Raw genomic sequence first — 288,358 nt, 5'->3', positions numbered from 1 at the left:
CTTCTCCCAGGTGCCACGGAAGGCTTGCTCATAGAAGTAACATGCCAGGACAATAGTAGCTGGCACTGTGTAGAGGACACTGAAAACACCGATGCGCACCATCAGCTTCTCCAGTTTCTCCGTCTTGGTACCATCGTGCTTCATGATGGTGCGAATGCGAAACAAGGACACAAAGCCAGCAAGCAAGAAGGAAGTGCCAATGAAAAGATACACAAACAAGGGTGCCAGCACAAAGCCCCGCAGTGAATCCACGCTGTAGATACCTACGTAGCACACACCACTGAGTACATCCCCATCTACCTGCCCCATGGCCAAGATAGTGATGGTTTTGACAGCGGGCACAGCCCAAGCAGCCAGGTGGAAATACTGGGAGTTGGCCTCGATGGCCTCGTGGCCCCACTTCATGCCAGCAGCCAGGAACCAGGTGAGGGACAGGATGACCCACCAGATGGAGCTGGCCATGCCGAAGAAGTAGAGGATCATGAAGAGGATGGTGCAGCCTTCTTTCTTAGTACCTTGGGCCACAGTGCGGTAACCGTCCTCAGAGAAGCGCTCCAGACACACTACCCGCTCCTCCAGCAGAAAACCTGCTGCGTAGGCCACTGCCACCATGAAGTAGCAGCCTGAGAGGAAGATGATGGGCCGCTCTGGGTAGCTGAAACGGCGCATGTCCACTAGGTAGGTGAGCACGGTGAAGAGGGTGGAGGCGCAGCAGAGCACAGACCACACGCCCACCCACAGCCGGGCAAATCGCACCTCCGCCTCCTTGAAGTACATGAGCCCGTTGGGCCGGCTTGGCTCGCAGGGGGCCCCGCAGTCCCGCTCCCCCAGGAACCGGTAACCCAAGTAAGGGGGCACTTTGAGCTGCCGGGGGCAGGAGAAGGAGAAGCCGGAGGGGGGCTGTGGCGGTGTGAGGAAGTCGGGGAGATAACCAGCTGTGGGGTGGGCAGTGGCCCCCCGGCCCGCCGCGCCACCAGGTCCCGGCGGAGCGTCCGACGTGTTCTGCCCCACGCAGATCTCACCCGCGCCATGGACAGGGAAGTTCTCGCAGCGGAGACGCTCCGGCCACTGGAAGCCAAACTTGTTCATGAGGGCCTCGCAGCCCTGGCGGGCCCGCTCGCAGAGAGAGCGGCAGGGCGGGATGGCCTGCTCCAGCACTGTGCACACCGGCGCATACATGGAGCAGAGGAAGAACTTGAGCTCGGCTGAACACTGCACCTTGACCAGCGGGTAGAACTGGTGCACCTCCAGCCCCGCGTCCTCCTGGTTGGTGTGGCCCAGCAGGTTGGGCAGGATGGTCTGGTTGTAGGCGATATCCGTGCAGAGCGGGATGGAGATGGGCTGGCAGAAGCCGTGGTCCGGCACGGAGATGCCCTTCTCGCCGTGGTACTGCTGCGCCGCCGCACCCGCGGGGGTCCCCAGCAGGGCGGCCAGCAGGGCGGCCAGGCCCAGCAAGGGGCAGCCGGCAGGGGCCGTTCCGCTGCCTTCTCCTCCGTCCGGCATCGCCGGGGCGGCCGGGGGCCCGGGAAGTCCTTCAGAGCCGTGCGGCGCGGCGCCCCAGGGGCATAAACGCCCGGAGGGCGGCGGGGGCTCTTCCGCGGGGCACGAGCGCGGCGTAGGCTCCGCGGCGGCGGGGGGGGCGCGTAGCGCGGCTCCGCGCCGGTCCTCCGTGACTTTCTTCCTCAGCGCCGGCGGGTCGGCGGCGCTTCCCCCGGCGAAAGTTTCCGGAGCTGCTCCCGGCGGAGAAGGCGGCGGCGGCGAGACGAGACGCGCGCAAAGTCCCGGCGGCAGCTCTGGCCGGCTCCGCGCAGGGTCCCGCGGCGGCGGCGCTGCTCCCCGCCCGGCCGCGCGGCCCCGGCGCCGGGGATTTAGGTTACGGCTAAACGGATTATTACCGCGCCCGGCTGAGCCGGGTATTTTACTTCGGGGCTTAAATAACTTCTAAAATCCAATTACTGCGCGATCCTCCCCGCGGCTCGGCTGGGCTCCGCTCCCGACGGGCGCCGCTGCAGGCTGTGCGTCCGGGGCAGCCGTGCGCCTCCCGCCTCGCTCCGCCCGCGGCCCCGCCGACACCGCCCGCACCGCGGCTCCCGACCCGCGGCCGCGCCGGCACAAAAAAAAAGACACATATACGCGCGGGCGCGGCGCGGGGCCCCGCCCCCAGCGCCGGCCCCATTCACAAACCGCACCGGGGGCGGGGGCTCGCAACGCCCGCCCGCCAATCGCCGCGCCGCGCAGGGGGCGGGGCAGGGACGGGGGGCGGGAGCGGGGAGGAGCCCGCGCTGGGGGAAGACAAAAAAAAAAAAAACTAAACCCAAAAACTTGCGAAGAACTTTTTCCCATCCCCGCTGGGGCGGGCCGGGCCGGGGGCGGCCGGGCGGGGGCGGGAGGAGCCGCCCCGAGGCCCCCTACCCCCCCCGCGCTGCAGGGCAGAGCCGGGAAGGGAAGGGAGGGGGGGGGCCCAGCCGGCTCGCTCAGGGTGGCCCATGCAAACTAAAATTAACCGGCTGCGTTCTGAGCAAGCTTTGAAAATGCAAACAGCTGCCTGTGCCCGGAGTTATTAAAAAAGAAGGACAAAAATGGGCCGGGGCGCGGGCAGGGGGAGGGAAGCAGCGCCCGGGTACAGTTGCAGAATGAGCTGATTGCGTTGTCGGATGTTCGCGTCTGTGCGCTGTCGCCTTCCCCCAGCGTGGGGGGTTTGATTTGTTATCGCAGCATGACCGTTGCTTTTTGCTGGCAGAATAAACGCTTTATTCATGGAGATCTAAGCTTTAGCTGGGGGAAGGCAGCTTTTCTTGAAACGTCCAGTGTTACCTAAGCAAAGAGGAGAAATTTTAAATCCCCATCTGAGCTACTGCAACCCCTTAAGAGACTCAGAACGGCTGTAAAAAAAGCAGCAGTTCCTCTGTGGAAGCGCCCAGCCTGCCTGCAAGAGAGAAAATGGCATGGGTCAGGAGAGGGCTGTTACCGGCCTGCCAGGCGATGCCGAGCAGATCTAGAGCCAGACCGATGTACTTTTGCTAAGAACAAAAGCACGGGGTTTGCAGCATAGCTGTGTTTTGAGGTACACCGCTGAAACACGGGTTGCTGGAACCATTCAGCCTCTGGAACGTGCTGGCAGAGCTTGTCCTCGGTAGCACAGAAAGGGTGTGCTTGACAAAAGCCCTGCAACAGCGCCTGCTTTTCCCTCACACCGGCCTAGGAGAGCCTGTGGTCAAAGACAGGCTGGGGGGGTGGCAAATATTATTCAACCTACCCCAATCCTCCCTTTAAGGATAGAGGTCCCCCAAACTGTACTATTCAAATTCTTACTTTTACTCCTTTACTCAGGATTGTGCTCCTGTTAACGACTAAGCATTTACACCGATCTGCACTGCACTCCAGCGCAGTTCAAGGGAGCAGGGCTTGGCTCAGGGAACTCCAGCAGCAATTGTTGGACAAATGTTTCCCATATCCTCTCCTGCTCATGAACAATGTGTCCTCATACCAGTAAGACCATGGAGCTTCAGCTTTTGTTACATTTAAAAGAAGTTGACAGTTATAAACAGGCTTACTAAAATAAATTTACTCCTCTAAAAGCAGACATATTTTTAAAAATAATACTGTGGCTCTCCAAAATATGTACAGGCAGGACTAGCTACTCATGGCTGCAACAGCTGCTGATGGAAAATAAATGTCTCTTCATTCTGTTGTGGCTGTTTGAGAGTTCCTTAGAGGTACCCCAGTTTTTCAGTTTGTTAAGGCTTGCTATCTGAATTCCTTGTTTCTCTGTACCTAGTGACTAAGCGGGTTTTTTGTGATACTCTTCACCTAAACAACCTCCCATGCTACAAACTTACACAAACTTGTCTACCCTATTTTTTGTTCTTTGGCTGTTAGTAACCTTCAAAAAGATTATTCTTTCCAGTTGTTTCTTTTACCCCATCTCATCCTTTCGTAACACTCCATAAGCTGTTGCGTCGCCTGTCTGTAATAATCACCTTAAAGCCTCTATTTTTCATTTTGGCTTATATGACTGACATAATCTGCAAAGCATTTTGTGATAGTCGCTGTGAGAAACATTGGAGGAAAGGAGATGCAGTGACAGTGCCAAGAAAGTAAAGGAATGGCACACTTCCTGCCCCGTGCATTGCTCGGTCGGATCTCCCCATGTAAAGAGAAGTTCAGATATAGTCGAATGTTATTGCAAGAAACGTACCTCTCAGCAACAGGGCGACAGTGACAGGAACTATTCAGAGTAAGGAACATCAGATCAAGACTTAAACTGGGTATTTATTTACAAGGCAGGGCAGATGGCATCAGTGGTTACCCCTCTTTTCTACTGGTCGCATTTGTTCCTCCAAACCACAGCACAAGTTAAAAGATGACTGGGAGCTGTGGTATGTGCTATAAAAGCTGTGTGACTCTATGTTGAACATAGTGTAGAATCAGAAAGAAGCAAAAGAAAAAAAAAGGGGGAAGGGTTGAAGGAAAGGAAGAGGGAAGGAAAGCTGTATCCTAAGTTATTTCTTCGAGAGATAGGAATAATACTGCTAAGCCATCTCTGATGGAAAGAATGTGCAACAGGATTTGCTAGGACAGAGGAAGTCTCTTGGGCGTGTTACTGAGTTCTAAGGTGTTTGGGGTTTTTTTCTGTTTAGACCCACTGTGAGATGGGACAGGATCACTGAGAGAGGCAATAGCAGTCTCAAAATGGCAAGCTGTGGCCTAAGAAAATCCTTGGCTGCTAAGTCAGTCTAGGACATCCTGAGAGCTTTCAGGGCACAATAGGAAAAAAATAGAAAAGAGAAAGAAAAGCAGCAGCAAAAAACAGGATTCTGGAATGTGGTTACCCCAAAGCATCCAGAACCTCTGTAAGTAGCATCAGCCACATTTCAAAAGGCAGCAGACTTACACTTGTCTTCTGTTTTCTCCTCAATCTAAATTCACAAGCATTAGCCTGCAAAATTACTTAAATTTCCTCCCAACAGGAGGGATTCTCATCAACACATAAGCACAGGCAGCCACCATTAGCCAGGTTATCAGCTGCCCAGAACAAATGTGCTGCACAAGACTTCGTGGTATCTGAGAAATTGTCTATTGCAACCACATAGCAGTTCAAAAGGTTTTCTCTAAAAATCTCCTAAGAACTAGTGTTCTGAGTATGCCACATGGTCTGTCAGCAATAAAACTCGACAGGCAAAGTTCTGGCAAGTCCAAGATACAGAATAAATTTGCAGTCTTAGGTATTGGTACCAGTGCTGGAGCTGCCTGACTAGATTATTGTGCATAGGGAGGAGTCGTTAGGAACAAACAATTATCTGTCTTTTTACACATTTAAAAATAAACCCACTTCAACTTTCAAGCTAAGTCAGAGCGAGGAGGGGCATCCCTACATGATGTCTTTTCCTGCTGTTTTGAAGCCTCCTTAAATGGTGCCAATATAATTTTCCTTGTTTCCTATCCCATCTGATAGAAAACTCTTCCCATGAGGGGAGGGGAATCAAAACAAAACACCCTCTCCCCACCCCACCACTTATTTTGGATGCCCGAGGGTGAACATTTTCAGATTACTTGTTGCAAGGCTTCCAGTCCTCCTTGCCCCTAGAAGAACAAAGACTATTGCTTCCCTCCTCTCCTTCCACAGGCTCCCAGGAGCAGTGCTGGGCCTCACCAGCTGTCCTGCTACCCAATGCTGCCAACAGCCCAATGCAGCCCCCTGAATTGTGAGATTTGTCCCAGTTACATTTAGCAAATAACTTCCATGACGCTTTAACCTCCATATTTTGTGGCATATTTACATGCAGCCTTACATGATCAGGCAGGCTATTGAGCTAAGAACATCAAAATTTGCACTCCCTAAAGCTTAGTGGGGAAATGCCAGGAGCCTGGGGGGAAATGATGCGTTTCCCTATTTTACATAATGATTTGCATAATTAGAAATAAAATAAGTTCACAGTATTATATCTACTTGCATTTCTATCAGTCTGATAGATTACTCTAAATTGCATCTTGTCTGATCTCACCAAAGAAATCTGTTTTTTTCTGTAATGAGACTGGAGAGCCTGGCATTTCACAGGCAGGGAGTGGGGAGGGCAAACCCCTGCCCCCCACCATGGAGCCTTAATTTGAAATTAGATTGAAGACATAAGAAACTGATTGAAAAGAGCATATGGGGAGGGCACAGGTGACAAAAGGAAGGGGATACTGCTGGAGGGGATGTGGTTTCCCACAGTGAGAGAGGTAAAAGCTGGTTGCATCATGGATTTGTAAGATAATTATTAGCTTATGAAGTAGTATCCCAAAGGATACAGAGAAGCAGCACTGCCTTCCACATTTACGATCAAATTGGAGAAAACATTAGGAAACATTCACAAAGAAGGGCTATCAGGCTTACCATTGCTTTCATCTCCCAGATCCATGAATAAGAAAACAAAACCTGAAGTTGATCTGCTCATCCCCACTCAGCAGTTCAGTGAGGACATCAGTTACACTTTAACCCTTGCATGACCCTTTGAATCACCCTGTTTCTTTAGAGTGAATTTAATCTGCTTCCTCACATTTCTAGGGTTGTAGAGGCTCTTGAGTGTAAAATGCAGACACTCCCTCCTTATTTCACTTTTTTAAGCTAGGTGCTTTTTTAACAAGACAAGTTCTTTGCTGGCAGCAGTATTATCAGCCAGGGCCTGTTGGCATTCTGTGTGGGTGCAGTAATATCACAGTATGAAGAAGAGAATCTTCCAGAGTAAGTGGGAAAAGAAGAAATTTGTGTCTCCTGTCCTCTTTACATCAGCAGGGAAGATCCTGCTCTTAGAATCTGGATGCAGCATAGGCACACGGTTACTTTCTGGTCCTTTAAATCCCACGGCACTGTACTTGGAAGCTTCCCAGACTGCTGTAGCTGATTTTGGCTGATTCTGTGTACACTGGGATGTGTAACATACCAGCCTGGGCAGCACCCGGAGCAGAACCTCTTGAGGTGGAGCTGCCTCAGGCTCTCTGGGCTGGCCACCTTCTCTCTGATGCTGTAGGAGTCCCAACCTCATGGGTGCTCCAGCTTATCCTGAGCTTCTCCCAGTGCCTGTGAAAAGACTCACAAGTCTGCAAAGGTCTCTGGCAGAGTTACTCCTTGCTTTCTAACCCTAAAAGTATTACAGAGCCAAACAAAAATAAATATAACCTTCCCTGGTTGTTCTCACCCCCATGGAATGATTTCCAGGAATTTGGCTAGTCTCTTTTTGTGGTTCAAGCTCCCCTTCCCAGAACTATATTCCTCCAGGTCTCTCTTCCACACCATGGATCCTTGATCTAGCCTGGACTCTGTCAGACGTAGCTTTTCCTCCAAAACCCAGTGGTTTTGTTCCTTCTGTAGATTATTCCTCCTTCTGTAAATCCCCGTTCAGTTTCAGAGGCCAAAGACAAGTGCTAAGACCTGCTTTCTATGTCCTTCCTGAGGAAACTGCACAATTACTAAGCCCAGCTGTCTACAGAAAAGCTAGAGAAAACTCCTTCTTCCTTCAGCCAGTCAGTTCTATGTAGCTGTCATGTTTGTGTGGCTGCCATGAAGGTGACTTCAGTCTCTTATCTGGGAGCATTTCTGCATGCAGCTGTAGCAACGTAAGGCTGCTGAGCATATAACAGTTTAATGAAAAGCAGCCAAGTTTCTCAAGTTTGTGCATTAATTTCCCATCTCATTGCAGATGCTGCCACAATGTTTGTGAGCTCTGAAGTCCAGGGTTGGTAGCGAGTGTCTGCTCTGATCACTATGGCTGTGCTATGTCTTTTGTCAGTTATGCCCAACCTGCTTTTAATTTTGATTTTCTATAGGCACATCGTACCTTAAATCCCCTTTAACACACAGACTGAAGGCTTGCACTTGTCCTGCTTAAGTTAATGGGTAAAGTTTCACTTGTTTCAGTGGAAACAGAGCAGGATACTCATCAAAGCCTCAAACTCTGTTTATGTAGGAAGAAGAACCAGATTTAGACCAAAATAGGAGATGGGAAAGACCCATTGTATCATTTAGCCTCTGCTATTATATATGCCAGTGGTATAATTAGTCTAATTTTAAATGCCTTGAATAATGGGACTATTGCCATCTCTCTTGGGACACAGTTCTGCCATCTAACAATCATATTGGCAGGAAGCCACTGCCTGATGTTCAAACAAATGGTTTATCTTTGCTTGATTAAGACTCACTAAAGATGAGTGCAGCCTCCAGAAATATGTTGTTTCCACAGCTTAGAAAACAAGGGAAGAAGAGCTGTTATTCAATACAGAATTTGCCAGATGTCTAAAGAGGCTAAGGAATTCCTAAGCCTCTGTTTACAAAATCCTCCCTCCTCCTCCCATGAATGCTTAAATTACCAATCACTGCAACCACCCTGTGTTTAGGGTGAAATTTCCTTAACCAACTCCATTTCCAAAATTGGATTGGAAAGAGAAACAAACATTTTAATTACTTTTATTTTCCCTCTTCCCAATGGGTTTGCAGAAATTAACCTCTTAAACAGATTTATTTCTTCCTTGGGTCCTAATCATGCTCTGGAGACCCACTTGCCAAGGCCGTTCCCTGTTTTCAGGCCATGTAAAGGTTTGCTGTGTGGAACTACTGCCTGCTGCATCCCCCAAGCCCTGGAGATGGGTGATGCTTCTGTATGGAGAATTTCCTGTTCAAAAAGAGTCCCTGGGCAGTGGTGACCCAAAGTGCATTTCGATGAAGCAGTGCTGTTAAGAAAAAGGGGCAGAGGGCCAATGCCTACAGACAGCTCTCCTGAGAAACTGGGGCTGTGAGGTCTGTGGACCATCACCACATGCTCTCCTTTACCTTCTTTTGACCAGTCATTTCTGAACTGTAATTTCTGCCTTGGTGTCAGCCTGCACTGACTGGACGCTCTCAGAGCTGGGACCAACGGTACTCTGAATGGTGCTGGAGGTATTAAACTGATTTCCTTCCGTGGAGGGAAGGGAACCAGAAAGCAGCACTTCAAATAAGCTCCCTCCTCATGGAGTCTCTGAAGGGAATGAGGGCCCATTTTCTTAATTACATGTTCATTAGTATGTTTAGTGCTCTCCTCCCTCTCTTCCCCCAGCTCTGCCACCTGGGAGTTCCTACTATGTTACTGGAAAGCCACAGAGGTTTATTTAAATACCACATAGTCAGATCGGAATGAAAAGCTATGAAGCTTCCCCTCTTTAATACTTTTTGAAATTATTTATGGGCTATGCTTCTTGCCTACGTAGAAGGTGCCTTCTGAGATTCCTGCAAGTCAATGCAGAAATAGCTGTTTGAATTGAGCAATAATTAGAAGCATATGGAGCAAAGCAAAGCATCTGAGAGATCCCATTCTGCTAAGGAAACACTACTCTCTGAAATAGATTTCAGCTGCATGTAACATTTTCTCATATGGGCTAAAAAGAAATAACATCATGTGTCTGGTTTGCACCTACCAAAGCTGGGAAATTCAAAGTAACATCTGTAATTCCACTCTGAATTCATTCTAATACCGCATGGCAATTGCAGCCCCTATGGTTGCCTGGATCACAATTACAATTTCTTTTCTTTGCTAGACTTCAGAACAATGGAGAAGCATCTTCTTTTTGTGAATGTGTGTGTATTTGGAGTTTTGGTGGTGATTTCCCTCCTCCCTCCCCCACTCTTTGCACTTTTCTTTAAAGTTATTTAAAATGCGGAGGAAATGTCTGTGACTTAAGACATGGTTACAGTCTTTTGTAATCAGCAGACTCAGTCTGGGGAAGGTACTCAAGAGTTCTCAAATCCTACTTTGCTGCCAAATTCTTACGTGCTTGATGTGGTAGATTGTTTCACTCCTGATTTCTAAAAATAGCAGGTCCTGCTCTCATTGCTCCCACAGATCATCCCTTTGAGTTTGGAGATAACTGAAAACTCTCAGCACCTCCAGGGGAGACCTACAGCATCCAAGCTCAAATTTGAACTCTCCATTTCCCTTTCCTTTTCTCACCTAAAGAGCAGCTGGGCACGGTTTGCTGCGGGGCTGCTGTAGAATCATGTTGTTGGGGTGAGATGATTTCCTTTTCATGCCTGTAACTTACTGACCTGATAGCTAGCCATGAACTTGCTCGCACTTAGGCTGCGTTTTTCAAGAGGCAGGGATCTCTCCTACCTTGTGATAGAGTGAGTATCTCCTAGCCATTTTAAAAAGCAACAGTGTTTTAAAATTACAAAGATACAAACTATCTCTGAAAACATACATATTGTAGGACTCTAAAACATGGCAAGATTGTGATTCTCAAGATTATTTAAGAACAGGCTTGAGGATTTTGCTGGAAACAGAAGTTATTCCTAGGAAAAAAACCCTCCGATTTTGAAGGAAACAATAAATGTTGGCAGGTTACTGTGTTCTTTCTGATGTGAGAGAGGAACATGCGCTGGGCTGGGTGAGGCCATGGCGCGCGCCTGCCCCGCAGTGCGGCTTCTAACTGCGCTCAGGGGAGTTGTGCAGGTCGTGCAAGGGCTGATCCTGTGATCCTGCCCGTGCGGCAAGGAGCGAGCATGACAGCAGGACCTGTGGTGTAGGAAGCCATGTTGGGAATGCAATAGGTGGCATTCCTCTGGTTGACCCTGCCTTCCAGCCCTGTGCTGCTGTAGGTGCAGGGTTTTGCCTGGGCTCTGAAAGCTGAAATTCCAGCTGCTGATAGCTGTTGAAGTGCAGTTGCAGAAGTAGGGACGTTGACACTGGTGCAAAATTCCTAACTGGTTGATTTTCATAAAGGCCACATCCCATGGTGGGGGATAATGTAGAAAAAACGACATCTAACATTAAAAGAAATACTTTCTGGGAAAAACAAGCACGTCCTGCAGTAGCGTCTTAGAAGTTGCCCCACATGGTACATTAGTGATGGTGTTAACCCTGGAAACTGTGTAAGGATATATGTGTTAGTGATCTGTGGGCATTTGCAGGTACAGTGTTTTTACCTGAAAAACCAGCATCTTACCAGTGGCTCCTGGGTAGGTGTGGCTGAAATGTGGTATTGGCACTGTCACTGTTATTATCCAGGTGCAGTGTGATTCTTGGTCCTTTCCTTGACATGACAGTAAAGGCATTTTCTGCTCGGCAAGATCTTATTCATGCAAATTCTCATTGTGGTAGGGAAGGGTGTTGAGTCATGAAACAGCCTATGAGAAGTGGGACAGATGAAGTGGTGACTGTCCCCAGCTGGTCCCTTACCCTGTGCCAGGGATTGATGCCTCCAGGGCAAGGACATCTGTCCTCAGCTCAAAGCCGTTCTAAGACTGCTGCAACGGGTGGCCCACCCTGTTAGAGCAGTTCAGGTTTGGCACTGGCTTACTTCCTTTCTTTGGGCTGCCAACTGAGCTGATTCCTGGAGCCAGGTTACTTTTGGTCCAGAGATCCCAGTGTGAGGGGCAGCCACTTGTGGGAGAGCAGCAGGGCAGGGCAAGGGGGTGGGAGCTGCTGCAGCCATCTGACTTTCATCTGTGCCTGTGACTCAACACTCTGCCTGACCACAAGGGTCAGGTCTTTGTGAGTAAAGTCTATAGGCGTTGGTCCCTAGATATTATGCAGATATAGGGAGTTTGGGCTCTCTGAAGCAACCTGAGCAGCTGAGCAATAGCTACTCAGCCAGCTTCAAAATTTGCTCAAATTTTCCAGAGAAAGGCTCTGTTTCCCAAGTATTTCTAAGGCAACTATGCATAAAACGTTGAAGATCTTAAAATTAGATTTACTCCAAAAGCATATTCTAAAGCTGGCTGTGGTTTTGGTTTTGGGTTGTTGTTTTGGGGTATTTTTTGTTTGTTTTGTGTTGTTTTGTTTTGTTTTTTAAATGAGACTGACTCTCCCTTTAAGATGATCTCAAATTCTGGGTGCCCACCACCAGGGCTCTGGGTGGGGAGGAGACCCAGGCTGAGCTTCTTCAGAGGCATTGATCCACCCCGGGGAAGCTGCTCACCAACTGCAGTTGAAGCCGGGCAGCGGCGTTTTGCTAGATGCATTCCCTGGGGCCTGAGGGCTTGTTTCCTGACAGGGACAGCTACAAAAACTCCTGAACTGGCACGGGGCTTGTATAAAACGTTGTTGTTGGTTTTGTCTATCTTAAAAATATTCATTTACAGGTAAATATTTTTTTCGGTGTGTTTTTATAAAAATCACTTTTGAAAAGAATGTTTGTTGAAAAACAAAGAAAAATCAGTGTACTGGTAGTATGTGAAGTCATATCTTTTCCAAACATAATGAAATAAATTTACAATTGGCTTAGAAGCTCAAGTGAAAGCATCATGGGGGAAAACCCAAAAGGTAAATAATACTTTTTTGTGTTTTGTCTGAAAAAAATGATTATATGTGCCAGTCTCTTCCTATTTGGGAGCATACAGTTAAAAGAAAAATCGGGTCCATTTTTAATGCAAAAATGCCAAGTGTTTATCTCTATAAACAGAAGCGAAAACAAAAGCCGAGTAAACCCAAATTGTATAGCCTCTGAGCCCAGGCACCCCCTTGACTGGAGGAGGAATTAGTGGTTTGCATAATCAAGCCTGGGGAGCTCATTTTGTCATGCTCAAAGGGCCACAGTGGTGCAACAGTAGGGGTGGAGAGATCAGCAAGCACCAACAATGAATTCCCTTCATTTTTCCAATTTAAGGCCTGAGTAGAGGAAATGCAAAGCTCTTCTTTTTTGCTCTCTTCCTTTTTTTTTTTTTTTAAAGTGAAGATGAAAAGAGCCAGGCAGTAAGGGAGCCAGGTTGACACCTGTATCTGTGACAGCTCAGGCAAGGGAAATAGCGGGAAAGGATCCGCTGGCAGCAATTTGAAACTGTCCCCCTTCCTGACTTGGAGGCTTTGACTGATGGTGCAGCTTTGTGCAGCCATATGGTTGAACATCTTGAAGGGCTGGCAAAGAGGTGCTGGTGCCAGCGCTGGGAAGAGGAACCAAGTCATTATTGTCAACCAGATCTCTGAGCCAGGGGAAGGAGCCATTAATACAGAATTCTGCTTCATGCCTCACTGTCCTCTCTGCGTGCGGGGCTCGGCGCGGCGCCGGGGGAAGGTGAAGCCCAGCCCGGGCGCTGGGGATGGCTGTGCCGAGCCGTGATTAAAAGGAAGGTCTTCTTCCTCAGCGCTTACTGCACAGCGTGGTGCCTTCACAGGGCAGCATTTCCCTCTTGAAACACGCTCTCACACACTCCCTCTTTTTGTTCACCCAAACCCCAAATCTGGCTTCGGTATAAACTGCCGCATAGGATCTCCCTGTGGAAGACCGGTTGCAGCACCGGGAGGAGAGTTTGTTCAGCCTGGGCTGGAGCTGAGACCCGAGGAGAGCAGAGCTCCCCAGCTGGGGCCCCTGGCAGCGCCGCGGCCCGTTAATGTAAAGCAGCACCAGGGCCAGAAAGATAAGCGTTGTAATGACCACTGTGGCTTCCCGCTTTCCCTTTTATTACTTGGTACATTACATATGTTTCCAGCAGAGAAGAGTTTATGTGTGAGCGGCTGCACTGGTTGTGTTGGACCAAGCTCCCTACATGGTTATGTGTATGGACTCCAGGGACAGAGCTGCACTTCCCCTTAATAAGCTCCTCGCACCACATTAAAGATAAAAGGGGAAGGGAAATATTTATATTCTGACAAAGCAGCTCTTCCCTTCAGGCTCTTGTTTTATTTATTAGCTTGCTCTGTCCCTCTTTTGCAGTTTTTTCCCCTCTGTCTCAGTGCCTGTGCTCTTTTTTTCTCCTTTATTCACTAATTTTGTCCCTGGGAGACAGTGACAGTGAAACTTAAGAATCGCTGCCCAAGACATCAGATTCAAATTGTGTAATTCCCAGCTGATAACTACAAATCTTCCCCCCATCTGTGTTTTTAACACAAAGTAATGATTTATAGTGCTTAAACATTTGAATATATTACATCTGGTTTACTCAAATTGCCTTAGATGAAACTGTAGAAATAGGGTGCTGGGTTTTTTGATGGTGGTTGTTGTTGTTTGTTTGTTTTTTATACATTGCTACACAGATGCCGAATCTCCTCCCTTGTTTGTGTAGGCAATGGAAACCACTATCATTCTTGTCTGGAGAAGCCCTTACCAAGGCATGACACAGCTACACAGAGACCTTTCTAACCTCATTCATCAAACACTTCCTTTCCTCTGAGGCCTTATCCCGGGGGACCATTCATTTCCTTCAACTAATGTGCCACACGAAAGGAATCTTGGGTAGATTCCTGTGTCTGGGGCTGGCTCTGAATTTGTATAAAGGTTCAAGAAGACAGAGGAATGATATGAACACAGGCAATATGCGGTGTTCTCCTTCATTCCACTCTCATTGCTCCTTGTCACACGTTGCAGAAAACCACGCGCTGACTTACAATGCCAGGGGACACCAGTGTCCATGTAATCATTATTTTTCGAGCTATTTTTTCTTGCCACAATCAAGTAGTTCTCTGCTAAGAGTGGAGCATCAAGATTAAACAAGAGTTGGTGCCCAGAAGCATCGCCTCACTGACATCGTTATGTATCTGCCTGTTGTCACAGAATTGCAAAATATCTGCAAAGCAGAGTCTTTACACCAGCCCTGTTGAGTGGTGTAAACTGCAAACTGCTGAATGAATTACTTACAGCTGGCTGGGGGAGCAGGCTCCTTTTTACCATTCACAATCTCCCCCTCCCCAAAAAAAAAAAAAAAAAAAAAAAAAGAGTGCCACAGCTCTGCTTCCAGACTGATCAGGAAGGCAAAGGAATTTGTTAATTGATTTTTCTCCCTCCCATATCAATTAATGAACCCCATCTAGGGAGATGTGTGCTCTTCTCTCTTAGTTAATTAATCCTTTTCCTTTATCTTCACAAATAACGGCAATAAAGCAATTAGCAAAGGATTTACAGGGTGTGGAGCAGTGAGAGATTCCTCTGGCCCCTCTGCAGCTCAAGCTGTTCAGCCCTGTTGCAATTCAGGCTCTCTAAAGGGATTTGTGTCCCCCGCCCTCCCTCTGCAGTGTGGCTGCTCAAAGCCCGGCCTCCTCAAGATGTGAAATCCCCAGCTTGCTTTCCTCTTTGGGAGAGTTAACAACTTCGGTGCCAGTCCTTGGCAAAGGCCTTTGCTGGACAATGGCACCAGCCTTCAAAAGCCGCAGGCACTGGCTACTGGTGGCACCGCCGTCACCATGGCCTGCAGTCCCAGGGAGGGTGCAGCAGAGCAGGGTGTGCTGAGCTACCCCAGTGTCTCAATCCTGCCAGGTCAGCAGTCCCGCTGCCTCCATCCCCTCTCCTGGCCTCCCAACCTGGCCCACGCACAGCCTCTGCCTTCCTAAAAGCCATCAGGGAACAGTTCAGCGCTCTCAGCCAGTAGAAAGAGAACCTGCCTAAGCTGTAAATCCTGCATACAGGAGCAGGGAGACCCTTCTGTGACAGTGAGGTGTTGGGTGGGTTTTACCGTTCTACCTAAATATTAGGGCTCATCTGAACAGCTGTCTCTGAACTGCTTGACACAGCTGCCCTGATGGTGGATGCTTTTTGTGGAAAGACCCCCAAAGTAATCAGCATTTCCATACAGAATATTTACACTCTGACAAGGCATCTGTCCCTGTGCTCAGCTGCTCAAGTTAGCCTTTATCAGCTTCTCTTCTAGGTGGTTCTCTTCTTGTTGAGTGTGCTGGTGAGTCCTGGCACTTTGTCCATGGCTGCAGCAAAGACTGTGTAGGTTGCAGCCTTGGACAAAGGCATTACTGACAGGTTATGTTTTGGAATGTTCATATGTTTGGTGGCTAAGCTCAGGCAAGGCACAAGGATTTCACGTGTTTTTCAGACAGGTTTGGGAACCCAGGGGTTTGTGTTTTCAATGTGTGTTGTGTGTCCTGCTTCTGCCCACTTACCCTCACACCTCTGTGTAGGCTGGGCAAGGGGGCTGTGAAAGTTCACCCTGCAGCAGGAAACACAGCACCTTTCACTGATTTTGACCACTTAATGGTTCCAAATTATCATTTCTTATTATTTGCCTATAAAGGTTATTACTAAAGAGTAAGTTTATTGGCAATGTCCCATTTAAGATAAGCTTTACAAAGTATTTCTCTTTTCCTACTGCTGAAGGAGATTACCAGCACATAGGATATGCAGCAGGTCCTGAACCGCTGCAGCAAGAATCATCAACATGTTCAGCCTCCTTTCTGCCCACAGCTCCCCCTTTGCCTTCTCATTAGCAGCAGTGGTGCATTGCTGGAAGGCCCGTTTCCACCCTCCCTCTGGAGGCACAAAGAACTGGAGATGAAAGTCTCCCTCTTCTGTGCTCCCAGCTATGAAAAGTGGGAGCCCTTCTAGTTGCCTGAATGACACAGTGGCCTGGGAAAGACACAGAGATCTCAATAGCCCCGTCCAGAGTGGTCAGTGAAGCATCTCTTCTGCACTGGAACCCTGAGGGAGCAAACACTTGGGTCTGAGTACTCCCAGCTCAGGTACCCAGGCTTTCAAGAGAAAAAGGGCCCCATCTTAATGTGCAAATTATCAACAGTGGTAGCTCTGCAGTTATACTGTCAGCCAGCATCCCCTGGCAGGCCTTTGTCTAGGTGCTGGGAAATGAAGCAACTGACTGCAAGAACCTAAAGTAAGTGTCTGTGCATGAAGGAATGTGTTCAGGCAGGAAAGTGTCCAGCCATCCTTCAGCCAAGATGTTTTACCTGGCGAAAAGTTACGACAGGGGTGGTACATGTTTGGTTTCCCCTTAGCCTCCTGTTCCTATCTCAGCCAGCGTGGTTGGCTCTGTGCTATTGTGTGTCCCACAGGCTTTGTGAGTTGCCCAAAATCCATGAAGGGGAGAGTTAGTGAGCTCTAGGAAGCTTATTCTGCTCTGGGCTGCTTCATCAGACCAAATTCCTACCTCCCAACTCAGGCTCCACAAGAATGACCTTTTGATGTAATGCATATAATTTTAACTATGCAGCCACTAAACATGTCTGGCTTGGGTCAATCCTTCTGTCGCAGTGGGGAAGTGTCTTGTGTTTTTCTCTTTGTCTATCGTGTTGCTTGCCTGCTTGCTCATCACTGCCATGCCTATCTCTATTTTCAAATGTAAACTTTGTGTGCCACTATCAAGTGACGGTGAAGAGATGTGGATGTTCTGTGCGACAGCATGTATATACTGGATGCATATTTGTCCTTAAGGCGCGATGCAATGTTTCATCCCAAGGGAAAGAAGAATGACCTTTAGTCTGTCTGGATATTTTAGAATCTGTCCTTCCTTTTCTGTTTCCTGTGAGGTTAAAGACCTGCTGGTGATGATTAAAAGTGCTGCAGTTTCTTCTTTCTCTAAACAGTTTTTTTGAGCTATTTCAGAAGCAAGAAAGAGGCTATAAAGGTTTAGCTGCATCTTCCTTTTCACCCCGATGTCCACCAAAAATCAGATTCTACTCTATTTTACTTTCTAATGAAAGTAAAACTTAGTAACCTTTTCTTTCTGATCCTATCCAGCATTTGAACATCCCCTACAGCTCCCAGATTCCCAGAAGGGTATTTTTTGCAGCCTTCACACCAACAGCTCGCTTGCAGGGTGCCAGCGTGGGATCTCTAGACTGGACCTCCTAGCTCTTCTGGGTCTGTGTATATTAGCATCGTAGCTGTTAGAAATTTATTCTTAATTGCAGCAGAAATGGTGGTCAGGGTTCATATCAGATCTTTTTTCCTTGGTCTCCTTGTCTAGTCCAGACCTGCTATACCTCTTTCTACAGAGCCCCGGTAAAGCCATGGTTGCGAAAACCCCACAACAAGGTGGTGCCAGAAGATGGTCTGTGCATTGCACAGATGGTCTGCATGTGTGCCACAACTGCAGTGCTTTGGGAAATGTTGAATTTCCTCTGCCCTGGCTTCGCAGCTGATTCCAACATGCACCACAAGCCCCTCTGACACTTCCGGGAGGTGTTGGGCTTGCAGACTCTCCGCAGCTGATCTGTGCAGATGCTGAGGAAATGTCTGGGGTTTCTGGACACTGAGTAACCTGGGGCTGCTACTGCATAGTACTTCCAGCTGGGCCATCGGGCTCACTGGAATCCCACATAAAGGTAATGTCCTCAGAGTCTCCCTTCCTTCCAGACAAACTGTGGGCAGACAAGAGCGTGTCCTGTTAAACCCAGAGGTGTTAGCCTTGTTCTAATCTGTCTGCTGGATGTCTGCAAGATGCAGGAGATTAATGGTGCAGCAGTCTAAACCCACGTTTTGCTGTGAGTCATGTTAGCATATTGATACAGCCTTTCAGTCTCAGCATTTCTCAAAAGTAATTAGTGTAAAGTTCTCTGCAGGATCAACATTTGAAGTACTTTTTCCACTCCACATTCTCTTCTTTCACAGTTTATAATCTCCTCTTAAGTCCCTGTGTTTGCAAATCTGCGTGTAGCAGTTTCATTGATTTGCATTCATTCCACCTTCATGCTACTGGGACTATCTGAATTCTCTCATTGAATATGGCCCATCTCAAGTACACCAAGAAATTAGATGAGGCCAACCATCCTGCTCTTGAACTTCCTCAAATGAGAAGGATGTTTAAGGAAAAAAAAGAAAAAAAGAAAAGCTGCTGCCCCTCCTGGGCACCAGGATAGGGCTCACTGCCACACAGTCAGGAGGTGCTGGAGGAGATCTGATTGCGTTACAGAGCAGCTGCTAAGATTGTGAATGAAACAAAACAAACAAACAAACAAACAAAATCAACCTTTCCAGTTCAATCTCTCTCTGTAGGCAACCTACAGCCCTACACACGGACTCTGCTGCCTGGAGACAGGGCATTACTATAGGCTTCCCAAAGTGCTAGGTGCTACCTAGGAGGAGTGAAAGCCTTCCCTGGGCTGGAATGCTGTGCTGGTGGTTTGTGTCCTCTCACGTGGTGACATTACAAAGCCACCAAAATTCAAAAACCTACAGGGAAATATGCCAAAGGAGAATTTCCTGGTTTAAATGACTGTGGAAGTTGCTTCTCTCCCTCATTAGAACTACAGATTGGAGCTGGAGCTTTGAATAAACACAGTAATTTGGAAGAACACATATGGGTCTGCCATCCAGAAGGGGAGGACCTGGCCTTGTGGTTATGCACAGAGCTGGAATGGGAAGACCTGGAACCCTCTGATAGCTCTGGGTGACACGGCACAGAGGCATGCAGCACCTTAGTCTCTCAGGCAGGCAAAAATAATATTTCAAGATTTAGATTAATGACCAGGCTGAAAAAGGATTCTGCTTTCCCTATCTCACTTCCTCTGTCTGTGCAGCTCTGTTCAGGCATAAACATTACTTTCTGGTGGAGTTTTGGCTGGCCTCATTCTGTACCTGCCTCATTCGCTCACCCTCTGTCTTTCTTCCCTAGCAGATGGTTCCTCTTGGATCATGAACTTGCTGCTTAGTAATTGCATTAAGGTATTAAGAGATTACCTGCCTTAACTATCTTTTGTGGGGAGGGCAGTCCCTGGTGTGTAAGTTGCATTTTGGCCTCCAGAAGTCCATTTTCATGTAGTCTTGGTGGTCATTGGGTGAGCTGGTTACCTGCAAAGCCCCTGCTGTGCTTCTGGAAATCAGCTGGACATAACAGCTTTTCTGCACCAAAGAAAGGAAGGCTCTTTAGTACCAAGACATAAAGTCTCACGAAAATTAAGTAACTGTATATAGCTTAATAGGACCATGTCCCTAGCTCCCTGAAACTGAAAGAAAAAGGAGGATTGTATTTTTATCCTTCAAGTAACATGCTTTTAACAGGACTCTTATCTGGCTGCCATTCTACCACCCTCCGTCACTGAAATTAAGCTGCTGCAATCTTTAATATAAACCTGTACATACCTCCACCCATAGTATGCCATGTCCCAGCCTTTAAAGAGCAGCGTGCTAGGGAAGATTCTGTATAGTAATGCACTAAATATAGGTCATCTTCATTAGAATTTTGCTTTTAGCAAGTGGAACAATCCTATATGCAAAAAAAGAGAAAGGAAATTCCCTGGGTGGGCATCAGTTCTGTTCACTGCTGGGGAAGCATATGCTTGAACTGCATAAACACACAAACTAGTGAGTGTACGATGAAAAGCTACATAGTAGTGGAAGAAAGATTTGCAGTGTTTTATATTAAACGCTATTGATACCTGGAGCTATCTGAATTTCCCAGGATGTTGTTATTGTCCCACAGTAGTTGGGACAAAAGTTCTCTGTCTTCTAGAAACAGTTCTGTCTCTGGTGCAGAGGGGTTAACTTTTTATCTGTAAAGCCTGATATTAACAAGTGACTTTTTTAAGTCTAAGGTGAGAGATGGGAGAAAAACAACCACTTTGTCTGAGCGTGGACTTGAATGAACTAATCAGTTGTCTGAATTACTTCTGATGCCACAACACCAGCACCCATCAAAGAGCTCTCCATGGGTGATTCTGAAATCAACTCATGAAAACACTTTGAATTTCACCTTTTGCTTCTTATTCTGTGGCAAGATGATAATGTTCAACTATCAATCAAACAGAAAATATGCAGGGAAACTGTAATTTTAATAACATTATTCAGGATTAGCTAAACATGAAAAGCCACTAAGAATGCATTAGCTGTTGTCATAAATATGACCAGAACATTGTGGGTTTGTTTAAGTGAAAACTTTTGTATCACATCTGTTCTTTGTTCAGTTCATAGCTTGGAAATTAATCTCTAATGAACGTCTAATTTGCTGCACTTTTCCCTGTGTCTTGGCATAAATACTGATTTATTGAGTAGAGTTTGGCTGTAATCATTTGTTATGAGCTGGAATCACAGCTCTGCAGCTCTTCATTAGGGAATAGTAAACACTTGGCATCTTTTAAGTCAGTTAGGCTGTGTCTAAAGTAATTTACAACAACATAGGTGGATCAGTACATTGAAACAGCTTGGTGCTGAGACCCCTACATCTAACCTGTTGGTTTGGGAGTTTTTCTTTGGACTGGGTGGTCTGTTTGCTTGAACCAAATGTTCCCACCAAAGGTGTGTTTTGAAGCTCTCCAAAGGACTATACATTGACTCAGACACTTAGGTGTCTGTTACGGACTGGAGCTCATTCTGTTGCATCCAAAACAGTTCTTGCTTAGCATCCCCCAGGAGGAACTGAGCTGGTGCACACCAAAACCACTCCACAAAGCAAAACAATTCCTATTAAGTTGGGATGCTCAGTGGATTTGTATTTGCTTCAAGGCTTTACTGCTTCTCTGGACCACCATACTAACATCTAGAACATAAATAAAATGGAAAAAAAAATCTTTCCATTTATCTGTTACCCAAAAGCAGTTTTGTTTTGTTGGTTGGGTTTCCTTGATGTACCATTATAAGTTTTTTATTTCTGAAAATAGTTCCTTAGTGACAGGATTTTCCAGTCAGTGCTGAAAACAAAAATCCATACAGTGTCATGGCCAGGCTTACAAAAGAGCTTAAGGCCTAATTTTTAAGGTGTCAACATTTCTAGCTACATCTAGATACCCAGCTATTCAGATTCTGCTCAGAGCCATACACCCAGGACAGCCCCGTTTTGTCCATTGTACTGAGCTCTCATCTCACTGCAGCTCACACTCTGTGCTTGCGTATAGTTTAACAAGGACCTTGTCTGGCCACAAATCCCATGTAAATATGTATTTCTCTGTGTGTATTTATACTGTTACTAAGAGTTCAGTCTGTTTTGATGGTGGTCAGTAAGAGATTTTCCCACCACCATAGACCTTGAGTCAGATCCTCATGCCTTTGTTTCTGTGCTTGCCTGATTTACCAGCTTGCTGAGGTCAGCCTCTGTTGGCTTAACATAATCTCCCTTCTCTGGCCAGAGGCTGGACCATCATCTGTGAGGATGGGTTCAGCATCCTGCTCAAGCTATATTGCCTATGTTTACATATAAAGTCCTAAACAATGGTCTGTTATCATTTTGTTTTGTCTTTTGAGTCTCTACAATTCTACATTGGTGACAATTCTTTCAGAACACCACAGCTTTTTTCACCTGGAAGGAGTCTTCCATGGCAGCACCCTCTTTCCCAGGAAGAGTCAAGTACTTGGAGGCAGCCTGAGCACGACAGACAACAGCATTCCTGGGAATTTGTTTCAAGTTTCCAAGGTTTCTGATCTGAACAAGCACAAGAATTGAACGTTTCTCCTGCGACTTCTTTCATGCATGGCCACCAAAATCATCCTTTACCGTCAGTTTTCCTTTGTGCCCAAGATGCATGTGGTGGAAAATAAAAGCTGCAGCTCATGTTCAAACAATTCTGGCAAAAGTCAGACTCCCCAGCCCTGTGTTCAGGAATTTAGTTCCGTCTCTCTCATTTTTAGCAGTGTGCAATTCCTGCTTCTTCAGGATCAGCTCATAGACTTGATTTTAGCAGATGTTCTCCTAATTGCATCATTTTCAGAAATACTGGTATAAGGTGAGAATTATTCCTAGATTTTTTGTATCAGGCTGAAGTTGTCAGGGAAAGATCTTTACTTCCCCAGGAAAAGGGGAAAAATCCTGTTACTGTTTTTGTTTAATAACAAGTCAGATACTCAATAAGCCTAAGAAAAGTTTGTGGCAAATGCCAATACGCAGACAGGAGGAGTCTCTTTTGTTCATGCAAGCAGCTGGCTCACTGTTACACCTGAAGAGGTAATTAGAAAGATAAGTTGGAACACTAATTTGCAACATTCAGGCCTTCCCTGGGAAGGTATTGCCATGACAAAAGGAAATAAAGGAACTTGCAGTCAAGAACAGGGGCACTATCCACCATTTTTCACTCTTACTGGCAGCTCTAGGTAACCTTTAACCTCTTCCCACCAGCCTCCTCAAAGAAGCTACAAGATGCAGGAGAGCAAAGGAAAAGGGTCCGGTCTCCTCACACAAAATGCCCCGTGCATTTATACTTAGAACAAACGTCTTTTATTCGGATTCCCTTGTGCTCTGTTGCTCTCAGGTACTCCAACAGCTAAAAAGGAAAAGCAAAAGACCTGAAAATGCCACACATGCCAAGAGGAGGTTTCTTTACAAGGACATTAACAGGCACGTTTGAAATCGGTTCTATAGATTACCAGCAGTTGGGATGATTTTGTTTGGTTAGTTTATTCCTGTGAGCAGCTCAGTGCTTGGCCCCAGGTCCACGTTACACAGATTAATTCATTTAGTTTTGTAGCGCTGTACAGGGAACTTTGCAACACTGCCTGGGAGTGCCAACAGGGCTCGTGGGGAGAGCTGCAGCCCCGCCATGGCTGCACAAATACAGCCGTGACAAGCTGTGCACTCAACGTTAGAGGCTGCTGTTGAAATCTCCTCCTGTTAGGAAGTGGGGCTCTTCTGCCCATCACCTAATTTCCGTGATCAAAGCCAGCCTGCCTTGATGTGTGCCGAGACCCCGGACTGCTCACACCGAAGCCCATCACTTCCGTGAGAAGGCGACCGGACCTTAGAAAAGGAACCTCTACCGGTAACCTGGAATCAACCGCTATAAAATTTCTCCTTATCTGGAACTCTGTTCTTGGGAGAAATATTGTCAGTAGCTGCGTATTAATTGGCAGGAAATTGCTTGCCCTGGGCTCCTCTCCCCCTTCCCTCTCCTCTCCCTGAACTCCACGTTCTCATACTGCTCCGCACTCCACATCGGAAGGCGCTGAAGGGAGAGATGGATTCCGTGAACAGTAAAAACATAACTTTCCGCTCCATCGCAAGCAGCCAGATGACGGATACTGTTTTCAAAGGCTTCTTTGTCCATAAGATGGCGTTTGAATTAGGAACTTGTTTAGCCAGATTCTCTTGTTACAATTTACTGATTCATAGGGTGGAGAATGGGAGGGCAGGATGACAGAGCCAGACAGCTTCAATTAATGATTTTTTTTAAAAGATCTCATTCAAACAGAAATGGATATTAAAATATGTTCAGAATTAGGCAACAGGAAGAATTATCACTTTTAACTTACTTGTACCTTTAAATGATCTGCTGGGGAAAATAAGATAATTTATCACAACTTTTCAGAGAAAACTCATAAAGTTGTAATAGATTAAATCTGTGGTGTTTCTCTTAAGAACTAGAAGTGGTGGAGAAAAGGGGATTTTAGGAAAAAAAGTCTCCAAATCTCTCCTCATGTATCAATGAGACCATAACAAAATTAATTAGGGTTAGTAACGTGGAAATTAATTTTGTTTCAGCAATAGATGAAGCAGAGAGGAGGATCAAGTTCAGGTCTCCCACCTGTTCTGGCAGATGTTAATTCTTTTGACAGTTATCTCTGAATCAGATCAGAATGGATAAATCTGGAATTAGACCTAAGGAGATACTTATTCCTTATCCCCCTGCCTTCTGTTTTCCTCAGGCTGACCCAAGCCTGTTTGACAGCAGGTCCCACCTGTACTTGGAGAGTACCGGGGACCTGAGAGAGCCAGTGCTGCCCCTTGTCTTCCTCTGTGCTCCTTCAGCCAGGCCTGAGCTGGTCAGACTCTGCCCTTGTGAAATTCTGGGGTCTGTCTCAGCTGCTGAGCGCTGGTGACTTTCAGAGCTTCTACTTCAATGTGTAAAGTTTTATGAAAATCTCCCAGGGTGCCTAATCTTACTGTTGGGGGAAGGGGGAAGGCTGGCCTGGTCTTGTGTGACCTCAGCCATTTAATTTGTCCGTCTTTACTTCATGGGTATAGGTTACCAGGAATGTAATTCTCAACTTCCTTACTCACAAAAAAAGGGCAATGGTCTAAGTTTGCTTTTATTGCTTTGGTTGACAAAAGAAAAATTGCTGTCTGTGATAGACTCATTCTCTCCAGGTCTCCCTCTGTACACAGGCACACGTGTGTGTGTGTACACATGGTCATTAGAAACATCATGCACACACAAACCCAACTTTTCCCAGACCTTAAGTAGCAAAAAATATTTAACCCAGAAGACTATGTTAGTGATATAAATAATATATACCTTTTTATGAAGTCCATTTTCACATCACAAATTTTTCAACTTTCAAGTTCCCATCTTTTTTTCCCCTGTTCACCCCTCTCAAGGCAGCATTCAGAATAAGTATTTGAGTGTGGGGAAGGGAGACTTCTGAATGAACTTTAGCCAATTTAATAAAACTAGAACAAATCAATAAGCCACCCAGGCATCTAATGCTCTCAGTATTCCCACTGACGGTTCCACAACATCAAACAGTATGGAAAACATTTTCAAGGTAAGTCCTCTGTATTCTGAAACAGGTCCCTAAAGGCAGAGAGATGGAGGTTTTCTTGGCCTACCTGTTTAAAATGGGTCATGCTCTGCATTCACAATCAGCTTGGAGTCAGGCACAGTTCTTCAAAGCAAGAGCTCCAGTAAAGCATGCTCTGCTCAGGCTGGGAGCACACTGCAGCCAAGGTCAGGGAGATGGTGCGACGGGCACAGTACCCTCCTCTCCCCAGCCATGTCTGGAAAGTTCCTTTCTTCTTAGCCTTGGCTGGTGTGGCAATAAAACTTACTCTTACCTGCATGCAATGTATACTTATGCTCATGCCATCCTTAAATCAAATCCTAACCTTGCTTCTCCAATCTCAGTGAGAAACTCTGGGCCTCATCCGCTTTATCTGCACTACTGGGGCAACGTTTCTACCCAAGCAGTATAAATTCAGCTTCTCCTGGTAGTAGATGTCCTTTGCCAATGTAATGTGTTTCCATTCCCCAGGAACAGACACTATACATGCAAAACTACTTATGTTGGTACAGCTGCCTCATGGTTTTGACTATGTAAAAGTGCAAACTCAGGATGTTTCCAGTGTTTCTAACTGGATCTTAAAGGAATAGAGGGATATTGCACTGGCGTAGGGACAGCTGCAGTGGATAAAATGGCTCATTTCTCTTTTATCTCCTTCCTTTCTCTATCCCTCCCTCCCCCAGGTGAAATTGGCTGTACCGATCCATTTAACTGCACTTAGTCTTAAGGACATCTGTCCAAACAGTGAGTCTGATCTGGGATCACAGTTCACCCAGCCCCAGCCTGACCCCAGGCTCTGCCAGCAGCTGGTGGCAGAGCTAACCTGGCCCTCAGAGAGAAGCTTGTGTTGCGCTAGGTGGGAGGTGGGCCCCTAGATGGGCCATGTGCTTTGCCGTTTTTAATCTACTAATGTTCTTTTGTTCTGTGGAGGTAAGAAGAAAAGGTGACAGCCAGGGTGATGCTCTCGTGGCATCCAGATGTGTCTCAGGCGTGCAATCTTGTAGTCTGTTCATGATCAGCACGGATCAATATTTTCAATTGTATAACCCCACAGGGTTTGTTCTATCTGTGAGGTCCCAGGAGTCCCCACGTGTGCTGGGGACAATGTGCTACCAGGTCAGCTGAAGTATGGCTGTGCCAGCTCAGTTCGTTTCACTCAGTGCAGGTGAGGATAGCAAACAGTCATTTTCTTGGATGCCCCCTCAGCTCCTTCACTCCTACCTTGTTATTACAGGGTCATGAGCATAGGCATGTATTTGTTGTCAGAGAGGTGTATCAGCTCCTCTCCAAATCCACTTCTGGTGTCAGAAGTGGAGGTGTACCACAGCTATTACAATCTCTTATCTCTAAGGAGTTATTAAATAATAGCTGACTTCTTTGCCAAATGAGCTAGTACATTTTCCCAGTGATTGCACAGAAATTAAGGGGTCCTTGCTTATCCTCACAGGAGAGACTTTGGGCCCTTCACTTTAATTTTCAGAAATGACTCCTGGTTCTGGGACCACTGAACTCAAATGCTGATGGGGATGCCAGAAAGACTGAAGAAAACCATGTGCTTTTGCAATGAGAGGCAGGGTATTTTGGGCTGGATGCCCACAAGTCAGAGGCACCCCAAATCAGCACCTGCATTTGAAAAACTAGATCTCATTCGCGCTTTTTTAATCTCCCAGCTTTAGACGGGTATGTGAATCATGGATTTCAGCAGGGTTATCCCAGAAATTTTCTGGTATAAGTGCAAGGGAACTAGTCCTACTCTTCCTTGTGCCCCAGTGAACAGAAGTAACATTTCCTGCAAGAGGAGGACTAGTAGTGACTTTCAAAGCCAACCAAACAGGGAAATGCATTTGATTATGCTAGTGGTGGAGGGGATTTATAGCATGTTGTGAACTATCCACTTAGGCCCAGAATTTAAGCAGAGGACAGGGGTGGGGGTAGAGAGTTGCAGGAAAACACAGTTCCCTTGTTAAAATGAAAGAATGAGTCTAATATATACAGGCAGAAAGAGGAGGCAAGTCTTCTCCCTGTTAAATATTTACCATCTGAGCTCTGCTTAGGCTCCCAATTTTCTGTATCGCTAAAGGTGGTGGTACTTGTGACAGTAGGATATGTTCCCTAATGTATTCCTCCCTCTCAACCCACCTTGCATGGGAAACGGGCTGCAGTAACAAAAAGCAAACTGTTCCCTCCTCATGAATATTAATCAGTAAACTCCCCCTGCTATTTTAAATCGAAGGCTAGTGCTAAAGCCCTTTTTTCCCCCACTCAAGCATCCCCCGAGGAAAACCCTGAAAGTCCTGGGAAAGCCATGCACAGAGGCTGCCGTGACTAGAGGCCTTCTAGGCAGTGACATATAAAACTCTGAGGTCAGGGGGCACAGCAAGAGGAGGAATCAGCTTTGTTTCCGCTATGTGTTGCTGAAAGCTAAACCTTTATGGAACTTTTCTAGCGGCATTTTTGGCTATTTAGCTTTGAAAACAAAAGATTTATTTATTTTTTCCTATTCATCGCCGTTTTTGTCCTAAGTTGACAGCAGTGACATAAGAAGGACCCTCCCTGTTCTGGGTTCGAGCTGTGCATGCTCCGGCCATCGCTGCTTTAGTACAAATATCACACGATCTTTAAGCAAAGGGGGGAAAACAAAACAAAACAAAAGAAAAGGATTGCACAGAGCCAATGTAAGCACCCATTACATCAATTCACTCTTCTAAATAAGAAAATTAGAATTCTCCCTGGCAAGTAAAATATGTTGATTGCAGCATGTACAGTGCTAGATGATGTCCAGAGACGCAGCTGTGTGTCTTCACTATCCACTCAGCTTCAGATCAAACCGGAGGAATATTCCCAAGGACACAGGGTGATACAGCCGGAGGTTGGCTTGCCTCCTAGATAACCCTGAGCAGTGCTGAATAATTCTTTGAACTCAAAGCAATTTGCGATTGTGTTCAGAAATAACACACAGACTTGCCAAAATCCAAGAGTGTATCAGCAACCAACGTGTATTTTTCCAGTGCCTGTAATGATAAGCTGATGCAGAGTTTTGTTGTTTTCTCTTCGGGACACTTGTGGTATGCTAGAGGATTTCCCATGCCAAGGACGCAATTCATGTCCTGAAGAGTGTGCAGTCAAGAATAATGTTTTAAAATCTTTGTCCTTTATCAAAGGACTTGGATAGACTTCAAAGAACATTATTATCCACGTCTTACAGCTGGGAAATCTCAGGCGAGGAGGGACGACATGGCTTCCCTAAGGTGATCTGATGAGTTGGTGTCAGACCAGGAGTAAGATACTTCAGTTCCTGCCTTCTGTGGATGCCAAATCTCATCATGCTGCAGAAGCCAGTGCTGTGTGCTGTATGGACTAGATCTGGTGTACTGGTTGAAGAATTTGAGTGAGAGATGCTGCATACTGTTAACAAATGGAGGACTTGAGGCAGGGGATGGACAGACCTGTGGTTGATGGTTGCCAGTGAGCAATAGCTAACAGCATGAATCCCGTGGTAGAATGGCAGTAAAGCTCACAGGGCAGGCTCTGCATGAGCATGGACAATAACCACATCTCAATCTTTGGAAACAATGTCTAGGGACTTTTCTAAGGAAGGGGGTAGGGATGTGGTGGGTTTTACAGCTGCTGGTTTGCTCAGTCCATACCTGGGAGTAAAATTTTATGCAAATTAGCCATGGTACCCAACTGAACTGGTGATATTTTTTCCCTGATTTACTCTGGAGAGATGATACCTGATTCATGTAAAGGCAGAGTGGCATGTATCAAAAGTGTCTGATCCAGCATAAAGCTTGTTAACACAAAGATAAGACTTCATAAGTCTTTTAACAGCTTAGAGCCTCAAGAGTAAACACACACGAGATCAGCTGTCTTAGGCCAGGTGACTGCAGTGGCTTTGGTCCAGAACCCTAAAACCACGTGTACTTCCATATTCTGGGAGTAATTCTGAGGTAGGTATCCAGCTGCACTCAGAAGAGATATTCAGGCAGAACTTGTCCTTTGTACCTGCAAGATCTGGATGGAGTGAATGGTTGATACTGGTACAGAGATGTGTATGTTCTGCAGCGAGATCTCAAACAAAACTCTTGGTAAATCACAGAAGGTTTAAGAGGGTTTATCTAGCTGCAGTTGTCCTGCTCAGGACTTTTCCAAGGAGATGGCAGCATTACAGTTTTTCCAAGACAGAAGAACGAGAAGCAGCTATAACTAATAACTGCAGGTAAAAAAAGTATTGGTAATTAGAGATACTTAGTATTTCCCTGGCTCCATGAAGTGCTCTCAACTGATACTCTTGCTTTTCACCCTTCTTTGGAGAATCTGAGCTACAGCTGACTAAACCAGTTGGTGATAAACAAACTGGGGATAGTGTCAGACAGATTTACTAGAGTTCCTCACGTTTGTGGAGAGAGAGAATGCAAGTATTTGCTAAAAGTCAGGTTACTTATTTCAGATGAAAGTCTTTGGCTAGGGATATGTTCTGCGTGGTGACAAAAAACCCTACCAACCAAAAATATCAGAATTACTGTAAGTTTGAAACAGTTTATTCTAACTGTATGGAAAGAATGCAACAACTGTCTGTTCAGGAAACCACCCTCATGACAGTGTTTTATAAAGATATAAAATCAAGCATTTAAACATTAAATGGGAGGCCAAAGTGCAAACTGAGGAATGCATTTTGAAATGGACTTGACCCTGGCAGAAGTTGTGAGAGATCAGAAGCACATTTTGAGAACTGGTTATTTCCTCTCAGCTAAACATTTCTCAGGAATTCTTCTACCTTCAGGCCAAGAGGCCTTATTTTTTCTACTAACAGGTGCAGATATTCACCACTATATTGGCTGTGGTATACTGACATTAATGGGGAATTTCCAACAGGCAGGTATGGCACCTGGGGGATCATGGAAAGTTGACTCCTGATCTCGAACTTTTGGTTTTTCTGGAAGTGTTACCTTGCCCAGTTAAGCCAGCTGCACTTGCTCATCTCACTTAGCCTCCCTTCAGAAGAGGACAGGAGAGATGTTGAGCCATCAGCAGTCAATACTATGGATGCAATACTCTCTTCCTTGACATCACTCAGCTATGGCTGTAGATGCCAGAGCCAAGGCTGACCATGTTTTGGAGAGAGTCTCTGGGCTGCTATACCCATGATCTGTACTGGCACTTGTACTCTTTGTGGATGAGTAGTCTCCCGTAGCACATGTAGGAGCAGAATCCTTAGTTCTACTTTTTCTCCATTAGTCCCCCAATCTGTCCTGTTGGCTTCTGCACTCCATAAATTTATCAAGTGACATCCCTTTCTCTGTGGCATTCTTTCTGTCCTTATCTAGGGATTTGAATAGCTCCCGTTAAGTGATTTCTAGCAGAACAATGTATGTCATTGATAGTACAGTCCATAGCCAACTTGCCTTTCACATTCCTGTTTGACTTTTTTAACTTTGTTATTTCACAAATATTCAGTCTTGAAATTTTCCACACTTAAGGCACCTAAAAGAAAATTCTCCACTGGTAAAGTTGTCTAAACAAACTACCCAAACCTTGAAAGGATATAATTTCCCTTGAAAGTGCATCCGCACAGATAATTGATAGCATAGCCATCTTTCAGACCAGATGGTTTCCTTGTGGATTCTTACACAGAATAAAGTATGAGGAGCAAAGTAGCCCTTATACCTGAGAACAGAGCCTGCCATTGCTTCTTAAGCTAAAATACACATTCCAGAAGGGTATAAGCTAACAAAAAGAACCCTGCATTTCACCTGATTATAATTAGCTTCATTGCAAGAGAAAAGTAATTTCTATACATTGGTTGGTTCTTTCTCTAATCTTTATTGTTTTATGATATTCTATATGCATATATATGTACATACCTATTAGGCAATGAATATAGTGCTCCATTAGACATAAATATAAAGATACATTGCAATTTATTCTTACACTTACCCCATGCTTTTCTTTATAGAGATTTGCAAAGGGTAAAATCTATGTCTTCCATGGAAACGAAACCACATCCGTTGTGGAATTAACATGGTGTTTACAGTACTTCATAATCATGTCTAACAGCTGTGGTTGGCCTGGTCCAGCCTTCCATTTTAGGAGCATTGCATAGGTTGTAATAGTGTAATAGTACTTGACTTTGTGTTGAGCATAGGAAGAACACATGACACCAGCCTCTTCTTCTTCCCTATGGAGAAGCTGTAAGTGCTGAGCTGTTCACAGGTATTGGGAATGCTGGTCTTTTACTCCTGCAATGTGTACTATATGCTGCCCAAGCAGTGGTTCCCCCGCTTCTCCTCTGGAAATGTAGTAGAACAGATGGGTAGTCTTAGAGGATGGATGTTCTCCAGGGTGGATTGTGCTGGTTAGGGTAGAGGCAGAAAAAGAATATATCAGTTTAAGATCGCAGGGGGATTTCAGAGAGGCAGAGACAAAGGAACCACGTTGGCATGAGAATTCTAACAGGGCGTTTTGATGGTTGTTCAAAAAAACCCAGAAAAAAACTACTTCATGAGGTTATCTGTGTATTGTGGAAAGAAACTACCAGCTGGGGAAGTGTCTCAGAAATTGCTTGTTTGTGTTTTCATGTGGGCAACCACAGGACTGTACTCTCCTAAACTGACAAGAGTAGGGGATCGTGAGAGGAAGGAGATGGTATTTGGGCAGAATAGAAGGAAAACACATGCCTTCTAAGGACATAACACTTGGGCATCCATCACTGGGAATCATGATGGCTCTACAGTTCTCCTGCTTTTTGTCTCTCTTCCATGTGAGCAGATAGCAAAAGGGATGGTAGGACTTCAGGTGTTGTCCTGCAGAGGTGATAGGAATGATAAAACAAAGTTTGTGAAAGCAAAGCAGTGTAAGAGAGATTGATCTACTGCACTTTTGGCAATATTAGCATTAATACTAATTTCAGGGAGTGATATACTTAAGGACCATATTAGAGTCCCCTTATTTAAATTCTTCATGAGGGTTCTGAACTTTTTAATTCTTTTAAAACTTCTACTACTCTTTTTGCTTCTAAGAAATTGCCTCATCAGAAGTAAGCAGTTGGACAGGTGATTCATGCAACACTCATCAGTATGTCCAGCCTGAGTAATATTATCTGATTCCTGGAAGCCTTATCCTTCCCATCTCCACTTTTTGTTCCACCCTTGTCTTACATTGTGTTCAGTCTGGAAGCTGGCAAGGGCAGGGACCTTGCTGGGTCATGTTTTTGCAGTGTTTGTGCAAGAGGTCCCCAGTCCTCATTTTTCAGCCTTTGGTGAACAGCAAAAAGCAGTTGTAACCCAGAGCCTGCTTGTGGAACGTGAGAAGAGCTTATCCTTTGATGGAGAGTGCCTTGAGCAGGATAGTGATGGCTTTTGCACGGCATCATGTTTGTGGAGGGGCTGGTCTCTTCCCAGGGAGCCCGGCTGTGCTGGCAGTTCCATCTCCTGATTCCCGACCAGATGCTTCCCTAAGTACCAACAGCACCGGCAGGGCTTAGGCTGCGAGAGCATACTGTGTGCCTTGGGAATGGTTCAGCTGCCCCTTCATGTGCCCTTCTGGGCCTTGGGATAAACAGGCTTTAGGAAGGTCAGGGAGGAGAAGATCGGAAGATGAAAGGGTCTTTAGAGTAAAATTCTCTGCTGAGATGCAAGGCAGCATGACTCTGTCACTCAATTACACTGGACTTTCAAAGCACGGAATGAAGTGTCGCACGCGGCAATGCAGCCCTTGTCAGCGCAGCATGCGGGAGGCAGCCCGGCAAAGCAGGGGGAAGTGAAGAAGGTTTGTTCAGCAGCTGGCACAGCAGCTGGGCCCTGCCAGCTCACATATGAGTTGTACCGTGCCTATCAGTGACCAGCTTCTTCTCTGGCTGTGGCACTTGGCACTCTGCTAAGTCTACTTTTGTAGTTCTCCTTCCCTGGCACAAGGCTCGGCAGTGGACACATACCCTGAGAAAGCACCAAGACCAGCACAAAGTTTTCCATGCAAAGGATTTTAAGACCTGCTCATATTAAGAGATCAATAATCAAGGTAGTGGATTCTAAACCTCATAGTGGCAAAGCTGATTTGGAAAGTAAACTAGTCTTAAAATCATACGATTCAATCCCTATTAACTACTCCTTCCGTATAGAATACTTTGGCTGGAAGGCTGATCTATTTCATGCACCTTTCTGTCCAAATCAGTAAGCACTGGATGAACACCAATCATGAACTGTGGAACTCAGAGCCTTGTGAGAGGAAATAGCTCTCTCATGAAATTCAGAGGCCTCTGTAATTGTGCAGAATGGATGTAAATAGGTGTGAGGATCTCCTTGAGAGGCCCTTCTGACCCAGTCTGCCCAATCCTCCTGGCTGAAACATCAAATATCATTTCTGCAACTAAATCGTCTGTACAATCTGTGCTTTTCAGTGCTGTATGAACATTGCAACAGTGCATGGTGGTTGAGATTTTCAAAAGTCACAGGAATTAAGACACTCATAATAGAGCTGGTGCCCAAGTCCCTGAGACTGTGCAGAAAGGCAGTTGCAAAAGCTGTTACAAGGATCGCAATGAGAATGCCTTGGGGTAGAAGCTCAATGTCATCCTAATTGGAAGCCGAGAGTTTTCACAGTCGGAGCTTCTGTTTGCAGCATTTTCCTGAATCCTAGTGTCCTTTAACAGTCTCAGGAAAACTCTATAAACCATTCCTTAACACAGACAGGTCCAAAAATCTGTTCTGGGGAGCCAGGAATGCTTGGGCTTTACAGAGGTGATTTATCCTGCTTCCTTTTGCTACCCCATTTATCTTTCTTCCTCCTCACCCTACAGCACCTCTTGCCAGCATCGAACACTGTATTACAGCCACTGCTGCAGTGCATCATCTTAATGCTTTCTCCCTTTCTGACAAAATTTGCCACAGCGGACCTGGAGCATGGCTGAGCTTCCATCCCTGTGCTTCTGCAGCTTGAGCAAAGAACATTGCTTTTACCTTTCACATCCTGGGGGACTTGATGCATCCATAGTATACCCCCCAGCCTCTTGGCCCCAAATAGTCACACTGCATACACATTAGCCTGAACCCAGACTATGGTACCAGGCATTTCTCTTGGCAGTGAAATCAAACAGAGAGTAGGGCATGGAAGCTCTGCACCATCCAGGCAGCCTGCCCTACTTAGAAAGGACCAGGACCACTCCATGGCGTATATAATAAAGATAGTATAGCCTAAGTATTCTGGAAAGGATGCTCAAAATCAACCAATTTGGGATGGATAGTTTGCTGATACCTCCCTTTTCATCTTCAGAACTCTTGATGATACTGTAAGTTCTGTTTCATGGTACAGGCAATTGCACCCACTTCTTGGAAGCTGAGCATCAAGTTAGTTGCTGGAAGTCTGAAGCAGCTCAGTAGTGAGTAATCAGTATGGAAAGCAAGGTTTTCCTGTTTTGTCTCTTGTTAGGTTTTCCTACTGGCCAGTTGCTATCAGAATTCTGCAATCAGCCCAACATCCATCAGGAAGTGAGAACCTGTGTTGTTAGAAGGGAAAAAGAGCATCAGCTGCTTTCAGGGAGAACTGGTCCCAATTTATGGTTTGCTCTCAAAGGGCCTGACAAGCATCTTATTGAAACTGATGGAACAGCTGGCATTGATTATATTGAGTTCAGCTCCAACATGAAACTCAGAACACTCTGCAGCATCTAATGATGGCTTCCTACAGAACCGCCTTGGAAACCTGATCTGCTTTCCTTCCAGCCCCATTCCAGTCCAGGTTGGCTTGTTTCTTTGTTCCCTAAAGCCCTTGTTGACTAAGTCATCTGGGACAAACACATAACTGATGCTTAAATCCCCAGACAAAAGCAAGCACAGATGCCTTTTCTGCTTTGAAATATCCACGGGTCTTTCCCTGCATAGCAAGAATCCATGGCCTGAATGGACTCGGGGAGGGCAGAAAGGGACTTGCTGCCTTTGAGGCCTGGTTAATAAGCCTCTGACTGGCTGGCTTTGTGCCTTCGTTTTAGCTCCTCCTGAATGAGAATGGCCTGCTGGCAGGTAGCCTGAGGGCTAGCTATGGCTAGCTATGAAAGGATGAGCTGGGAAACAGGAGCAGGAATAAAAGTAGAGGGGAGCAGATGAGAAGAGGAGAAACCATCCCCATTGACAAGCACTTTACTACTGAGACCACATCTTTGTGTAGTGTAGCCAGTCTCTCTTTTTGTCAGCCGCAGATCCCTACAGCACTCTCACCTTCTTGAAAGTCGCTCAGAGGGCTGTTTAGGAGCTGGCCTTGCCTTGTCGATTATTTTCTCAGCTCCTTAAGCACCCCAAGGCTGAACCACAGGTTCTGTATCTGAAGGCAAAGGGCTTTAAATGCCATGTGACAGTGTCATTGGCAGAACCCTGATCGTTCATATAAGTTGCTGATGTGTTTTCCAGTTTGGGAAGCTCACAATTGCTTCATTTGCATGACATACACTGTAGGAAGACTTTTCTGCTCTTTCTGACCAGCTGTTTGCTGCCAGACTCGGGTTTCTCAGATATTAGCCACAATTTTTAGGAGCTAAAATTTATTGCTGTGTCAAAGGTAAATGTTGTAAATCAGAAATAGTGTCCTCAGATGGTGTATATTCTAGTTAGCCCAGCAAGTAGCCTGCTTTCAGCTTCTGGAATTTGCTTCATAAGCCCAGTCACTAATGCTAATTCTTTTGATTTATTTGCATGTTTTTAGTGTGAAGGTAAAAGTCAATGGCTTACAGAAGCACAGACTAATTTGCAAAATAGCCACTTGGTTTTCCAGGTGGCTTCTAAACCTATATTTAGAAGCTTCTCTACTGTCTCACTCTGAAGCCATTAAGTATGTTCAGCAGCTGAGAATTACACTGAGATTTGGAAATAATAAAGGTAGAAGAAAGAATCCACAAAGAAGATGTAACTCATGGAACGGTAACACGGAGAAACCGTGGTCATTCAGTGTTAAGCATGAAGTCTCACATGGGTTCAGGCTGATTTAAAAAAGAGGAAAGAAAAAAATCGTTAACTGAAAGGAATACAACCAGAGGAAATAGGAATTGGATACTGTTCAGCTCCCCATGTGCACTGTGAGGGGAAGCAAAGTGAGCTCTGCCTGTGCTGGGCTGTCAGAGCCAGGGGCAGTGGGAAGCCATGGGCTAAGCTTGGTGGTGGTGTTGATTTATCTGATTGATGGAAAATCAGCACAGCAATAGTAGCGTTCATGGGAGCTGCCAAAGTACTACATTTCCCTCAGCAAAATCAAAGGGGTCTGAGTCCCTTGGTAGCTCAGAGGATACTTGTTCTCTGCTTGTGGCACAGAGCCCTGCAGAGGGTTTCTATGCAGGGCCACAGTGCTCGTCCAGCTGCCATGTCTGTAGGGAAAGGACTGCGTCAAGAGGGTGGGAAAGTGTCATTGGTAAGTCCTTGGTCCTTCCAGCTTGTTGCTGTTGTGTTTTTTTTAGTGTGAGGGGAGGTCTCAGGTATTTTATTTACAAGAAGTATTTCAGGGAGAACTTTCTGTGCTAATTGCCATGCTGTTTACTGCCAGAGAGATGCAGGGTTTATTACTTCATGCACTTTAAAACTGGCAGAGGGTGACAGGGTTTATGATTTAATTTCTAGCAAGTGTCTCTTTTGTTGGGGGTGGGTGAAATGTTACTATCATCTGTTCAAAGGTAGACTGACAGTTTTGTACTAGAACTCAGCTAACTGCATCTCAGAAAAATGCTGATACAATCACACATGAGAACTGGATGAGATGTGACTCTTCTCTCCCCGTTTCTGCAGCGCGCAGTGGAAGCTGCTGATATTTGATGAGCAGTAACAAGCTGCCCTACTGTGACACCCCACCAACACCAACTGTTTATGCCAAGTCTGCTGAGCAACCAACGTGCTGAAGAGGCAGAGTCATGTTTAGCACAATAAGATCCAGGGACTTGGATATGTTGCAGTGTTATTAATATCCTGATATTGTTGTTGCTGATGAGAATTTATCTACACTTTCAGAGAGGCAGAAAAGCTCACTCCTCAAAAGAGGAGAGTTAGAAAGCAATTGTTTCTGCATGAGCTGATCCCATCAGTCTCCCCATGTGTTCAGATCCAGGATGCTAGGTTGGCCTTACCTCAGTGTTGCAAGATTCATTCAAATGCCCCTTATCCTCAGCAGCGATGTTGTTGATAACTGCTTCTGGAGAGTGCCTTGAAGATGCCTTACCTTAATACCTGTTTTGCTTTGCCTCCCTCAACCTCTCTCTCCTGTGTGCTCTGAAAGCCTCCCTGATGTCTGCTGCACTCCAGCCTTGCCCCATCGTGGTGTGGTGTCTATACCTCAGCCCTCAGCACAGGTAGCCCTGGAGGGTCAGTTCTGGGGTCAAGGGCTTTGTCCTCACAGTGTCACACTTGGACACTGCTTGTTTCTTGCGCGGCTTCGCTGTACCTGCGCAGGGGCACAGCAGGTTTACAGGTGACTGCAGATGATTCACAAGAATACACAATCAGGGTGGGATTGTTGTATGGGAACTCACCATGCTCATAACGTTTACCCTTTTGACAATTTAAGAGCATAGGTTTCTTGCACTATGCTGAAAAAGCCCCTTTGGCATTTGTGAAGGACATGAGCCTAGTGTTCCGCGGCTGAAGCCAGGTTACGGAGAATTTATCCATGTGCATTCTTCAGAGAGGAGTGAGGGGTCAACCTAAATGGGAACAGCTTTGCTGGCTACATTTAAGATGTTTGTATAGATCTGCTACAAAGTTGAAGTGGTGTACTTGGGGATGAAAGCACCATGTGCCCTGGAAACTGTGTCACCTATCCATCTTTATGGCAGTACATCGCCCTTATCATCTGCATCACACACCTGTCAGAAAGGGATTACCTGCCCTGGTGTCAGACTGGCTTCTCTTTGTGTCATTCTGGAGCAAAATGGGACATCTGCTTCAGAACTTCTCCCCACAGAGTTTTTTAACACTGTCCAGCTCTTTGTATCCTCCCATGAAGTCCCTGTACACTGTTGTCCCATCTCCCTCTATTTCCCTCCATATCAGGGTTATCCATCCTCTTCTACTTTCCTGTCAGTGCTCCATATGCTCTCTTACTCCACAAGAAAAGACTCAGCATAGTCTCCATGCTCTCCCCTCCCAAAGTTCTGTCTAACGGTAGTGTGGAGACACTGTATTGTCCCAAAGGAAAAAGGCACTTTCATCTTTTAGTCCACACTTCGCTGTGGAAAAATAACTGAGTTTAAAAAAAAAGGGGCTGTTTTTTTGCACAGACCATTCTGTTCCCAATTTGCATCACAGCCTATGAACTCTTCTCTTCTGGCGCAGCTGAGGAGGCAGGGAGCTGCAACACAGCCTGGAAAGAAACAGCAAGAGGTAGAGGGGCAGGAACTTCTTAATCCGTGTAATTGCCAAGCCAGTATATCATGTTAGTACCTCCTAAATTCTCTAATTTGTTGGCCTCTTCAGATGTGTCTGATCGCTCTGCGTGACAGCAGAGAGAAGCAGAAACTGGTTTTAGGAGATTTTAAACAAGCAAGAGTTGCAGAGGGCGTTACTACCCTGTAGATATCAATCGGTAATCCCCAGGAACATGAAGATCATTAGCTTTGGGGATTTCACTGTAGTGTCACTGCAGAGGATTTATTCTGTTGAACACCAGAAATACATGCAGGTGGGAAAAACATAGTTCTTAGCCTCAGGAGCTCTCAGCGAGCTAAAGCCAAGCTAGCCAGGGATGGGACACGTGGTACTCTAGCAGAAGTGTTGGCATTGGCCTTGCTTTAACTTTATTAAAGAGGATCCTTTTCTGTGTCAGACAGTCAGAGGAAAACCTCAGGAAACCCAAAGAGCAGAGGGTCATTTTAAGTGCTGTTGTCTGCTCAAGTGCAGCAGAATAACCAGCTGGTGCTTCTGCCTGGCATTTTAGAGAAAAACTCTCCGGAGATTGAAGAACAAAGACTAGATATGTACGTTCATATATAAGTGGAGGCAGAGAGGCCCCTAGCAAGGGAACAAGCCTCTTTTATCCCAGCAGAAATTGTTGCACTGCAGCGTGTGATGCAGGAACCCATGGAGAAGTTGCCCAGCATCAGCACTACCAGTGCTCTTTGTGGCAGGGTCCTCCAGTCCCTGGGTGGACTATGTTGGAAGACTCAGTAGAAGGGAGAGGGTGGCTGTAGTGAAGTGTGCACGTGTTACGAGTGGGTGTCATTTTGCTTTCTGTCTTCTGAAATACGATTCACACTTCTAACTTCAGTAAGAGGAGTCTTCCCAAAATCAGAAACATGCACTAGCTTTTTCTCCCCGCTCCTTCCCCTGCCTCCCTTGTTCGCTATTTTCCCTTCAGAGTCTGTATCCTCCCATTAACAAAGGAATAAAAATTCACCACTGCAGCTGTCTCACTGCTGCTCTGCTGCTCCATGCTTAATATTCAAGCTGGAAAGCTGGTGTTTTTAACTCAAAACAGGAGAAGAATGACTTACACTGCAAATTTGGTAAAGTTTCTCTCTGCCTGTGCTCCTCTCCTGCCTCTATGTGCATGAAAACTGTCTCATGTTTTGCAGTGGTCATTTCTGCTCCTCATATCAAATCCTGAAGGGCTCAGCTCCTGGAGTTGTTGCCAAGTCACCAAACACCCATGGGAGATTTGACTGAGATTTGGTCCAGTGGGTGAAAGCAAAAGAGGGGAGAGTGACTGTGGAAGTAAAAAAACATCCTGTGTGTGAAAATTTGGATAATTTTCATTTGCTTCCCATCAAATCATACTTACTTTGCCTATAGAGGCTGTCCCTGGCACTGTCTTGTTTTACTGAGGTTTTTTGGTACCCAAATATCATTGCAACTGGGAACACACAGCACAAATTTTGCACCGAAATGTCAACATCACACCGTGGTTCAGCCACATAAATACCATGACACTTATGTGGTGTTTTCTCTGCAACAGACATACATCCCAGGCTGTACCAGTGGGCAGGAAGATGGTATTGCCTCTGCATCCACAATGGGATCTGGATCAGATCCCTGGGTCAGCCACAAATTAGTTACCTTCAAACAGGGATTACATCCCTCTGTGACATGGGGCATTGAACATTAATTTTTTTTGTGCTAATGTAATGATTTTTGGTTAGAAACTCCAAGAAGGAGAAGCCCTTAAGCTGTAGGACATTGCTTTCCATGCAAGGAGTCCCTTAAAATGCACAGAGGAGCCCATGCTAAGATGTTGTGCTCATGTGGTGGGGTGGGCATAGCTGTGTGTGTTTGTAGGGCAAGAGGAACATGGCAGCCACGACACAGGCCACAGGTACCCCGCTCTGGTGTCACTTAGCCTGGAACAAATGAACCTGGGGCAGTGGGGGGTTGCGCCTTTTAAAATAATGCAGAAAACTCGGGGGAGTGTTCAGTGAAGACCTACATTAGTCTCTCCCACTGGTGCCCTGCAGCTTTTAATTAATCAGGTCCAATTATTCAACCTATATCCATTTGAATAGTGGATAACACTGGAAGGAATTCACTTTCAATGGGATTTATGGCCCCCTTCCCTTAAGTCATTTTCAGATAAGAGATTATAGATGTTATGAAGTCTGCACAGATCAGTGTGATCTGAGCAGCAATACTTCATCACTGTTAATGCTGCAATGTATTTATTCAGGGCAAAAATTGGAAATCAGGAGGAGAGGACACAGTTAGTCTCTTAATTTGGCAGGAAAACAATCATTTATAATTATTTTGCCTTTAATTCAGAGAACAAACACAGCTGTTGTTTGAGGCTTCTAATCTGATTACTGAAGTGCTAGCCTTTCAGGCCAGAATGAGCCAGGGGACAGGCTCTGCCCTGAGCCAAGAGAGAGCACGTCTCTTGTGCAAGGGAGGCTCGGGTGAGGAAAGGACTGGATTTGCTTCCAGGTTGTGATTAGACCCACGTGCTTCAGCTTATTTCAAACATGCTACTTTTCACCTTCTATTTAATATATTCCTTGCTCGGCTCATATACCTGAGGTGAACTGGGAACCAGTCAGCTGTGGGTTTGTGCTGCTGGAGGAGTGTTGCTGATGTGCTGGGAAAGTTCCCAAAGTCTGTTCTCACCTTGCATCCTCCACCTTCTGCCTCCTCTCCCAACTGACAAAACATCACACTTGCCAGTGACATCAGAGGAGTCGAGGTAGTGTCCCATCCTACACAGCCGATAGCAGTGTCTGGAGGGTCCAGGCAGGCTCAGGGCCCAGTCATGTGAAGGGCTTTAAGAAATAGCCTTATGCTGTTCAGGGACAAAGCACTCTGGGAGACAGCAAACACTGCTGTCTGACCTTGCCCCAAACTCCTCTTCCATCCTGTCTTCCTTGCAGGGACGAGAACATAAAAAGCTATGACATCTGCACAGGAACTGGGGCACCAAAGCAACACTGTGTAGCTCTTAGAAACACAAGAGCCACCGATTTAAAAACTGCAACCGCCTTTCTGAAATGGGGTGGCATTGTATTTCGTTGTCCTAATGGAAACATTAGTCACTGATCAGTTCAAATGAGTATCAACGTATAATCAGTTAATGTAGTTATATCCCACGGCAGCTGTCGGTTTCTGAGGATGGAAATACACCGGCTTTCATTCATCTGTCTAGGGAAGTTTTCTGGGATTCAGATATTTTCTACTATCCCCCTTCCTCTGTAGAGGAAGAAACGTCCTTGAGTGCTGGGGACAACTTGCAAGGAGCAGAGGTGATGAGCAGAAAATAGCACAATGAAGAAAAACTATAGGGGACAAATAACAGCATATGTCCTGTTTGGCTGCAGGGGCCTTCTGTTTAAAGCAAACTCTAGGGTTTGGATGTCGTATTGTTCTACCTATGCAACCGGGTTGTTTTTTTTCCTCTGTGCTTAGTCTTCAACAGCAGAGATCTCTCAGGTTTCAGAGTCTCTCTGTAATTAGAAAGAGCAGCTTAAATCCTGACTTCAAACGAGAAGCCACCAATCTGCTGTGTAAACAGAGAGATTGAGTGAGCTATGTTCTCCTAAACCCCTGGGGGGCAGGAGCCAAATCGTAGAGGGGATGAAACCCCTCATTGCTACCAAGCAATCACACACATTGGGGACATTAAGGAGTGCGGGGAGGGAGCTGCCCAGAGGAGCTGTACAGCATGCAAGTGCTCTTAGTTTCAAGAGCATGGTTGTACCTTCTTTAATGCCAGATCTCTGCTCTCCTGCAGCCTCCCAAGGCTGCATGACTTTCGTCTCTATCAGGGGGGAGGCCAAATTATCTCCTGTCTAGGTAGTTGAATTGCATAGTGCCCGGTACCAGCTTCTATCAGCTGCAGGGGAGAAGGAGGACGTTTGGAAAACACTGTGATACCTGATCCGATATCAACTCTGCAAGGACAAAGTTCTCTATCATTTTTGAGTAAATCTGAGCTGGCAACTGACATCTCAGGGGTTTGAGATACATAGCGCTTCATACTGGACTGGCAGTGGGCTCCTTCCAGCTGGGCCTGCCTTCCTGTAGAGCCAGGTCTAAATCCTGACAATCCTTGTGCAACGTTTTGGGCAGCTGCCAAAAAGGCATGTGTGCTCTAGGAGTTAGCTCTGGAAGGGCTTTGCAGGAGCTAGCCATGCTGTATGGGACTGGATGAAATTTGAATCCCGGAAAGCCTGTGACGCAGGGAGCTGTGGGCTGCTGAGCAGCTCTCAGAGACCTTGCTGTGGCACTCCTGGGCTCTGCCTGCACACTGGTGAGGCTGCCCCTGAAACCAGATGCAGAGAAGTGGAAAATCAGGCACAGCTTTGTTTGAACTACACATTTCCAGTCATTCTGGAAATGAATTCTCATACCTGGACTGCTGGCTGGCAGTATACGACGTACAGACCATGTGTAGACAGTTGGAAATGAAATGCAATATTCTAGGGGGGAAAGTATCTAAAGGCACACAGTATTCAGTCATCTCATGGGCTGTGCAAGTGGAAAATCACTAGTGATACAAGAGAAGAAAGAGTTATGACTGCTCTCTTAGAGAAGACTCCCCCAGAAACTGCAAAGAGTAGCAATACAAGCAAGAAATGATGTGAGATTTGACCTGGATTAAATAAAGAAGGCTAGTTAGCCTGAAGAGGTCTTTTGTGAAACATAGGGCCAAACCTTTAACTGGTACACATCAGCGTACTCCGTCGAGGTCAGCTGGCCCACAGTGATTTAAGGGAAGAGGGACTTGAAAAGCTGTTACACTAAAGGAGGTGTGATAGTTGACAGCAAATTGAATATTGTGTGTGACTGCAGAGTGTTATGGAAGCAAGAGAAAGCAGCTAATGAGATTCTTATCTATGTATGAGAAAGCATCAGATGATGGCTGAGGGAGGCACCAGCTCCCATCAGTGCCTCTGATGAGATCTCAAGCAAAATACATTGTATTTAGGTCTGGTCTATATCACAGCAGAAAGGTATAGATAAATCCAGGAGGATTCAGGGAGAGGCACTGAGATGTACTGTAGGACTGGAGGGGCTGATTGGTGAAGAGAGGAAAAATAAATAAATAAATGCAACATAGATAGGAAGGAGCTGGAGAAAACAAGATTACATGTGTCCATGTGCTTGTCAGGTATGAGTTCCACATGGGAGGGGAATAATGTAATTGGCTGTAACCAGGAATAATGAGATAGAGTTATAAAACAGGGTTGACACTAATATTAGGTCCTCCCCAGGGTACCACAAAGATGAATCTCCTCTGGGGAAAGGTAAGTGCTTTTACATGGCATACCCAGCTGGAGGAAACATCCTTGGCCCTGATGTCTTCCATGGTAACAAGCCCAGGTAACTGTTGCAGTAAGGTTTTGGGTTTCTCTGCTCTCTTTTTCACTTCTGTGTTATGATAGATATTGATAGCCTTGCCCAGAGCACTTCCCTTCTTGCTCCACTTGGACCCTTAGCAGGCAAGTTTGGGCTATGCTAGGAAGGGTCTTGCTTCACCTCATCTCTCCCCCTCTATCGAGAAGCAGTGGTGCTGGGAAAGGGTAGCACTGGAGTGGGATGGGGGTAGGGAACTGCCATTAGCAGTCTGTTGGGAGAAAGTTGCCAGCAGTAGGGAAATAATGGTGTGTTGTGCATGTGATCCTTTGCCCTTTTGGCTGATGAAGGAGCCTCAATCAGTCTTGCCCCTCTGGGTAGGGGATGGGAGTGCACACTGGGCCCTCTGTTAATAGCTGGGAAGAAATTCAAGCAGTCAGCACCACCTCCTTCACAGGCAGCCCCTCAGTCAGTGGAATAAGGCGTGAGTTTCTCGACGGTAATGAGCTTGTTTTTCCATGAGATTGCTGTAATAAGCTCTTATGAACAAAGAGCTGCAGGATACAGAGTGAGTGGGTGATAGAATGGCAGATGAAATTCCATGTTGATAAACGTAGAAGTAATGTGGGGAAAAACACTGATAAAGTGGATGTGAACGTACTTCAGCTATTACCACCCAGAAGGGAGATCTGGAGCCATCCTGGGGAGGAAAACTGTGCAGCATCAGTGAAACTGGAGGTGGGGGGAGGGAATGGTTGGGAAAGGAGCTGGCAGTAAAACAGAAAACATCATTATACTGCTGTATAAATCCATGGTGCATATGTGTCTTGAATGCTGCGTGCAGTCTTGGTCCCCCAGAGAGGATGTAGTGGAATGAGAAAAAGTGTGGCAGTGCTGGCAGGAGTCCTGCAGTGTGGCAGGGGGCTCTGACTGGGAGTGAGAGGCAGGGACAGGGCTGGGAGCAGCCACAGGGTGAAATTTTAAAAGCCCTGGGTCAGGAGTAACAAGCATAGAGATAACAGGTACAAAATTACTCCCTTGCCAAGGAAGACTAACCAGGCTCTTCAGCTTTGAAAGGTGACAGCTGAGGGTGTTACACTAGAGATCCATCAAGTCATCATGTGCATGGAGACATGAGTAAGGAACGACTGTTCACTGTTTATCACACCATGAAAGCTAGGGGCAGGAAACAAAGCTATGGGGCAGAAATTTTAAGGGAAAGTGAAAAGAACTGCTTCTTCATCAATGCATGGCCAGACCTGGAACTCATTGCCACAGGATTCAAGTCAATGACACAGATGAGTTCAAATAGTTTGGAAAACTCGTGAAAGCAAAATCAAAAAGGCCTGCTAAACTCAGGGATGCTTATGCAAGCTCTGGCTCAGGAAATTTCTCTGCTCCAGGTTGCAGGAAATTGGGAGACTCTCCCTCCCATTCCTCTCCTGTATTTTGCTCAAAGCTGCCACTTCGGCTACTGCCAGATAGGATGCAGAAGAAGGTGGACTTGAAGTCCAGCTAGGTATGGCAGAAGCTCTGTTACAGGTCTGGCTGTGGCTAGATCAGTGCAAAGTCCATGTCCTCCAGGAAGCAAGGCCACACTTAGCAATTAATCTGCCCATTCCTGTGACTGATGCTCTTTCATCACAGTCCTACTCCAGGGAAGGGTTAGCTGTTCAGGAGCATGTGAGATTAATTCCTAACAAAGAATTGTCCAACCCTTTCCTTTAGGGAAGCAGCCACAAGAAGATAGACCTTTGTTCTGCATCACTGACTGCTTAAGGTCATCCCCAGAGATGGATTTAAAGCAAAACCTCTTGAACCCTCTTGAACTTTAAGGAAACTCATTCCTGGATTTTCCATCTGGCTCAAAAGCTCCGCAAGGGACTGAGATTCAAACACCTCTGAACTGAGGAGAAGTCTGGAGCCAGATCCACAGCTGTAGCTTGAGGCCATCCCGAGCTTTTCATGTCAGCTTTCTTTTGAGAGCACCGGCTCCATTCCGCACAGCACAGCTGGGCCACAGGCCATGCAGCAGATAGAGCGAGAGGAATTCCTCTCACACAGAAAATTTACCTTCAGGTAAACTATGTTAAGAAGGCTTCATTATATTGGACAGCTGTTTACTCTGCTGAAGAGTGTGAGGAGGCCTTCTTTTCTGCTTTTCCAGGACTTTCATCTCCCCTTTCTTTCAGGAAGAGTAGGTGTAATAAGATTTAAAGCCCTGCCATGTAATTGTCATGAAGTTTATATCCCATGATTCCTGTTTGTGAGCAGAAATAAATTAAGCACCTGGATAAGCCCTCTCTCTCTCCCCTCTCCCAAGCACCCAATGTGATGAGAAAACTGCTGAGAAACAACCACAATTAACGGGAGGGTCACATTTAGTTCAGCACCATCGGCTGGTTAATTGGCTGATTCCATTACAGCTCCCCTTATCTGCGTGCCAACATAGCTTCTAACAAGCTGCTTGCTGGGTAATTAATCCTGTCCAGGGTTTTTTGGATCCTGAAGCTGGGTCTGCTTTAAGGGACTGTACCATTAGGAAGTGCTTCCTCTGCTAGCAGGGCAGCTTCACTTGCAGGGCCTGACTCTGGGTCTGGCTGGGACACAGGGAGAGGAAAGCCGCCCTTTGGTTTTCTGAAACCAATCAAGATCCTGTATTAATTTTCCTCCTTGTACTTAATGCTGTGTGACCGATCATCAGCCAGGCAGTGCCTTGAGGAGTTAACCCCCTCCATGCAGGTGCAGATAATTTTAATGAAGAAAACAAGAATGAGATAGAATGATCTCTGCAAAAAATGGGGAAAAAATGTATAAAGTAGCCAAACTGAGATCTGATCGACAGAAAGAAAGAGCAAGAAGAAAATTAAGATGTGGAATCTATCCAGCTAGACACTGGCTTGGTGGGAAAGACCAGGCTTGAGGGTTCAGGCACAGGTAAGAGTAGACACTGGCAGACAATAAATGGGCAGCTGATGGCCAGGGAGGCCACTTCTGTCACTTTTGTACCTCCTGCCACAGGCTGCAAGGAGAGCTTTTGGGGGTGAGGTGTACCTGTGTTTGTCCTGGTGAATGGAGAAGACAGAAGTGCATATTTAAATACTTTAACCTAAAAAAGTCCTTTCTGGGTTCTCAGATAAGCTGTGACTGAGGAAGCGTTCACCTCGGTCCTCGCCAGGCTGTGACGTGCCAGGGTATGTGCCAGACAGCCAATGGGAGATAGGTACTAAGTGACTCAAGCAGGAAATTCAAAACATGGTGGAGGTGAATGATTGGAAACATGAACTTGTGTAGTCCCTATCTACTGATTTCTCATGTAAATACTTCTAAAAATGAGTGCCCGGAAAGTCGGTTACTTTGGAATACTATCCTTGGAAGCAGGCATTGGGAAATGCACATGGAGAAGGCATAGTGCCAGAATTAGCAGGGATGCAGCAGGGATCTAGCAACTGGATGCTTTGAGCAGTGGGCAAGAGGGAGAAATGCTTGTACTTTCGCCACCTATTCTCAATCAACTCTCATTTTTCGGAGGAGATGGTTACCTCCAGATTTTCTCATGGAAAACTTTCTTGCATCAGGTGCTCTCAGTCCTTGTTTTAACTTGCATCAGTCGGATGTGAAAGTAGCCCAGAAGTCGTTAACATTCACCCACATAGTTTTTAGATCTGAAAGCTGGAAAAGAAAGGAGATGGTCTTACAGATAGCAAGATCTAAATCAAATAGGATGTAATTCAATGAATCTTGAGGTGTTCCTCAGCGCCCATGTGCAGCTTGGCCAGTGTGGGAGCACCAATGCTCCTCATGAGCTCAGGGATCTCTGCGTAAGTTCTCTCAGCTCAGCTGGGCTCTGCTGCAGACAACACCCTGGTGGGCTTGAAGTGTGCAGGACAGGTACCCAGTCTGAAGCAGACCTCAGAGCAGAAAGAAAAGACATCTACCTCCTGCCAAACAGGACATGTAAGGGTTTGTTACGTGGCTTACTTGGACCGTCAGGAGACAGTGGGGACCTGACACAAATTTCTAGTTGTGAAGGTCTGTTGTAGCATACATCTGTGCACAAACCCCCTAATTGTCAATCATTTAATAAATCAAATTTGGATGTTGGTCTGCAAACTTGTCTGCACCTGTCAGTTCTGGCAGGTGAAAGAAAACACACAAGAGGCATGTGATAGCAGAGAGATTATGAGAAAGGATTGCTTTTAAAAGTGGTGTCACTGGAGGAGCTGGGGAAGGCTTTGTGGCTTGAAAGTGGGTGACTGTACTGAGGAGGGGAGATCAGCATGATAAAGACAGAAGAGCTGAAAGGACACAATGGGAACTAGGGAGCAGGGAGGGGAAGGCACTGAACCCGGCATGGGGTCAGCAGTTGAAATCTTGGAGAGGAAGGACAGATAGAGGGGAGGGAGGGAAGATGTGACATTTGTAATGAAGGCAACTTTACTAGTGAGGTTTGGGTGAACTAGAAAGTGGGGAGAGATGAGATTACATGGCAGGAGTGAAAGGAGGAGATGGACATGTGTGTTCAGTTCATTCCACTTACAATCAGTAGCTGAAGCATCTTAACAGCATAACGAACCCTTGATTAAGAGAACAACGGAGTTATGAAGGAAGGAGGATGCCTTCAGACTCTTGTGACCAAGAGAAGTAATGTCTGCTGCTCTATGTCCTGTTTTCCTGTGGGGCTACTGGAAGGCAAAGAGTCGGATGTTTTTTTCTTGTGATCACTGACTGGTGTCAGACAGAAAGGTGCTAGGAATTTCGTAGTCTGTGCTCTTCAAGCATAGGTTATTGTTATGTTTCTGGTTCCTAACAAGTGGGAATACTGGAATGTGACACACTGTCTTCCCTTGAAATGTGTGCCTGTTTGACAAGTCTCCTTTTGGCCTGAACAGCTGCTCCCCCTTTTCCCTGTTCTGCTGTGGGTTAGCTAACCAGCTCTCAGCATACTGACTCCTTTTGGGGACAGAGAACTCTGGACACCCTCAGCTCTCTGATGTAGCCCAGCCCCTTAGCATGGGGCTCCCAACCCTGCAGCAAGGAGGGGCTGTGCTACCTTGGGTTTTGCTGGCTATCTGTGCTGGTACACTGATTTTCACCGGCTTTACTGTGTATGGGGGATCCTTGCATTTCTAGCTGTGCCACTTCACAGCTTCAGTTATGCCTGTGTTGGGGATATTCCTGTTTCAAACAACTTTGGAGCTCAGAGTTTGTGGGGGCTGAACACTTTTGAAGAGAATTATCTGAGGAAGGCAAGAAGCACTCCAATATGTCAAAGAACAGACTGGGACTATTGATGTATTTGGTGCCATGTTTTCAAACTGCTGCCTGCTGGGAGCCACATCCATCTGTCTTTTGTTTTTTCTTCCTCCAGAAGTATGCACTAAGTACCATCTGATTTACTTAGAATGAAACAACCACTGTTCAAGAGAAAAATCTAATGCAATTCAGGTCATCCTAACTTCAATGGATAAGACACCTGAAGGCTTTGATATTATTACTGAGAATATTAGAATTGGTGAAGCTTTAAATACAGCATTTAGAACACTGGGAAATTTTTCAGCCTGAGTGGTAATAGGGTTGATGAAGGAAAATCCTGAGAGTATCAAGAGAGAAGTTAGGAGCTTGGTGGTGGTATTACTATTACTATTATTATTATAATAATTATTTTTAAAGACCAGGCTGCTTTTACAAAGGTAGCAATGAGAAATCATGTTGGTTTTCCTGTACAACTGTATTGCTCACAAACTCTTAGATAACAAATGTGACCTGTTGAAATCTGTAGTCCCCATATCCTGCCAGAAGAGAATATATGTATATCCTATATAATTTTTTCCTACTTCTTCAGGAGCCCAGTGTCAGCAATTCTCTCTGAAAGACAAGAATTCTAAAGGGCCAGGCCCACATATTTCTGGTACCATCCATGGAAACTAGCTTTTCTAACAGCCCAGTGCTCAAATCTATTATTTGTATCAGTGAATGCATTGTGGCTTCTGGTCTGGTTGTTAAGGGGTTTTTGTTTGTTTTCTAGTAACTTAGAGAACATGTGGTGTGTGTTGATCTGCTTATGCTGTGGGACATTCGAATTCTATGGTGTTGCCTGTACATTATAAATAAGATGCACACATTTTAACCAGATACTGTGCTGCCTTGTGACAAGTCAGAGGAGTCTCTGACTATCTCAGATGAGATCACTTGTGTTCTGCCGAGCGTGGCACGTGAGTTCTGCCAGCAGGAAGGTGCATCAGACCTCTTCTGCTTGCCTTTTTCCATAAGTCTGGTCTGTGCATCCCTTCTGAGGCAGTCTGTGTGCTCTTTATGGATGTGATTTTTTGTTACCAAAAACCTAGTGCTGTCAGTAGTCCTATTTAGATGAGCTGATACTAATAAGTCTCTTGTTCATAAAAACATATTGTCCTCCAATGAGGAATGTTTTGTCAAAATAAGGATACTTTAAAACTGGTTTCACACAAGGAAGGAGAAAGGGATGGAAGAAGGGAGAGATGTGTTGCTTTAGCTACCCTGGTCTAGTTAAAGTAGCACCATTTTTGTGTGTAGACAAGAGCTTAGGAAATGTGCAGGGCTTAGTCTGGGGGACAGGACTTTAAAGCAGTCATTGAAGTCTAGTGTCAGTTTTCAAGGCTGAAGAATATTATTTTATTTAGGCTTCCAGACCAGCCTTGCTCCAGGAATGCACTTAGGTTGTTTTTAAAGCAAACATGAAATCAATAGCCTGGTGTTCTGCTCTGCTATTTCTTGCCAGAGCCTAAGGACCACACATGGGTTTTCCCTCCACTTCGTCACACTGCCAGGCGTGCTCTGGGAGAGCGGTGGGCAGTCCTTGTGGATGAATGCGGAGAGGTTCCAAATGGCCAAACACACATCGGACATCTGGGCAATTTCTGCTGCAAAGTATTTTCCATCAGGCTTCCCTCCAGATATTGCTGTGAAAGGACCGACTCACACCACCCTGTCACAGATTTTATCCAGCCTCTGACTTCAGTGGGAGTTTTATCTGAGTAAAGCTCACACAGGAGCCTGTCAGCTTACCTCACCATGTATAATGTGCCTGGTGGAACCCAGGGCTGTGGTTTTCACTTCGTCCCTGGCGAGTATCAGCTCAGAGAGCAATGGAGCACTGTGCCATCCTGCACATCACTCTGGTGGTGGGTTTCAGCTCACAGCTGCCTGGACCCTTGCTAGGTGTGAGAAAACAACTTCTTTGTCTCCATCCTTTGCTGGTCCCAGGGGCTTTACCCAAAGTGGCAGATTCTGAAAGCTCACCCATGAGGGACTGACTTGTAGCTAGGCACCCGCTCCTGACTCCAAGCAGCCATCATCCTCTCGAGGTGAATAACAAGCTGTGGCCAGCTACTGACCTCCGAACCAGTGAGGGAGAGGCGAATGCTCCTTTGGCTCTCAGCAGCTCCCTTGAGTCAGGCTAGTCCCTCTCCTCCCGTGGGGCTTGAAGCTGAACCGTGTGGCACCAAGGCAGGTCTCCAGTTAGAAATGAAAACGCGCATTAGCAAAGAGGAGAGAAACAGGCTGAAATTGGAAGTGACCATTTCGCGTTTGATGTTATTCACAGGAGCCTGTTCTTCATTTAGGACATTAATAGTTGTAACAGAAGCTGTAATATTTCAACAACAGTGGTGATTAGGAGCAAAGAGGCAGCTAATCTCCATCTAAAAAGAGCTAACTAGCCCGTCCTTTAGCCCCCACCGCACTGTCACATTTAAATACCATGAATATTCACTGCTTGGCACCCAGCTGGCAGCTGAGCTGTTTTGACACAAAAACCTTCAAACTCAAAGAGTTTTTAATCAGTCTGCAAGAGAGAGAAGAAGAAAGTGAGAGAAAGAAATAGGAACAGAGAAAATGAATCAATGAGTTCAACAGAGAGGGGGGTACCCGAATCCAGTTAACCTCTTCCCTGCTCTGCAGTCACCAGCGCTGCTTCTCTGAAGCCCTCTCCCAGGCTGTAGGGGATGGAGAAGGGGTACCCCATCCCTCCTGGGTTCTCCATTTACCCTGGGTGCTCCATCCCACCCTGGAGACCCATACCCCTGGGGACCCAATCCCACCTGAGTGTCGGTTCCCCCAGCTGCCTCGTTTCCTCCATCACATCTTCACCACATCTTTCCCATCCCACCCTGATGCCCCTTGCCCCAAGCACCCCACCCCATCCAATTTCCCGTACTTAGAATGCATCCTCTCCTGTTGCCTCTGCTTGTTTCTGGGTGCAGGGCTTTTTTCCTCTCGCCCTTGTCTGTTTGTGGCTGGTTACCAGTGTGCCTTTATTACAGGCAGGAGAGCTTCACTCGCAGTATGTGATGTGCTTGCGAGCAGCCAGTCTTTGCCTGCAAAGAGTTCTCATCTCAGAAAGGTTCGGCAGTGTTAACAGCTGCCCTCTCTAATATCCTTACTGGAGTCTCAGCGTTGCCTACAGCCCACACAAGCCCCTTTGCTTCAGTTTTTGCAGCAGGATGAACCATGCAGCTGGAAACACAGAAAATCTTGCCTCATCCTGGAAGAACGAACCCCACAATACTCTGAAGGCCCAAGTTTCACCAGGACTGTGGGTCTGGGCACTGAGGGATCATCCTGCAGTCCCCATTTAACCTGGGTCACTCCCGGACGCACAACTGCATTTCTGTCAAGCTAGCCTGAGAACACAACATCGAGTCTGTGCAGCTTCATGCTGTTGTGTCAGCTTTGGGCTGGTTGCGGTGGACAGTTTATACCTGATTTGGCAGGAAAGCAGGATGGCATAGGCAGGCTGCTCCTGATCTACTGCAATGCCTTGACATGTAAAACTGACTTGTCTGAATTTTCCCCATGTGTTTAACTTGGTGGAGTGAGTTTATGCTGGATACATGCTTCATGTCATATGGCTGTGACATTTTTGATCCAATACTGGAAACCACAAAGTCAGATTTATTTTATAATCAACCCGCAGCCTAAGTCTTGAAACTTTGTGGCCCAGACTGCAGACCTCAATCACATAGGTGGGAAATCTATACTTGCACCTCAGCTGGCGGTGTGTTCAGGGCACAGCAGGGACTTTTCTAACCTACTGTGCCTTCAGTTAGTCTGTCGTGTTCTTAAATTACACATAAGGCTGTTTCATCTGCCTTCAGTGTCTTTAACACTGAGATGCACCTCAAAAGCCACTGTCTTTGTTCCCTTAAGGAAAACTGATTTAGGCAGGTTATTACGGCCATTGCAAAGGATATGAGTATCCAGGAGGGGTCTAAATGAGGTGGTATTGTGCAGACCCTCAGAGGTGGACCACTGCTGAGGGGGGGCATTACAGATGGAAACAAGAAGGCAGTTCCTGGAAATGCAGCCAGTGGGGAAAACAAGCAGCCAGCACTGGAGGAGCGCAGTGGGTAGCTGCAGCCATTGGCAGCGGAACAGAAGATCTGGTGGGTGAATAAAAAAGAGCAGGGGCAGAGAGGAGCTTGAATGCCCTGTTCTGTGGTGTGATGGAAAGGGTGCCTGCCACAGTGGGAGGATTGAGAAAGCAATGGGATGGCAATGCTGTGTGAGTCGGATCTGCACTACTCCGATCTGTCTGTGCTGGAGGTGGAGCATTATGGATGTTGGGGAAAGACCACAAGGAGAAATTAATGTAACCAAGATGGGAGATGAGAATCTGGGAGCAGGTTTTTCCTGTGCGGGTTCCCCATATCTGAAGCCAGCGTAAGATTTATTAGGAGTTACTGAAGCTGTGGTGACTTTTACTGAATACAGTGTGGACTCCTTTGGGAGGAAGAAGCAGAAAGATTTGGGTTCCACAACTCATTAGTGCTCTCAAGATCCTGTGATGCTCTCCAGACTCAGAGATCTCACCCAGCACTTTAAAATTTACAAGCATGCACACAATAACCAAATGTGCTTTGTAATCTATTCCCAGGCAGCAGCCAAAGTGGCTTTTGCATAGATTGGTACTTACTCTATTCAAGTTGATAATTATTTTGAATGGAATACTCCCCATGAAGCATGCCTGGAAAGGCATCAAACCCTACAGGCTGTGGGAGGCATATCCATCAGCTATACTCTGGGATGTTCTCTGGAAAGGCTCACAGCTGGATGGTAGGATCCATTTTCCTATACACTTAAATGAGAAAATAACACGTGCTTTTCTTCAGCTTCTTCTTGCCAACATCTGGCCACTACTTACAATGAATTTGCACAGTTGCTATGAACTATATCTGGGCATGCTTCCTTTGCCTGTGGAAAAATGTGGGAATCTAATCATCCAGTACAAAAACAAGGTGTTACAGCTAATATGTGTCTCGAAGACCCTGAGGACATGGATTTGGAATGTTTTAGAGGGGGCGGATCAAAAGTATTTTACTTGACATTTATACAGTTTTCTGTTGCCTGACTCCATCACATTTGCATGGAGTTAACACGTTGGGTAAGGGAAATCTACGCTGAGCAGCAGGTAGCAGAGCTGCAGAACCGGCAGCACTCACTCACCTGAGTCTGCCCTCTCCCCAGCCTAGTGGGAGGGGAGCGTGGTGCTGTTGTGGTGGTGCTTGCTGGGGGGGGGGGGGGGGGGGGGGGAGCTGAGATTAAACACAAAACGGAAGCTGTGGCCATCTGCGGTCATTAAAATTCCATGACACCTTTTGTCACTGAGCGCTTGGTGCTAAAACTAGCCCACTGGCAGCAGGGCAGGCAAGCTTCGTGCAGCCCGGAGGGAGGCTGCCTCCCGACATCTGCCGGGCATGTTTTCAGCCTGTGGTGGAGAGTGGGGCAGGAGCCCCACAGAGCCTGCCCAAAAGTCACTAATCTCAGAGCCAGGAGCAACGTAGCTACATCCCTGTGACCAGAAAGCGTGCTGAGAAGGAAAGAGCTAAGTACGCAGTGTGCAGCATGCTAATAACGCGGCTCTCTTGTTCCTGCAACCGGATTTGCTCTCACTTGGTGGTGCTGGATGGTGCCACGTGCACAGACAAGTCTATTCGCAGGAGACCCTGAGGATCCTTGCAGTGAGCTGCACTTGGAAATGTAGCCTGACACTCCAGTGCTATTCCATGAAATAGGAAGGGTCTAAAGCTCTTCTTGTAGGTTGGATCACATCTCTGCAGAGAAAGCTAAAGTTGGGGTGAAAGTAAAGGCCCTACAGAAAATGGAGTCTAAATCAACATGTAACGGGGTAGAAAGGGGTGGTGGCGGTGGGGACATTTATTGACTGACAGCTTACAGACCTTGTCCTCAGCACTTGCTCTCATCTCCTAGTTGCCCTGCTGTGCAGTGACCCAGAGCAGGAACCAATCCAGCTGAAAAATAAACATTTTTTTTTCCCCTTGGGTTGTTTTTTATCTGGATCAGTTCTCTGCTCTCACTCAGCATGTGCTGCACAGCCTGTGCTGGCACAGCTGATGGCGCAGGGTATGGGTGAGGAAGCAGTGTGGAGGGGAAGGGCAGCAGGGTTGCTTAAACTGAATTTAAGCAGTCTTCCTGTCAAAAATGCAACCACAGCCTGATGCCAGAGCTTGCCTGAAGTGCCCTCCTTGGAGTCAGGGCTTGTGGCTTGCGCTGAAGAGTGGAGGGGTACAAATGCCTCTGTCAAAAAAGTTGCAGAAACTCTGAAGCGATCAGGGCAAATCACCCCAAAATGCTGCCACTGGGACTCTGCAGTTGATGCATAAGGATGCTACAACCTTGTGTAACTTACTGGTGCTGCACCCAGATCCTGTAAAACAACAGTGTCTTGGTTCCTTCCTGTCTGTCCCAGCTCTCTTGCAGAATTATTTCTTTTCTATCGTCTGGAAGAGGAGAAAAAAAATGGTGGTTGCTTTTGCCCCTTCCTTGGCACATGCTGTGTACCAGGGAGCTTGCTCAATGCTCCTGGTACTTCCCTCTCTGTTAGGAAGGCGTTGTGTCTGCCCCCCAAAGGAAGAGCTGGTTGGTCTGGCATTGTTGGTGGAATCCCCATGACACCATCCAGCAGCCGCTGCCCAGGGGGCGAGCACAGCCGCCTTGGATGCTGCATGCCCTTGCTGTCAATGGCTGCTGTATTTCATCTCTCTGTGCTGCTGCTTCCCAGGCAGCATGTGATCCTCTGCGGCATGCTCCGGCTTCTACAGGGAATGGGTTAATGCTATAAAATGGTCTTTTTATGGAACCTCTTGGCAACACAGAAAACTTTCCCATTGCCAGTGTGTCCTTTTTATTCAACAATTTGTTCCCAGAAAGCAACCCATTTAACCAGATTTTCTCTATTAAGGGGCTTCAGCTGCATTTGTTGTTTTTTGAGCTTATTCGCTGTGCTGTAAACCACAAAACAGTGTCCTACAATAGATTTGTCTGAGTGAACTGAAGTGTGTACTGCTGTGATTCTGCCTGCTGTAGGAGCTCCTTGAAAGCCAGATGTCACATTCAAAGAGTAATCCGTGTTTACAAACACATGGTCACACATACTCAACACTTTCAGCAGCCACCAAACTAAAATTCAACTCCTGCAGTTTTGGTTCCCTACCCACCTGCCCTGCACCCAGCCAGAGCAAAAGAAGAAAGTATCCGGAACTTGAACAGGACCATCTCTTTTATTTCGGTGAGGAAAAAAGACATTACAGCTTGCACAAGGCTGAATTTAACTTCCCAACTGGGGCCTCTCATCTGTAAGTTCTTGCAGACAGAAAAACACCAACTGCTAGCAAGATAATCCAATTTCCCTTCCCTCGCACTCTGAGGAAGAGTGCCTACCCCACCCCCCGCGCCATGCTGGGTTTCAGTCTGTCGAGAACTTCTCCCGACCACTGCACCACTGGCAAGATCCATATCAAAGCTTCAGCCCCCCAGGGTTCATTAGAAGGCATTTATTTCTGCATATTCCGGGGGGCGGGGAAGGCAGATAACTTTATTCACAATGCAAATAGGCTGCCCTTACTTTCAACCCTTCCTTCAAACCGGGAGACATTAAAAAAACATGAGCTCTTCTAAAATAATAAATACATTAATTCTGCTGGATGTTATATTGCTGGTGCCTCCAGAAAAGTGCCCGAGCACCATTTGATGGGAAAAGCCAGTGAAATCCGTAACTCTGCTCTTGCCCTTGCTCCTTGAAATGCTGTTAGAAGTTCAGTCAGTGGGCCGAACCTGTATTAGTGCACTTGGCTCATTTAAGAAAGATTGTTAGTAGGTAGTTTTGCACAACAGGACCAAGATGCTTTAAGGGATGAGGGAAAGTCAACCCAATTCTCTCTGCAAATTTGAAGTGCTAGTCTGTGGTTTACTAATGGGGAGCCGTGAGTTATTAAACTCATCACAACGCAGCATCCTGCTCCCCTAGTCCAGAGGGAGCCAGCTATTAATAAATCAGAACCCAGTGCTAAGCTACAGGGATAAAAGGATCTACATTAATATGAAAATATTAATATCTGGAAGAACAGATTATCATCTAAATGGGTTAGAATGAGATCGCACCATTGTTTAGAAGAAACGGCTTGCTTCAAATCTCATTAGAGTTGTAATCATGCTAGCAATGAAAGATAACTTCAGAGCCTTGAAAGCGCTTTGGATGCTTGGTGTATGTGGCAGTCATGCTAGGGGGGTTCAAACATCTGTCCAAGGCTTGCCTTTCCTCCTTTGTATGAGCTGAAGGATCTGCCTGAGGGAAACAGAGACCCCAGGTACAACCAAAGGGGATGATGCAGCTTCTTCTGAAGCGCGTGTGGCTCGTGGAAGCACTGTCTTCCTCGCTGAAATGGGCATTGCCCGGACACCCACGACCGGGGACAAGCTTCTCTGCTCCATGCCCCACCAAGCTTTATCCAGAGCCACAAAAGGTGGGAGGAAATCTGTGAGATTCTCTTTTGCTGGTGCAAACCGAAGGCAACCCTGCATAGCAGTGCGGGCTGTCAAGGGGTAGAACATGAGAAGGTCTTATTCAGGGGCTGTTTCCTCTGAGGCCAGGGCTCCAGGGCAGCCTCTTCAGGGACATCTCCACAGTTGCCTCAGGCACTGTCTGGCAGGAGCGGCTGGCTCTCTCAGTGCTCACAGCATGCTTCCTTCCAGGCCGGGCCAGTTTTTCCTCGCTTGTACTAAGTGGAGCAGAATCTGCCCTGGCAGGGGCTGTGGAGCATACAGGCAGCTGCCTGAAAACACGGGGATAGCTATCGCGACCTGTCTAACTTCATTCGTCATGCCCAGGCAGGAACGGTCCTTCCTCTGCTGGCTGGGCAGCTGCTTTCTTGGGTTTCTCTCTGTCACCTTCAAAGAGTTTATACTTCTTAGGCTGCCTCCTCATTCATCCCCCAAGGCTCCTGCTCTGCTTGCAGGAGCCTCAAACGTGGTCCTGAGCTATCTCCAAGCTTATCTCCCAGCTCTGTCTGCACAGCATTGACAGTGGGAGGGAGGGTCAGCATCCCTGTTCCCAGGTCCCTTGCAAACAGTCTTTTTTCAGCTGAATTAAATCTTTCAGGTCTGTGTTCAGCTGAATGGCTCCTGAGAGGCTTTTGTATAAAACAGACATATAATCAAGTGAGAAGCCTTCTGCACCTACCCAGTGAAGCCTTGCAGCTTTTCACCCACTGCAGGACGCAGGTTTGTGCAGCTTGGCACACAGCTCACCAGCATCACCACGGGGACTACTTACTAAGGAGGAGACCTGTGCAACAGCATCGTGTTTAGCTCACAAGAATTGTTCCCAGACTTCATCATGGGGATAGCTGGCTTGGCAGTACTGTCACATGGTGATAAAATCAAGAGCCCTGTTCAGTGGCATAGACTCTTTTCGTCCTTTATATTTTAAATCCAGACAAAAAAATCAAATGGCCTGAGATTTCACCCACAGAGAAGTTTCTCCAAAGTAAAGGCAACAACCATTCCTGGTGAGAAGATCGAAGCTAAGGTCACACTGTGTTAGTCAGAGCTGTTATTTTCCTTTGGCACCTGTGGCACTTCCAGTCTTAGTCACCAAACTAAATTTTCCAGCATACCCTTCAGGGAAATGCCCAGTCAGGCCAGCGGTCTAGCTCATGCTTGCTTCACCACAGCCCCAGAAAGACCTGTTTATCATAAATACAGACATTACAAACTATGGCCCAACTGCCCTGGGGAGGCCGGCGAGTAGAGTTTAATCTACTCAAGATATGAAGGATCTTTCATAACACGTGGGTTTGACTTTCACAAATATTGAGACTATTCCTTGCATTAATGATAAAGTGGAATAAACGAGCCCCATTTTCCTGGATACCATCCCTCCCTCTGGAGTTTCACTGGGACCAGAGAGGATCTGGCATTTAAACTAAAGAAATCCCTGCTTAGTGTGTGGGAGTCTCTGGAGAGGCCACAGATCTGCATTGCAGCTGTGGAATACGGCATCTTCTCTCTCGCTTATCAGAGATCTATGTTTCTCCTGGGAAAATTTTGCCCAAAGGATTCAGACCTTGCCAAATTTTCAACTGGATTTTGTTTGTTTATTTTAAATTTCTTTTTAAACATCTGAAACCAACAAACTTTAAAAATGCTCTAAATCTATCAACCTGAGTTAATCCCTTAAAATAAAATAATAAAAAAAATATAATTCCTTCAGGCTGCCAACTTCTAAGACTTAGTCTAAAATGGGTTTAAATGACTGAAATTCTAAACCCTGGTAAAGTGGAGTTTAATTGGAAAGAATCGATGTTTTTCTTTTCTCCTGCGGTATTGCACCTGTTTGTGGCATCTGATCCACCTGAATTTTAAAATGGTTCATAACAAACATGCATGTGTGTGCAAAATGCTTCTCTTCTGACCTTTGTGCCCACTCTGCAGTGACAGGCAACACGGGTAACAAAGGAGCAAGTAACCCAGGGCCAGCTCTGCCTCATCTCCTCCTTAGTCAGTCCTCTAGGAGAGCTTTCCCCATGTCTGTGCTCTCCTCCTTCTTCATTCATTTATCTTGCAAAAAAATCAGGGCATGGATGGAGCCAGATATTTTAGGTCCAGAACAACCTCTAATTTTTTCCAAGGTTTCTACTATGCTGAAAGGCAGAATTTTTATATGATGCTACATGGACCCTGGAGGGGTTGTCTGTCTAAAAATGCAGCTACATCTCCCTCAGCTTCAGGGGTGCTCCAAGCAAGTGGGTGGGCTGGGCTCTATAAATAGTGTGTACTAATCCGTACTCCAGTTTATAGACAGGGATGGTAGAAAACACACAGCTACAATCTATTCAGGGAATTTGTTAATATTAGAACCTCAGGGAGCAGCTCTGCTTACCTCATAGACAACCATTTGTTGGAAATATCAGTTCAATAAGCAGTTTTCTCAGCCTCAGTATCTTAGCAGTACAGGCATTACAGACAAGGATGATGTTACAGACCTGTCCAGTCCTACTGCAGAGCTTCCCCGGTGCAGAAGTGTGGTGGGTTCACAGTTATTTCTCATAGCTGCCAGTATCTAGACATCAGCAGCATGTGAAACACTTGGTGTTGGCAATCATAATGAACCCTCCAAAGTGAAGCCTCAAAAAGCTACACTTCCTGAGGACCCTCAGTCCTCTGGGTAAGACTCATACTGAACTCTAGAGTCTTTAGATGATACTCTAGTGTATCTCAGCAGTAAATATGTTTGCCCTGGAAATGGCTTCAACTGCGTATTTTGAGTGAAATCTCTTTGCTTTGGAGAGAGCTAATGATCAAACCTGGGGTCCCATGTTGTCTTCTGGTATCCTCCTGAATGGGGGTAACATACAGACCTGTCTGATGGGATGTATAGCCAAGACTGGAGAATTCTAAGTCTCTGTTTCTGGTGCCTACCCAGGGAATATGGTATTCACTGAGGAGGGATGATGGTAAAGGGGAACAACCCTCTAACATAAAGTGGATTCTGATGTTTGGACCTGTATCTAAGCTGTTGCAGAATATACAATGCCTATTGTCTTTGAAGAACTTTGCTACCTGTCTCATAACCTCAGAAAAGACTTTGGGATATTAAATAGAGAAGAATCAACCCCGCTCTCACCACATTAACTCTCTAGGAAATAAATACAGTAAAAGAGTTATACTTGTCTTAGCGGGTGTTGCTTGTTAATGCAATCTCAAATTCAGAGGTTATTGCATTTGAAGAGCTTTTCTGGAGCTATTCAGAGAATATGCATGTGATTGGGTAAATGGGTGGAATATGATTTAACGTTAAAAGATCTGGCTCTGTAACAATATGTATCCCTAAAAATATATATTTAATATTACAACCGGCTGGATGAATGTCTTGCTTTGGTAGAGCAGCATCGCGGTGCTGTACGTCTTGAAGGCAATGGCTCCATCTGAAAGACTCGGGATGTCATGACATGCTGTTTGGGGCCAGCTTGCTGCAGAGGAAAGCAAAATTCCGGGCTGGATCCAGACCCAGAGTCTCCATTCTCCCACTGCTGGGAGCACTAATTTTGCCCTGCGTGTTTGACTAGGATCGAATGGGACTGGTTTGATTTTCTTCCAGACCGGTTAGGCTTTGCCTCATTATAAACTTCACCACGTACTGTCCTTTCCCCTGCCTTATCTCCCTGTCTCTGTCAAGGGCACCGCTGGAATGCAGGACGGGTGCTTTTGCTAGGAGCTGTTCAGAGCTGAGAGGACAGGCCAAAATGCCCCTTTCTTGGGGCTTGGTGTTTCAAACAGCTTCCGCCCGCCGGGAGGGGATGGGTTGAGAACGTGTGAGAGAAAACACTGAAAAGGGAGAAAAATCACAGAAAGGGAGGGGGGGGAAAGTACAGCAAGGAAGCTAGAGACAAACTTCAAGTTGTGGATTTTTTCTCACCCAGGCTCTAATTAGGAAGCCTCTTATGAGACTGTGAAGCTGTCAGGCTGCCAAATGTCAGCATGTTTATCAGAGATCAGGCGAGTCTCCCGTCTGCGGCAGCTACAGTTTGGTGCCACAACCTCCTGGGTCCTTCCAGCGTGTGTGACTCACATTTGGCACTGGCACCTCCGGGGGCTTTGAGGCACAGTGGAGGAGCTTCCTTCTCCCTAAAGAATCCAAAAATAAACCTTTTCCTGGGATCTGACTGCTTCATCCTGGTTCTGCGCAGAGAGGGTTAACCATAGGGTGCAGAGCCCCTTCGCCAGTATGTGACTCAGATTCCCAGGGAAATCCCCAGCTTATCTGATGGAGCCTGTTAGTCTGCTAATTGAATAAGCTCCTATTAAAAGTGCAATGTTTTTTAATGACTGCTAACAAAGGGCCAGATTCTGATCTGATCTTTTAGCTTGGGATCTTTTTTTTTTTTGGGGTTTTTTTTTGCTGATGCTCCGGCCCTGCCCCTAATTGCAGCCATGCTGGGTGGGAAGGAGGCAGCCACCTCCCCAGCTTCCCAGCTCCACCGGCCTCAGCAGAGCCGGGCCTCCCTCAAGAGCGTGGAGCTCAAACCAAAGCACCAGCACTGGGGCTTTCCTGGTGCGAGTGAGATACCAACTGGGCATCAAACTCGTGTTTTAATGAGCCAAGACTTGATGAAGTGCAATAGGCAGGAAGCTTTTCATGGGGATCTTTAGGAAGAGGGAGAAGGCGACGTTGCAGCCATCAGAGGGAAGCATTTGTTGGGAGACTACCAAGGGCTCCATGTAACATAATTGCTGCAAATATCTAATACGCGATCCGAGCCGTGCCCTGAGTAATTAACTTTCCCAGTGTTGAAATCAGGTTGATTTGTTGATTCTGCATACAAGATGTTGTCTGTGTCTGCATAGGAAAAACGCTGTGTATGCCTCTGCATATGCACATTCAAACCTTAATTTTAATTAAAATTATGTGCATTATATCTAGATCTCTTGTTCTCTATGGGAATTGACTTTGGGAAGGTATTTGCCTAATAGGAAAAGAAAAAAAATGTGGTTAGCATTTAAAGTGAACTTAGCTGGGTTCCATGGTACTTCCGAAGGGAGAGTGTAACAGCTCTGGTTTCAGGCAGGCCCCAGCCACCCCAGGATGGGATTGAGCTCTCTGGCATGACCCTGTGACCACAGTTGCCTTCCTTGTCTTACCTGAAACTCCCAGTGGGTTCCCTAAGCATAGATGAGATCAGATCCATGAAAGTTTTCTAAGATAACTATAAGGAGACCTTTTTATGTTTTTTCTTGCTAGCCAGGAATGAGACCTGACAACCTTCACCCCCATGTGTCCCCACACCCACTCAGTTCCTTTGTGTGTCCCTTTTGTTTCTCTCCTAGCAAAGTTTCTATTAAAATGTGGGAGCTTCTTTTCCAAGGTCCCACATATTCACACTGAGACACCGAGCTGCTGCTTTCAAAGTTTCATAAGCAATCCCTAAAGCGGTGCTTTCCCCCCCCCCAGCCCCCCAGTAACAATAGTGATGTGTCAAAAATCTCAAGCTCCTGTTATCAGAGGCAGAGTCTGAAGCCCATTTCTCAGCCTGTTTCCTCTTCCCCGCTCCCGAGTTGTCACTTGCTGTGACAGGGCTCCATCACGCCACGACGAGCAGGCCCAACAAACAGAAAATGATTTCCAACTGGCAAACAACGCTGTTTACTTTCCAGAAAAATTGCACTTTCCCATCTGACAGCTGATCAAGGGATCTCCTGCTGCTGTCAGCATGAAGAAGTGTTTAAACACAGGGATGGAAGTTTAAACATTTTCTCATTATCACAGAATAAAAAAATAAAAAAAAATTAAAAAATAATAAAAAAATAAAGGCATTGAGCCTCTCGGACCACCTGCTGTGCCAGTAATGAAGCGGTGTCACATGACCCGCCGGTGAGGACTTTTATCTCTGCCCCAATATCATTACTGAAGTGACACCTGTCACATGACCCGCATCAGGGCTTTCATCCTGGCTCCCCAAATGCAGTTCTGGCTTGTGAGGGGGATTTGCCTGGCGCTCCCCCCCGCCTTTAAAGAGCATTGCCCGCTTGCGCCGTAACAGGCAGGGGTTTGCGAGCATTAAAGCCCGCGGATTTTTCTTGGGGATATGTAATTTGGCCAACAAACTTCCTCTGGGCTGAAGTAAAACAGAATCTTGGCCTGGGAAAGAAGTTATTTCATTTACTTCGAGATGTTTTTAAAGCAAATATTTAAGTCTGCTGTTAAACTCTCCTTACATAAAAGGGGATGTTAAAGGATTTCTCCAAAATCTCAAATTTGTTTTAAATTTTTTATTAGGTGGTGAGAAGGAACAGTTTGATGATCCTCGAGCACAATGATCTCCATTTATGTGTACTTCATAAACTCTCACCTGCTTTACCAAGGCATCCTACCCCTGCCAAGAGAAAGTCTTTTCTGGAAAAGAGGAAAGGTCAGTCTTGCACCTCTCTGCCAATGTCTGGGATTTTTTGTGAGGTCTTCAGAAGTAAGCACCTAGATTTGTGATGGGCCCACAGACACGATAGCAGTACTGAGTACTTACTCACCATTCAGTTATTGCCTCAAAACATCAAACATACAGATGTGACAGGGCATGACCACCCACATGAACTAGATGTGAGCAGGTTGGAGATAAGAGAGTCGGAACTTCTTGGCTTTTTCCTGCTCCTCCTTTCCCAGTTCCGCACTCAGCCATGCCTGCAGTCTGGTACTTCTCTGCCTGCTTCATAACCTGATTCAGCTCACTAAAGCAATGAAAAACTAACTCAGCAAAAGAGTTAATAGTTCTCTACCTGTTTAGTGAGTTAAATCAGCTCATGAAGGGCTTAGAAAAGTGCCAAAAAGCAAAAGAAAGACTGTGAAGCTTGAAGCAGGGAGGGAAATGGGGGAAGCAGGACTGCCTTTTGGGTGGCACTAGTATACAAATTCATATGTTTCCTGTTACCTACTCTTCCTGACTCCCTACAACACTGTGTCCATTTTCCCTGAGAGCTGTTGCCCCTGAGATTGTGCAGGCCAAGGGATGGAAAATCTATTGAGATCAGCACTCCCCATGTGAATAGTACTCCTGTGAGTCTCGGGGAGGAGTGGTTCTGGGGCAATTGCTCTGATCCGGCATATTTAAGGCATTAGGCCTCCAATGTTGAGCTAATGAATGGAAGACTGCTGGGTTGCAGCACATGCTTTTGCCAGGCTCTTCCTGGCTTTCCACCCCTCCAGATACAGAGCTAGAAGGTCTCATTTGACCCTTTGGCAATTTATCATAAGAGCTTTGGCCATTATGAGGTAGCAGCTATGTAAAACAGCAAAGCCATTCCCTCTGCTGCTCCAGGGCAGAAGAAATTTACAACTGATGTTCTGGATAGACACCCAGAGGAAAGTGATTCAGTTCCCATCATTAGATCCCTCATTGCCCATGCATAACAAATCCTTTCATTTAACATATGTTGAGCATTCAGTGGCTCTCAATTAGGAGCAGATATCCAACCATAGCCATCCCTGACAGGCGTTAGAGATCCTGCTTCTTCACTGCTCTTAGTTCAGCCATCTCCAAGAGTGCAAAAGGAGCACAGAACTCCCCTTGGATGACTTGGGCATCATTTACAGACGCTCTGAACATGCACATGACAGTGCAGCATAACTGGGAAGTGGAGAACCATCTTCTACCTATGCAGCCAGCCAACCCCTTCAGAAAAGTTTCTTACTTGTACCAGTTCGTAGGAGTTTTTGCAGTGCAACAGCTGGTGCCAGTGTGCTTAAAAACTACTGTTTTTCTTCTAAAAGGGTTCCAAATTCCCATCTCTCCACAAACAAACCTGCACATGGGAAGCTGACACAGAGATACACGCCTAAGTAGAACTCGATAGGATACTTTAGTCTGATCTTGCTCGTACTGCTGTGAGGTCACTGTAATATTATTCCAGATTCATTGCAGAGCAAATGAAAGACAGAAGGTCCTAATAAGGAGACAAATTTCTCTTCAGTATTGCAAAGGGAGTTCAGGCATTCACACTCACTTTGAGAGTGGCCAGTGTTTGTGAGATCTGGGCCCATGCAGTCTAGATGTGGAAAGACTTTTGGGACATAGCTTGCCTTTTCATCAAGGTAGAGAAATTTATGGATTGACATGTAACATAAGGAATACCTCCTGTCCTCTTAGCTGAGCACTGCCTGCAGGTACTCTGTGTGCTTTTTTATATAGCTAATCTATACATCCCTGCAATTATATCTATTGCAAGGGCAAAGGGGAACATAAACAGTTGTGCTGCTTCTCTGCCCAGATCTGCAGCATTTGGTTAGCAAACAATGGACTGAGATGGGGCTGAAGACGTAGCTTACTTACACTAAAATGTCACCTTCCAGCTCTTTCTATGACTGCCACTCATCTCTCTGGTGTTTTTCATGACTGGTTTTGTTTCAGTGCCTCAATGCTCTGCATAATTCTGGCTCAGAGAAGTTATCCCAGTCATGCCAGTGACACTACTCAGATGAGTAAGAAATATTCAAGGTTTGTATGGTGGCACCTTAGTGACTTTTCTTTGTCTTCCTTTTCTTCCTGGATCTGCTGTGAAGCTACACTAGAAAAAGTATCCCAGAAAACTGATGTTTTGGAGTGGAGTAGTACATGAACACATTGAGTTACTTGCTTTCCCAATTCTTCCAGGAAGAATTCTACAAGAAATTTCCCAGTAACTGTAGTTGGGAAAAAGCTCTCAGATTTCCCTATGTATCCTCATCAGCACTCACCTCAGCTTAGCTTTCCTTCTCATAGCCTGTCAGCAGCCCTGAGATCAAGGAGATTAAAACACCCTGGTAACTCATTAATGAGCCAGGACTCTTTGCAACAGCTGGACCAAACATGGGCGGTGTTTGGCTGCATCTTAATTCTTGCCCATCTTCCCTCTGCTCATCAACACCTGCACACATTTGGGACCCAGTATAAGGAGACCCCTGAATTCAGCTCTAAGCAACCAGTCTGCAATGCATGTGTCTAATGCTCTGCTGGTGTGAAACCAGTATGCTGGTAATCCTGTTAGTAATGGCAGAAGCTCCCTCTAGGAAATTATAACAAATAGTCTTAAACAATTCCTTTTGTTGACAACTTTATCCAAGAAACCATCTTCCCTGGAGACTTCTCTCAACTTTTGACTAATCCCCTCCTTCCCTCAGGAGCTCTTTTGTTGAAGGAGATTGTAGGCAAACCCCAGGAATGACAGGTCTCTGTAAGCCTTGGATCAGCCTCTACATTCTTTCAATTGTCAGTCCCCATCTGTCCTGTTTGTACATCGATCTTCTGGTCCAGGGATCTCTCTATTAAATGACACATGGCTGAGTTTATTCTGCAAGTCCGGTGTCCAGACTGTGCTGTTACATCTTCGTTGCCAAGTCAATCTTTCTGACATTGCTTTCTGAGAAACAAAGGGCCCGACATCTGCGCAATTCCCTTCTCTTCTACTGAAAGGTGATTTTTTAAAAACCACCCACCCCACCCACCCCTGACCGAAGTCTGTCCTTGTTTCCTGCTCCCAAAGATTTTTCTTCATTTTGTTAAAATCAAGAGTTATTTCAGAGGTCCTTGGTATAATGGAGGGGAGAATCTGCCCTCTCTTGCAAAGGAATTCTGTTAGGACTCAAAAGGAAAAATAAGTCCTGTCTACAAATATTCCACAGGGCTAATGACTTCAGCTGCTTTTCTTAAGAGTTGAATTAAAACAAGCGCTAATTTTCCTGTAGATTCAACTACATTTAGCTAGTACAGTAGCACATGAATTTAAGAGGCACTGCATTATTTATCTGTGTTTTGAGAGGCAGCTTGCAGACAGAAGCAGATTCCCAGGATCCATACGTTCCTTCTCAGCAGGTAAAGAGGTGGAATAGGGTAGAAAATGGATGGAGTGTTGGCATGGAATGTATATCACCCTGGGATAGATGCCTGGCACTCTCTCTTCCCATCCCAAAACTAGAAGGAAACACAAGGAAGAGACTGTGATGATGTTTTGTCCCTGGCTGCACCTCTCAGGGCTCATGGATTCATGATTGAGCCTGGTATGTTTAGATTTTTGGTTTTGTCTATTTTTATAACTTAAGCCAGGTTGGCCAGTGAAGGAGGGCTGGCCAGTTTCATTATGTTCCCAGGAAATTCCATTCTCTCATGTGCCAGCGTGAGGCTGTTGTGCTTTAGATGCCTATCTACTTCTGATTAGATTTCAGAAAGCATACAAAACCCCCTGCTTGCCATTGGTTGCCTATTAAAATGAGAAAAAAATAATTTCTGTTTCATTTATAACCTTGCTTGCATGTCAGAATCCAGATGCCTTTAAAACAATATATATAGTTAATAATATTAGCACCATGACTTATAGAATGCTTTCCTGTAATGAAGCGCAGAAGAAAACTTGAGTTGACATTTAAGCTTGTTTAGCATGTTTTGTAAGGTTAACATAAAAAAAAAAGTTTAGAGGTTTAGAGTATTTCTTACTATTTTCATGGCTTCACTATTTTAAATTATGTATTTGTGAAATAGTCTCAAAATCTGTTAAAACTGGCCAAATCCACATTCATTGAACACTGAAGCATGAATGCCCTCCTCAAGAGAGTTGTCTTGGAGGCCTTAGTGGAACTGACAACCAGCTTTTTTGGCAGGATTAGTTCCTCTCTGATCACACAGAAAGGGAACAGCCACCCTGCCTGCACTTAGCTGAGCAGGTGAGCAGGGAATGTATTCAGACTGCCTCCAAAACTCAATCTGGTCACAGGGCTGGCAGTGTCAGGTCCTCCCCAAAAGGACTTGGGGCTGTCCTGTCTGCCTGCTGTTGTCTACATGATGAGGGCAGATGGAGTGGAGAGAGACCGAGACCAGGCACTGAGTGCCAGGACCTGACCCCATAGCAGGTATAGGCCATCTACATGCATTTGAAAGTGCAGACAGGCAGTTGAGGTTTGCACTGCTGTCACAGCTAGGTTGCCTCTTAGCTTGGCAGACAATAAGACAGTCAAAGTAATTTGGCCTCGAGATGGATTTCCAGGTCTGCCCTGCAAACACAGACCCAGCCAGTGACACTGATGGGACACATGCTGTTAACAAATGCACAAAGTAAACAAAGAGGCAGGATATCATAAAAAGGGGTATTTTCCAGTAATTTCTTTCAATAGCAATGATTGTACGTGATCTTTTGGTCTTCTGTAACAAAAAGGAGATGGAAAATGTTGATACTGAAGCATCATTTTGAGGTGCGTCACATTAAAATAGCAATTAATTAAAGCCAAGTATGTCAGGGGCTATGGCAGTTTTGCTTAGCACTGCTCAGGTTCCACTGTGTGTGAAATCAAGTGAGCTATAACATAGGAACTCAACAGACAAGGACAAAGGTGAGCAAAGCAATTTTGTCAGTTTAAGCAATGGGGAAATGAAGCAATATTTTGACTGTGGGGAGGCATCAGTGGAAAGGGCACTGATCTGAGGCTTGGGAATCTGATGAAACCAACCCAAACTTCCCACTGAGCACTGTGCGTTTGGGGTCATTGGCTTGCTGATTTCTTCTCTCTGAATGTGAGATTTCCCACTTTGTCCTCAGCCTGAGATGTGGTCCAGCCCTGAGTTGGTTGGTTCTGTTTTCCCACCCTGAATACACAAAGGAATTCATGTGCTAAGGCAGCAGCTTTAACAGTGGCAACTACAGGCTTACCCAAGAATTACTCAGTCATTCCTCCTCTCTACCAAAACTTGCTTGAACCTTCTGAGAGATGGCCTCTTCTGTAAGAAGCAAACACGTCACAGATTTCAGGTTGCAGTCTCACTCCTGGAACTGTGAGTGCTGATTGTCCTGTGGAAAAATCAGGTTAAAGACAAAGCTGCACAATGGTCCTTTTCCTTCACTGTGCTGCTTTCCTAATGCTCCTGTGACATTAGCCACAACAATACAAACTAATTCAGGATCCTATTTTTCACAGCTCTGTTCCTTCTGATTTTTTTGGACAACGATCCCTTTAATGTAGGCCCCCTTCTCTAGAAATCTCATGCACGGTTTCCTTTCTTTTTTTCTTTTTTCTTGGAGCAACCAGCAAAATACTATCTGGTAGAATAGTGGTAGGAATGCAACCCACTAATCAAAAGGATTCAAATGGATCTACGCACTGCCAAGCGCTCTCCTTCCCACCCAGTGGAGGGGGGAACTAAAAGAGAAAGAAAAAAGAGATAGAGCGAAGGCACGGAGCTTCTCTCCTTCAGCAATCTCACAAATGCAAAACCTTCCACTCCAGTGACTCCTCATTAACTTACCAAATCTGACAGTCTAATTATCGGAGCTGCTTCACGCTTAGAATAAATAAATACTAAAGTGGGTGTTTAAAGAAATTGAGCAGTGAAATTCAGTCATCTAGACAGTCAATAGAGAGTTTATTTTAAATTTTTATATTCTTATGTATTTATATCATTTTAGGAAAGATAATGAGATAGTTGTCTTTCAGGCTAATTGAGTTCCTAGGCTCATGGTTGCTTGCTGTCACAATGGCAAACTTAGCTTTAACTTTTGTGCCTTAGAAATCTGATCACTACATCCCCATTTGCTCTTTTCTGCTGGTAACCGGGTGAAGGCAAAAGTGCACCTGAGGATGGGAAACGACTACGGGAGTTCCCATCTGGATGTCTTTCACTGCAAACAAGACAACTAAATCTTCTCAGATTTGCATTTAAGAGTGTTAAAGGGAAAGGGGAAGTCAAAGAAACCTCAGCTGTAACTTGCAATTAGACAAAATACAGAAAAATGTCTGCTAACCTCTGATGCAATAGCGTCTGCTTCCATGAAGGCTATTAACAGCACAGCCCCCGCCACCCCACCTCCCACAAGAGCAGTTCGTCTCCCTGAACAATAAGACCTTTATAGAGATTCTTTGGCCTGAGATCAATGCGAGTCAGAGCATTTGATCCATGTCTGTGGGACTTTGTTTCCACAAGTCATGTGGGCCAAACTTTGCGCTGGTTGTGTTTTGCTTGCTCCCCAGCTCGTGCTCTTGCAAAAGCACAACTGGTGCAAAGTTTGGCCCCTTCTGACAAGCTGAACAGCAGGATGTTTTAGGAGAAACAGAATAGTGTCCTCACCACGTGGCACACTGGTTTTGCATTGCTGGGGAGAGGTAACAGAGACCAACCGTACCCAAAAGGAGCAAGTCCCTCTAGTCTAGGATCACATCTGCACAAGACTCAATCCTCCTCATGCAGCACAGACTGGACTTGATGACTGCCATGGCAATGGTATGGCCAGGGTTGAATGTCTCCAGAACTGTGAGAAAGCTCTATACTGAGCCTAGACATCAGTGCGGAGGGGACCTGAGGTGCCAGCTCTGGCTATCCTGGCCCGTGAGCCTGGGTTGTTTGGCCAGAGCTCCTCTTGCAGTATGTTTTCTTGGGATCACACTGGTGCTAACCATGAATCTCACTGCTCACCCTCCCTGCTTGCAAGCCTGCTCAAAAGCATTCAAGGGCAAAAGAGAGGGAAAATAAACCAAATCTATAACTAAGAATAATAAGCTGCAATTGTTACTGTGCCTGACCTGTCTGACAGCAGAGTGAGATACCTTCTCAGGAGGCCCTTTGCACTTCAGGACTGACACCGAGTTGAGAGCACAGCTCACGCTTTCTTGATTCAAGGATCTCATCTTTCTTCCAGGAGTGATTAATTGGACAGAAAACATTCTGCTTTAGCGGGTGGCAAAGGGTTAGACTGAAGTTTTATCAGAGCTGCTGTAGCGCAGGGCTGCACTGCACAAAGATAATTGTCTCAGGATTGGCTTAGGCCAGAAAAAGGACAGCAAATGCTCCAGCTTTACAAAAGGTCATCTCTGCTACCCCTTAGGCTACTAGCCACAATAGAAGGAAACTGCAGAATCCCCTGCTCCTCTTCTCTGTGGCTACATCCAGAGGTGCTGGTGACACATGTAGAATTAAGGCCACCAAGACAACGAGTGGGATTTCAACCTAAGCCTTAGCAGCCCCTTCTAGCCCTAGAGGCACAGGAGCAAGAAGCTGCAGGAGAGTCCCATCTGTGGACCATCCCCTCTCAGAAAGTCTTCCTCTCTTACAACGCGGGTGACTTTTTTCCTAGCACGTTGCATGCAGATGAGCATAAGCAACAGCAACCTGTTCCCCTCTGCAGGGGCTGACCACCAGGAAGCAAAGAGCCCCGTGCTCCCTCTCTCCTTCCCCAGGGGCAGCAAGCAGCCTCTAGCCATTAGCATTCCCTTCGGTAATCAGAAACATGCCATTTGGGGGGGGTAATTATCTTAGAAACACCGATTTCTCCAATTATTTTTTCCCAGGAATTGTCCTTTGATAAACATCCTCTAGCTTCCAGCTTGCCATAGCAACTTATGGAAAGGACAGTTATGGATACAATTATTTCATAAAAATAGAAGATAATTTCTTACAGGAACCTTCTATTTTTTCAAATGTTGTTTCACTCTTAATTTCTCACACACCTTGGGATCAACCCCCTCCTTCTTTCACCTTTCATATCCAGCTCATTCTTTAACTCTTCTGTTTTAACTTTCTCCTTCAGAGGATGGGCATTAATAGCCAGCATCCTGTAGAATGTAGCTAAAATATGCACTGTGTTATCCTAGCAACAAGAATTTTTAAATTATATAGTTAAATTCCAAAATAGTGTGATGCCAAAGTGACACAAGAGAACAAATGTCACACACTATTATGGCAAGAGGGATGGCTAAATGGGGAATTATTCAGAATTGCCTAATTTTTACAGGCTTAATGAGTCACTCATGAATATGGTCTTGCATGATCATACTGTACTTGTCTCAGCCCTGTGCACTTTGATTCTGCTCCCAACACGTTGGTTGCTATGATAACACCACACAGTTTCCTGTCCACAAGGTACTTCTCACCACAATATGGGGGATAATAAATATGGGATGGTGCATAAACCCAAGTGAAATGAATCTGTCCCCTCTCTGGCAGCGTGTCGGAGAGATTGACACATTATGCCAATCTGTTTTCTCATTCCTTCTATTTCTCCTCACTCCTTTTCTCTCACACTGTCTGTCTCTGTACCTGTTTTTTTCCACACTCTCTCTCTCTCTCTTGGCACTGACACTTTCATCTTCTCCCTTGGGGATTGGAGATGTCACTGCGGGAAGTGCTTGTCCGCCTCTCCGGCAGCAGCAGAGCCCTGTGGCTTTGACAAACCTCATTTAATTGGGAGGAAGCCAGGAGGGTTTGAAAGAACTGAAACATCCACGAAACTCCTTTTATCAGGCATAATTTAAACTCTGCATGGAAAAAACCCTATATGTATAAAGAAAAGTCAACTTCCCTCCTGCTGTGTGTGCTCCCCTCCTCCCCCCCCGGCACAGGCAGGCTCCTGCGAGATTCCATCTTTTCATTTTTCTAAAAGTGTCAAAGTAGATTTGTGCTCTGTGGCTGGGTGAACAGAAAAGGAATGCAGATGTCTCTCACTCATGCACACACACACACACAGAGCACCTTCTGAAGGGCAGCGGTTTGGGAGAGACACTGGCTGACTGCTCCTTGGGATGTGTCGCAGGAGCCAGAAATTAGGTTTTCAAATAGCTTGACAACACAGCCCAAGAAGGCTTCCTCTTAATTGCCCCTATCTTAAAAAAACCCACCACCACCAGCAAACTAACTAGTGTAGCGGGTGCCCAGGAGGCAGCAGGGAATGCAGGAGCTCTCCGGCTTGGTACCCAGTAGGAGGGGGAGCTCTTCTTAGTGAGGAGCAGAACCTGTAGCTTGAGAGACCCTGTATTTATTGCCAGCTCAGGGCAGGAGAGGCAGATCTGTGTGTATGCAGCTGTGTGCTTGAGAAGGGGGCAAGGGAAGAAGAAAATAAAGCAGGTAAAGCTGAGGCAGTACTGGTGCGACAGGGTTTGAGGAACAGCTGTTGTCTCTGAACATCAAAAGGGATCAGTCCGAGGGAATTGGGGCTAGCACATCATGCTGAGCAGCTGGGAATTCGGGACATCAGGAGGGACCAGCATGTGAGTTACACTGAATACACAGTGTGAGCCAGCCCGAGGGAAAGCTCTGGGCCCCTGGGGTTACAGGATGGAGGAGAAGCAACCTGTCCAAGCACATACACCTCTGCTTTATAAATGCACTGTGCTGGCAGCCCATCCAGGTCCCCTTCTAGTATTAGCACTGTGGTCAAGCGGAAGGAAACATAAAAAAAAGCTGTCACATTTGCAACGGGATGTAAACTTTGCAGCCTACAGGAGAGGGGAGGGAGGGCAGGCAGAAAGGAGAGAGATGTCTGGGTGAATGGCAGAGACTTTCAAAGTACAGGAGAAACTCATAGTAAATGGTGTATCAGGTAGCTCTTTCTTGGTGGTAGGAAATCAAGCTAACTTACCAGCAGGAACCTGATAGAGCTGAGGAGGCAGACAGCTGAAGTAGCCATGAAGAAGCGCATCTTGTGCAGAGATCCGGCCTTGAGGGAAGGCTGTAAGCATCTTAGAGGCCAAATCCTCTGCTGCTGGCACCCTGCTCAGCCTAGGAGAACAGAAGAAAAAATAGCATAGCAGGTGAGCACAAGTAATAAAGCTGGAACCAAACCTCGGCCCAGCCCTTCTCAGAGCTTGAGGCAGAGATAGTGGAGGGACACAGGGGAGCTGGATAAATCCACCCCAGCTATATAGCTTTCCAGGGCATTTGCCTTTCCATGTGAGTTTGATTATATTGGAATGTATGCATCCATGCTTTCAGCTCAAACTCATGTTTTCAGAGGAATTTTGAAAAGAAATTGTTATTAGCAAAAAAAAAAAAAAAGCAAAAAAAAATTGTTAGTAAAAGGGAAAATGCTGCTATAGGAGATGATATTTTACGTGTTGTGTCTGGAATATCTTGGTGCTACCAGTTTACATTCACAATATAAGTGCACAAAATAACCTGACTGGCCCACTGAGCAGATCAGAGGTCAAAGCTAAAACACTAAAGACAATACCACTTCCTCTTTCCTTCCTCTAGTATCAGTAGTGCAGCTAGCTGTAAAATGTGTTGGGGATTCATGGAGATGAGCTTGTTCTCAGGATGAGTGCTTAAAATAGATGTAATACACACATGCTCCATGTCGAGCAGATACCAATGCCAAGTGGTTACTTTCTAGAGAAGCACACAGCTGGGGACAAGGAAGTGGAAGAGAGAAAACAAACCAACAAGGAAACAAATAAAAATAGTCATTTAGTTTTACAGCTTTTACTTTGTTTGTTTGTTCTGATCATGTTTCAACATCAGGAGGCCCATTGGAGCATGGCCTGTTGTGCTTCCTCCCTTGGCCCCCACTGGTGCTTCCCCCCAAGTGACATCAGGTGTGGGATCCCCCTGCCCCTGCACTCCCCCTCCCTACAGAGGACATTTGACTTCCTGACATTTTTGTTTTGAGGAGATAAAATATATAAGAAAAAAGAGAGAGAAAAACCAGAGAGATCCTGAGAAACAAACCTATGAAAGGCTCCTGACCTCACTGTGGTAGGTAACTGCTGAATTCTCATCTCCAGCAAAATGGTTTGAGCCCCGTCTGCCTTGGGGAGCAGGGATGGGACAGTCTGCTTGCTAGAGCTGCACCACAGGCTGCCCCTGTGGTCTTACCAGAGACCTTCTGCCCCATTGGTCCCTGCTACTACCGACTCCCACACTGGACAGCAACATGAATCAGTGCTTCCCACCATGGCTCTGGGTTCCTGGTGGTGGCCAAGCTCTGCACAGAGCTCCCCTTTGATTTCTTAATTGGCCATGGAGAGTCACGGCTGAGCAGTCCGTATGAAGCAGCTCTTTCCTTCCCAAGAGCCAAATATGCCAAGGCGGTTGTTTGGCCATCACAGCATAAGGACTCTGTAACACAGAGGTGGAGTTGCCCACATGCAGCCCAGAGCTCTGCTGCAGAGGTACTGGGAGAGCCAGTCAGTATGGGGCTGTGATGGGGCCTGTCAGGGGATTATGGCCAAAAAGCAGAAGTGCAGTACAGCAGAGCTGTAAGGGAAATAGTTATTTCTTTGTTCACGCTGAGAGAGGATTTGTTCTGTTCCAGGCCCTGTGTTACCTGGGTTTGGGATATGCTGATCTTTGTGTGTTCCTGAAGATGTGCATGACAATGGCTGCCATTTCAGCAACCTGTGCTTTGCTGAATACTTTAGTGTGTTTGTTCAGACTTTCAGAACAGCGTTTGGGAAACCCAGCCACACTTCCCTCCAAGCAGGGCTGGATCCCAGTGATGAGCTGAACTGTTAACGAACAGCAGTGATGAAAACTGGCCTTATGTCCTCAAAGAATATTTGATTGATCTGTGCATGAACACAAGCTGGTGTATAAATCCTGTCTAGTCTTTTCCTACAGATCTATAGAACCTGTTGTGTGCCTCAAAATCAGTATTGGGGGGGATTCAGTTTTAATAATTCTCTGAGCTAGGTTAGGGCACTTTGCCCTAATTTCTTGCACTGATAGGTATAAGTGCATATACATGTACACACACACATTGTGTGTGTGTGTGTGTGTGTGTGTGTGTACATGTATATGTCTGAAAAAGACTCCATTCTCCTAGCACATTGGGGAGTGATTGGGTGATGGTGGTGGGCCTGGTCAAGCTGAGGTATCTAGCCCCAGCTCCAGCCTCGCAGCTTTTTGCCACTGAAGAATGTGCATTTTCCCCTTCTAACTAATCACGAGATTATTACATTGTCTTGTAAAAATGCTGCCCTAGCACATCTTTCTTACCACTGTTGAGCAATGTTCCTGCAGTCTGTTTCTAGAAATGGAACCTGGGACAGTGCAAAGTCCGTCTTCAGTCTGAGCAAAGAGGGCCTGGGAAAGTGTGACTTTCTGAATCAAACTGTGTCCTGCAAAAAGCTGCACGTAATGTCACCGAGTCACTGCTTATCTGAGAATAATCACTACTCCTCTGAGAATAATAAACCCACTACGTGCCTGCCTCTACTACAATCTCTTGAAATCAGTTGCTTAACTGACCTTAGATCTGCTTGTTACTGCAGAGCCACCCCGCTCTTCCCCCGCTTGCCAAAAGAGCTCATTTCAAGTGAAATGATTGCATAAAGAAACAAATAAACCCAGAGGCCGTTTTGGCATTGCCGTTATAGGCAGCTTACCTGTCACAGATAACTCCCAGTCTCTGAGGTCTCCTGGAAGCAACCAGTTCTAGAAAGTGTAATATGCAATCACAGGATTAAATGAATATCAAGCCAAAAACCATTCTTTGGGCCCTTACAAAAAATGTGTGCTCAGAATTTCAAAGGGCCTTATAGAATCTGTCATCTTAGTATTTATAAATATACATTATTGCTACAGGACTCGAGTGCCAGCATTGATGTTAATAAGGCTGCTCCAGTTCTGTGACCCTCTCCTTTCATACATCTGTGAACGTAGGCCTTGGGCCTCCTTCTGCTACAGTGCAAGTCTTAGCTTTGACTTTAAAAGCGGCGCCAGTCCCTAAAGCCTTCCCATGAAAGAAGCAGAAAGACAGTTTGCAGGCCTGAATCTCAGCAATTGTCTTGGCTTACCAAAGGGCTGCTGAGCTTCATGTACTGCCCTGTGGGCATACGGGGCTCTTCTGCATGGATCTGGCAGAAAGGCTGAGGACAGAGTAAAGGTACTTGTTGGTCCCACTCTCTCCTTGCCCACTGCTCTTGTTGTCAATCCCTCACTAAGTTTGTGCTTGTCAAGGTAACCATTTTGATGCACACTTTGTACTTACTGATTCAAACATCTCTACCAGACTGGAACTTTGCAGTGTTTGCAGTTTTGGGAAGGCTGTGTTGTTGCCATTTGTCAAGGATGCATTTCTAAACATTATGGAAAATGCAGAGGGATACATTCCTCAAATGTTTTCTTATGGAGCATGAATTTTCTCAGGCTTAGATATGAAGGAATGGCTGAAGCCTGGAAGATTTTCTTCTTAGAGCTGATAAACAGAGACATCTTGCATCAGAAAGGCTGTAACTTCTACCCAGCTACATTTCTTTCAGCATCATTTCTGACAGCAGAGATGAACTGTGCTCTAGCAGGAAAGGTGGTGTAAATCTCTCCTCCAGCCCAGCCTGGACAAGTATTCCTGTGAGACCACCAGGATGAAAGCACCACTGGTCTGTTGCCAGTAAACTTGGAGCTTGGCTGGGACTTCTGCTGCCCTGTCGGAGAGCATCTGCCCTCCCTTCCTCCCCGGGAGCACCAGCCACATCATTCAGGGACAGAAGCTGTTGGCTGTGGGCAGGGAGAGCAGGAGTCGCCTCTGCCTTTGCCTGTGTGGCCATTTCCACAGTGCCAGGCTGTGATCTCGCTCACTCAGTGCCGGACTTGATGCAGAGACAATTTGAATAAGTGCAAATGACTGAACTTCCAGCACTTAACCTTTTCCAGCAGAAATCTCTCACCATTAAGCCAGGCAAGCAGGTTGTTAAACCTGTCTGTCACAGGGTAACAGTTCACAACTGAAGTGTTCTCCTGCACCCAAATACTAAGGTAATTGCTAAAGCAGTAAATGGCAGTATAACCTGGGATGGGATTCATGACTCTTTAGATGCCAGAGCACTGGAATTATCGCCAATATGTAAAAGTTATATGTTAGTAACTTGGATAGCCCCTTCCCAAATCCGTCACTGAGATTAACTCTGGCAGAACATTCCTCTTGGATCACTAATAACATTTTCTCTGGATCCTCTTTCCTTCATTTTGCCCCCTTGACTGTAATAAAAGTGTAGAAATAAATCGTCCATGCTGAGGAGAGATGTAAAGTTTCCAGGAAGACTAGCAGAAAACCAATTTAACAAATGGTTTAGAAAGGCATAGGATTTTTTTGTACGAGGTAGAAATTTTTACCTCTTCACAGAGCTGGCCAAAAACTTTCAGATGTTGTAACTTTCTGCCAGAAAATTTTGATTTGTGAGATGGAACCATTCCATGACAATATATCAGTTTCCTTTAATATTTAATAAAAATGTCAAGATGGCTTAAATATTGTATTTTAACTCTACTGCAATATTTTAATGTTAGTGTTCTTTAATGAGTTTAACATAAAAGTTAAAATATGAATGTTTGGTTAATAACAGAAGGGCAAAATGTTTCCGTGATACCCAACTGCAATGTCACACTGGTCTTGTGGAGTGCATTTTCAGGGTTAACACTTCAAAGAAGAAACAGGGTTTTTCTTTACATTACAGATAGAAATATCAGCTTGCTTACTGGCAACTGGGAGGAGTACCTGAACTATAGTCCTTGCTGCCTCAAGCAAGCCTCTTGACTTAAATCTATCATCTATATAATGTTGAGATTAATAATTATCTGCAAGGGGTAGTGTAAGAGCTAGTGAGCCAACTACCACTGTCCCTGTCCAAACACATCTCTCTGGAGAATTCTGCTTGAGTGAGGGCTGCCAGACTTGCCACTTTGAGTATATAGAGCTTTGATTATAAATGGAAGATATGGGTAAGAAAACAGTGTGTCTCTGCTCAAGGATTTAATGCAGTTAACTAATCCACTTTAAATCAGTTCAGATTAATCTCCTGACTGACCCCATATAGACAAACCCTTAGAGAATGCCGAGGCCCCATTGTGTCGAGCAGGGTAAGAACAGAGCAGTAAATATTTTCCCTACTGTAAGATTAAGACCAATCTAAAACTGAAAAACAACGTAATTAGCAGCTGCTTCAAGGTAAGAGATAAAGAATATTTGGATATAATTCCAAAAAGTGGATGAACTGCTGATTTAATCGTCTTGCAATGAGTATCTAACATAAAGTGATGGGATTGTGTAGGGCTGATTGGCTTTTTCAGAGCAGATCTGAAAGGTGCCTTGGGTTTATTTTCGATCCATATGCAAGGCAGTGTGTGCTAATGAGGAAATACCTTCTTATATGAAAACCCAGGTGGAAGTGGCTAATGAACTGATAATGAGGCAAGCAAGCCAGAGGACAAAAGTTAAACTTTCCTAATTGATGAAGAAAGAGAAAGGATGCCAAGTGCCGCCGAACGAAGGTGCTGGGGTTGCAGGCTCGCAGAGAAAATGTCTCTCATTAGTGAAACCTCTGTGGCTGCAGGACAGCCGCATTGCTCTGTCTGTCTGTCTGTGTGGCAGGCTGGAAGCTGCAGCCTGTGCCCGGTGCCAGGCAGATAGGAAGTTTCCCTGCAGCCCGGCCAGCCTGTACTGCACATTAGTTACAGCGCTGCTCTTCCCTTCAGGATCAAAGCCGCATGCAGTTTATGATGACAATAAAAAATTTCATCGTTTTAGAATTCACTTTCCAGCCACCCCATTTGTTAAATGAAGCATCAGCATAAAAAGTGAGATAAAAAAGCAAAAAAAGGCGGGGTGGGGGGAGCACTCGGCGTGCAGACTTCATCTCCAGTCTCAGAACTGCCACCTGAAGTTTGCGGTCCAGAGCATGCTGCTTGTTGCCTCCATCTGCTGGGGGCATTTCGGAAACGCAACTGAGACTGGAAACCTGTACTCGGGAGCAGAAGCAGGCTCTGGAAAGCTTCTAAATCTCATTCAGCACAGCAAAGCCTGCAGATAGGCGAAAAACTAGGCTTCATTTAAAAGTCACCGTTGCATCTGAAAAAGCCGGGTGTGCCACCTGGGTCTGCTCAGCGCGATGGTACAGCCTGCCACAGGAGACTTCCTTAGCCAGCCCGTGCAGTGCATCATGCAGTGAAGCTTACTCACGGTGAGCTCATCATGTTATAAACAAATAAGTGCTGTTCTCTGCTCTGTGGCACCCAAACGTCAGAAAAAAGAAACAAAAAGCAATGCAGTGCATTGGGCACCCCAGTATTCCCAGTTTGGCAAAAGCACTAGCTTAATGTCATGGGCTGTGATTCCTAATCCTTTCCTGCCCTTGACCCCTGCTGTCTAGATTCAAACTTGTAACCATTAATGGGGCTGGATCAAAACACTGGCCTTCTGGTGTCACCAGTGGTGTTTAGAGGGGATTTAAACTCCCTGCTTTTCAGCGCAGTGAAATGAACACAGCAGTAGATTAATGCAAGGATTTGAGCTCACACAGCATGAGAGCTTTCAAAAATAGTGTTAACAGAGCTACAACTGCCTCTTTCAGGGGAGGCAAAATGAGGGGAACAGAACAAATGAATAAACACAGGGCAAAGCCTTGTCGCTATGGGCAGGGCTCCTAAGCCTGAGGAGCCAGGGAGAGGGCCAGCCAGCGCCCTGAGATGTGGGGTAGGACCTCTCCCAATCCTTCATGCTCCGCAGGAACCAGTTCTCAAGGCCAGGCTGGGGTTAGACCCATGCTTTCAGGGACCATGGCTGCAGATAATTCCCTACCCCAAGTGTCTCTCCTGCAAAGACGGGGGACATGAGTAGCCGTGGGGCTGGCCATGGAAGAGTTGCTTATTCATCCTCCTGTTCCCCTAGGATCAGGCATAGATTGGGCTTTTGGCAAACTGTAGGCAATGGCAATGAGACCCATTTCTGAACTTCTTTGTGTGAGAACGCATGGGGCATAGGGTGGACAAATGCTCCTTTGCACTTTCCATCCCTTGCCAGTTGCCCACGGAGGGGGCAGGGGAGCTGCTCTCCCTCCAGCTGCCCTGTGCGTGCCTGGCTCACAGAGCCCACAGCCCACGCTGTGTCTCCTCTTCAGACTGCAGCAGGATGTGCTCGAGCTCTCAGTAGTGACAGGAAAACATCTAAAGGTTTCCAGTTTTCCTTTCAAAGATTCCTACTAACCCACCTGGCCCAGGAACCCTTCCAGTAACAACCTCAGTCTGGGGATGAGCCTACACTGCTGAATCCAGTGGGAGTTTTGCCATCAACTTCAATGAGAATAGTCTCACACCTCAGTGCTTTGTTTTGCCCGTGTTCGTTCCTTGCCTCGGGCAGGAACCTGTTTGTTTGTTTGCTGCCTGCACTCACTGCGCACATCAATAGGACTAGCTAAAAGCGTTCAAGCCGGCAGATTTGGGGAAGCCTCCGAAGTTTGTTTGCTTATCTGAACCATTCCAGGCACTCAGATTCGCACAACTGGGTTGAAAATAACCTCAAGAGACAGACTTCTCAGGGAGATCCCACAACTTCCACTTGGGCTGGACCTGGCCTAGGAGAGGGAAACAACACTTGTGCTTGGGGAAGAGAGGGGAAGTGCCCAGGAACGCGTGAATGACAAACAGCTTTAAACAAAGAGACTAATCTGCCTTCTCACCACCATCAAAACCTGACTTGATTTAGTTCATGGCTAGGGTGAGTACTCCAACCTTATATGTCTAACCTTCTTCTCTACAGACTGGTTTGTATAATCCAGCTGTGATCTGATGAACATCTCTAGGGCACCTCAGAGCTCCTTAGGCAGGCTGTGAGGAGGGGAAAGGGATGCTGCCTCTCCAGCTGGTGCAGCTACTGACCCAAACACTGCCTTGTCATCCCATGTGTTTACTAGCATGGTGGGATGCTCCCTCAGGAAGGTGTCCTCTAACTCCTGCATTTCTGTCTGCTCCAGGCACAAAAGGCACCAGTATCACAGGATCACAGCACAGGTCAGTTCTGCCCTGCTGGAGTCCGTTAGGGAAACTTCCTATCGAGCCTGAAAGCAACTCAGACTTGAACACTGGTTATAATGACCAGGCTTCACTGGAGCTATTTCCATGCTGCCCAGATGTCTGTCCTCTCCCTTCCAGCCCTGGCACTGGCTTTACCCACAGCAGCAGAGGACAGTGCTGCTAGTCAGACAAAATAGAGCTAGGTGGGAGATGCTGCTCGGGCAGTTCTGGGCAAGCACACATTCTCTGCTGTCTCTCCCAGGTTCTTTGCTAGCATAGGCTTAATGCTTGCACTTTTAGACTGTCCCTCTATATAGCTTTGGGATACCTAATCATCACTGAGAGGTTTTGGCCTTGTGTGAGCAGATGACTGGCATAAAAAGAATTCTTTGTGTTCAGTTTGCCACCCCCCCCCCACCAAGCATTTCTTTCCTTCCAGACTACCTTTCCCAACTTGTAGACTACCCAGCCAAGCCTTCAACAACTTAGAGAAGAAAGTGCTTCCTCCAGCTGTCTGCTCTGTGCTTGCTCCCTATCCAAATTAAACTTGCTGTGGACAGCGACACATTCCCATTTCACGCTGGTTTGATTAATGTGTCTCAGCTAATTGTGTGAAGGATTCCAGTCCTTTCAGCTGTGAGACCAGGTTATTGTTCAGCCAATCGCGGCTACCATGTGAAAATGGAGGCTGTTTAGTGTTCATGCACCAGAATCAAAGGAGGGGCATCTTGGACTGGGTCACAGAGCAACACCCACTTCTTTGAAAAGATGTTACTATGCTCTACTAAACCTGTAAACCTCTTGCTCAAAGCAAGTCTTCTCCCTCCTTCTCTCCCCCTGCTCTTTTTTCCCCCTTCTGGATAGGCAGGCTCCCCCCACCTCTCTCTTAGGGTACAAGTGAGAGAGAATGGCTAGATTCTAGCTGGGTAGATTTCACATTCCAGGGTTTTTAATATTTCACTTTTTTATTTCTCTTAGAGAATGACCCTGCTGAGAGGCTGAGAATCAGTGCTCATCATTTCCCCCTCACTGACACTTGAATATATTTTCCCAAGAGAAAACATTAAACAAAAAGAGAGAGAGAGAGAAAGGGAGAGAGAGGCGGGGGGGAGAGGGAGAGTGACTGAGCTAGCTTTTCAAAGCATACTTCTCAACCTGCCCACATCAAAATAAGAGACAACTGGCCCTTTGAAGTCCAGGACACAGACTTCTCTACCAGCCCATGTGGAAATAAAAGAAGCCAGCTTTATAAATCACACAGATTTCTCACCTTGCCCACATCAAAATCAGGGACAGTGACCTCTCAAACTGAGGTTGAAAGGCCCCCAAACCAATCTCCATAAAAATAAGGAGAGTTCAGATGAACTATGTCTCCAAGTACCTGTCAACTTTTCCAGTCTAAACCAGGAGACATGGATCCTTTGCACTGAGGAGTGGATGCTAACTACATTGTCAGACTTGCAGCGATGAAATCTTCCATCAGCTTAACACACCAGCGCTCAATGAGGCAACTTCACCACACATGTACCTTTGCTTGCATCCTAGGCCAATCCTGGTGTTGTAGGTCCTACAACAACCACCATCATTAAGTAGCTCGGGGGATTTAGTAACACTGAAGCATGGGATTTTTTCCGAATGAGAATTAATGACCCAAAAATTAAGTGGCTAGTGGCTCAGAGAAGTAGTCCTACCTGGGTTATAACTGGGGAGCTTGGAAAGTCCTGGCCAAGTGTCCTCAGTTGGGACTCCCAAGACCTGTACAAAAGAGGAACAGGAGTGAGAAGAGCAATAACCCCTGTCTGTCATTACCCTGCTTTGCTGCGTAGCTGGAGGAATCAGTCTGGATGGAGTAAGGCTGTGGCCTTTACTGTAAATCAGCACAGATACCACTGTGCATAAAGGACACTGACATTTTAACACTTGACTTTATAGCAGAAGGGATCCTGCTGAGATTGAATGTTGCTGCTGGGCGCACCGGTGAAGGCGTATGCAGCTCACTGCCAGGTGCCACTTCTGCCTGTGTTTGCCAGCCCAGCAGTAACACTGGTCAGCCCCGTTCAGCAGCGAAGCTGCCTTGGGGACACATTCTACCCGCTCGCACTGGCAGCAGCCGACACGCTCAGCAGCAGCATATTTTAGTTGCTGAAATGTGTGAGATTGAGCGTATCTGGATTTCTGTGCTGTTGTGGATGTTCTTATTATTGTCATTATATGTTATTATTATTACTTACCGCATGCAAAGTGCCTTGTACCTATTGATATGGATTAGTTGTGGAGGAAAAGCCACGTATTTAAGAGGAGTTCACAGCATGTGACATGGCATTATGAATCAGTACTGCTAACACCATGAGTTCAAAGCTTATGATCCAGACACCCCCCTGCCAATTATCAGATTTCCTTAAAAAATTGTCGGAGGTTTTCATTCACTTCCTCTTCTCCAGTATTAGATTTGTCCCACATTAGTTACACTTTTCCATATGATAGACCATTTTCCTTAAAATGAAAGCTGAGAACTATGATATGGGGAACTTGGCCTCAGAGAAACTTGTGATAAGATTGCAAGAAAACAAGCATCAGTAAAAAAAAGAAATACATTAAAGAAGGAAGAACTATGAAGCCTGGATGTTGCAGTTGTTATGCATCTGGCAGGTGATTGCTGTTCTCACTCACAGTTGGGAAGCAGATGCGAGGACCATTCCAGCTACCTGAAGAAGACAACCACAAGCAGGGACGGCGTCTCACCACTGTCACGTATTACATGGTGGTCTGGGGAGGGAAGCAAACTAGGATGGCTTGCTGTGGCCTGTGTTTCCAAACTACTTATGGACTCAGCCCACCACAGCAAAGACGAAGGAAGGGGTAGGACCCTTGTCTCTGCTAACCTGGAAAATCACTCTTGGAAGCTTGAAAGCTGCCCAACAAGGAGGTGTCTTCAAGAATTCAGCCATGTGAGGATGTTGGAAGGTGGCTCACATCAGTTTGACAGTTTATGATGTCAAATGAGGATGCATTCTTGACTGGTGTGTTTATCATGTAAGTAGGACAGATCTGCCCAAAGCAAACTGTATGCACAGGAAAGAGAGAGGTAGAATCTGAACCTGAATCCAGAATTTGCTCTCTTTTGCTACCCTTTTAGCTTTCCAGGAATCCACAGCAAAACCTCTCAGCTATTCTGCATTGAAAATCCAGATGTGTGTTCTTAAGCCACTCCTGCATTTATCTGGGCCCTCATTCATCTAAGTTTCTTGTGAGCCACTGGGCAGCAATCCTAAAGGCATCTGAGGGAGCCGCCAACGTTCAGTATCTAGTAAAGTCATGCTCTCCAGTGCCAGTTCAGCACTCTGCCTCTCTTTGGTGAAGAAATGAAAACAGTTGTTTTTTGCATGCTGGTACTTTACTACAATGATGTTTTCAGCAAATGCATACATTTTTCTGAGTTGAGGTGCAAAAGCATTCAGAGCACCAGTCACTGAATTCCATATGAATATGGATTTGTATTTATCTTTTCCAAGTCTCTTCTTTACCAAAGATGCTATTCCAACCCATGAATTCAGATTTATTGTTGAATTTCCAAGGTAATGGGGCAGGTGATTTTTCAGGTCCCCCTGGACCTTTACTGAGATTCCTTGCCAAATCAGACAATGAGTTAGATTTATTTAATTGAAATTAATTTTACTCTGGGGATTGTTTTACCTGTTGTCTACCCACCCTAAATCTAGCTGTTAACTCTCAGGTCAAGCTCCTCTGTACCTGCTACTCTGCCATGCTTCCCCAAGCAGGCAATGAAAGGTCTTGGTGCAGCTCAGTTCATTATACTTTGGAAAAGGCACGGTCTCAGCCAGAAACATATTTACAATGCCCGTATTTCAGCAAGGGGTTTAAGTTGGTCTAAACCAGTGTCCTCTCTCTCTGCCTTCTAACTGCATGCTTCTCCTGTGATGAACCAGCTGAAGGAACCAACCCAGATGATTTTGTTGGGAGGTTGTGTTCTACATAGAGAAGCCCTGTAGTCATTCACCTGGCACTCGTCACGTGTTCAGCTCAGCCGCAGAAGCACGGTGGTGCCGTGCTGCAGCCTAATCCAGCCCATGTGAAGTCCTTCTCAGTACAATGTTCATCAATGTGATGCAGCTTTTGAATGCAAAACCTATGCATGATCTCTTGAAATCTGGATGATGGATCTTCAGTTTGTCAGGTGTGCTCAGTCTCCGTGCCATGAGAGAACCGGAGACACTGCAGTTTGCATTCACTCAGGCCATACTTCCACAACCAGCACTGCCGGCTGAATTAGCTCTTTCGTCTTCATCCCCTTCCCATTTGGTCTTGCTCCTGCATCATCCCTTCATTAGTACTGCCAGTCATTAGAGCTACTGTTTGTGCAGTCTGATGATGAACTGGGTAAATAAACCGTTGTCATTTAGAGTAAGCAACAAGTCATAGGTTCCCCAGTTCACATTGCTCAGTGTGTGAGGGGTGACACAGGAGCAGGAATGAGCAGCCAGGGAGAGACATGGGGATTTGGAGACTGCCAAGGGGACACTTGCCTCTAGAAGAAATGTTGGTGAAATGACAGTCCCGATGATTCCCGGGACAAACACGTGTCACAGAATGGGGGGGCTCCAGCTATGTATCTCTGTGGTGTTTGAACCAACAGTCCTACATGGAGACAAGCACGCTGGGTGATATAGACTCATGTATACCAATGTGGACTGTCTCCAAACCAGTGCAGGGTGCCTCTATTATTAGCACGTGAAAGGAACTGACTACTAGAAAACAGTAGGAATCCCTATTTTGAACCTCACACTCTGCAAAATATCTCAAGTTAGGCATCGAAAGCCTCTAAGGAGCTTTGAAATCTTGGCCTAACACAGAGCCTTTTTCCAGGCTGTGTAATAACATAAAACCTTCTGTGAAAGGCACTAATTATTTCATGGCTCTTAAAGCTTCCTCATGATTTTTAAATAAGGGGTTTTTTTTTCCTTTCTATAGCACAAATCCTATTAATCATGGTATTAGTTATAATACCAGAGAAATGACGATAGGGCTATAACCCTCCAACTGCAAAACCACAGGAAATGTATCCAGAGACTTCAGGGCTCTAAGTGGAAGGATACCCTTCATTCTCACTCTGGGAAACTGGGCCCTGCTCTGGCTTTGAACCCTGTTAATTGGCCAAGAATAGATTATTTTTCTTCCTTAATAATTTTTTTTTTTTTTTTTTTTACTTTCTATGAAAGAGAGATTCAGCTTTTATTTAAATGGATTGAAGTCCAGTCTAAGAACTGGACCCACGTGCCTTTTTATCACATTCTAGCTAAAAGCAGAGATGAAAACCCTACCAGGCAGGGGCGTTTCTGGATGAAGGGATTAAGAAGGAAAAAATTGACTTACACAGACTTGAGACTATAAAGTCCTTTCTCACCACTTTCCAAATTTCAGTTTTCTGTACTTTCTCCTTTGAAAATCCACATTTGGGAAACACTCTATGAATAAGAGTAAATCCATGGGAGAAGCCATGAAGGGGCAGACACCTACAGCAAAACCCAATAGGAATCTATGGGCTGACCTTCCCAAAGAGTCAGGAACAGGATCAGCAAGGAGCAGCAATGAACATACAGAATCCACTAGTGCTGGCCACTGCCTCGATTCTACCAAGCCACGCTAAGGACGTGGCTCTGTGTTTCAGTTTCCCCAGCAGAAAAAACAGCTTAAGAAGCTCCTGAAAATGTCTGCTTTCACTCACTGCTGCCTTTATAAAGCAATTTCACACTTTCCATTATGCCAAAGCAGTCTCTAGGGCTGCGCCATAAACTGGATGATACAAAATGTTCCAAGTTGAAATGAAGAAGGATCTCCGAAAAACCTCAGTCCTGCCATTTTCAAGCAATATTAGAGCTCTTTTGTGAGAATATGGTGTATTGCATCCTACAGTAAGTACAGGATTTAGCAAGAAGGAATAGAATTTGCAGTACCTGCAGACCTTTTATGCCTTCTTCAATTTGATGTCACTTTAATTGCCTTTAAATTTTTGATGAGATGACAAACATCAAAGGAAACTCACTTGATTTACTCCTGTGTCTGTAAAAGTTGCCAAATATAAAATGGGTTACAAAGTCTCCTATGAACTTGGCAGATTGGACCAAATTATTTCTGCTATTCACAGGACCTACGCTTAAGACTTCAAAATTAAGAGGGGGGCTGAAGCAACAGATTCTTTTTTTTTTTCTCCCATTGCCAGATATATGTTACTCACCGCCCAGATCTCAGCCAGCTGTTCATGAGGACCAGAAGCTCCTGCAAATATTGGCTGGCCCTGGATCATTTCAACAAATATACAGCCTGCACTCCTGCAAGAAACCCGAGGTATTAACTCAATCACAATGCATGTCAAATACGATACGGTATGATACAATATAGTACGATACGATATAATACGATTGTTGGGATCACAGGGGAGAAAGGAAGAGAGAAAATTGTGGGAAGGGAAATTCAGAAATCCTGAGACAAGCTGTAAACCCTATATATTTTGCAGGTCAAGTCTGAAAAGTACCAGTCTGATGTGTAGGTATTGCACACCTACCTCATGTCATCTAGTGAGAGAGAATGTGTGTGTGTGTATGTGTGTGTGTATATGTGTGTGTGCGTGAAGCAAGTCAGGACGTGAGGCGTCTGTACATATGTAATGAAATGCAGGCTTCAGTGAAGGCTGATACATCTCGACAGGATGATGCTAGGTAGGATGCAGCACTATTAAAAACTCTACCGACTGTGGGAAATCAGGAAGGTTTCCTTTGGGAAGGACATCCCTGGTCTTGCAGCACTGTACTAAGCACTTGCAACTGGCCCTTGTTGCAAGCTGGATGTAGCATTGTTATCCTCATCCAAGTTCTACAGATTGAAACACTTGAATTAAAAAGCTGACAAGTCAAACAGGATGGAAGCTGAGTAAGGATACATCATGTTCACATCCCTCCAGGATTTTAGAAGAAAATAATGCAGTCTAAGTTCCATACAAGTCTGTTGCCATCTCTTTTTTCTCATCAGTACCACCCAATAAAAAAGACCCCACCACCCTTTATCAGCAGGACAAGACAGGTGATACCCCTGGGAAAAAAACCCCACTAAACACACTCTTTTTTTTCAGCACCAGTTTGTTTCATGTCTCTTTCAATTTATCCTGTTACAAACCCAGCTAAAAAGCGGGTTGTGGCAGAAGCCTGTGGAATACTAGATTGTTTTTCATGAGAAAAAGGTGCAAAATTGGAGTGATATCAGTAGGAAAGATAAAGGGGGAACTGCTACACACTATATTGGCTTGAAGGATACATTAGACATGGAAGGAACCCAGAGGCATTAACCACCGGAGCAATTTTTCCTTCAGAAGGAATTAGCTCTTCACCAAAGGCAAGATTTCCTAGCAGAAAGAACGTGGTGACAGCAGAAAGTTAAAGTATTCTTATTTTTACGCCATCCCCTGCTCTGCACTTGTGCCAAGGCAAATCAGCCAGCTTAAGAAAACCCTACCAAGCCCTGCAAAAAATGCTTAATCTTACTAAGGTGGATTAGTCCTTCTGGCAATAATGATGAGATAGTTGTGGTCAGGGTAGACTAACTTATTTGCAAGTATTTCCTCTCTTTTTGCACAAACACCACTCCTTTATTGTTTTAAATCTTTTTCTTCCAAACTTTTCCTAGGCTTCCTATCTTTTCACTAAGCCCCATCCCAACTTTTTAGGTTTCAGTCTCAATTTTCTTTGGTTCTAGCAAAAATTTGAGTCCTTGTCTAACAGGCTCTGAGAGCGTTATTTTCACTTACTGAGCAATGGCTGGTAATTTCTTCTGGTCATCTGTACTGCTGCGTTACCCCTTGCACCTTATTTTTGCAATACTGTAGATGCTTTTCCCACCTGGCTGTGGTCAGCTGAAAGCCTGACAAGCAACTCATCTGCAGTATTCATTTTGGTCATCCTTGCAGATCAGGTGATGCCTGTTTGCAGATCCGTATCTAACACTGTTTTCGTAAACATCGCTGCACTTCCACTCAGCTTCCCGTGCCCTAACCTTGGCCTTTGTGAGCTCAACTCCTTACTTGTTTATATGCTCTTACAGGGTCCAGGCATCATGAAACTTAACCCATAGATTTTGCAACATAGATTTTTTTTTGTGTGTGTTTCAGAAGATATCATTTTGGAACCCAGAGATGGATTCTACTAGACCAGTGTCATACCAAACCTCTGTTTTCACAGCTGACATATGTGCCCAAATGGCTCATCCGATTTTGCAACCACAGGGGCTGCTGTAATCCACTGATTCCATTGCATAAGTTTAACTGGACATGGGCAAAGCAATTTGTAGGGAGAAAAGAATCAGTTCTATTGGATATTGGAGCAAACAATACTGATATCCATTCACCTCTGGTTTGGGTTCTGATAGCCTACCTAGGAATGGCCATTTGTCTGGCAACAGCAGAAACTCTTTTTTTCCTAGATTCAGCAAGTATTTGCTAAGAATTACTCATGAGCAGAGAGTTCAAACATTCAAATCTAATGAAGTCGTCTTTTCACTAATAGGCAAGCTGTCAGTTTGAGGACAGGAACAACCTGTAGGTTGTTACAAATGTACCTTCTGGTAGAGCTCTCTTTTGTATTCCTGGTTTATTCCCATTATCTCTGGAAACCTTTAAACCTCAGTGTCTCTAATAAAGACAAAACTATCAGAGCAACCACAACTGCTGGAAAGGAAGAGCTTTTTGTTTCCTGTAGCGAGACTCAGCTGACCAGCTCCCTTTAATGCCTGCTTGATACTGTATTGATTCATCAGTGGCAATTACCACTGTTTCTATCTCTGTGTGATTCCAGATGAAATACGCTTCTCTTACAAAACACAATCCAAAAGTAGCTAGAAGAACTGACATATGGGCACACACCTCTTTTCCCACATACTTTTGTCTACCTGTTAAAATAGGACTTTAGAAACTAGTGCTAGTCATTATATTAGCCTTTCAGTAGAGACTTCAACTTTCCTTATGAGATACGGGCTTTAGTTCCTGCTCTGACAGCATTACGAGGATCCTTCTACTAATGAGAATGATTAAAAACCCTTTACTTTTAAATATTTATAAAAATTTAGACCTAGCAGGTTTTTTATGTTTCCCTTTTCATTCTTACCCCTCTGATACTCATTTTCAAGGTCCCCTTTCCTCTTCAGCTCTGCAGGTTTCTCAGAGGGTTTCAGTCCCATATAGCTGCTGTGGGAAGAGGTAGGGCAGAGGGATGGGTCTTTCATGAAGAGGCCCAGACATGACATTCCAGCAGGTGCCAAGTATGCATATGAAGCAAAACAGAGACTGCTAAAGTAATAGGAGAGGTATAACTGGTTGTAGGGATATTTAGTTCCAGTGAGCATAAACAGAGCTGTTTCAGACAGGATGGTTGCATCTGCCTGCAATCCCTGGGGCAGGTTTGAACAATGCATTTACTACTCAGCCTGCAGTGATGCATCACACAGTGGAGAGATGACTCCATCAGGATTAAGATATCTCTGTAGCATCCCATAGTTCCCTCTCCACGGTTTCTGTGGTAGTGGGAGATTGCAATTTTATACTTAACCAGAAACATATCCTTTCTCTTGCTCCTCACTGAGTGTGGTCTGTCCAGGGGAGCCCATAGCCTGTATCTGCTAGTTTGACATAGCTGGTTAGTGCAAACCAGGATGGGGAGAAGGCTGTAGTGGGCCTGGAAGCTCCACATTAAATGACTGCACAGGAGCTCCTATTCTATATGAATCTACCTGGGAAGATTCCTGTGATTAATTTATTTTTTAAATAGAAGGAAAGCCTGACTGTAAAGAAGATATGACTTAAGGCACTCATGATGTTAGCAACTACTAGTGCTTAAAGGAGCTGGTGTTTAAAAGAAAAAAAAAAGTCTTTCTGATATGCAGTGTAATCTCCCTGAATCTCCCTGAAACGTTAGTCTTCCCGAAATCCCTTAATTGAATTTTCTAAAGTCCTGAAGAGATAGTGAGGGAGAAAGAGAGAAAAAAAGATACAGAGAGATTAAAGAAGCTTTTCTAGTTAGTCTGAGAGCGAGTGAGTCTCCTTCTGTATCTCTTCATCTATTCAAGGCCTCATTCACTTCCCATGTGCCTCCCACTGACAGTATTGCTGCTCAAGCACACTATGCATGAATTGCCATAATGTTTTATTTTGTTATAATTGGTTTCTTTAAACCGAGGTTTTAACACCCACTGTCTCATGCAGTTACCAAAGGCATTCTGACCTGCCTTCATGTAAATTGCAGCATCCAAAGGACAGAGGGTTTTTTTTTCCCTTTCTTTCCAATGGACAAGTAACATCTGTGTGAATTCACATTATTTCCTAATAGACAAAAATCGAACTTAAATGCAGTGTACATCAAGATAATAAATGACTCTTGTTAGAGGAAGTTACTGAATAGAGCTCACTGAAGTACTCTCTATTCTCTCAGCGTGACATCTTTCTTTAGGGCAACACTTTGAATGTTGTTATTATAAGGAGGCGTTATAACAAAGGTGCCTGTAGTGTGAATGTAGTTCAGTGGGACTGCGAGTACTGTGCCGTTAGAGCCAGTCGGGTTGCTGGATGGGATCTTTGTTATCGCTCCAGTGTCATCTCACTGGGGCAGAGTTCTGTAGTGGGTGTGCTGGTTCTGCACAGGCAGGAGCGCCAGGGTTTCTGTCTGTAGCTGAGCCTCAGGACAGGCATCAACTTTCAGGAAAAACCCAACAGGCTGACACCAGCACCTGCCTAACACAGCACCCCAGTCGGCAAGGCAGGCATCTTCTTCAAAGTCAGCAGATGTTCCTGAGAGACCGTCTGGAGGGGAAAGGTGACAGGTAGTGGGGCAGAGAAGACAGGACAGGACTATTTACACTGGCTTAGCAGCTGGAAGCCATTAGAGTTTAGCAAGGTTTTCCTCCTTGGAGAGATCTTTAAGAAATTAAATTAGCAACAGGCCCAGGGAAGTGAACAAACTAAAACATCACGTTTCCCTGAACTGCCCTCCAGACTTAGGCTATCAGAGTCTCTGATAAGCCACAGATCTCTGGAGGGGGATACAGCCTGAGAAGGCCTGGAGCTTACCCAGCCCTCTTCTTGCACATTCTTCAGCCTACTGTGCTCCCACCCTTTCCCACCCTTTGACTCTGCAGAGCAGTTAAAAGTCTTGGTGTGACAAGCACAGGCAGAAAATGAACTGAAGAAAGGGTAAAGCAGCAATACTATCTACAGATGTAAAACTGCCCCGAATACAGATGGTGTCCTGCAACTTGATGAGCTGCGTGTTGTCCATGAGTAAGTCAGGACTGTGTTGCTGGAAGCGTAGTCAGGCTGGTGCAGAAGTGAGCCAGAATGTGGATGATCCTTAGGGCCCAGCTACACATACAGACCAGCCCAAAAGGACCAGTGGGATCCCTGTGAAACCCTCATTGTCTTCTGCTTTCTGCCTGCTCTCAGAGACCCCTCTCACTTTAGCTCTGCTAACGTGTGCCTCATTTCCCATGATTCCCAGACACACTAAGATTTTGGGTTGGAGCTCATAAGATAAGAAGGCTTTAACAGAACAGCTCTTCTCCTGTATGGAATGCAGAGTGCATCTGACACATGTTCTTTGAGAAGAACAAAACGTGACAGAAAAAATTTAAATCTCCGACACACCGATCTCCAGACCCATTCAGAAACCCAGGCCAAAGTCATTGCAGTTGTGACTGGATCCATTGTTTCTTCACAAAGCCATTGCAGTAGAGAGCTACCACTGACTCAGCTGTCCACATAAATACAAAACAGCAAGTGCAGTAAGCAAAGGTGTTCTCTTGCAAGACCCAAAAATGCTTCATAAACATTACCAAAAGAGATGTATATATCTCATAAATATCATCAGAGGAGGTTTATATAAATCCATAGCAACATCATTCCTGATAACTTCTATGAATCCAGCAGTACCAAACTTCCTACATAACAAACCTCATGGATGTGAATTCCTCTACTTACAGCTGCATCTGCTGTAACTTGATTGATTTAATTTCATACAAATAAAGATGATTTCCCCCAAGGGACCCCAGATGCTTTGAAATTGGTCAGTACCAGATATCTAGATCAGAAGAATAATTTGTAGCTCCAAGCAACACATCAGGAGGACGGTACCAGAGTGTCACCACTTCAGAGGAATATGTCTGTCTGGGGATGGATTTGGCACAAGCAAGGCCTGCAAAAAAGAAAGAAAAAAGACAAAAGACCACTGTGTTAGGACATTCCTTCTACCTGTACATCACATAGATGATAATAATTGGACACAAGACATTATTTTCTCTTGGATCTTTAAACACAAGCAGTTTACAAGTGATTGAGAAAGGGCATCTGAAATATATCTGTGGGGCAGATCACATCAAACAATATGCTGTGTTTTGCAAGGCTTTACCATTTGTAACTGAAGCACCCATCCGAAACCAAGAAAGGTTTTTGGTTCAGCACGTTGCTGTGGACTCTACATGTTACAGAGAGAGGAGTTTGGTTCTCAATTCTCTTGAACCAGTTTTATGTGGCAGTAACTGCTCTGACTGAAATGAGGTTTCTCCCTGGACCTATCAGTTCAATGGCAAGAAAGGCTGGACTGACCACAGAAATAGTTTCCTGAAGTTCAGTAGGAGGTTTTGCTTTTATGCCTTAATTGACTGTGGATACAGATCTATATGCACGCTAAAGCTCGGTCTGGACAGATATATTAGCAGTATCCAAACTGTGACTCACCAAAGTCAGCTAATTTCAGCTCACCAAGGCAACTGATGAGCAAGTTCTGGGGCTTCAGATCACGGTGAAGAATGTGTTGTTGGTGGATGTAAGCCAGGCCACGCAACAGCTGGAACGTGAAGAGCTGGAAAAAGCCAGAAAAAAAAAAAAAAGTGAGATTTTGCAGTGATACATTAACTCTGAACTTCAGGAGAACTCCTGGAATGAAGCAAGTAAGGAACAAGTAAAAATCCCCCAAATGAGTAGAGCTGGCTGAGGAAGAAAAAACAGCAGTGGGGTGTGACTGTCTGAGCTTTCTGAGGTTTTTGGGGTAGAATATTTGGCCAAGGGGGCAGTTACAGCACAGTCCCTACAGGCACCTTTTGGAAATTTAACTTTTCTTTAGGAATGGACCACTGATTGCAGGAGCAAGCACAACTTGCCAAAACGCAGACCCAACTTTAAGAACAGCAGATATTCAGATATTCTGAATTCGGTGTTCAAAGCCACCAGATAGAGCCCAGCAAAATGAAGGTTTAAGGAGCTGAAAGCTTTGCCCATTTGAGTCAGCTGACACCAGCAGAGGGGGTTCGGCAGCCACAGTACACAGCATCTCTTCCCAGTATAAACTGGACCAGTGAACTGTCCTGACAATGTGAACTGTTATCTTCAAGCAGGGAGAAAATACAAGGACCTGATTTGAACATATAGAGAAAGTAAGATATGAGGCATGAAGCATGCAAAGAAGAAAGCAGAGAAGCAAGCAAGCAGTATCTAACTACCACCTCCATCGCAGTGGAAATAAGCTAGGGGTAAAATAAGTTTGGCTGAAACAGGGTATAGAATTGGAGAGTGGACAGAAACAAAACATAGCAAAATTAATTAGATATCACCAGAGAAAAGATGTTTTTCACCAGAAACTTAATCTGAAGAGGAGGAAAAACAGTGACACCCATAGGTCATTTTTGTACAAGAAACGTGTCCCTGTACAAGAAACTTGTGTATGCAAGTTCTGCATACTTGCACCACATTCAATAGGAATCACTCAGAGGAAAAACAAGCAATATTTGCCAGCAGAACCAAAGCAAGCTAGATAACCCTCATAAAGAAGCAGCAAATAATGTTGTGGTTCCTGCTGACAGTGAGGATTTCGGACAGGAAAGCAGAACAGCTGGCTTGTGTTTATGCACAGAAATGCCAGTGAGTACATGTTACAGCCAAGTCCACCGTGGGCTTTGCAAGCCCACCTGGTAGCAGAGCCCTTGAGGTCTGTGCCAAAACTACAACACTGCATCTTGGACATATCTGAGCTTTAAGGATGTTTAAAATCTGGGGCCCCGAGAAACTTCATTTGAATTGGTGTTGCTTAACAACTATCTGGTAAAAGATGTGAACAAGGTGGGAACATTTGAAGATGACAGAAGTATTTAGATTAGCTGTGATAAGAAGTGACAGTGAGGAACTTCAGAGAGATCTGACAGAGTCAGATGAATAGACAGTTTGATAAGATACAAAGTTATTGTTGACAGCTGTAAGATAAATTAAATGAAGCTGCTCAGGAAAAGGACCCAGGCATTCACTGAGGACATCTGCACTGAAACTCTAAATCAGCATGCAGCAACAACCCTGAAAGTTAATTAAATGTGAAGATGCCTACAAAGGAGAGTAGAAGACTATTATAACATCAATGTATAAAGAGTACTTCTTCAGCTGTGCTCAGGCCCAGTCAACCAATCCCAAAGAGCTGCAGTAGAACAAAAGAGATTTAAACGACTGTAAATATGAAGATAGTTCTAGATGAGGAGAGGGTGAGATTTGAGAGTTTTTAATTAGAGAGGTGAAATGCATATTCTAATGATACGAGGATACAAATCTGTAGAGACAGGTTTGGTGACCACAAGATGCCATTGCTCACAAAAGCTGAATATCCTGTTGCAGGCTCAGAAAACGGGAAGAGGGACTAACAAAAAAAAGGGTCCTTTGGAGACTAAGAGGGAGGTCATTACATCTTTTTTAAAGGCAGCCTTTCTCCAAAGTGTTTGTCATATATGGAATAAATAAATATTAGCAAGCAATTTACAGTGACCATACACAATGGAAAATAACACTTCCTTGTGCTGTAAGGGGTATTAGTCTTCTAAGGAACTCACCATAACATTACACAAATGAAGTCCTCCAGGATGCTGGCCCATGTACTGCGCTAGATCTGTGTGCTAAATAAAAGAGGAGAACGTGAGGCAAAGCTACTTGTGTAGGATGCTTCTACCAACAATGCCTCTTCTGTGAATGAAAAACATGTGCAAACACTACAAAAGTGTCTCTCACCGTGGTGAGCATCTGATGTTGATGCAGCACATGAGGATGTGCTTAAGTGCTCCGTCAAATCAGGGACCTGGCTGACCTGTTGTCTCACCCTAGCAGTTTATGACCTGAAGCTGATAGTTAACAGAATTCATACCTGTGCCAGAATTTATCATGAAGCTGCAGTAAGAACTCACAGCCCCTGTATTTTCCTTAAAGTTTGTTTGATAGCTATTGGCAAAAGCAACAGAAGTAGCAAGGCTCAAACAGAACTTTTTTATTGGCACCCTGCCCTCCCCATGAAAGCAACCTGCAGCTTGGTCATGGTGAGCAGGGGTCAGTGCCAAATCTGACCCCAATTGGCATGTGCACATTTGTCATTATTTCCTATCCTTGCTGCTCCAGAACAGCACTTTTATTGTGTTGTCGAGGCAGAAATTGAGGTAAATAGTGTCTGCCACCCACCCAAGTGGAGACAAGATGTGGAATCATTTTTGCATACAGCTGTCACACATACAGAAAGAAAAGAGTAAAGCTGTGTGGCTGGAAAGCAGGAGATCAAGAAGGAAAATCAATCATTGCAGTAAAGGACTACAACTTGTCTCTTTGTAGATGTCTCATGACGCACTAAATTCATTATGCAGCCACTTCTCTGTACTTCCCAGTACAAGCTCCACAGGGAGCTAGAAAAAGATCAACTCACCACGTACTCGAAGACAAATGTTAGTGTCTCCTTGGTCTGGATAATGTCATGAAGCAGTACAATGTTGGCATGTTTCAAACGCTTGAGAAGAGAAGCTGGGGAAACACAGAAGGAAGATCAGCTTAACAACTTCTGTTGGAAGTAGAAAGAGACAGTGCACAGAGCAAGGCAGTGAAAATTAAAAACTGGGGAAAAATAGTCCAAATTTGGCAGTTCTGTAAGAAGCAGCAGCTACTGAGTCTGGAGGAGGATGGAACAGCTCCTTAGAGAAGCAAGCATCAGTGCCCTGGGCTTGGCAGGAACCCATCCTTCTCTCAGAGGTGGGATCTTGCCTCTGTCAGAAACAGCAGTTCACAGTTCCCATCTGACAGCTTCTCAGCTGAGGAGAAACAATTTCTTCAGGGCAAACGCTGAGAGGTAGGGGCTAGGAGCTCTCAGAGCCAGAATGCAGCAGCTCCCAGCCTGTCACTAAGCTTCTTGTCTTCCCATCCACCTCCTGGCACGTGCCCTCAGCAAAGCCCTAAGGAGACTTCTGAGGAAAGCTGAGTTTCTATCAGCTTCCAGCTTCACAGAATCCGGGTGTAAAAATCTGCCAAAGGAAGTCACTGTAGATGCTGAGCTGAATTCTGAGTTCAGCACTCTGCTTTCAGCTTGCAGAAAGCGGATCTGTTACTTTCTCCAGTTTAAAACTCAAAGAGCAAAGACGATGAATTTACTGAGGGAATAGTAACTTGTTTGTATTTATACACCTTTGGCATGTTTCTTTCTTTTGGCCTAACTATCTAAAAGCATCCTTGCAACTGTGTGGCCTTGGTCTTTATGAGCTGGTGTGCCTTAGCCAAGCCCCAGCACATCCAGGGTGTGGCGATGGAGGGGGCAGCACACAAAAGAGTCTCTCCTTCCATACAGACCACAGAGCACTTACTGATGCTAAGAAAGAAGCTGCAGCCTTCTGAGCCTTCTGTTAGGTTTCTCATGATAGAGCAGGCTCCAGCCGACACGCTCATGAAGGCTGTTTCTCAGCAGAAAGTCTCAAGGATAGTCTTTAGGAAGGAAGATCTTCATCTTTTGCTGCCTTCGGTTTGAGACAGTAGTTACCAGAGCTCTGTACAGAGGAGGTATGTGGGGAAGTGGTGGAGCTGGCATCAGTCTGTCTGTAGGTCCATAGCACTGCTGAAGAATCCAACCCAGCTGTTCCACCACAATAGTGCACAGACAGAAGCTTCAGAGCTCAACAAAAACAGGGGTCCCTGACACCAAGTTTTAGTTCAGCTTCTGATGTAGCAGAACAGCCTCAGAGTCACTCTAGACTCACCCTTCCCTGCTGATTAAAACCAAATTAGTTTACTGTCAGACCATGCAGTGCTACAAATTTCATCCAGATAAGGCATGGGCACGTGATCTCCTTTCTGCTGAATTAGGTCAAGCACACAATACAGAGCTTGCACTGTCCATGGGAGGCCAAATGAGTTTTGGTCTTGCATAAAAGCCGCTTCTTGTTTTTCAAACAATCTGCAAAAGATGTTTGTAGAGTTTCATGCTGGCAAAGCAAATTTATACTGGATTAGCACTTTGCCTTTTGTGCCCGTAACAATTTCACCTGGTTCTAAAAGCTCTACAGCCAGATACACTGCGTTACACAGCTGTGGCCTAAGCATCTGTCAGTACTGAGACTGCTGAGCAAGAAGGGATGCCTGATGCAGCATAACTGCTGGGACCAGCACAGACTGTAAACAGCTCCTGCACAGAGCTTGGTGCTGCTGCTGCAGCTAAACTGCCTCTAGCACTGATCTTAGTCCATTCAGCGCTCAGCAGTACATCTCCAGCACATGGAGTATGAACCTCAGACATGCTCCACATGAATCTGGCAAAGACACTGGCTAGATCCCATCTGCTACAGAAAGGAGCTGCTAACGGGGCTCTGTGATACCTCAAAAATCCCACAGTACCAGGGCTGTTGCTCCAGAGCAGCAGTAAAGAGGGTCCACAGAAATATGGAGAATTCAGCTCCTGTGCCTGAATCAGGCCTCAGGGAAGTGCTCCTCACTTGGTTGCTTCTACAACGCCCTGCCAGGGTGTCAGGTGCTGCAGCCAGAACTGAACTTTCAAGACATTTTGTCTCCGTGGGATTTCCTGGAGTGAAATCGCTCTTTGTGAGGGAGTGCCATTCCTCAGGGGTAGCAGAGAATGCACTGCGTTAATAAATCTTGTGCTTTGTTTGTGCCACTGACTTACATTGTAAATTTGAGGTGTCAGATGCTGCAAAGCTCATCAGTACACAAAAGATCTATTTAAAGCAGACCCTTCACAGGATCACACTTGTTTTCTCCCATAATGAATTAAGTTAAGGCTCTCAGCCTGTCCAGTAGAGCATGCCAAAGGGGTGCTGATCTTTAGAGCATCATTAGTTCGATGTAGATGAAGCTTTTAAGGCTTATTTTACTGGTGGGCTACAAGGGTAAATGCAGAGCAAAAGTACCACAGCAAATGCATATAGGAAAGTGTAAAACAAGCCATTCTGTAAAACAGGCATATTTAGGTATCTATCTGCTTTCACACAGAATTGGACTAAGGACTTTCTTATCTTAATTATCCTGTTATAAACCTGGAGCAGGCCTACTGGCCTCGATATTCGGAGTTGACTGGTGTGAGAGACCTTCTGTGCTAGGGCTGCTCTGTGAAAGCTGGCACATCTGGTCCCTGACACCCCATCCCCACAGTGACAAAATCAATCCTTGTCTCGAACTGCAGCAAGAAGTAGAAAACAAAATGCGTGTGACCTCTTACACTGATAGCTCTCACCAATACCAGACAACAGAAGGCTGCATATTTCTGTGTAAGGAGGAAACCAGATTATGATCCTCTTGGGATTGCAGAGCAGACAAAAATAGAAGCCTTAATCAACCAGGCAGTTTGTGAGCTTGGTCTGTAGGGACATGTAAATACATTCAGCCAAAATCAAGCACTTAGACAAAAGCATTTCTTTCTCAAATAAATTGAGAAAGTTGCAGACATTTTGCCCAGTGCTCTACAAAGCCAACCAACAGAAAGAATTTTTCACCAGGCAGAAATATCAAACACCAGTTTTATTGAAAGCATTTCTCTTCAGGCTGGGATCTGTGATGCTCCAGGTATCGGCTGCCATCATACAGGAAAGTGGCACCATTTGTGATGACAGCAAGCAGAGACCCTGCTGCAAAGGGCATTTCCAGTCCACAACTGCAACCAACAGTAGCAAAAACTGTTGTGCAGTGCTAGTGTATAGAAATGGGAGTGAGACGGCAATCACAGAGCAGGTAGCAGGAGGGGGTGTAAGAGGGCCCTACACTGTGGAAGGGACACGCTCTGGCTGCAGCCAACACTTTCCTTAGCACAAGCTCAGCTGTATCTGTGACAAGAAAATACACCAACCCTCCATCCATCACATGCTCACCCAGCCCAGCACAGAGGCATCCTTCACCAGGGGATAAGGAAACGGAGAGTTTTTGGAGGTCAGCTGACACACTGAGTAGGCAAGAAAGGACTTAGGAAGATCTCACATGGAGCTTTTTCAGTTTAAAACAAAAGCTCTTCAAGAATGATGTCTCTCACTCTTCACCGATGTTTGAAGAGGCTCTTTATGTCTTACCTTCCCGAATGGCTGTAAAGGGCACTCCCTCCTCTGCCTCCAGCCTGATCACTTTCAACGCCACTAACTGGCCGTTGATCCTGTCAGGTCAGAATGAAAGGTCACACACAACACCTCAGTGCTTGGCATGACAACATTAACAGTGTCCTGGGGTGCTCCACACTTTTACTGAAGCAAAATTTCTACAGCTCACTCCCCCACCCAGGCCAAGCTGAGAAAGGAATTACAAGCTACCTCCATCTCGCCTTCACTAGGAGCAAAATGGGAGCCAGCCTGCCTGGCTAGATCAGGCTGCTCTGCTGACCGGGTATTCTGAGCGCATGGCTTTGGGCAATGTTCCCCCTCTGCCCTCTCCCAGCTTTCCTGCCCTTACATGATGGCAGCATGGCCTCACCCCAGTTTTTTCCATTATGCAGGGATCTCTCATTCCAAGGAAAACACTTGTTCCCTTCCCAGTGCCGCTAGCATGCTGCTGCAAGAGCAAAGTGTCATTGTGGAGCCTCCATGGCCTTAGTGGAGGAGTTCCTTGAAAAAAAAGGGACGTGGCTTTGCAAATATCCTAGTTAAAGGCAAAGCTGGACTTTTGATTTGCCTTTATCTTCCTGTAAGTACTGTGAATTCTCCAGCTTCGAGCTCATTCTTATGGATTCCCATAAGGAGTGTTCTAAGCAGGTACTGGGAAGGTAGTAGTAGAACCGGTGGTCCTTGCTCACCTGCTGATCCCCTTGTACACAGTTGCACAGGATCCTTCACACAGCTTCTCAAGATGTACATAGGATGTGGCAGCTCCATACGGGATGTCTGGTCTCTGTTCCATGAAGAAATTGTATGTGTTTTAGATTGCTGTGTAGAATAAGAAGCTGCAAGCATGTTACTCCATTACTAAATACTGATTCATGGCTGGAATAGTGGGATGAAAAATCTCCTATCTGGATGCTGTGCACTCACCCATTTGAACCTCTGCACAACATCCCGCTCCTGGAAAGAATCAGGGTGACTCCAAGGCCTCTGCGTCCTGCACCTCCAACTCAGGAGGGTGTGGAGCCATGGGCGCTGCCGTGAGGGTAGAGGAAGGGGTACTCTGGTTACATCCTCCGACAGCTGGCACAGGAAAAGGAGACAAGCTGTATCACTGGCAAACCACAGTTTTGCTGATGTGATTCTTTCTCCTCAACTGCACTGGCTTTGAGCACTTGAGGTCATTTACGTCTCCCTCCCCACCAGTTGCAGACCTCCAGCACAGCTTCTCATCTCCATACGTAAGGACAGAAACTGTCTGTATGTTTCTGTCATGGTAAATGGTAGCGCACAGCTCCAGAACACATGAAGATAAAACTGCCTGAACTGCAAAGGCCACTTCTACTAGTATCATTCTAAAGGTATGCTATTCTCTCTTATCCTTGATTTATTTGCCTCTAGCTAGCAATCTGTTAGAGCAGGAACTAAAACCCAAATGCAGGAGAAAAACTTCAGGACTATTAAATTTACATCTCCTCTCCTCCTTAACCCCCTTCCCCCTACCCCCCCCATATCGAGCCTTTCTCACCACTGCATAATTTACGCAGCCTGTTAATTTGGCCCATACAGCATAACAGTGTCATAAACTACAGACTATAAAAATAGCGGTCATGAATGGCAGGCAGCCTGCAAGCTCCTTCTGAGGAGCTACATTGGATGGGTGCCTGCTTTATCATTTGATTCAAATATGACAGGATTTGTACTCCATAGCATGCTGCCTCCTCCAGAACTGTACGTTGTTGCTCCCTCCCTGTTTTATAGTCCCTTATTGGCATAGAGCTCGCTGGAGTACAATCTTCTCCCCGTTCATCACATCAAATGCATTTGTTGTCATCTAATGCACAGAGTTCTCTTTCAGCAGCTTCACGAGCCCAAAGCTGCAACGCTTGATGCTGTCTGGTTAGAAGCAAACATGAATGCTTTGTGCCCCCACAGCAAGTGGAAGAACACAGGCTCAACCTAACTCTTTGCACAAGTATCATGGTGTGATATTAAATACCTCTGCTGTGGACGCTGCTTCCATGAGCTGATGGCCTTGGATAGGTAGGGAGCCCCTTCTCTCTGAACAAGAGCTGCAGCATCCTGGTCCGACAGCGCTTAGACACAACATGTCTCCCATGTTGTTGTCCTGATGCAATTGAAATGTATCTCTTTTTTGTCCTCAGCTCCTCCTCATCCTTCCATCTCTGATAAAACTGTTCACATGACTCGCATGAGGTCTCTGTCTCAAGCAGTCTTGTGATTTTTCTGTTTTTCTCTGAAAGTCCAACACACCATGATCCAAATTCACCCTTGGAGCAGCTCCATTGATTTCAGCTCATTTGGCACATACCCTCTAAAAACAGCCGAGATTTTTTTCATAACTAAAGATGGGGAATTAAGCAATAAATCCAGAATTTCTGCTTTCACAAAGTTCTTTCAGTTAAGCAGGGTAATACGTTAGGTAATGAAGTGAGAGGGGTTTCATACAGGAACAGACCTCAACTTTGCTCCATGTCTGTAGCAGTTACTATTCTATATGCCATTAGGCCTTCAAGATTAAGCTGTCTGAGCAGCGTGGCTGAGTAGTGCTTGCTGCAGAAGCTGTGTGTTGACCCTCCTTGTTTTGCCACTTGCATTCTTAGCCATGATGTGCTGGTGATGTCAGCGTGGGGAGCTGTCTGTCCCTGTTTAAAGGATTCGATGAGTTGCAGCTGACAGACAATAGTCTTTCCCGCAGGTCAAAGCAGCCAGGTCAAACTGAGGAATCCAGCCCAAAATAGATTTCATCAATTACATCCTGAGTAGCAACACAGTGCACTTACGCTGGATGTGGAGAGATAAAAGCCCTGCCCCCCCCAGCAGGACTCTGTGCAGCTTCCTAGGACTAACACCCAACCCACACTGTAAGGCGAAAGGGCTGAGAAAAATGCTGCCAGGGGCTGAGGGAATGAGCGTCGTTCTGTGCAACTGTTATGCTGACCCTGAGGTCCTTCAGTTTTCATTTGAATGCAGGATGTGAAATCTTCCCTTTGCTTCACTATGCTGGCTTCTAACAATAACGCTCTCTCTTTGAGCAAAAGGATTTTTTAAGCAAAAATGTGCTGCGAAGACAGGAGCAATTTCTGTGTCTTGTTGCAACCTTGCTACCCAGCCCTTGCATGGCCAGAAGGCTCCGACACACCTGGAATGCTTGATTTCTTGCACGTATTTTCCTTTGCAGTCTCCTGTTTGGCATAATCTGCTGAGTATCCATCATCATGGCTCACAGTTTTCTTCTCTCTGCTTTCCACGTGTTCTTTGAGCCATCAGAACACAGCAACACTTTGGATATGCTGTCCAGGCTCGAGAAAGGCTGCCTGGGTGCAGCTATGCCGCAAGCAGCTGGCTTTGCAAGCATTGTTTGCACTTCTGTACAAAGTTTCTTACTCCAGTAAACACTTTTTATTGCTATGACTGTATTTATACAAATGGACTTCACAAAATCACCCAAGCATAGGTAATGCATTCAATTTAAAGGAATGGAAAGATAAAGGTGAGGAAGTAGAGGAAGTAAAATCACACATTCTAATCCACATGAAGATTGTTATTTTAGGTACATTGGTGTCAGGGAGAGGGGAATTACTCTCTTAGCAAAGAAGTTTCGTCTGACTTTTGCTAGTTAGCAGGAAGTTAGAAAGCCTGGTAACGGCTGGTGGTTCTGGGTACTGGGAAGAGCACGTGTATTAGTGTCAGGAGGGGAAACGCCGTATCAAAACGCCCTGTACGTATCTGTAATGCTCAGTGCTGTCCTCAGCAAGGATGCAAGAGGAGAGAAAGCCTGCGCCGGGAGTGGGGCCGTTTGACAGGAAACCCTCAGGCACCGCAGCTGACGGCCCGCTGGGGCTGCTGACAGCGTGGCACGGCACCTTTTACGAGCCCCATCCCATGGAACCACGCAGGTACACAGTGTGTACGTCCGCGGGCCACAGATACACCCACGCGGATCTCAGACGCGTCCCTAACACTTGCGCGCGTACAGCACTGCTCCTCTCCCGCGCGCATGCACGCGCGGGTGCGCGGCCTCCTGCAGGCAGCCTCCACGGTCGCCGCCGGTCAGCAGGCCGCGGCGCGGCTGCTCCCACTTAAACCATCCGGGTAGCGAAACCGGCTGTCGCCGAGGTCCCGAGGACGCCCAGGCCCCGCCGCGGTCCCGCGGGCGGGTCCCGGGCTGTTTTGGTCCCGGGAGGCACCCGTCGCCGCGCGCACCGGAACCCGCCCCGGGCTGCGGCCTTTTTACCCAGCGCCCCTGCGCGCGCGGCCCGGCGCTAGGCCCCGCCCCCTGCGCTGCGGAGGCCCCGCCCCGTGCCCCCGCGTGAATCAGCTGATCTGCGCCCCGGGAGCCGGCGGCGAAGTCGGCGGTCAGAGGGAGTGCGGCGCCGGGGGAGGCGGCTGTCGGCGCGAGGGTGAGGGAGGCGGCGAGGAGGAGGGAGGTGCGGGGGCAGCGCGCGCCTGGCCGCGGGGAAGCGTGGAGACGGAGTCACGTGGCGCGCCGACTTGTGCGGGTGCGCGCGCGGGCACGTTCCCCTCGCCGCCCCCCGCCGGCCCCGCGCAGCCGTTAGTCACCGCGCGCTCCCGCGCGCCGCCAACGGCCTCTGGCGGCTGTGGGTCCCGCCGCTCGGCCCTCCCGGGCGCGTCGCGTCGTGCTCTCTGCCCGGGAGCCGCTCTGTCAGGGCAACAGGTGGAGAGCGAGGGGGTTCTGGGGAGCAGCGGGGGAAATGGCTGCCCTCCCCTGAAGGGAAACAGAGCGCAGCGCTACGGCGGGAACCTGGTTGGCCCGAGCGCCCTGGGCCGGTCCACGCGCTTCCTGCACCTCCCACACCTGAGCTCTAGGGCAGGAGGTGTTGTGCCGTTGTGCGGCCCTAGTGAGCAGGGAACAGGCCCCTTTTCACCCAGGGCGAGAGCTTGAGAAGCATCTCTGACTGAGGATGCCCGCCACCCAACTTCCCGAGAGGCTGAGAGAGCACAGGTGTTGAGATTTGTTACCGTAGGTTCCTAAAGGGCTCTTCCCTTTCCATAGGAAGGCACCACCTAAACTTTAAATAGTGTGCCCTTTATCTCCTTCCGCTTCTGTCTCAAAGTCCTTTCTTGTTGCATGATTTGGTTGCTCAGGAGTTAATGTTTCAACTTTCAGAATCTGTTGAGTGATAGTGCTATCAATATCAGTCCTAGCAGTGTCCTGTACAGATTATGCAGCATGCTGCCTTTCTCACAGACTTCTTCCAGCACAAAAAGATTTAGTTCAGATGCTGGGGGACATCTAGGATGGCCATAAATGATGGGTAGCTGATCTCTGTTGTCAAGCCTTTGCCCTTGCTGTTGTATTGCAGCCACTTACAACGCTAGCTATATTTGTAATATTTCGGTTTCTGTGAAGCTATCCGTTTTCAGAAGCACCTGCAAATGTGCTAGATTACGAAGGTGTAAATGAGAAGGGGATATTCAGAAGTTTTTTTTAGTCTCATGAGTTTGGTAGGTTTTAAGTTATCAGTTATGTACTATATCAAATAGCTTTCAGCTGTGTTTGCTTAGCTGATATAATGCCCTTTTGCTGTTGTGTTGGGTTTTTTTTTTTCTCCTCTGATGCCTTTACTCTTATTTCTTGCTTGCTGCCATCATCCATTCACTGGAACTGGCATAAAAAGCTTTGCGCCAACATCTGAAGGGATTGCTGCTGTTGTTCAGTAGCGAGTTGTTTCATTCTGCTCCAAGTACATCTTCATACAATGTTTAAAACAGTGTTTGTAGCAAGTCAGTGCTGACCAAAACAAAAGGCCTTCTTGAACTGGTAGCATGTTATGTGTGAAGTGCAGTTTGCAGTAATAAAGGATGATACATAGGTGGACAAGACTAATGTTGATGTCTGGTTTAAATTGGAAAACTCGAAAGTAATATGTTTCAGAACTTGAGTATATAAATTTGTATCACAAGCCTCCAGTTTTGGTATTGAAAAATATTGCTAGATATGGTGCAACAAGTTATTAAAAAAAAGTGTAATATATAAGTAAACGTGTCTGGAAGTTGTAGAAGTATCTGTAGCATTTATTAGCTGTAGCAGGTGAATAAGCACATGGGTCTGATGGGAGCTCAGGTATTTCTGAAAGTCAGGGACATACCAGTTGTTCCTGTTCAGCTTTGACTGTCAAGTTACTGTTATACCTCTGATACTACGGAATGATCAACGTCCAGTAAAGGATGCAGCCCCATAGTTATGATAATAATGTTTACTCCACATCACCCCTGCCACAGCAGTTATTAAGTTGTGGCAGTGTTTGATTTCTGGAGAATTTGAATTAGCGTTCTGCTCTGTCTGTGGAAAGTATGACATCAGTGCCATGCTAGTGACCATCTGTCTGTAACACAAATCCATTGCGTAATTTGGCGCTATTTGGCGCTCTTTGCTTTTTATCTCTTGCAGTGGTGAAGCAAAAGTATAGGAAGTAAGTATATGGGCAAAGCAGTGCAGGTGCTGGTATGATACTGATCTTCTGTACCATGAGAATCACGTATTGTGCCTGGCCGTTCGCTTCTATGAGCATTAAACCTAATAACTATTCAGGTAATCTCAGTGGAAAAGAAATACTGTCTGTGTGATGCTGCAATGTCATATTTAATAAATGTGAAATTAGGTGGAAATCAGCAAGGAAAATTGTCTGTATCTATTGGAGGAAGAAACTTTTTATTTATAAGTACTTGGTTTGTAACTGTGACCAAAGGACTTGCGTTTGTTTTAGCTGTGAAAGGGGAATAATATTGTGCTGTGAAATGACAACTTGCATGGGACTTGAAAACTATTGCTAGATGTCTTAAAAGATGTCTTGATTATGGAAAGAGAAGAGTTTGATTATAATTTTCCCTAATAAGCATAGCAGTGCAACTTTGTGTGATTTTGGGAAAAGAAAACGTAGTGGCACAGTCTAATCATTCTTAATTTCTAGTCCACTGCTATTGCAGGTTTCTTACTTAGAACTATTACAGAAATAATTTTTCGCTTGAGCCTTGGAGGGCGATTGTGCAGAACAGTAAATGGGATGCCTGATTTTAACATTTTGTTATAAAGTTTTCACCAGAATTACAGTAAATCTTCCTGCAGTTGAAGTGAAGCTTGTGAGAAGAAAATATATTTTTAGCCCTTTAAAAAAACCCCAAATCCCTAAATGATAGAAACAAAGGATTTTATCCCTCACTGCCCTGATCTTGAATAAGTATATACAATGTAAATTATACAATTGCTGATACTTTGGTGACTATCAAAGCTCCCATCTCTTCATCTGATTTTGCTGATCCATTGGATGTTTATATGTGAGGCTATAGTTCTTCACAAAGATATGCCAGCATTTTCAAGAAAAGGAATTGCAGGGTTAAATGGTTTTGAGTGGGTTTACAAAAAACCCTCAATAAGCCAAACACAAATGTACTCTGAGCTCTAATGCATCACAAAGTTAAAAATTCTAAAAACAATGCTTTTGTTTTCCTTTGATGTTTCCTCAACACCTGTTACTGAAGTGTAGTGTGACAGTTTCTTTGTATTTGTGAGAGCTCCTTTGTTAATATTTTAAAAGTTAACTTTTGCAGTTGTGGGTGGTTTTTTTCTTAGTTGAGAAAGGAGAGACAGAAGTGTTTTGAAAGCAGTCTGGTTTTGTGTGTGTCTTCCTAGAAAGTATGTTCTGATTTTTTTTTTAGAGCAAGGTATGTATGACTTACCACAATACTGTTCTACTATATTAAGTTGTTTTCTTGTTTTTATGGCTCTTTTATATTGTTGTGATATGTTCTTTGTTGGTCTTGAAGCCTAAATCGCTATTTTTAGTGTTCCATTTTGTTCCATATTTGGTATGATGTGTTGTTGTTTCTGTCTGCGAAGGTCTGCTTGGTACTTCATTATTCAAAGCAGTCTAGTGAAAATGTTGGGACTTATGTTAGTTATTAATCAACTCAATGATTATTGTTTCCAAGTGTGAATTATAACTTCTGTATACAATTTACAGGTTTGCATATGTTGTCTCTTGTAATCAGGACTGGCCATATATTATTTCTATTTTCTGTATCTAAGAGCTTCACACTACTCGTTCTGTATTCTTTCTGAGAGATGTATTGTCTTAACATTATATTACATAGTTAATTTTCTGGTTTTATTGCAGTGGATATCAGGCAACACCTATAATAAAGAAAAGGGACTAAAAATGTCTTACATTCATTTGAATAAATATGATTACATGCATGCATTAATGTAACTAAAATTTTCAATATTTTAATCTAGGAAAATTAAATTTCTTTCAATATTAGAAGTCCAAACAGATTAACTGCAGCTTTGTTTTATTTCAAGAGAAATAATACAAAAGTATCTTCATGAAGATGTTAAAGTGAGGGTAAACTTGCAAAATTCAAAATCCGAAAAGATAAAAGTGTCTATAAAGCAGCCACTCTTTTCTCTTTGGTTTCTGTGGTCTTGTTGTATCTCCATAGAGCGTCTGCTACCAGTCTGCATGAAGAAATATTTTGAACTCCTAATTGGCTCTCTGCATGGGCGTTAACAGAACCGTACCTTCTAATCGTAATATGTGCTTTGGTTCTGGAATAGAGTTACAAATCAACTTTTAACTGCTTTTTGGTCATACAGATCCATTTAGCTTAGAATCCTACAATCAAGCTGAATTTATATCTTAAGTTAGACTGAAAATGGATCAGTTATCCTGCTTTGAAGTTTCTTGAGTGGTATGCTGAGAATTACAGTGAGGGATTGATGTTAATTTCTGCCTTTGAACTAGGTTTTGTTCAGTATGTCCTTACAACAGACCTATTGTGAGATGAGTAGGTAGCACAAGTCAGGCTGTTTAGCTTTTGTCTGCCAACTCGGTGTGAGTGAACTAAATAATTCAACCACCCTAGTGTTGTGGAAGTGGTTATTTATTTAACATGGGATCTAAAGCTTTGCTGCTTGTTTATTAGTGTGCGTGTGTGGGGGGGTTGACTTAATGTTACTTGCAATTAAATGGCTGTTTTTTATGTTTTACAGTTTGTGGAAATTACATTGTTCCTTTTGAAAGAGGAGTGATTAGGTGGTGATGGAGTGCTGCCACTGACAGATGGACTCACAGGAAAGAAGGTGAGAGTGAGCAGCTAGGGAAAGCTCTCTGAAATATGCCAGCTTGTGATCATCCTGTGAAATTTCTGTTGGTGTACTCTTTATGTAATTTACACTGTGAGGGAGGAAGAGAAGTAACTGCTTCAGTTTGTGTGGAACTCTCAACTTACTTCAGCAGTAACTTTTTAAAAGTTGATTGTTGAAATTTGTGGAGAGATAGCTATAAGCTGGAAACTTACAAATAACATTCTCTGATAAAAGAGTAACCTGTAGCTGTGAATTTTTATTCTGGAGCAACAGATGTATTGTAGACTATTCTTATGCTCCTTGTTTCTTCCACTAAGCAATCTGACAGAGGTCAGATGTTTTTGCGATAAGTCCTGGTATGTGACTGCCTGAATTTGTCTTACAGTGTTCTCTGAAGACTTACTAACTTATAAAAACCCGAACATCAGACTTTGGGCTGAATTTGATACACTGTGTGGTCATGAAAACTCTGCAGTATCATATTGTGTCCCATTTAAGTAAAATCTGTATCTTAATTTTAGCTAAGTGTCCTATCTGTGATGTTGGATTTTTCTAACTTTCTTTTTTCTGGCCTATGTATTACTCAGTTCCTTTTTAATTTACTTATATACTAAACACAAGTCCTGTGTATTTAAAATGCAAGATGGACTCTCTTTTAATACTGTGTATGTTGATTGGATCAAATTATTTATGTGACTTTTAGAAGAATTCTTGATTATCTCCTTTTTGCTGTGCGCAAAATACAGGGGTGTGTGCAGGAGCTAAGAGATATAATTGCATCACTTAGTAATTGCCATCTTGAATGTTTCAGAGGCAGGTTGTGAAAAGGAGTTGTTTATCGTAGGCACCACAAATGCTACCCTAGCAAAATTTTTAGTTTAAGAAATCTGTAGTATGCATGAATAGTGCCTTACAGCTTTTGAATGTGCTGCTTGTGTAAGTTGTCCACAATGCTGCCTATCAGACTCTTTGGGTTTGCTTCAGTGTTGGAATACATTTGGGGTTTTGTGCCTTTGCTTCCAGAGAAAGATTGCACTTTCATCAAAGCTCTCTACCTTTTACATTTGACTTCACAAGTTCTTGCAAAGCTAGAACAACTGCTTTATGTGTGGAGTGAACGACATGATTCTTGGCAAATAAGGAGCTAAACCTATTTTATCCTGTAGGGTAGAGAAGAATCTATTTTATATCAAGTTTTAAATGAATTTAAAGAAAACTCTTAATTAAACTTAAAATACTGTCAGTCTAGATTGATGTTTAAAAAATTTAGAAAATTTTTAAAACTCTGCTTGTTGTCAAAGGAATTTCTTTCTGCTGAATGAAAGAAGTTGCTGACTGAGTATTTAAACCAGAGTTTGTTGAAGAGTTAAACCAGCTTTGGATAGTTGCAGTCACTCTTGCTAGCCAGATACTCCTTTTGTGTTTCAGAATCTTTTTGTTGGGTGCTTTTTGGGTTTGGTTTTTTTTTTTTTTTTGTTCATTTGAATAAAACAAAGCATGAATAAAACATAATAAAGCAGAGATGTACCTTCTGCTTTCTAACACAGGAAGAGTTAACGTTATGAAGATCACTGTTCAGATAGGAACAGAGTTGCTTACATGTGGGTAGAACTGTTGCAATGATCTCTCTCAGCATACAATGGCAGAATTGTGTATTAATTTCATCTCCTTATTGCGAGCAGCAAATACAATATATAAAGGCTCTATCAGTTGTGAATAAGTATCTTTAACTGTACTAGTGACAAGATCAGCTGATTTTTAGGCAGTAATGTACAAATGTAAAAGAAAATTATTTCAAATAGAAGATACTAGTTTTTCATTTAAATAACATTAAAATTGACGTTACCAAATTGTAAACAAAGTATGTTGACTTCCTGAAATTAAAACTTAATGCCCAAACTTCGAAGCCTTTCCTATATATGTGAAAGGCAAGCCATGCATCATTGAACCATAGAAAACTTCAAGCTGAATTCTGTATTTCCTCCAATTTTTTTGTAGCTCAGAAGAGGCAGAAGGAGCCAAAGAGAGAGGCCTGGTCTATGTTTGGAAGGCTGGTTCCTGCTCTGTAACTCCAGAAAGGCTTCCGGGCCTCGGTGGAAAGACTGTATTGCAGGCAGCCCTTGGAACACATCATGGGTTACTTCTAACTGAAGGTAATAAATGTCTTAATGCTGAAGATTTGAGGCAATAACAGACTTCAGTTACTGTCAAGTTTTCTTAATTTAGAATTTTTTCATTCTGTGTCTCATACACAACTTTCAAACACATTTTTAATTTTGACAGTATTTCCCTCTTAGTTATAACTTTCTATTCCAACACAGTTTTAAGTAATTAGATGCATGGTATTATCTTCCATACTCTTAATAATGGCTCTGGATTTCCTGTTTAAAGATAGTAATTAATCAGCACCATGCTAACTCAAAGTGATGCCTTTCATTCAAAAAGACAGTACAGCAAGAGGTTCTCTTGATGTGCAGGAGCTTTAATTTCTATGTGCTCATGGAAGAGTGTGTAGCTGATAGATGCATTAGAGCGAGTCTTGGTTTGTGAGCTGCTTGCTGCTGTGAATTCCAGTATTTCTGAAAGCCAGTGTTTGCGTAGCTTGGTCCTTACTTGCACTGATCATTGGGCGTACACTTGAAACACTAATCTGGAAGTTGCTGCTTTGATTTTTCTCTGCTGGTTTTGGAGGAAAGATTCCAGGTTATTGGTGAGCCTGCTATGAGCACCTCTGCTCTATTTGAGTTGTTGGACCTCCAGTGTGTTTTTGGAACATGCTTCTTTCATGATTAAAAGGACATTTTGCGTGTGTATTCTTGACTCATTAAATGTGTTACACTTTGTGGATATGACTTGCCATTTGTCTTTCACTGTGTAAACAACTGTTCATTTTAAAAATAGAGTTCTGCTTTTCTTTAGAATTAGCAAAGTCACTTGACCTGGCATTGCAGCAATCTTTTCTGGTAAAGGTAATCAAATTTTGGACATGCTGCAGTATAATGTCAAACCTGTGGCAATACATTGACCCACACCCCCTTTCTACCTGATAGGACAATCTGTTTTTACTTTAGGATGGCAAATAGTACAGTTTGGTGATGCTAGACCTCTGTATGGAAAGATTGGCTCCATGCTTTGTCGTACTCTTCAAGCATAGTTGTATGTCGTTAATGTGTTTTATGTTCTTGATGTAGAAAGGATCAGTAAACACATTTAACTTGGGTATAGTGGAATTTTAGCAGAAGAGTGTTACGTAGTTGAACAGCGCATGCATTGCACGCACGTGGAAATGTTAATGTGAGGTGTAGAACAGCAGCAATAGCAGTGAGCAACTGGCACTCTTCATATATCAATATCCATGGTTTTGATGAGCCTGGAGCAAGCTAAAAATTAGTACCTGTTTACCTGAATCTCTCTTCAAATTCTTGTACTGGTTTAACTTCATTAGATTCATGTTACTTTGTGGGTTTTTTGTTGTGTGCTTGTTTTCCCTCCCAGGTGGAGAGGTTTACAGTTTCGGAAAACTGCCCTGGAGATCAGGACCGGAGGAGTCACGTGCGAACAGTCCTGTCTTAGAAAATACGTTGCTTGGGCATCATATTATTACAGTGGCAGCTGGAAGCTTCCATAATGGAGCTGTGACAGAAAGCGGAGTCGTGTATATGTGGGGGGACAATTCTGCTGGCCAGTGTGCAGTTGCTAATCAGCCATGTGTGCCAGATCCACAACCCATCAGCATTTCTGATTCTGAAAACAGTCCACTGTTATCAGTAAGGATTTTGCAGCTAGCATGCGGAGAGGAACACACACTGGCACTATCACTAAGCAGAGAGATATGGGCTTGGGGGAGCGGATGCCAGCTCGGTCTCATAACAACAACTTTCCCAGTGACAAAGCCACAGAAGGTAGAGCACCTGGCAGGACGTGTTGTGCTCCAGATTGCTTGTGGAGCCTACCACAGCCTGGCTCTGGTACAATGTCTCCCTGTTCAGGAAATGAAGCCTATCCCAGAGAGGTGCAATCATTGCAGTCAACTCCTAATTACCATGACCGACAAGGAAGATCATGTAATCATTTCAGACAGTCATTGTTGCCCACTGGGTGTAGCACTGTCAGGTAACCAACCAGAAAGCCATGTCTTCTGTCCCTCATTGGACAGTCTAGAAGGAAGAAGTATAACTGGTGACCAAAGTGACAACTATCAGAAACCACTTGTGGAAGAAAATACGCGTGTTGCTTTAGAATCTGATGGAACAAGTATGCTTTCCAGCAACAATGGACAGGAAGACAGTGGAATTTCAAGTCCTGGAAATACTATGTTTGCAGAAAAAAAAGAAGTGAAAGAGTACGTAATCAGCTTATCGGGTCACTCAGCAAATGAGATTCTGGAGAAAAACATCTGCACAGAAACGGAGCAGGTTGGTAGCTAGTCGCTAGCATTTACTTTGCTACGACTCCTCTTCTGTGTGGCACTGTTACTCTTTTCACAAATGAAAAATTCTGTTACTGTAATGTAGCTATTGTGTTCTTGTAGTTTTAAAGTGTTTCTTCTCTGTCATGGTTCTCAACTTTGAAGTGAAAGAGTTTTTGTCATCCACCCCTGTTCAACTGTAACTATTTAATGTGAGCATACTTGGCAATGCTATAGTCTCTCCATGGTCCATGGTTACCAGAACTACCTAAGCCAGTTCCCCACTTAGCTGTTTCATGATGCATGGGTTTCCTATTTATGTGGGGCATTAAGCTGATAATTGTCCAATTTACTTTTAAGGTAAAACTTGCTTTTCTGTATGTGGAACAAATCCCTTGCAAATCTGTCCAATTTCTCAATCAGTTAAACATTCTAGATTGCAAATAAAGATTGTAAAAGTAATGTTAAAGTGTTGGCCCAAAGGCTTCTAACATTAAGCATGTAGGGGTAGCATCAACTTATAAACAGGGATGGGAAATATATAAATCGGTTTTGTGACATGGAAAATGGTTCAACAACAGTTTTTATGTTATGGCAGAGCAGAAAACCAATACATTCTCAATAAGCATCGTAAAATGCTTGATAAGAAGGTTAAAAAGCTGTTCCCAGCTCCCTGCCAATATATTGCATTTTCCACTATTTTGAAAAAAAAAACACCAACTTTTTTGAGGTGGGAGGGAAAGAAGATACAGCCCAAAAGCTGTAGAAAACACCAAAGTGAGAAAACTAGTGCAGAATGTTGCAGTGAAGTCTTAGCAGTCCCTGCATAAGCACTGTCCTGCTGGGTGGCTTATGGTAAGGGTAATGTCTGCAAGAAACATGGCCGCTGTGTGGCTCGATCTGCAGAACTCACAGCAGAATTCTGAAAGCTGCTTTTGTCTTTTCAGGCATTGTGTAGATACCAGCTTTTTGCTAATGCACTTGCATTCCAGCACTTGTGTGTCTATATGCGTGTACGTATTTTAAGGCTCCCTTTCTCAAGTCCTTGTTCCTGGAATATTTCCAGGGTGCTGCTTCCCTTGCACAGTTCCAGGAGTAAACAAGCCTGGGATTGGTTCACTGAATGTATGCTCAATTGTGTAAACATGTCAAGAGCAGACAGGACAAACCTAATGTAATGTTTCAGCATTAGTAAAATCCTTTGCTTTCCTACACAAACTGAGTTTGCTTTTCTGTATTGCCAGGCATGCATCTTTCATATAGGAATAAACTACAAGTAAATAGGACCAATTCCAAACCTTTAGCCTAGTTTATCACAAAAAAGTGAAAGATTCTTTTCCTTCTAGCAGGATAAACCAAGCTATAATATTTATAGTAGAAATATAGTAAAAATATTTATAGTTCCCACCGTGCATTAGGTGGGAAAATCAGACTTTGCTGTCTTCATTTTAACATTCAAACTATTTGGCAAATATAATCTTGTGCATTATTACTTATGTGGTAAATTGATTGCTGTTATAGGTAGTCATGTGTGGGTACTAATGGTGTCTTCAGTCAGTTTGTCCCTAGTGTGGCTTGACGATTATTAACTAAGCTTTATATAGCTGCAAGAGTAATGTAAGAGGGCATGTAGCTCAGAATGGTCTTAAGACAGACCTTGCAAAATGAATCCATGAATCAGTTGTCCTATTAACATGTTGAAGGGTGAACATATCTCTCAGTAAATACCGCATGCTTAACGATGCACTTTTATTGGTGGTGAAGAAGTTTGTAGTAAGTCTAAAATTAAATCCCTTCTTATATTTCTTTGTGAAGATCCATTATTTTGGTATTAAAAAAAAAACCCAAACAGACTCACAGTCTCACATGAATGAGTTACAAGACAAGTGCAATGGACAAAACCCAGTTCGTGTAGAACTTGGTCCTACCTTAAAAATATGTGATTCTGAGGCACAGATATGCACCTATGTGTAAAAAGCTTCTTTATAATGTCTTGTTCAACATAGCACACAATTTGAATAGTGAATATCATCATCCTACTGTTATGTGCTGTCTGATATGATAGTCTCCAATTTTTTTTTGGTTTTAGCCTTCTCAAGAAGAACAACTTAGTGCTTGTATCCCTGGCCCTCCAGGTACCAGCACATCTGCCTTGAACAGCTTGGTGGCCTCTTGTGCATCAGCAGTTGGTGTGAGAGTAGCAGCTACATATGAAGCTGGAGCATTGTCTCTAAAGAAAGTAATGAACTTCTACGGCACACCTTCAACTGAACCAGCATCTCAGTCTGGTGGTGGTTCCCCAGGGCCTGAAGCTCTGAAAGACAGTCGAGAGGAGCAGGTCAGACTGGAATCCATGCAGGGGAAGAAGAGTTCCAGTTTAGTAGATATTAGAGAAGAGGAAGCTGAAGGAGGGAGTCGAAGACTTTCCCTGCCTGGCTTGTTGTCACAAGGTAAAAAAAATACATTGGTAAAAACAAGGGACTAGAAAAATCTATAATAATGTGAAGGTTTATAACTGGAAATAAGACATTTATAAATCTAATCACCTACCAAAGGATAGGAATTATAAACTGTATCTTAGGACTTGAAGGCGGTGGAGGCCTGAAGACTAGCAGATACTGCCTAAGAAAACTAAAAGCATAGTAGATTTAGGAATATTCTTTATTGGTAAAGTGGGTACACTGTAATAGTCTGGGCATCTTACTGCAGACTGATGGCAAGCAATCTCCCATAAATTGTGGAGCCGGTAAAAATCTGCATGGCCTGTAATCCCTGCTGCACTGAGCTGGTTTTAAGCCAGGGAGCTAGAAATACTCCAGTTCCCACTGTCAAACTTCAACATCGATGACCTCCTTCCCTCAGATTTTAGTGATGTTAATCACTCTGAATGTGTGGGTGCATGGTTTAGTTCTGTATTGATCTTGGATCGGAGGGGAGATTTTAGGAAGTACTGAAATCTTTTGTTCACTGTGAGGATATATTTTCTTTCCAAACATAATTTAAAAAAAATATCGTTTGTTCTGGTTCATTTGCTTCAGTATAACTGTAGTTCTCATATCCTTTAATAGCTGGTAAAAATTAGTTGGAATCTGTCTACTTTTAGTGCGTGTTACTTCTGTGTATCAGTAACTTAATCTTCTTACATGTCAACCTTTGCTCTCAGTCTTAATTAAGACCTCTTTAAGAAGTCTTGATCAGATACCTCAAACGGTACTGTTACTGTGTAGCACAGTCTGATGTACTGACCTAACATGATGAGCAGATTTCCTATCTCTTGGCCTGTTTTCAGTTTCTCCTAGGCTCTTACGGAAGGTAGGGAGGGCAAAAATGAGGACTGTAGCTCTGACTCCAACCTACAGTGGTGAGGCTGATGCTCTTTTACCCTCTCTAAGAACGGAGGTATGGAGCTGGGGAAAAGGGAAGGATGGACAGCTGGGACATGGTGATGTTCTGCCAAGGTGAGAATTCTTCCATAGAAGTTTAGTAGGTCACTGATCACCTGCCTTGCATTGTGTTCTTGTGTTGTAACCCAAGTTTCTCCAAGTACTATGTCTTATGCTCTACTGTTACTGAACATCAATCAGTTATGACTTCTCCCATTGTAAGGAGTTTTGGTGATATTTTGTCTTTGTCCAAATTGCATTGAGATTTATGATCAACTTTTGCCCTTCACAACCTTTTTGACTAAGCTGGTTTAGAACCAAGAGATCCTTGTATGTTTGTTTTTTCTGTAATTTGTTTTGGGGAAAAAACAAATTTGAAATTTATTTTTTGTCTTAAGAATACTTCTATACCTCTGAATCTTCTTTTTTTTTTTTCTCTCTTCCCCCTCTCCTCGGGTTCTGGGGATTGACAGGCTTCAACCACTATGTGTGAAAAGCCTAGACGGTAAAGAAGTGATTCACCTCTCTGCTGGTGGCCATCATTCCTTAGCACTCACTGCCAAATCCCAGGTAGAAGTGATTGCTGTCATTTACTGCTTGTCTGTCAAGATACATGTTTGCACACTGGGTGTGTTGTACTACTACTCAGTATGTGCCCATGTATATAAGCTTACTTCTCATGTCTTGCAGGTGTATTCATGGGGCAGTAATATCTCTGGCCAGCTTGGTCACTCAAACTCCCCAACAACAGTCCCTCGTCTTGCAAAGGTACTTTCTGTTTTCTGAGTGTGAAGTAATTTCTTAAAAACTGATCTTGGTTAGGTATGTGTGTGCTATAGATTAATAGAGCCCTTGGTTTCTTTGGCTTATACTGTGAGTATGATCCATAGATGAACTTGTAAAAAAAAAATCTTCCCAAAACATCTTTTTCACAGACTTCCACTGTTTTTTTGATCACATTAAAGTTCTAAAATTGAGAAGTGATTTGCTCTATCTTATCAAACTTCACTTCTACATTATATTTGGTTTCTTTGATATTGATGTTGCAGGCCTGAAACTTAAATACCTTGGAGCACTGTTTTTATTCTAAACATTTTTCTAATGTTTTTAGCTTTACTAGGCCATGACACACAATTTCTGTATTTCCAGACCTGTTTTGGCAGTGGGTTTTCTGTTTGTTTTGAACTTCTCATCTTGAGTGAATAGCCAAGTCATCACTTAGGTTAGGCCAGACCCTTGCCTATGCTTTCTGGTTTAGTGGAAAACTAGTGGCAGAATTTTCCTGCTTAGGCCTTAATGCAAATTCATGTACAGTGTGTTACTGTCACAAATTTATAGACTTCATGGTTAAACGTAGAGGGTAGAATAGTGTTACAACATCATTCAAGCTCACTTGATGCCCATTTAAAAATAAAACTGATTTATAACTTAAAGGCAAAGCATCAGCAATTAGAAATAAGTCTGGAAAGAAATAAACTTCAGTATACGTGCAAGAAATGTATTTGTTATGAAACACTGCAGCTGGAATAGTGCCAGTTATTGCAATACTTTTTCTTGGCAGGTGTATTACATGCATGTGTGCCTAGAAGAGCTAAGTACTGTCCTCTTCTTCCAGCTTCAGGTGATGATTTCTAATATCTCTTTCTTCCTTGTGTATTTTAGGTATGTGGTGATGGCATTTGGAGTACAGCAGCAGGACTAGATTATTCCCTGTTCTTAGCAGATGAGGAAGACTTTCAACCTGGATTATATTATAGTGGCCAGGAGACAGCACCAGAAAATAATTTGTATGAAAATAGCTGTCCTAAGAGTCCGGTTTTGTTACTATCCTGTAGTAAGGTGAGTGGTATTTCTTTTAAGTTAATCCAAATTATACTGATGGTTTTGGAAATAGCACAGTGCTGCTTGTTCAGCTAGCTTTAAGGGTGTCAAGTCAAGTAACTAGTTCCTAGTAGTCAAATCAGGAGTGCAGTTTATGGAGGGCAGAGAGGAGGCCTAATTAGTATTGTTCTCTTCCCTGCCTGTTCCTGAGTCTTTCCTTCTGTCTGAGGGACAAGCGTGTCTAATCGGTCTCCTTCTGTGTGTACGTGTTGCAGAAGTGCATCCTGACCTTGTGCTCCATTTTCACAAGTCTTAGGTTTATTCTTCATTGCAATTGCTCTTCATTTTCCTGTTGTTTCTCAAGTGACAGAGAGCACTGCCTGCTCTATTTCATTCTACTTCCTATGCATGTTTATTATGAGTTGGCAGAAGGTCCCCCTGAGTTCTGTACCATCTCTTTCCTTCCCCTCCCCTTCTCTCTTGGGTGTAGAAGGGTAACTGAGATAAAGCACCAAAATGTGTATTTTCACATTAACCATAGAATTATAGAATGGTCTGGGTTGGAAGGGACCCCAAGGATCACAGAGCTCCAACCCCCCTGCCACAGGCAGGACCACCAATCTCCAGGCCTGGAGCTACACAAGGTTGCCCAGGGCCCCATCCAACCTGGCCTTGAACACCCTCAGGGATGGGGCATCTACCATGTCTCTGGGCAGCCTGTTCCAGCACCTCACTACTCTCTCTGTAAAAAAAACTTGGCCCAATATCTAATCTAAACCTTCCCCACTTTAGCTTTAATGGGAGAGAGGACATGCCTCTCTGCAATTTTTTTTCAGCAAGCTGAATTCATATCTGCCTTCAAGTTGGTATGTGGTGTGGGAGTGTATACTCTGACTGCACATCTGCTTCCAAGTTAGCTGGATGATCTTAGACCAGCTTTTGTTTTGAAGGTAACAAAAAGGAGATGGTTAGGGTAGAAAGCAGCTCTTTGTCTCAGCTCTTGTGGGTCTCATTCCTACCTGCCTTGATTGAGCAGAATAACGGTTGGAGAGGGGTGTTTAGGAGGGACAGGAATTTACATACTGGGGGTCCTGTGTGCATAAACACACATGCACTTGTATTCCTTCTGGAAGATTGTTGCTAGCTGTTCCCTTCTCTTGCAGGGTGAATTATAAGGTGTTAAGAATAGATGTTGTACTTGGTGACTTGATCTAGTGTTGGACCTAGTAGGACTGTATAGATGGTTGGACTCGAAAGTATTTTCCAACCAAACCCATTCTGGTTCTACAAATTGGTCTGTGGACTGCTTGTGGAATACCTCTGGCTCAATGTTTCTATGGAGTTCTGTATTTAACAACAAAGGAAATTAGTTCACTGTTTGAGCTCTACTTATGTATGGTGTTGCATGTGAACCAGAATTCGTGAGGAGCCACGATACATCAGTGGCATGTAAGAGTTTTGCTTCCAACTGCTGTGGAAAGCAGATACCTACTAATACCACTTGTGATGTTAATGTATTTATTAGTATTAGTTCCAGTTACTGCTACTGTAATGTTACTTTTATCAGTAAATTGACGTCTTTCAGCTCCAGAAAGGACCATAGTTCAGAGCGAAGTTATAATAGTAAAGCCTTGTTTATTCTCACTTCCTAACTGATAGGAGAAATAGCTGATGTAATGATACTATTTAATACCAACGTTGTTGATATAAGCATGAAGTATATGGCAATTCTAAAAGCGACTGAACTTAAGGCAGTTCTCTGTCAAGCTTGGAGTGGTCGTATAAGTCACCTTAACAGATGGTCTTTTTATTGTCTCTTAGGATCTGTCAGTGCCAGGCAAATGAACAGCATAGACTATGTATGTTTCTTGTAGCTTTATTGTTCTTGTATTAAACCATGGATTTAATGGTTTGTTGAATGGATTTATTATTGCTGTAGGTAATTAATACTTACTGTCACTTAGTGCTCCTGAAGATGTGCTTTATTCTGCATCGCCTGGAGTATAAAAAGAAAAATTATTAAAGAGGTTTGGTTTTTTTACTTTTCTCTCTTTCATCTTCCAGATAGGGTACATAAGCAATGTGATAGCTGGTGGTGACAACTGCTTGGTCTTGGTAGACAAAAACGTAATGGGATATATTGCCAGTTTGCATGAGTTGGCTTCTACTGAGAGAAGGTTTTATTTCAAACTGAGTGAGATCAAATCTCAGGTTCTTAGACCTCTCTTAGGTTTAGGTAAGAACTTCATTTAATATTTTTTTGACATTAATTCCCCTGCATTCCACAACAAATTTGCTTATGCAAAATTTACATGTATTTACCTTTTGCTTTGAAAAAAAAAAAAATAAAGTTTTACTCTTCTCCCCTGTTGGGATGAACTGGTAAATTATACCTGCATTTTGACATCTGCATTTGTTCTCAATATTTGTACTTTTCCTGGCTGTTTCACATGAAATAACCTCATTATTTGAGCTGTATTTAATTTAAAATTGTTGAATTCCTGATTCTGCATAATGCAGAAATTGCTAGTAAAACATCTAAACGGCACCTTCTGGTAATTCTCTTTACAAGAGAGAAGCAGCCATTAATAAGGTAAGCTAAAGTGCTTTTTGGTCTGTTACAGATAATTTGGGCAATGCAAATGCAATCCAGTTGTTGCAGGAAATGGCAAGCAGGTTCAGCAAGCTGTGCTATCTCATCGGTCAACATGGAGCTTCTTTAAGTAGCTTTCTTCATGGAGTAAAAGAAGCCAGGAGTTTGGCCATCCTGAAGCATTCCAGTCTCTTTTTGGATAGTTACACCGAGCAAGTATCCAATTCCCTCTCACCTTGAGTCTCTGCAGGCTTAATCTATTGACTGCTAGCCCCGAGTTAGGGGAAAGCAGGTGATAAGGAAAGCCACTTAAGTAACTGTTGTGCAGGTTGCATTCTTGCAATTTAAAATGTATGGAGAGCTTTACACAAGCTAATTCTATATATTATAAATCTTCACCAGTGGAGCACGCTGAAAAGCTTCAGCTTCCCTAATGCAAAGCTATGTACAAACTCCCTTTTTGGTTGCTATTGAAAAGTGGCATGCTTGTTACTTAATAGTAAGGATATTGTAATATAATGTAACAGAATTACTATGGCTAGGCCACTAAGTAAAGCTGCCTTTTCAGTAGTGTTAACTAAATTTGTCTTCCAGAAGAACGACTCTCTTGTCCCAATATCTTCTAAATAGCTAGTGTTGCACCTTTCACCCAAAAAGCAGAGCTGGTTTAGTGCTCAGAATTAAATCTGAATTATCCTGGTTATTGTTTTTATTAGCTTAATGCTTTTGGGAGAGTAAGTCTATGCAGTCACACTGTTTGGTGTCTTTCTCCTTACTAACTTTGTAGTTGCTGGTTAATTTCATACAAATGTAGGGGGGAAGTCTCATCCTGCTTTATACCTATAGGCTTCTGTGAAAAATACTGACATGACTGTGGGAGAGTCTGAAAATGTCCTCTCTGACTGCAGTTGTGGTTACCAGACATCTATAAGGCAACAAGTCTTCAAGATCAGGAATGTCAGTTGAGGCAGTAGCATTTTGTATGTGCAGCTAGTTGCACTTTGTTCTAACACAAGCACAGCAGTTACCACTTTTGCTTTCGCTGGCTCACTAGTAAACTTATGCCATATCACCCTACAATAAGATTTCTTCTCCATTTATCAAATAACTCTCTATTTTCTCCATTTCTTGCTTAGGTTTTCTTGTAATCTGATTTCCAGAATTGGTTCTCATTACTCAGATTAGGAAGGTTAATTTCTGTTTCTTCCTTGTTGAGGACCGAAATATCTAGTATCTGTTCTCATTGTTACAGCCTGTCTCCTGCTGTCCCCCTTTGCTTTCTAATGCTGTACACACTTTTATGTGTGTGGCATCAGAGCCTGTGTGCGCTCCTCAGAATAGAGCCCTGAGCATCTTCCAAGGATCCATAGTGCAACATAAGTAATATTTACTAATTGGCCAAAGCTGAGACCTTTTCTCTTGAAGAAAGGTGGTGTTTTTAAAATGGTTTCCCTTTTTGGTGGTGAAGTGAAAGGTGGAATGTTGAATAATGGGAAAAGAAGTTCCCATTTGGAAATTCCCGCCGTGAATGTAGCTAGGAGCTGGCAGTGTGAAACTGGTGAAACAGCCTATTCTGTACATACCCAAATCAGGCAGAAACAAAAAAATTACTGAGTTGTGTTTGCAAAGTAAGCTTTCTGCACTGTGCCCATGGCAGCAGGGATGTGGAGCAGTAATGACTGCTCTGCCCTCCATGTGGAAAGCGAATACTAAGTGTTCCAGGAACTTTGTGTGTTTTGCTGCATAATATTTTTCAAGTACTTTGATTAGGTGTATAGTGAAAGGTATTACAGGTTTCACAGGTAAACTGTTGGTAATCACAATAGTTGCTATTTCCAGGGATGTTTGTGTTTTGTAACAGAAGCTCTTTCTTTCCCATTTCAGGTATAGTACTTCAGTAACAAACTTCCTTGTAATGGGAGGATTTATGCTCCTTGCAAAGCCAGCAATGTAAGCAAATCTTTACCATTTTCTGGAGGTTTTGATCAAAGAACTGTAAAGAATTGTGTGTGTGTGTAGGTGTAATGAGCATGCATGTACTTGGTCTCAGCTTCCTTGAGTACGCTGATTCCTTTTCCATCAGATGAAGTTACTCTCAACTCTCATGAAAATTTGGATTAAAATGCTGCTGAATGAATTCAGTTACTTTATCTTGGAGGTGGAGAAAGGAGGAAAAAGCGTAAGTTATTATGAATGCCTTGAAGAAACTGAAATAGATCAGAGATAATGGTTTTTGTAAAGCTTAGTCTTGAGGTTAAATTTTAATCATCTGTTCAGTGTTTGCTAGTATTTTATTCCTTCAAATCTTGCTGTCAAGGAAATACAGAACAGCAAACTTTTCTTCAAGAATTAGAGTAAATAATGCGAATTGACTTTTGAATTCTTTAAGTTTTGGGCTATGCTTTAAAAAGATGCAAAAATAACAGTTCTGTCAACTCAAGGCTGCTTTTACTGTATTTCATGCCAAGATGCTCTGAAGGAATTGTGCCTTAAGGCCTGAGAGAGTATATTTGAAGTTTATAGCTTTTTTATCAGTCCAATACATTTTTGTGTCTAGTAAACAAAGTAATGACACAGCATCTGTCACTGGTGCTGTGAGGACATTGTTGCAGTGAGGGTGTTTTTAACTTGAGGCATTCCCAGCTTTACTTCCTAAATTCTGTAATATGGGAGTAATTGTTACAGCTTTTTATGGAACACTTTGAGGGTACTGTAAATGGTGACATTAGAAGCTCCCTGAAACACCAGGGGACCTAATGCAATGAACCTTCTGCACTTGAGGACCAGTACCAAAGAGTAAATACAAAATCTCACTGCACGGAGACATTGAGAACCTTTCTGTGTATTTCAAGATGTTTGTGGTGGCTTAGAGGAAATCTTAGCTCAAGTATAAGCTTATTTATAATTAGTGCTGAAAAGTTCTAGATGCTGGAATGGCTCATACTGAATTCTTCACATCAGTGTGGAAGTGTCAGGTGTCACAGCTTCTCCTACTGCAACCAAGGTCTCGTTAGGGGAACAACACTTTGGCAGCTCCTGAAACTTCAAGGAGGAGGTGTATTAGAAAGTTTTGTCCTGGTACTTGCAAAGACAAGTCAAGAGTATCTTTGCTGATAATGATGAATTTCCTCTCTGCCCCCTCCCCGAGGGATACTGTCTTAAGTCAGTAGTTAATGATTCATTGTCAGCCTGACTTTTATGGGCATTCTGCAACACAAATGCAGCAGAAGTAGTCCGAGGTTAAAAAGCGCTGGCTTCAGTAGAGTCTCTGTTGTTGGCGGGTTTCGGAGCATCTCCTCTGAAAGCAGACAAGCTACACTTGGTGTTATGAATCTGTTAGTTGAGTTACCTACAGAGGCATCTCTGTGTCAGGGTTTTGAAGCACTTCAGAAGTGCAAGCCATCCAGATAGTTAGATTTAATTTTAATGAATATGGTCTTTGCTCTAAAGATGACTTTATTCCTAAGGCTTGTTGAACACAAGAGTTATTTAATATCATTAGCAGACCTAGATGTGGCATGTTATTTTGATGTGTGAAGTGGAGTCTTACTAAGCACATAGAATTCTTAGGGGCCTTGCTGTGCAGTTCTCAGCTCTGCAGTCCCTGGGGGCTGCTTTCTCAGCTTCACCTGATTCTTGCCATTTGTGGTTTAATTGTTTGAGCTGGATGTGTGTTGGTGCAGATATGTCACATGTACCAGCACACGTGCACACAGATATGGTGGAGGAGAGGGAAAAGTAGTTTTCCTTTTAATGAAGAAATCCTAGTTTTGTGTGCTAACACATTGTCTTCAGAATCATTTCCCTCTTCTTCTCTGAACTAGATTAGTTCTCCCTCTTGGAAATCAGACTGAGGATTGAACAGATTTCCTGCCTTTCTTTGACGTAGGATGTAATTTTTCTAGTTAGGGGAAAAAACGGTCAGTTGCCTTGATCAGCAGGGGTGGGGAAGAGATTGGATTTGTTTAGGAAAGTGCACTGGAGGCCTTTGTGTATGTATCAACAGTTAGAAACTTACTACTTTAACAGTAATGGTGAAGTCAGTCCACCTGTTAACTCTTACTAATCAAGTGTTAAAGGGGAAAAAGACAAATAGCTGCTCTCCAAGTGGGGCACCTTAGTCAGCTTCCTTCAACCATTTTGATGATTGAGCATGTGAGAGTAGAGGTAGTTAGACCTTCGTGTCTGTATTACTATACTGCCTTAAACCAAATTTGGAATAGATGAATAAGCAGCATGCGTTGCCTTTGTCGTTTTTACCTGTTGATAATCCAAAAAAGGGTGTTCAAAGCTCGTTTGTGTAAAACATCACTTATGTCTTGCTGTCTTTTTTCCTCTCCTCCCTTTGTTCCCCAATGGTCCTATCATTTAGAGACTTCTTGAGTAAAAACCAGGAGCTGTTACAGAAACTGTCTGAGAAGAATGAGGAAAATCTCCAGCTGGTAGAAGTCCTGAATGCTCTGTTTTTCATGCCATTTGGACGGCTTCATAATTACGCTAGAACTTTACTAAAGCTTGCCACGTGTTTTGAAGTGGTAAGCTGGCTTTATCTGTATCTGAATGAATACAAATCAAACTTAGGGCTCGGAAGTAACTGTGTGAAGCAAATGCCAGGCAGTTAGAAATAGCTTACTCCTCAGAGAAGCTCCCTCAGCCTTGTGTTTGCTGCAGGGAAGGTCATGTACATGTATTTGCAATCTTACACCACACCTGGACAAGTCATGTGACAGGTAGAAACTTGTTATCCTGCCAGAACTTGTTTGTGTGCCTGAGCACTTAATTGCAAATATATTATTTTGATGCTTGCCTGTCAGTTTTCATTTCAAACCGGTGTCATTACTGTAGCTATCCTTGGCTGTAATACTCTGCTAAAAATGCTACGTATATATTAGGTGTTTTACCATCCATATAAATGTACATAATTATATTCTTCTGAAATAAAAGATGACTAAGCAGGAACAATAATTACTTGCACTTATCCCAATATAGTAATTTAAAGTATTATTCCTGCAATTACTAGCACTACTTCTGCTGCAGCTTCTTAAGCTGTAAGAAGATAGATCATGTAATCATATATTAATGATTTGCCTCTTAACATTCCTGGCACTGTTTTAATTTTAAAAGCTTCCAGCACACCAGCTGATGAGCAGTTGCACTGCAGCTTGGCAAGTGCTGTTGGCACAAGTATTCAGAAACACTCTCAGGTCTGTCTTACCTTGTGCCCTTTAGGCATCTCCAGAATACCAGAAGCTACAGGATTCTAGTTCTTGTTATGAGACCCTTGCTGTCCATCTTAGCAGGAAAAGGAAAGAAGCAGAATACACGCTCAGCTTCTGGAAGACCTTCCCTGGGAAAATGACGGTACAAAGACGATTGCCATTCCATTTGCAGCTTGAATCTCTTGCTGTTAGCTTTATACCCTGTGCCTACTACTGGTGCTACTGTCCAAGTTGTGCTTCTTGCTTTTCTGATCTGTGGTGTTGTAATACTCTTGACTTTAGAAAGGTTGGGCCTTTAACAGTGTCAGACAGACAGCACTGTCCTTAAGTCGCAGTCAGGGAGAAGTAAGCTGCTGCAATTTTGTTTTTAACCCTGCCCGTAGGATTCCTTGCGGAAACCAGAGCGTCGCTTAATCTGTGAAAGCAGCAATCGGGGGCTGTCCCTACAGCATGCTGGGAGATTTTCTGTGAACTGGTTCATCCTCTTTAACGATGCTCTGGTACACGCTCAGGTAAGAAAAAGCTTATATCCAGGAATAAACCCTTTTCTCTGCTTCAAACAACCTGATGTATTTTTTTGGTGGTAAACACGTGTTACTCAAACACTGGAAGTATGAAACTACTTGGTATTTTCAAATAGATTTGAAATTATGTACTGTTTTTTGGTTGATGTTTGGTTGCTGTTGCCCTGTGGCTGGCATGGTGTCTTTTGGCTAGCTCTTGGTGCAAGGAGCTTGTAATGCTCAGTTTTCCCTAGTCCTCAAAGACAGGAAAAAAGCTGTTCAGAAGAGACATGGGGTGGGGTAATGGATCAGTACCCGTTGAAGTTTCCCTTCTCCTTTTCCTTGCCTACAGTTCTCAACGCACCATATTTTTCCCTTGTCCACACTGTGGGTAGAAGCTCTTTCAGAAGAAGCTGGTAACGTGTGAGTATTCTTGCTTGTGATGCTGAAATAGATACCTTGGGAGGGAGGATGAGCGCTGTGTAATCAAGTATTGTAAACCAGGAGAGGAAGAGGCTGGATGCAATCATGTACCACTTTCTTGTTTCAGAAAGCTTACTGTATTTCTATGTTTTAAAAACAAAAAAGTTGTTTTGATGTATAAACATGAGAGAGAATAAGGTAGTGGAGAGGAAAGTGCAGTGAGGTAGTCTTCCCCGCTGCTGCTTTTTGATGCTGACTTTAATATGAAAGTGAATGCCATCTGGGGTGGGGAAGGGAAGATACAGTATTCATGTTCTAAGAAACCTTGCCTTTTTTAGGATGAAATATCACTGGTTTAACACACTTTCTCCCCCCGTGCAGGAATGGATTGAAGATTACAACACCAGAGGAACAATTTGTTCTTGTTTCTTCATCACCACAGGAAAAGGTAGGCATATCTACAGATTCTGTGTAGCTTCAGTGATAGGAGTATTTCTCACCTACTGTGAAACAAAACAGGCAGAAGTATTGTCTAAGTACTTGCCAAGAATGAAGTCTTCCTTCAACTTGGTGTGAGAGTGGACTGTACACTGCACTTAACTGTAGCAGTGCTCCTAGTGTCCCACACTGCACAGAGGAGTGCACAGGAGGTTGCCGTAGTTGCTGTAGAGGTGAGATGCGGTGCAGACAGGTGTTAGCTAATTCTGTGATGAAACACTTTCTGTTTCAGACCAAGTGGCTGCGGGCGATAAGCCAAGCAGTGGATCAGGCCCTTAAAGGGACTTCTGACTTAATTCTGTACGGAGCTGGTGGGAATGTGCCAAGACAGGAACCTCCTATTTCTCGCAGTGCCAAATACACCTTCTATAAGGACCCTCGCTTTAAGGATGCCGTCTATGATGGGAGGTGGCTTTCAGGAAAACCCCACGGCAGGTAAAAGCACTTGAACGTAACAGTTGAGAACAGAACAAGGTGGTTGCTGCATCAGTAAGCGGGTTTACTCACAGAAGTTACTCGGCAAGTGTGAACTGCTCAGTTTGTACACATGTATGGCTTTTTTTTTTCCAGAGGGATCCTAAAGTGGACAGATGGAAGAATGTACTCTGGCACTTTCCGGACTGGACTGGAAGATGGGTAAGATCCTCTCATTCCTTGTGGAGCCACAAGACAAGAAATACCTTTGGTTGTAGGAGATACTAACAAAAAACTTTTAAAGATTTGGCAGTGAGTCTTACTGACTCATAGTTATCTGTATTAATAAGATGTATCTGTGTGTTCATATGTAGAAAAACTCTCATTTATCCAGAGGTATGGCAGTTACCTTCACAACAGACTCTGCAACTGCACGATCAAAAACTTGCTCTTTCATAAAACCCAAAAGTAATCGGGGTAGTCAGCCACAGGATGGAGGCAGGAAATGGTAAAACAGCCAAGGAGAAAGAATGGGTGGGTGGGTGCAAACTCCTAAGCAGGGGGAGATAACTGAAAAGTCAAGTCCCTGTTGCACAGGTAACTCTTACCTTTGTATGTTGTAATATTCTTTCAAAATTCTGGGTTTTTTTAATCCTAGAAAATGCAGTGCCTTTCATACAGCGTAGTGGTGCATCTTCTCTAAAGCTTTCCTTGCTGTCTCTCTGGTAGAGCACAGGTTTAGTAATTAAGGAAGGAGACAGAATCTTGAATTGATATTTCAGAGCTTGGGTCATGAAAACAAAGCTAATGAGGGTATGTGATCCTGATGATTAAGATAACTTGTACAGAGGAGTGAAAATAAGATGACCAGAAGTCCTAGACATTATCAGATAGCTGGTGAAACAAACAAGACCACTTGAAAGTAACAATTTATTATACAACTTTGAATTAATTTATGGATTGCATTGCCGGGAGTCTCCTTGGGGCACTGTTGAGGCTAAGAGGTTAACTTCTTTCCAGAGGCATTTTATGTGGATCTTGTGAGCAGACATGTCTGTACTGGGCAGGATATAAATATGTGAGGGGTCTGACTGGCTTCTAGGTGTATTTTCAGTGTTGAGTTGGAGAGCAAACTGAAATGTGGTCTGGCTGCAGAGAGCTTTTTAAAATGTACTGTACCTGTTGGTATAATGTCAAACTAGAAAAGCAGTCAGAGCTTTGGTCGCTTGTAAGTAATCCTGTTGACTTTAGGGTTGTAGAAAATGGAAATACTGCAAATAAATCCCCACCAGAAATAAACAGGTTGCTGTTTAGCTGTAATTGCTAGGGTTCTCAAATGCGTGTATCTGTATTTCAGCACGCGTGCTATGGTCTTGACGCTGAAGAATTGTAATGCCTTGTTGGGGTAGACATGTTTTCAGGAGAACCTTCATAACTGGACTGTAATCTCCTCAGAAGATTAAAATCAATAATTTTGTGCCTTACAGGCACACTGGAATTGCGAACAGTTCAATGCCATTGCTTGAGCACAGTTGGAAGATAGAATATTTTTCTTAATGTTTTCCGTAGTAATATGTGTTCTTATATTTCCCTGGGATAAAGATGTACCTGAATTATTAAGACCTGAAGACTACAAAGGCAGAAACAGTCTTAGAATGTGAGGAGACTTGTGGCCTTTAGAAAGCTGAGAAAAATGCTGTGGTGTGGTAGAGAGGGGAATACTTAGAGCATGCCATGATCAAACAGAATAGTAGCGCAGACTAGATTGGCTTAATGATGCTGGAATTCTCTTCTTCTCTTTAAAATAATAATAATAGTAAAAAAAAAAAAATCCATAGCTGCTGTAGGTGAAGAGATACACTAAAAATTTATGTAAACCATTCTGATTTCAGAATAGGTCAGTGATTTGTATCTGCTCCTGTATTTAATGAAATGCACTGGCATTATAGCCACTTGTGTTCCATTTTGCTGCACTGACAGGTATGGTGAATACAGAGTGCCAAACAAAGCCCTGAATAAAGATGACCATTACGTGGGGTATTGGAAGGAAGGCAAAATGTGTGGGCACGGAGTCTACAGGTAACGTGTAGCACTGGTGTTGCTGTCCTTGCAGAAGGGAGAGCAGGGCTGTTTTTCCAGCATGCTGCTTACCAAGCCTCTGTGGCTGCCTTGTTACATTCATACTTGCCATTATAGTTAGCTTGGCTGATTTTTTGCTTTGCTTTTGGTAGGTTGCTCACAATGTGTGTTTGTGCAGTGGTCTTTTCTATCTATGCTAATGGTGCCACCACCTTTCAGTAGCAGAGGATCCTTTCTTTTGAGAGAAATTTACCCTCTAATGGCCTTGCTTGGCGGCAAGAAGGTGGCTTTAAAATAACAAAGCATCAAAAGACTTGTATTACAGACTCGTTTTTATCCCAGATGTACTTTTACTGTAGTTCCTGCTTGGTGTGCCTATGGTGTCAATTCCTAGAAGGAAAAAAGAGAGGGCTGATCTCTTCTGGGGAAAAGGGGGAGGAACCAGACTGACAAAAACCCAAGAAAAAAAACACATCAGGAAAGTAGATTATAGGCACCTTATTCTCTTTTTCATTATAGCTATGCTACTGGTGAGGTGTATGAAGGGTGCTTTCAGGACAACATGCGTCATGGGCATGGTCTGCTACGCAGTGGGAAGCTGACTTCATCCTCTCCCAGTATGTTCATTGGGCAGTGGACAATGGATAAGAAGAGTGGTTATGGAGTTTTTGATGATATCACAAGGTAATGCTTCAGTTCAACCAATCCTTAAACTGGTATGATGTACAATGGCAAAAAGAGTAGGAAAGGATTTGCTCTGTTAAGTAGCAGTAGTAGTGTGTGTCTTCCCTCCCCCCCCCTTTATACAAGGCTTTCCAGGCTGATCTAAAGAACTGGGTCTAGAGACAGCTGCTTGGTGCTGCTTCTGGTGTGCATGGGGGGTTCTGGTTTAGTTTTTTCTGCTTTGCTTTCCTGTCGTACTCCTGCCTGCAGACTATGTTACCTTATGGTGGAGGTGTTTTGTGCAAGCACTGACAGCTTTATGAATGTCAGGTGAGGAGTATTCCTACATCTCAGGCCTGTAGGTCTGGGTTGGATAGTGACTGAGTATACAGGAGTAGGTAAATTTCAGTTTGTGCTCTGGCTTTCCATTGGCTCACTCTGCCAGTGCAGCAGAGGGAAGATGCTTTTTCTCAGGACAGATTAGTGAAATGAGGGTCTCTAAAAACAGAATTGCCCTGAATTTATGCTTTAGGTGCACATTGTCTGAGAACAGATCAATGTATCTTTCAGTTGCCAATTTAATGCTGTTTCTTCATGAAGAGAGCTTTCAGAGACCGCCCAAGAAAACTGGTTTTGCTCTAACTGCACTGAAAGCTCACTTAAAAAGCAGACTATTAAAAAGTCTGGAGGTGAAGGGGGTGTGTGAAAGCGTGTGTGTGCATATTTTTCTGAAGCAGAGCTATTGTGGCATCTCTCCGTATTCCCTGATGTCAGATTTGTACCTCGTCTTGCTCAGTGGCAGTGGTGGTTCTTATACTCGTTAGAGTCAAGATGTCTCCACAGACATTATTTAGCCATTTGTATACCTAGGGCAGCCTGAGAGATGGCAGCTTTCCTTGCAGAACCTCTCACCTCTAGAACTTGTCAATGCAGTGGCATTTCGTGGTGAGGAAGCATTTGCTTTCTATTCGAGTAACTCAGCTACAAATGAGCTGCACCTGTGACAGTTTTCTTTCTGGTTTTGTGAAGGATATGTACATAAGTCAGTGGCTGAAGTCTTGTTGTCTTCACTTCTTCTTTAGCCCAGGTGACTATGGAATAGCTGCAGCCACTTTTTACTGCTTGCTGCCTTAATTGCAAACCAGTGGTTTGAGCAAGTGGGACTTTGCACTCTAAGCTTCCACCCTGGTGACTGCACATGCAACATCTGTCTCTCAGAGAAGCTGTCACCCATCAGAGCACCCTGCAGCTGGCATGATGAATCAAACCCACATCCTGCTATGGGCTGGATCCAATTGGCTGCAAGATACCCCTGTATTGAGATCAGTGGCTGGGCTTGCTCTCTTGGCTATAGCCATTTTTTCCTGGATGCCAAAAGGAAAATGCTCTGTAATAAGCAGAGTTCTATTAAGTCAATCATTAGTTTCTCTCTAAAAACAAAGTCCTTGACAAGTGAATGTGGGGTTTTATTTTTTACTACTTACATGGTGAAAATTTCATGTTCTTGTTCAGAAGAACTGGAAAAACAGATTGTTTCAAAATATTTGAGACTTAGGCTTAGTTTCAAACACTCTACCCTGGCCTCTGCAGACTTATGTGCATAAAAAATACTTTCAGTAGTAGTCGGAAAGATGCTGATGCTTTCCTGTGAGCAGTCTGTAATTGACTGATAATTTATTAATGGCATGATGTTTGTTAGGGTATTATCCAGAAACATGCTCCAAAGGATCTGTTTCCTTACAGTTTTTGGACTCTAAATGACTTTCTAGGTCTCCCTATTGTTCTCCAAGTAGAACAGCTTGGGTTTTTTCATCTTTTATCCTCTCAATTGGAGTCATCTGAGTTTAGGTTAAGAAATCAAAAGCTTTGATTTCTTTAAGTGCCTAAAATAAGCTTTTGCATCTTTTCTAAGTAACTGTTAAATACATCAAGTGGATGCCTGATGAAGCCAAAAATCCCCTTTTGGATGCAACTGAAGTCTTAGATAAAGCTGACTCTGATCAGCTAACAAATTCCCCTGTTCCTGTGTGCAGTAGCTACTGCTTAGGTGGCTCTGGGTAGGAATTAGGCTTAACTGGGCTTCAGCATTGTTTTAGATCATCAGGAACAGTTTGCTTGGATGTGGCCTGTTTGTCATGTGAATTGTGAAATTCAGTATAGTTATTTCTAAGGCCTGTATTTCCATGTAGTCAGTGAAATTAGATTGACAGACCTGAAACATGTGCTGAATGACTCTGTCCTGAAGGTTTCTGTAATGGCCAAATACTGCAGTGAAGCCAAAGCAAGGGTATAAATGTACTGCTTGGACTGTATTCTTCAAACTTCATTTCTCTTCAGAGGAGAGAAGTATATGGGGATGTGGCAGGATGATCTTTGCCAAGGCAATGGTGTTGTGGTTACGCAGTTTGGACTGTATTATGAAGGAGCCTTCAGCACCAACAAAATGATGGTGAGTTGGACACTGTCTTTATGCTGTAGTGACTTCTCCTCGAAGCACAGTAGCTTTCCGGCGTAGACAAGTGTATGTTAAGCTGTGTAAACTTTCTGCTCCTCTAGCCTTCTGTTGTCTTGGCTCTTTAAACTGTCTTTGTTATCCCTGCTCTGTTTCACATAGGACTACTTCAGAAATGGCTTTTTAAAAAGTTGCTTGCTAATAATCAGTAAGAGGCTTTTCAGTGTATCTTTAGCTCTGTGGTCTGGCTTTCTCTTACGACAACTGCATTGTGTTCTTTACGATTCTCTTTACAGGGGACTGGAATTCTGCTTTCTGAGGATGATACAGTCTATGAGGGGGAATTTTCAGATAACTGGACTCTGAGTGGAAAGGTTGGTGTTACAGGTGCCAGCTGTGAACTGTTGTCTTTCCTTGTAATTTGGTTTCCCATTCAGTTGATTTTTTATTATCTTCTCTCAAGGGAACACTGACCTTGCCAAATGGAGATTATATTGAAGGTCTCTTCAGTGGAGAGTGGGGATCTGGCATAAAAATCACAGGAACCTACTTCAAACCTAGCCTGTATGAGAACGAGAAGGACAAACCCAAAGCATTGTGAGTGGTGAATAAGAAGTAGTTTCTCATATGGTTTGGGAATACTTTGGAACATAATTATTGCCTCTTTTCAAGGGCCAGTTAAAAGCACTTTTTCCAAAGAAACAGATTTTTCCTTTTTCATGCCCCTTCCTTTTGCTTAGGAAATAAGATAAAAGTTGTCTTTATTAGTTTTTCTTGCTTTAATTGCTACTTGAATACGCAAGTTAACAGCATGAAGCTACAGGATAGCTGCTGTGCTGCTACTGTCCTGTAGCAGTCTCAGAATTTTTATTTATTTATACCTGAACCGACTGTTAGAACCTGAGTTCACAGCTGACTTCAGAGGTACTGAGAATGCCAACCGCTCACGTGTAACTTCACAAACCCTCCTGCCAGATACTGTGTTGGTAAATTGAGTAATAATGCCAGTGTGTGTACCTTTGGACAGAATTAGCCCAGCTATTGTGCCTCTTCCAAACAATGCCTAAGGAAATAATAGAAATATCTGCTGATTTGCAAGAGAGCGTCTCAACACCTTGGCAAGGGTAAATTTGAAAAGAATGCATGTAACACTAATGATAGCAGATGCATTAGGTCAATTTGCTTAATTATCTCGGCAGGGCGAACTGCATTTGCTTTGTCAAAACTGAGATATCTTAGAGTTGAAGAAATGTAATTAAATGTAAAAAGTTGTTGGTGAGATTTCAGTACCTGGCAGCACTGGATACTGGTTAACAATAGTCATGCATGTTGTGCAGGATCCAGTATCTTTGAAGCATGTTTTAAAATTTCAGATTAAAATGGGAAACGCCACTCTAACGTTTTCACCTAGATTACTTCTCAGTGTGCTCCCTGAAGCATTCACTGGTAATTTTTGACAGTGCTGACACCTACAACAGGATGCAAAGTTAAGCAGGCCTCCCTGCTGAACTGAACACTTGCAACCTTAGCAGCTGTCTGCTCTTTACCCCAGTAGGGAGTCTATGAATAAATGTATGTACATATTTGTGAAGATTGCTTCTGAAATAAGAGTTTCATGTACCCTTTTCAGGCTCTCTTGAAGCTGAAAATCTTCTGGTAGAATGTCTGAAAAGGCTTAGAGCCTACTCTTTCTGCTTTGTGAAACTGGAAGCATGGGGAGAGATCAGTGTTGATAGTTCTCATCTTAAACGTGGTGGAGAAATATTAATGAAAGGTCTGACGATTTCTGACACTTGCTGTAAATCAGGATAGAACTGTTAAGCTTGACAGCATTCATTTGCTTTATGAAAGCTTTTCAAAGCCCTAAATTTCATTATGTGTCTGCGATAAATATCTGTATATATAGGCAGAGCAACAGTTCCTGGTTTTTCCTTTGGCTGTAGGGGATAGCTGAGCATTGGCTGTCAGTAGAAAGATGCCTGAGCTGGTTTTACTCTCTACCAGCGCATTCCTAATGTGTCGTGCAGCAACAGACATAGATGCTACTTTAGGGGCAGAAGCCATATACCCATTCTCAGTATTTATCTGTGTGGCTGTGCTCTTTGTACAGTCCAAGATGGTGAGATATTTGGTATGTTTTTGTACCGTCTTCGCTATGTGAACGTGTCCAGAGCTTTCTGAACAAATACCAGTGGTGAGGATAGGCCCAGTTATGTGCAGCACCTCCTGCTTTCTTGGAAATCAAACCAGGCCTTTTTGTGTTTAAACAAACAGTTCCCTGGAAGACTTCAAGAAAGAGCAAGGCTGACTTGTCTAATGTGATGAGGCTCATAGTGGTTACGACCTGTAGGTGTTAAAAACATTTTACTAATGTAACATTGTTACACAGATTGAGGCATGTCAGTTAGCAAGGAAAAAAGTCTAACTTTCTGTAAGTGTATTTAAAAAGGTGTTGATAATCAAGAGTAAATCATAGGTTGTAAGTTCATTCTGAGTGATTAACTCGTTTCACAGCAGAGACTGTTAAGTGTATCAGCTTTTGGTGAGTACTGTGAGACAGTAGACTGCCGTTAGCTCTAAGTGGTTCTCGCGGCTGAACGTGTCACTTCAAGACTGTTTGATTTTAACAGACTTAACTGGTCATCTTATTAGGCGGAAACTGGGGATCCTGGCAGTGCCTCCTGATGAGAAGTGGAAGGCAGTATTTGAGGAATGCTGGAACCAGCTTGGCTGTGAGAGCCCAGGGCAGGGGGACAGATGGAAGGCCTGGGACAACATTGCGGTGGCCCTGACCACCAACCGACGGCAACACAAAGACAGGTTGGTTCCTAGAGAATGTAGTCAGCAAGACGAAGCAAGTAACGAGAAGAAACCAGAATCGCACTAGTTTAGTCTAGAAACTCCTAAATGTATGAGTTCAGTTAAAACAACCAGAAATCCCAAACAAAATCAGAACTCTTAATACTTGGCACTATGAATGCTTTTGGGGATGTACTGGTGTTTAGAACGTGTTCAGTTGTTGGCTTTAGGGGGTTTTTCCCACTTTATGTCTAACAATCTGTACAATGTCTTTGTCCTTTTTCTAACTGCAGCCCAGAATTACTGAGCCGCTCACATACACAGACACTGGAAAGTTTGGAGTTTATTCCACAACACATTGGTGCCTTCACCCTGGAAAAATATGAAAATATAAAAAAGTACTTGATAAAGGTATTGTGACTCTCAAATGCTCACGTTGTGTGTTGGTGAGGTGTGATGTCAAGCTCACTTAGTAATAACTTTTCCTTAATTCCTTCCATATTTGCACTTCTGGAATCCATGTTGTATTCAGTCATGTCTGCTCCTAACTCCCTAATTTACTGAATTACGTATCAGAGTGAAGGTTTGTGTCAGGGCCCCCGAAAGGACTTTACATGAGACAGTTCTGTAAAGTTGAAACAGAAGCCTTATTGAAGGAGCAGATACACAAGGAGTTCAGAATTTCCATAGATAAACGTACATACCAACAGTGCTGATACATGATTACAATTGTAACACTAGCAAAGCACTATTCCAGGTATTCTCACCAAAAGGGGAAATTGCAGTGCTTACCTGGAAGGTGTCCCTGTCATGGGTGGAGGAGAAAGATTACAGGCCGCCAACTGCGTCTTCAGGTGGTGGTTCTTCCCACCCCACTCCCCTTCCCCTTGTGGGGTGAAATGAACCCAACACCCTGTATACCAACCGTAGCTGTCCCATTCCAGGGATGATGTTTAACATGACTTGGGTGAAGAATTAAGTGCTGTAGTCATACCTGTTTAGCATGTGCTTCTGTTAGCTCACTGTCATATTTAGGGGTGTCAACTTGAATATTACTTCCATGGATAACGAAACAAAAAGTCTCACTCCAGGCACCATGGCCTTCAAGATTCTGTGCAGAAAGCATCTATCTTTTTATTCTGCACTCTCCAGCCAAAACAGGGCTGTCCTGCTGCCCTAAGACTCCCTCCCTCAGCAGCTTCTCACACCAGCCTTGCTGACCTCCATCCATGATGTTTGTAGAAGAAATAACCAGGCATCAGTATTTTTAACATCTTATGTGCAATTCTGACCTCTATTCACCTAATACATAAACGTCGTAATCCAAATGGCAACTTGTTAAACACAGCTCACTTTTTGATGCATTTATAGTGTTTTTTCACAGCCAATTGCTGGATCTGTGACCCATCTCTCTTGATTTCTTCACTTGCTGTTGTTGGGGTTTTTTGGTGAGGCACTGACCTATCTGACTAGCCAATTAATGTCTCTCACCTCAGGCTTGTGATACTCCTCTCCATCCATTGGGCAAGCTGGTGGAAACATTAGTAGCTGTCTACAGAATGACCTATGTTGGAGTCGGAGCTAATCGGCGATTACTGCAGGAGGCTGTACGAGAGATAAAGTCCTACCTCAAACGCATCTTCCAACTGGTTAGGTAATGAAACTCTTCATTTTCAAGTCAAACTACTGCTGAACTAAAGATGTCTCATGTACTGAAACCATCTGTTGTTTATGCAGTCTGAGTGTGCCAGTATCTTTACTCTGTGGTGGGGGTTGCTTATGTTTCCTTAAGCTTTATAAGGAGTCTTGAGTATTCTGTCGAAAGAGAAAAATTAACACTTTCCCCACAGTGTACTACATCCTATGCTGCTGTAAAACATGGCTGGAGAAAGCTTGTCTTGAATGTGGATTTCCAGTGTGGTGCCTGGCTCTCCATGCTGTGAACAGTGTTCAAAGGGGACAGAATAATAGTGGGGACGGGCTCAGTGTATTCCACTGAAGATCTTCCTGGATGAGCAGTGAAGTGTTTGCTTAGATTCTTAAGAGTAATTACAGCTTTAATTGAGTCCTGCCACTCTCCAAGCAGAAATATTCCACACCATAAACCATTAGGAAGCTTTGGCTGGAAGAAAGTGATGTCAAGGTGGGAAAGGTATCTTTTTTGGAGGGGCTGGCCTCCAAAAGACTTTTCTTTCCCCTCTGATCTAGCCTTCTAATGCTGTGATTTGAAGAAGCTTCATGACACTAAATCGGATGTTGTTACACGTGTTGCCATTAGGTTCCTGTTTCCCGATCTTCCAGAAGAGGGCAGCACGATTCCGTTTCTGCCAACCGAGACCAAGGGAAGGCGATCGTTCTGCAGTGGGAAGTCTGACTCCAGATCGGAATCTCCTGAGCCGGGGTACATAAAGTACTTAAAAAAACCCCCAAAACCCCGTCCCACAACAAATTCCTATGAATAGGCTCATACTAAATGAAAGATTTGTTCCAGTGGTTTATTTTTCATTAAATGGTTTATAGCTAGTTAGGTTTTTAAAAGTCTCCCTCTTCAAACCACTCCTATTTTTTTTCTTTATAGCTACGTGGTAACCAGTTTTGGGTTGCTGCTCCCTGTGCTACTGCCACGCCTCTATCCTCCTCTGTTCATGCTGTATGCCTTAGACAATGAGCGGGAGGAAGATGTTTACTGGGAATGTGTTTTACGCCTGAACAAACAGACTGACACGGCTCTCCTAGGTTTTCTTGGCGTGCAAGCGTGAGTATGTTCCAACAATGCAACAGAACTCAGAAAAATATTACAGCATGGAATTAAAGAAACTAAACCCCCCTACTGTCTAAAATGCTTTTGGTTAAAATCCATTTAACCATGTTTTGAAGCTAGTCAGTATGGGTGAGTGAATCAAAACTTCCCTCTTCCAAGTGGGAGGAGGGAGGGAGGAAAAGATTGGCATCATCACAAAGCCAGAGTGAGGCATTTCAGATTAGCCTGTTCTCCAGCTATTTGTGCTAGATGTAGTTGATCCTGTAGAAGGAGCTGGTTTATCTTGTAGAGGAGCATAGCAACTTCATAAAGTGAAAAGTGCTTTAAGACTCTGCCCTCTCAATAGACTGCGTTGGGTTTCTTGCAGGAAATTTTGGCCAGGAACTGTATCCGTCCTCGGAGAGAGCAGAAAGGTATGTCTGTGGGGCCTTGCCTTTCTGTATGCTTTCCCTGTGGCTTCTTTCAAGAAGCTGAGATTGTGAAGAAACAGTCAAACAGTTTCTGAGTGGAACTCTGGCTGAAGAGATGCTATGCTATGCCTGAAATTTGTCTGCTATTTAAAAACTCCATTAGTGTTTTCTTACAATAGCTGTCAGTCCAGCTTTGTCACTTATGTCTTGCTCTATAATGAATTCTAATTCAGGAAGACATTTGCTTGGTCTCTGATTATGAAAGTGTGAGAACAAGTCTACCAAGGAGTTTTTCAAGCTGCTTAAGAGTTACACCACTGTATACTTTCTGATTAGGGGAATAATTGTATAGCTTTTATTAATCATTGTTGTGATGAAAGTGGCAGAACACTGATCTTAGATGGTAATTGTCTAATAATCTCTGTGTTCCAGTAAGAGTGGTTTTGTATTCATAACTTGGAACAATCTGAATATTTACAGTGTACTTTTAATCATGTTTGTTTATTAATTAGTTTGCTTCTGTTGGAAACTTTCCATTTCCTGTAGTTATTTAGATACCTCTGCCTTCAGGTCACCTTCTCCCTTTTTATAACAGGCTTGTGCAAAGTCTGTAGTAAGGGGAAGCATGGCTTTTCAACAGAGTAGCTGCTGCACAAGGTCAAGCTGATAGTCCTTGGTGGAGATAGAGTGTCACTCAAAAACCCAAACAAATCAAACCTGAGCAAAGTCTGATCTCTGTGTTGCATGACACACGGCTCTTCTGCTGAATAAACCTGCCTGGTAAATCTTTCCCTGATACACAGGTGTCATCGAGCACAAAAGATGCCTGTTTTGCCTCTGCAGTTGAATGTTTACAGCAAATCAGGTAATTCTCTGAAATTTGTCTTTTGGTGTTTTACTGTTCCTGATACCTGGTTTACTTGATTGTGATCCTTTGCCTCTCATCTTCTCTTTGGTGACCCTGGTTAGAGAAGTCACTCCTGCTAAAAATATTACAAATTCCCCTAATGGGAAATTAAGTATAACCTCATAAATGTCACTTAAAATGCATCTGTAGGACACCATTTAGAATCAAAAGTGTGAGGCTACCCAGTCAAACACATGTGAATTACTAGTTACAGCAAGATGCCCTTTCTGTGTCGGTTAGCTGGGGTGAGGAATTCTGCTCTAAGAATAGAAATAGAAATTAAAAGGGTTTAGATAGGATTTCCCCCCCCTTTTACCACTAAGCTAAAACACCTTAAAACTGTGTGCAGTCTCACTTGCACTTGTGTCTTGATCCAGTTGTCACAGCCTGGCCTTGGCAGCCATGGCTCTTGTAGTGTGACTACCTGGCTTATCTTCTTGGGCGCAGGGGCATTCTAGTTAGCAAATCGCTGTCTTACAGACCTGCGTCTAAATTCACTTCTTATCCCCTTTGCTCTTGCTCTCCAAACAGTACCACATTTACCCCAGCTGACAAGCTGAAGGTGATCCAGCAGACCTTTGAAGAGATCTCTCAGAATGTTCTTGAGACCCTTCAGGAAGACTTTCTGTGGTCCATGGATGACTTATTTCCTGTTTTTCTCTATGTGGTGCTACGAGCCAGGTAGGCACTGCAACTAACATCAGCCATAAGCTCAACATAGGTTGTAGAAGTACCTCTACCTGTACAAAACACTCTTGCTTCTGCTAGCTTTTTGTAACTTAATACATTTTCCATGTTGGCTGTTTGCTTTGGCCTAAAAAAATGTTTGAAGCATTAAGTGTGAAATGGTTGTGGCCTCAGAATGAGGTTAGAGAAAAGCCTGGTCTTGCACAGCACCATGTGCAAAAAGTAAAAACATTGTAATGGTACTTCTCATTTATCTGTTCCCTGCATGTGACAGGATAAGGAATTTGGGATCTGAGGTGCACTTAATTGAAGACCTGATGGATCCTTATCTGCAGCATGGGGAGCAAGGCATCATGTTCACTACCTTGAAGGTATGAAAATTTTTCAGGGTTATTAGAAGTGTTCTTTGAAAATTAATCAGCTTTGAGCAATGATGATCAGCTTAGGAAAATGCTGTGAACATTAGGTTGCAACTTCTTTGACATTTCTACTGAAGTTTTATCTAGGAAGAGCAAGGGACCTTGGCATAGGGTACCTGACAGTTGCTGCTGAAATGGTGCAATGTGCAGAAGTACTGTACCCACATGTAAGAGGGGGTGACTGTTCTGAATGCACATCTGCAACGTCACAAACCTTGTTCCCTTTATAAAAATGGGAATAAAGTGCTGCCTTGGAGATTAGCCATGCCAGTAATGTTTCAGTCTGACATTGTATCAGATACTTCAGGTATCTATTTTTAAGGGGGAGGAAGTCTCTTTACTCCATCAGTCTCCATGTGCTATTTATTATTTTCATCTTTTTCTTAAGTATGGAAAAAGGGAGAGAACCTGTTTGGATGAATATCCTTTTGTACACTAGGACCTCCATAACCAAAATAGGTTGTTTTGGTATCTCAAAACTGTTCACACAAGTGTGTCTTGTCACAATTCAGCTGTTCGGAGCTTTTTTAATAGGGTTGCTTTGGAGGGAGGCTGTTAAAATTCTTAAGCTGAGCTGGAAGTTGAACATCAGTGCATTTTCTGTCTGTGCAGACTGAAAATAGTTGGATGCAGAGGTTTTTTCATATGTGTTATTTTTACAGTGCTGCAAAAAGTGAAAGCTTGAATTGTTTAAAACTTACCTAAGAATCTTCGTAGTAGAAGTCTTATTTTCCATGAGTGCAAGTTTGAGACATTCATACTAAGTTTCTGGTCATGGGTGACCCAGTGCATATTTGAACCAGCATTAAGGAGTGAATAGCTTGTCCAGCAGCAGGTCTGGCTGTTATCCCAATGATAAAAACCTTTGCTTTTCAGCTTTTGAAATGCTTAATCCCTGTATCCTTGTCCTGTAAATATTTTTTCTTTTTTTGGCCCTTCTGTCAAAGGGCAAAGAAATAGTTGTGAGCAAAAAATGTGCTTTATCTTGGCAAAGGTGTGAGCTGTAGAATTAACCAGAGCCCCAAATCCTGTGATCTTGCTTCATTAAGAGTTGGATATAACTTGTAATTAAAATCTCCTGGTGTTCTTTTTGCTAGTTTACATATCAGACGATTCTCATGTGTTGAGTGTCACTGTATCATCACTGCTTGTAGAAAAGCCTAGTCCTCTGCTTGGATAGAAAAGAAAAAATCAACCCTTTTGTGTAGGATGATTTATCAGCTTGCTGGGAACTGGTATGTACATTAAACTGAACTTTCTTTTAATTCAGGCATGTTACTACCAGATTCAACATGAAAAGCTTACCTAGACCATCACTTACCACCTGGCTCTGTGGGATAATCTACTCAGTGAAACTACACCGGTATCTACTTCCTTCCCTGAACTGGCACTTAGGAAATACTTTGACCGTTCTGTTGTTACACTGAATCACAGATGAAAACATTCAGTCTTTCATCTGAACTGCAGCCAGAGGCTGTCTGTGTAGTGGTGATGAAGCTAGAGACTTGGGTTTGTCAAGTATTTGTGAAGAAGAAATAATTTCCTGTTCTAACAGAACGACTTACTCCTCCTCAGTTAGCGATGCTGCAAAAAGGCATGGCATCTGCATAGAGCACATGTGAAAGTCTGGACCGCATGGCTTCTAAAGCACTGGATTTGTTTTTGTTATTCCTGGTTTGTCAACAGAGACGTTTAAAGAGAATGAATCATGCCACAGAACCATTCAGTCTTCCTGAATTAAGCTATTATGTTTGTTTAAAAAATAGAAATATGTTAGTATTTATAATGGGTAACTTATACTGTGTTTGGCTGTAAAGGTTTTGAGGCATCTGCGTTGAGCAGAATTGCTGAATGCAGTATTGATGTGCTGTGTTGGAAATAATCACGCTATTACTACTAAAGACATTCCCCATTCTTTCTGTTTATGAAATAAAAGGCACTGACCACTTCAACTTTCAGCACTGAATTACATACCTGAAATCTGCAGTGTTCTGATGTCTGAGGACAAGCAGTTTCTCTGGAAGCTCGGGTGACAGGAGAATGGGAATGTGTTCCTGAACAAGCTGACACTGGGTTCTGTTTGAGCCTCTTGCCTGTTAACTTCCCTGTTGGAGCAAAAAAGCTAACCTTGTTGCATTTTTGAACATGTAGAGAACAAGTAGTTTCCCTGGGGGATTTGTGTGTGTGTGTTCTTGTGTGGTTTATGGTTAACTTTATTTATACCAATAACACTTTGGGTATTGCAGGTGCTGTTCTTTACCATGGCTGAGTTAAAAAGGGGAGGGATGAATAGATTATGGAATGGAATAATGGGTTCTGTTACGTCAAACTACCACAGACAATGCTATTCTTATTTTTGAAACAGTAATCATGGCTTGTGTATTGGCACCTAAATGGAAAGAAACATATGTCAAAATACTGTTTTGAACAGTGACTGTAATGTAGCAATTTTCATAATAAAGTAAAAAAGATTGGTCTTTCTGAATTTTTTTTTTTAGTTTTATCAGAGAAGAGTAAAGTAATTCTGGCAAGATGTGTAAAAACTATTGTTATACTTGTTATACTCACAACAGACTAGACATAATAGAAACCAGAATAAAACACCTGACATTTGCAAGCAATTTTTTTAGCTTAATCTTATTGTAAAATTATGTTGAATAATTTGAGGCAATATAAGCAATAAAAACCTGTTGGAGCAGAACTGCACTTTGAAAAGGAGCTTTGCTGAACAGCTGAGTAAATCAATGACAATGACCTCACCTGCAGAGATCTCCATTCTGGATTTGTTTCATGTTTTGTAGGGTTGTAACTATAAAAACAAGTTTGAGACACCTCTTTTCCCCCACCCCACCCCCCTTAATGTTTGTCACGGAATGATGTTAACCTTCAGCTTTGACATGGAGAAAGCTTTTTCACGTGACTATTCCCACGCTGATTCTATGTCTTAAACTGAGAATGTAGGTGGGAAGTTTTTCCATAATCTTTCTCCCCCTGAGGGAGGATGTGTATCTGCCAAGTACACAGCACCTTCAAATGTTTAATTTCATTCACTGTGAATAATGTGAAGTTGAGAGCTGAAACCCAAAGAATACATCTACCTTTATGTATGTACATATATATATGTATACATGCACACACATAACCTTTTAAAAAAAGTAGTGATAGCATGTATGAATGTAGCATGCTGATTAATGGAAGGAGACAGCCTGGGCTGGGTTATTTTTGGTCTTTCTGATATATAGCCCAGTTATTAGCTGGAGAGAATCCTGGGATTAAATGTGCTTCTGACACAGATTCCACTTTACAGCCTATAGGGGCTGTGATGCATTCGGAAATCAGTACGAACCAGCTTTGGCTTGTGTATTTCTGTAGCTAACAAATGACTTAACCTGCAGGACTTCCCTGTCTCTCTTTTTCCTGAAATTGAAAGATGGATATTTCTTGTGCTGCAGCAGCTATCCTGTAGACAGCAACAGAAGATCAGTGTATTACAGGTTCTTATTGGGATTGCAGGCATGGTAGCTAAAGGCAGACACTAAGAGATGAGCCCTATGGACCCGGCAAGTTGCTGAGAGTAAGAAACTGCTTAAGCAAGACAACTTTTTATGCAAGAAAAGGGTTAAGGGGATTTGTTCTCTTCTCCATGGTAATGAGTAGTTCTAAGGTTAGGTTTCTGCGGATTAGAAAGGAGAGGATGTCCATAGATTAGCTAGGGCAGTGGGGTTACTTGCTCTACTACCATCCAGCGCATACTCTTTCCCTCTGGAAATTCTGCATGAGCTGAACATGGTGTATTCTGCGGTGTTTGCAGGTAAGAAAATACACACTGTACTGAAATGGATGTACTGCAGAGGTGCATTTCCCCTATGCAACTGTGAAATATAACTGCTTCTCATAGCTACAGTAAAGCTAGTTAAACTTGTGTAACTGTTTAATTCCCATCAGCTAAATATTAGCAATATGTGTGAATGGGGAGTAGAAGCTCAGATATTTTTTCATTCTCCCTAATTTTCACAAAGTATTCTAGTTTGAATGTTGGGGGCTATACAGTGCTGACAGGACTTTGCCAAAAGTAGGTTCACTTCCTAGCTGTACTTGTTAGAAGCAGTTCAGGGAACTACCTGTTCTGGCATGGTGAGAGATGATGTAGAGGAAAGATGCATGACTGATATGGGACAGTAAAACAAATACCTAACCATGTACTTCTAAGTTGCTTCGGTGTCAATGTGTTGATGTTGTCAGGTGGTGATTGCCTGGATTGGTTTGGGTTTATTTTAGTAAGCCTGAGCTGTTGGCAGCTGTTGGCCGGTTGCCTCGTGACTGGAGTGCGCTGCACGCAAGTATCCTCTGAATGCGCTGCTCTTTAAGGAAGCCACACTTCAGTAGCATTTACCCCCATGTAAAGAAGATACAACCCCACAAGAGTGGGTAGGCTTTTGGTTTTTAGGAGGCCGAGTGCATCATCACTGAATGTATCTGATTATAAAGAGTAACAGCATAACTTGTTGCATGGTAACCATACATACGTGTGCAGGTGTGATTAAATTTCACAGAATGCCTTACATTAACATTGATTCAGTCCTTTTTTAGCCTGTATTGTCTCAGACTTGAAATAAGTGGTTCCTGGGTCGAGATAAGAAAAAGCAGCTGACAGATTTCAGTGATGAGACTAATGTAATTAGGTCCCAAATAGTGTGTCACTCGAGAGATGCTGCATCTCTTTTTACCGTTTCTTGCCTACTTGGTTTGCTGATTTACAGTGGCTTTCTCAGGGTGTTCCCTGCCCTCAAACTAATTCACAGTCTTCAACGTGCCAAATGGTGAGTTTTGTTAAATTTAAGATAATGAGTAGTTTTTATTGCTAAAAATGCTTAATAACCTTGTTGAGCATCTTAACCAAAGAAGCTTATTAGAGCAGGAAGGCTGATAGTCTGAATGTCAGGTTCTCAGCTGCTGTTGTCTTTAAGCCTCAAAAGGGGACAATTCTGAAAACTGTATTAAAAGCAGGGAGAGGGTTCCCTTGCAACTTTAGCCTTGTACCAGGAAGGCCTTCTGGTCTGTCTGGCAAATACGGTCAAGGGATTAGGTAAGACCTGTAGCCCAAATTTGGAGTATTTGGATGTGAGGGGATGGACTGCTTTTGACTAAATTCCGGCACTCTCATAGTGGATGTCTAGTTCTGTCTTTAATTACAGGCAACGAGAAATGTCTTTTATTAATAAGGGTCTGTAATTGTGTGCCATACATGTGAATGGGAAGGCCCTTATGCTGGCTGGCAGATTAGTGAGGTAAGCCTTTTAGCAAGAACTTCCATTTAATTTATGTAGATCCCTGGGATGAGGAGACCCTGAGTTCTGGCCTTACACCCTGCATAGATACAAGTCTCAGGAAATGAAGGCACAGTAGTAGCTATAAGTTTGTTTGAACTCTGACCTTTCCCCTTAAGCAAGCAATTTACTAGGTTTTTTTTCTAGAGAACTGCATGGAAGTAACATATTATTTCTCTCCTCTGGTAGTGACTTATCATCTATTGCTACGCAGCTGCTGAAACCAGGCTTCACAGTTGGAAGCTGCTTTCCTTTTGTTGTCTGAAAAATGAAACAGCTACTACTTCATGAATGAGGTGAGCTGTGTCGTTAAGACCTATGGTGGATTTTGATGTTTAAATGCTGCTTCTGTCTGTGTGAACATAAACTTTGTAGTTTAAAAAAGCGACAATGAATGGAAGGGTGACTAACGGTGTTTATTATCAATGCTAGTAGCTCTCTGATAGCTACACCCAAGGATTTCACCCAAAAAGGCCAGCAGTCAGTAGCTTTCCCAGTTTCTCTTGAAAATCTGACATCAACCTTCAAGACAGTCTGCCTAAAACTTCTAAATACACCCAAGTTAATCCCACACCACTTTTCTGTGGAAGCAGTAGTGATACGAGGAGCTACAAGGCTCTCGAGGGGGAATCTTGAGAGTATTTTAGAGGTGCAACAATATTGGATAGTATTATAGCAGAATTGGGAGTGTTTTAGCATTTCTAGCTATGTTACAACAGGGATTTATTTTTTTTAGGAAGAAAAGTTGAGGGGTTTTTTTTGAGGGATGTAGGTGATGAGATTTTTAAATCTGGACTTTCAGTAGTTGAAATATAGAGATCAGGAGTTGGCTCCGTTACAGTACATCTGAAATGTTTCAAGACAAAAGACAAGAGCACATGCAAACATCCTTCATCAAAAAAAGCTGTAATCAGGTTTTTGAATTGGGAGCATGCTGTTGGATGTCTATGTGGACTATATAATGCAAAGCAAATGGTCATTGTGCATGGAACAGATGTCAGCAGGGTCTGTCTTTAGCTCTTGAAAAATTAGAGGAAGAAAAGAATTATAAAGCTCAAGAGGCTTTAGAATTAGCAATAATAGGAAATGGAGCTTCTGAAATGTGGCTTATGGGATAAGCTGTCAGAAGAAGTTTTCTTTCAGGACAGAACTCACAGATTGAGTACCACCTCTTCGTAACTGCTTCTGCAACTGAATCTGGAGCTACAGACTCTTAGTTTTCAGAAACGGGGGGACGGGATGGGGGCACAGGACAGAGATGACCCAAGCTGAAAGTTACTTGTGTTCTCATACTGACCACTGTACAGTGTCCTTTGCAACTTCAGGATTCCTCTTTCCAGCTCTATGCCATCCCCCAGTAAAGACTTCTGTCCTACTCCTAATGTTTTCAGTAATTAAGAAACAGGTATTCATGACTAGATCTCTGTGGCCTGCTTTGTTAAATCCATCATTAGGCAGATCAACTGTGCTTAATGAAGAGGAAGGCATGCTCTTAAAGGAACAGAACTCATACTATTAAAAAAAAAAAGTTAAACAATTGCAGCTCAAACCCAGTTCCCAGTGCATGTCTGGTAGAAGGATTCAGTGTTACATTCATAAAATACAAAATATAGTTGTTCCCGATGGAAAAATTTATTATGCAGTATAATGTAAAGTGGCACTGAAATGGAAATGTTGGATTGGGTGTTGGGGGAGGACCAAACTATATTCTTGTTGGTCTTTGAAAGAAGAAATCAGAATTTTAAAAGCAATCTTTGGACTAGAATTTCAGGAAGATGTCTCGCTAGGTATGGTATAGAGGTGACTTGAAATTAATTAGCAGTACTCAGTAATAAAATGCTAGAATCATCATCTCCTAACTTCTGAATGTTTTTTTCTCCCTTAATTTCTCCTGCCTCCTGAAAGCAATTTTATGACTTAACAGGAGAGGATGCATGTTCTAAAAATAAGCATTAAGAAGTATAGTAAAAGTGACAGTAATGCCTTCTGCTTTTATAAGCAGATCAAGATAATACTTTTCCTGCTTGTACCTTTGATGTTTCCTGTCCACAGAACAATCTAGAGGAAAATGTCTGCCTTTCTGCTTTCTACTGCAGGAGAGAAATTACTGTATATTTAACAGAATTGGGTAAGGCAGTTGCTATGCATACAGTATCACCGTGTGGTTCACTGTTGCCTGAGGTGCTCAGATATCTGGTGCTACAGGGTTTTTACCTTGTACTCTGAATCATCTCTTACATCACCAGTTTAAACATTGAACTCTTTAAGAATAATCTTAAAATACTGGCAATTATGACAGTATCCTCAAACTTGTATATAACAGAAGATGAAATTAGGTCAACTAGGATGTAATGACAATTTGGAGCTTTCATATATAGATTCCGGATGCTTTGGGGTCCAAGTGCACCATTTGGTGTTCCCTGGGGAATTCCCATACTTGTTGGCAAAGAAGAGTTCTGAGACCTCTGAGGAAATCTTGTTCTGCCTTGTTTCCTATCGGCAGTGGATTGGAGAGCTTCCTCCAATTTCAGTCAAAGGAATCACTATAGGTTAGTGATAGGTTGTCACAGAAAGCTAAAGAATGGAAAGAATTCGGAAGAAAGTTTTAGAAGGCTTATTTTTATACACAAGAAGTTCAGTAAAATATGGATACAGATGGCCACTGCTTAAAGATTCCTAATTTAAATTTTAAAGAAAAAATAACAAGGTATTATATACTACTTTTTATAATGAATATGTACTATTGGAGGGGGTCTTATAATAACGACTAGCTTCTTTGACTCGATCTCTAAAAGTAGCAACCAATTATATAAATTGCCTAAGAGAGTTATTGATACTGGGAAGGTAAGTTGTGAGGCTGGTTGGTTGGGTTATTTTGTGTTTTAATTCTCTGTGAGGAATTAGAGGAAAATATGAAATCTTTGTAGAACAAATCCTTCAAAGACCTTGAATTCTAACAGTGGTAGAAACAGGAATCCCTTTTTTGCAAAATCTTGTCCTTGCTCAATGAAAAACAGAAGAAACTCAAGAGTCTTTCAATTTTAACAATACAGTAGTAACAAGAGAAATACAATATGGTTTTGAACATGATTATTTTCCAAGCTTTAGAAGTCTTTAGAAGTCTTTGGGGAAAAACAAATAGCTTTCCATGGCAATGTAGTTAAAAAGCTGGGGAACACATGATGTGTAAAAAAGCTTATTTTAGATGGTTTAATGAAGCAAGCTAACGACAAATTACATGAAGGAAATAAAATGTCATATTGCAGTTGAGGTTCATCTTTCTGCATTTTCAATGCAGGTAGGTAACTGAATTTAGAGGTGGGAGTCATGCTTGCAACCTGTTGTGCACTTCAAATAGGAATAGTTGCCCCTCCCCGATTTTAAATTCTACTTTCTTAACAATCTAAAATACCTGGGAGTATTCTGATGTGAGTATACTCTTCTCCCTAGCTCAGCACCTATCTTTGTGAAACCTATTTGGTGTGAATGCAGTACTCAAAGAAGTGGCTGGAATCTCCTTGAATAAAGGAAGAGATGGAAGTGCCAACAGTCTGCAGTCAAGAAAATGGTACAGTTTTGCATTGCTTTTTCAAAAAGAAAGAAAACTGACATAAAGGTTTTTCCTTGGTCCCAGTGACTCTTCGTCCACTGAGTCATGAGAGATAGCAACATGTCTAGAAGTACTATAACTAAGTAATTGGAAGAGGTCTTGATGTTTAGTGGTGGTATGTAGTTAATTTAGAGAACATCAGAAGAGAATACCTGGCATTTGTTTCTGGCTTATGAAGTCAAGGGTCTTTGCAGTTGTATCAAGAGTTACTAATAACTGCAAGATGTTTTGGGTTTTTTTCTTAAGGAAATTATTCTCTGTAGTTTGAAGGTTTGTTTCTGTATAGAATGTCTTGGTCTATTTCAGCCCATTTTGATGTAGGGATAACGTTCTAGGAGGTTCAAGTCATCTCAAAAAGATGCGACTAGTAATGAGCAAACAACCTTGAAAAGTGTCTCTACTACAGTGAATGTTCTATTAGGCACTAGGAAGTTCATGTAGAAAAGAATCCTTTTAAGTTAACTATGCTTTGGGAGATATTTCCTGGGGGGGGGGGGCTCATAATCAGGGTTTGCTGAGTTTATAATTTTTCTCTGCTTTCCAGAAAGAGTTGGTTCTTTTGATAATGAGGTAAATTTCCAGGTTTTCCCAGTTTGGATACGCAATAATTCTGCCTGCAAGGAGGACTTAGCAGGCCAGTACCTGTATAAACTCAGGCATAAGACAAATATCTGAGAACAACTGAAGTTGAAGATAGATCTCACATCAGAGTTAGAAACATCAAAGTCTGGAGCTGGTACAACTAACTGTCAATGGCTATAAACACTGCTCAGGAGAGAAGTCAAGAGCAGCTTCCATGTTTAGGTTCGCTGTGGTGCTGGGATGATAGCAGCTGGTAATACTGTCTGCAGCAGTGAGTACTCAGCTATTCTGGGTCTGCTGAATGAGCTTTAGTTGTAAGAAATCATTTTGACTTTGGCTGATGTAACCTTAGAAGCTCCAAGTGTCTTGGGTTTATTTCAACAGTTTTCTTGTATTGCAATGTTAGTCAGTGCTACATGCCAAGTTTAATATTGTAAATAAACAAATAAAAAGGCAAGTCTCTAGATACATTTGTATTTTGTGATTACTTGGCACTAAAAAGTAGAAACAGCCTGTGCTTGCCAAAATACACAGGAGTTGTGAACTTACATTCAGTGTGAGTCAGGAATCCAACTCTTATGATCTCTTAAACCCTTATAGTTTAGTAATTCCTAGGATTTAGTATTGTATTAGTACTGTTGTTAAGGAATGGTATAGTATTAGTACCATTATAAGCATTGTGTATCTTGAAGTGTGTCACATATCAGAATTGTAATTTCTGAGGTAAAATTAAATTCCATGTGCTCACAAAAATCCAGTTTGTATAACATCTTATCTTGTCACCTTGTAGTTTCTGCCTCCTTGAGATTTTAGAAAGACACTGGATTTTTTAGTTTTCCACTGTATTAGAATACTGTTCCTAACAGATCAAGTGCTGCTTCTAATAGTAAGAATGGGTCTTCCCTTTTCCTGTGATGTGTCGTGGGTGTCTGGCAATGGTATGCATTTGGCAGGAATTCGTATTTTCAGTAGTGATATTCTCCCCAAAATGTCCATACTTCTCAAGAGTGAAGAAAAACACTGGGTCATCCAAAAGAAAAGCCTATAAAATGAACAAGGTAATTTTTTATGTTTACCTCTCCCCAGCAGGAGGTATGAGCTTTAATCTACATTAATGTGTGTGAGATTCCCTGTTTTTTTCTCAGATCAGTTGAAAGTTGCTAGTACTGACCTAACCCTGCTGGTTAATAACATAATAAAGTTCTTGTGAAACAGTTGACTGTAGGAACAGGCAAAGCAGACAGGAAATGGGTACATTTCTTGGAAGTATAAACTGAGGAAAGGTATTTTTCAAAGGCCTGGGTCACTGGCTTTAGTTGGTCTTCTATTTGAAATGAAATGTCTTGCACTTTTCTGTTTCTTGGGCTCAGGTATATCTCATGTTCTGACTCTAGTGCTACAAGAACTGAGTTTGCTCTGTAAAAGAGATGTCAATGGCGTTGGCATGTTATATGACCTGCTCAGATCTCGCTGGCTGCAAGCACTTTTAAAGGTAATGTAATACTCAGCTGTGAAGGTGGAGTTTTCCCAGAGAACAATCTCTAGGAAATTCCTCTTTTGCCATATCAGGACAATCAATGCTTATTTACAATAAATGCTGATAGTCCCAATGTCAGTCCTAACACCAGCAGTCCCAGACATTAAAGCTCTACTACTTTATATTAGGCAAGGGAGGGGCACTGAACATAGCACTGCCCAGGTGTCTTTTCACCTCTTAAATCTCTGTATGGCTACACATCCCACTTTTTGGCATGGATGCTTGTGGGTTTTTTTGGTTGGTTGGTTGTTTTTTTTTCCCCACACTGTTCTGGTGTGTCACTAAAGATTTTGTTACAGAACATAATTTTGGCTGGTGTTTCCCTCTTGAGCTGAATTGTGTCTTTGAGGCACATTCTGTACAAATTTTGCTATTCCTCTAACAAGGATTTTTAAACTATTTACATTTTAAAGAAGAAAAGCTTGTGGTGGATAAGAATGTCCGTAGGTCATTTTAAATAGAGAGATTTAATTTTAAGTTGAATTTACTGTTATTTGGGCCTGCAACTAGGGGAAGGAAGTAAGGTATAAGTCAGAGAATTGACACTACCAGCCTATTCTTCTGTGTAATCAGCTTTTCCTACTGGAAAATTCATAAACCACAGCATAACTGGCAAGCTGGCTGATACTATGGGAAGACAATGAATTGCAGAATAAATTCCAGATGCTTTGGATGTTAAGGATTGAGATCGGAAGCTCTTTGATTCTATTTGGACTGAGAAATTCCTAGAAATACAGTATGGTCCATTGTATTGTGTGTGTGTATCTATATAATCATGTGAACAGATCATATCATCGTTCCATTGTCTTGTCTACCATGACATGCAACAGATTTACGAATGCCTCCAACACTACCTCGGGAAGAGACCAGCTCCTGTCACGCTGCAGGCATGTGTGTTGACTCGTGAGGTAAGACTGTGTATATGCTGTACATTGCTTTACCTACCCATACCAAATTAGGCCACTTGGCTGAAGATTGCAGTGTTCTGGCATGTGTTTCATGTCTCAGGTCTGAGTACACTATATAAACTTGAAAGATTCTCTCATCACACAATTGTCAAACTACTTGATAATTCTTAATGTGTTGAGAGAGGGGATTGAGAAATGTGTACAGCTGTGATCACTAAACTGCACAAGCCCTACCCAGTGTAATGAACATGTAAATAATCTGTTTTAAGCACTGGCCGTATGTTTTTCCTCCCACCTAACTGTGTGATTCAGTCTTACGGCTGCAATCAAGCAGTCTGATTTGAGGGTTTTGAAAATATTTTGGGATTTTTCTAATCATAATAGCTGATCAATTCTTAATTTTCTGAATTAGAGGGATAACAAATGACTAAGTGGAGAAGCTGACATTAATGATGAAATTGGTTGAGGGACATGAGAAAAAAAAGAAATTAGAGCACATGGCACTGTGCCTGAACTAAAATAAAGCTGGCTGAGTGTTTAGCAGCTGTGGTTACATTGTCCAATCCTTGAGCAAACTGTATGGATATTCTCCAAGTCATAGAACACGGAGGGGCTTAACATTCTTTCCATACCGTATTCCTTTAAGTTCAGTTTGGAGTTTTCTTAAGTTAATTGTTGAGCTGAACCAGCTTCAGTGCTTTCTCTCTTGCATTTGTCAGGTGTTGGAGTTACTGCGTGAAGGTCCTCCGTCTGGAGAGATCAAAGAGCTAAGACGGCTGCTGCGAGCTCCACATTTCAAGGCAAGTCCTGCTTAAGGACAGTTTGCTCCTAGGGCTGTCAGGAATAGGAAAGGAAACAGATGGCCAGTTGTTCAGAAGAACTGGCAAAGAAGCCAGGGGCAACTAGTCATGAAATCAGATAAGGACTGTATACTTGAAGCACCTGTAGTAGGCTGTATTTTACTGAAGGGCTATGCTTGACAGAGATGTTGCTTACAAAGTTAAATTCTGAGCAGTTGATGCAGACACATAAACCCAAATTTTCCTTGTAATTGCAAACCCTGCATATTTTTATCCTGGAGTTCTAAATAGAAATTTTTAATCTTTTGTAAATTTTCCAGAAGCAGAGAGAGGAACTGTTCTTAAAGCTTCATTTCACCATTTGAATTTCCAAATGGAAAGAAGAAAATGTCAATGTGTGAAAGGGAATCTATGTTCTATAGGAACTTACTCACTGATTTCCATTTACTGACTAGTGATTGTTTAAAGCTGTTCTGCTGTATGACCTTTGCTTACTGGTTGGTTCTTTGGCTTGGTTTTGTTTATAACAGGCCTTGCTATCTGCTCATGATACTGTGGCTCAGAAGGATTTTGAACCATCCCTTCCACCGCTGCCAGACAACTTACCTGAAAATGAAGAAGCTATGAGGATTGTCTGCTTAGTGAAAAACAACCAGCCTCTGGTGAGGGAGCTGTCTGTTGTCTGTCAAATATTTTAACTTACAAGTATTACATATTGATTTCTTTCCAGGAATGTCACATAGATAGTGTGCATCATTGTCGGGTTTTCACAGAATCACAGTAATTATTGAGTTTGGAAAGGGACTTAGGAGACCATCTGACCCTGCTCAGTGCCAGTACAACTTGAGCACATTGTTCAGTCCCTTGTCTGCTCAGGGTTTGAACATTTGGCAGATGTTTCTAACTGATACAGTGAAAATGCTAATAGGATTGATAGCTATTCCTTTCTCCAAAATAGGAAGGAAGGGAAGAGAGCCTCTGAAAGGCTCTTTAGGAATCATATGTGGTTGTAAACAGAAAACACTGTTTTACGAAAGGATAGCTGTAATATGGAAAAGATTTCTTAGAATCTGAGGTGATTTTAGTATGATGGAAGCTGAAGACATTGAAGGTCTTAGTACTAGTAATGTTACGTTATTGCTAGATCTGTGTGGTGTATCTTTCAATGCCCTTTTTCTCACTACAGAGATCAGACTTGAGATGTGAAAGGAAACTCACAAGGGTTCTTCAAGTGATTAGCGTGTTTTGTCTTTCTTTTTATTTGCCAGGGTGCCACCATTAAGCGCCATGAGATAACAGGGGACATAACAGTTGCTCGTGTGATCCATGGTGGGCTAGCAGACAGAAGTGGTATGTGTAATTTGAAAGAAAATACAAAAACTTGAAATAAGATATTTGAAGCTTAGCTACTGCAGTCTTCCATTATAGAACAAGATGATGTGTATGTTGGACAGCACTCTAAATAGTGATACGTTGAGGTGACTTTGATTCTGGTTTCACTGATTTTTCATATGAATGTGCTGTGTTTGGGACTGAGTTGAAGTACAAATCCAGTTTTCATTATGTATTCTTAGCACCAATACCTGGAGAAATCTGTCATCAGACTGATCAGGAATGTCCCAAACTGCAGCATAGTATAAATACCAGCAGCTCATTCCCTACTGCAGAAATGGAATCAGTAGTCTGTGAGTCTGTAAGGTGATGGGTGTTAAGGAATATATACTAATACTTCTTGGCACTATTACACTAAATGCTTTGGTAGCATTAGTTGCTAAGCAATCTTCCAAGGAGTTTCCTTGGAAATGTTATTACTTTGTCATCCCAGAATTGAATGTGTTCCATGTTCCTTCAGAACTGTAAAGTAACTAAAATGTAAAGCATCAGAAGTAAGAGTCAACTCTAATGATAATATAGTTCCTTTTAATATTTTCTGGCCTGTGATAGAGAAGAAAACCCAAACTACAGACAATAGCTGATTAAGGTCCTCGTCTGATTAATGGTTTAATTGAACTGAGGAAAATATAAAAGTAAACAATATGGTGAAGACTTTGTAAAGGACAGAGAGGAGTCCTACTGCACCTAGAATTCTTAAGGGTCTGATTCCAAGTTTCATGGTCTATTAATATAATGGGTTTAGCAGGAATAGGTCCAGAAATTAGTTTGGGAAATGGAGCTGTATTAAAATGTCTCTGCCACTTTTAAGGCAAATCATCAATAGAGTGTAAACAAGTTGTATGGGAGAGATGGGAGGAAATAAGTAAACTGAACATGCAAGTTTCTTGTGACCTACAGAAGTCTACAGCCCTATCCAAGGGCAATACAGCCTAAATCCAAAATCTCTTCCTGTATACCTGGTGTACAGAAACTTTTAATGCTGACTTACAAACCTGTGGTATATGCGTCTCCCTGCCTCATCTACCCAAGATAATCCATGCTGTGATAAAACTTCTGCTGCTGCTTTCATCCTTGTTTTCACTGTAGGGTTGCTGTATGCTGGAGACAAATTGGTGGAAGTAAATGGAGTTCCTGTTGAGGGACTTGACCCTGAGCAAGTTATTAATATTCTGGTATTGAATCTTTTTTCTAGTTTGCACCTGAAGATTAGCTGTATGCTGGGTTTTTGGTGGGGTTTTTTTGTTTGTTTGGTGTTTTGGGTTTGTTTTTTTTGGGGGAGGTGGGAGGAGAGGTTTACACACACATGTTCTTTCTCAAGTCTGAAATTTTTGACAGAAAGTTCAGATTGTTCCCTTACTGTAAATGATGTTCACAACTGCTCATGAAACTACAATGTATAAAACTGGGATTATATCTAATCCCTGTTCTGCACAGAAATCAATTGTGGCTATTCTGCCTGCATTTTCTGGGAAAAAATACTCATTTATTCAGACTTAACTGATTCATACTTTTCCCAGAAGTTAATATGCCACAAGAAGATAGTGGAAAAAATGCTGTTCTAATAAGAGTCCATGTTTTAATAAGAGTCCATAAAGCAGAGTGGATGAGATGAGCTTGTAGGTGATGTGCTTTGCCTTGGAAAAAAAGGCAGTGGTAATTACTTATTGTCAAAATTCTCACAAAGAAATCTGTTGAGCTGTCCCTGTTACTCATCATTTTGCCCACAACTTTTCAGTGTTTTTCACAGCAAAGTGTTAGTACCAGTCAGTAAGATATTGATGTATGTAAACAGTTTTCTGTGTTATTTCCCTAGTTGTACTATTTCTAGGTGTAAGAAATAGAAACATTATTGGAATGCTTAATTTATTACTTTACATCACTTGTAAACCAGACCCTGCTTCTAATTAAAATTAGATTTCAATAGAAAAGTTTGGTAAGAATTAATGTTGAAATTATATATACTTATAATGAAACACAGATTTAATTCAATATTTACTAAGACTCTGAAGTTTCATTCTTGAGTTTTCTTATGAAAGAATACAGTATTGTCATTCTGTCTACCTAAATTCTATTTGTAATATAGACATTCTAGTAACCTCAAAGCCATGCTGTGTTAGGTTTGTGCTGCCAATGTGTGGTTATTTGTGTTGAATACCAGTCATATTTAAATCCTTTTTTAATCATTTAGGCCTTGTCTCAGGGGACAATTATGTTCAAATTAATTCCAGTTTCTGATCGGCCTGTCAGCAACCAAACAACAGTAAGAGACATTTTTTTCTTCTGGATTATGACTGCAAACAGTTACCCCAATAATGTCTAAGGATGTGATACCACAAAACCATGTTGCTTTGAAGTTTATTGCAATTCTTGAATTGTTACTTGCCTTTATGGCTAACTCTCAGCTGGTATCAGTACGGTGTTGCTGAAGCAGTACAGATAGTAAGTTGAAATACAGTTGTGTTAAAGGTGATGAAGACATTTTCAGATTCATCTACAGGTTGAAGGTTAATTCTTTTCACAATGGATGAGACAATATTTTTTCTTCTTTAATGAACAGATAGGATTTGGGGCTTCATCTTGTTTTTAAAACTTGACATCATCATGAAATGGCTTAAGTAGCAGTAATATCTGGTCCTATGATTCTAAAGCTTATGTTGTACCTGTTTTACCCAAGGCTTCCACTTACTCTCCTGTATTTCTTTTACCAGCTGTATGTGCGAGCAATGGCAGATTACTGGCCCTTGCAAGATCCTGCCATACCATGTGCTGATGCAGGTCTGCCTTTTAAGAAGGGTGAAATACTTCAGATTGTGGACCAGAATGATGCTCTCTGGTGGCAAGCCAGGAAAGTTTCAGATCTCAGTGCCTGTGCTGGACTTATACCCTCAAATCATCTTCTTAAAAGGTAAAGAAGTCTTAATGTTTGTCATTTCCAGTTTAAAAATTAGACAGTTATTCAGACTTTGCTATTTAAATTTTTTGTAAGTTATATAGCAGTGTGGTTCTGAGTGACATCTGATGAACATCTTTCTGTTCTCTGATTTCTTGCTCTCCTTCTCTTGAGTCCTATGTGAGAACAACCTTTTGAAAGCACCTATATCATCTTAAATTGTGTCTAAAGTCTAGCATTTGCCTAGACTCTGTGCTAGTTGCTAAGGTATCTAGTGGAGTGTAACAGCTGAAGCATGGGTGGAAATTAAGGCTGCAGACAATTTTGGGACCAGTGTGTAAGATTTTGAAAAAAAGGGGGGGGAGGGGAGGAAGGAGGGACCAGTGCTGAAGAGCAGGGTATTAAATGTATGGTATGAGGGCATCGCTGTATCAAGAAACAGTATTTATTTAAAGACATCCTGTGAGACATGAGTGAGCTCTTCAATGTTTGTCAAAACTGCATTGACCAGATTAGTAGAGAGGAAAAGAAAAAAATCCAATAAAAATAAAAATTTTCTCAGGGAAAAACAAGGATCCCTTGCCTGTTATTTTCTGCATAAATAGACCGTTATTTTTACACTACATGCTTCCAGAACTAGGGTAGTTAAACTGTTATAGCACATTTTTCAGTCTGACCTCTAACCACATGTCTGTGTTACCCTCAAGAAAACACAAGGCCATGGAAGCATAGGTGATAAGCTTCCATTTATACTATATCTAAACCTATCTGTGATCTGTATAATGAAAGCTGAGGATAAACTGGAGTTCCATGTAGTAACAGGGGCAGTAGTACTTCTACCCATAGCAGTAGCACGCTCTCCTACTTCCAGGAGTCTCTACCACAGTATGTCTAATCTTCCTGTCTATATGTAAAAACTCAAAATACTCTAAATACTCCTGGTCTGCTGATTTGGAAATTGACTTTAAATAGTTCTGATAGTACATCAGCTTTCATGCAGGACTTTGCAGTGGGCTAAAACATTGGTAATGTTTTGATTCTTGGTGCCTTCTGTCAGCTCAGTACTGATTGATGTATAAGCAATGAATCTGCCTAGAGCATAGAATTCTTGTGGCCTGTTTTGTTTCTTTAACTGTGATACGTTTATTTCTGTGTAGGAAACAGCGAGAATTCTGGTGGTCTCAGCCTTTCCAGCCCCATCTCTGTCTCAAATCATCCATGTGTGAGTGAAAAGTTATTTTAATGGTAGAGTAGGAAAGAAAGGTCTTGTCTCTGTTACAGGGATACTGAAATAGAAGCTCAGGTAATTCAGTTTAATTCAATGACATGGATTCTGAAGCCATACTGTAACCCCAGAAGTGTGTTAACTATCGCTATGGAAAACAAATACTTAATGGTAGTTGTGCCTGGAGTACTGATGGTGGAGGTTATAGTCTCCAGTGTATTTGGGATGTGACTGTGAGGGAAGCTGTGAACTCCTTCTGAAGGCTATCACATCTGGAAGCTCTCTGAGAGAATTGGGTGTGAATGTTTGAGCTGACATTTGTACTAGCCTGGCTTTCCAGGCACACAGGTAACAGTTCTGCATTGGAAGGTGCCATGTGATATGTTTAGAATGTTTCTTTGTTATCAAAACTGTGAAAGAAAGAACTTTTTTCCTTGACGTATAAGATATGCTATGCTGCCCATGAGTTTTTATGGTAACAATCCAGAAACATCCTCTGCCAACTATAAAATATTGTAAATATGCAGTTATTCCCAAAGAACATTCTGCCTGTTTTTTCTTTCCCCACTTTCTTCTATGATTCTTTGTACTAGTATAACATTATTTTTTCTCTTGTGATAACTTCCAGACTTGAGTGTGTTTCATTGCCTAGAATTCTTCTTACACTGATTGCTTTGTTCAGTAAAGCTGGGGCTCTCTTTCACCATAATTTTATTGCATTTTTAACTGCTTCAATGGACATACTGTGGGCAGTAAGCACTGTGGAAGAAGGTAGGAATTTGTATCTGGACAACATTGCATTCCTGTACCTGGAATTAATATAGCATACATCTTTACAGGCTTTCTGAAAAGTTAAAGAAACTAAGCATTTTGGTAAATAATGCAAAATGAAGTGGAAATTTAAGCTATGCATTATTGGGTAGGGAACTGACCGTTTGGCTGGGCAGCTTTGAGGAAGGAAAGACTACTTTTCCCTTCTCTCTTTTCCTCTCCTTCTTTCTCTCCCATCTTCAGCAGCTGAGTCAAGCAGCTCCAAGAGTATTTCTTTAAATGACACATTTGGGCAGACTATGGCTGACAGATGTCCTGACAGTTGGCCTGTAACTGGAAAATAGCTCCTAGTGGGCTATCCGGAAGGGAATGCAAGAACTGAACACACAAACAGTGCAGTATTGTAAGCCCACGAGATTGCATTTCAGGGATGTGAATTGTTGTGGTCTTATCCTTTTCTTCCTTGTAAAAACAGCACTAAAATCAACCAAAGAAAACACTTTCCTTGAGTGAATCACACTGGAAAGAAACACGTTTAAAAGCTACGGGAGAGAAGGGAGTGAGCAGAAAATTATATTCTGTCATGATATTATTTAATAAATAGATATTTAGAGGATAAACAGAGCAACAGCCATAATAAACCTTTTATTAATTCAAAGGGAGAATTCAAGTTAGATGTGTTTCTGCCACAAGCCCTTCAGAGCACTAGTTTAAGAGCCTTTTGCTCACTAAAGACAGAGAATGTCAGTAAATTCGATTTAAGTGTTAAAATCCTTAAAGATGTCTAAAATTGATCTGAGCTTCAAATATTTTCTTTCTGATGTCTAAGTTCAGTCTTGTAAGATCTGTAAGGTTTTTTCCTCCCCAGTGTTTTTTCTGATTCCGATGATTATTTTTTCACTTGTTTTGATCTTCAGAGGATGACATGCAGATTGATGAGAAGTGTGTGGAAACAGGTAACAGAATTCACTTGAAATTATTCTGTTTGCTACAAGGTAGTGGTTAATTAAAACCTGATTTTGTTTCCCAGATAAAAATGTTTGTTCTCTGAGTGAACTTAATGGTAGAAAATTCTGGTTTTCATACCCTGGAAACCTCATCTTCTATTAGTGTATTAAAATGAACTCTTTGTATTTCTGGTGTACAGTAAAGTGTTGTGCCAAAAAAAAAAAGAAAAAAGAGGGAACACCCCAAAATGAAATCCAACCTCTTTGATTCAGGTTTTGGACTGTGGCTGTAATGTTACCATCGTTTTTGCCTACTGTAGAGTTAATGCTACAGATGATGGTAGTCTTAGAGAACCCACACACCTCATTGTCAATAAACCTGTCTCAGGAGAATACATTTTGAGGCACTGAGCAAGAATAGGTTTGTACATGTAAATAGTACATGTGAAGACTCTTAGCTTGACTTGCTCCCTAAAGCAGCACAGATCAATTTTCATCTCCTGAGGTAATTCAGAAAGCCCTCATGGAAGGGTGTGATCCTGTAATACTGGGTGGAGAGAGACCAGACAGTTAATTCAAGCATGGCAAACTATATTCTGCCACCTCAGTATAGACAGAAGCAGAGAAAGTATGTGTGAGACAGACTGACTGGAGATGGAAAATTGATTTCTGATTCTGAAATTCTATAGGAGGAAAATAATTAAAATTTGATTTTATTTTCATTTTTTTGCTATCTGGATTACTAAACAAGATGAAGAAACATTTGAGTCTGGTAAGTTCCTCTAACCTAACTCCAAACAAGCAGGTGATGAAGATGAGAATGATAGTTTAGCTCCAGAAGCCATTCTGGTTTGAAAAGCCATTCTATCAAGGCCTATTGTCTTAAGTCTTCCTCTTGTTCTCTGATTACCTTAGTACCTTTTTGTCCTGTTACCCCACAAGTGTAAGCATTCCTTCTGGTGCATCACTACCAGATCTGTTTATCAAATGCTAATCAGTTATACCTGTGCAAGCTGTGACAGCAAGGGCTGCATTGATGTCAGTGGCTAATTGGATTACCATAGGGTAACAGAGGCCTGAATCCCCAGTGCCAGCAGCAGTTAAAGAGCTGTTCTGGGTTCCTGATCATGTGCATACGAGAAGCAAAAATGCTTTTATAAAATTAATGATTTATGTATCAGACATAAAATCAATCAGTACTGTTTTACCAAGCTGGTTTTGGGGTGATTTTTTTTAACGTAACAGCTACCTCTTTACAGCATATTGAGAGTTCTGCAAAACTCTTATAAAATTAATGATTTTCCCACTAAAATAATGTACTACTGCTAAGCTTTTTGTTTGAGACATTTGGTAATTTTGTGGAGAAAATGTCATTCCACCTTACACTTCCTCGTCTCTAAAATGTTCCTACTTGCCAGCTAGATCTTCTTTTATCACAGGTGGTTTGTTCTCTTCTCCCTCTCAAGCAATGCCCAAAGTTTATGACAGAACCAGCAGGTCTACAGGGCAGTCTTTTGCTTTCAAGTTAGGATGTTTCTGATAACTGCACTTGGGGATTACTTTTGCAAATCCTATTCACTGCTCAGTGCTGAGTCAGTTCCTGCTGTACCCAGTCAGAGGAATAAAGATGCAAATATTTGCTGACCTATCTTTCACTTTAACCTGTAGTTGAACATCTGTATGATATGTTTTGCAAGTATAATACTGACATAGATGCTGTAGCTGAGTCTTTCATTCCTTGGGAATTGAGAATTCATGCTTGAAAAGGTATACTCTAGACTTAAAGCCTGCAGTGCTTGCCTCCTAAATGCACTGGGAAATGCTGGTTGGATTTTTAAAATTTTTAATCTTACTGTACACTGTCATCTCAAAAATAATTGGTTTATGTCTGTCTCTCTGAACATGTAGAGGAGCTTAAGGAAGGTAAGACTAACTTTTTTTCTTCTTGTCTCCTGTAAGCAGTAATCTATTAGAATTTATCTGTGTTTATTGCATTACCAGGAACTACCACTCCTCTTACAGTACCTGATAGCTGAATTGCTTGTTTCCTTTAGGATTCCATACTGCACTCCATATGATAGAACACAGGCTAGATAAAGCAGAAATTCTCACAGAGATTTGAATGATGACTTAAAGACTTGAAGATGGGCATCTGTTAGCTGAACAGTACTCTGAACTTTGCCCTGAATGAGCATTTTTGTGCCAAGTATTTTTTCTACAGTTACTACATATAGGAATACAGGAATAAAATTGTATTTTAAATGTAAAAGTAATGAAGAGTGTATAGATATGAAAGAGGAGTAACTGAGATGTATCTAATTTTGTTTGGATAGTTGCAGGCTTATGAGGTAACTGTCGATTAAAGAATCTAGTGCTAGAAGATGATACATTGCGTGCTTTGCAAATGAAAATAATGTTCTTGCCTTGGAACAATTACTAATTTTAAATGTATACCTGTCTTCTGTATCTTATTCTTGCTATAACAAGGCCTAAATGGAATACATAGCTTGGATAACTGCATGCACGAATAGGGGAAAATTAGGAGTCCTTTTTGGAGAGGAATCTAAACCTTGCTGACACCATTTTTTCCCATTAGTTGTTTTCAAATCACCTTTATAAATTTCTAAACTGCTGCAGCATTGATCTATTGGGAAATTTATATTTTTAAGCCTAAAACACATGTAGAGATTGTAGCAGGCTAACCTGAATGGTTCAGCCTTCACAAGGAACAGCATGAAAATGGGGACAAAAAGAATCGGAGGAAACAGATTTAGCCTGGTATGTTGGAGCATAGATATCACTGATCCAAAGATAATGAAAAAGACATAATAAATTCAGGTTTTCCTTCTGCCTGAAAGATCTGACCAGATGCAAGTTGCATTTTCCCAAGTATGCTGCCAGGTAGAAATTGAGTTATAAATTTTTACATCTGATTTTGAGATACTGACTTGTAGGTTATTGTAAAATTGCAACTAAAGAATTCTGCTAAGCTAGGTTTCACCTGAAAATCTTAAATTATGTGAAGGCTTCTTCACTGTTTCCAAGTATTGTCTGTCATCTAGTTATCAGAAATGAAACACATAGAATTTTGAGTTTCAAATCTAATTTAGAAAATACCAAGGCTTTCTAAGTTCATTTTTTCTCTTGCAGAAATATTGGTCCTTTGAACAGGTCATTGGTCATGTGAAATACTTGAATATTTCATATGATGGAGTATCATCCTTTTCTGTATTAGATTAGGCATAGTACTTTCATATGTTTACTGAATATTGTTTTGCATTTGGGATCAGCAATAATTGTTAGCCATCTTGCTCTTCAGCTTTCACTGTTCTTTTTTTATTTCATGAGTATTTGTTCTTCATATTCTAGAAGAGGAAGAATTTGGTGAATTTGGTCAACGAGTCTTTATTGGTACGCAATGTTTAAAGATAAGTAAGATGTCTGACACTTGATCTAGATTAAGTGCTTGTCTGAAGTTAAATAAAATTATTTGATCTTTATTTCACCTAAAGACTTACTGAATAGAAATCTATTTTCTCTGTTTTCCAAACTTTAAGTAATTGCTTTCCTCCTACCACTACTTGTTGTCTCCATTTAAATATCTCTTCCTGTTAGGTTTCTACTGAGACTTGGCTGCCACTATTTTAACTTGACTGGCTGTTAAGATTCCCTTTACTTCAAGATAAATTTTACCACAGCACAATGTTGTTCTGTTGTCTGTCAATCCTGAGAATAATCATTAGTGCTTTCATTAGAAAAGTAGACCTAAAAGTGAGGTTTTCAGAGTTGGATGGTGAGATGGAACAGTAAACCTATCCCTGTTACTAGACCATAGAGACCTTTAAAATGTTTAGGTTCATTCTGGAGGCTGAAGCAAATGTTCTGGATTTGCTTTAGGAGAATGAACCAGCTATGCTATCAAAAAACAGTTGACCCGTTTCCTCATGATGCTTGATGTGGCCGGAAACTTCTCCTTTGGTTTGTTTGGGGATCTTTAGTAGGTCTAATTCTGGGCTAATTTTCAGTAAGATTCGGGGACTTAGCTGTCCTTTAAAGCTCCAAGGTTCTACCAAGATGACATACCAAGCACAACAAAGACATTCACTAACTTTCACCCTGCAAAAAAGCTCAAAAACCTACTATCTTGTGTGGCTTTGAAAGAGACACTCTAGACTAAAGTACTAGCTGCCTGCATCTCAGGTGTATGTTCTAGTTCTGCTGGCTTTGCCCCTTACAGCTGGTTTCCGGAGAAGTATGCGTCTGTGTCGCAGGAAGTCCCGGATCAACCAGCAGTCATGTTACGCACGGTGCCCCAGCAGCTGTTACAGCACTCTTGCGGCTCCCTATGAGGAGGTGGTTCGGTACCAGCGGCACCCCGCAGACCGGAACAGACTCATTATACTAGTGGGTAAGAGGTTAATTACTTTCTTATGCAAATTTCACAACCTGGAACAGAGTGGAGGAAACAGTCAGTCTTGGTTTTATCCAGTGAGATTTCCTGAGAAAAATCTCAGTTATTGGCAGGGGAACTAAAAAGATTCTGTAATAATGCCTGCTATAGGAAATGCTGTATGAAGCGAGGTGCGAGCTTTCAAGCTATTTTTAATGACAGTGACTGAAAGGAGGATGCTGTTCTGCAGTGTTCCATAATCCTGATAAAGCAAACTGGGTGAAGGCAAATCCATTGTGCTTTCTAAGTCTGGACATATTTGATAATATTTTTTTTTTCTTTTAAAATGGTATTGCTGAGGTGCCTTGTGCATATGACTATGTTGCTGGGAGGTCATTTGTACTCTGAATCAATCAAGATGCTTCAGTCACTTCTGACACATTTTTTTGTGAATTTCTTTACATTTCATTTGTGTGTGCTCAATATGTTAGAAAATGAGGAGTGTGCATATGCAAAGTGCCTCTGTCAGTAATATTAGTTCCTTTTCAAACTTGCCAGGCCCTGCAGGAGTTGGTGTGAATGAGCTAAGGCGAAGACTTATTGCAAGTAACCCACGAGAGTTTCAAAGTGCCGTACCTCGTATGTAATGTTTCTCCTCTCTCCCCTCACTATCCCCTTCAAATGTGATTAAGACCTGTCAGGTACCTCCCTCTTACCTTTGCATATTCATATCCACTCTTCGTTGCATAGCTGTTTTTTCAGCTCTACTGTAGGACAGAGTGATTTGCTTTTATAAGGGTTAATTTAAAATACTATTTTTCTCTTTATTTTGGCAAATCAGCCAAAGCATTTTCAAGTTACAGCTCCTGAAACCTTTGAAGCCTTATGTAGTAGTAGATTGCATGATTTTGTTTCATTCTGATGTTTGCTTTTCCCAGATTTAAAAATGTTTCTGAGGGATATGGTAAGTTCATAGTGTTTAGGTGATCAGATATGAAAATGAAGGCAACAGAAAATGGTGCTTAATAGGCTTTGCAGCTTTCCCTATTAGACTTCTAGTCTCTGATGATACTTGTATAGCTTAATTTGACATAACAATTGAAATAGTTTCTACCTGTGATATTTGGTTCTTGTAATGTGGATAACCAAACATGAAATGTATGAATCTGAAGCTAGTTGAAAACTCAGGAATTGTTTTGTGCTTAAAATGCAAATGTGGGAAGGCTTGTGGGATGCTTCTGGATGAACTTCAATAAATCTTACCTCAGAGGAGTACAAACAGTTGTGCAACCACTTTGAAAGCAGTTGCTGATTGGTTTGAGTCACAGATAGTTGGATTAAACCACTGTCCTTCCATTCCAAGAAATACAGATGTGCTTTGCTAATTTTCAAGGATTTACCACTGGATTACCAGTAAGGTAGACAAGGCTTTTGCTCTGGATTAGCAAATACAAACAATTCATTTTATTACTTGTGAAAATATTGATTTACAGTCCCTCATTAAAGTTGTCTTAAATAAGAATTTACTTACTTACTCGCAGTTTGTTTTGGGTTTTGTGTGTTTGTATGTGTATACATATCTCCTTTCAGACACCACTCGTGTTCAGAAGAGTTATGAAATGAATGGTCGTGAATATCACTACGTATCAAAGGAAACTTTTGAAAACATGGTGTACAGCCACAGGTAACCAGGAGAGACAAATTACATTTTTGTTGGTTAAAATGCAACATGATCCAAGAAAATACAGTTTTGTAGTTAGGTCTCAAGTCTGGACTCCTCCACTCATACTTACAATGCATATTTGTTGTAAATTTTGCTCAAACTACTTGAGCCCATTGCTTCAAAAAATGTGTTTGTGTAGTTGCAAATAAGCACCTCAGCAATTAATCTCAGAATTCTTCTAAAGGAAAGTGGGATGGGATAACCTGAGCTTATTTGATATCCTTGTAAGTTATGAGTTTAACCCTTCTGGAAACTGGACAAATACTTTGATGTATTTAAAAGATGGGTAGATGAGGTGCTTAGGGATACGGTTTAGTAGAGGACGGGTATGGTTGGACTTGATGATCTCAAAAGTCTTTTCCAACCTAGTGATTCTCTGATCTCCAGTACCTAAACTGTAGGGCCAAACTTTCAAAAGCATCTGCTGCTTTTTGTGCAGCAATAATCCCTCTGCCAAGACAGACCAGCCCAGAAGTTACATTCCTTGAGCTGTGCCAAGGGCTTTGAGATCTTCTGATTTATTAAATTATGAGTACCATATAAATGACAAACGTTTTATCATTAGAATCACAACCTCTAAAGATGTAATTTGGTACAAGAAGATGAGTGCTTTGGAGGCCTTGAACTGTAATCATTGTGATAGTGTGCCCAGTGTAGTGGGGAAGAGCAAAGGTGGAGGTTGTTCATCAGTGTTCACTATGTTTTAAGATCATTCAATCTTTTATCACTGGATTATAGTTCCTGAAATGAAATCCTTTGAGACTGAGGTACGCTTTCATTTTCCTTCTTACTGCTGTTGCAGAATGCTGGAATATGGAGAATACAAAGGGTACCTGTATGGTACCAGTACTGATGCAGTGCGAACAGTCCTTGATGAAGGGAAGATCTGTGTAATAGATTTAGAACCGCAGGTGAGTTGCAAAAGGGCAGGGACTCTACAGTTTATCTCCTGGGAGAGAAAATAATTCTCCGTACATTACTGAGCTATTGGAACACCATTAGTCACTTTGTCTTGGTTTTTGCTTTAGCTCATGGTGCTTATTAATAATAGATTATTTTTTCCACTGGGTCTTGGGAGGTGGGAATACTATGGTGACAAGTGTCTACAGATCAGTATAGTTCATCTGTTTCCAAATCAGCAGCTGCGTTATCAGGTGGAATGGTACAGAAATTAATTCATAGTTGCTTAAAGCAAGGATTATGTTTTCATGCAGAGACTGTTACATGGGATTTCTTTCTCCTCCAAGTCATGTGAGTTGAAAGTTCTGTCCTTCTGTTAGCAACCTCTGGACACCCTTTGGTAAAAGTAGCAACTATTAATCAAGCAAAAGCCGGGAATTATAATGCATTTACTGCTCTTCAGAACTAACTTAACAGCTGGGAGTAAGCCGCTGGTGCATGTAACCAAACAAGAACCTGCAGCCTGTGCTTGCTGTGTAGACCACTACTCACCTAGGGGGCCACAGTTTGCAAATGTTGACTATATGAGAAAGGGCAGCTTGCACAGCTTCCACATATGCCCTAGCAGATGTTAGCAAGAGGTGCTTCAAATAGGGCGATAACCAGATGTGTCTATGCTGGGCATTGCAAAAATACTTCAAATACAATCCTTATATTCTTCTGTATTTTTTTCTTAATTACTTTTACTACATCTAACACTTTCAGAACTACTTACCATGCTAATCTTTTCACTTAGACACTATTCACCGTTTTTTTTCCTTCTATCTTTGCACTGAATTTACTGATGAAGATAACAGTAATAAAGGCCCAAGTTTGTAAATATCTAAGAGATTTAAACCTGTGGCCAGCAAAATCCTACTAAACTTGCATATTTAGTACTTAGGAGCTGTTTAGACTCCTGGGTTTCAGCATCTCTTCTAAGAGAATGTAAAGAGAGACACAATAGAGACTTCTCTCTAATTATGCAAGGCCAGTGCATTCAGAGCCTTAGGTCAGGAGTGGTTTGGCTGTTTGAAATAAAAGTTAAGTTACATGACCTGTGGGGTGCTACTCAAAATCCAAACTGGTAGAAGGGGCAGATTAGGCCACATTTTAGTCTTCATTTCACATCTAAAAAATGTCCTTGGTTTATTCTGCTACACTTCTCCGAAAAAAAGAGGGAGAATGGGTGGGGGGTGTGTGAATGTCCTCGTTGAGCAGATGTGTCACTATAAGGTTTTTTGGCTATAAATTTAAAGGACAAGTTTTGGGAAGGGTATGAAATAATAGCACATATCTGCTCTTCAGTAACTGCTGTGAGATAGGGAAATTACTGCTGAGTTGCATACTTGTATTTGAAATCTGGTGGCTTGGCCAACTTCATATGCTGGGCTTTTTAATGTGTATGTGTTCCAGTTCCTTCTACTGCTTTGCAGTAGTTTAAAAATGCTTATTAGCATCAGGGAATGTTACACCACACAAAGACTTGTGAAGGCAGGATAATTTCTTCCAGGATGGAGCGATAAATGTGTACTTTTTCCAAAGGTAGCTCCCCAGCAGTTAAAGTAGATTTCAGATTAGTCTAATGTTGAATGCAGTTAATAACAATGTCCAGTCAGTCACTGGAGTTGAAAGCATATCCTAATAAGGTTAACAAGCAGAATTAAGTGACTGGTATGCTACAGTTGCTTAACAGTGTCTGGTTCAGGGATTATTAGTGAGGTCATTCTAAAGTAGGTATTTCTGAAAAAGGTTACTGCTAGGTTTAGAGGTAACAGCAAGTTGTAAATAATTAGCTTTTTATGGGAGTAAAACTGGGATGAAAACACTTGAAATAGTCAATCTCAAAATCTTTTTACTCTTAATTTGCAGGGCATACAAGTAGCCCGGACTCATGAATTAAAGCCCTACATTATATTTGTCAAGCCACCCAGCATAAGCTGCATGAGGCAGACTCGGAAAAATGCCAGGATCATTACAGATTATTATGTGAACATGAAATTCAAGGTGAGATTTGGGAATAGAAGAGAATAATTTTATTATTGTGAGATTCTGATACATTAGAACATAATGCATTCTACTACGTCACTCTTTAAAAAAAAAGGTTATTGTATCTTCAGGATCAAATGTAAAATATTCTTCTCTTTTTTTTTTTTTCCCCTGTTTGACCTGTTGGGTTTTCCTCCACCCCAAAAGGATTGAGGCATTTTGCTTCAAAATGTCTTTAAAGGAGAGGCTATTTTGTGAGGTTGGGCTTTTTTTTTTAATATCTGCCTTGTGACAAGATTTGAGTCACTACATACATTTACAGTTTGAACTGAAATATCTGGAATGTGCTTCACTCAGTAATTTAATCAAGTATTTTTTCATGTAGTTATAAGAATGTATTGTTATTTTACAAACACTTAATGACAGTATCAATATCAATTCTATACCAAGTTCTCTATATAAAACACAAATCCTGCTTGTAGTAAATGCATATCTTGTATTTACAATGTGTCTAATGCATTGTCAAATTACTTCCTGGCAAATCATAATCAAGTTTAGAATCTTAAAATTCTGGTCACATCAGTTCATAACTGTGTATGGAAATGAATCATGATTTCCATGGGAGAAAGAAACCTGAACACTGGGGAAATAAACTAAAATGTGGAAAGAGAACCCAAGTGTTTGTGGATTTGCCTTCTAGTCCCTAATATCCTCTGCCAGCACTCATCAGCAAAATAACCTCTGCAGGGCAAGCAGAGCATACTGAGACTCAAGGTATTTCCTTGGGAAGGATATGGCAGTCAGCTCTGTTTCAGAGGCTTGGCACTTGACTGTAGCAGGCATACTTTAATACAGCAAACTGTAAATGAAGTATAGTACTCTAGCACTATCAATTTGCCTCTTGTTTACGTGGCCCAAGGTGTTCTGCAGAGGCCATGCAGGTATGTTTCTCTACACAACACTGAAGTTTAATAGACTGACTTTTTGTCTCCCAGGAAGAAGATTTACAGGAGATGGAAGATTCAGCGAAGAAAATGGAAGCTCAGTTTGGTCAGTTCTTTGATCAAGTGATTGTGAATGACAATTTACAAGAAGCATCTGCACAGCTCCTGTCTGCAGTCCATCGTGCACAGGACGAGCCCCAGTGGGTTCCTGCAATATGGATATGCTCAGACACTCAGTCCTAATTCTGAGCAGCAGGCAGCTTCAGAAAGATTACAGCTTATGTTTTACTTCAAAGAATAATCCTAATGTCAGGATTGCAAGAATTTATCTTTGTATGTGAGGGATTTGGAAGAGGATTAGGAAAGAAGCTGCTGCAGGAGATATACTATGTTCTGTGTAGCTCTTCAGCTTTTTATGTTACAGTTGCAGCCACTTTTGTACAAAAAAAAAAAGCGGAAATACTGTGAGCACTCAAATTACAAGAATAAAGAAAAATCTATTTTGTTGCATGTTTCTAAATAATTTAATTGTACATAGTTGCAGAAAAGTCCTTTCCTTTTTTTTACAATGGTCAGGCTGGTACTGTGATACCTCTACTGTCTGGATGCCTTAATGACAAACTATATTCAGTCAATGTTCAGTCCAGAGCATGCTATCTTTGTGCAAATAGTATTATTTATGAAGGTACTGGCATGCTGTTTGTCCTTTTTACTTTTTAAGATAGGTGCAGAGTGGTGGTGCAACAATAAAAATGTCTCTAGAAACCAGTTATCTTTATAATACATGTAGCATATTTTTTCTTTTGTTCCATCAGCTCAAGTGAGTAAAAGCTGGCAGAACAGCTGCCAGAACAACTTACCAAAGAGGAGAAATAAAGTCAGACGTCCCTTTTCCTAGTGGTTTGCTCTAGGGTAGCATGCTCTCTTCATCACATGGTACAGTGTTTGTTGCAAACATGTCATCTCAGATGGCAGCTGTCTTGACCCTGAAGAACACAAATAATTTTTCTGTTGGAGGAAAATCAACAAAAGCAATTTAAACATTCTAGAAAAAGGTCATTCAAAGCCAAATACTGCAGCTGCCCCTACGCCTGCTTGTTTGGGAGCCAGGCTTAGTATTCCTTGTTCAGAGGTAAAGCTGGAGAAAAGAGAGTCCAGACATGTCACTAGTGTGGGCTAAGGACACATGGTAGATGAGACTGGCACCAGTTTCCCCCCTTATGCTGCTTAGTCCAGCATCTGTCCACCCTTCCTTGCCTATTTTTCATGTGTTTGGTTACAGGCAGACACACTTTCACTATTAGAAAAGAAAGATGCTCTCATTAGAGCTGCATTTGCTTCATGTCAATTTCTGCTGTAACAATTTTTTCCCGTTTCCCTTTACTGTGTATAGTTTCAATTTGCAATTTGTATCCGTGGCTACCAGCTAAAGGAGGCTAGAAGCTTTGAAGCTTTGTTTCCGCACTACCCCGCATTGCCTTGCCGGCATGGGCTTGCTCTGCTGAAAGAGCCGCCGGAGAGGACTTGAATCCGGTGACAGACAGGCCGTGCCTCCCCGCCGCTGGGAGGGCCGCAGCCTCGGCCTGCCGCGCCCCCGCAGCCCCGGTGCGGGGCGGAAGCGAGCAGCGGCTCCTCCCCGCGGCACCCGGCAGACCGGCGTGGTGGCGGGGGCGGCATGGCGGCGCGGCGGGAGGGCCTCGGCGGGGTGAGGGCTCGGAGAGGCCGTGGCGGGTGGGGTGTCCTCTGTCCGCTGGAAGGAGCCGGGCGGGGACTGGGAGGCAGGGTGGCAAAGTGCTGGTAGCTGCAGCAGCGCCGGTCCTGCGGGGGATGCAAGCCCCGTGTGCCTGGCTGTGAGCACCGGCGGTGGGAGCTTGGACCACCCTGAGAGCTGTTGCTGAAGAGTTGTACCGGGGCTGTTGGCGGAAGCAGTTGCTGTCAGGGAGATGGAGCTGAAGCACGACGCGGGAGCGGAGCGCCCTGGAAGCGTGGCTCCTACATCCCTGCTCCGCGGGGGAGGCGGCGGTTGCCGCCCTGTTGCTACCCGCGGGAGGTGGGATGTAGCCGGCCGCTGGGTCGCACGTTTCTGCTCGTCTTTTGCTGGGGGCGCAAGCAAGTATTTTATCATTGTTTTCATATTTTCATCCAAAAAAAAAAAAGGCGGGGAGGGGAAACATGCTAAGCTTTAACGGGCCCCCTTTGGTACCACCTCTGAGGGGTGCTGGCAGCTTAGCTCACCCACTTGTTGCTGTTTCATGCTCTGTGCTTAGGAGTGAAGGCATTTCCTGCTCTGCATCCCTGAATGGACTGCCAGGGAGTTGTGTAGTTTGTTTTTTCTTCCCCGAGTTCCCTGGTGTGTCCCACCGTCCTGTGGCCTGGCTTATGTTTGCAAACACAGGCTTTCACTAGGGACCTACATGTGAGAGTCTCTTGGCTTCAGGGACACTACGGCTATGTTAGCACTCAGTAGTTCTTCTGTCAGTGAAAATGTCCCTGGAAACCTGTGCCTAAACTCACCCTTTCTATGGAGCTTTGAGTGAATTTCTACAGGCTAAGAAACTGGAAACTAATACAGTAAAGCTGGTATTTGCATGGCAGAGTTGAGGACTTTCATACAGATGAGCATTTGGTAGCGCCTCCTTGCATGTGATGCCCTTTGCTGCAAGGAATAGACAATACAGAAATTAACTCTTTTCAGAGGTACTACAGAACATAAATGCACTACGCAGGCAGTGAATGTTGAATAAAAGTTGGAGGTGGCCTTTTTAGGTGGTGGGGTTTTTTTAATTTTAGTTTTAAAAAGCTCCCCACAACTATACTAAATACTGAATAATTACTCCCCCCAAGAACGTAGAAAATAGTAAGTGATGAGCTCTGACCTTCATCAATTCTTTTTCTCCTTTTTTGTACACCTTTATGGTGTGACTGATCCTGACTGGTTTGCAGGATGTGCTGCTCTCTACCTGTTGTAAATGGCACATTCTGTCAGTCTTCTGTATGGCCAAAATCCAAGGGAGAGATTTGAGGCCTAATCCTGCAAACCCTTCTTCACAGGAGGTATCTCATTTGCTTTGGGTAAACAAACCTAAGTAAAACTTGCTCTCTGGAATCTGTACCAGCACGTGGAGTTAAGGGGTTTTCAGTGCAAAGAAAATTTACCGCCACAGAGCAAAAATGTTGTTTTAAATGGGGGTAGTACTGGGTCCTAACCCAGGGGCAGGAAGGTTCATGTCCAGCTAATCCTGGCTGCTAGAAGCTTATTTTTAGTTCAGAATTAGATGAGGTTCAGCATAAGGGAGCATAGACCAGTTCACAATGCCTCTTTCGGGGAACAGCTTCAAATGATATGGGAAAGAAACAAGTGGTAAGTTTGTGGAGCCTTGAGTCTTACCAGTCTTACAGCCTTTTTTATTTCTGTTATCAACTGAATTTTTGGAAGATGGGAAATATTTATTCATATATATATACTATTTCAGTGTGATTGTATAATACAAAACCTGAAAGTTAAGTAACTACCTTCCTTTTTCTATGTAAGAGAAGAAAGAGCTCAGTTTCAGATTGAAAATATTTACCAGCAAGTCAAATGCAACTAAAAATACCTAAAAATAAGTATCTCCTGTTAACAAAGTTATATGAAAATATTTTGTCATGTTTAAAACGCTTTTTCATAAAAAATTATGTCCTTGTATTGCTTTTACTATTATTCTGTGTTTACAACTTCATTAATAGAAAATATTCTGCTCATGTTGTATGTTGTGCAAGTATACTGAATGCATAAATTACTGCATTTTGATATTTAAACAGAATGAATGACAATTTTTTCAATGAAAGCAGTACCTTACAGGAAGAGTGAAAATTATTCAAGTAAAGTTGAAATGCAAGCTGCACTTTGCATGCGGCTGTGAGGTACAAGTCCCTAATGCACGGCCCATCAGAACACTAGTAAAAGCATACTTGCTGTGTCTTAATGTATGTATTAATTTTATGTAACATCTCTATCAAGAGTCTCTAGTTATTTAAGAGGTATACAAAGCAAAACACTGTGTGTTCTGACCGTATCAGGAAATAGCTGTTTTCTGAGAGGTGATTTCACACTGACAGAAGTTGACTTTTGTCTCTCATCTTCCAGTGCCCGCCTCGTGCTCTCCCTCCTGTGCCAAGGTAAATTCTGTGGCATCATTTTGTACCTCAGTGTTAAAAGTTATTATAAGAAGTGAGTTTAATAAAAATCTGGGTAGTCATAATGGTTTTAAAAACAATTGCTTTTCTTGCTTTTTGTCTCAGAACTTCTAAAAAGTTTTACAGAGGTTGAGATATTTTACTGTATAATGTTTTAATACCCTGAGAGATTAACTTTTTAAAGAGTTTCAAATAGCTACTTTAGTTTTATTAATGTCTACTTTAGTTTTATTGATGTGCTGTTTTTCAATCTCTTCTTACTTCCCTCTCTGTTTTGTTTGATGTTCTTCAATTTATTTGAATCACAGATCCTTCAGAACAGGAATTTCTGAAAGTAAATGAGACATTCTTGAATAGGGGTATAAGTAGCTATTAGTTTGACATAGTGTAAGGAAATATTTTTACTTTTTTTTTTTCTTCAGTATGGAAGGAAAAGCAATTATGTTTTTTCTGATAGGGTACTTCAGAATTCTTTCGAAGTACCTAAAAGCAAATGTGATGTACGTGATTGATGACATACAGTGTCTTTTTTTAGCAATGTATGCGCTCAGATGTTTCATAACTTTTGTTGGTTTGTTATGTATCAGGCACTAAAACAAGTTTTAATTAGCCAGGTGATTAAAGCTTTTAATCGGATCCACAGCTAGCCAATCAAGAAACTGCACAGTCATGAACAGTGTTGAGTCTTGACGATTGCTTTGTACTCTTAGCTCTCCTGTACACAAATGCTCATAAAGAGAACTAGGAGTAAATATAAGGAAATTAATCACAAAAGCAGTAGTGTGAATTTCACTGTTGTGAATTGTAATTGCTTCAATATTAACTTTCTTCTCATCTTTGTTCCTTTTAAATTGCTTTTCTACGCCATTCCTCCTTAAATGTGAAGTGGAAATCAAGGTAAGTTATTCAGACATGAAAGAGAATTATAAACATTAGTAGTTCCTTTTGGTGTCACTTCCTCCTCTCTTCAAAGGTAGAGCCTTACACTTTTCCTAAATGCAGGCTGATTATTTAAACTGCATGGACACCTGTGCTGTCATTGCAAGAAGTGTCTGCTGTTTAGCTTTGTTCTCTCTACTGTATGCTATTTCCATACTGAATCAAGGTAACTGTCACTGTGCTTTAAACAAGAAGTTTATTTTTCAGGACATTATTCACAGTATTACAGTTTTTTACTTAACACACGTGCATGTGCATACTTAACCTCTGTTGCACTTAAGACAGATTTCTTATCCTGTTATCCTGCTGTCTTCTATATTCCTCCTGCTCTTGGCTGTCATCTTCCCTGAAAAAGGTGAAGGATGGCTTCACTTGTAAAAAGGAATCCCTATCTTAACTAGCAATAGAGTGGTTGTTAAAAGAAAAGGTTTCTCCATGCTGTGCACCTTTACTTCTTTCTGGTTTATGTCCTGCAGATGAAATTCCGCTCAGTCGTCCCAAAAAAAGGAAGCCCAAAGGAAAGACTCCATTAGGTAAGATTTTGCCAAGACTGAAAACTGTTTGTAATCCTGGGTGAGACCTGTACTGTAGCCAAGCTCCTGACAGATAACAGGGCTTTCAGTCTTGTACTCTACTTTTGAGTCGCGTTCCCAGCTAATTTATTTTATATTGAACGACTGCACTCTTTCCCCAAGGTGGTTTCATTTTAGACCACGTCTGTAATGCTAATTTTCCGTCCTCTGCTCTTTCTCCCTAGATTCATTTCGTGGTACTGCTAGCATAGCATATCTTGATACTCAACTGTAAAAGTTTCTTTATTCCTGTTGCTTTTTCCTTTTTAAAATGTTTAGGTACTTCATCAAACAGTCACTTCCAGCTGTAAACTGCTTGTTAGGTTGAATGTGTTCAGTACTTGAATTTTTGAATGAACGAAGATAAAACTCATTTAATAAATTGGCTCGATTTCAGTCCTTGGCCAAATAAAGTCACAAGTTAGTAATTCCATTATCATTCAAGAGCTAAGAGCCTAATATATGACTAGCACTAGAACTCTATTTTCACAAGAATTGGATCTGGAGAACAAACATCTTTTAAAGCAAGATTAAAAGTCTGATCTATTTTGATAAAGCACGTGGTGGTTTGATGAGTAAAACTCTTTCATTTGCTTAAAATCGAGGCCTACTGAAAGACCTTCAAATGCAATGAGTAGAGCTGTTGCTAGCAGGGTTTCCCAAGGATCAAGTTTTGTTTGCTGGTCTTTTTAGCGAGCTTGTATGATGGTTCAAAGTATGCCTTGGCTTTGGCCTTACTTTTAGCAAAGCAAAGCTTCATAATAGGTGGGAAACCCTGTCCTTGAAGTGTCCTTGAAGATAGATTCAGTTGTTACCATAAAAACTGCGATACTTGAAAGAGCTATAATAAAGGCATGTGTGATGTAACCTGGAGAAGTAACTTTGTCATTTTATGTCTGATCATGCAAATAGATGCTACTGCTGCTAGAATACTTGATGAATTCATGTTAATTTCTTGCGGAAATGTAGTTCCTCCAAAGCGTAGTAATTTATCTCTCAGACTGGAGTAAACGTCCTTCAGTGCTGGATTTTTCTACTCCTTTATTCTTATGGTGTAGGTTTAGCATTTAAATTTCCCTTTGATATGACGCTATTTCCTTAGCATGTATCTGTATGAATCAGCTTGTAACGAGCTCATAACTTTTTTCTTGTCCCTTGCATTAGAATCTCTGCATGTAGAAAGGAAAAATAAAGTTCTTTCCTTGGAGTAGATTTCTTTCAGTCAGTGCTCTGCTGTGTGCTCAGATGGGGTTTGTGCCATTACTTAAATTTCCTCCTGGGCATGAAACAGTGAGGGTGAAAGGACGGTCGTCAGCTATCACATATATTCTTTCTTATCTATCACATTTGTTTCCTCTTTTATTTCCTAGCTAATACATTTTCATCTCAGCTGTAAACTGGGCAAATATAGATGTTCTACACAATGTCAGAAAAGGCAGCTTTTTCTTGTCTGTTTCTCAGTAGCTCTGAATTAAAGTTGCTGGATCTTTTAATCTGTGTTTTAGATGGTATTGTACAAGCAGCAGTTCGACGGCAGTCTGAAAGCAGTGAGCCCCTCACTCCTGAACCTCATGATGTCCCTCAGAGGAAACGCAAGAAGAAGAAAGTACCTACTGGTATGTGAAATAATTGTAGATTGGAAAGAACAATGAATAAAACATGGAAACTCAGAAATATGATTGGTCAGCTTGTGTTTTGGCTTAAAACATTTCATGTGCTTTTGTACATACAACAGTTGAAAATATTCTCTGAGTGAACGGTGGCTTAGAGTTTCAGTTTCAGAATTCAGATTCCATAGGATACAAAGCCTCAAAAATAATGGCAATATAGTTTAGGAAGTAATAAAATAGATCCTTAATATCATTCAAAGCTTAGATGATCATCACTTTCTTGCTGTTATGTTTATATGTATCTTAGTGAATGTATTTCCATTTTTATGAAAGCTATGAAACTTCCACGTGTTTTATTTTAAATCTTCAGATTCTGAGACCTCTTTTACCCAGCAAAATGTTGCATCCCTATTTCAGAATGGAAATGGCATGGATGTCCCTGAAGCTGAAGAAACAGTGGTCCGCAAACAGAGAAAAAGAACAAAGTGAGACAAAACTAGTATAGCTCATAATTTGGAATAACTGTGATAGTGAATGTAGCTGACTAGTATTTTACATTGCCGCATTACAAAAAAGTAACATCTTGAAGCCCAGGATACTTTTCAGCCTGAGCAATAAATAGTATGGGTGCATTTCTTTCCAGGGTTAAGTTTTAACTTCCCTCATTTGTTTGTTTTATGTATACCTGGATGTGTTACAGTACTGAATATGTTTACAGAAGACTAATATTTCAATCACATACATGAAAAAAATAGAATGTTTAACTGCTTTCTGTCACTTGTACTAGGTTTTTTCTAAATTTTATGAGAAACTTAACTGTTTTCTCACCCTTTTTATTTACCTTTTCTCTAAGAACTATGCCTTTACATAATTTCAGTTGCCTTTCTACCAAAACCATCTATTTTCTTGGCCTTATACACAGTTTATATATTTTTCTAATTGTTAATCTCTTAATACGTATTTCTTCCCACCTTGCTGTTTTGACACAGGAAGGTATTTAAATAGAAAGAACCCCACACAAATCAATGATTAGCTAACTAACTCCATGATAACTTTAGTCCTTAAAATTATAGATGGAGGTAATATTATACAGGTCATTTCCTGCTCTGGCAGGGAGGTTGGACCCAATGATCTCTCGAAGTCCCTTCCAACCCCTACAATTCTGTCATTCTGTGATTCTGTGATTGGATCTTATGAGTCAAGTTAGAAATGTTAAATGCTAATAGGAGTCTTCAGGTTTTACATTTTATTTCCTCTTTTTCTGCCCCATTGCATGTTCTGTGCCAGTAGGAAACCTCGGCCAGCCGAAATGCACTGTTCCAATGAGCTGGAAGTGGAGGAGGAAGACATTATTGAAGATGAAAACAGAAAGAGCCCAGATCAGCAGCCTGTGTTTGCTGCTCCCACTGGAATTAGCCAGCCTGTTAGCAAAGTGTTTGTTGAAAAAAATCGTAAGTACATCTTGTGATTTAAGTAATTTAAGGACATTCTTGCGATTAAAGGAAGCATTATTGTATTTAAAATCCAAATATTGAGACAATTTTTTTTTAAATTAGAAAAGTTTTCCAGAACAAAAATTATTTGAAAATAAATATGCATGATAATTTTCCAGCAGTGAATGTTAGTGTTCCTGTGCTACCTCATTCCTTTAGGGCGTTTTCAGGCAGCTGACCGTGCAGAATTGATAAAAACCACTGAAAATATCAATGTACTTATGGATGTGAAGGCTTCATGGACTACCAGAGATGTTGCCCTCTCTGTGCACCGAAGTTTCAGGTGAAAAGATAAATGTTTTGATGCAAATTAGCAGAAATCAGGGTTGGTTTTTGCTTTGTTTTGTTTTCTTCTCCCTGGAAGTTAGCACCTTTTCATTATCATTGTAATATATCTTTATTTCTTTTGGCTATTCCTAATAAATGGCGGTTCAGGATGCAACAGGTATAAAGTTTCTCAGTCCTCTAGCTCTTATTATAATTTGTTATCAAGATTATCTATGTCTAGTGTAGACAATACATGTGAAATGCAACTTATGAAATTAATAACTAAGCCATATTGCAAAGATTCCGACAAGATCTGAATACCAAGAGATTGATCTGTTAACAAAAATACTAGAAACCTACAGAAAGAGTGCATTACAAAGTGAGATATATCCATTAGCTATACGACCAGAATAAAAATACCCGAATTCAGATAGTTCTCAGACACAAGTCCTGGTTGGTCAAAAAGAGTGATGAGTGAAATTGGAAGGGGGTGTAAGCTTGCACACCATAGCAAAAAATTATTATTTTTTAAAATATGTGGCTATGTTGTGATACAGAATGGGAAGATGACAGCTGTTTTCTTCTCCGGTGTATTTTATCTAGAAGCCTACGTTTTCTTCTTAGCAAGGAAAATAATGCAAAGACTGCCTCAAGGACAAGTTTAAGAGCATTGTGTAAGTGGTTGTGGGAAGCTACATGCATGGAGTCAAAGTATTGATTCCTGTAGCATTAATGAAGTGATAGGATCAGGCAAAACATCTTTGTTTTCTTTGTTAAAGTGCTCAGGCTCTAGTGCAGTCTGTCAAGGAAGAAAGCAGAGGTCCCGTTGCTTAGAATTTTTAAAACTAGATCAAAAAAAGGCCTCAGAAACAATCTGTTAAATTTTTTGGGATCCTGTTGTGGCAGCAGGGTTAAACAGATGGATTCATGGCCTTTTCTATTTGTAATTAATCACTAATTCAAGATGTTAAACTTGTCTGATGTTCTTTTCTCCATTCAGGGTGATTGGCCTCTTTGCCCATGGCTTCCTTGCTGGGTATGCTGTATGGAACATTGTTGTTATCTACATTTTGGCAGGAAATCAGCTTTCCACAGTTTCTAAACTGCTTGAGCAGTATAAGACACTGGCATACCCAGCTCAAAGTCTGTTCTATTTGTTGCTCTCTATCAGTACAGTTTCAGCCTTTGACAGGTAAAATATGTTTGCATTTGAAAGGTATATATAATTTGTGTGCAGCCTGTTTGTTTCACATTGCTATGGCACATTTTGCTCTGCTGTTGATGATTTAATGTAATATACTTAAAGCATGATTTTACACATGGCTGGCTACATATGTTAATGGTGTGCATTCAGACCTTTGTTACTCATTTCTGTCCATTGTCTGTAGCCTTGCTTCAATGTGCTGGTGGTTGTGTGATCATGAGGTGAACCAGAGGGAAAAGCTGACCTGTCTGGGTTTATTTTTTTGCTGGGGGGAAAAGGATGGAGAACAACTAATGTTTCTATCAGGTTACTTCTCATGTGAATCCATTCCCCAGTTAGGTTTGCAGCATAGCTGCATATACAGTTTTCCTGGCTTACCTGGAAACCCATCCTGCAGATGTGTTTCTGCATTACAGCTTAAGAGTAGGAAAGAGGAGCAAAAAAGACCATAAACAGTGTACATTCACAGATGTTTCTTTTAGTTACAGGTGGTTTCCATGATAACATGATAAGCCAGGGGGAGAGTCAGTGCTCTGGAACAAATTGTGACCTTTCACATAGTGGTGGCAGGGAGGAGGCCCAAGTTACTCTTAGCTTACACCAGTACAGGAGCAATTATGTGAGCTGTTACATTAGCTTAAATTGGCTGGTGGTGTGGATACTAAAATGAATGGTAAGGATTATAGAGGGGACAGATCTCTCCACATGCTCCCTGTTCTAGAAAAGACTGCAGTGTGAAAGCAACAACTTCATGGAACATCCTCCTTAGTTTCAGTCTTTCTTAGATTTGCTATAGTGAGGACCATTACCGTGTATAGGATACAGTTATGAATTATGGCAGTGTAACAGAGGCAGAAGAATATATCTTGCAAAAGTAAAAGAACAATAGAGTATTGTTAGAGGAACAGTTTTATTATCTTACTGGGCTGTGTTAATGACTCTTATTTTTGTTGTTGTTGTTGTTGTTACCAGAATCGATTTGGCAAAAGCATCAGTTGCACTCAGGGGCTTTCTTACCCTAGACCCAGCAGCAGTAGCCTCCTTCTGTAAGTATTGTGAAGCAAACAGGAAGTTGTCCAGAAAAGTGTTAAATGGAAAATTACTACATACCATTTTCAGTGAAGCCTTCTTCCCTGTTTATTTCCTGCTTTAGGATAAGTGACTGGCTTAGTAGTTGAAAATAGCATTCAAAGGCTATGAACACTTTGCTACATGTTTTTTAAAGCATGTGCAATAGTAGCATTAGTGGGAACTAATTATTAGAACTATTATTGAGAGAGTTCTTTTCCCACCTCTGAATACAGAACACAGGTGTAGCAAAAAACAGAATCACAAGATGCCTCTTTTGATGTAGCTGGTGGATAACAGAAGTGCAGAATCCAGGTTTTTTTTTGGTCAAGGGAATGCTGAGGAAGAGATAATGAATTAAAGGAGACTATCATTGGAGGTAGTGGGATGAAAGGAAAGAAAATTTAGTGATAATTACCATGACATGATGAGACAGTGTATTGGAGGTTTATATCTGACACTGCTAATTAATTTTTTTCCAGTGTACTTTGCTGCTCTGATCTTATCCTTAAGCCAGCAGATGACATGTGACAGAATTAACCTCTACACGCCACCTTCAGAAAATGACAGTATCTGGTAGGAAACTTGTATCGCTTCTGTAAATTATAACATAGCTCACTTAGGAACCTCAGTCAAACCGGTGGATTGAAAAGGCTATATAACATACATGAGAAAGTATTAATGAAGGATTTAATTGCTAAACCTGCCTTTGTCTCTGCTTGTCCTGAAAGTATCAAAGATAATTTCACTGAAAAATGAAAATTCAAGGATGGATTTGGTCATGCTGGTTGCAAATCCATTATATCTCAACAAAAGCCTGCTGGAATAATGCTGAAAATGTCATCTGGCAGGAACTCTAAGAATCAATTTTGTTGAATGGGACCCTACTGAGGTAACACCTTTGCGTTCAACAGACACCAAAAGTCCTGTAGAGAATCAATACTGTTTTTGAAGGAGATAATCTAATTTGTCCAATATATTTATGTCATGGTATTGCAAAAAATTGGTATGTCTGCCATGGGATGCAATGGCTTAGCAGACACAGCTGGCATTGAACTTGAAGCATTACTTCATGCTAGGACATCCCATCCAAAACCTGTTACTTTCTGAAGTAAATATGGAATGGACTTAAACTCTAGTAGCACAAGTTTTTAAAATAGACCAAGAGAACAAAAGCATTTGCATGAAAATTTGCTGGTTTGGGCAGTTAAGTATTTTTTCCTTCTTTTTTCAGGGCATCTATAAATGGCTGTTGTTTATTTAAAAGCCTAGATTCTAGTAACAAAACCACACCCTGCTGCTGTTGTAACAGTAAGAAAAATGTCAGATAACTTAAATCATTACCTTCTTAAAGCCTTAATCTCATCCATCCCACAGCATTTCTACACAAGTCCTTGCATTGGTTACCAGAAAGACTTCACTGCCTTGCTGTTCACTTCTCTTGCTGCCTCATATGGAGGTGCTTAAAAATAAGATCAACTGATGACAATGTCCATGGTCTTTCTCCACAGTAAAATTTGACTGTGCATTTTGATTTTTATTTTCTGCCTTTTGGTCAAGAATTTTGCTGTTGAAATCTGCAAGTGAACATTGTAAGATAATGGGGTTTCTTAGCTGAGTCTCTGTCTTCGGTAGTCTCTCTCTTCCCTAGGCATTTGCAATACAAGACCATCAGGATGGTGCAAATAGCTGTTTTCACATCTGGCTTAGCAAGCTTGTTTTTATAATACTCTGTTGAAATTATTAGTGTAACCTGTATGTACCAGTGAACTTCTGACTGGTGGGTTGACGTGTTTTTCCCAGGACGGCAGGTACAGAAGAAGAAATTGTTCAGCCATGGATTGTGGTGAATCTGGTAGTGTCTATTCTAGTGGGGACAAGTTGGATCTTCTTGTCGTACCGACCAGAGTTAGACCACAGTGAAGGTAGGACATATTAATAGGCAAAATGTTGTTTGTCAGGCTTTTATCTGCTGTGCTTTGCATTTAGTGTTCAAGGCTAGTCCTGAGAAATTTTGTGGTTGATAAAAAACAATCTAACAGCTTTCCAAAGCAAGTACTTCAAAGATGCTGGTGTCTGTGTTTGGTTTTATAAAGGAAAAAACCCAACAATTTAAAAAGGAAGGCAAAGCCTTGTTTGTGCTGGCTGAAGCAACATGTATTTTGAAACATGAGTGTGTGTGTCTCCCCTTCATTGGAGGGAACAATAATTTTTACTTTAACAGTATTTTGATTATTCGAAATTTAGTTATTCTGCTTGTGTTTTGGAAAATTCCCCAGTGTTATTAATGTTCCTTTTGCAAATGCAGCATGCCTTCTGAGTTCGGTATTATTTTCAATAGAATATTACTGTAGTTCTGGGAACTCCCAAAGCATTGAAAACTCACATTTGTGTTTGCAGAACAGGACTTCAAACCAGCATTGCTTAGGTTCATCCAGACTGAAGGAGGGAGCAAGCAAGTCATCCCATTTTCTTAGAAGCTTTGTTAGAGAGTAGGCTTCCTTCTTTTTGTTGTTCTAACTAGGATCCAAAAAGCATACCATAATTTGGCTTTCCTATCAGGTGCATGCAGCCTGTGACTTGAAGCTATGCTGTACATTAAGTTTCAACTTACAAGTCAACAGGTATCTAAAGAGCATCATGAGTTGAAGCATAGATGTGTGTTTGGGAAGCTGATGATTCAACATGCTTCTTCAGATTACTTCAGAATTTTAATATACAGATTTCTGTATTTCAGCTAGCCCCAGTTACTCAGCTTATTTCTAATAACATAGGAATAAGAATAAGAATACATAAGAACAACCTAGGTGGCAACATTTACGATCTTTGACAGTAAAAATTAGACTATGTGTTTAATCAAATTTAAACCCCACTTTTCAAATAAAAAAAGACTTATTGTAGGAAGCCAGTGGCAGGATTTAACTCAAGTTTTGATGAGCTTTTTGATATTTACATGTACCTGTTAAGATTAGAATTTTTTTTTCAAGAGAGAAATTCTGTTAGGACTTATCCCAAATAGTAAGGAAAGTTTAGTTTGCTAGGATGAAGTAACAAAAACATGGGGAGTCTCAAACATGAGTGGATAAACCACATTGTTGCAGGCATGGGTTGTGTAAATTTACAATGTTGACAAGTTGTTAACAACCAGCCTGGTTTATATGCTGAATGTGCTGTCAGCAAGACAGAAAGTACACCCCCCTACGCTGAGGGTGCAATACAGACATGCAAGGGAACTCCAATATGAGAAAACTCTATCCTTAGCAGCACTAAGCTCCATGAGAACTACCTTATCAGCTGCTTCGTGTGCCTAGCCAAATTTGTCCACAATGAGCCCTTCACTGATCACCTTAGGCTGTCTCCTATCCTTAGCTGCCATGGTGACAGCTAGCTGTAATATCATTCATGATTCTTCCTATCCCAGGTTCTACTGTTGCTAACTTACGCTGTGATACACAGAGCAGGTATATCCATAAATGAACGAGACTCTAAACAGAAATCTTCCTTTTCGAGTCTGACACACTCAAAACTACAACCCCTCTGTCTAAAGTAGACTTCTATTTCAGTGTCCAGGCTGAATGCAGAATGATACTGCATATGATCAGCTGCTACCATCATCACTAATTGTGGTAATTTTTGGAGGCAACAATAGTTTTCTAAGGACAGTGGAGGCCCTTGCCACTGCTGAGTTGTTGATACCATGATTGGGAAGAAAAGCAGGAGGCTTGGGGGAATGCCAGGACACTTTTCAGGAATAAGGAAATAGTATTCACGTGAAACTTTTTTTTAAAAATTTGTTTAAATATTCTTTCTCTTTTAGAACTGATGTTTCATGCTGAAATCGAGGAATTTCCCCAGGGAGATATCATACCCAGAGTCCAGCCATAGTGTGAAATAAACATCTGCAAATATTGTACCTGTGACTGATGACTCAACATGATATGTATTATAGCCATGTATGATAACTTTCATAAAGAAAAATGTATTTTTATATTGTATATATTTGTTCTTTTTATCTATGCTACAATTTCCAAATGTGATTGAAAACTTTTATACTTTTGCTTTTTATTGTACAAAGTAGATTCTTTCTAGTGCATAAAGTCAAGGTGGTTTTGTAAACATTGCTACCTATATAGCCAAAGAAACTAGCAGATCAGGTATTCAGTGCTTTTTTGATTGCTCTACAGTCTTCAACAACCTGTTTTTGTTACTAATGCTGATAGCAGTTGGCTCACCTGATTTGGCTAAATACTATCTGGAGATTAAAACGAATCTTATGAAGCAAATCGTCTAAGGAAGATTGTAACAATGAGTTAAGTAAAACCACAAAGTTAGTAAGCATAAAGTAATCTGGGTTTAGTTGTTATAAAAAGTATTCGCTAGAATAAAGGATTGGATTGTCAGGGACTTTGTTTAATCCTTAGAAGAGAACACTATTTTTCTTCATCTTAATCTGGACAAAGATCTTGATGATTAAAAGTTCTTTCAGGTTCATATAGACGCAAGAAACAGAAGTATTCATTTTGCAACAGTTTGGTCAGCTAATGAATACCTAAATAGATCTTTTAGTCAAGCAGGGTGGGTTTGGGCTGCCATATATATATGTCCTGTAATTTCTCAACAGTTCTCTTTTATGGCAAGAGCGATAGTGTTATTCACTGCTCTTTCAAAAGAAACTTGGATTTCACATATGTTAAAAATGTTCCTACTATTTTGATGGAGATTGATTTCCCCCAAAAGGTTGTTTGTTGGTTTGTGTTATGACAGAATAGGAAACATCTTTCTAAAACGACAAGAAAATGCTTACTGAAACAAAACAAGGACTCTGTAGCCACCCACCTTCTAGATAGTGATGTAGTAGTAATAGTAGCAGTTGGTGGGTTTTGATGATGATAAGCCAAAATTCTTTATTTTTTATATTAAAGGGGCAAAATGAAAGCATTGCAGATGTAAGTACAGATGTATTGCAGGATGAACCAATTTCCTTAGTGAGTATAAACAAGAGCTAGTTGGAAATGCATTTCTCAAGAAAATATCACCTAAAGCCCCAAGCCTGTTCATATATGTTATTTTATATGCTATTGTTTTATTTGATTTTGTTTGTTGATTTTCTATTGTTTTATTTAATGTGTGTGTCTAAATGTGGTTGTAAAGGGTGTGCAGTTGTCAAAAATCTGTGGAGAATTACTGTACTTTCTAGTAGTGAAGTTAATAGCCAGATAAAAGACATGAAGGGGGATGTTAAAAGAGCCAGTAGCTTTCTATGGTGTTACCTTATTTGCTTTAAAAGAAGGATGGGAACATAAGTAACTGAGGCTACTGCCCCATTGAGGACTTTAGTTCTGTTACGCCTCTCCAGCAAATGTAAGCAATTAGAAAATCCAGTGTTCACAACATTTTAAAATGCTGTGGTAATCTTGGGGGCAGGGGGAAGAGTTCTACCAGGTTAATTTAACATTCTGCAGCTGTTGATTCTGGGGCATTCAGTTCATTGTGGGAAGGAGCTATTAACCTTTTCTGTAAATTGTTAGGGCTCTTCTGTATGTATTTTTGTAAAATTGTAGAGCTAAATTACGGCTGGCACCTCATTGTACATTAAAAGGGAGAGATGCTGGGTGCCACTTGCCCACAGTGTTGTGTTGTAGATTCCTGTCATGATTTGGCTGTAGAAGGTAGGGGCTGAGACACCAAGTGTTCCCACATAGGTTGCCACCACGCTTTCTCTAGATGTCATGTGTTTAATTTACAGAACTGTTGAGATCCTGAACATGAGATAAATAGTGGCTTCTCTTTGACATTTCTGTCATCTTTGCATGGTAAGAAGTATAATTTCGCCCATAAAATACAGAGCTCAGGCAAAACTGTGCTAAGGTATCAGATTGATACAGGAAAAACTTGAATAATGTCATTGCTAGAAATTGGCCTTCCAAGTATCCCTTGGACAAAGTGATGCTTTGAGCCAGATGCATTCTCATTGTGAAATAACCATAGTTTGTTTAGATAGTCAAGCGGGGATTAAATTAATTAGCTTAATAAGATCAATATTTCAAACCAGGCTTGCCTTTCCGGTGTATCTTTATGGGAGGATCCAAGTATATGCATCCTTAGTGAGGTCTGAGGTTGCCATTTAGAATCACACTTAATAAACAATTTGATGGCTAATTATCTGTTTTACAAAGTATTTTTCATTCTATTAAGCCTCACAGTGGAATACGAGTTTAACTGAGCTTTTATGTTTCATTACTTGGAAAACTTTAGAACGAGTTTACAAAATAGATGTTTAATTACTGGACATGCAGTATCTGTAGAAGCCTTAACTGAAATGCCTGTGTGTTTCCATACCATTGCTTTTAATGCAGTATTTTTGTGTTAATGAAAAAATTACAAAGATGTTAGTGCCAATTTCTTGTTTTTACATACATGAAAATTAAACAACTGCTCTAGTTAAAATGATTGTCTACTTCATTTCTAAATGATTTGTCTGTTTAAATAAGTCAGCCTAATTTTTTTCTCCAGTGCTAATATGTATAATAGACAACCTTTGAACAGGTGATTATGGGAAGACATTTTTTCTTTATTTGTGGCAGTGTAGTAAACTATGCCATTTCTTTCCCCCCATCAGATTCCTGCTGCTGTATTAATCTTCCACAGAATTCCTGAAAACTAGCAAGTAAACTGTGTTTCATCAGTTATTGAGGTTTGTTTAGCCTAAAAAGACAACTTATTAAGAGAGGAATCTCTTTAACTGCCTAATGGGTGATTAGAAAGAAGACAAGACAGAGACTCTTCTCAAGCTGCACAGTGAAAGAATGAGTGTGAACAGCTGCAGGCAGCATCAGGAGAATTGCCACAGTTTTGACAGGACTTTTTCACAGTGAGGGCGAGAGAGCACTGGAATAGGCTGCCCAGGGAGGGCATCTCCAGGTGGAGTCTCCATCTCTGGAGATATTCAAGACCTGTCTGGACGCCTATCTGTGCAATATGTGCTAGGGAGCTGCTTTGGCAGGGGGGTTGGACCCGATGATCTCTCGAGGTCCCTTCCAACTCCTATGATTCTATGATTTGGATGATTGGGGGTGGAAGGGGTTGGTCTATGGGAGCTCCATCCCTAAAGTGGCTCCAGAGTTAGGTGTATGTGCAGCTTGAGCAGAGGCTGGACCCAACAGGCCTCCAGAGTCCCTTTTAAGCTAAATTGTTCTTATTTTACTTTTTAAAAAGCAGTAATTAAAAAATTTTGTTAAAATCCAGTTGTTTTTTCTTTTAACTATTACTCTCTTAACTCATCTTTGTCATCATGAAGCCAGGTGGTCTTTCGAAGGTTTTTTTGGTATTGTTGAGGTAAACCTCAGGAGGCTTATGGTTACATTTGAATATTACGCTTACATATTTGCAGCAGAATTAATTTCAATGTCTAAAGGTGTTGGGAGAATACAATAAATCGTCAGGTATGTATTTATTGCTAAGCTTTACCTTTCTCTTCCTTTTTCCTCTTAGTGGTGTGGAAGGTTCTGTTGTATTCCTGGGTGCAGCAGTGCTTGAAATTAGTCTGGAAGTCCACAGACACTTCAAGAAGTTTCTCTTTTTTCGTCCTGGCTGTGCCTAATGTTCGGTGCCCGCCGGGGCTTCTTGCTTTCCTCAGGGAGGAGAGCTGCCAGCTAGGCAGGACCCGTTGCCCTGTCCCGTGAAACCTGCCGCCTGCTGCTTCTCGGACAGGTGCTTTTGGGGATGTTTTTTTCCTTCATTCCCCTGCGTCTGGATAAGCTGTGCGTGGCTGTCCCCTCACCCGCTGCCTTTATTTGCGGATCAAGTCTGACCGTTCCGTTTCACCCCTCCACCTCTGTCCGGAGCCCTTGCCCGCCAACCCCTCGCGCCGCGCTCCTCGCCCCTTGCAGGAGGCGCGCCGCGTGCGGAGCGCGTGGCGGCCGTTGGAGGGCAGCGGCGAGACCGCTCGCGCCCCGCCTCAGCCCGGCGGCTGGGCGCGTTTCCCCTCCCGCGCGTCGGGGAGCCGTCGCCGCGGTGCCTCAACCGCAACCGTGCGGGAGCCCGGCAGAGAGCGGGACGCTGGCCTTGGAGGTGCGGGCGGCACCGCGGGGAGGAGGAGCTGGGCCCCTCAGTGTCTATGGCCGCAAGTGAACGGGACAAGCGACTTTATCCTGGCCTACTCTGGCTGCGTAGCGTTTCTTTTACTGGGTGTAATTGCAGGCTGGTGTGCTTCTGAAAGGGAAGCAAGGAGGGAAGCCTGCCTTGCTTAATAGACTATTTCTATCGCTTCCTCAGCTGGGGATGAAAAGAGTTGTTATTTAATGGGAATAGAGCTGGATTCCTCTGCATCATCCATCCCCCTTTACTTGGTAGCAGCAGCCAATACTTGCCTGCTTCGTAGCTGCAATTGAAACAGGAAGCCCAGTCAAAAAGAAAAAAAGCCCAAAAATGTTCCTACCCAGGAATAAAATTACTTGCTTTAATTACGTATTTTAAATTTATGTACTCTTTCCTTCAAACGCAAAGTATGTTAGAGTTCTGCCAAGCTAAGGCAGTTTCCTGTACTGATTTCCTGTACTGTATTCAATAAAATGGAAGAGAGCATGGCTTTTCCTACTGATACAGGCAGGCCTCAGACAGATAATGATAGACAAGAAAAAAGCACAAGATCTTTTGGATAAATTTTCACACCCACTGATAAATGTAATAGTTAACTTATATGGTGAAAACCAGTGTCATGTACTTTTTGGGAAAAAAAAAAAAACAACCAAAACCAACCACCCCAAACAAAGAAAAAAAAAAAAAAAACAACAACCCAACTCTAAAAATCCACCCCCCAATAAAAAAATCACTTTTGAAAAAAAAAAGGGGGGGGGGGCGAAGAAATAGCATAGTCAATAAAACAATTTGGAATTGTTCAAACAAAAGTCTTAAAATAAAAGAACAAGAATACAGGAAATACTACCAGCTTGAAGTTTGAGAACCAAACCATTAAAGCAGAGTAAATGGAAATCAATACTAAGAAAAATAGTTAATTTTATGAACTATTCCAAGATTTATTACTGGAAATTCTGACACCCCAAAATGACATGTGAATCCAGGATGCCTTTAAAAAAAAAGAAGTGAGAGGGCAAGGAAAATCTTATTTAAAATGTCACTTGGAAAGATAATGTTTCCAGGTTGTCATGAAAAAAATATAAGTAGTAGTGATAATGATGCTGTTATCTTAGAATATCTTTATTGCGTTCTTCATTTAAAGTGTTAAATGACATTAAATGTTTTCACATTTCAGTGGACTTCTAGTTCGGTAACAGGTGTTACATAGCTTTTCCATGAATCTGGAGTTGTGGGTAACTCCACTAGTAATGGCATATTTTATAATTATACTTAATAATTATACTTAAAATAAAGCCACCACTCAATTGCTGTTAATGTCTTATGGACATGAACTTCATGGGACTTTTGGATAAGTAACATACCTTTATGTACCTGATTCATGGAGTGGAATCAGTTCTTTTCATTTGGGAGTGATGGAGGTTTCCACAGAAACCTGTTTAAACCTAATAGTCTGTCCTTTGTCCTATCCCAAGTTTACGGATAGGTTTGATTATGTTATTCTGTAAGCTGGTTATTAGTTGACTACCTCAATTTTTCATTGCATTCTTTTTTAAATCCTTAAGTCTATACTGGTTAGGTACATCAAATAGCTTAATTTCATAGTATGGTTCTTATTCATGGCCACATGAGGTTGGTCTCGCTGCATGTGTTGTGTTGCATATCTGAATTTTAGTAGCTTTTACTTACACAAGATAGGGGTGACCATCATCAGGACAGGTCATTACAGCTAGCTTAGTTCTTTTAGAGGTTTATTAGACAACCTAATGTACTTCAGCAAAGCTACTTACTAGCATTAAAGACAGGGTACGTAAGTCACCTACTTAGGTATCTGCCTCATGTCAGAGACATTCAGAATAATAGTTCTCAAATGCTTGCCCATGATTTTGCCTATCCTCTAGGCTAAAAACTGCTTTCATAGCACTTGAGGAGGAGGAGTGGGTGGGGAAAAGAGAGGTAAGGTAAAACTCAGGAATTGTTTTTTTAATATTTAAGTCTGTTCCTTAATAGCATCAAGTGGAAGAAAACGTTAGCTAGTCAGTCGTATTTATTGCATTGAGACTCCTTTAAAGTTCATAGAGCAGATCAAGTTGAGTCTGAATAAATGACACTTTTTTCCTGTGTTTATCCATTCATTCAGAAACTGCTGTGGTATCAGACCAAGACAGTAAAAAACTCAACATCATTAAGCATATATTCAGGATAATGTTAATTAACAGACATCTTGCATTGCTACAGGAATTTCATTATTTTATTAGTGTTAAATGCTAACACAAAGAAAGGTGACAGCAAAAATCCTTCTTTTCACAAGTATTGCAAAAGTTACCAAGCTATAAATTCCTGTTTCAGATTTTGCAAATGTATAAAGGTTTTATAAGCCCCTGTGAACGCATCATCAGTATGAGTAAAAGTAAGTAAAGTGCTTTAAAAAAACCCCTGTGTCAGCTTGGAATAGAAAATTTCTGCAAATTGAATCTTAGTAACACTAACTGTATGGAAAAAGTTTTCAGTAGAGCACAGTTGTTTCCAAAAACGTTTTCTCAGCGTCAGGAAGTTGCAACCTCCTTAAAAATATGATGATTATATCTTTTAAAATTTTAATTAAAATATTTCTGATTTTGCATTATTCCTCAGTAGAAAAATATCACAGTTAATGAGAAAAACTGCAGCAAAACTTTGAGTAAATGTAACCCAGGGACTAGTATTTCTGATTATCTCAAGAATTACTAGAAGTTATAGTGCTTCTTAGCACTTTGTTTAAAAATCCTGTAGTAGTTAAAAAGCAATAGTTCTAACAGTAAAGACTCATGGGGTTTTTTAACTTGCAAAACTATTTTGTTTTCTTCTTACAAGTTATGTCAGTACAGAAGTAGAACTTAGAAACATTTTTTTTTTCCCACAGAGACAGCAGCAAAGTAACTCTGCTGGAACACATGGTTTAAATCAGTTTATACTGACTTTGTTATCAGTATCCAAGTTCATTTTTATAAAGAGTGGAGGGTATTGTTTCAGGAAAAACTTGCAAATACTAGCAGTTAAGCTGCCTGAAATTTTCTGCTTTTATGTTTTAAGTATTAATGTTTATTCAGAGGTCTGTAATTAAAATATCTACAACCTCATGTGTGTTCTCACTTACTAGGCCTGATTTTTCTATGTAGCATTAGTCAAGTTACTTGCACATACTATTATATAATGTATTTGATTTGAAAAGTCAAAATTTGTAGTGGTTAAGAATTAAGAACACGGAGTTCACATGGAAACTATCTTCTCTAAGAGTACATGATTACATTAATATATTTATGATCAGAGTAATTTTCTAGTTTAGACAAGTATTTTCTTATCTAATGACTGACATAAATAAGAAATTTATTTCCTGCAGTAACAAGAAGCTACTAGTATAACTGGACTGTGGTGAAAATACAAAATACAGGAATACAGGAATTACAGAAGTGGAGACTGATAGGGTAAGTTTCCCTAAAGGTTTTTAATCTTAAATTTCACATATTAGGTTTTGAAATATAGAGCTCTCTTCACAGCATAACGGAGTCAGTTTTTTGTCAAGACTTTAATGTGGTTGTTCAGAATTTTATGTCTGTCTCAGGCTAGGTTTTTTCATCATTTGGTCCTCAAGGCTTTGTAGGGAAACTGCTGGCAGAACCGTAATATTCAGGTTGGTTTCAGACTGGCTCAGCCATGAAAGACATGGAAACTTAATGTAGAAAGTTGTTTATGTTGCAAATTTAAAACACACTAATTTGATATCTATTTATACAGTCAGAATTGGCACCAGTTGCATCAGTAGAGTACCAGTGGCTCTGGGATACAACTTTTGCTAAAACAATGAGAATATGCTGCTTTTTTTTTTAAAAAGATGCTTTTGTTCAGCTTGAGTTGCCTGGTACAGTACAAGAGGAGAACTTACTGAATTGCAGGGAGAAGAAAGGCAGTATTTCATCTGACTTAGAAAAATTTACTAGGATCCTAGGGGCTTTATTAGGTTCATGATATGGCTGAATCTGGCTGTGGGATTTAACTGTGGCTTGCAGAAGAGGCTTATTTGCCAACAGCAGTGCCAGTGAAGTTTAATGCATGTTGTCTGTTATTTTAAGACAACAGTATTTGTTTCTGGTGATGAACAGGAACACAATATAAGTAAAAGTACTAAGTAATATATAATGTTATTGTACATGTGATTCTTCAAAATTAACCCATACCGGCTATAATTTGAGACTTAACTTTGCATAAAAGGGCCTCAGATTAACTGCTAAAATGACCCAACAATCAATGGAGACACAAAAGCACAAATTTATGCTAAAAATGTAGACAAATGCAAGATCATGAGTCACATTTTCAAGTCTTAGGGAAATGTGCAGTATTATAATCATATGAAATATAATGAATAGCTGACTTTTGGGATGTAGGACAGTAGGTCAAGTGATAAAAATGTGTTTTGGGGTGTGTGAAGGGAATTATTTGCATAAGCAACTAATCTGTATAGTTTTAAATTTATACTTAACAGTATTTCTCCTTACTAAAATAGTTTGGGTGATAATGAAAGGGGAAATAGATTGTTTAAGTAAGGTTACAGACAAAACCCAAGCCTGAAATCAGAAAGGCACATGGACTGCAGCAATATGAGCTGAAAAATAAGATTGCAGCAGGAACTCTCTTCTTAAGAAATATTTTGAAAGAGGGAGATAAGCATTCAGCCATCCCCTATATACAGTTTTTACTGTGGTCAGAAAGTGAGGCATGCTGCGCTTCACGATGCCAGCAGAGGAAGTAGTTAATAAAACGTGGCCATTTCAATGGCATTTTCAAGTATACGACTTCTAATTGTATTTTAACCATACAAACTAAGTAAAGCAGCAAGTACAAATCACATTTTCCTTCTTCGAAGCACAGGAGAGAGGTATGATTGGTATTTATTTAGAATTCCCAGTCTGTATCATCTTGATTTGTGGTAATATGTCCATGTTCAGTCCCAACTGCTGTTGAAGGCAGTGCCAAGAACTCTGATCTGCTATTTTGAATAGAAGGTGGTAATAGAGACAGTAGTGAATTCTGTGTTTGTTCTTTTATCTAGAAAGAAAAAAAGTTAAAACAGGGCTGCACATAAAAGTCTACAAAATCCTGCATCTGACTTCATTAAAAGCATGTGAAATGAGAGCCATGTTCTTGCATGTTACAATACTGAAAATAATAGGAGGAGGGATTTAGGCTCTCGCTCTAGATGAAGTTGAATTAATTTTTCAAGACTAATTACATTAGCCATGAGGTTGTTCTGCTTTAAGAATATAACCATTACTTCTATTAGTTAGGATGACTTTAGTTAAATCCGTTTGAGCAAAAGGAAAATAGATTATTCATAAGCTTCCTATACTTTATGAATGCCATTTTCTTAAAAAAAAAAAGTAGTCTGAAGCACATATGCTGTTGCAAGATGTTTGGGTTTTTTCTCCAGCTAACTTTATTATTTTTTAAATCCAACTCTAATATTTTGTTGCTTATTTAGGTTATAGCTGTGTCATTTAACAAAAATTAAACTCACCTGTTTGAAGAATGTATGCGAAAGCAAACTGCTTGCTGATGGCCTGGATCATAAAATGAACAATAAAATTATGTTTTGGAAAGTAAAATACTGGTGTTGAAAAATGGGTCAGAATGACAAATTTAATCCCTGTGGGTTTACATCCACAGGACAAATGTGAAACATGAGGAGAGCAACACAGAATTCCTACAACTTAATTTGTAGTGAAGACACTACTAAAGCAATCTACTTTTAATGCCTTGTCAACTTTTCAGTTTAATAAGGAATTTAATGACCCATTCAGTAAAGACATAGTACTGAAAACACATGCTTCATATTTCTGTTTTTTCCTTGGACAGAGTGCAAGTCTAAAAATTTATTTTACTTGTTACAAAGTATATTTGTATTACAAGAAATTCAGTGGTCAGATGACTTTAAAAGCTTGATTCCTTTATCAGACACGGTAATTCTTAAATTACAAAACCAAAGGTAAGCATAATGTTTTGCATAGTACTTCTATGAAAATTCTATCTAGAAATTCTATCTATTCAACTCATTACTATATCCAATCCGTGGGCTATACTCAGTCTGAGATTGAAGTGCCAGAAAATTAGTTTTCACCAGAAGGTTACCTTTTCTCAGGGTCCTGTTGTAAGCAAAGTTCTACCAAGTTGTGGAAAGCAGGTGAAAATGTTTTGGAAAAGGGAATTTGTAGTCTTTCACTGGTCATTGTGTGTGTCATACTCTCACCAATTCCAGAGTCAACACCTGATCGGGAATTCTTCATCCTGGATTCCCCACGAGGAAAGGTGTTTATATCCCAAGGATGGTATGCAGGACCTTTCAGCTTTTGCAGCAGCATCTAGTAGAAAGGAAGAGCAGTGCGAGAGTTCAACAGCAATCCAGACCTATTCAGGCTAAGCTGTGAAACTCCAGGAACGTAAGGATTATTTGATCTAGAAAGAAGCACGCATATTTGAAAATAACAAAGGGCATCCACCATTTCAGCAGTAATAGCATTGGTTTCTCTTGAGTAAAACTAAAAAAGAAAAAAAATAAAGCAGCTCAGTGTTTTGAAGGAGAGTTCAGTGTTCTACCTGCGTGCGAGGCATATCTTGAAATGGAACACGTCCGTTGGCTAATTCACATGCTGTGATTCCCACACTGTAAATGTCAGACTTCATGTTATACCCAGACAAGTCCTGTGAGAGAAGCAAAGCTCTGCTAGATCACTGGTGCCATTGAGCAGTGCTGACAAAATTACAAGTGTGTTTCAAAGAAAAACCTCAGGCTTGTTCAGAAATCAGATGGTTGTACTGAAGGCAAGTTTTAGGACCTGCAGTCATTTCCATGAAGGTCAAGAGATTTAGTACAGCACCACCTTACCAACAGGTTTAACTTTGATTCTCTTTAGGAGACTTTCAAATTCTGTACACCTATATCTTTTAAAAAGTTGCAGTTCAGCAGTTTCCATTGCACTTCTACAAGCAGACTTAAGTTAGAAGTTGAGTACTTCCAGTAACTTTGGATAGAAAAAATTAAGTGTCATTTATACTAACCTGTCTCAATAGTTCCGGACTCAGCCAAGGAAGCACAGATGTACTAAACTGGGGAAAATCATATACCACTTTTGATTTTTGTCCATTGTTAACTAAACTGTAGAGGTTGTTTAAGCCAGAGAGAGAAACCAGCCCATCCCCTGAAATCAGAATGTGGCTAGCTTTAATATTCCTGTAACATAAAGTGGTAAAGTTTAGTTATAAGAATTATTCAAAGCACTACTAGATTAGAAAGGCTTTCGTATTTCATTAACTTATTGTGATATGGTAGCATGCAGTTCTATTTAGCAGATTGATTTCATGGAAGTTCTTCACCTAGTATGGATTGTCTTTTTAATACAGCACCAAGAGAGAGGAGAGATGATCAGCAAGAAAAAACGGCGAAAAACTGAAGAAAGGCCCTCCTCCTTTTCAAAAGGGTGTAAAGTAAGAAAGCCCTTTCTACAACTCTCATCCCCTTCTGCTTCAAAGAGACAAAGCTAGACAGACATACAATCCCTGTAACAACTGACTTTAAATACTATATGAATACCATTCATGTTAGGCTTCTACAAGCTTTGTTCTGCTGTATTTTTGGAAAAAACCCAATTGTTTCAGTGCTGACATAAGAAGCTATATAGAAAAATGGAGACAACAATTAAGCTGAAAAGCAGTTTGGAAGTGAAACTAAATTCTTAATAATTAACTGGATGCTGTAATCTTACTCTTTACCTATTAACATTTTCCTACCTGTGAATGTAGCCGTTCTGGTGCATGTAATTTAATCCTCTGATTGCACCAAAGAGAATGTTCCCTATCAAAGCTTCACTCATTCCTTCAGGAAAATAAGTCTTCAGTAGGTGTCTAGCTGAACCTAGAAGTGAAAAAAACCTAGCTCAGCCTAGGTTTGCATAGACATTATTTGTCTATGCTTGTTTCATTGCATAAATTGATCAGGAGAGGCAGTCTCCTATTTATATTGTAGACTGTGGTACATCAATAACTGTCAAAAGGAAGAATGTGACCTTTGCCTGATAGAGGCATCAATTGAAAGTCTATGCTGAATCTGTATTTAATCTAGACAAGTTTTCTATTGGCAAAATTTGAAGTTGTATAAAGTTAAATACTTAACATTCCTCACATGGTGGGTGTTAGGACCAAGTGCCACTTAATGCAGTTTAAATACCAGTCTTCACTGGGGAGGAAGGTTACGTACAGAAGACTTCTCTAAACAAATGGTTTGGGAAAGTTTGTTTTTTCTACAAGACAGGAAATATTTAAAGAAAAATCTCTCCTGGAGCATAAGGTCCAAATTGTATGAGCCCTTTTTCCTATTCTAAAACTGCAGTTAACAGTTCTTACCATAGGCCATGAATGGGGAGATGACCCAAAGCCAGCTACCAGCTGTAAACACTGTCCAAAGCGTCATTACATTGGGATGTTGGAAAAAGTGGGATAAAACCACCTCATTCTATGGAATTAAATGAAAGTGGATATGTTAACCACACGACAGCAGTTTTACCAAGGGCATTAACTACTTAAGTAATCAACAGAAAGAACTGTTCCCTGTGTGCATTTGTATAACAGTGCAGGATATGGGCACAACCTGCAGTATAAGTGTAACTTGCATATAATTCTAGTTGTCTGAAGTAAGTCTCATTCGCTCATGGTCCAAAGTTTTGGTGTTAAACAGTACAGAACATATCTCAAAAAAACCAGCTGTACAATTATAGAAGTATTTCTAAAGCATTTGTCAACTGCTTTCTTCAGAAAGCAACTCTCCAATTTATACATGCCTTGTGTTTATATTCCACTTATTTGGAGGAAAAACTTAACTAAAATGACCCAGTACAAACACAAAGACTACCTCTGTTTATTGACCATGTATGTATTCATCACTGTCTTCAGACTCGTGCAGAAATGCTGTTGCATTACCTGCAAGGCTTTCAGATGCTCTTCAGAGCAATTTTCTAGGTCTGTGATCCTCACAGCAACTTGCATGTCTGTGGGTGTGTGCCGTGCAAGGTAGACCGAAGTTAAGTTGTTGAACCTCCTTCCTGAAACCAGAATTGGCTACCTTAACATTGGAAAATACAATAATCCACCACAATTTCCTTCATAGTTAGAGACAGTTTTACAGTTCTAAAATTGTAATTGATAGCAGCATGATCTTTTCTTTAAGAACATCAAGGATGTAGGTAGTTGCAGCAAAATATATCCAGCAAATTAAAGCATGCTTTTCTATTTTTAGAACAGCCAGAATTGTTTAAACATTTGCCAGTATCAATTATAGATCTAAATGAGCAACAGTTTTAACATGCATATGCATGCACATTAGTATTCAGGGCAGCCATCCTTGGAACAATGAACTCAGATAGCCAAGGACAAGACATGATGTTACTTAACACTGTATTGTCCACATACCAGAGATTTAGAAAACTGACACGCACAAACATGAAGAGAAAAATTCAGGTAATCATTGATTTGTCTTAGATCTCAAAATAAGCAGTTACTGAAACATGGAGCAACGTGCTGTACATTTCTCAACTGAGGAGACACAAGAATAGTTCTAGTTATCTGATATTTTCCAAACTTTTACTGCAGTTGGCAATAACCTGTTGAGAATATGCATCTGCAGGAAAAAGAAGTATTTTAAGGTATCCTTATGTTACCTATTTCTCGCTGGAGTTCATAGTGGGAGACGTCAGAAGAGCAAAATACCATTTCATTCCTTCCTGTAGATGGGGGAATCCAGGCTAGATCAGAATCAGCCTAACAGTGAGGGAAAAAATTCTCAAAATCACTACGTAATTTATAAATGCTTAGATGTTTAATATGAATGCAGAAATATTATTAATTAGAATGCTAAGATCACGTAATTCAAATCAGAATATTCACTCTGGTAGTTTTACCATCACACTGAGACTTAGCTTTATGAGCTAATGAGGTTTTTTTCTGTGTTTGTTTTTTACACTAATACAAGATTAAGAGTAACAGTTACCTACAGTTCTTTTCCAAAGGGGACTCTCGGAAGTACACTGGCTATTTTTGCTGTTAACATTTTAAGATGTACCCCTGATGAGATTATTTTTAGTATGTACCATCTTCTCATTTAAAGTTGCTAGTTAATGTTTCTCTTTCCTTCTTACCAGGCATTTATCGCTGCTGCTCTGAGATAGCTCTTCTGGGCTGATTGATTCAACTGGTGTACGCAGAATACAGGAACAGTCCTTAAGAACAGAAACAAGTGAATCTTAGTAGAGTTGATGCAATTTATTAACCATGGCAGTGGTAAAACATCTGATGTAGCCCCTAGATGCACAAGTAGTCAAGCAAGAGGTTAAGAAACAGCACAGAGCACATACACAGCAAACCTAGAGAGGAGGGGTACTGAACAGTCTCCTTCACTGAAAAAAGATACAACAAAGTTTAAACAACTCAGCACTGGAAATCCCCTCAAACAAGACATTTCACCAGAACTTTTTCACATGAAGGTATGACTCCAACAAAGTACAGCTGCCAAAGATTTTTAAATACAAACTTACCAAACAAGACATGGAACCACTGAGGGAAAAAGTCATATGCACCCATTTATCCTAGAAAAAGTAAAGTAGCAATATAAGATCATACATAAACCTGTGATAAATACAAGTCTCTAATCACAGCTGTGAGGCATTCCTCTCAGTTAACACACCCACAAACCCCCAAAACTTCCTCTGGGAAAGCCTGCTTCTATTGAGCCTTCAAGCAGCATATAGATTTCAAACTCCAGAGGATATGCAATATATATTCCAACTAAAGCTTTCCTTTTTGATTCATGGGTTTAGAGATCTTACTACCACTTCTGAACAAACAGTTTAATTGCAAGTTAACTGTGTAAGGGCAGCAAATAAAAACAACTGGATGCATGAATCCCTGGCAGTTTGTAGGAAAATAAATAATTGACTGTTGTTTTAAAGGAGCACAGCTGTGCTGGTCAGATCTTGGCTCAGCTGTGTGCAGCTGAACTAGCTCACAGAAAAAAAAGCAAGTGAGAAGCAATAGCACTTTACATTTCTTGAATGAGAGAGGAAATACTATTGTAAGGGATTTGAGGAAAAAAGAGGGGAACCAACTCAGGTAATTTTCACTTTACTTAATCTACAGAATCGGCATTTAAACTCCCTCACAGATCAGAGTAGACACTGAAAAGTCCTCATCAGACTTACTTTATGTCTAACGCTTTGAAAGCTTAGGCAGTGAAGACAGAAGAGATGACTACATCTAATAAGCATATCAAAGCTTCTGCAGCAGTGTGGGGCTAACTAATTTACTTAGGCTATAAGCAAGTCCTACCATAGCAAATCCCACTTGGTGGCTGACAGTCCTGAAATACAGGAAGTAATTCCCTGTTAATTTGTAAGTGCTGCTTGACAGTTAATTTTAAAAAGGTGAAGTACTGTATCAGAAACTGATAGTTTTGTTTATCAATGCGCTAAGTTTAACTATATTCCACATATAAGTTACATGTACTATTAAGACACTTGAAAAGCCAACAAGCTCTGACCACCCCATCCACTGCTAAATACCCAGGCCGCTCCTAATCATGAAAATTATTATTTTTACCCTGAAAATCTGCTTGAAGAAAAAACACAATTCATTATTAAAGATGAACAATGGAAACAAAAGGAGATACTTGGTAGCTATTGGGCACCTTCAGAGGACTAGGGCTTGACTTACCCAATTTCACTGAGGAAATCTGTAGCAGAGTAGGGGGGGGGGGGGGAAAGGCAGGTGCTTCAAAATACTGGCCAGCACTGTAACAGCTACAGCATCCTTCTCCCACCTGGAAAGATACTCATTCCATTATGCAAGATACATTAAATAATCCTGTTGCTTGGAACACGAAAAGATAAACGCTTAAGCTGAAGAATAGCATAATAACTATGATACACTAAATTCAAAGAATTGTAAAATTTGTTCAAAGGGTTATATCCAGCCAATAGAAATATCCACGATCCACATTTATTTGAATATTACAATTGTTAAGATTTTTATTTTTGTTATGTAGTTTTAACGTTTCTTCAGCTTCAGTGTGGTTTTGGATCATGTCCCTATATAAGCCTTTTCTATTTCCACGTTTTTCTTTCTGTATCACAGGCTTAATATTTTTGTACTGCGGACAGTATTGCACCCCTGAACTGACGCGTCCATCCCAGGCTGGCCAAAGTTTCAGATGCCGCGAGCAATGGCAGGGCAGATAGAAAAACCAGGAAGAACGTGCCTGTGAGCTGGGTTAATGCCGGAGCTCTGAAGCCCGAAGCCCAGGTACCGCAAGCACGCGTTCCTCTGGCTTTGGGGCCGCTGGGCTGTGGCTCCTACTTCAGTGTTCGGAGCGACCGAGGCAGCTCTCGATCGTGCATCTCAAGTGAAATGACCGATCCGTGACAAAAGTAATGGAACTTGAGAAAAGGACGGGGCTTTTCCCAGGAGAGCTCTTCACTCGTACCTTGCCTTCCCCGCGGCGCCCCCGCCTCCTCCCGCGCCAGGCAGCAGTTTAACGGCGCCCGCGGCAGCCGGGGTAGGGCTGCGCCTCTGCCAGCGCGGCGGCCCCGGCGCCGCGCCCCACAGCCGCCTTCCGAGCTCGGCGTGAGCCGCTTCCCTCTCCCCGGCTTGCCCGGCTTCCCCCGCAGTTGAGCTGAGGGCGCGGCCGGCCCGGAGTCTCGGCGGTCCCGGCACAGGCGGGAAGCCCAGAAGGGCGGCACGGCCCGCTCCTACCCGCCGCCGGTCGGGGTCAAGCGACGGCAGAGCAGAGCTGCCTGCCCGGACTCCCTCCCCGCTCCCAGCCCCTGCAGAACCGCAGGGGGTGGCGGAGCCACCCGCATCAGGCAGCACAGCGCATTGTGGGGCTGCCGCTTGCACCGGCGGGCGGGTGGGCCAGCAGCCGCGCGGCGAGCCGGGGGCTGTAGTTCTGCAGCGGGAGCCGGGCGGAAGCTGTCGGGGTCCTTCCTCAGTCGCCGCTTGATTACATGTAGAGCTGCCGCCCATCGGTCTCGGGTAACGGCGGCGGGGAGGAGGAGAGCCGGAGGAAGCGGGGCGGGTAAGAGGAGGCTGTCGGTCGCTTTTCGGGGTGGCTCTGTTGCCTCAGGGACAGTTTAGCGGGAGAGCTCGTCTGCCTCATCGCATTAACCCCTTGAGGGCTGCGTCCTCCTTCCCCTCTTCCTTGCGGCCGTTCTCTGCCGAGGTGCGGCACGACCTGGGCTGCCCTAGGGCCCCCGGCGTGCCTGGAGCAGGCTGCTGAGGTACAGTGGGCCGCGGTGGGCATGCGGCGGCTTCCGGGCGGTTGGTTGGCGTAGGAGCCCGGGGGCTGAGCGTGAGGCAGCGGCCCGGGGGAAGCTGTGCTATCCCGTACGCTTTACCCTCCGGGGAGGGAGGGAAGGAGGGCAAAGAACGAATTCAGTGTTGCAGCTGGCAGAACTCTTTTTTTCACGGTGGTAATGTTGACAGGTACTATGTTAAGCTTTATCCGTCCAATATCCGTGTTTAGATGGCACTCCGGTGCTAGATTGGCTGCGAACGGGGCTGGGACTGCAGGCGTAGGGGCTGGCGTGACCTTCAGCGTGCTCGAGAGTTCCTTCCTGCGTTAGAGGCACCCGTAGCCGCGGGAGCTCTCCTTGGAGGTTTATGTCACTGCTCTTAGAAGGCAAAGCTTGTTGGCCTTTTGTTGCGCTCCTGGTTACCTATGGATTTGAGGGCAAGGAGATCTTGGGTTCTGTCATCTTTTTAATTACATTGTTGCATTTTGATCAACTGTTTATAGTAAGAGTATCTGTCAGTAAATGTATCTTATTCTCTCAACCATCCTAGTGAAAAAGGGCTGTGTGGAGTTTCATCCTGGTTGTAGGTTTTTTTCAAAGCAATCTTTAATTTTTGGTTATATCTTGGAGTTATTGCTGACTGATTGTGAGTCTGATGTAAATGCTTACACTACTAAATAATTTTCCCCACAACATTATGGGGCAACATAATCAATTTTAGGCTTGCTTTCAGATGCTGGTTGTCTTTCAAAAGATGTAGTTCTGAGTAAAAATAGGTAGACTTTGTTTTTTATTTACTTTCAAAGGGAAGCTAAATTAAAAAAATAAGTTCCAATACCTGAAATTTGTCATCTCTGAAAAAAGAAAACCTACAAAACTGCAATGCACCCAACAGTGTTATGATTATTCATTTATGGAAAAGAATTAGGAATTAATAAAACTCGATAGGAGCATTTCATGTAGGTGGCCTTCGTGGTTTCAGATTGTCAGACATCAATTAAGCATATGTTGTTTTATGCTGTATGCTAAGGGTGATATAGATATCCTTTAAGAATGTAGAACTTAAAATTCTTACTATCAAACCCTGGTATTGAACAGCATATGTGGATACAAACACATGAAGCTTGTATATGTGTACTTAAAGGGTAGTCTTGCTGCCTATGGAGAACATGGATTATTATGAATGACTGACAAGGAGAAAAAGTGAGTCTGTCTTGGTGTAACTCAGGATAAAAAGACTGAGAAAATGGTTGTGCCCAGCATTGTGGTATTCGTTGTCTTCTAAGAGGTGTTTTCCAGCTTCCCCTCTGAAGCCTTGCCCCCACACCAAATTAAAAACAATCAAGGAGATGGGGGGGCGGGGGGTGTGTTGGTTTTGTTTTCTTTTCTTACAGTTCCTCTCTTATACCATACTACTTATGGTTGAAGGTCTGTTGCAACTTTGCTTATGGTTTTTATTATACTTGTTATAAGGATTGTGCTGGTGTACTCTTGTTTTAAATGATTTTTTTTTTTCATGAGAGAAACACAGGGAGTAATTAGGCTTCTGTAGAGATAGTAATGGATGAAAATAACAGGTATTAGGCACACAGTAAGTGTTCCTTGTGATAGACTGAGTGCATGTTTGCGTAGATTTGTTTTTCAATATATATAGTTCTTCGCCCTTCATCTCATACTATATAGTGTTGAAGGATTTGGCCTCTGAGTACTAGCCTGGGAATGTTTTGGCAGCAATTCACTGTGGTCATGTTTGCTATAAGAATAGAACTGTTTTGTTAACCTTGAAATGCAAAATATGTTTATAGCTGGCCTGACACCATTCCAGTTTTAGTAATGAAAAAACACTGCATTAATGACTTGATACACTATTACTTGGTTCTTAATTGCATATTTACATAGCAGTAAAATTTGGCAGCCCAGAATAATTGATTCATTCAGTTGACTTCCTTTGGAAAATGCCTGTTGCCTTCCCTCTTAATCAAGTTGGAATCTTCTCTGTTGTTGAAATTTTGTTTTGTGTTAGTGGTGGCCTGATGCATTCTGTAATTATACACGGGAGCAGATCTAGTTTAGTCTTTCTAAGTGCTTGTGAGGAGTCAGTTGCTTTCGACAAATGGAAAGCAGCAGGAATAGCAGGATATTTATCTTTGAATTTGTATCACAGTAATGCCAGTATTTTGGATATGTTTTTACCATCTTGTGTTCAAAGAAATTAACACATCAATTTGTTTGTCTACAGTTCCCAATAGTAAAAGCATCTCATCTCACATAGTGATTCACATTTGAATTAGAGTTTTTTAGTAGTAGAATGTCTACAGGATTACATTCTGAAATTAGATGGCACAACTGATTTTTGCATCCATCTTGAATTGTTTGGAGTGGTGATTGCAGTAAGAAAACAATGTTTCATATTTTGTAGCTATTTCAGCTTTTCTAAAGCCTTTACTGGGTGTTGCTTTTGCAAGTTATTCTTGATGGAGATCTTCTGACTTGTTGAAGGAAAATCTAATAAAATCTGTCATGTGGTCAGGAGAACTCATCTCTGTCTCTAAAATCATGTGTTGAAGTATCAGTGCTTTAATGGAATATTTGGTTCCTGCTCTTATAGTTTTTCTTTTTTTTGACCTATACACTGTGACATCTTACTTTTTAGTAGACAGTTAATTTGGGTTTCTTGTAATGCTTTTAATATGTTTTTTTTATCCCTTCATATTTTTTGTTGGTTTTATGCTTTAATTTTCATACAGTTTTCATTCGGAGTTTTGTCAGGTCTTCTTGTAACATTGGTGAACAATAAGACTGTCCCTAGGGTCATAAACTAATAGCCCTCTGCACTTTTTAATATGACTGGGCTCCAGTGTTGCCTTTCTTCCTGAGTTTCTTTAAACATTTCCCATGCACAGATCATCTAGCAAACCTCAGAGCTTATGGTTAGTTTGCACTTGTACAGGGTGTCTTATTTTTTGTGTGCTGTAGGTACTCCTCATTTTAGCTTAATATTTCAAGCCACTCAATAGTTGAGCTGTGAAACACACATCATGGAGTAAAGTTTACTTTAGAGACCACAGAAATACACAGATTGAGAGATATATAGGTATATAAAGTGGTGTTTGAAATGTACATTTCTTCTGAGAGCACAACTCCTGTGTATAGGCCATTCTGCAGTATTTGAATTCTTGCTTTACTGTGTTCAATTAACCTACTTGTAAAAGACTCAAACATCAATGGGAATTCGGTGTATGAGGGAGTAGAGGGACACAACTGGTAAACTGACAGTGGAAGTAATCTGTATAAATAAATATTTAAAAATAATACCTGGGGAAGTTTTTTGTTTGGCTTCTGTTTTGGACAAGTCTTTCTGCATGGTGTAATAACTTAACCTTACTTTCTAGACAATCTTTTTATAGCACTGTTGTGTATTTTAAAGCCATGTTGTAAATGTTATAGGTTTTATCCAGATGTATTTAATGATAGTTGCAACTTGGAGAAGGATTCTGCACATAGGAAATTGTTTTATAGCTTCAAAGTAAAAGGGTCATGGAGTCACTGTCAGGGTGGTACTGCGCCGCCTGTTAGCTAACTGAAAGGAGTTGCCCCATGGCACAGTGAACCGAAGCAATGAGAAGCATTGGAAATGTGAGCATTAACTTTTATGGTGTTTGCTTATCGAGAAAGCTTCTCAAAGGTTTTGCAAATGAGGTTGCCCTTTCAATTCAGTGGCTTGGTGTTGGCCTGATGTTCTAGAAAACTTTGAGCCAAATTTTTTTCTTTTCCTATTTTTTTCCACTTTTTGGCTGAACTGAGTTTGACCCACAACAAAGTGTTTCTGTTTTGTGCTACTTAGAAGAGAGATTAAATCCAATCTTGAGAGGAAGTAGAATTTGTTTTTAGATTACTAAAACTCAAAGAAAAAATGTTCAGAGTTGTGAAGCATCTGTTCTATGTAGCTGAAGTTTGTCTCTCTCTCTACAGTGACTCTTCATATTACAAGATAATTTTATCTTGGCTGTGTGGATGTACAGCAGTTGTCTTTAAGTGCCATCCTCTGCTGTATTGTTTTAGGTGTGTGTAATGAGTGCTTTCCAGCAATTAATTTAAAAAGAACAGTCTCTTTAAAAAAAAATCACAAACTAGTGTTAGAATTAGCTATATATTCAGATAGCAAATGGTTCTGAAATCTCAATTTTACTGTTTTCACTAAGTGTCTAATATGGACAATAGTTAAAACTGGTAAATAAAGTACCTATATAAAGAAATAAATGATGAAACAAGAAGATATTGCTCACAGGCATGAGCTGACCTTAACAGAAAATAGTTCTTTTTTGATCTCCTGCCAAAGTCTACAAGCAGATGAACTGGCAGGCTCTAAAGCTTCCTTTAAAAAAGCTCCCGCACTGTCCATTTTGAGTTGTCAAACTCGAGGTTGCTACAGACAGCGAGACAGTCCTTTGGTTATTGTGGTTGGTGATGGGAGACCTTAGTGAAACTGTTAAGAGCAAATCTGAAACTTAAGATGTCAAGAGAACTTTGTGTTAACTAAATATAGGAGGAAGGAAAATGAGACTTTTGTTCTCTTTTGTTTTATATTTTTCTGTCATCTAGGACTCCTCTTGTGTTTTACATAGAAGATGATTGGGAGTCTTGGCAAGGGAACAGCAGAATTTTTACTTTATTAAATCATTCCAAGGAAATACAAATTTATTATGATCCACAAAGTAATTTTCTGATCCAGTTTTTAATTAACAGAAGGGGAAGACATTAAAGCAAACAGTCCTACTGCTTTCTTAACAATCAAAATGCTAAGAATGATGGTTTTGAAATCCACCACTTTAAATAAAAGCAGTAGCCTGAAGAAAATTTCTGTCTAGTTGAAGCTGCTGTCCTTTAGAGTAAAAGCAAAATGCTTCATATCAGTGAATGAACCTGTCACACACTAAATATTATATAGAAGAGGAAGAATTGTATAGACAAATAGGTAATTGACAGAGTCATTGCTGCGGGTGAGATATTCTGTCCGCAGGGAAAAGGCACACTTTTAATGCTACATTTTATATGTAATGCATAAACTGGGTATTAAAATGCTTGTTTACCTTTTTTTTTTTTTGTTAAATTATACTAGTGGGAGGAAATTTAGGCTGAAAGAGATGAACTGACATTAATTTACCTGTCTTATTTGAAAGAGTGAGATCTGTTAAACTTTGACATTCTCTTTGTTCTATTTCTAGATGATGGCTGAGCCAAGAAGCTTATGAAGCTTACATGAGATTCCTATAGATACTGGTTGTATCTGTAACTCTAGTAGTAGCCCAGATGAACTAAGCATGTCTTAAGATGGCAGTAGATCTGTGGTATGGACCAGTCTACAGAAGTGAGTTGATGCCAGATTTGTTGATGGCTTGATGGCTCTCACTCTGTCTAAACCAAAGCCATCTTTCTACCAAAGCAATAAAAGGACAGTACATAATATGACTACAGTATGCTGTTTCCAAAGAAGTGAACTGTGAAGAGAGGACTCATGAATTTTGATCACAAGGGCTTGGAGAGCATCTCTGGTAAGTTGAAGAATTAACTGTTACAAGCCCTTGAGACGAACATGATAGAACATGATAGAACACCAATCTTAAAGACATCCTTAACTTTCACATTCCTTGTATTCTTTATCTGATATTGCAAATGGGAAAAAAAAATGGTGAGTCCTCTTAACTAGCTTGTAAAATCAACTTCCACTGTAAAATGTTGAATTAATGTTTCTTTTTTTATGCAATAATTGTGGAAAGGTTAAGGAAGGATGGAACAACACATGAAGAGCTAAACTTCCTTTCCAGGATTTTGAATACTGTATTTCCCAGAGTGTGATTCCATAGGGATGATAATGGAATGTTGTATTTGTTTCCGGATTTAAAGGCAGTATTCAGCTGATTTTTGTAGTTACTTTATTTACATCTATCTTTGTTACCAAACAAAAGAACACCAAAAAAAAAAGTGAATTTCCTTCAGAAAAGGAAAGCTTAACTATGCTGAAGTCAATGAAGCCTTACAAAATCAATAGCTGGTACAATGTAGGTCTGTGTCAGTTCAATGAGCAAGAAAATATGGAAATTGAAGCTCATTACGTGAATCATATTCAAGAAATCGGAAGGAATGATGGGTGGACCAGCTTTCCAAGAAGTTGTGGAGTCAGTTGGGAATGAGGGAATTATAAATAGTACAATGTAAATCAAGTATTGTTTTCGTAAATATTCTGGTAATTTGTCCTGTACAGAATAATACTTTTCAAATCTATTTGTATTTAATAGTAATGTGCTGTTATTGGCATTTACTCACTTTCAGATGTCTGCTCCAGTGAGGACCTTCCTGAGGTAGAGTTGGTGAGCATGCTAGAAGAGCAGTTGCCAGATTACAAGTTACGAGTGGACTCTCTGTATCTATATGAAAGTAGGGACTGGATTCAGTCCTCTGCCTGCCATGGCCGTCTCCCTGAAATCACTTCTCCAGTTCGTGATGAGGAGCCCTTCCGTTACATGAGTGAGTATATCTGGGCCTAGGGATTATTTTGGTTTGTTTTTTTTTTTCACTAATTGAAGAGAAGACTGTAAATATGAAATCAATGTTATTTATATGATAAAGCATTCAAATCTGGAAAACTTTGGATGGGTGGAAGAAAAATCTGAGTGCAAATGAAGTTCAGCACTGCAATTCTAAGGGCCGACCTAGCACATCCTATGGCTGCCTGATCATTAGATTTCACATAGAAATAGAAGTGGAAACACGTGATAGTGCAAAAGAAGCAGGAACCTAGAACTGTGTTACATTAGATGTAATCCAAGAAGTAGAATGGAGTTTGCAGCAGCTCTGTTTCCATGAACATTAATCATGCTGTGGTTCTTTTGATGACATTTGCCCTGATGCTTTGTGTCGGTGTTGCTTTTGAAGTACATGTTAGTGGTTTCTTCAGGAGATAAAAATTATGTGAAAGCCAAACAGGTGGGTACTAGTTTGGTGTTGATCACTGCCTTCCACTTTTGAAAATACTAAGTAACTTATCCTAAAATCTAGCAGATCAGAAGGAAGAAAATGGACAGCTTCTGATGACATTAAAAAATCCTTTAATAACTTAAACATCAAATGTATAGAAGGCTGCCTAATTAACTGAACACTTACTCGCCCGTAGTTTCAGGTGTTTTCATGTGAAGAGAGGAGACTGCATTGTCATCACTTTAGAGAAATGGGGAAGTTCCATTTACTCCGTACATTGGAACTATTGGAACAAACCACTTGGGAGAGTGAACTTGGTCTTTATACATAATCTGTAATGATTACATTTTCCTTGTACGTGCCACCTCTGAAAGGAGATTTGTTGTTGTTTGTGCTTTAAGCCTTCACACAGGCTGTATAGCAAATGAGTAAATGAAAGTGAAATGCTACCTCCAGAGAATGCAGTACTTGGCAATTTAAACCAGTCTGATTATCAGCTGAACCTGCAGGCTTGGAACTCTCTTTAACTGTGGAAAGTATTTGTAAAGCCGCTTCATGTTTATTGCTGGGTCTGTTTCTGATAATAATATCGCAAGCATAAATGATTTTTTTTAGCTGAGTGAACATTTGGTAGTTCAGTGGAAGCAGTTGTGTAGTCAGTGGGGTGTGTACTTCCATCTAAGCTTTAATTATAAGGTGGTGGGATCAGAGTCTGTCAGGGCTGAAAGGGACTTTACATCAAACATGGCACTGCTGAAGTTCTCTGGTCCATACCTGCAGTACCAGTGTGGTGAAGCGCAGAGCTCTGAGGGAAGGACCTTCAGTCAGTGTGAGGCTGCATTTCCAAACTGCAGTGAGAGGGAGGGGTTTTATCAACAGTCTTGTAACGAAGGCAGTCATCTATTATTTGGCTGTTAAGGTAGTACAGAAAATGTCTTCCTCTTTCACTCTATGAGATGTTCTTTTTAACCATAGGAAGTATTCTGTGGAAATAATAAAATGCTTGTGAGAGTTTTTCGAAAAGTTGCCATAGCTGTTTTCTTGACAGTCTCAAAAAGTAACTGTAACAAGACTGTCATTAAGTTGAAATATAATTGTTAGGCGTAACATACAAAATAATGATGTCATTTAAGAACAGTTGTAATTGCTGAGTCATATAAACTCAAGATAAATACAGATTATGTTTCTTGTAGAAATTGTCTAAAACATTGTATGTACAGATCATCATATTATCTTTTTTTGAGTCTAGTAACTTACAGGGAGATACTGGGAAGATCCCAGACAAATACAAATCAATACAATCACTGCTGAATACCTTGTTGAGTGAAATTTTTATCTTTCTTTCTGCTGGCTGTAAGTGGAATAAATGTGGCAGGCATACTCTTGAAGAATAACTTGGGATTTTTATGTGTATATCTCCCTGTTCTTGTATAAGTATGGAAACTTTTCAATAACTTTTTTCTAAAGAGAATGCTAAGCTCATGGTTTGGGTGAATTTGTAGTTGACATCCAAAGAAAAAAAAAGAGAACAAAAGTCATTGCACTTGAGCTCCTCCTATTTTTATGGCTCTTGTTGCCTATTAGAAGGTTTATCCTCGATGTTTGGTTGGGTTCCTACTGACAGTGTTTTCAGTGAAGTGAAAGATTATCTTCTGCTTCAACTGTGGTTGCATAAGAAGCCTTGAATTGCAAAACACCTGTCTTTAGAATTGCTTTGTGTGAATAAAGGGACATGGCACAACATAACAAGAATATTAACCAAAATGAAGAGCTGCTCGCAGCTTTCACTTGGCAAGGTAAGTGAGGAGAGATTGCACAAGTGCATGTTCACAAGAGAGAATTACAGCAAACTATGTATAATTTTGATCCTGTACTGTGAGAAAATAGAAGTCGTATAGAGTTACATTTCAAAGTTGTTAATTCTGTGATTTATCAGAGTGAATATAGTAGCTTTAGATTTTATGAACTTAGATACCTGAGTATCCTTGTATGTAAATCCTTATTAAGGTGACTTAGCACTGGATAGAAACTTTTAACTTAAAATCACCTGGTGGGAACAGTTACCAGAGGAAAGCTGGCTATAATATTCTGCTGAAACTTAACCTACATATATGCAGTGAATTTTCCAAATTGCTAGTAAGCCAGATGAGTTTGTAGTCCCCTTTTGATAACCAATATTAACACCACGTGATACAGTAAAGCTGACCTCCTAAATGCATGTTATGCTACTGATAGGTACTTTAAAGTTTGTGACGTTTCCATTTTTGACCTGCTTACAAATACCGTTCGTAAATGGCACTGCTATAAGTTCAAAGCTCCTAAATACTTGAACAATGTGCTGGTTTTTATGCTTACTGATCCACTTGATGAAAAGCATGTGATTTGTTAGCTTGATTTATTTTTCTGTTAAGATCTAAGAGACATGGTTCAATAAGCCTTTGGCTTCTATATTGCTCTTTCTGTTATCCTTTCTTGCAAGACTGCAAGAGTTTCTTTCTATACTTAAATGCAATTTGGTTTTGTCCTTAGCATAGCCTTAGTGTTATGTTTTAAAAGGTTAGGTATGGACATTATATATGTAAAGAACGTACGTAGCTTATATAACATATGTAAACAAAGTTAGTGTGCACTTCAGTTTGACACTTCACTGTCTCATAACTAAGTGTGCCATCCTCCATAAGAATAAAGAACCTGAGACCCAGTACCACTATGTATTCAGATATAAACAAGGTAGAGGAGTTAAGGAAATCTTTAGAAGCAGATTTAGACCAAACCCATAGGAAACTTAATTTGCAGTGTAGTGATAATGGAATTAGTATCAAAGCAAGTTAACGTAGACCTTAAGTTGAAGCATACACTTCTGTATTTGTCAAGTTTATATTGCTACTTTCTTCACTTTGGTGATCCTGATTCCATAAAGCAAAAATAGCAAATTTCTGTTGCACAAACATCAATCTCCTGCAAGTGAGGCACATAATTCTGCTCCTGAAGGGAATTTTATTTAAATGGTTCTTTAAAAGTTATAAGAAAGTTTTAATAGTGTAAAAAGTATGTTTACACATGCATTTATTGTTTGGTGGTGCTGGATGCATGAAAATAAATCACCTATTTCCTTACATTTTAATTCTTTCTCCTCTTTGTTCCTCCTACATCTCCCCACCCTCTATCATTTCTTTTCTGTAACTCTAGCTCTTATTGAACTTCCTTCCTCCTCCTTGGCTGGATCTCACAAATTTGCTCAAGGTAATTAATACTTTTTTTTACTAGCATCTTCTATTTCTCAGGGCAAGAACTAGATCAGGCCAATAACTTGTGTTTTAGTACTGTGTTCTGCTAAGTTGCACAAATTCTTCATGCTTTGTTTATTCTTGACTCAGTCCTCTTTTTCAAATAGTTATATAAACTCTTCAAACTTCAAACTCACTCTCAGCACTAAGATAGGATTTACTGCTGCTTCTAAATTGCAGGCATATCCTATTTCTTTTTATCTGTTTCTGGGATGATCAAGCACTTAAATATGTTTTCATGTCTAGTCTCTGGGGACTCCACCCATATTTCTTGTATATAGCTGTCACACACACTAATGGGAATTTTGTTTCAATTGTAAAGTCTGCATGTGTTCAGCTAGGTTTGGATATGCTCCAATATACTATTCCCTCCCTCCCCAGCAGGCTGGATGATCTAATAGTTTATTTGTATTCAAAAAGTTAATTGTAAGAGATGTTTCTCTGTTTTCTAAATTTGAAGGATCTATAAGCACCTCAAGTTTTAGCAAATATTGATGAAAGCTGTGAATGTTCAATACCTTATTGTATCATTTTCCCAAATGAGGATTGCTTCATATTTCTGAATTTCAGATGCCCTTTTGTAGTCTTCCCTAGTTTTGTCAGTGAGAACTGTATTTGTATACAAACAATATCCTCTGAGTTTTTTTAGCTCTCTCCCTTCCCAGAGGTCTTCTTATACTTAAGCTACTTCAGTAAGTATGTTTTTCTCTTCCCAGTTCTTGGCACAGATAATGTGGAGCAGAAAACCTACAGCGATGCTGACATGGTCAAACATCTGTTGGCTGAGGTATGCTTATCTCTGTAATGCTACATGTATTTGAGGACATGCATTTGAGGAAGGGCTTTATTCAGCTGCTGAAAATTGTGGTTCAGTTATTTTTGGGAGCTGCTTATCAGGGAGTTAATACACAGGCAGTGTGAAGCTGCCTGTTGGGTTGCATAGTCTCAGAAACAAAATTTAGCAAAACTACGGACCTGAGAGGTGTAAGAGCGAAACAGCTTTAATCTGCTCTCCTGTGGCTCCTTTGCTTCTGCCCTTTCATCATTATTCGAGTTAAGGTCTGTTGTGGAGAAAGTGTCACTTGAAAGATGACAAGCCTAAGTATTTTGTTGTCTTTGTGTGATTCAGCAGAGCCCACACAGCACTCCAGTATGCAATACAAAAACCAGGTTTGGTCCTTTCCTCTCCCACTGTTACTGCAAATGACTGTGGAAGGGAATGTGCTATATTAAGAAATACACTTATGTATGTGTTCTGCATCCAAATGATGAAGCATTAATCATTGTTCTAACAATGTTGGTTGGTCCATTTGAGAGTGAAGGGGGACCTCAATGTGGTAATGCATTAAACAATACCTAGGAAAACCTAAAACTACTCTGAATCTAAACAGTTCTCTGAATCTAAAGGTAGCCATTTATTCTCATTTTGTGAGCAGAAAGATCGGGACCTGGAGCTGGCTGCTCGAATTGGACAAGCGCTCCTGAAGCGAAACCATCTCTTGACGGAACAGAATGAAACACTAGAAGAACAGTTAGGACAAACTCTAGATCGAGTGAGTGAATTTCCTTTCCCCCTCTGCCCCACTCCCTTCCCCTGCCCCCCCCCCCCTCTTCTTATGAGGACAGTAAGAAGATTAATAGAAGGTTGTTATTTAATTGTGAAAGCAGATGATTGCTGCTCTCAAACCACAGAAGTACACTTGGATGTCATTCTCCTAATTGTCATTGTTCAGTTGGCTTTTTTGGCCCAAGAACTGACTGTGAAGACAGCATATTACTGAGAAATTATGAGAATATTAGGTCAGAGTTTGTTTTGACAATCAGTCTGATATCCTGCCATTAAACTAAGAATCTAATAATCTAAGTCAAAATAAGTAGTTGTTATCTGACATGACCTGCTACATAACAACTTCACAGGTGAGGAAACAGCCAGAAAATGAGCTGGCTTAAGGGAGTGCTTACACTAAGAATAAATAAATAAATTAATGGCTAAATGTAATGTATTAGCATGTAATGGAAATGACTTTCACTCAAGATCTTAATCTCTTAATTTAAGCACAGATTCTTGATCTAAACTTTTCTTTCTTTTTCTTTCTTAAAAAAGACTTATTTTTCAACTATTTAATTACTCCAAGTGTTTTAACCCTTGAGTCAACAGATTTAGTCTAAGTTATACTAAGATGGATTCAGCTGCTTGTATAAGACAGAATGCTATTAATAAAAACATACTTGTAATTAGCTGTAAAACAATGTAAACTTATGTATTCATATAAAAATTAAGATCTGAAAAATATAATTTTTCTAAATGAGACCTGTCTCTTCTCTTAGTTTTTATTTGTCCTGCAGCTCACTTAATGGAGGGTACCAGTCAATGCACATAAATAGATGTCTGTCAGTCCTTTCCTCTAGGAAGTTACAGGTCAGAAAAGTGGTCATAATAGAAGTTATAGTTAGTGTGATAAAATGTTAACATGTATCAAAGCAGCTGAAAAAATATTTCGAATTAAATCATGAAAAAAGTAAGTTTTGTTGTCCATTCCTTTGCTATCTTGAATTTTCAGTCTCCCTTATGGTGTTGAAATTATGATTTTGTTAACTTTTTATAAAATAAATAGAGGTCGAACCTTCTGTGCAAATATAAATAAATGGATCATGACCTGTGAGCTGTTTTAATCTCATTTTTGACTGGAGCAGTGATATTCCAAGAGACTGCATAAATAATACTCTGCACATATGCATTGTATTGCTCAAGTATATTTCATGAGCTGGTCTTTTGTCCTAGGTTAACCAGCTGCAACATGAACTATCGAAGAAGGATGACCTGCTTCGTGTTGTTTCAATTGCTTCCGAGGAGAGTGAAACAGATTCCAGCTGTTCCACACCACTTCGTTTCAATGAGTCTTTCAACGTATCACACGATCTGTTGCAGCTGGATGTCTTGCAAGATAAACTCAGAGAGCTGGAAGAGGAGAACCTTGCTCTCCGATCGAAGGTAGGTCTGACTTACAGTTTGTGCCATATATGCTGGATTTGAAATCACGGAATCAAATAATAAATTATGATGGTTGAAAAAATCCAGCCTCTGGGTTTCTCTTGAAGTATATGGCTATCATGTATTGCTGTATACAAATCATACCCCAACACTTTCTGTGTCTAAATAAATGGCATCAACGCTGCTATCCTCCATTTCTTTCCTGTGCTTTAAGTAGATGGGCCAGACCTGTGCATCAGAGAGAGCCAGCGGGTCAAGAACAGCGTAGTTACGGGTACTTCTCATTGTATGGCACTGCCAGGTAGTAGTGTATGTCGAATAGGCCTATCAGTGGTTTGTAATTATAAAGCAAGAAGCCTTCAATGACCAATATATGGATATCTTTGGAGGCTGGTTCTTTAGAGCCAGGTGTAACATTCACCGCCCCATCTCTTTCTGTTTCTTTCCCTCCTCATTACCTCCACAGTAATGTAGTAGTCATTCCTTAATGCCTTCATGGTACAGGAAGGAATACAGGAAAACTGCTTGGATCCATCAGGCCCTCAAGCTTGTGCAGCCTGTTTTGATGTAAATCTGGCTCCAATTAGTAGCAGTATTTTGGAAATTCCATTGTGTTGCCTTCACATTTTTGTCAGCCCATGTTCAGTATTAAGGGTTAATAAGTTTCTAGTAAAATTCATTTAAAGATACACGTAGTTTTGATTATGTGATTAGTCTCTGTATTTTAGTTGGTCTTTCTTGTGTCTAAAACATGAATATAGACACTGTGTCTTTACAAGGATAGAGACAAAATAATGGCTATAAAAGTCATGGAACCAACAGCAGTTGGAATCTATAGATGCAGTGTCTCTTCTGTGGAGGTGGAGAGTGGGAGTAAGTAGGAGATTGGTTAAAATTGACTTATTTTGTTGTTTTTAAGGAAAGGGTGTGTTCTTTCTAAGAAAAGGGGGGTATTTATCAGACTGCTTTTATTATGCTGCTAACCTCATATATCATTACAGAACTTTACAGAACAGGGATTAATTTAATCTATTTTAGTGTGAAAAAGTATTTTAATGTGACAGCATTATGTAAAGAAGTGTGTTTGCCTGCACTTGTGTAGCTGTACTGCTACTTGCTTGGTAATCTTTAAACCCATTTACTGAGTCTTATGCTGACTCACTTACTGACAATCCCAAATATAGAGGACTTATCTGTGCAAAGTTTAATGTTATCATCCTCACAATTGAAATGAAAGTGGAAATTTAATATGCTCAGTACTGTTTAGACCTGTTGTGATACTTGGTCTCTGGCCCAGAAAATTTACAGTTTAAATAGACTAGTCAGGGACAACAGAGAAAAGCTGTTCAGCTGAAAGCTTTTAAGTGCCATAACAGATCTGGCTAACAGCATTCAGTTTTCAAGATTTATTTGCCTCAAGGTTTGAAACAATTCAATTGCTTACTTCTGAGTTCTGAGTAGGTTTGCTTTCCATACAAATTTTTTCAAAAATAACTAATTTTGTATTAGAGGTGATAGAGATCAGATTTTGTTCATGTGTCTGTGTGCCTTTCACTCAAAAGATACATACAATTCAGGGAAACAGGTTGTGGTGAAAAAATGGTTAGGATGTGTGGCCATCTGCATAGAAATTATAGAGATAGAGGGGAGACTCTTCAGTTGCAAGAATTTCAGAAATAGAATGTATGTATATGTAAACTGAAATTGGAATACCTGTAATTTTCTTGAAGGCTTGCCATCTGAAGACAGAAACCATTACATATGAAGAGAAGGAACAGCAGCTGGTCAATGACTGTGTCAAAGAGCTCCGTGAGTATCCAGGCAGTATCTTGAAGTGGCAAAATAGTTTTTGAAATACATAGTGCCTACATTTTAGTTATCCTTGAGTCAAAATATGAGCTTCAGTAATTTATGCCAATTATTCAAGTCTTGTTTTTTACCCAAGTGCAAAGATGTTTCTGTAGTTTGTTGAGTTTCACTCTGGCATTCAACTTCAGGTACATGTCCTGTGTTTAGAGAGGGAAAATTGATACAAAATCTAATGGCCACAAACCTCCTAAACTGAAGCCTGCAGACACTGGAAAATAAGTAAAGTATACTTCTTGTGTAGAGTATACTTGAAGCTGAAATGTACAAACTCCTAAATGCTCATTCTAAATTATGAGCAGGTTAGTTTAATTTTAAAAGATATGTTACAAACCAAAGAATTTAAAACAGACAGTGCTTTAGTTTGTCTGTAACAGTTGTCTGTATTTGCTTTAGAGACTACCTATTTGCAGAACATTCCTGCTACTCTTAAATGAGTGCATGTCAAGTATTCTGCAACAGTAAGGAACAGGTTTTGTGTGTGTGTGTGTGTGTGTGTGATGAGTGTAACGTGGTGGTACAGTTCTTTATCTGTAGTCATTTGATGTGTGCTACTTCCTTTACGCATAATAACCTTAAGCCTATATTATAAGATAATTTCTTTTCTATACAACCACCATAAAGAAAACTGGATTGCAGCTTGATTTATCTTGTTCCAGGTGACCATAAAATACTATTAATTGATATAGAATAGATTGTTAATTTACACTGTTCCCTCTCAGAAAGTATGTATCCTTTGCAAATAGAGGGTCTTTCATATAAGCTGTCCTATTTTCCTTCACTGAAACATCTGTGAGTTCTGTTTCATGCAATTCTGTAGCACATAGAGGCATGCTAGGTGAATTAGGCTTAGAAAGAATCTTCTCCCAAAGGATGTGGAGTCTGCAGCTTTAAAATTTGTGTCTTCAGGAAAAAGGTATCTGACTATGAGCTTAAATGTCTACATGCCCATGGACAGGACCTTGTTCTGCAGAAAATCTGTGAGGTACAATAACCACCATTTTGTAGTGTTATCTCTGCAAGGTTGATCAGACTTTGTTATGACTTCAGGGCAAGTATACAAACAGTACTAACTATGTAAAAAATATTTTGGCTTTTTGAGTTGCTTTGTCATCTCACTTGAAGCAGTGCTTGCTCAAATAAAAAAGAAATTGGAAATTATATGCTCTGGGTCTTTGGGGAATAGATAGTGACCAGAGTCAGGGGCTGAACAGGTGTATGCTGCGCTTGACAAGGTCTGACAGAGAATGCCTTTGCTTGCAGAGAATGGTAGTTAAAAACAGGATCAATTCAGAGCCTGGCTTCTTCAGCATATTCCAAGTCTGGCCTTGGTCACGAGCCAGTTTGTCATTTGGAATTGTTTATTGCATCTTACCTTGGATTATTACAGTCGTATCATAAACCTGTGTTACATACTTCAGGTTCTGCATTCTTAGCTCTTAATAAGTTACACTTGTATTTGAAGTTAACTCTTTCTTCTCCTCCCCACTGTTTCTTTTCCTTATGAGTGTTTTAAGGCACCTGCTCTTAAGTCCTGTGAATTGGTTTCCTAACAGTATTGGTGATTTTGAAGAGTGTTGTTGACTTTCAGTGATTCTTTCTGGGGTTTGGATTTGCTTTGGTTATTTTGTTGTGTGTGGGGAAAAGCTACCAAGTTCCTTTTGTCTGTTGCAGGGCAAACAAATGCTCAAATTTCCAGAATAACAGAGGAGCTGTCAGAGAAGAGTGAAGAGGTGGTTCGCTACCAGGAAGAGATCTCATCCCTCTTGTCTCAGATTGTTGATCTTCAACATAAACTGAAAGAAGTAAGAGAATGCTGATTGAGAGTGTGTGCATGTGCACGTGTGCGTGCCAGTGCTTGCACCAGGGGAAAACTGACTTGCAAGTCAGGGGGTTGCAATGCAAGAGAGTGGCTGCTTCAGGAATGGCAGAGGATCAGCTGTCTCAGGAAAATCAGCTGGGAAAATGATGAGCACCTTTTTGTGCTTTCAGCACGTGATTGAAAAGGAGGAGCTGAAACTTCACTTACAAGCTTCCAAAGATGCTCAGAGACAACTGACAGCAGAGGTACTTTTAAGGCTTCTATACCTAGACATAGAGATATATGTTTAGAATAAAATACAAGATAAAGAAGAGTAAGAGAATGGGAACTGTTGCTTTTTAATTATGTAGAGCATTTAATTTTTCATTGTGGTTGGAGTCATATGATTGAAGGAAAATAATTATTTTTATGTATGTCTACACAAATATTTTTATAGTTCAGGTACAAGGCAAGGAAGGCATTCCAAATAGGAATGTCTTACTAAGTAGTTATGAGAAAAAGAGTGTTAGTGTGAATGCTGCTGCTTATATCAGCGGTACTGTATCTCATTAGACTTTAAGGAAGTTCTCTTTTTCTGCTTCTTTTGCATCAGAGGCTAGTGTGTTTGCAGAGTTTTTCAATGTATTTTCTTTTGGATTTTATCATACCTTTTCCTCTTTTGAGTCTTGATTTGGACTTCAAGTTTCAGCACTAAAATCAGTACAGGTTCTGTGCTGACCATTGTCCATTCCAGATGCATTCCATGTGCTCTACAGTTTAAAAAAATAAATATATACAGTTAAAAAAAATAAATAGAACAGTGTTGAATCAGTTAATGTAGGTTTGTGTAGGAGTTAATTCAGTTTCATTCTGTCTTTTCTTTGAAGCTTACAGGTATCATATAATGTCCTTTTTTTCTCTTTCAGCTACACGAGCTGCAAGATCGGAATGCGGAGTGTGTAGGGATGCTACACGAGTCACAAGAAGAAGTGAAGCTGCTGCGCAGCAGAGCCAGCTCTGTTGCTTGTCTCTGCCGCTCCCAGTCATGTGGAGTGTTTCCTGTGGTAATAAACACTTACTGGCACATAGGGCCTGTAGTAGCACACTGCTGTGTGAGTAAAACAGCCATTACAGGAGCTGCAGCAGGATCTATTTTGTAGTAGGCAAAGGAGCCGATCTTATGGTTCTTCAGTTCTTTAGAATTTTCTGTGGGTTTAGGATTTTATGTGTTAGGAACCAAATAATTCACTTGCCATATTGTGGTATTAAAATTATTTTTCCTTTTTGTATGCCTTTTCTGCTAAATACAGGAATTGGCATGTTCTACAGGTAGTGCTCAGTTGTGCTAGGATATTGTTCATTGTTGATGTGAATTTTTGTACCTTACGGTGTTTCTTTAAGAAACAAAGCATATTTTCAAGAGCTCAAAAAGTATTTTTCTTTATGTAGTCTGTATTTTGTGTCTCTAAGATAAATTTTAAGCATCATCAGAAAAGCATGACCTGAGGCTAGCTGCCAGAGATGACTCAACCAGTGGAAATGGGTTAAAGGCATTTTATGTTCCTCATCTTACTAGTGTCAAGTATCTTAGCTTAAAGATTTCTGGGCCCTGCTTGGAATTTTTCAGATTTTGATTGATTGTTCTGTGTATACAGAATCCCTCATATGCATGTTTGGCCTTGTAAGAAGTGCTTTTAAGTAGCTTAAGTTAAGAAGCCAACATTAAGTGTACCAAGAAGAGGCAGGTGTTGCTAATGAAAACTGAACCTATACTGGTTATACATGGATGTAGTTATGGTGGAAAACTCCCCCCTATGTGCTTCCTTCAGAGACTGAAGGGTTTGTCTGAGACATACTGATACCAGGGAAACAAATGAGTATTATTTTAGAGATGTTTTCCTCTAAAATTGTTGGGAGGAAGACTTGAATCAAATTTGCCCACTCTTCGGTTTCCATTTTTCTCTAGGATTCCCTTGCAGCAGAAATTGAAGGGACAATGCGGAAGGAATTGAGTCGGCGTGATGAATCTGCTCTCTCCAAGCAAAAGTATGTCTCCAGATCACTGTGGTGTATTTTTTCCATGTGCCTGTATCTTATAAGATGAAACTGATTTCAGGAAACCTAGAAATATGAGTGTGCCCTCTATAATTAATTTTCTGTCTAACTTTAAAAAAGCCCACCTTTTCAGTATTTGGTAACCTTTCGAACTTTGCAACATACTGTTCGTTTTTGATTCTGTGAGGAAGTTGGGAATTCTGTGAGGAATTGTGAGATTTCTGATGCAAATTCTGTGATACACAGCACTCGTTTTATCCCTTTTAATGCTTACAGAAGAATTATCTGGCAAATGAGTTATAGCTGAAAGACTGATAACAGTTTCCAAGCCCCTGAAGACCTCCTCCTGGAGCCTTTAGTTCTTAGCAAGAAGTAATGAATTAAATACATGGTTTTGAAAGTATATGTAAATTAAATAAATAAAATGTATGCTCCTTAATGTTCTCAAGTGGTTATCCATAGAAGTTCGGGTCTTTCAGGGAGAAAGAAGTAAGTGTTAATTCTGATACTAAGTAGAGCAGTACTCCTTAAAAGATGAGTGTCCTAGGCAATGCTGTTTTTCTGGGCTTAAATCTTTTTAGTCAGGTCTCTGCAGACATCTGAAAGTCTGTTGTTTAGAGCTTTTTCTTTATCATATCTTTTTCAAAATGCTTCTGAAAACCACATTTGTTTGCTTGTCTGTCATGCAGGGGTCAACAGAAACGAGTATTTGACACTGTCAGAGTTGCTAATGTCACTCGTGGACGTTCATCTTCATTTCCTGCCCCGTTGCCAATCCCTGGATCTAATCGGTCAAGTGCTGTTATGACAGCAAAGCCCTTCCAGTCTGGCGTACACCAACCAGAGAGCCACACACAGATGACACAAAGGAGCAGCTCGGAGAAGAATGTGAAGTAGGAAACACAGCCTGCTATTTTCTTTCTAAATTAACCCAGACCTGACCTCAGCTGTGTAAGAGAGAAATAGTTAATTTAATGGTCTTAATGATTATGATTTGATATTTCTTACAGAAACGCTCATAATCCTGGCCAGTCAGGAAGCCCTGGAGACAATGACTTAGTCACAGCTCTGCACAGGCTCTCCCTCCGTCATCAGAACTACCTCAGTGAGAAGCAGTTCTTTGAGGAGGAATGGGAGCGAAAAATGCATTTGCTGGCTGAGCAGAAAGAAGGGGCTAGTGGCTGTAGTACACCGACAGAAAGCTGTTTCTCCCTGGGTACAAACTCAGAATTCACTGATCTCTCTGCCAGCTCTAGTAATCTCCGTGTCCTCCTACCAGAAAAATTGCAAATTGTCAAACCAATTGAAGGTAAGAGGAACGCAGAATGGGCTGGGTTGGGTTGGATTGGAAGGGACCTCAAAGATCATCTGGTTCCACCCTCTACTAGCCCAGGCTGCCCGAAGCCCCACCCAGTGTGGCCTTGAACCCTGCCAGGGAGGGTGCAGCCACAGCTTCTCTAGGCAACCTGTGCCAGTGCTGCACCATCCTCAGAGTAAAGAATTTCCTTCTAATACCTAATCTACATCTCCCTTCCTTCATCTTAAAGCTCTCATCCTATCACTACTTGCCTTTGTGAACAGCCACTCTCCAGCTTTCCTATACCCCCTTTAGGTACTGGAAGGCTGCTATAAGGTCTCACTGCAGCCTTCTATTTTGCAGGCTGAACAACCCTAACTCTCTCAGCTGGTCGTCAGAGGAGAGGTGCTCTGGCCCTCCTCTGAACTTGCTCTAATAAGTCCAGGATGATCTTCCTTCTCTGAAGGATTGTATGTTAATTTGTCAGCTAAATGTTGGTGTGGGTATAGCGAGGTATAATGTGCACTAAGAGGTAGTAATAGTATTTGGTGCTGTCTGTGCCAGCGAGTTCATCATTACCACTTTGCAGTTGGCTTTCTTATATGGTACTCTTAAGCTTTTTCTGTGCACCACCATCCCAGTGCACCAGGTGTAACAGTATTGGCACCAGCTGGCTGGAGTTGCTTTTATCATGAGTTCCTGTAACTTGATACAACAGTACTTAACGGCTCTGTGAGACTCTTCTCTTTTGTCCTGACAGGATCTCAGACCCTGTTTCACTGGCAGCAGCTTGCTCGACCCAACCTTGGCACAATTCTTGACCCAAGACCAGGTGTTGTTACAAAAGGTTTTACCCCTCTGTCTGATGATGCTGTGCATCACATCTCTGACTTGGAAGAGGATGATGAGGAAGAAAGTGAAGGAGGCATAACATTTCAAGTGCAACAGTCCTTCCTGGAGGAAAACAAGGGTACAGCAGCAAAGCCAGTGGCAGGGATTTTCCTGCCACCTATTACTTCAGCAGTGGTACCACTCACAGGTAAGAAGCGTGGTTACTGGGTTTTCTTTTTTTGTTTAGTGTCTTTTTCTCGGTAGAAATCATTTGACTCTGCGACAGTGTTGTATTTATTCTTTAAATAAAACTATTAGCAGTGATAACAGCAATGTCCTTAACCTTTGCTTTGATTAGTCCTTATCTGTATTTTTACCCTCAATGGATGTAACTTCTTCACATTGCAGCCTCGAATCCAGGGAAGTGTCTGTCTTCAACAAATTCCACATTTACCTTTACTACCTGTAGGATCCTACACCCATCCGATGTCACTCAAGTTACTCCCAGGTATGATGACTGCTGGCATCCTAAGAGTTGCTGCATGGGCTAAACCAGTTGCTTTCTGGCTTCCGATAAATGGACCAGTTTTAAAACTACCAAGGCAGCTAGGGAGCACAAAGGATGTTACTCATGCAAATAAGTTGTGATTACAAGGGGAAATTTGAAATGCTCTACAGGGAGAGTTAAAACAGGTTGGGGTAACTGAAAGGGTAAGTTTATACAAGTTTATAGCAAGTGCCTTGTGTCATATACCTATTGGGGAAAAAAAAAAAGAAGAAAAAAAGATACCACCAGAACTCTTTTTTCCCTGTTTGTGTCATATTTTTTAAAGTTGCTACTGGACATCTATGTTGATATTCTACCTGATACAGTATAGGTGAAGAGAGAAGGTAAATTCCGTGGTACTTACACAAAAACCTCTCTGTCCACTTAGTATCTTCTGAATATTTTGCAGAACAGTAATTCTGAATCTAGTAAAGCTGAAACTGTCTACAGCTAATGGCAGTAGTTTACATTTTCTCAAGCCTAGTGTATACTAAACAGCAGGTATAAAGATGTCTAATATGTGCATCTTCTCTCTTTCATTTTTGTTTTATTTCAGCTCCATGGGTGCCCAATTTTCACTTGGAAGTACTAGTATTGGAAACCCAGTAGTGAGCACTCCAGCTGCATCTTACAGCCTTAGTATTGGAGAATTTCTCACCAACAGAAGAGATTCAACTACTACCTTCAGCAGCACAAGGAGTCTGGCCAAGCTCTTGCAAGAGCGAGGCATCTCTGCCAAGGTTTATGATAGCCCTGTGTTAGAAAAACTGCCTTTGCTACAGCCCCCTCGGACTCTCCCTGTTCCTTCTACTCCCCCAAATTCTCCCTCGCGTTCGCCTTGTCCTTCCCCTCCGCCCTTCGAGCCTCGAGTGCATCACTCGGAAAACTTCCTGGCTTCCCGGCCGGCAGAAACGTTCCTGCAGGAGATGTACGGCCTGAAGCCCTCCCGACACGCGCCAGACGTCGGCCAGCTGAAGATGAACCTAGTGGACAGGCTGAAGAGGCTGGGTATTGCCAGGGTGATCAAGCACCCCGAGACACAGGACCACAGGAAGAGTCAGGGGCCAGAGGTTAGCTTGCCGAGGCAGGACTCTGCTGTGTTTTTAAATGCAAGTAGCAACTTAATGGCAGGACTGAGAAGAAACCAGAGTCTCCCTGCCATGATCGGAGCATTAGGAGCTCCAGTTTGCACACAGACATCAAAAATGGATATCTTAAAGGAGGACTGACTGGTCTGAAAAATGCTTGACTCTAGCATAATTAATGATACATAAGGGATGAGCATCCAGTACAGGCATCGTTAGATGTGTTACAGAAGAGTTGGAGAAGGCACGTGCATGTTACAGATGTGGGAGAGAGAAGTGTTGGGATCAAGGAGAAAAAGAACACTGCTTGGGTTTGAGGAAGAAAGCTTTTGTGGAAGACAAGAAAGAAGAAACCAAAGCTTAGTATTGAGACCCCCTTCAACATCTGTCTTAAAAATAAAATACCACTGGAGACATTCTCAGTATTTTAACCTTTTACACTGTGTAGAACTGTCTAGCAGGCGCTGTTCTGTTTTCTCCATCATATGACTGTAGTATTTTACTAATTAGTAGTCAGACTGTATCATTGAAATATAACAGTCAGTCTGACCAGCATTATTGGTTCAAGTTCTGCTCTGTAGCAAGCAAATATGAAAACTTGGATTTTTTAATTTTATGCTTGCATTTTCCATTTCAGAAACTCTACTTTTTCAAACCCAGTCCTCCCCACCCCCCTTTTCAGACCCAGGGGAGATAACCTTTAATTCTATGTGATAAAACAATACTTCTGTTTGCAAGCACAGAAACTGGCGGCCAGGATTTATATTTTGAAGGAGTGCAATTGTGCTAGTGAGGTATTAACAGAAAGTCATGTCTTTCCAGAGCTTTTGAAGCACACATGAGGAAGGTGCAATGAATTAAGAAGCAGGAAGGATGTATTTAGGTGAAAATGTCAAGCTAAGAAATCTTTCCAAAGTGTGCTGTGCACCTTTTACATGAGGGTATTTTTGCACATACAAAAAACAAAACAAAACAAAATCTCAGGCATGTTTTGGTGTTCCAAAAGGAAATAAAACCTAGGTGCTTGATTCAGGGTTACTTTTTCTTTGCCATAAGCAGAGAGCATTTACTTCAAGTGTCAGAAATTTAGTAAGGTGACTCTTGTCTTGACAGGTGGACATTCTGTAGAGTTGAGAGTCCTGCAGTAAACTTCATGCCTTTTAGTCACTTCTTTCTGCTTTTAGGCAGGATTTTGTGTCAAGCATTTCATTAAGAGCAAAATTGACCAGTCTGTTTGGAGACAGGAGGATGAAAACTAGTGCTCTTTGTAGCATTTTTAATCAACATGAATCAGTTTTGTCTACAATGAAATCCCGTTTTGATGATGGAGAGTGGTCCTGAACCTGTTTCTGAGCTAAGGTGAGATAGGCTTTCCATCTCAAAAGAGAAGTCTGTTTCAGAGATCTGATTTCAGAGTGGTAGCTGGCAAAACATTACAGCCCGTGCTGCTTTTGGGATTCCTTCCTGACAGAGGGTCCAGTCACAATTGAGTAATCTACAATAGATTTATAGTGTAACTTAAGGGAAAAAGTTTGCCCAGAATTCCTCAGAGGAATGGATCTTTGCTAGTGACCTGAATGGAAGCAGGTTTTTAACCTTTGTGTAATTTTTCACTGTAACTATCAACATTTAAAAATGATTTTAAAGTTTCATTTCCATGCAGTTAGGTAACAGTCAAAGTTTACCTTGCTTGTTACAGTGCACGTCAGACGTAGCTGGTGTCTGTCTGGGTGTGCGGCGTGAAGCACAGGTGTAATCACACTGAGTCGCATTTGCTGTCAGTCACATCCACCACAGTCAGCACCCTTGTTGCTGCAGGGCTGAGCGGAGTCAGGCAGGGAAGGAAAGCTGCTTAACCCTGTTTATAGGAAACTTGCCACGTGGCCTTTCTGCTTTTACAGTTACCTGGGTCTTGTGATGACTCTCTGATACAACCGCCTTTTTTGTAAAAGGAAGAGGAGTAACCACTTCAAACTTGCACAGGGATTCTTAGCAGAAATTTGTCTGTCAGCAGCGCACAGAAATATTCAGGAACTCCTGGAGCTGCCTTTTGCTCTCTAAGCAAAATCTTACACTTATCAAAGGTGAATTTTATTATTTACTATATACGGGTTTTGTTTTTTAAATGAAAAATATTTAATTTCTTGATGGAAGTATTTATGTACATAGGTACTTAGCTGTGCCTGGGGTCTTGCCTAGCTCAAGAAGGTAAGAGTGAAAGGAGTGGGAGGAGGTAATTTTGCTCTCCAGTGAACTAAGGTTTGTCTGCTGTGTGTGTAATTTGCAGGGAAACAACAGGAATGAGCTAGCAAAAGATTAGACAGTTTGGTATCAACAGAGAAGTGTATATAGTATGTCAAAAGTATGTCCATTTAATGTGTGTTTATTATAGGAATATGTGTGTTACAGACAGATTTTTGAAGGTATTAGTGTTTCTAACTAGCTTCATTAGGTAACTCCAGCCATCAGATCGTTCTGCATGTTATCAGCAGAACTAGAAAATCAGCTAAGTCAGAATTCCTTTGGCAGACCAGGCTTCAGTTAAAATTAATCTAGAGACACATTAATTAAATGCATGTTTCTCTTTGGGATGCTTCCATATTCCATAGCCCAACAGTATAAACTGGTTCAGTTCAGACAATACCATGGGCATGTCAAGAGGTTGTTTGGTTTTCTGTAGGATGATGTATCATCAGATACTTTACACAAGGCAAAAAGAAAATAGGAGAATCTGTATGCCGTTGTGTTTGTGTGTTTATCCAGTTGGTTGAGGGCTGTGGTGCACTGTCACTGAAACTCTGGCATGCAGTCAGACCTTGGGATGGTCCCATGCATTATGTACATCTATGCCCAGCTTGCAGCAAAAGGGACAGTTGGTACTTCTTCCACATTTACTGCTTTGTGCCAAAACCTAGAAGACAAACTTTTCTGAGTAACATACATTCTAGGAACCGATTGCCTCCCATAATAGGGGAGACCACCTTGCATGACAAAGATAGCTGAGATCCTGCACCAGATCTCTTGATCCTGCACAACCATCCCTTGGTCGAGCAGGAGGTAAAAGGAATGGAGAACTGCATCTCAGAAAGGTTCTGTTATCTTGCAGGTTTGAGACAAAAACAGGTGCTAGAAAGAAAGGATGTACCATACTTGTTAAAGTTTCAAGGGACAGGATGAAATTATTATAGTATTCAGCTTTTTTCAGGTTGGCTTAAACCAAGAACAAATCTGTAGCTTTCTAGTTTTGCTGGTTTGATCAGTGATACCTGCATGCTCGAAATACTCGTGGTCATAGTCTACTAGAGTCAAACAGTGCTGGGAGGGAAGGAGACTGTTGGGTTTGGGCCTCATGTGGCTGTTTACATGAGGGGATTACACACAACATTTGAACGGTCTGGGAACTTCATAGTAATTTTTTTCATCTGCTTTTTGCACTTACTGTTGTTTCCTAGTGAAATGTAAATTTGATAATAAACATGCATAACATGCCATTTTTTCAGTATATTGGTCATCTTGTGTGGTTTGTTCCCGATGTCATTTTCTGTACCACAGTGTTCTACCATAAAGCAAAGAGTAGGCCTTTCTTGCTCCAGTGTAGGGGTTGTGATACTGCACACGAGCGTGGTGAGCTGGTGTCTGCACGAGGACTGGCTGTAACAGTGGAGAAATGCTCAGGCTGTGCTGGGCTGTTTGCTGCTGTGTTTCTACCTACACAGCTGCAGGTGGCAGATGTGCAGTATGAGCTGCAGCCTGCCTTTGCACAGAGAATCTCTGCAATGCATAAATCTAGAACAGAACGCTTTCAGAGTACCTCCTGCTGTGCTTTGAGAAGCCTTTTACTTAAGAGTGAAACACTTCACAAATGAAGAATAGCTCATCAACCTCTTTACAGAATTGGAATGCGAGCCTGGCTTTCAATGCCAGTTCTGGTATGTTGGGCATTTTTCTGTGTCTGGTGTTTTGGGTTGGTTTTTTTTCTTTTTACTTCACAGCAATAATTTCCTCTAGCATTACTGTAGTGTTAGACAACAGTGTTGTCTAATAACGACGCTGTTGTTTCTCCATCTCTGTAGTGGATGTTATGTCAGCCCCCTGTATTTGTGTTGAAATGGGAGTAGAGATTGAAACCAAGCTACTTACCCTGAAGAGCACTCCCTTTGCATAGGTCTCAGTGGAGTTCTTTTGGCAGAGAGGTGCCAGATTTCTGCCCGATTCGTGTCAGTCGTGTCAGCCTGGGGGTGTGCATACCACTTTCAGCACAACCCCTGCACTCATGTTACTACAGAATAGGAACATTGATTTACAGTGAACAGGTTCTTACTTGAATTAGTTCAACAATTACTGACAGCACTTCCTCTGTGTGCATGACATCTTAAAGAACTGAGAACCACTGTTACCCTGTGTGAGGATCCTGCATTTGCTGAGCTTTATTTTTCTCACATGAGAAGAGGGAGAAGGGCTTGTGCACTCGTCCAACTGAAGTTACTTTTCAGCTCAACGTTTCATATGCTGAAGATTATGAATTGGAAATTGAGGGGGTATTCTTGTCCCACTGGTCTCTGCAATTGTCACACCCCTAACTGCTGCAAGCTGAAACTCCAGCTTTTGGATTGCAAGAGAGGTTTACCAAGTTTCCTTCACTAGCAAGTAAGTAACCTCAGCTGTTTCCTAATATTTATGGTATTTATGCCTGAGTACTTCACATGTTTGCATGTGTATTTGCATCTCCTCAGAACAAAGGCCTGCGTTACCACCGTAATTAACCAATGACACTACAGAAGTGTTCCCTGCAGTAGAGAGGCATTATGGCCAGGGGCAGCGGAATAGCAGCAGAGGAACGTTAGACACTGCTGGAGGTGGGATTTCTGACTGTGTGCTGGGTCTGCACAAAGCTATTCATGGTGCATATGAGAAGAAAATTAAAGTTGGGATAAAAGTCCCTGTTGAGCTCCAGCGATTTCAGCTGTCCTGAAATGCCTGAGCCTGAGGACTAGAGCTGGCTGCCACTTTGAAAGAGCATGGGTGCTGTGTAACAGTTCTTGGAGGCTTGTTTTTCTGTGTGTTCTCTAGCACTTCGGCTGTAGCAAGGGAAGAGAGTTAGAACTAACTCCGTTGAAGCCGCAGAAGAGCTAGACCTAACCACAAAAGCTCAGGCATGCCAGGGGAAGGTGCAAGAAGAGCCTTCTGGAGAAAACGGGTTTATTAAGCCACTTAAATCAATGGAACTTTGGCAATTCTGGAAAGAAATTCTAATGTTGTACTGCACTGATGGGGCTTGGAAGTGCTTTGAGCTCCTTTTCCTTTTAGTTGGTCAGACTGCTGAAAGACAGACTTCTGACAGGCTCCTGGGCAAGGGCCTTTCAATGGCGTTCTGTATAATGCCGAAGTGAATACAAGTAAAGGCTTTTGTGTGGCGTGGAGTCTCCAGTTGAAAACATCTGTAATTCCTGCAGCTGAGTTCTTGGTGTGTAGGTCTGGATCACACAAAAGAAGCTGTGATTTTAGCAGAAATTGTCAAATTAATTGGAAAGACAGAAAGCCTGTGTACTGGTTTTGGCTGGGTAAATACAGTAAATTTTACTTGTCGTAGCTGATAGGGCCAAACCTAGTGTGGTTAATGCAGGGATTTATTGCTGAGCAGGGCCCACGTGGAGTCAAGGCCTTTCCTGCTGCTCAGAGCCCCCCACCAGTGAGTGATAATCCTAGTTCAAGTCTTGTTAAATGCTCTTCACCCTCACTGAGTGCTTAGGAAGTGGCAGGAAGGGAACACAAAGCCAAACTGAAGTGCAGCACTCAGCTTTGTCCCCTGCACTGTATTGTGTCATCAGGACCACCAGTAGGGCAGCAGGCAGGTGAGAGTGCTGTGCTGTGAAGAGACCTACACGCATGTGCTTACACACTGCTTTCACAGCTTGCTTCAACAAGCTCACAGAAGGCAAAGGCTTGCAGGAATGTTTCCAGAACTTACTGAAGCGAGCTGCTGCTGAAGAAAAGTCAGGTATTGGTAAAACTTTGTGTAGAATTCTTTGTGATTGTGTTTACAGTTAAGATTTTAGGTTACCTAATTATCTGAGAATCTGTCTCTACAATCTTAACGCTAAAAAGAGAACAAGATATCACCATGGGGACAGACACAATGATGGCAATAATCTAAGTCAGTGGGAGCCAGAAGTGCCAGGCTCCTGCCCTTGGAGCTGCTGGGGTTCCTTGTGGAAACTGGCTAGGTGGCAGTTGCTTCATATGAGGAGACTAATTGGTGGAGATTGGTAACTGATAAGATTTGATTCCTGATTGAGAATTCCTAGTCAGATTCATAAGTCATTATACGAGCAAATTCCTAGTAAGACCTTGTCTATGGGAAGCAGTAACTCTTGCTTTATACCATGAACTCCTGAAAAAACTAGTTCCTTGAGTGTGGCCAACTGTTGCAGTTGCTGTATCTTTTCCTTTTGGAAAGGAAAATATCTACATGAGCACACCTGACTTCAGAATCTCTTGGCACACTTAAAATTTTGCCAACAATGCAAGCCAGAAGATCCAACCTCCCTCTGTAAGGGAACCAGGAGAGTTCATTACTTGTGTTCTGCCTGATCCCTGGCTGGATCCACAAACTGGATCCAGCTTGAGAAAAATAAAAACCAGTTTCTTTCACTTGGATTGCATGTTTCTGGCTGTGTCCAGGTAACAGAAGCTTCTGTATATGAGCTGCCCTTGCTTTGGCACAACTCTCAATGGTTTCGTGCTCAATCCCCAAATGAGCGTCAACAACTATCTTGGCAAATTAGTCCTAGAATTTGGAAGCACAGATTTGTTCATTTCTGTAACTGCTCTCTGCATCTGGCACCTGTTAAGGCTCTCACAGTCTCAAATTTCCCTGCCTGTATCTTCACAGACACAAACTGGTACCAAAGAGAGACGCAGTACTAAGCACAGAATCCAGGGAGGGACTTAGGCTCTTCAAATGATTCCAGTGAAGAGCTGGCTGTTCAGTTAAATTTAATTGCCTACATTGAAACCACTACTACTGCTGAAAGCTGTAGCAAGGGTGTAAAAGAATGCACATCTCATTCAAACCAAAACAGATACTAACAAAGCTTTAGCTTCTACTCAGAGTTTGTAAAATTCCTTGTTCTCTGTGCATAGTCCTCACAAGGGGCAACAGGAACATGTTCCTAAGGAGAGCAACACATGGAAAAAACTAGAGACTTCTTTTGCTGTACCTAGAGACTGGAAGATGAGCAAGGTAAGTGAACACAGGGTAACTGGACATCTTCAGACATGAAGCCATACCTGAGGAATTGATTTTCACTGTTGAGATTACTCTACAGAAGATACTCTAGAATGCAGATCACAGCCACATCCTGCTGAGGATGCTGGAGGACAAGTACTTGACTTTTTCCTTGAGGTGTGCTGAGACACTAAAAATGAATGACTAAGTGCTGGGGAGAAGTAACAAAGCACACTGATATGAGCTGATTATATCCTATAAAATTCACAGTGTCTCCCCTTTATTTTGCAAAAGTTTGGCATAAAGTACATAAGACGTCATAAGAGTTGTCTTAAAAGTTGCTTAAGAAAGATACCTTACTAAAGCAAAAGTGATGTGGTAGATCTGATAAAAGAAACAGTGTATTTTCCCTAGCAAACCCGAAGTCAGAGATGTCCTTGAGTATAAGTTGTCATACACGCTGGCACTGATTTCATTATGGCTTTTGGTCTGGTATTTTCAATAACAAGATTTGCTCTTGTTTTACCAAATTCTTAGCTCAGTTCCAGGCTGTGGCAGCTCTGTCAGGTCCTGCCCTCCCATTCATTTGACAGGAAAGATGAGCTTTTTCCTCAATGTGAAACTGGGCTGTGGCATCTGCTTCTCTGCATTCTGCTTGCCACTCTTTCTGCTCACCTCTTGGTTCACTGCTGTCAGGATGGTGAGAATATCTTCTCCTCTGCAAAAACACAAGTATGTGTTGTAAGAGGGAGGCAGTTACCATCAGAGAAATTACCACATTCCCACATATCCTGGCCTGTACCAGCGCTAACAGCTCCTGTTCTAAACAGGCTCCAGAGCAGTTCTACTAACTGCTTTAACACTCTGCATGGCGTTGCTCTGTCCTAGGTGGCTGTTTTACCCTGGGCGAGCACTCACTCCCGCTGCCTATCGCCCACCTCTGCATCCAAATCAAACTCCTGTCAATCAGATCACAAAGAGCCAAGAAGCAGGGTATGGAAACATAGTTACCGAGGACAGCTGTACTCCAGTTGCTGGCACAATGCCTGTATGTACCAGGTCCCCTGGACTGTGCTTCTGTAGGAAACGTAATCTTGTAAGGTAGCCATGCCCAAGAGGAAGTCTGCCTCTGCGGGGATGCAGTCGAGCTGAAACCTTGCATCTGTTTCTACAGAAGAATCTTGCTCCCCAGAATCTGTCTCAACAGTCACGCCCTTCTGGCAAGCGTCACCTTGGCAGGCCTGAACAAAAAACACTTTTGGTTTTCCAGCAAGGGAGTGGCAATTCTGTCCAGTGAAAGAAGTGGTCAGGTCCTGGATAGGTACTTCCTGCCCATCAACTCCATATATAACACCTTTTTTCCCATGAGACAGAATACAGCAAACAAAACAGTCCTTGTCCTTGTGGTCTCTGCGCCGGTAGCGGTCCACAGTCTCATAGATTTGCTCTGCAGTGAGGTCTTTATGTTCTTCTACTATAAAGTGAAGCTTTCTGAAGACTCTCTCCAGAGCCGCTGGAAAGCAAACAGAAGGGGAGCTGAAGCCATTTCATGACTCTGCCAATTGGAAGCTGCATTCCTAGAGATAATTCTTTTAAGGCTGCTACACAACTACCCAGGTTCTGCTCTGAAAACGATCTAGAAGTCTAATCACTAATTGTACCTCTAGAGGTCCCTTCACTCTCACTAAAAGGCTTCCTTGCACTCTTGTTACCAAACTGCAATCTAGCTGACTAGCGTGCAGAACTACGTGCAGAACTACTAGGAAGGCTGTGTCTCTTCCTCCCCCCCACTTTACAGCTCATCCCTTCATCTCTCACAAGGTGTTGAACAGCCAGTTGCTTGACCCGAGAGGAGAGGGTACAGTTCAGTGGGGTCCTACCAGTGTCACAGGAAGTGAAACCTCCCACTGTCACTCTCCAATTAAGTTGGAGTTCAGTTCAATCAGGGAAGGCCCACTGATGGATTTCTATCTCTTGGCACAGGCGGTGCAAATACACCCATCTCACAGACCCTGGGACCTGCTGTGTGCTTTGCTGCTGCTGCAAGATAACCTGCTGAGGAATAGCAAGGCCATGGCTCTTTTCTTCTTTTTTTGTCATTAAGCTGGATGTTAAACAACTAGAGCCCAGCTCTGGTCCAGCTGCAGATCTGTTTCTGATTCTGCGGATTTTAGAAGTAGTATGCCTAAGGCTGAAACAAAGCTAGCCTAGCTATTAAAGCCCAGGCTGAGGCTGCTGCTTAAGGGTGTAGTAAACTCAGGAAAACAGCAAAATGCTCATGAATCGTTCTGAATAAAAGCTTCATGAGCTGATATGGGTTTGTCAGCACAGAAAACAGAGCTGACTCAGTCACCAAAACAAAAAGTATGCTAGAAAAGGAAGACTGAATTCCAGACCTTTACTACAGGAAAAGGTTTCTATTTTTGAAGCTACACAAACACGCTTTTGATGTTTGCTGTACCTGCATCCTTATCTGTCCCAGTCCGATCTTTCAAGTTTTTCAGTTCCGCCACTGCTTCCCTGGCTTTTGCAAAGCTGTGATTATTCAAGATCAGGCACACTCCACGGGGTTGGCTAGTCATTTTGTAAACTTCAACCTGTTGAAAAGAAGGACTAATGGTGAAACTACTGCACCTTCCTCCAGGTGTTTCTCAGCCCTTGCCAGCAGCACAGTAGGGTTAAAAGCCAGCTGGCTTTCTGTCCAGGCATCTCACTTTATGTAGCTTTGCTCCCAGGACCTGGGTACGTGCTGCCCCATCACTTCTGGGAGTCTGGGCAGAGCATGAAAGAAACCCCCCAGACCCACATCACCATGCTCACCCTGCATGGGGTGCTGCAGTCACCGACTTCTTTATGCCCAACTGTCTGCCAACTGTGTATTTCCTGGTATAAGAAACTCAGCCTAACTTGCTGCCCTTGAAATGTTTCTGAAGTTTTAATGCTGCAGCCTGTGACTCAGCTTCAGAACAAAGTGTGTTAGAGAGCCGTGCGTATTTCTAGACAGTGCTTTTAATTGCCCTTATAATAACTGTTCATCTCATGGAGGGACAATCTCTTCTAAGAGGAAAACAACGATGTTTCTAAGAAACAAACTGACTTACCTGGGAAGGCTCATTACAACTAGTAGAAGAATCGGCTGTCACAGATGATATTGGGCATCTGGTGTAGGCTGAATACAGACAAAAACAGTTTAAGTACAGAATGCAGCACTAGAGAAAGGAGAGAAGCTCTGCTCTTATTCTCCAGCTCCACGCGTACCTTCCAGGGTAAAACTGCCCTCTGAAAACACTGAGTTGGGGTTGAATGACTGTTCTGGTTAGCTACAAACCACTAGATCATCAATTAAAAGGCAGTAAAGTGTATTGTGATTGGTTAGTAACTGGATACTCAATCATTTTTTTAGAGGCGTCTGTGTAAAGAAGTGAGATGCAAGTGGGGTAGAGTGTCCAAAAGCTAAAGAGTAAAAAAAAATAATACTGAATCTTCCAAAACATTAATTACCTTTAGGGCCTCTTATACTGTCCCTTTGTTTCTCTGTGATGAACACCTCTTCTTCACCTGAAAAGCACTTGTTATTAGTCCTCTATGATACCTATGTGTCACTTCAAGAATAACTGTAGGAAAGAGGCTTTTTTGTTTTGTTTTACCAAATGGGTTTAATTCATAGTCTTCAATTCTCTTCAACAGGCTGACATTAATTTCTGCACAGAGAGTCTTCAGGATTCTTAGATTGTCTTCTCCCAAAATCCCCTTCTTCTCCATCTCAGTGAAAACGCCGAGCATTGTCTGGGTAATCAGAAAGATAGTTTGCTCTTAGGGCACATCCACACCACCACTGGGAGGGAAGTTGCAGCATGTTGCATGTGCATTAAGCTTTAGGGTGCTGACAGCATGTGTGACCCACAGAGTCAGTCCAGCTAACCAGGAGCTCACTTGAGACCTCAGCTGAATCAATTAAACCTACATCAAAAAACCTACAAGTGCTGTAAATACATAAACATCTTCCCAAAGCATACTCATTTCCCTTCTGCAGCTCAGAGATTCCAAGATCTAAGGGTCATCATACAGGAATATATATATGACATAATTTTTAATGACTGCCATTAATTCAGCTGCCAGTGGCTATTTTGTGCACTTAATTGAATCACTGTAGTGACCATCTCGAGCAGTGGCAAAAATGGGTAGGACCACACAAATATGGTGTAGAGGTTGTTTTGAAGCAAAAGGGGACCCAAGTGAGTGGCAGAGTACAGTGGTCACCCTGAGGATTTGCTGGAATAGCTGTCACTAGATGGTCACAGTTTCTCCTCTAAGAATTGAGGGAAAATGCTACAAGAGTTTTCATGTGTCAGAACAAAGTACCCGGCAGTCAGAACTGTGGCCTGAGATAGTGTAAGAGCAGCTGGAGCATCTCCAAAGCTGTTTGTAAACTCCAAGTCTTGGTAAGGATCTGCTGCTTAGATCTGTATTTTCTAAGTTTGGAAGTAAACAGAAGAAAAGCACAAAGTAATAGCCACAGCGGGTTACTTTCTGTGTTTGATAATGTCTTAGAAAGCTGTCAAGAAGAAAATCAGTCAGTGAATATGCTCATCAGTCTTCCCCTATCAAAACCACTGAGTGTCTTAAGTCCCAGTAGCTGCTTGGGCATGAAGGCATCTGTGCCTGTCCAGGGCTGGCCCATGACATGGCTGCAAAAGCTACCTATAACACCAGCACAGACAAGTCCCATGTGCACTGGAGAGCCTACAAACCCTTTCCAGCTACGCCCTTTTGGTTATGGTGCTTCCACCATACGAGGAGGGACACGGTAGGAAGAGTGACTCATTCCCCTCGGAGCAGCCCAAATATCTCTAATGGACTATAATAATAATTTGAAAAAAATCACCCCAAAAAGTATTAAAGAAATTCTTACAGTCTTGGGGTTTAGCCTGCATTTTGGTAATTCTGTCCCCAAAAGAAACTTGAAAGACTTCAGCTCCTCTTCACCAATGTCTTCTGATAGCTGAAAGAGCAGGTATCTAAGAGAGAAGTAGAGGACATTGTTTCATCGCATTCCTGAGGATGTCCCTTAACACAGCTGAACACCATACTGCTGTGCTGCTCCCTTGGCCACCTCTGCGCCCCAAGCACATAGTTGCCTCTTTTTCCTTTTTAACTGGGGGGACATCAGTCCCAGGGCAGCCTGAAGTCAAACCATTTTCAGCTGCAATTAGAAAGCTCTTGGTTTCCGTAAAGTCAAACCCACAACGAAACTTTCTGGAGCTGAGAACAAGACTCTCACGCAGCCCCTCAGTGCAGCACCCCAGCAGGAAGTCCTTCAGGAGCTGGTAAGCATTTCAGAAAGGTGGAACTTAGTTTTCTCCCCTTTAATGGTCAGACACTTCAACTTTCCATCTGATTTGTACCCACATTTTGCTTGGAAGATGCTTGTATGCTTCCCAACCTTAACTTGATGTTCAAAGGGTCAGTAAAAGCTTACAAGGATCACGCAAGAAGGGCGGCCCATCCCAGAGGGGAAGCTCACAGGTAGGGCTCAGCCCGGCGGCACCTGGTCACTCACCTGTAGGCAGACACCCGTGCCCTGCCTTGGACCTGAAGCTCTCTCTCCATCTCCTCTCGGCTGGAGCCCAGCTGGGCTTCCAGGAGGTCGATCCGACCGATCCGGTAGAGCAGCTCCTTCAGGAAGAACAGGTTCCCTGCCTCGATCATGCCTTTCTCCTGCAGCGCTTCGATGAGGTCCTGTGGCTTCTGTATGGCTTCCAGCTTCCTCCAGGGGATGTACTCCAGGCTGAGAAACTTCATCGCCTCCAGCTCGGCCTTGCCCAACTCCTCGCTGACCGCTAGCAGCCGCTGCCTGCTGAACTCCATCGTCCCACCGCGGCTCCGGCCCGGGCAAGCGCGGAGGCCGCTTCCCTGCCCCACTTCCGCCCGCCGCAGGGCTGGGGCGCGCAGGAGGCAGCGCCCGGGCCCCTGGGAGCTGTAGTTCTTTCTGGAGTTCTGCTTAAGCAAACCAATCCCACCCCCAGTTAACTTAAAACCCGCGCCTGCCAGAGCAGACGCCTCTCAACGCGTTTTAAGCCGGCTTCGCTAGCAGTTAGGAACCGCCCTGGAGCCAGCTGAACCTACCTGCGCAGGTCAAAGTCTCCCTCGGCCCAGCTTCTCCTGCAGGCACCCCCTCTCCCGTTCAGAGGCACTCGCACGTCATTGCTATTTTAATACAAAGTGAAAGCAGCTCCTCAAGCCACTGACTCAGCTTCCTCCTTGTAAGCCTTCTGGGGCTACTGGGAGGGGTTCGGCCCTTGCACCCTAACAGCCCCAGGGACCAGCTCCCTTCCCACCCCTCCTGGATTTGCTGAAGACCCTTCTCGTGACAAGGGCAGGCTCATAGGAGCACAGCAAGATGCTGTAAGACCCTGGGATTGTGTGGCACCTCTGGTATACCTGCTGGTGCACAACTCTTGATAGATGGTATTTCACCACAGGAGGGAGGAGGGAAGGGATTTTACCATTTGGCATTTTTGTCCTTCTGAAAACTAACATTAACACCTCAGTGCTCTCCTTGAGCAGGAGAGACACCCATACTCTTGAAAACTGTTCTTGCTAAGTGCTGATTTAAAACCAGGGTCCCTTCCCCTCAAAAAAACCCCCAAGAAAACACAGTTTGACAATACATTAAGCAGAAAGCCTTACACTGTTACAATGATGTTGCTTATCAATGTTCAAATCCCCGTGCAAGGTATTTGATTACTGCAAGTGTGGCAACTTGGTGCAAGTCATCTGACTTTCAACCAACACATTTTAACGGCCCATGATCTAACCTGCCTCAAGTCATGTTAAAACAAACTCTTCCTACTAAATAGGCTGATGGGAGGTTTGGATCCTTCTCTTTGGCTGACATGCCTGGACAAAATCAGGCCTGAGCACAAAGTGGCTACACAAACATAAAACTAATGTAAAAGACCTGGGCCATGCTCAGATGTGTCCAGAATAACATTCCACCGAGGCAGAAATGTGCTCCTAGCGTTGGCACCCATGAGAGCCGAGCACGCTCCGGGCTGGGGGAATTCCTGTGGCTGTCAGTAACAGTCCATCAGTGAGAAGCAAGGGCACAGTTACAGAAAGGATGCACAGAAATGAGTATCTGGGACTTCCCAAAGATCTCGACTACGTTTTTTAGCGCATTGCACAGAAGTCGTTGCAGATCAAACAGGCCGTTCTCTACTAACAATTGGACACATCTCTAGCTGAAAAAATAGCAGATCTGAATAAAGAGAGTTAGGGGTCAGCACACAAAGGGTAATCAGCAAGGGCTGAACACCCAACTCCTGAGAAACATGTAGCTCCAGACTCCCTGCTGCATAGCCTAATCTCTTAAACGGTGTGCATTCTGTTTCCACTTTTCCTCGGGCTTCAAGATTTTCTGCAGGAGACCTTACAGATCACATACACAGCCAATAGCTCAAGTACTCAAATCTGAATTTTGCACCACTTTGAGAACCAAGAGCAAACCCTCACATGGGTGATGGGAAACCACCTACTCACAGCAGCCCATGCCATGGGAGCAATCAGCAACCTGAACACTGACAGGCTCCTCACATGTACCACTAACCCATCCCAAGAGCAACACATTAACACATCACCCCAAACCTGTTACAGTGGAATGATGAACTTCACATGGAAGGTGGGTGTAAACAGCTCTCTGGGAAACTGATGTTGAAGTGAATGAATAGGTAGCAAGATGCAAATGACTGGGCAGGGATTCCTGCCAGCAACTAACAGTATTTCCACCTGTGCAGGTCAGGGTCCTCCCCAACTCTTCTAAGCATTTCACTTTCCGAACAGCATCACTCTTTTCTTGGCTGCTTTCAGCTTTAGCCTGCAGGATTTCAACTCGCCAACTTTACTTTCCTACCGACCTTCTGACTCCACATTCTGGTGGTAGCATTTCTGCTGGATGAAAACAAAATACAGAATCCAGTGCCAAGAGCTGAAGGGAAGGGAGGATGGGCAAAGTAACTATAACTGAGGGACCTCAGGGAGGAAAGTCAGTTGCCCCTCACCATTCTCCAAGTTGTGCTAGAGAGGAAAACCAGAAAGTTGCAGATCAAATTTCCTTCTTATCTCTCAGTTCCATGAGAGGGACACAGATACATGCAAGAACTTATCAGCCACCCTGTTGCAGGCGTGTGTGAGCACCCTTTGCTCAGAGCCACAGAGCTGAAAGCGTGTCTTCTCCTTCATTCATCACTGCTTCTGTCATCACATATAAATTCATGGTATGACTACTTTCTGCGGTCCTTCGGAGGATTTTGACTGGGTTTTCTATCCCTTCAGGTAGGTCTTCATTAGCAGGCAATATTATTAGCTGTGGAGGCGGCCTGATTTTTAACAGGTATAACCAAACTTCCATGCTTGTTTAATCACAGAATCATAGAATTGTCTTGGTTGGAAGGGACCCTGACCCTTTAGATCATCAAGTCCAAATGACGACAGGGTGCAACACACCTCACTCAGTGGACAGCTCAGAGGAGAAGGGCAGGAAAACAATTATCAGAGACGAATGTATCATGAAGAAAGCTCAATTTGCCTCAACATCAAGGACACTGAAGGGTAACCTTAGTTTTAGAGAAGACTCCTGCCCCTCTCAATCATCAGGTTTTCCCCACACAATTAACAAAGAGTAATGTCTTCCTGATCTAGCCAACCCAGCACAGGAGTTGTGAATACATGGCTCAGCCCAACATAAAGAGTGGACAACTGATAAAACATTTAAACTTCAAAAAGTACAATGGGCTTGAGATAATTTAATCCCCATGTCCATCATGACTAAGGATTCCCATGTCAAGGTGGTGAGACAGGTAATGAGAACCATGTTTGTATTGTGATTCAACTACATACTGTGACTGCTAAATTATGCTTGTGTTGTGATGTCAGTACATTGGTATATCACTCTACTAAATCCCACATAACACCAAATATACCAAATAAGTAAATTTGATATCCAATTCCTCCTCACATAGAATATCTGAAGGAGCCTGGTCTGAGACTATTAGACTTTCACACAGAGAAATAGGAAAAAACAGAAGTGCTGTAGACTCACAACTTCCCTACTGAAGCAGCTGCCACCTTCCACCAAGTTTATCCCTTAGGAAGCAGTTAATTAATTTAAGCGATATTTCCTTATCATAAAGCAGCATTCACAACTCTAATTACTAACTTCATATCAGGGTCTCATTTATGAAAGCATTATAAAAATGTACATCAAATTGCTGTCACATTTCCTGAATGGTTAGCCATATGTCAGCCACACAGCTGTATTATATCTGGCACACCTTCTGGTAACTCTTGCCACAAACAGCACTCTCATTTATGTAGTACTTTGAATGTCTTATTTATTACTTATGAAACCTGTGTGACCAGAGCTATGATGCCAAGACTGGGCACTCTCCCTTTTTTTTGGAAGATCAAAAAGGGTGAGGGGAGCAAAACACGACTGGCAATAGATTGTGTGGTATTAGAAAAAAAAGTTTCTCTTCAAGAACACAAGCAGGATTGACTAAAGAACCCCTGGTTTATGGCCAGACATGGATCTCCAAAAAATACAAAACTAAAAAAAGGAGAAGTTACAAAGTGTTTCAACACCATCCTTTATCTTGCTATAAACTCAAAAGAAATGTAGCTGGTAGAATCCCATACAGCTTCCACACACCACCTACACATTGCTGAAGACACAAACTAAAAGCAGCCTCGCTGGCGTCAGCTGCCATTATCGTGAAAGTCCTGAACTTAAATTTATTTTTCCTACCATCTCACCAGCTGATAACGAAGGGGTATCAATATACCCCCCTCAGGGTGGCTGCCACTGAAAACTTCAACAAGAGCAAAATAACATTCTGCTGAAGTTACAGTGTCATGCTGGCTGTCCCCTCAGCCACCTCATCCAAAAGAGAAACACCACAAACAAGGGTGATGTGAAAGCCAAGAGCATTTATTACAAGAGAAACAAGAGTCACCAGGAGCTAGAATCAAGTTTCCATGAGGAGAAAGCACCTCAGAGTAGTGGATCTAATGGAGTGGGACATTTCTTCCAGCAGTCAACAGCCATTCAAAATAAACTGTCCCCTAAGAACCCTAAGAAAAACAATTAGAACCCTTACTACTAAAAAGCTAACCAGCAGTGCTGGTTAGCCAAGTAAATTAATAACATAAAGCAAACCAAAGATTTGGAGGAAAAGAACCAAACTTGTATTATCATATATATTTTTTTTTTTGTCCTTCTGGAGGAGGATATTATATTCCATGAAAAATTACACAGCTTCCCAAGACAGCCAATGATTCACCTTTGAGTAGATCAGATACGAATCTGCCTGGAAAGGAAGCCAGCATTCTGCATCTATCTGCTCTCTTCTTCACATTTCAGCAGCTTAAACCAACTCAGGCAGAAATGGAGCTTCCACTGGCATTTCCAATAACTTAAAAATCATAACACTTGGAGGTGATTCTTCACTTGAGCCCAGACTGAACAGATTCCACTGCTTCTGCAGGATGGAAAGCCAGATCTCTACGCCCCCGTGGCCTGTCCAGGCTGCTACAGATCCAGATGCCAAGAGACTGATTAAACATCGGAATTGGAAAATTTAGGTTCCATGCCCCTTGACGGACTCGGGTAACTACACAGATCCATATAATTTCTCCTCCAAATCCTCTTCCCTGTGGAATCCAATTCTGGATGTGATTCCTAAACAAGTGTGCTTTTCTACTTTTCAACTGATGGACTTGGTGGAATTTGGAAGATCACTTGCTTCCGTAGGGTTGATGTTATCTTTGGCATCTGCTTCCGTCCATTTAATACTCTTTCTCCCACGTCCTTGTTCACTTCTGTCAGGATAGTCAGGATATCCTTGCGTCTTGAACAAAAAAAAAAGAAGAAAAGTTGCTCTGAAATCCTTGCAGGTAGGCCAAGAAGCTGATCTAAGTTTGCTCTGATGAAGGGGTATCTCAGGGGAGGTTAGTATCTTCCCCTCACCCTCCTTGTCACTGAAATCGCACACTCCATTGTGTAACCACAGAATTCAGTGATTGGGGGAATAAAAAGAACCTCTGTGTAGCATCGCATTTCCAGCAAAAGTGGTCCCCTATTTTGGTTACTGCCAGAAGAGCACACTAAGATGGAACAGAACCAAACCTATGTGCTCTCCAAGCCCTCCTTTGGACAGCATGAGAAAGTGATATCTGAAGAGAAATTAAGTTTTCTAAATCAAGTTTATGATGGGGATGGGAGGTAGGCAACAATGAAAATTTTGACTAAAGGATACTGGTGATTTTTGGTCTGTTTAATAACTCAATAAATTCACCTCTCATCAGGTGTCACTAGAAGAAACATAGTTTATCAGTCAAAAAAATGTTTAAACACATTCAAACAAGTGTGGTTCCAGCACTGCAACCCTGGTTCTGCCACAGGCAAACAAGGGGAAGTCACTTGTACTGTGGTTCACCTGTAGGATTACAATTCCCAATTCCAGAGTAATTGCTGTTCTGCGCTGTTCTGCACTGTCCTGCAGGTGACAAGCAGTATATAACACAAATGCACAACACTCCTGTTTCAGCTGAAGTATGTATGTCTGCAACACCACACATACATTGATCAAAGACAGTACTTACTGTGGGCAAAGCGACTTCATCTTTTTACAGAGGCATTGAATGTAAACACTGCCAGTCTTTACACAGCGGTAGCTCTCATAGTCTTCCACTGTAGCTATGCCAACCAGAATATCAGCCTGGTCAGGAATGGAAATCACAGGGGTAGCATCTGTCTCAAGGTGGTCAGAAAAGTCTGCTTTTACTGTGACAGCTGGATGACCTACAGTGCCTTGGCAAGCTTGGATGAAAAACAACTTGGGTTTGCCAGCAAGAGAAGGACAATTAGATCCATGGAAGCAGGAGACTAACTCCTTAATATCTACCAAATCATGATCAACGCCTTTTATTTTGTCTTTCTCACCATGAGAAAAAATGAAGCAAACAAAACAGTCCATGTTACTATGATCTTGTTTGCTGTATTCTTTAAGTTTTGCATACATTTGCTTTGCTTCTAGATCCATGTGCTCAACTACCTCAAATTGAAGCCACTTAAAGACGCTTTCCACAGCCTCTGTTAAAACACAAAATCAGAAGGCACTTGTTAAATAGTGACAAGGAAGATGCTGAAACATCAGTGTCTGTGTGGTAGAAGAGGTATTAGCAGAAGTGTTCAGATCCACCCAATTAACTCACCTGGCTGACAGCCTGCCAAATCTAGAGAAACCCAAATTATTTTTTAAAGCGTAACTGGGGTAAGCATCACAGTAACTAAAACAAAAATATGTTTCAGACTATCTGATTAATCAATCAGATAATTAGTGAAGCTTACTGGGTCAAAGCAAGCTTTAACTGTGAATTGCATAGTAACCTCATATGCTTAAGAACAACATTTAGCAAGTTAAAGAAGAGGTACCTCTTCAGAAAATTAGACTCTGCCACTCTCAAATGAAGTAGGTCCCTCTTGCTGTGAGAATGATTAATGCAGCAAGGAGGAAGGCAGGGTAACCCACTAACAAATGCTGTCCAGGCTTCTCAGCAAACATTGACTTAAATTGTTGTGTGGGCAGTGAGAAAGTACCTGGGAAGCAAGCAGCCTGTGCACAGGCTGGATGGAGTTACAGTATCAGTGATGTGTGCTTTCATGGAACAGATTTTAATTCAGGTAAACTCTTGTTTAGCTTAAAAGTAAGCCTTGCAGGATGACAGGTTTTAAGGAAAACTATAAAGCAATAGCATTTATTTGAGCATGAAATAGACTATTACATGACAACTAAGAATTAAAAACAATCAAAAAGTGAGAGGTGGAACAGTATTTGCTATTTGGTACCTATGACCAACTAAGACAAAGCTTTTTACCGAGAACAGAAAGTGGTTCCTTCTTTAGGCTAAACTGTTGGAAGTGGCATATTTCCAATTTCTACAGTGACTGTCATTTCAGTTACTAGGCAGGCAAAGGAACTCAGTGGACTTGATTATTCTTCACAGGAAAGATTATTACAATTTTCAGAGAATTATCAGAGGAAAAACCAAACCAGTAACTGGCTTTAAAAAGTACTTACCTTTGTCTTTCATTGTTCCTTCTCTGGCTTCATCCGAATTTTTAAATTTGTAATTGTTAAGAATCACACAGTAACCATGGGGGATATTTTTCATCTTATATGACTCAACAAGCTGTAGAAACAAAGAAAGCAAATAAGAAAGCAGTTCCAAGCAGCCAAAAGAGAAACATGCCATGCACAGATTATTGGTCCTTCCTGTCCAAGTGCAAAAAAATGATGAGGACCAAGATACAAGAAAGGAAAAGCCTAAGAATACAAGCTAGCTACAGGCTAGAGGGGGATGGTGGGGAGGAGGTAGAGGTGGGAAATCGGCTTTGTTTCCCTGAATTCTCTCTCTCTCTGTGGTTAAAATATGATGTTGGCATGGGAGAAAGTGAGTATCAGAAACACAAATTTACATGTGCAGAGGAGAAGTTCATTCCCTCTGAAAGTCTTTGTATGTTTCTAGTGAGGCAGCAGATTGTGTTGTTCCCTTCCTATCTGTCCAGGAGCATCCTGGACAGGACTTTAATGTCATAGTCTCCATTATTGTTAAGACTGGTTTTCATCACACAACAGCTACTCCTTCATTTCTCATCCAAAAAGGTTGCTGACAGACAGGCAGTCACAAAGGAACAAGGCTTGGTTTTAAAAGTAGGAATTGTTTGAAGGACCTACATATAAAGCCAGAACCCCTCCCTTACAGCTCTTTCACCTGCTTCATCTTAAGAATTTATGCTCCCCTCTCCCAGGAGTTCAGTAAGTATCAATAAGTAAATGCTATCTTGAAGTATTTCTTACCAGACATGTTGCCCCCCCCTCTGCTCTTTGTCCTGCTGGATGCAGAGACACTTGACAGTGGGGTTTCTTCTTAGAATCACTTTCTAAAGGGAGAAGATAAACAGAGCATTTTAGGACTAAAAAGGTAAATCTTCCACTGTGCATTTCTCAACACTCAACAGCCCCCCTGCCCCTGGCAGTGCAAGGAGTGAGGTGAAGGGTGATTTCCACATCACTGAGGCACCATCATTTTGTAAAGCTGGGCAAAGCACAGGGTTCCAGTTTTACAGACTACTAGTTAGTGAAACTGTACAGAGCTGTGCTTGCTTCCTTCTCTGCTCCTTTACTTGTAGGAAGACCCAGATAATAAAAGGCTGAACGTGAGCAGTCACTTCAGGCAAGCCATTCACTAGCATCTCTGCTACAGGATACATAAAAGAGAAGACTGATTTTGTGCAGGGGCACACCACAGATAGCTCCTTTATTTCTGAAGCCACTGTCTGTTCCCCAGAGAACTCTGCTGTTTAGGCAGACACACCAAGGATGCATAATACCAGCATAATGGAAGATCTCCCCAAAGCAACAAAACACTACTTTGAATACAACTGCCTGAAATAAATGGAGAAACCATCAAAGCCATGACTACACCCAAGGAACTAAATCACAGTCCCCCTTTTACAGGTTACACAGGTGAGTTTAAATGGAATTTAATTGTTAGGGTAATGAGATCTGTTAGACATGCCCTTTTTCTGCTTACTAAGGGGAACAAAACAGTAACAGTAACACTAAAAATCCATTCCCCTGACACAGGGCTTGCTTACACTAGCCAATCCTGGCAATTTTCTTCTGCTCTTTGAGAGACACAAGAACATGTCAGCAGCACAAAGACATGCTGGGAAACTAGTTGGTACCTCTGCAGGGAACTGTATGGGCTGTACAGATGTGTCAAAGGAAACACACATCCTGAGTCATCCATAAGGAGGTTCTTGGTAAAAATGTCATAGGCATCAGTTGTTGGTTGACACATCCTGCTTCCCAATGAGTGAAGCCCAGCTGTGGTGTCACAAGTCACCATCTCAGCTGCAACAGCCCAAGTACACTGAAGTCCTTGAATATACTGAAGTCACATCTGGTACAGAAAGCTAATGGTTACACTTTAGGCAAGTAACTGGTCTCCAGGGACTTTTGACTAAGAGCAAACAGCCTTAGTCAACAGAAATGAATGCTGAAAATATCTCAATACAAGTTTCCTCCAGGCAACTGTCACCTCCAGTCTCTTTCAGTGACTGAACAGCTATCCTGGTCCAAAACTAGCACTGCACTGTTTCCTGAAGAAAATAAATGCATTTAAAGCAAAGAGGGGGGAGAAGTAGATCACTCACAAGGCATAAAACATACTTCAGGGAGAGATACAAGAAGGTACAATGGAGTAATGAAAACTCCAGAAACAACAGGTTCCAAGAACCACTCTACATATCCTAGGACACTGTAAGGTCTCTCTCTTACTTCTAGACTTCAAAGCTGCTGAGGATGAAGCCACAAAAAAATTACACAAAACCACAGCTCAACTCTTAAAAAGCAGATTAAATAATTTACCTTTTTGTTTTTCTTCATAGGTATCAATTTTTTTCTTTACATCAGCTCTAATTCCCTTTAATACATATTTCAGCATTACCAAGTCATCTTCTTTAATTATCCCACTTCTTTCCATTTCCTGTAAGATCTTCAACATTGACTGGTAAAACAAAACCATATAAGCCAAATTCATACAGTGTCCTTCAGTAATTGCAATATCAGGCACTTCTAGACAGAGCAGGAAACAACATCCTCAAGCCTAGAGACTGAACAACTAAAGACCAAATTTCTTTTCTCTTCAAACCTCATTAAAACAAGCATCAGGATGCAGTGCAACTGAAAACACACATCACTAAGGTTAAGATGTATCATTAGAAATTACCTATGGCTAGCTTATCCTGCTTCAGCAGTGAACAGCACAGCATTCAGATGGAGTGCTGTTAAGTCATTTAGCTGTGACGCTTTACAGTTTCTATTACCGAAAATGTATCCAAGGCTAATTTTGTTTTTTAAAACTCGACAGTCGACCAAGTTGGAGGCACATCTGTATTTCATGTAGGTGCCACAATACAAATAGGACTTCTTAATAATACCAAGCATTTTCATAACACTATTCATTATTTACAAGTATTAAACTAGCTCATCAAATCTCTTCATACTTTTGTGGGGGAGTTAACAGATTGCTCTTCCCCCAAATTACACTAAAGAAGAAAATGTACCAAATGACACAAAAACCTGTGGTTCAACTCACATTAGAACTTGATTTCCTGTCTCCAAAACACTGGTTTTCCTTCAGTAAACATCACTCTTCCTAGATACAGCGTATATACAGAAGTCTTATAAATGCCAAGCAATGACAAAAGGAAGAGTATGATGGATTTTTCAAGAAGAAAAGATTAGGGAGACAGGCGATGGAGGGAAAAAAAAAAGAGCAGAGAAGAGATACAATGAGAAAAAAGGGTCCATTCTTTCACAAAGCAGCTATCAACTAACATCAGAAATCTTCTGACACTAGATTTTAGTGGGAGGAGACTGTTTGCTCTTCCCTCCCTTCTTAAAAAAGTTAGCAGACTCTGAACTAGCCTTGCCAGAAACTTATCGAGATCACTTTGCATACAGCATTATCCTGGAGCTTGGTCTTTGGTATTTGTTTTTGGAGCAGGAATTTCACGCTTTTGACATCTTCTGCAGTCAAGTCTTCTGAAATTACATATAACAGTTGCCTGGCAACAGAGAATAGAGAAAGACCGATTAAGAAAGTCATGAGAAATAAACACCACAATTACACATTTGAACTGCAAATTTAAGAGTCACAATTGGCAGGTAGTCATGCTGTAGTAAATACAGTTATGCTAGGATATTCATAGGACAACAGTACAGACAGATATAAGACAGTACACACCACAACTGTTGTACACTTTGCATGCAAAGGTCTACCACTTCTATGTTTACCTGTAGGCAGACACCCGTGCCCTGCCTTGGACCTGAAGCTCTCTCTCCATCTCCTCTCGGCTGGAGCCCAGCCGGGCTTCCAGGAGGTCAATCCGACCGATTCGGTACAGCAGCTCCTTCAGGAAGAACAGGTTCCCTGCCTCGATCATGCCTTTCTCCTGCAGCACTTGGAAGAAGCCCTTGGGGTCCTGGATGGCTTCCAGCTTCCTCCAGGGGATGTACTCCAGGCCGAGGAACTTCAGAGCTTCCAGTTCATCTGTGACCAAAGCCTCAGAAATGTCAAAAAGGAGTTTGTGGAAGTCGGTATTCATTTCACATCAGGATCTGGATCTGAACATAATTAGAAGTTGATTTAATTTTTCAGTAACAGCAGTCCAACAACATGGTTATAAAAAGTATCACATAATGTAGAATAGCCCAGAATAAATATATGCAATCAAAAGCACTTCAGTAGAGGCAAACTGTCTTGCTATGGTAGCTCTTTAGGGTCTCTCAACAAGGAATATAAAAACTCCACGCTAAATGAAATTGACCGAGAAAGTCACAGATCCTTCTTGCTTCCTCTGGTGTGTCTAGACAGCAGGAAGTACCAATGTACAGGATGTAGAATCCTGGCAGGCTGCTGCTGCTTTGCTGGGGATTGGTTGGGTTTTTTTTTTTTCTTTTTTTCCTTTTGAAGTTTGATCCCATATGGGGGCAAGAGCCATTTGCTAGTCTGAAATACACACTATGTAGTAAATGAGACTGCCAGGTTTTACACCATGACAAAGATAAAGGTTTTACATCATACCAGAGATGAGAGTTCACATGAGAACTCACCTAAGCTATCTAGCTTCTTTATACACTGCTTCTGCCCCTGGTCAGCATAGCCAAAGCACCTCTTCCTGGTTATCTGTATCACATAAAACTCACTTCCCAGCGCAATCAGTTTGTAATATTCAAATCAAATACAGATCATGCCAAACATTTTAAAAAGGCCAGCAGAATTCTTGTTAAACCAGTTGTGTTTCACTGAGCATCAAATACTACCTTCCTTCCTCCATCAGCTTTAGAAATCTTAAACTTGGCTTATTCAACTTTTCATCACAAGAGGAAGTTAGAGAATACCAAGTGAGAGCCCTCCAACTATAGCACCCTGACACTTGCCTCTCTGGTAAAGGAGCCATTTGCCACTTTATTCTCTCTGTCATAGATCTAAGACACCGAGGAATCTCTGAAGATAAACTCTGTAGAAATGCATTCAGTAGAGGTTTCCTGTCCCACTGAACTCACTGGGAGTCAGAAAAGTTGGCAACAGCGAATCAGAACTTCCTACTCCAACACTACTGGAATACTGAGTAATCCATTTTAATGTTACTACTCTGCAAATATTTCAATATCAGGGCTAATAATTCCAAGGTACCCCAGATGACTGAATCTGTACTAACGTAAATACTTAAAAAAAAAAATAATATGCAGACAATTGTACTCCCCTTTCCTGCAAGAACCACTCTGAAGCAAAGCAGTATTTTGCGCCATACCCTTGGTCAGCATTCTGTTAGTTAGCAAGAGTGAACATGCAACTAAACCTTAAACCTTTGTCTATCAGAAAACCCTGATGGAACAGGAAAAAGTGTGTTGTGATACAGCACGTGCGATTCACACTCTTCCCCCCAATACTGTTTTCTTTAACGCCATTCAAACTAAACTTTGAACTTTTAAGACAAGAATCCACGCCATTCAGAACACACCACCACAAAACCAATAGTATCTGAAAGAATCATATGTGCTGAACCTCACAATTCAATGATCTCAGATCTGTGTATTTTTATACCCACACAGGAAAAAACAATGCTTTCTTAGTAGCTAGTTATGAAGTTATCTTCTTTGTCGTATAAATCATGCCTTTTGATTAAGATACAAGGCAAGTGCTTAGACACTTCTTGTAAAGGAAATACTCATTTTTATTTGTTCAAGGCTGTAAAGGTTTCAAATCCACAAAACTGGAACACGTGCCACCTACATACTATCTTTAAGCCTGTCTGTAAATACAGGGAACACACAAACCCAATGTTTAACTGCTTCTTTTTCTCCCACTTTACTAAGTTAAAAATCACAACTGATAGAACAGACAAACTGCAATTATAATATTTTTTTTTTTTTTACATCAGGAGGTAGAACAGGCTGGAGGTCTGCTGGAAGAACTCTGAAAGAAGAGACAGTTTCCTCTCTAGTGCCAGGAAAAGTACTGCCTTTTGTACTATGATCCATATTGTCACATGATTTACAGAAAGTACTTTATAACAAAGTATGTTGCAGCAGTCCCTACTCCACCTATTGTGGTTCCAGTTTCAGGAAATAACTGTTAACAATCCTTGTAAGAAAATCTGGTAAACAAGCCCCAAAAGTAATGAGGTTTTGCTTTTAAGGTGACACACTAAGCGGGATAGCCAGGACTTCTGAGCATACAGCACAGTCCAGTGTATTTGCTCCCATACACACAACCTAATCAAAAGTCAGTGAGGGAAAGGCGGCTCAAATATATTTTCCCATTTTAAAAAAATATCATCCCCACTGTTCTGTGTCACTAGATCTTCCACAATTAACCTCCTTTCCCTGAAGTCCCTCTCCAACTTGCCCTAGCCTATTTTTAACATGCACCTGTGTGGAAGATTGTTTCCTAAATTACAAAAGATACTGCACTGAATACAGTAACAGTGAATACAGGGAACTGAAAGGCCAAATATTCCTTTGGAATTACTTATGTAATACACTTCCCCATTTACAAGACAATTTAAGCAAATTAACTTTTGATATATCCACCCTCTCTGAAGCATAGAGGTCTGCCTTAAATGGTCAGATTCCCAGTATGGTCTGCTGGTCACGAGTGTCTTCCTTGCAGTGGGAAATGCAATCAGCAATGATCAGCAATCGGTACAGCTATGAGAATCTGAAGCTTGTAAAGTCAGCATTATGAAGACAGACAGGAGAGCTGAAATTTGTTAAGATTTCACAATGAAAACCATAATTCGTTGATTCAAGCTATCTACCTTTATAAACAAAAAATATATACATTATATAAGCAAAATTATAACTTACTCTTTGACTGAGGCATATAAATTCCTTCCAGAAGGCTCACACTAGTAACAATTCAAATGACTTATTTCTCTGGCACAAGTTGTCCTTTTTTCCAAAAACTGGAAGCAGCACAGGACACCACAAGCATTATCTGATCTTCAGGTCCAAAATGGTTCTGCCTCCATGCCCTTCCATGCCTCAGCGTCTCTCTGCCTGCACCAGCTCCTCTGTCTCTAAACTGGATCAAGACTCAGCTGCAGTTTGAAAGCGGAAGCAAGCTGTTGTCAGCGCTGTGTGAAAAGTGCGTGCCAACGAGACCAAGCCCAAGTTGACTCTTTCCAAAGAGAGGCTTCTCCCGTCATGCGTCAGTTTCACAGACCAGCCCTCCTGGCACTGTTCTTCCTCTTTATCTTCCTCTCTTGCCCTTCCCCAAAGTGTTCCTGTCCTTTTGTTAACTTAAAGCTCTCTGATTTCCCTTAGCTCCCTCAGACTCTGTTTCTGTCCCTCCTGCTTCCTCTGGAACTGACTCAGTGACCTAATCTATACTTACACAGCAGCCTGCCAAAAATTCACCTTTCCCAGGAAGGCTTGTCCTGAGCAAGTGAAAATGCTGTGGCTACTCAGCAGCTGAAGTGACTGTGGCCTCTACTAGCACAAGGCAGGATAAGAATCTCCTGCAACTTGTCAATGTTACAAATCCCACTTGAACATCATGATCTTCCCAAGATACCACCTTCCTCAACAGAAATACTTTTTACACTACTTCCACAAGCCACAACCCTTACTTAATTCTGTTGATGGAGAGCATGCATATGTGAGTATGCTTCTGTAAGCCAACAGTAAGCTTCAACAGAATCCAACCACATTTTGCCTGAGGCTGATTTCTTCCTGGTCCAGCTCTGTATCACTAGAGTTACACTAAGGGTGTATAGTGTAGACAGCAAGGTGCAATTAACACTGAAGTTGTATAAAACCCACCCACTTTCCCCCAAGACTTTCAAACTCTTATCTTACAGTACACTGCAAAAGATCAGGCAGAAACATCCAACAATCTTGCTGAATGGCAGCTGCAGTTACAGTGCTCAGCCTACCCCAGCTCTGGGCTCATACTGATAAGAGCACCACTGCACACACCCAAATATTACAATGTTACATATTCTACTAACAGACAACATGTTTTCTAGCTGTGGCACAAATATGACTTCAAGTGTGGCAGCCTACTAACTCGGAAGACTCAAAATGCAGTAGGTCACATAGCTATCAATTTACCATGATAAAAAGTGACCATTATGTTTTGGCAAACTACCACACATGCTCTGTATGATGCAAAACTCCTAAAAATCCTAGATAGTGCAAGCTAAAAATTGTGTCCAACGTTTTCAAATCTTCATCCAACTTCCAGCAATCACATATATATATAACCACCAGTGTTGTACTGAAACTCAGTTTCACTTCAGCTTAAACTCTGAGGCAGCTAAAACCTCAGTGACTCATGCAGCCCAAAGTGCAGGGGCCAGTAGAAACAAGGGTAAGTCTTGCCCCAGTACACAGTTTTTATCCCACCAAACTTTAAAAAAGAAATATGAATTTAATGTAGGAACAGGAAGGACGCAAACATACATAATAAATGCTCATAACAAATTACATTATTCAAGTTAACTCACAAAGCATTGTTAAAAAGCCTTTTACATCCTTTTAGATCTTAAAACAAGAAACAATAATCAGAAAATTTAATGCTTAAAGTTAATTGATTTGATAAACCCATAGATACCTGGCTGAATGCTGTATTTCAGAGCATACAAACCTTCTAGCCTAACTTTTCTTCCCAGAAGTGACAGGGAAATAACAGTTCACAAGGTTTCAGAGGGAACAGTCTGCAGCATTTTGGCTTTACACAATTTTGGAAAGATCTCACTGTACATGAAGTTTCTATTAGTATTTATTCAGTGTGCCTTGTGGAACAAATTACTGATTTTAATTGTTATCTGGTTCTCCTTTAAGCTAAACTAATTTAAATCAGTGATGGAAGAAATCCTTTTCCACTGAAGCTTTCTCCTTTTCATTCCCACCTTTCTCTTTCTCTACGTAACATACCTGGTGGATTTAGAGGAGGGATTTAAAACTGTTAGCCTGCAAAATCAACTATGATGAGCCCACACTAGACCATTAACAGTCTTAGTTTAGATATGGAAGGCTACATGCAACTCTCAATGCTGCCAGAAAATCAGATGTATTTTAAAAGCTTCAATGTTGCTGTGAAGGAGGAGGGTCTCTAGGTATCGGAAATATACATTTTTTTCTTAAGGTATATGCTGGTTGGGGCATCTGCTTCTTTGTCCCCAAGCGGTCAACGCGTCTGCTCACGTCATCATTCACTTCTGTAAGAATGGACAAAATATCTTCACCCCTATATAGAGAAGAACAAAAATAAGAAAGACTTATTAATTAGCTGATGGCATGCTATTTAACACCTCCCACCCAGATCATCTAGAAGATAAACATTTAAAACACAATAAAGAAAACACATCCTTTTTCTCCAAATTTCTCTTTTGTTTCCATTTGAGTAATATTAGAATTGAAAGACCTTTTCTTACTCTGCCTTGCTTGATTCAGTACAGAAAAATAATGGAGTATTTTTACCTAAAATCCACTCAAGAAACAGATGGCTCTGCCTTAAAGAATATAGATGGGAGGTTTTGAGTTTTTTTTTAACAATAAACTTCACGTTCTCCAGATTATCTCTATGGTACTAGCAGTGTTAATGTAACATCAGAGGCAAGCAAGCATATTGTCAGTTTAATATAGTCTACCTCAGAACATGGGATAGTGTTCCTATGTGAATTTGCCTTTGGAGAAAAATAAGGGGGGAGAAGGAGAGTTCCATTTTTTATGGAAGAACTAAAAGAAGTATTTACCTTGGTACCAACTGCTGTAACTTGTTGCACAGGGCCTGAATATACCAAGCACCCTGTTGAATGTGACGGAAAGATGCATATCCATCAATTGTGGCCATGCCTAGGAGGAAATCAGCCTCTTCAGGAATACTTTCAGAAGGTGAAATGGTCTCTTGCATGGAAGACAAGCCAGGAATTCGGGCATCAGCTTCAACATAGACAGGACACTGTATCTCTTTACCCTGGCATGCTTGGATAAAGAAGAGTTTGGGTTTTTCAGCCAGCTGTGGACATTGTTTGGCAGTGAAGTGGGACATGATTGTGCGGATTGATACAAGTTCTTCATCCTTCCCATAGACTGCTCCTGACTCTCCATGAGATAGAATACAACATACAAAGCAGTCCCTGTCTTTGTGTTCTTGCTTATGCTGCCAAGTTCTCATGAGCTCTCTGATTTCATGAGATGTCAGGTCTGTGTGAATCTGCACATCCAGACCAAGCCATTTGAATACTCGCTCCAGTTCTCCTGTAATTAGAAAACAAATTAAAGAAAAAACACTAGCAGTAGAAAACTGTTTTGTGAAGTCACTATGCAAGCTAATCTGAACTGGGAAAGACCTTACACCCTGACACTTTGCAGATTCATTCTTATACTGGTATCAACTACAGGTTAACTGGAATAAAAAAAAGAAGATAGCATCAGTTCAAAGACAGAGTTCTTGGATTTTTCTAGACAAATTTCAGAAAATACAGTGACATTTTACAATGTATAACACCACATTAAGTGATGCTTGAAAGTACAATGAATTCTCCACTCCTCATGTTTCTGATTAGATCTTTGGAAACCTTCCTCACAGCTTTATTTCCAAGTTGCAGTTTTTACTATTAAGAGTTTCATACATAAAAGATAATTAAAAATGAACAGAAGAAAGTAAGTATGCTCAGAGTTGCTTGATTATGGAATTTTGCATTATATTATGTAGAATGATGGTTTAGTTTACTTTTAGTTTTTTAATATAGTTATACATGAAGGCTAAGTGAAAAGGGATTCTTAAAATGATTCATGAATGATCCAACTGCACCAGAAACTTAGTGAGTACTCATCCATTAATCCCTCCTCTCCTTGAATACACATGATATCATTTAAGACATATCAAACATTTTAAGTCATTAACTAAGTAAAATATAGACAACAAAATACTGAGCTATACTAGACAATCAATGCACATGGGGAAACAGACAGACTACACCTCTAATAATCTTACTTCAGTAACTTACCAGCATCTTTGAAAGAACCCTTCCTCTCCTGAAGAGACCTACCAAAGTGAACATTATTAATAACAAGACAAAATCCTCTGTGTGGTCCATCCATTTTGTAGCTTGTCATCTTCTGTAGAAAGGAGAGGAGAAGCTTACAAGCTCAATGAATTTATTGAACTTACTCATATTTCCTTAACAGGTTTCAAAATTGGCATTAAAAAAAAAGAAATTAAAAAAAAAATAATCAGAGGCACCTAAGGCTGTGGGTTACTTTTGAAAAGTGGAACTCAGTGGTGCCTCCTTGTGTGAAAAGATGGGTGAAGCCTCATGCACACTCCTGTCACTATACTATCAGAGGAAAGGTTTAGCAGCCAGGTTGGTCATGCATATGCAAAAGGGAGGATTCAGCAGCCAAATTGTACAATCTGAATTGGTGACAGGGAGAAGTCCCCAGCAGTTTCCAATGTCACAACAGTATTTTAAACAGATGGCAAAAGATTCACAGTGAAACTACAGGATGTTAGACATCTGAGTTGTCGGTTTTCTTTTTTAAAGTAGTGATGAATACCTGGAGCAGGGGATTCATACCGGTCTACTGGAAAGAGATTCAAGCAGAACAGAGATCCCTGAAGTACATAAACCTGCCACACTACCAGTTTTGGTCAGACTTAAAAATTATCCACCATTCTTAAGAAAAAACAATTTAAAAAGTAAAAAAACCCCAAAACTTCAAGTGCCATCTCATCAAGTCCAACCCAAGTTGAAATGAAAAAGTCCCACTACTCCAGTTCCTTTCTGCTCTCTACAGAGACCCACAAACACCTGCTCTTGTGCATTTTAGTAAAATAAGATGAAAGCATCACTCCAAGTTCTTTCAACAGCAGCAACAAGTACTGAACATTATGTGATAAGAAGATATGTTATAGCACAGAACTTACAGAAATTAAATAAGCTATAAACAAGTGCAGCAGCTTGCTCCGTGCTCATCAGAAGGAAAAAGCCAGCGGGCCAATTTCATGGTTACACTACTGTACAAGGTTAAAAAGTGCACATTAAGGCTTCTAAGAATGGATCTCACAGAAGAGATCTTTTCTCTTGTATCAAGAGCTCTGATTTATTGAGGGTCATTGTTATATGCCTGCAATACCTCGCTAAAAATTCTTGCCTTCTTTTATCCTTCTCACAAGGTCTCTGCATGCTACCCCATATCACTTCTAATTTCAAGATGCCCTGAAGCTTTTTCTAAGTCAATTCCAGGAAGAACAAACTGTGAAGCTACGTCTGTCTCAGTGTCTCACACATTCTGCTGCCATCTCTAAAAGGCACAATTTAAGAAAATGCCAAACGTTTTGCTCGTATCATGAAGATAAACCAATGCACTGCTGGGTGGATAACATCAAAGGTATTATGACTGTTTTGCCTCCACCACACCTTTCAATATTGGTATGTTTCCAGCCTGAAAGGTTAAAATATTCTCTGAAACTTTCCAGTTGATCAGGCAATTCAAAAATCTTCACAAGACACACAGATGTCTCACAAGTCCTTGCATGATAAATGCCATTACAGGTATGAAGACCTCACACACCCAGGTATTCTAAAAGAAGAATTTAAGAGATTGTCTCAAACCTTGTATTCGTTTTCCACATTGCTGCATTCTCCAGGCAGATCCAGGATCATTTCAGAGAAGCCTTGCGAATGATTAACTGCTTTGTTGTCTACAAAAAAACCCCAAAACCCAGAACAGATATTTATGAAGAGAAATCTAGTGTTGGTAGATGTAGTACAATGGAGTTTAGCTACAATACAGCACTTTTCGTATTTGAAGAATTGTTTCACTGAAAGGAAGAATTCCTCCATAACAGACAGCATCGTCATCATGTTCAAAGGTTGCATTCTGAACATGTCCCCTGTTATTTCTTATGACAAAAGCAAGGTTTCTATTTGTATTTATATTGTGGAACAAAGGTGTTCATAGTACAAGGATAGATCCTACCCGAGACACTGAAACGAATTTTTCATTTCAAAACCAGCTTAGATGTAAACCTTATTATATAAGAAGGAGCTGCAATGTTACTACTGAAACTCCCATTATAGTTTTGGGTTATTTTGTTTCTGAATCACTGATGGTAACTCTCAGACTGACTTTCAATGCAAGGCTGCATTGACAGAGGTTGAACATGGAAAAAAGCTGACAGATGCTGTACTGCCATACTTCACAGCTAGTCAATTCAACATGGAGTCAAAGATGGGTACAAACTACCCACTCATATTTGTACAGAATCTTAGAGATCTGATCTAAAATGTAACTTTGTTTATTGCTGTTTTATTTACTATTTGTGAATACCTTAAAATGCTTACCTCTTTTTGCATTAATCATACACTATTTAATACATTCAAAACATCCATCTCTACACACAACACTCCCAGACTCTTCAACATCATGATCTATACAGCAGAAGCAGACAGATGCAAAATCCCACACCCAAAAAATTAACATCCCAGTTTTAGAAGCAGTCATAATGTCCCATTCTCTTGTCCTCACAGGAACATTTAAACAGAAGCCTTGCTTTTTGTTTTCAGGACAGAAATAATCTTTTTACCTCTAATCAGACCAGGCCTTATTTCACTCCCCAGGAAACTCATTAGTTTCTAGTAAACGAGTGACAAAGTACAGATTTTTTTTTTCTTGCCTCTTATATATAAGAACATAATTCCTTTAAATCTATTTGTGCAGAAAGCTAAAGAGCCCTCCAAGAAGACAGCAAGGTGTGTTCTGTTAAACAAAATGCTACACATTTCCAAGTGAAAGTAAAGAAATGCAACATTAAACACAAAGGTAATAAAACCCAAACATATTTTCATAAACTCTTACCATTGATATTAGAACTGACAGATTTGATTGAGGTCTCCTATTTTTTGAGAGGAATATCATGTTAATAATCATTATTATATATAATAAAGGTTTCATAGTGATTTTAGCAGAACTGACTTAATACAAAGCTCTAAGAGGCGAGTAGGAAAAGCACTGAGCAGAAAACATTTAATAATAAAATTACAAAATACTTCCTCACTTACAGGAAATCTCACTGGAAACAACTCTGTTTTCTCTTAAAGATAAAGAGAAACAGCAAAGAATTTTCTTTCACTTCCAAATGATCCTCTCACTATAGAGGTAGGCAGTCGCTATAAACAAAATAAAGCTCCCAACATAGTCCCATATCAATTCTCTTGGAAAGTCAATTATTTGAGTACAAATACTTATAACTAGTGATGCTAGTTCTGCCTAAGAGAGATCTTCTAACAGTAAGTGTCAAAGGGTTATTGTAAAGCATGGAAAAAGTGTATAACCATTTCACAGTGTATAATCATTTTACAGAAAAATCAAACGTTATAATGGAAACAGTCTCTTAGTATTTTTTTTAATTCTTTTACATTTTTGTTTTCCTAATAAAACGACATCAATTTTCTAACTGTGCCATGAATTAAGGCTTCCCCAAACCCTCCACACATATAGAGCAAAACCAGCCCAAAACAGCAGTAAAGCAAACCCTTCTCACACTAAATAGCTCACTTTCCTGAGCTCCTGCCTACCAGAACTTCATTTCCAGGAAGTATCCTTAGAAAGATCACTGTTTTGCCTCATTCAGAACTGGGTTAAACCTCTTCCTATCCCTTCCCCCAAAAAAAAGAGAACAGTTATAGCCCTAATACGTTCTCCAATCTGATTCATCGTACAGCTGCAGAAGGAGTTTAACTAATCAAGGACTGGTACACTGAGAAAATAGGACCACTTCCTTTAGCAACAGCAGTTCGAACTGATCTTCAAAGTATGGTGTTAGCCTTTAGAGATGTTTAGTGTTCATCAGCCAAAACTAAAAATCAGCACCAACTGGCTGACTCATTCTCTAGAAGGCACCTGTCTAGATTTTGTTCTGTCATCCCTCTCCCTAACATTAATTTTTTTACCCAGTTGTACATGGCCAACAGTAGTGATTTTGACTTTCACTATTTGATATTATATGCAGCTGTATTTCTTCCATGCTGAACATACATGTTCCCTTTCTGAACTGAGTATGAACATTTAGCAGAAAATCTCACAGCTAGAACAGTTTCAAAATAAAGGCAAGAAAAAAAACCCTAATCCCTCAAATCACTAAAATCCAAATTGGCAGGATGTACTTCAGTGTACCTGTGGGGAAGTGAATACTTGGATGCATCCAGTGTGAGACAGTGAAGATTCCTTGATTGGCAGACCATTCTGCTCCTGAGGCAGAGACACTAAGAGCAGAAAGAGACAATATGAGACAAGCCAAGTGCTTTTTAGTAAAACCAGTATGAATCTACACATTAGACAAATGCAGATCTGTATTTACTGAAAGTTGTATTAGAATAGAAAGCAACTTTGAAAAACATTCAGAAAGCAAGGGGGAATGGAACTCACAAAAGGCTATGCACCACTGCACCTACTGGGGAAACATAGCTTCACACTTCCCAGAATTTGTTTCTCAATACTTAAATAAATGGAAACAGAACTGTTTCCCCACTGTGCTTCTAGTTGCTCCGTAGGACAGTAGATGAAGGAAAATTACAAACTACAGTGTGACCCCTAATAACGTGAATCACGTATTTAATAATAAAGCCTACCACTTATCACACACACACAGTTTGCTCACCAGTTTATTACCAGGCAACTGCCTTGTTGTAGTGTATGTTCATAAATCTCAAAGTGCCTTTTACCGGATCATTGTCATCATCTCAGCATTATTCATGGGGAAATGGAGAAGTGCAACATAACTACAGATAGATTTTCAGGTTTTCAGCCTGTTCTGTATGTGGTGGACTGCTTTGTGCAACCTCTGATACTCCAGCATGTCCCTACAAGAATTCAGCTAGGACGTAGTGCAAGCTAGGGACTGTCATACCAAGTACGTGCCTGAAGATGAGTGATCCCACTCTAGCTTCTGTTCCAACAATGCACATGTAGGAACTCAAGGTCTGGTTGCCCAGACCCTTCTAGTGCTTCCTGCATTTTAGTAAACCTACTCCCTGACAAAATTTCTCACCTTTTGCCCTTTTGTAGCACTTTACTGTTTCCAGGAGATCAGGTGAAACATTCATACAGACTTCCTCCAGCATCTGTACATTGTTTTCATTTAAATGGCCCTGTTTTTCCAATAATATCATCAAGTCCAGAGCAGACTGACATCCAAAATGAGAAAATAAAATATAGTTATTGTTCCTTAGAACTCACAATCCGCCTCAGCCCTGTCTGCCTCAAACAATCATGTTATTATCAGCTTTGCTTCCAAAAAGCAAACAAAAAGGTCCCAACAAGTAAATTCTGTATCACTGTGGCAGGTAGAAATGTTGCTCTATGGAAAACTACCAGTTCTGTTATTATTTGGTATGGTCTTGTTTAGACAGATTTACTGAAAACATAGTAATGACTCTTGGCTTGGAGAAGGGTTTATTGCTGTGAAACAGTACCAGCGACATACAAACATGAATCTCCTTTGCACAGGGCTCAAGCAGAGTGAAGATTTGATCTGTTACCCTTCTATGAACTAAGGCAAGATTGTGGACTGTCAGTGACCGATTGTGGCACAAAGCACCAAACTCCACACTTCCCTGACAACAGCTTCCTCTGCGCTGCCCCTATAAATACTGACTAGTCTAGTTGCAGATTATGCCCTATCTACTAAATACTTCTTGGGCTTTTCCTCCTGTTTCTCCCCTCCTCTTTTTTCCCTTCCCATCACGTACATATTTGGCACTCTCCTCACATACAAGAGTTATCCGTCGCTTTGGAAGAAAGTCTTGCAGGAGGAATATGATACTCGTCAACATCTCACCAGTAATGTTCTCTGACAATTCATACAGCATCTGCCTGTAACAAAGATATAGTGAGACAAAAGTAGAACAGAAGACAGTGTAGAAACTAAAAAGCAATCTGAGAATAAAAAATTGAAAGGGAAGCATTATGGCACAGATGACAGTAATGAAGAGAATCCCACTGTAAGCTTACCTATATGGAGACACTCTTCCCTTCTCATGCAGACATTCTTGCACTTTCTCTTTATCGTAACCAAGTTTCCTGAGCAAGGAGTGACATTTAATTCTATATAAGAGTTCAGCTACAAGGAAAGTATCTTCCTCATTCAGATATTCTTCAGCCATAAGAAGCTGAAAGATGTCCACTGCTGACTTCACACTTTCTAGTTTTTTGAATGTGAGCAAGTCAGTACAGAGGAATTTCAAAGCTTCTACATCTTCAGCCACTAGATTTTCATCAATAAATAGAAGCTGCTGACGGAACTTCAAGCTGATGTTGTCTTCCATGTTGATGGAGCCAACAGTCTCTCTCTGCCTGAAAACAAGAGAGCAGATGCTAGTAACACTTGAATCTTCAATACAACAATCCTCATAATAAGATTTCATCCATCAGCTGTTTGGAAGCCCTGTAATTTACTTCCTTCTCCAAAGACAAGACTACAACAAAGACCTGATTTGACAGAGCTCTGAATAACCCAGTCCAAATTTGAAGTTATCCTTGCTATGAGACCCTCAAGAGGTCCTGAAGTTCTATTTCTTTCAAACATCTTCCACACTCAGATCTTTGCTTCTCTCAGTTGTTTTTATGTAGGAAGAGTGGCTGAAGTAATTTATTACAACTCTCAGGGGAGAGAGGACAGTGGGTCACATACTTTCCTTGATCTACAGTCTGAGGGCTCATTCTTCTTTGGCTATAGCAGAAAGGTCTTTCTTTGTTACAAGCCTGACCCTCAAGCTGAAGCTGTGGGATATCCATCCACTCCCAGTCATATCGGGCTACCAGCCTGTGTTTCATATTTGGCATAAGAAAACCCTAAAGTGTCCCCTATTAGTAAATGTCAACTAAAACATACTAGCACTCACTCTAAATAGGGTCCGCACAAGCGACTCAGTCTTACTTAAGTTTAGAAGACATTGATCATCCTTCCACTACACCAACCTCTTCCATGTAGCCTAGTTCCTTTCTGCTTCTGGAAGGTTCTAAAGAAGCTAAGACACTAAAAACAGTGTCTTCAGCTCAAATGAGTGGGCAAGTAGCTCTTTAATCTTCTGTTCAAACTTACTTTCCTATAGGTCAATAACTGTTCTTCATGTTCCTTCTCTCCCTATATGAAATTCTGTGTTGTGACACACTCTCCACTTAAGCTATCAAAAATGTTCAGATCCCAGCCAGTTACCTGCACACAGAAATTATATCACTTCACAGTACAACACTTTAAATTAATTTAGGATTTAAAGTAGCTTTTAGCCATCTAGATGCTTCAATCAACTAGATTTAGCAAAATTACATAGGTTAAACTAATTCCTGCCTAACAAACCTGTATAATCCAAGTTAAAATTGAATTATGACAATTCAGAATTTAGAACGGATGACTTCAACTAAGTAAGTTACAGAATAATCACTTGAAGAGAACAGGGGCAATTTGTGTCTACACCAGGTGTACACAGTCAGCAATCAGCAAATCAAACTGAAGTAAAATCCAGCACAAGTACTTTCACGTAGTTTTCAAGTCTGAGTTACTGCCATTCCTGGAAACCTTTTTACACTGCAAAGATTTCCTGGTTGAGTTTGGAATATCCTCGGGACCTCTCCACACATTCTGCATTTACCAGCTGCCTGTAACCTATCTTCTCCACCCCTGTACTCAGGGGCAGGCTGGCTGCGCTAGACCTCTTCCCCAGCACTACAATATCGGCTCGCTGCCTTCTCGTCTACTGCTCAGCTTCCTGCTGCAGTGATTTTAGAACCCTCTACCACTTCACGTGTTTTACAGGCCATTTATAAAATACCATGGTAAAAAACAGAAGTCCTAAAGCAAAGAAAGAAATCGAGCAAACAAGCCCTATTCCAGTAAAACACCCAGCACGAGAAATGACCGCAGCCCCACAAGCAAGGGGAGCACTCAGCTACAGCCCAGCGGACAGTCTAGAGGCAGATACACGATACTGGAAGGAAGATGATGTCTTCCTTCGTTTGCTCTCCACTGCAGTCCCCTTTTCTTACCTCTTACACGAACTCCAAACCTCTCCCCTCTACCAGCAGCTACTCTATAAGAAGCATCGAACGCGCCCCAAGATATCCCCACCCACTCATTAGCCCGAGGTACGTGCCTATATCCAGTCCGGCTTCCGGAAGGGCGCAGCCTTGCGTTCCGCGGAAGCCGGAAACGGCCGCACTAACAGCCCGAGGCCGTGCCCAGAGAAGACGGTATTGTCCGTAGCGGGAGTGAATGTGTGCCCAAGTCCATCTGGGGAGGGGGTTGACGGCACGTCCGCGGAGCGCGACAACCTCTCCCGGGGGGCGGGGTCCCACGAAGCGCGGTGGTATCCCGCGGCATCGTCCCAGGGCCAGGAAGCGGCCACGCGGGACCGGGCATCCTCTCCGGCCGAGGCAGGACTGGGACCCTCCCAGCATTCGGCCTCAGGGCTTGGGAACCTCCTAGTCGCCCGCCTGGCCGAGGCATTTAGGGAAGAAGCAACCGCCACCGCTCCCGGGACGACACAAAAGAAGTGACCAGGGACTGTTTGCTGCCGAGCCATTTTAAAGCAGGCCCCATCGCAAAAAAAGCCCCGAACGTTTCTGGCAGATTTCTGCCCCCCCCCCCCCCCCCCCCCCCCAACTGGCAAGAAGCTTCAGTTGTGTTTGTGGGAAAAGGCTCCAACGCCGTTTTTATGCAGGTCTATCCCCTCCATACCCCTACTCCAGTTGAGGGGGGGAGTAAGTGAAAGGTAGGCAGGCCCTGCCCAGTGCAGGCTCAGAACCTCTGGTGATACTTTGATCCTCCCTTTGCCCTCTGGTCAATGGAACCAGAATAGTACCTGTCTCCTTGCTCATCCCCAAGAGCTGCTGTCCAACACATAAACAATGGCCGAGTTAGCTGTTGAAACGAAAATGTTGCTGTCCTTTACTCAGTTCATTTTTATAGAGCTGTAGAATTTCACAGCCAAATTTAATAAGCCATAGGTGCCTACAAGATGAGTTGACTAAGAATGTCAAGAATTATTCTGTGGTCTAGAGGGAGACAGGAACAATCAGTCTGCCCGCATGCATAATTTTTCTTCTGAAAATCAGCTTGAAATCCAGCATTTATGATTTACTACTACTACTAAAATATTAACAAGCACCAATTTCACTAAATCATGATGCTATTTTAGTAATGGCACAGGTTCAAATCACATTTCTTACAGTGTTTCTATAAAACACTGACAATCCATTCTCAGAGTAATGCAAATTTGAAAATATGGCATGTACAGAAAGGCACAACCAACAAAAACATAATTCCTAAGAGATTTGCAGTGTCTTATTGATTTTAACACCAAAACTGAAAAAAGGACATTTTCCAAAACATCCCCAGAAAAGCTGTAAAATAATTCATACAGGAGGTTCCATTTAAATGGCACATAGACAAATACACTGCAATCATCCACACGTGGCAGCTTCTCAGCAATGTCAATCACCCTGTGTGTCAGAAATGCAAAACTCTGGGTATCAGGAAAGAATTACCTGAAACTGATAAAAAGTTTCTCTGATTGGGGTGCCTGTTAACAGGAGTAAACTGTTAATTCTTATGCAGAGTTGAATGGGGAGGTAAGATGTGGAGCATGCCCCACCTACAACTGTCAGTACCTCCTCTTGAGGTATGTAAAGGTTCAAAGTAAACTGGATTTATGGCTCAGTCACATCAGCATAGGTGGCTGAGAAAAACCATGCATCTTAAGTCTGCAAACAAAAGCAAACCACCACAGAATCTCCTGCCTCATGGGTGCATCTTCTGAGCTGCTGGAAGGCATCATCTATCATCTGCCAATACACATAGCACACACAGAAGTACAAGAAATATCTATTTCTGTTATCAGAAAGGAAAACTGAAACCCAATGCCATGGATCTGTGAGTCTGACAGCCTTGTTCCAAGCACTGAAAAAGCAGGAGCAGAGGTGGACTGGCTTGTTTTATTTTGTTCAGCAGCAGATTCTGAAAACTTTTTGGCAGTCCATAACCATGAAATTTCACCAGCATGTCACTTTTTCATGTTCCTGTGCTACCACCCTGGACTCAGAAAGAATTAATGCTTTTCCCAATTTTCTTTTGGCTACCGAATGGAAGTATGACATTCAACCACTCTATCTGCAATACATGTGCAACTTGATGCAAACCAGGTCCTGCATTCAGTCACTTTCCAGACTCAAATTTTGGGTGCACAGCATAGTAAGGACAGTCCCTGTCATGTATGGAGGGACACAAAAGGCTATGGGAGAAGTGACACACAACTGCCATCACAAAATTCCTGCATGTTCATAAATACTGACTTCAGGGCTACTTTTCATTATGGAGCAAGTACAGGGAATCAATCTACCCACAACCTGCCCTTGAAAGAGGTGGCAAGGCAGCAAATACTGCTTAGATGAATGATTACAGGATGAGCACTGCTATGGTTTAAGAATCTGCAGGACAAAACATCAGTGTAGAAGATCAGTGTGACATCCATGAATGCTGCACAATACATGACATCCCCACAACTCTCTTGCTCATTACAGAGCTGTGATCACTTCCCACCCAAGCAGCCAGGGCCCCTCTTTCACTGCCAAGGGTTATTTACAGGAGCCACTACAATTTTCAAAACAGTGTTTGTCATTCCTTAAGGAAAGGGACATGGACTTCACTTACCATGTCATACTAAGGTGAAGAACATGTACATTTCATGACTCTCAAGCCATACCTACACTGTCACAAAACTATTAGAAACAGAATATATCCCATCACTAATATTTTAAGTAGATAGTTGTATTAACATCACTTAAAAAACTCCAGACCAACCAACCCACAAAACCCCAAGGCATTGTTAGATCCAGTAAAGATAGCCACTATTAATTCTTACTTCCTTCCTCCCTTTTCTCCTGTTTTCTTCTTTTTCCTTCAAATGGTATGATGTGTTTATTGATGTAAGTGGAGTGATGCTGTAAATGTACTGATGCTGTATTTTTCCTCCAAATCTTCTCTTCCCTACTTGTTCTTCTCTTGATTCTCCCTACCATTCCCCTTCTTGTTCCTGCTTGAAATTTTCGTGTTTCTTTCCCTCATCTCTGCCTCCTCTTGGTTCCATCTCCCTGCTTTTGGTTGTCTATAAGGCAGCAGAAGTGCTTGCTGATCACATGCAAAAGCTAGTAAGGGAAATGTGAAAAAGTTAATTTGTGGAAGAAATATTAACATCATATATATATATGTATATATGAATGTATGTAAAAACTAGGAATTGCACCTTATTTCTACATCCAGAGAAAAAAAAATTGCTTCACATAATTTGCTTAATTTACCAGCCACTACAGAAAATATCTTCTAAGATTCCATATCTGTCATTTTATCATCTTCCTCTTACCCCATAAACATCACCAAGGCCAAGTTCCGAAATTAAGCCTGTACTTTATTGTAACATGGTCAGTTACTAAATATTCAGGGTTAGAAATGAATGCTAATTTTACTATCCACCACATATAATACAGACCCTTCTGTTGATGCAGTGCAGTTAAGTTCTCTACTTGAGTATGTGGAATACACATGAACCTAATTTTAAGACACAAAGTATATTTAAAGCCACAAGCAATATGGCACTAGCTTATGAAAAGGACCAGTTCAATAGATTCTTTCGTAGAAGACAGTAAACTGAAAGGAAGACCCCTAACCTTTCCCCACCCCACTATGATACATTTATTTCTGCATGTGTAACAATGAAATTGGATTTAGGTATTTTAACATAGAGAACAAGCTTATAGAGAACGTCTGAATTTTGCAAAGAAAAAACTTTTCTATTTTTCCTTTTATGCCTGTGCCTACATAAAATGTTAGTAACATAAATAACACATGTAGCCATAGTTTAAATAGAATTTTGGGCTGCACTTCCCAATTCAAACCCATTAAAAGTTCCCATATACTTCTATTACAGGGGACACTATAGCTTATGAAGTGGAAAGAGAAAAGTATGGAATGTATAGGCTAGCAATACAGGTGAATTATTTTTCTGAATTGTGCAAAAATTTCTTCTCATCACAACCATGTCTCTGTCTAGAATTAGCATGCAAATAAAACCAAATACAAAACTACAAAAAGATAACAAGTGAATATTTAATCACAATTATATAAATTGTATTTTATATTTTATACAAAGTTGTACATTAATATAAATAAATATATATTTATATCTTAACAATTTATATGTATGATTAAAAACTATAAGTTCTTGTTCAGTGGGGGTGTCATCTTCATATACTCTTGACAATTCTCAATCAGCAGTTTAGGAACCTCTTACACCATGAAGAGACTGGGTCTACACCACATAACAAGTTCTAGACTTTGGTATCTACTAATTGCTAAGAAAAAGGTGATTTTTACTTTTAAATATAAAAGCTACTTGAAAACTCATTTGTGGGTTTTTCTTCCTGAAGGAAACTAAAGAAGCCTGTTCCATTTAGTTTTTTTTTTTTTAAAGTTAATAAAATTTATGTCAAGCCAACACCTAAGTGTAACATAATATCAAGGAATAAAAAATGTCCCTGCTACCAGAGTTAAATTTACTGGTCAAACCCTCCTAATTATTATCAATATACTAATGCATATTGATAGCATACAATGTATAGGCTATCTGCCCATTGGACTTGGTCTACAACGAAAGCCCTGTTGGTGAAGTTACATATGTAAGCACACCTGCTTTTTGCTGAAATCAAATACAAAAAAAAATATCTTTGCTGTATATTTATTCAAAGTAGCAGCATATACTGTATTAGCAAAACCCCCTTTCCCTTCTGCTTGCATGAAGCACATGCCAGAAGGATGTATAGTGTGAAACGAAGCAAGGCATGCCAAGGCCTCATTTTTTTTTTTTTTCTGGACAGGAAACTGTATTAGGAGTATTAAAAGTCTGCATGTGGCCTGCTTTAGTAGGGAAGAGAATGCCATAAATTCAGAAGCAATAAACTTCAATGCAACTCATCAAGGTGATATAGCAGCGTACAAAGCAGCTTAACTAGTTATGGCAATTTCCACTCTTGTCTTTTTCACAACAATAGCAACTTGGGGAGATGTCCTGGTTCTGGGCAGGATGGAGTATGTGGGATAAATCAGTTAATAAAGTCATATCTTTTTTTATAAGCAAAAGCAGTGAGGGTGGGGTGTTTAGTTTAATCTAGTCTTAAGAGCCAATGGTGCTACATGATATTTAGGTTCAAATGTGGTAAAATGTACAACTATGCCTATTGCAACAAGCGTGATCATGTTTCAGCTTCCACAAAAAAACATAGGCCAAAACATGGCAGACTGTCTCATTTATTAACATACAACTTGTGTGCTGTGTAAGTACTGACAACAGAGGTTTCTGGGCAAATCACAACCTCTAGCGCAGCTGGCAATGTGAGTCCAAATTATTTAAAGCATCATTTCTCTGCTCCTTCTGCTTTTCTAGTGTCTGTGGAGGCATGCAAGCCAGAACTTGTTAATGAAGATCTCACGTTGCTGGGTAGGCATTCTTTCCTGAATGTCTTTTCCATTAGTAGGTGCTGGGAAAAATACCCAGTGAATTTCAGTGATTTTCACTGGCTTGTGTCTTGTGTTTAGTTTAAGCATCAACAGAACAATCTAGTCAGTGCACCGCTAATATATATGCTAAACAACAACCAATGAAACAATAAAACCACAAAACCCCAGAAAACCCAACAGCTACACAGTTCAGAACGCTTTCCATCCCATTTACCTGTTGTACTTGGCTGTAAGATCTGCTGCAGTGCTATAGGAAAGCTGCCATTCTCATTCAAGGTTTCAGAAGCTTCTGTATTAAAATATAAAATCTAGTGCCTCAACACACCAAAATGCTTCTAAATCCCTGGGTTTGGAAGCAACAGGCACTTTAGATATACATGCAATAAGTAAAAGAAACTGTCTGGATCATAAGAAGTGTTTCTCATTAGCCACTTCAAACATGTCCTTTCCAACAGCAGTTACGTGGTAGGAAAAAAAAGTTTCTTCCTCAGTGTGTGCTGGAGAAGAAGTGAGTATTGTTGGCTTGGGTCAGTGGTCTTATTCCATTCATAAACTCTTCTGTTCAGTTCTGTGTGGATATCTAATATAGAGAGTTTCCTGCAGTAACAAAAGTAAAAGCTTTCTATTAGAGAATGAAGCAAGACACCATTTAAGAATCCACAGGAGAAAGGACTGTAGCCTCAGCAAGGACAAAATTCCACATTTAAGTCTTTATTGCAGAAGTTACACCTTTAAAATCCGAGGCTGAATGTGCATTTTAGAGACAAACTATTACAACCCAAATCTTGTGATATTGGTTATGCTGACCTGATGATCTGTGATTTCATTACAAAATTTATGGTTTGGAAAACTGCAGTAAATATTAACTCCACAATTACCTTGAAAAATAGTTGTTAGCTCCCTGGTAGATCAACTGTACACTGAAAAGCTAGCACTCTAGCAGCTACCTGAGCAGAAGGCTCCTTAGATCTAAAGAAAGGACAAAATCCTTCCTTCTTAACTGCCTTTTCCCTAATCTTAGGCACTGACTGTTTGTATTTGCAAGCAGTGCCACAACCCTTCTTAATGATAAAAGGCAATCCTTAATTTGACAGAATCCTGGTGTGCCTCGTTATCTTGGGGAAGGAAGATTTCTAATCCTGTCTAAAGCACTGACATGTGTTACCCAGGACAGGTTCTTCCCTTCTCACTCTGCATGCCCCAGTACTGGAACACACTTTACTCCACAGAATTGGAAACTTCATTCCTACTACCCTCCCGTGCCATCATTCCAGGATCTGGTATACTTGTCTATTAACCTTCAACACAGCATAAAGACACTTTTCAAGACCAGATGGGATGAAACTTAAGGTTTCTCTCTCTAGGACGGCAGGCTGTCACAGGGAAAGGGTTTCTTTTTCCTTTTTTTTTTTTTTTTATTTACCTTTTATGTGGATTGCGGAGTAGCTCAGCCAGACAACGCAGATAGTACGAGGATGAACTTTGAGATTTCTGTAATGTAGACACATCCACTTTGCAGTGACTCCAAAAGATGTCTGCTACTTGGGGGATAGTGACTTTCCAAGGGCATTTTGGATTACCAATGAGTCCCTCATTCCCATCTACTTCCAACAGACTAGTACATTCGTGTTCATTTTCTGGCACAATGTAGCTCTGAATAAAAAAAAGCTTTGGTTTTCCTAGGAGTTCAGGACAGGAGTCTGCTGTAAAGTACTTCTTTATTTGTTCCAAAGGGAATCCAGAATAGGTGTGGTCTGTACAGAAGATGCTCTGAGGACTTCCACGGCTGACCAGTATGCAAATGAAACTGTCACAGTTTCTGTGCTTCTGCAACCTGGCAACTTCAAGCAATGTTTGATTCATGGTATTCATATTTAAGTATCTGTGACAATGAACATCATAGCCTAAGCCTCTGAAGGTCTCTTCTAATGCATCTGAAAAAAGCAAGATGGAATTAAATCACAGTACATGAAGGCTCCATCTCAACTGTCTTAAACTACAGTATTTACAGTATTTCACTTTTGGAAATAAGATTTTTAATCACAATAATAAAAAAAAACCAGGACTACTTGATGTTGATTACAGAATATTACATACTTATATGCTATATACATGCTGTCTTTAATATGAGTTATGCGCTTCATGACAGCAAAGATGCTATTATTGGTCATGCAATCTGTTCCAAATTTTACAGACACTTGCATGCTTTCATTTACAGGCAGTATCCTGAGATCCTCGGGGACTCAAAATATCAGGCAACAGAAAATGATTGAAAAATACTTCACGTAGAACATCTTTGAAATGGTAAAGAGTGATCTGGATAGCATGGGAAGTCTGTTCCACCTTTTAACTTGTCAAAATTCCTCTGGTTATTATAGATATTCAGAACTGCACAGGAAAAACAGAGACTCTCGTCAGTCAGAAAGGAACCTACTGCAGTCACTTATGCTTCCTATCATACAAAATGGACTTTAAGTGATAGGCTCCAGGTGCAGAATGGACATTTGAGTCTTAACTGTGATAGAATGGCACATAGAGGGGAAAAGAAGCTGAACAATGACCCCTTTCAAAAATACGTGTTAAAAATTAAAACTGTAAATAGCCAAAAGTTATTATTTCCATCTACTGTATTTGTATTAATCTGCGCTGCAGGACAATGTGCTATGCTCTGAATAATTACTTTGCATGTTTATTAATATGGGCACAAAACCAAATACGTGGTGGTTAAACACAAAGGCATTAGGAAACTGTTCACAGAACCACAAGCTACTGCAACTCACATCTGTAGCCTCATAACTTTAGTATAAACAGCATATACATTGCCCATGCACAGTTTCTAATGTGACAGGAAGTATGAAGTGCCATGATTTTGCAAAATGCCTTGTCTTCAGAAATTTAATAATTTTGAATTAGCAGAGGCTATTTCAGAACAGAACTTGAAAGTTTCCTCAGCAAAATATAGCGTAAACTCTATGCTAGTGAAGTGATAAACAGGAACCATAGTCTAAAGCTAGTTCTGTTGGTTTGATTGAATTTTTTTTAATAGTTAAAAAATTTTCCATAATTTTTATTTGAAAATAGAAGGGATCCCCCCTCTATTTTAGGCAACAAAACATGCTCTCAAAATTCAGGTGGGAGATTAAATATTAATACTGTTTAGCAGCATGTAATCCATTGGAGGGCAGCAGTACACAAGCAAAATGTAAGCACAATGCAAGCTTCTCCTACAATTCATCTCGATAGCGTGCTGAGATACAGGACATGCACACAATGATGAAAAACTTGGTGTCACCTTACACCATGTACACACTCCTAAGTGTCCCAATTAAAAAAAATTAAACCCCCAAAATTTAGAGCTTACCTCAGTTTAACAAATCGTACAGCAATTTTACTTTAAGGCAGGATAAAACACAGCATTACATGGCAAACTGAGATCAGAAACCATCTGTTTCTTCAACAGTAATAATTACTGGGACAAACCTCCACTACCTTTTGAGCATTTCCACTCTACATAGGAGAATATCCTTTTCTCATCTTGATTGTTTACAACTTAAGGATAAAACATGGAGTAGCTATTTACAAAACAGCAGGACTCTATTGACAAAACAATGTGCATTTCAACTTGAATTTCATTAGCATCTAATGAATTCATATTGTTTACACTGGGTATTTTCAATTTTTGTAATCCTTTATCCTACAGTATCTATTCTGGGTCCAGCTTCCTCTGACCATGGAAGCTTGTGAAGAGCACTTGCATTGATTTTAATTTTGTGCACATCTTTGTATTTAGTAGCAATTACTGTGACAAATTACTGTATGTACAGTATATTGCCTGTGCAAAACATCTGTGCCTCCTAAGGGGGAGTAGATCTAAATTTATGTATCTATGACTACAAACTGACATAGCAGTTCCTTCCTTACTTCCTGTTTACTCCAGCGTACATGCTTTACCTGCTTTTATACTCAGACCTGTAAAAAACTCTTGTTCAATAAATCAGGTCAGCAGGTGTGTTCGTATGCCATTAGAGACAACAAGGCTATTTTCACATATCATGTTTTCTTTAGCTCTCCACACTGAAATTTCTCTACCAATCCTTACTGCTCTCAAGAAATACAACTCCAAGTAACAAGTAATTATTTTTGGTACTGGAGCAGACTATCATGCTACCTTCCAGATTAAGACTGCCTAATAAATTTATTGCATCAAAAAGGTCATTTGTTCTCTAAAACTACCATGAAAGAGAGAAGAATAGGAAAGTAAAAAAGCAGTCAACAGCACAGAGCAGAATGTTTGATAGGAAGAGCCACCCCTACCCAGACTTCCAGTCCTCATCAGGCCATTTTATTTTCTTTCTATGGGAAATTCACCACGTTTGTATTTTTAGTAGAAGTGAAGAAATTATTTAGATTGAAGAATTTAGTTTCTCCATCCAGCAATTGCATCCTTGTTGTGTGGGTGGGTGTTTGGGGTTTTTTTGTTGTTGTTGTTTTGTGGGTTTGTTTTGTTGTTTTTTCCTTCTCTTTGGCCAAAGGATATTGATAACTTGGTAGGACAGACCAAAATCAAATCCCAAGGATGCCTCCCAGTTGCATATAACTGACTTAAGTGACTGCCTCACCCCTCTTCTCCATGCACAGTGGGACTGTGAATCAATTCTATCTCATGTTACCCTAACATAAAAATAAGTGTCTTCTATCATTTACCTAAAATCCTATTGTCAAGCAAACAAATTTTACTTTCTGTGTCTCTGTTCTGCCGCTCCTGTTCAACAATTACATCAACCATTAGTTTTAAGAAAGAGAAAAGATATGCTCACATACCCTCTTCCCCTACATCTTCCAACCTATTGAAGAACTGACTGCAACTACTCCATTTTTATTTTCAGCCTCAGGTGTTCCAATCAGAGTGGACTCTCCCCACCACCCCGCCCTTATGCAAGAATTGGATTTTTTTTTTCCAATTCTACAAAAGCAATCAGGAATAACTGACATTTTAACCATGACACTGACTACCTTGACTTCTACATGTGATTTTCATTGCATGACTTCTACATGCTAACTAAACCAAGAGGGGAAAAAGAAAAATTCCTTTCTCTATAAAATTAGAGTGACAGTTTCAGTTAAACTGTGCAAGATTTAAGAGAAGGCAACATTCACTATTAATAAAGGTTCTTCATTAATAAATGCCTTCAGCTATCTGATATTACTGCACTTCAAATCTGCACAGCTTTGGTTTTGGTTTTGTTGACAGGTGGAAAACACTATCTTTACTATCACTGCCAACAACGACTGTAGCTTAACCATTCTGTTAATCTCCGAAAATTGTTTATCTCCCCTCCCAAAATTCAGTCTATCTCCTTGTAAGTTCTTTCATTCCAAGATTCTGTGCCAAACAACAAAGAAACATTGCTTGCAATAGTTACAGTTGGTTTTAACCTCAGGTTGGGACTTCCAACTCTCTGCTTTAGAAAACTTTAACCAGAATTGATAAACTAGCTGACTAGGACATTACTCTAGTTTGGCTGGTAAATGGACATCATATTCTTTATACCAATTTGTTCTAAGTATTCTAATTATCTACAATTAGCAATATAAAGAACTCCAAATTCCAGAGACTTACCTGTGTCATTACCAATACAGTCTATTATCAAGCATATCCCTAAAGGCTGACTTTGCATTCTGTACTGATCATCAAGCACCTGAGGAACATGAAGGACAAGCACTAAATTAATACGTCACTCTCTCAACTATCAGACTCAATTATTTTCTGGTATTCAACCCCAGGTCTATTCAATTATACTCTATTGTTTTTCTATAGAAGAGCTAGCAGAAGTCTATCTGCTGGAATGTAATGTCTTATCTAGATAACAAAACAAAAAAATAATGAGGCATGGACTAATAATTTTTCCCTCGTTCTAGTACAGGCCTCATTTTTGCATCCTTGTGTTATGCAATCTTAAACACTAAGACCGTACCAGAAATGAGAGAACCAAGTTTGAGACTGAACCTTAACTCTGGACAGATCTTAAAATGCCTAACAAACCAAAGTACCCCAAACAAAACCCCAAAACCTAAAACGGGTGGAAGGGCTTTTTAAAAACCTGGATTATGACAGCAATGATCCCTCTATAGTACTTCCAAATTCTTCAAGTGTAACTACTGTTGAGGTGTTAGGAGCTCTAAGCTTCATATTGACAACACCATAAATGCAGAAAACTTCTGTGTTCTTCAGTTACTCAAGCAGGCACTGCTCATCAGAACAACACTTTTTTCCTTATTTAGTGAAACAACCACCTTGTTTCTAAATAATCTGATTTCAATCGATTTGCTACAGGTAACTTTCTAGTTCCTAGCCTACAGAAGAGCTAGTGAAAATAGCAGTAGTCCATTCCCATCATTAATACCCAAAGCTGTCTGTCTTTTACCTGCAGAGCAAGGGGTGGGTAGAGAATAAAGAACATTTATTGCAGGCAAAGATCTGCTATTACCCATGCAGGTGGCAAGACATCTGATTTCCAACAGGATTTGACTCAACATCCACTAATACATGAGTTCTGTGTGCACATCATACTTACGTTTTGTAAATGGCAGTCGCTTTGTATGCTGCTGCTTCCATTTTATATTAAAAATATATACTGCAACAGCACTTCACAGAACCTGTTTACGTCAGAGGGAAAGATGGATGTACACATCCTCCTGGTTGCATACAATTAAGGGAAGTCTCAAAATGAAACACGAAGAAAATGAAAGTTTTTTTTATATACATACGTATGCACAAGCACATACCTTATGTGACACTGGTCCTGATTCCTGAATGGATGTGTGGACTGGTTCTGCTGCAGTGAAAACATACAGAAGTATGTAGGCACCAGTGACATTTCTTTGACACCAAATTCAATTAAATAGGAACCTATCTTCAGGTTCACCTAAGTTCTCACTCAACTAGACCTCTTAGTTTCCATGTATGCTACTAAAGTTGAAACAACACTCAATTTTTCACCTCTGAAAAGTTATTTGGATTGCATTCTACATTGCTTTTGACTAGAATAAGCAAACAATCTCTCCTACACTGAAAGAACTGAACCAACTGCTCTTTTAAAAATCATCACATTTGAGAGGTATTTTGGGTTTCCAGAAAAAAAACCCACAACACACATGATAAGAACCCAGTACTCACTGGACAAATTCCTGGCTGGCCTGGTGAAAAGTCCATCACTGAACTGATGCAAAAGCTTCCTACTTAAGATGTAATGGACAAGCTGCACTATATGGGCTTACAGAGCTGGCTAGTCAACCTTCTCCATTACTTTATTCTTTTAAAAAGTTATGACAGTTGAAGCCCAGAACAATAAAGATTTCAGTTCTGGCAGCACAAGCGAGGAAAATACAAGAGCAAGCAATAAAGTAAGGCTCAGTTTTCAGAAGTAGCAAATACTGTCTGCCCACTGGTGATACTGACTAGATTATCCATAAAGACAACTATCAAACAGTCCTTTGATATAATGAAATGCATAGTTTGGCCTTTTTTTTTAGGCTACTGAAACTCAGACAAAATGCTCTTACCCAGAGTAAGACTCTGTCCATTTTCTGGTTTTTCTTTGTTCACATTCTGGATGTAAAATGAAGAAAAATGTATATTTACTCCCCTTTCTTAAAGAATTAATAATCATGTGTTCCAAAATATAACACAACAGTATTTTTCTTCCTCAATAAAAGGCTATTTTATACTCACATATATCAGCTAATTAGAATTATGAAATAACAAATGAAAAAAACCCTACCAAAACCTCAAACAAACAAAAAACCCCAAACCCTTCCTCCTCAGAAAAAAATTACCAGTTTACCATGAACAGCACTTAATTCCTAAAGTTGTAAAACAAAACTACCCTCCAAAGATGTGAATTTGATTTCCTATAGAGTGTCAGGGAGGAACCGTCAGTGAATTAGAAAGGAAATTATAACAATATTATTATATTATGGAAAGTCAATGCAAATTCCCATTAGTAGTCCAGGAAAAAAAAGCTGTACTGGCTTTGTTAGTAACGACAAATTCACAGAAACATAGAATCACAGAATGTGTTAGGTTGGAAGGGACCTGTAATGGTCATCTAGTTCAAACCCCTGCGGTAAGCAGGGCCACCTTTAACTAGGTCAGGATGCTCAGAGCTTCACCAAGCCTGATCTTGCATGCCTCCAGGGACATGGGACCTCCACTACCTCTCTCAGCGACATGTTCCAGTGTTTCACCACCCTCACTCATAGTGGCAAATGTCTCCCTAATGTCTAATCTAAACCTACACTCTTTAAAAGCATTGCCTCTCTACTGTCTTGTATGTAAGCTTTATACAAAAATATTTACTAAATTCAGAAAAATCTCATAAAATTCATGTAACAAAGCTAAAGACTTTAATTAAGGTCATACTATTACAATATCAGACCTAACCCAAATAGAAAAATTCTGCATGCAATAGCATTTAATGTCTTGACATTATGAGATACCTCATTAAAATGAAATTAAAACACACATCAAAAAAACCCAAACTGAAAAACGCTCCTTAAAAAGTCATAGTGTTCAGCCTCCAAAGTTAAAAAGCTAATTTCCCTGCAAAGTTTGGAAGTACAGCTTAACATGTTTTGCAAAGAATAGTCAAAGGAAAACTTTTCAGTCCCCATAAAAGTAGAAAAAAACTTTCAAGAACCAGATTTTATATCATAGAATCATAGAATTGTAGGGGTTGGAAGGGACCTCGTGACCAACTAGTAAGAAAAATTTCATAGCTCTTTAAAGGGGATCTTTCTCAGAAGATTTAAATCAGACCATAAACACAGCACGTAACAAGAATAAGGGAAGTAAACCTAGTAGTATTTTAGTTATTAGCAATCTCTCATTCCTTAGGTTCTGCAGAAATGAATCCCTTTTCAATCTCTGGCACTATTTAGAAATAGAGGATCTGTCTCATTTATTGTATACTTACCCCTGAATTATAAGGAGGATCAATCAGACTGAGATTGGGGAGAGATGCCTGAAGTGCATTTACATATACTGGTTGAGAATGAACGGAGGGCATTAAAGCTGAAAATTTAACAGAAACACACAGAGAAACACACCATGATATGTCAACTGTTTTAAAAGCCTCAATCTGTGAAGCATGCAAATACTGACTTGTAACTCTCGATTTTATCTTCAGTAAGAGCACATCTAATACTTTCTATCAAGAGTAAACAGTGCAAAGATAGCATCTTACCTTCGTGCTTGTACTTCTGAATCTTCCTAATCAGGTCTATCCTGTGAATATTTTGAAAACATTCTTCTATCAAATCCAGTTGATTAGGAGCCACCAGGTTTAGTTTCTCCAGGTCAATCACAAGCGCAAGAAAACTCTAGAATAGCAACAGAAATCCAAACAGTCACATCAGTAATCTGTTCTTTATCAGTAATAGGAACCCAGAAAATAATGTGAAGCGGTCACAAAGATTCTACACTCAAGAAATAGAGGCATTACCTTTTGAAACAGTAATGAAATTATCTGGAAGATATAAGAATATCACCTCACATGCCACAAAGCAAGAGGTAAGAAAACCTCTGGGGAGTTTGCAGAGCCTCTTTTTCTATCTTTAACCAAAGGAAAGAAAAAACATCAAATGAAAGACCACAGCAATCTTCAGTCTTCTATGCAGAGTGGGCAACTTTTCTAAACACTCTCTAACGAGCCTCTGCTTTCTCACAGCATTTAAAACAAATATGCAGAATGCAAATGTACAGAGGAAGACCTAATTAAAACTGTTCTTTCATAATTGAAACAGCAGAAGTGTAAAAATGATCTTGTAATTCAAGATATATTTCATATACTTAATGGTTTCATATACTTAATGGTTTGAGATCCTTCATATATGAACATTCAGATCAGCAACAGTGAAGAATGATTTTTTAATGCCTTTTGTCTGTGAGGTTCATGCTAACACCATTCACTACAGCAACTGAAAACCAAATGTGATATAGAAGCCACTACTCCTTCTCCACTTCTAGAGTTTGTCTACTCATGCCTTGCTATCCCTTGTGGTACTGTCTCCCCTCCTTTTCTGTTTAGCTACTTCCCTTTTTTACTTTAATCTCTCAATGCTCCAAAGAAGACCAGCAGAAAGACATTACCTTATCTTTTGCCATTTTTATACGAGGTATGTAATCTCTGAGTAGAAAAACAAGGGAACTCACTTCTTCTTTTTCCAAATTCTCATTAATCTCTACCATAAGTACCCTGAAATAAAGTTAAGACATTTCTAAATTATTAACCTTTAGCAAGATTCCCACCCCTGCCCAACTATCCAACTTCTCCCATACTCCAGTCTTAATATATCATTCCCAGTTAAACAACAGGAAAAAAAGCCTGCCCTGCTCCAAGATCCAATTACAAAATAGCTACTCTTGCTCATCAGCAGCTGTGTTACTCACTCTATGGCCACTGCTAGGAAAACGTAAGTCTCCTTAATATTTCAATAGAGATGAAGTAACAGAATGAAACAGAACATATCTTTTTTTACTTAGTAGTTACAGAGGGTTTAGTTCAGTGATAAGTTAAAGTAGGAAAATCTTCCTTACAAGTACATATGCAAGAAGTATATCTGAACTCTTTCAAAGAAAATAGCTGGAGCTTCTTAATTTAAACTTTTTAAAACTACAGAGTAAAAAGTAGTAAGAGGCCCTGAGAAAAGCTACACCACAAGGCTATGTGCCCAAAGCAAACTAGAAAAATAAAGTATCTCTAATTAATAATGATTCTCTAAGTGTAATTTCTATCGCTAATCTAGAACGGTACAAACATAACTGGTTTTATTAACGGATACAAACTCCTCAAACAAAGATGTTTCTAATGTTATTACTTGTGTAGCATTAAGCTACTAAAGCTTATTTTAGGGACTAACCTTGACATACTCTTTTCAATGAAATTCTAGATACATTGCCCTTTTCTATTTCTCTTTTACTTTCAAAACATATTTTAAAAGAAATAAAGCACACCTCCCTCCAAAAAAACTAAACCCACCCCCCCACACACACACCTTTTTAACAAAAACCAAAATAGACTAGCCTTGAAATCTGAAATAGCTGTATTACCTGTAATCAGGGACAAGTCTGAGACTCCTGGCAAGGTTAGCTTCCACTGTTGCTTTCTCAGTCTTCAAGATCCTCCTCAGCAAGTCAAACCTCTTAACTCTGTACAACAGCTCAGATAAGCCAAGACAAGATAGTTTTTCCCTCTCATTCAAAGCCAACAAGAGGTCTCTAAGGTTGACAGAGGCCAAGTCAGGAGCAAGATCTCGGCATAGGAAAACCATCATCTCTTCTTCTTCTTTATCCAATTCTTGTTCAATCTGGTGAATAAGGACAGCTGGTACTTGGCACCTGGTCATCACTTTTCTCACTGTCCCTTTAAAATGGCTGGCCTGTTTTTTAACCAGGAAGACAACACAGCACGAAGCCCGTGTCTACCATAGCACTTCTCCGGTGTTCGTTCTTAACTAGGTGCATTTTTACATAAGCCGTTCTGTGGAAGAAAATGAAGAGGTACTAAATCAGTGATCTGCTGCACAGTTAACTCTCCTATCTCCTATTTCACTTACACCAACCTAGTCTACTCAGACCTCCTGTTCTCAAGGGGCTCTCCCAGCTGTTCATTACAGAACAAAAAGTACTCAGTAGGTCATATTATTCAGAAAAATATGAAGCTCTGTTTAAAATAAAATTACCTTAAGTCTGTAAATTCCATAGGAAGTGAAACAAAAGTCATCAGCTTGCTGATGAATGATTTGTCAAGTGTTTCTGGAAATACTAGTTAAGTTCCACTGCAATTTAAGCCTGAAGCTCTGACCTTTACCAGGCAACACTCAGTTCCCCTGCTCACTACCACTTTTTCTACCCTAAAAGTCTCAAGTAATTTTTCAGGAAGAATTTTGGGAGGTAAAGGTAGTATAAGCACATATTGTAGAATCATTTTTTAAAATCCTCGGATATAAGCTCACTGCTGCTCTTAGGCAGGCACTTTGCCTTAAATGAAGTAAAAGTAACGGAAATATTCCCAACATAATACTTAATATTTTAAAACATTAATTATCTATAAATTCAGGCATGTGTGAATTTTATTACTTATTAGCATAATTTAAAGTTATTCCAATCTGAGTGAATTACTGGGGTTTTAAGGATTCCAAACATACTCCTTCCACACTCAGTAAGACTGAAGAGCCAAAGAAAAAAATTCCAACATGGAGTATGCAAATTAGTTAACTCTAAAGGTATAGATATGCCATTAACCGCCTTTTTCTTCATGTGATATTTGTGTTTCATCATACTGAAAACTGAAATAAAAATTCAGATCTAGAAAAAAAGACCACCCTTGTGACTAACAGAGGAGGGTGCTACACTCAATTTCTGCTGCCACCAACTGTGAAAATATTACAGTTCTCTGATTCCAATTACCTACATAGAGAAAGGTGAAATGAGCAATCTGAAGACAAATCTTAGTGCTTAGGAAGAGTTCAGTCACTTTAGTGCATAGCTTTGTTTAAAACACTTTGAAAAAGCAAATCCCAATTCAACTTCAAAGTCTAATACACGGAAAGATGCTAGTACACGGGTAACATTTTTTGAAGCACTTTCAATCTTTTGTTATATATTATGGAAGTCACAATAAATAATGTCACATGTTGTGCAAGCTGCTTTTTCTTTTTTCATTGTAATGCTGTTTAAATTTAAAACTAACTCTATACATCCACTTGACTTTCCTCAGAAAGTGAGACAGAATTGGATTTGATTAAACACCTGGATTGGGTTCCACTGCCCACTAAAACAGCATATAAAATTCAAGTTCCTAGGGCAAACTCTCCTTTATCTGTATCTATTCCAGTGAGACACATTTTCTAGCGTCAAAGACTACAGCGGCTTTCTTTTCCAACGCTGTTTCTGTTGCACAGTTACAATACCAAGTCATTAGTATTTAAAAAAAAAAAATCACACTGATAGCATATCTGAATCATTAGGGAATTATAACACAAGTAGCTGCTATGACCTCCAGATACCACCTTGAGAAGCAAAACCAAGCAGGGAGGTTAGGAAGGGCAGCACAAACAAGCTGTAAAATACCGTAAACCCACCACATTAGAAGACGCCAGCATTACTCAGTTTACGTACTCCCACGCTTCCATACCGCAGTGTAAATGACATCTAAAGTATATGCAACATAGTCCTCAGAACAGTGAAGCCACTTTGGCTCAACTTGAGATGCACAGAGCATTCATCTTTAGCTGACAGTAACAAGGCTGCAGATACCCTGCTTAGTCTCCTATATCATTCTACACAGACTGTGCTAATTGAGAAAACACACAGTCATCATGTTCCTGCTACAGTGCACAACCAGAACAAAACCACCACCTATCCTCTCTGATACAGTTGTTTTTCACAACCCAAAAGGGACAGGCACAAACACAGTGTTTTCCCTCATAATAACACACTACTTACGAACTTCAGAGAATTAAATGCACTGTTTGCTCTAAGAAGTACAAAATTTTAACCCAAATGTAAACAGTGCAAACAGCAAAAAACCCCTGAAATAGTAATGAAACATTAAACTGCCCCTTTGAAATACTCAGGACCACAGTATTTTTAATATAGGAAGCTGAGAAGTGTTTCCCCAATAAAACCAAACTGTGTAGACAAAATATTTGTGCTTTTGAACTTGTTCCATTTCATACACCAACCTGTCAACACAGTTGTCCAGCTGGGGTGGAAGGGCAGGGTGGGAAAATTTTCAGGCCTCTGATAAGAGGAAAAACCCATCATGCACTGGAATGTGTTTTGTACAGTTTTCTGTCAGAGGTAAAGTACATTTACTGCTAACTTCTTATTTTAAATTTTAAATCTAGCATCAAACATTTGTGGGAATTCAACAAAAGACAAAGATTGCTGTCATGACACAATGCAGTCAGGAAGGGGAAGGCACAAAACAATCTCTCCTAAGAAAGCAAATCCCAGCTACAAGCAGCTGGGACTTTCAATAAAACTTAGGGAAGTCCTAATTATGACTCACTTCAAAGAGCGAGATGGGAATTTAACAACTTTAAGACATTTTCTGAAATCTCAGATAAACTTAAAAAATAAAATCCCCAACCACCAGCTGATTTTTATCTAATCTTTTAAAACTAGTTAAAAAGAAGAGGTGTTCATTTGTGTGCGGTAGGGAAGAATTTCCTACAGAGTTAAAATTTCAGACATGCAAAATGACTATTTATATGTTAGCTGAAAAATAATCTGCCTTGAAAAAGTACATATGACATTTATTTTTATTAACTTCCTTTATATTAGAGAAGTTGCATGCTCATTATAGAAAACGCTGATCAATACTTCTAGCATCAAAACTCTCTTACCTGCATGCAAGTCCATCCACAAGAACATTGCATGACTGGAATCTGACCACTGCCAAATCACTGATGCAGATCCAGCACACATTGGTTTCCATCCAGCATTTTCATACAGTGGTTCAGAGACAAAGTTGATTATATCAGCTCGGTTTCTGTTGGACAAATACCAATGTCACAAATTACTGCAGAAGGCTACTTCGTAATTTTAGTGGGGGAGAAAAAAAAACCCTGGAAAAATGACTTAGGATCATGCATTAATGTATATGATTTCATTGGTCCAGTAAACCCCAAATGATGCTCCAAGTAAAAGGAAAAAAAACCAGAGCACATAGTGATTTGTCAGTAACTT

The 288,358-nt window shown here is 41.8% G+C and overlaps 11 protein-coding genes across 11 annotated transcripts in view; 4 read left to right on the top strand and 7 right to left on the bottom strand.

Annotated features, from left to right (window-relative positions):
• Positions 1–1,503, bottom strand: part of FZD7 (frizzled class receptor 7) — a gene marked incomplete at both ends in the record, with an annotated part of 1,722 nt that extends 219 nt beyond the window's left edge. Inside the window, one exon of the mRNA XM_084264675.1 lies at positions 1–1,503. This exon is cut by the window's left edge and continues 219 nt beyond it. Coding sequence (XP_084120801.1) covers positions 1–1,503 — 1,503 coding nt within the window.
• Positions 1,504–69,369: 67,866 nt separating this feature from the next.
• On the bottom strand, positions 69,370–102,392 carry CDK15 (cyclin dependent kinase 15; the record flags this gene model as incomplete). Its single annotated transcript, XM_084264563.1, has 11 exons — positions 69,370–69,479; positions 74,037–74,176; positions 76,783–76,831; positions 83,872–83,935; positions 88,434–88,527; positions 94,302–94,422; positions 94,965–95,088; positions 97,094–97,156; positions 97,948–98,042; positions 101,576–101,655; positions 102,289–102,392. 11 exons carry the CDS (start codon positions 102,390–102,392, stop codon positions 69,370–69,372), a joined length of 1,044 nt encoding a protein of 347 aa, XP_084120689.1.
• An 8,305-nt stretch (positions 102,393–110,697) lies between these two features.
• On the top strand, positions 110,698–145,639 carry ALS2 (alsin Rho guanine nucleotide exchange factor ALS2; the record flags this gene model as incomplete). The annotated part of the gene is made up of 33 exons (XM_084264295.1): positions 110,698–110,717; positions 112,722–112,876; positions 114,219–115,138; positions 117,221–117,581; positions 118,421–118,589; positions 118,988–119,084; positions 119,205–119,282; positions 120,177–120,353; positions 122,400–122,571; positions 122,960–123,144; positions 124,817–124,878; positions 127,301–127,463; positions 128,158–128,289; positions 128,531–128,659; positions 129,003–129,073; positions 129,455–129,521; positions 129,804–130,006; positions 130,142–130,207; positions 131,966–132,064; positions 132,584–132,748; positions 135,065–135,176; positions 135,476–135,553; positions 135,643–135,776; positions 137,832–137,999; positions 138,272–138,389; positions 139,475–139,632; positions 140,257–140,379; positions 140,557–140,733; positions 141,107–141,152; positions 141,953–142,014; positions 142,588–142,737; positions 143,018–143,114; positions 144,433–145,639. 33 exons carry the CDS (start codon positions 110,698–110,700, stop codon positions 144,469–144,471), a joined length of 4,953 nt encoding a protein of 1,650 aa, XP_084120421.1. The 3' UTR covers positions 144,472–145,639.
• A 6,384-nt stretch (positions 145,640–152,023) lies between these two features.
• Positions 152,024–173,382, top strand: MPP4 (MAGUK p55 scaffold protein 4; the record flags this gene model as incomplete). Its single annotated transcript, XM_084264561.1, has 21 exons — positions 152,024–152,057; positions 154,052–154,173; positions 155,049–155,126; positions 155,846–155,926; positions 156,457–156,588; positions 157,195–157,276; positions 158,408–158,493; positions 159,510–159,581; positions 160,030–160,226; positions 161,369–161,433; positions 162,190–162,207; positions 163,125–163,163; positions 163,906–163,926; positions 165,063–165,077; positions 166,524–166,565; positions 167,392–167,562; positions 168,103–168,183; positions 169,135–169,228; positions 170,070–170,178; positions 172,079–172,213; positions 173,191–173,382. The coding sequence occupies 21 exons, from the start codon at positions 152,024–152,026 to the stop codon at positions 173,380–173,382; spliced, it is 1,866 nt and encodes a 621-aa protein (XP_084120687.1).
• Positions 173,383–176,482: 3,100 nt separating this feature from the next.
• TMEM237 (transmembrane protein 237) lies at positions 176,483–188,353 on the top strand (the record flags this gene model as incomplete). The annotated part of the gene is made up of 13 exons (XM_084264560.1): positions 176,483–176,500; positions 177,266–177,297; positions 178,202–178,212; positions 178,731–178,787; positions 180,332–180,442; positions 180,807–180,921; positions 181,727–181,887; positions 182,089–182,212; positions 183,197–183,388; positions 184,373–184,446; positions 184,951–185,044; positions 186,272–186,393; positions 188,286–188,353. The coding sequence occupies 13 exons, from the start codon at positions 176,483–176,485 to the stop codon at positions 188,351–188,353; spliced, it is 1,179 nt and encodes a 392-aa protein (XP_084120686.1).
• A 9,085-nt stretch (positions 188,354–197,438) lies between these two features.
• STRADB (STE20 related adaptor beta) lies at positions 197,439–203,211 on the bottom strand (the record flags this gene model as incomplete). Its single annotated transcript, XM_084264521.1, has 11 exons — positions 197,439–197,644; positions 198,114–198,156; positions 198,725–198,954; positions 199,190–199,294; positions 199,652–199,823; positions 200,381–200,504; positions 200,993–201,101; positions 201,566–201,687; positions 202,303–202,402; positions 202,780–202,860; positions 203,176–203,211. 11 exons carry the CDS (start codon positions 203,209–203,211, stop codon positions 197,492–197,494), a joined length of 1,275 nt encoding a protein of 424 aa, XP_084120647.1. The 3' UTR covers positions 197,439–197,491.
• Positions 203,212–211,441: 8,230 nt separating this feature from the next.
• TRAK2 (trafficking kinesin protein 2) lies at positions 211,442–228,808 on the top strand (the record flags this gene model as incomplete). Its single annotated transcript, XM_084265357.1, has 15 exons — positions 211,442–211,478; positions 212,257–212,451; positions 216,905–216,975; positions 217,625–217,741; positions 218,971–219,180; positions 220,911–220,989; positions 222,721–222,851; positions 223,039–223,113; positions 223,774–223,911; positions 224,814–224,893; positions 225,592–225,795; positions 225,913–226,211; positions 226,960–227,238; positions 227,439–227,538; positions 228,134–228,808. The coding sequence occupies 15 exons, from the start codon at positions 211,442–211,444 to the stop codon at positions 228,804–228,806; spliced, it is 2,688 nt and encodes an 895-aa protein (XP_084121483.1). The 3' UTR covers positions 228,807–228,808.
• A 7,357-nt stretch (positions 228,809–236,165) lies between these two features.
• LOC311192356 (caspase-8-like) lies at positions 236,166–241,758 on the bottom strand (the record flags this gene model as incomplete). Its single annotated transcript, XM_084264819.1, has 8 exons — positions 236,166–236,608; positions 236,902–237,403; positions 238,352–238,487; positions 238,992–239,059; positions 239,392–239,448; positions 239,538–239,676; positions 240,803–240,908; positions 241,451–241,758. The coding sequence occupies 8 exons, from the start codon at positions 241,756–241,758 to the stop codon at positions 236,473–236,475; spliced, it is 1,452 nt and encodes a 483-aa protein (XP_084120945.1). The 3' UTR covers positions 236,166–236,472.
• A 4,156-nt stretch (positions 241,759–245,914) lies between these two features.
• Positions 245,915–256,042, bottom strand: LOC311192277 (caspase-8-like). Its single transcript, XM_084264720.1, has 8 exons — positions 255,894–256,042; positions 252,816–253,145; positions 252,481–252,586; positions 251,385–251,523; positions 249,810–249,892; positions 249,030–249,141; positions 247,552–248,041; positions 245,915–246,797 (listed from the first exon to the last, which is right to left on the bottom strand). Exons 2-8 carry the CDS (start codon positions 253,124–253,126, stop codon positions 246,647–246,649), a joined length of 1,392 nt encoding a protein of 463 aa, XP_084120846.1. The 5' UTR covers positions 253,127–253,145; positions 255,894–256,042; the 3' UTR covers positions 245,915–246,646.
• Positions 256,043–257,440: 1,398 nt separating this feature from the next.
• Positions 257,441–266,365, bottom strand: CASP10 (caspase 10; the record flags this gene model as incomplete). Its single annotated transcript, XM_084265625.1, has 9 exons — positions 257,441–258,279; positions 258,788–259,292; positions 260,045–260,156; positions 261,653–261,741; positions 262,899–262,935; positions 264,216–264,304; positions 265,090–265,225; positions 265,814–265,913; positions 266,052–266,365. The coding sequence occupies 9 exons, from the start codon at positions 266,363–266,365 to the stop codon at positions 258,117–258,119; spliced, it is 1,545 nt and encodes a 514-aa protein (XP_084121751.1). The 3' UTR covers positions 257,441–258,116.
• Positions 266,366–273,988: 7,623 nt separating this feature from the next.
• CFLAR (CASP8 and FADD like apoptosis regulator) lies at positions 273,989–285,009 on the bottom strand (the record flags this gene model as incomplete). Its single annotated transcript, XM_084265789.1, has 9 exons — positions 273,989–274,200; positions 275,027–275,537; positions 279,224–279,299; positions 280,390–280,439; positions 281,167–281,212; positions 282,579–282,676; positions 282,849–282,984; positions 283,754–283,859; positions 284,714–285,009. The coding sequence occupies 9 exons, from the start codon at positions 285,007–285,009 to the stop codon at positions 274,062–274,064; spliced, it is 1,458 nt and encodes a 485-aa protein (XP_084121915.1). The 3' UTR covers positions 273,989–274,061.
• Between the last annotated feature and the right edge of the window lie 3,349 nt (positions 285,010–288,358).

This window comes from Gallinula chloropus (genome assembly GCF_964237585.1).
Source record: "Gallinula chloropus genome assembly, chromosome: 5".
Taxonomy (NCBI): domain Eukaryota; kingdom Metazoa; phylum Chordata; class Aves; order Gruiformes; family Rallidae; genus Gallinula; species Gallinula chloropus.
Note: the sequence above shows the minus strand (reverse complement) of the source record. Positions and strands in the feature narration are given on the sequence as shown.

What these genes read in the sequence shown, in the direction of transcription:
- LOC311192277 (XM_084264720.1), bottom strand. Translation starts at nt 253,126, where the DNA reads ATGAATACCGACTTCCACAAACTCCTTTTTGACATTTCTGAGGCTTTG. An exon ending in AGGAACAATGAAAGACAAAG is followed by an intron (nt 248,042 to 249,029) that starts GTAAGTACTTTT and finishes GTGTTTTAACAG; the next exon opens with AGGCTGTGGAAAGCGTCTTT. An exon ending in ATGAAGTCGCTTTGCCCACA is followed by an intron (nt 246,798 to 247,551) that starts GTAAGTACTGTC and finishes TTTTTGTTCAAG; the next exon opens with ACGCAAGGATATCCTGACTA.